At 47.3% G+C, this 243,793-nt stretch overlaps 1 protein-coding gene across 1 annotated transcript; it reads right to left on the bottom strand.

The window, feature by feature from the left end:
* Nucleotides 1–1,399: 1,399 nt before the first annotated feature.
* SLCO2A1 (solute carrier organic anion transporter family member 2A1) lies at nt 1,400–119,479 on the bottom strand. Its single transcript, XM_075546907.1, has 14 exons — nt 119,177–119,479; nt 58,488–58,625; nt 49,772–49,934; nt 27,707–27,934; nt 26,390–26,488; nt 23,969–24,105; nt 22,127–22,211; nt 21,430–21,594; nt 17,844–18,033; nt 15,997–16,162; nt 13,334–13,497; nt 9,299–9,363; nt 5,915–6,038; nt 1,400–5,171 (listed from the first exon to the last, which is right to left on the bottom strand). The coding sequence occupies exons 1-14, from the start codon at nt 119,270–119,272 to the stop codon at nt 5,048–5,050; spliced, it is 1,944 nt and encodes a 647-aa protein (XP_075403022.1). The 5' UTR covers nt 119,273–119,479; the 3' UTR covers nt 1,400–5,047.
* Between the last annotated feature and the right edge of the window lie 124,314 nt (nt 119,480–243,793).

Here is a 243,793-nt window from a genome sequence, read left to right as displayed (position 1 = left end):
AGACAGTAAACACACGTGGAGACATGAGTGACCACTGGAAGGGGCCTCATCTTCTCCTGCTGCTGCATGGGACCAGGCTTACCAGTCTCTCAAAGCAGGTGGAAGGTCTGGGAAGATTCCTCCACTGTGGTTCAGTCTATCCATCCCCCCTCTCTTTCAGGGGATGTGGGCCATCAGCTGTTTTACAGTTTGACTCCTCAGCCTGTCTGCCCGAGACAAGCCATCCCATCATAATAGGCCTTTCCTGCACCCTTGCAGCTCTCTAAGCCACCTCCCCACCTGAGTCCATCCTCTGCCCCACCTCCCCATCACTCTACAAATCCTTTCCTGCCTCAGCCCTCCCTGCAAATCATCTCTGAGCCTTTTGGAACCCAGAATGGATACTGCCTCTTTGGGGAAATTTTCCCTGACTCACACTGTTCTCTCATCCTCGCCCAACAGCCTGACAAAGCTAGCTTCTGTGACAACCCGGGCTAACCCCCAGAAAGAAAGGAACTCTGCTCTCCACATCTGCTTTTTATCTCTTCAGCGCACAAAGGAGGATACTGCTTCCTGCCCCACCCCCACCCCATATGGCTCAGGCCTTAAAGCGGGCTGTTGCAACTTGTATTGGCCAATGTGTTGCTTGGGGGCCAAAGCATTTCATTCCAAGGGTCAAGACCTTATTTTAAGGTACAAGACCTTAAAGATACTCCCTCCTGTCTCGTCCACCCTGGCACTGGGCCATGACGTGGAGGTGAGGGTGCATGCTGCCTAGATGGCCGAGCCACCACCTGAACCCCTGGAGAGCCTGCCAGCACGGTGCGGCCTTTGTGCGACAAGGTGGATGCTTTCCTGGGACCGCGTCGCTGCAGCTTGGTGATGTTTCCCAACAACATAGCCAAGCCGGATTTACCCTGACTCACGATCTTTGTTTGAATGGAGAGTGGTGTGAAAACTAAAGTTCTATGCCCATCTTGGTAATTATTGCCATTGAGCTATAGCAGGTACCTGGAATGTGGGGGTTGGTGAGGGTGGGGCCAAGGGCCTCATCAAGGTGAGGTGACCCCTGGGCAGTGTGGCAGCGCCACAGGGGTGGGCATGGGGAGTGGACGGATGGACAGGGTGTGTCACAGGAGAAAAACTTCCTCTTGTTTCTGATTTGCCAAGGGCTTTCCCAGGACCCGCTTACATATTTAATCTCTGATGAAAGGTTAGAATGAATCCAATACTTTTGGCAGGGAGAGGCATTTTCTCCAGCTGTTTATTCCGGTGGTTGTGAAAGACAATATTTATCTCCTGGATTTGCAGGGTTTCTCTCTCTCTTACACACACACACACACACACACACACACACACACACACACACACAGAGCCACTGGCAATCTCTTCGGAAACCTAAAATATTTTAATATCAATTTGATACTGATTGAGTCCAGCCTCTCAGCTTAATTTTGTCTCGACATTTTTGGAGTCGTTGGGTCTTAAATAAGAAGCTACAAATCCATCCCTGAGGTAGGGGGAGGGGTCTGCCTGTGTGCTTTGTCAGGCAGGGAGGTGGGGAGCCATGGAGGGGGGCTTTCTTTGTTCCAGTGTGTCTCCCCTTTCCCCTCACAATCTGCTGCAACTCATGGTACCAGGTGCCACAGCACGAAATCAGCTCTATTGAATGGACAGTCGTGATGTTCTTGTCACTTGAATTGAAGGTGGGTCGATGAATATGACCTGGTCTCTCCATGGCCGGTCACCCACCTCCCACTTTACAGGGCACACAATCGGTTCTCCCCTGTTCCTTTCAGTGGGCTTGTGAATTTCTGGGGGAAGAGAGTGCCTTGCTGCCACTGGCGATGATGGTGCTGGGCCAGGCAGAGAGAGACGGCCTACCTTGTTTGAGGCCAGGCGTGGTCAGTTAGCATTTGTGTGAAGTTGGACGTGACAGCCTTCCTGCATGTTCCTCTTTTAAAAGGAGTGCTTGCAGCAGTCTGGTGCTGTGGGGAGGCTCACCCCAACCTGGGCCAAAGGCTAGTAACAGAGAGGCTGCTTGGGCATTTGCCGGGTGGGTGGTCACAACATTTCCCTTTGCTATTCCCAGTAAGTGCTTGCAGATGCCCTCTCCTAGTGTGAGGGGCGGCATGTGCCGGGGGAGGAAGTGGCAGAGGGCTGGGCTTTCTAGGATTGAGCAGGGGAGAAGGGCATAGCTGGAGGTGTGTATACGTAATCTCCTGTACGCTTTAACATGGGCCCTAACCTGGGAAGAAACCAAACACCGGGGTGACCTTCTCAAATGCAGAGGCACCATTCTCTGGAATGTTGTTGAATTTCCACCCAGCCAGCAGGTGGAGAGCTTGAAGTTCAATTTAATGGATTGACTCACAGCGATGTTTTGCACATTTAAGCTGGTGGGACGTGAGTCCTACTCTCAGCACCCTCTACGCACCCAGTAAAGATGCCAGTTCCTGGATTACAAGGGGCTTCAAAAAGCTTGTGGAAAAATGGAATGAAAAAATAATGGAATTTTCCCTTTCTCCACACACTTTTGGAAGTCCTCCCCCCTCCCTGTTATTTGTCATGCCTACAGATAAGAGTTGTACCACTGAGGGTTGGCAGTTCAAGCCCACCAGTTACTCTGCAGCAGAAAGAGGAGACTGGCAACCCCATCACGGGGGACTGTGAGTTAGCGTTCACTCAATGGCCCTGGGTTTTGTTTGACTCCTCCTGGTGGGAACATTCCAGGAACATCCGATTTCCACCAACCTTGTCATCCTTGGTCACACACGCTAGAATCTATCAAAGGCCTATCGAGTCTGCAAATGCCTGTGACGTGAACCCAAGTGGGTGTCTCCAAGGTGCTGGTGGCGCCATGCAGGGTCCGAGGACCACATTCAACTCAGAGAAGAGACTGTTGAAAACGTGACTCCTGGGCCCCCCCGGGACCCACAGAAATGGTCTCTGGGGCTGGGTGTTGGGAGTGTGCATTTGAATGCCTCCCGTCTAAGAGAGTTTCACACGCTAGTCTGTTGGCTCATCTAGGCTCTGGAAAGTTTAGAGGAAAGGCTTGCTGAGCAGGATCGATGACTGTGACCATATGCTCAGATAGATGCTGAAATGGATTTTGTTTTACATTATGGATCTGTTTGTGTCCACTTCCATGCTGGACTGTAAACTCAAGGACAGAGCCTGGGACTTGCAGGAGCCCAGCAGGATGGGCCCTTGGCAGTGACATGCAGAACCTAACGGGTGGAACACGAAGCTCCTGCTGCCGGTGCACCGCCTGCTTGATGGTGGGGAGTCGCCCTCCCGCTGTCTTCCTGGGCCGCTCTGTCCCCAAGGTGGGGTTCTGTCTGCTCTGTGACAGACACACATGTCAGCACAAACTCACAAGAAAGTTATGTTAGTAGCAAAATTATAATATATTAATAGCAACAGTCACAATAGGGCAGAGGTTTCAGAGGGAAACCAATCTAGTGTCTGAGGGTTGGCATTCACTGTTGGTGAACTCAGACGAAGGCAGAGTCTCTAGAAATTGGTTAAATCACCGCAAGAAGAGCCAGGGTTAGTTGCAGGGACTCGTGTTCTCAGTCGAACCACTGGAAATGCTAAAGCCGGCCCCTGAGGTTGCAGAGAGCCTCCCTTCCTGAGAGCAGTCTTGGCGAATAAGGCTCGTGGCTTTGGGAAAAAGGCTGTCTGTAACAGCGGCTTCCATGAAGACCTCAATCTCATGACAGTCTGGCTGTGGGCATATCACCTATCGGAGGCTTTCTTCGAGGTGTGGCGTAAGGTCAGTGTGCTTCTGGGGGGGCTCGTCCACAAGGAGAGGCACTCAAGGTCCTAGTGGGCTCCATGGACCGAGGAGAAGCTGCGCCAGGGGACATGGTGCACCTGGCCTCTGTCCAGTGAAGCGTCAGGCACCAGGTCAGGATGGCGGAACCCGGGACAGGCCGGACCCTCCTGGACAATCTCTGGGTTCTTGCTGCCCCTCCTCCCCAGCACTGCCCACACCAAGCAGCGCTCTAGGTGGGAGGAGGGTATCGCTGACTTCTAACTCTGCCACACAGTGGTGGCATCTCTCAACCCATGCCAGGCCCACAGAGGGCACCCCTCTCACTGCAGGAAGCGAGAAGAGGCTGGGGAAAGGTTGGTGAATGCAAGCATATATGAAACCAGCAAAGTCAACCCAGCCTGCCTCCAACGTGTCAGTTTGTATCTACTTGGATCGGTCACTGGCTTGGCTGACATCTCTTCCTGCTTCTCTGAACCCCTTCTTGGCACCCAAGCTGACGTCTGAACAGGCAAGGTCACATGGAGCCTCCCTCGGCTTTGGAGAAATTTGGGGAGCGTCTTCTCCTGACTCCGTGCTGGTGAGTCTGCATATCACCAGAACCCCACGGTCCCTCTCCTCCCCAGGTCTGCATCATGGTGTGACCACAGCGGGTGTACAAGGGAAAGCCAGGCACATCCAAGTGTCGGACTGGCTCGGACTAAAGTGAACTGCACGTGGACAGCCCATGCTTGGCGGTTCGGAGCCGTTGTGCTGGGGCCTGAGCATGGCAATGGGAGCAGTCGCTGGCGGTACTTTCCACAGTGGCAGCTGCCAAGATGGCACTTAGGGGCAAGAAGCCAAGGCCGGAGGGGGAAAGGAGCTAGCTTCCCCTGGCTCCCAGCTATCCCCACTTCAGAGAGGCCCCAGGGCCCCTTCCCCTGGCCTGGCTCCGGATCATTAATAACTCCACCCACTCCCAGCCCCTCTCATCCTGCCTTCCCACAGCAGTTGGGTAGCCAGAGGGCAAGAGGGGCAGATATCCTCTTTCCTCTACCCTCTTCGGGGCTGGGAAGGAGCAGGAGTGACTTCAATGGGCATTCAAGTTGGGGGAGAACCTGGGCATGCGGGGGTTGTGACTCCCTCAGTTGGTGGGGGGTGGTCATGGCCACCCTCGGGAGCTACGGACGTTGGTTGGAGGAGGTGACCGGTAAGCAGATGACGGCTGGGGTTTTCTTTCTCACTAAAAACAAAACATTAGTAAATGCGGGCAGGAGGGGGACCGGTCTACTCCGGGGCCCAGTCAGATGGTCAGATGAGGCCCGCAGCAGCCTTCTCCTGCACGTTGTACTCCTTGTTCTTCTTCACCCTCCAGCTGGTGAAGCAGAGCAGCAGGATGCCCAGTACCTTGTAGCTCACCTGCAGGCCCAGATACCTGTGAGGCAGAGGACACAGCACTGGGGTGGGTGGTGGTGGGGCCCCGTGGCCATCCCAGGCCCAGGGGCCCAGGAGGAAGAACATTATTCTTCTTTGTGGTCTTAGTGGTCCAGAGGGGGTGGGAACTGCTTCCTCTATGAGCCCACCTGATGCAGACCTCCTGGGAAGCAGGAAGGCAGCAGGCAGGAAGTGGGCATGGACCTCCTTAGCCCAGGGGTCCTCACCCCCAGAGGGCCAGAGCAGGCACTTCCGGCTTGGTGAAGTCTGGGGCCATTAGGCCTTTGGAGACAGAGGCTGCTCAACCAGTGGGGAGAACAGGGGCACCTTTCCTCTGGCTTCCTGCCCCACCCCCATCTCCCACCTGGCCTTCCCCAACACCTCCCAAACCACTTCCCGTGCGTGCCGTGGCGCCCGCCCCGGTGTCTGGCGTGCGTGCCGTGGCGCCCGCCCCGGTGTCTGGCGTGCATGCCGGTGGCAGGTATGGAGGCTGGACACAGTGCCGGAGGCAGCACACTGCAAGCGGGCCCCTGTCAGGGGGTCACGACCTCGCCCTCTCTCTTGGATCCACAGCCCCAGCCTCTCCCTAGGCCCCCACCATTCCCTTCCTGTTGACCAATCTCATTCTGTTCCGTTGATGCCCCCGACCTGAGGGCCTGCACGGACGGCACATCCGAGGCTACTTCTGAGGGTCCCCCTCTCACTGTGGCAGGGCCCACGGGGGTGGCCACTGGCTGCCCTCACCTGTTTCGGAACGCATCGTTGTTATAGTAGGTGCAGGCCCCTCGCCTCCCCGAGCACTGCGAGCTCCACTTGATGCAGGAAGAGTCGATGGTCAGGCCGTACAGCGCTGGAGATGGCAGCCAGGCTGGCCCCGGGGAGAGGGAATCCAGGTCATGCAGCGCCGGGCCGAGGGGACCCTAGTTTCCCCCTCTCCTCAATCCAGTGCCCCTCCCAGGCCACATGCATGCTTAGGGTCCTGCTTTGTCCTGGCAACCAAGGGAACTCGGGGAAGTAAGAGCGTGCGAGGATGCCTACATTTGGTTCCCACCAGAAGGCTAGGAGAAAAAAGGACCCGGGCAGCCCTTGGGGCACAGAATGAGCTGCCAAGGTCACCGTGATGCCAGCTCAGAGGCAAGCAGTGCCCACACTCTGGGCTGGCTCTAAGCGGAGGTCGCATGGACTCGGGCCTGTGGCAGGAGCTCTCGAGGGCTCTTCTCAGGCCTTCACACGGAGGCGGGAGCGGTGTCCTTGTTCATATCAAGGAGAAAAGTGAGCTTAGCAGCCGGTCAAGAGGGGTCGGACCAGACTTTGAACTCTGGTCCCCTGGGTTCAAATCCCTGCTCTCACCCTTCCCTGAGCTGAGCTGTTGGCTTAGAGAAGCCCTGGCGGACTTCACCAGCCTGCCTGCTCAGCCTGCCTTCGCCCTGGACTTCCCTGGACTTTCCAGCAGCTGTAGGTCAGGCCCTGTCCAGCTTATACCAAAGCCAAAGTAAACGTATTGCCTTCTAGTAGAACTGACTCATAGACTTTTCTGGACTGTAGTTGTTATGGAAGCAGATAGCTTTTCTTCTCTGGTGTCCCTCCAACAAACAGCACCCGCCCCCAACTCACTGCCATTGAGTTGATTCTTATTTATTTTAAAATTTCTTTTTCATTGAGTTGATTCTGACTCACAGCAACCCTGTAGGAGAAGGTAGAACCACCTTCTGGGTTTTCTGAGGCTGTGAATCTTTTAAAAATTAATCTTCGTTGACTTTAATGTTATTTCAATGATCTTTAATACAGAGTTCATATTCAGTTTTTTCCATTAGTTACCACCAAGTGCATTTGACATTTTTTTCTCAGTCTAGGATTCAGTCATAGTTTATGCATTGCAGTTGGTTAGTTTTCTTAAGTCTCTTAACTTAGGATGTAGCGAGCCCCCAATCTTTTGTGTTCTGTTCCTCTATCACATTGAATTTTTAAAAGTGTTTTGAAGAGTCAGGTCAATTGCATGATCAAATATTGCACAATCTTAATTTTTCTGATTGCTTCCTTATGATTCATGCCAGGCTAAAAATTACTGACAAGAATTCTGCCTGGGTAATATCATATTGCATTTTTTATAAACATTTTATTAGGGGCTAAGGTTGTGAATCTTTACAGGAGTGGAAAACCTCCTCTTCTTCTTACAGAGTGGCTGGCAGTTTCGAACAACTGACCTTGTGGTTGGCAGCCCCACTACCCCACCAGGGCTCCTTCTGCCTTAAGTCATCTGAGTGCAGATAAAAAGCCAAAGGCAGTGGGAGCGAGCCCTTGTTTCCAAGGTTTCAGAAAGGAGTAGGGCAGGTGCTTCCCAGTCCACTCAGCTGCTGGAGGGGCAGGATGAACCCCAGTCTCGGCCCTAGGGGGTGCTTTCAGAGACGGTTACAAATGAGGGCGCTCAAGGCGCCCTGACAGTGGAACGCTTCATCATGAGGACAGGGCAGGTCGCTAGCCATTAAACCCTGCTGCCCTGGGTTTGTAACATGGGCCAGCGCGGAACGTCTGCAGTACCCGGTAGAGAGGAGCGCTCAGCCAAAGAAAAAGCGAGTTTGTGCCGCACTTCCAAGCTTCACCCAACCTGGGGTCAGAAGGGCCCTCGTGAAGGCCCCTGCTCATCTGGTCTCAGCAGGGATATTAACAGCACACCACAGAATGACAGAAGCCAGCACGGAGTGAGATGTAGGCCTGGCTCCCTGGGCAATGGTGACGAATGAACACTCCCACCAATGCCTGTCAAGTCTGTTTCACCTCAGGGCGACCTCAGGGGGTGTGAAAGGGGTTTCACTTTGTCACGGCAGTAACCAAAAGGTTGGTGGTTCAGATTCACCAGTCGCCCCTCAGGAGAAAAAGATAGCCGTCTTCTTCTGCAAAGACTTCCATTCTTGGACTGTCCTATGGTGTTGCTGAGTCAGAATCAACGGGAGGTTGTCAGGTTTCTCCCCAGAGGCCTCTGGCCCTTCATAAATCTTTGACTTCCTCTCACTTTCCCTGCTATCAAGTGGATTCCAACTCACAATGACTACACGGCAGTAGAACTGCCCCTTGTGGGTTTCCAAGACCTTAAATGTTTACAGTAGTCAGCCTCATCTTCTCCTGCAGAGCATCTGGTGGGTTTGAACCACTGACCTCATGGTTAGCAGCTCAGTGCATAATGCCAGCAGAGCTCCTCACTGTACTCCTGGGTGTCCATATAAGTGACTAGTGCTAAATCTAGTGTCTGGACATGACAGAAAAGGACAGTACTTCGCGAGAAACCTGGGAAAGGACCTGCTATGTGGAGCAAGGTCCATTGCACGGCTCCCTGCCCAGGGCCTGGGCACCAGCGCTGTCCACCCAGGGAGAGCTCCTAGCAGCTTCCAGCAGCGCGCCCTCCCTGGCCCCGTGGGGCAGTACTGATCACATGCACGTGCCCAGAGAGCGTCCTTGGATGGATGCTGAGCTGTTGCCTGTGCCGAGCAGCCGGCATAGGAACCACGTACTGGAGGGCCACACACTGTCAGCACTGTGGATCGCAGTCTGTTGTTATGTGCTATGGAGAGGCTCCAACCCACGGTGACCCTACAACAGACTGAAACAGCTCCCTAGGACTTCCCAGGCTTTAAGCCTTGACGGGAGCAGACAGCCTCATCTTTCTCCCGTGGAACAGCTAAGGGATGTGAACCACTGATCTTGCCCTTAGCAGCCCAAAGCTTAACCTGCGGCACCACTAGGAATCCTAGGAGAAGTCAATTTTGGAAAATGGGCAGGGAACCAGGAATGGGTTCAGCTACTGCTCTGGCGGGGCAGGGATGAGAGGCTTTGTTCCTGTGCGAAGTTCTTAGAGAGGGATGGGGTACTATTTGCTGTCAGCGCTTCATGGGGTCTTCCCAGCTGCGCCCACTTTTTATTTTCCGTAGGTAATGTAGTGTGGCAGGGGGGATCATCGATGGATGGATGGACAGAGCCCTTCCTGACCTTGCTTGCGCCTTGAGGGAAATTGCCCACAAAGGGTGGTTGGCGGCTGCTGGTGATGACGCAGAGCTTGTCTTTATAACAGACGAGATGGGGCCTCCCCACCCCTGCTCTGTGTGAAGTCAAAGGGCCGTGAACAAGGACACTTACCCAGCAGGCGCATCAGCAGGAACTGCACCCCGATGGCAAACGACTTTTCTTCCTGGTTCACCACCCTGCAAAGCGAGCCAGGAGTCAGCCTTGCCAGGGCCCCGGGCTGGGCCACCTCTCAGTCAGGGGCACTGCCAGAGAGCTGTCAAAATCCGCCCTTCTGTGCCCGAGGGAGCATCTGGCTGACTGGAGCACCCTGGGTCCAGCGACGTGAGTCTGCGTCAGTGGTTCTTCTAAGACCATGGTTCCCGGACTGGCACCAGCAGTAGCAGCAGCTACAGCGCTGGGGAGCATGTCAGACGTGTGCATTCGAGGCCCCAGACTGGAGCAGCTCCATCAGAAACTCTGGGGACAGGGCCCAGCCACCTGCGCATTAGCCAACATTCCAGGGGATTCTGGTGTGTGTGGCGTTCCTGGCTTTCGAGGGAGTAGGATCAAAGGAGCAGGCGGCTAAAAGGCGTGTCTACACCGGCAGGTCTGAACAACTCCCACGGAGTAGCTTACACCAGAGAAAGAAAGCCCAGAATCTATGTGGAATGAGCACCCTCGGGGCGGAAGGCTTCTGTGTGCTACTAGAAACATCCCCTAGCCAGGGCGAGTTTCACGGGACTGTGGCACACCCTGTACAGGACCCTAAGCTCAGAAAGGCCCTGCTCTGGGCTTAATCAATGTTCTGCCACCGCCCTCTGAAGTTCCAGGTCCTTTTTTAACAAGAGACCTTGCGTTTTCTCTTTACGATGGGTCCTGAGGACTCCTTCGTAGCTGGTCTTGGTCCCATCTTTCCTCCTTCCAGAGGGAAAGTGTGCTTGACTGAGAAAGAGGCCTGGGGGGTGGGAGGAGCTGAAAAGGTGATAGGCTCCACCTAATCCCAGAGCAGAGAGGGAGGAGTTCCCAACACCTGGTAAGGAGCTGGGAGCTGACCAGAGAGCTCCGGTAAAGGCATCCAGCTGTAGGAATGGGCCCCTCCCTGGCATGGCAGGCCTGGGCCCTGCCCTCAGCCCCCGACAGCCTCAGGGGACCCCATGGTCTTGGAGAAGCACCAGACCAGGGACTTGCCTATGAGTTGCTCTGTTTGTTCAGAGTTGAGCTGACAGTGAGGACGGGAAGGCAGGAGCCATGCCCAGCCCTCCACAGCCCCTGCCCACTGCCAGCACTCCTTCAAGACACAATCCCGGGAGGGCAATACCCCCAGGAGCAGGCCCACCACAGCCAAGCCCAACGGGTGCCCCTCTGACACCGATACAGCCCTCCCACCACCCAGCCTGTATCGGAAGCCACCTGAGTCTTCGCATCGTGGGGTGGTGCAACACAAGGCTGGAGGTTTGAGTCCACCCAGGGGGATCCTCGATTGTGACCACACCCCTCCTGCTCCCTGCACCCCCCCCCCCCCGCCAGGCCCTGATCTAATGCTGTGTCCTGCCATGCTCGCTCTGTTGTGCATCTCCCACTGACCTACCTTCCCAAGAATGCTTGGGGCACCTGTAACAGCCTTAAACTTCACCCACTCACGTTAGATCACATCCTATCTCTCATCTCTCCCACTGGGATTTCTCCTTAAACTACCTGGGAGTCTCCTTTCCAGGTTCATCCCAACCCCTCCATCACAGACTTAGAAGGGGTAGCTTTTGCTAGAAGATGTACAAGTTGCCTGCCTGTAGGGTTGGCACGATGCTCTGCTCTTTGCTCCTTCCCCGCCTCTGGGCTTGGACGGGAGCCCCCTGGAAGGTGACCTGACAGCATGGCTCCCTCTGTGTGGCTTCCCAGGGACTCCCCGTAGGACACTGTCTGTCCTCATCCTGGCATCCCTCAGACCCGCCTCGGTACGTGTCCACTGCGGTCTATCTAACCCAGGATGCCAAAAGGGAGCTTGAGGGCAAGCACCCAGGCGTAGAGTGCACCGAGCAGGGGCTACAGAAGAGGCGAAGGTGCCCATGGCGGAGGCAGTATGCCTGGGCCCTGCACGCTCCTGCTGGGGATGCCATGAGTGCTCGATCCTGACTACTCTTCACCTGGGGCTTCTCAAACTGAGGTCACAGCGATCACCCTTAAAGGAGGACTGAGCATCGGCCCCCAGGCTGCCTGTAAGCCCAGTAGCGGCTCCCTTAAGCCCAGCGCTGTTCAGCGGCAACACAGACCCACTGGGTGTGACACATGTACTGGGTGCCTTTGTGGTGGCCCCCTCCCCCACCCCATGGGCTCCAGGGGCCAGAAGACTGAGTGCAATGTGATGGTCGTGCTCTTGGGTGTACTGTGAGGTCAGCAGTTCAAACCCACCAGCCACACTGAGCAGAAAGATGAGACTGCTTCCCTAAAGATTTACAGTCACAAACCCCAAAGGTACTGTTCTACCTACAGGGTGGCTATGTCCTTGCAGTTAGCAGCCAACTCACACCTGGGGCTCCCGTGGGCAGCTTACAAAGAGGGCAAAATCCCAGGCTACAAACCAAGTCGGCCGTGACGCACAGCGACGCGCTAGGGCAGAGAACTGCTCCATGGGGCTTCCGTGGCGGGGGTCTCTGAGAATCGGGACGCCGCATCTTTTCCCGGGGAGCAGCTGACGGTTCAGAGGCCAGCTTTCTATTAGCAGAGGCGTGCTTAATCACCGTGCCATCAGAGCGCCTCAGGAGCCCCGAGTAATCTGTTAGTAATGACTTCCATTTGGTTATTAAAAAGGAAAACAAGCTCACGGCCATCGATTCGATGGTGACTCACAGTGACCCTAAAGGACGGGGGAGCACTGTCCCTGTGCCCCTTGGAGTCTGTAACTTTTTACAGGAGTAGAAAGCCCGTCTTTTCCCTGCATAACAGTGGGTAGTTTCAAACAGCTGACCTCCTTGACGGCAGCCCAACGTGTAACCACTACGCCACTGGGCCCCACTATTTTGTTAATAAGAGCAAAACCCCCCAAAACCAATAAAAGCCAAACTCACTGCCATTGAGTTGATGCTGACTCATAGAGACCCTATAGGACATGCTAGAATTGCTTCTGTGAGTTTCTGAGACGGTAACTTTTAGTGATCATTAACTGACCAATACATAAATCCAAACAAACCTCAAACTCATTGTCATCAATTGACCCTGATTCATAGCAACCCTATTGGACAGAGCACCACACTGAGCAGCCCAACCCATAACCACTGCACCACCAGAGCGCCTTCTGTGGGACAGAGCAGAAGCAGACTGCCTCATCTTTCTCCAGGTGAGTGCTCGTGGGCTGACCAGGGGTCCTAACCAATATGCTGAGTATCGGGGTTGACAGTAAACAGTCATCTAACCCTTTGAGGCAGATGTCACTATTTCATAAATGAGGAAACTGAGGCAATAGCCAAAGACATTTGGTCAGTGTGTGACCTTGAGCCCTGCACCCGGATCCAATTCCTGGGATTCTTCTCTGAGGGGGGATAGGGCAGCGAGGCAGGCAGGCTGGGGGCTAGGGGAACTTGGGGGCCGAGGCTGAGAAGGCAGGGTAATCTAGTGTAACCCTCAGGGGGACCCCCTCTCCCTCTCCCTCCTGCTCTGGCCATGGCTGGACTCATGGCTCCAGCACACTAAGCTCTATTCCTTTCAATTCTTTTCCAGAGCTCCCCCCTATGTATTTCTGGAACCTTCCTTCCTCGACTTTTTGCATCCCACTGAATTCTCCTCCCTCCTGTCACTCTGTTAAGATCCAAGAGTAAGCGGATCCACAGGCATTTCCACATTGTGGTGCTGGGCAGTCTGCTTTTGGTGCGTTGTTCAGCCACCCTGGCTCTGCATCTGTGGGTGGTGATTCAAGCTCCCACGTGCAGAACGGAGGTGCCCACGGGGCTGGTGTGGTGAGGACTGAGGAGCAGCTCCAGTGAGGTGCTCGGCAAAGAGCCTGGTCCAGGACAACACCCCCACCCCACTGCCCCCCGGCAGATACCATCAAAAGCATCTTGCACATTGCTATTCAAAGGACTTCCGGGGCCAGCAAAGGACCAAGGAGAGATGAGAAGCAGGCAGCTAGCTGTACAGTCACAGGGAAGCCCAGCATGGCTAGGAGGGGCCACTCACCGCAGAACCATCATGTAGAGGGGGTTGTGGGCGGTGCAGGCTATCAGGGCCATAAAGGAGAAGAGGAAGATGGTTGGGAGCAGGAAGTGGGCACAGGAGATGGGGCAGGACCCCGACTTTGCTGAGCCGGCTCCGTCAGCCACGCAGCGGCACTCCAAATAGACCTAAAAGAGGAAAAGTCTGCAGTTAGTTAGCATTTCACCTCTGTGCCGTTCTTGCTAGACACCCCCTCAGGTTCCAACCCCTGAGCTCTCCATATCCCCTAGGGGGCACCCAGATCCGGGCGAGGCTGGAGGCCAAGGCAGACGAGGAGGCTGGGTGAGAGTTTCAGGGTGCTCCATGGGCCCCACCTCTGATCTTATAGACCAGCGGTTCTCAGCCTGGGGGTCTCCACCCCTTTGGGAGTCGAACAACCCTTTCACAGGGGTCGTCTAATTCATCACAGTAGCAAAATTGCAGTTATGAAGTAGCGACGAAAATCATTTTATGGGTGGGGGGTCACCGCAACATGAGGAATTGCATTAAAGTGGTGGGTCATTAGGAAGGTTGAGAACCACTGCTGTATACACTGCCATCCGGCTTGGGCCTGAGCTCCTCCAGCAGTTATTCCCACACCAAGCTGTCCAGCCGTGGCCCAGGGCTCTCCTCGGTGCCAGGCCACTCTCTACCTGGCCTACTGGAGTGTGTGTGTGTGTGGGGGGGGGGTGTCGGGGGGGGGGTTGCTGTTCATGTGTCTGTTGCAGGGGAAGGTATAAATCCAGGGAGAACAACAGTGGAAACACGATTGAGCCCGTTGAGCTCTGAATCCATCAGGCCTTCGCTGCAGGCTCCTGTTCGAGAGCAAGTCCTGCTGCCCATACCGAGGCCACCCCCCAAAGCAGAAGAGCCACAGGGCTCAACACTTGTGTGGATCACCGTGGTGGCCACTGCTGATGACCCGTGGTCCTCACCCTCTTTCTTGCAGAGCCCGATGGGCCCACCCGGTGACCATTTCAGTGCCACAGTACTTGAGGGGTCAGAATGGGAACGAATGAGCTGGTATGCTTCCTTCTACCAAGTGATGAGAATGATGCACCCTCTTTACCTTGGCTGCTAGGAAGCTCAGAGGTAAATGATGGACACTCTGGCAATATTTTCCATCTAGATTTGTATTGCATAGATTATTTTTCCTTAAAGTGTATTAATTTTTAACCCCTCTTTATGATCCACTGCTAATGGATTTGGGTCTTATGTGCTGGTACTATTCTTAGAAAACTCGTCCAAATTATTTCTGGAAGTAGATTAGTCAGAGGTGAGTAAATACAGATAAGAAAACCACAGGCACCAGCACAGAGCCCTCCAGCTGGGAGACTCCTTTGTGCTCCCTCTGTCAGGGAACCAGGCTCCACTGCCCACAGGCGTGGGTGTGGGAGGAGCCCTGACCAGTCCTCTCAGGGGAAGCTGGTAAACGGGGCTAGTCTTAGGCATGCCCTGCACGTAGGCTTAAGGGAATGAGAACTCCATCCCACCTGCTTCCCTGACCACGCTGCTGTGCCATTCACCCTGACAGCCACCGTCTCTTACAGTGTGCAGTGGCCCACGTACAGCCATCTCATTTTCATTGCACTTAATCGAGGGGCAGGATCGGAACGGTGAGCAGGAATGCCACCTTCTACTTGAGGGTGGGAATTGTGTGCCCTTTTTACCTTGACTGCTGGGAAGCTCGGAAGTTAGTTCTGGGCAAGATGGTTGCAATCCCCCAATGCTCCTCCCCACCCGGCGCCGACCTTGCCCTTCTCTCTCTCCTGGGGCACACCAGCTCATTCATGCCCAGAGGCCTTGCACGTGCTATGCCCTTCACCCAGAATTTATCCCTCCCAGCCCTTCGAAGGGCATTCTTGGATGTCATCTCCTTGAGGAGACCTTCCCTGACCTCCAACCTCAAGAAGGCTCCGGGCCCTCTGGCTCATTGTTTTTCTGATGTATTTGTTTGTTTGTTGAGCTGCTTTGTTGCTGGCCGTCTGGAAGGTGGGAGTGACAGGATGGAAAGGACCCCATTAAGTGAGGGGCAGTGAATGTGGGCTGCAGTGGAGGGCTGATGGCAGGCAATGCCAGACCTGGAAGGGGGGGAGCATGGTATTGAGCTGGGGCTCTGGGTGCCCATCTCAAGTCTACACTAAATCGCGCTGACTTCAGCCAGCTGAGTGGCCTCATCTGGGATCTGGAGGGCTAAACCAAATACCTTCTCCTCCAGTTCCTGGCTTTTCCTTTTATGCCCCCACCGTAGAGGGCCCTGCCTTTGATGGCTTTGCAACATGGATACAAGGATGGGTCAGAACAAGGCTCGAAGGCCTGGGCTGAAGGAGGGCTTTGGCCTGTGTCTGCTCTGGGTATTGTTGGATGTCTGACATTTGAATTTGTGGCTAGCATTGTCTTTGGGCAGTAGACATCGGTCATGACCCTAGGCAAGCGGGGGTAGGAGCAGAGGGTGTTACCCAGAGGAGGCCAGCCAGGACAGGATGATGAGGGTAATGAGCGAGAGAGAGAGAGAGAGAGAGAGAGAGAGAGAGAGAGAGAGAGAGAGAGAGAGAGAGAGAGAGAGTCCCCCTGCCCTTCCCAGAGCAGGGACACAGTTGGTGACACAGAGGAGCCTCTCCCCACCTCCAGGCCCCAGCTACCCTCACCATTTGTTTGGAGGCAATGTAACTGCTGTTGATCTGGGTGCAGCCGGCATGGCACGGGGAGAGGTACTCGATCCCGTTGTCGCCACAGACGGGGTGGAAGAAGGAATCTGGGCACGAGCAGTCCCTGCGGCAGGCGAGAGCCTGTGGATGTGTAGTACTTGATGTGCTGCCAGCAAAACAGGAAACGGGAATCAAACAAAGCAAGACCGAAGGGAAAACTCCATTCTCCAGCCCAGAGTGCGCCCCAGGCTTGCTGAACGTGCCTGCGTCTGGGTTTGTTTTGGGCGCGGGCCACTGAATTATGCCTCTTAGAGCCAACAGTGAATTTGTCGCTGGCTGGTGCTCATGGCACCTCTCCATTTCTTCCACCACTTGGAGCCCCACCCATGTGCTTCCCAGACCTAACCCAAGGCGACTTAGCAGGCCTGGCTGGCAGCTCTCCAGCAGTGCGGTAGGCCCTCCACATCACCAGCCGCAGGGCCTCTGAAGAGAAAAGTGGGACCAGAAAGCCAGAGGCAATGTTTCTTTGCACTTCCGCCAGAGTTCAGGTTCAGGGAGTGGCGGGACCCCCGGGAGACAATCTGGGGTCCAATTGGCTGCGTATCTCCTAGGCCTATGTAGACACTGCCCAGGTCACGCTGCTCCTGAACGTCAACCCCAGCTGCTCTCTCATCCGCACTATCCTGTGTGTGAAGTTGTTCAGGGAGGAGTGGGACAGGGTCACGTAAACCAGCCCAGAGCTTTGCTGAAGCAGCAGCATCAGTGTTGTTGCTGATGTGACTTGAGGGTGTGTTGGCTCTGACCCATGTTGACCTTACGCGTCAAGAAGCAAACGTTGTCTCGTCTTCTTGCGCAATGGCCTTGCTTGTGTGCATTGCTGTGGCTAGGTACTAATGCCACGCAACATTTCTGGCCCATCTCCTCCTATGTGCTGGGCACTGGGCAGAGGGCTTTTTGTGCATAGGCATCCCTCCTTTTGTGGATGAGAGAAGTCACTCTCTCTCAGTAGCACAGTGCAGCGCCAGGCCTGCTGCTCATGAAGACTTGTGCTTTCATCCCCCAGTGGAAGCTGTCCAGCCTTCTCGCCTACAGAGGACCAGCAGATGCCAGGCCAGTGTCCCCATCCTGAACAATGCTCCCTTCCTTGGGGCTCTCCTCTTCTTCCCCCGCCACAGACAGAGAAGGTGAGTTTAAAGAGAAAGATGACACCCCGACACCGTCAGAGATGTCTGACTGCTGCCATCTCAGCGGCCAAACCTGGAAGGTTGTGGAACGGTGTGGCCCGTTTCAATATTTCCAGCGAAAACGGTTACCCGAAACCAGACTCCTGGCCTCCAGTCGATGCTGACTCACAGCCACCCTGTACCTTCCTGAACCTGAAGGTGGACTTACAACTTGCATCCCCACGGCTTTATGCAACTTGGCAGGTCAGCATTGCCTGCCGTTTGCTTCTCCCGCTGCACATTCTCAGATCTGCCGTCACGTTCCCTGTCCTCCAGATCTTCTCAAGCCTCCTCTTCTCGTCTCTCCAGCAGCTCAAGGAGCCTCAGTAATTCTAGGCAGCACAGAGCTGACACAAAACATAGCCTACTTCCCGGTTCCTGTGTCTCTCAGCCCAGCGGGCTCATCCTGGGCCACACGCATCTGGTTTTGGTGTTTCATAATCAACAGGACTCTAACCCTGAGGGCCCAGTGGTTCACTAGGACACCGTGACCTCTCTGCTCTTTAACTTGCTGCGTGAGAGATCAATTCCAAAAGTGAAAAGGAGAGAGAGGCGCTGAGGACGCAGCAGGCCAGATGGCAGCCTGAGTCTGACTCTGGCCCAGGGCCCCCTCGTTCCTCTTACCTGGGCGGGTAGATCTCGGCCACGTTCGGGTTGGAGCAGCCCATGAAGAAGAGAGGGATGGCGAAGATAAGGGCGATGGTGAGGATGGTGCTGGCCACGCGGGGAATGGTTTGCAAAGAGAAAGCAAAACGCTTCATGAGGATTCCTCCAAACAGCATCCCCAGTGCGGCCGCGGGAAGGTTCAGCGCGCCTGCAGGAGAAGAGAAGAGGAGGGGAGGGGAGGGGACGGAAGCGACTCAGGTCACAGCTGCAGGGGGAAGCATTTGCTGCGCTGCACAATAATAGCAGCACCCAGTGCCCTGACCTCAAAGCCCGTTTCACCCTAAAACAAAGCACAGCTAACTCACTGCTACAGAGTGACTGGTGCACAGCAACCTGAGAGGTCAGATTAGGGCTGCCCTTGGATTTGACTGCTGTTCGATGTAGGAGCAGAAAGCCGTGTCTTCTCTCCCTTGGAGCAGCAGGGTGTTTGAAGCTGCTGGTCGCAGGCAGTTGGCTGCGCGATTTGTAACCCACTGTACCCTGCGATGGCGACAGCCCACACTTACTGCGCACGTGCCACTTGCCAGGCACTGTTCTAAGGCCACACGGCAGAGTGATCTCAACCGAGGGCACTGCTCTGTCTGTGCAAGGAAGAAATGGGGCCAGAGGGCTATGGGTTGAACGTGCCTTATGAAGCACCTCTGTTGCCAGGCCCCCTTGTTGCACCTTCACTGACCATGTGGGGTGATGCCTGCCAATGAACCAGTCCGGGACTGAAGGCCGGGGAAATGAGGACCACGTGAGAGGTCAGAGGTGCCAGGGAACCACCTGCACTGGCCCTGTACTTCCCAGGTGGGCACCCATGCAGGAGGCTGGCAGATTGCAAGACCGACTTTCTGCAGCTTGCTTGGAGACTGAAGGGATTTCACTCCTGGGGGAATGAGGGGGTAGCGGTGAATGATAGAAACACAATTCCATTCCCGAGACTGTCAGACTCAGGGACCTCTGCTGTCCTACCGAGCTCAGGGACAGGCCTGTGGCCCAGAGATCTAACTCAGCTGCCAGAGGATTGGCCAAGGCCTGCCAGGTGTGTGTGTGGGGGGGGGGGCTTAGGCAGACTCCCAGGAACCCCTGGGGCAGTGGCTATGGGGCTGGGATGTGTGGTTCACACTGGAGGGGCAGAAAATTAGGGTGAATGTAGCCAGGGTCAGGTTGCTGAGCTAGGGGGTCAGATGCCGCGAAGGTGCTCCAGGGCTGGTGCAGAGGCTGAGAGCATGGGAGACTCTCTGCCTTTGCTCCACACGCCCAACTCAGAGCCTACCAACACACAGCTATAAGGCACCGGTCCATTTTGTAAAGGGAGCACGTGTCAGTAAGTCAGAGTGTGCACAGGAGCAGTGTGGGGGCACACAACCCGTCGCTGTCCCAGGGGAGTGTCGAGGGACTGTCACCTCCGAGTTTGTAGACTTCTGAAACATTTATATTTTTCATGCCAACCTGTGTTTTTCCAAACCCCAACCAGAAAGTTCATTAAAGAGTCTAGTTTGAGACTAGCTTACACGCGAAGAAGAGTCACTCTCCATTCTCATTAGCCTGAAGACAGTCCCCGGGAGGTATCTGTCCCAGTCGCTATTGCTGTGCGTCAGACTCAGGGCAACATGCCCACCTCAGCGAGGTCTCTGAACAGGCGCAGAACTACGCTGCTGCTCCGTGAGGTCTCGAGTGGCCGGTGGATGTTTTTCTGAGGGGCCTCTGGGTAGATTCGAACCTCCAACCATGCAGTTACCAGCTGAGTGTGCCATCTGTCTGCACCACCCAGGGACTCCATCTGGGGCCCAGCAGGACCTCCAACATAATGTGACTGGATGAAGGAAATGTCCCTGAACACAGGAGATACACGTTTCCCCCTGGGGTGCCCTCCAAGCCAGCAGAGCAGCATGATGTTTCGTGGGCAAGAGAGACGAAGGGCTGGCAAGTGGTCTTGTGGAGGCTGGTTGGGGTTGGGTGGTTGGTGGGCATGAGAACACACAAGCTAATAGGAAGAAGATTCTGGGCGGGGATGTTCAGAAAGGTCTCCACCCACTTAAGGACTGAGGGTCAACAGGGCTCGGAGCTGCCCTGTGACTGTCCCCAGGCTCTGGGCACGGGTACACCCATCATTGCTTCTCCTGGTTTCTGACTCAGGAGGGGACATTCTGGTCTGGAGCTGATGAGCCTCGGGATCCTGCGGAGGCTGATGGATGGGAGCCCAGGAGGAAGAACAGTGTTTTGCTGGACGTTTGAAGCAGGTGCTCTCTGTAGGGACTTGCTTAGAAGCAACTCCTGAGTAATTTCACCAACCAGTTCGTGAGTCCCAGCAGCTGAACTGGGTGAAGTGGGCCTGGTTTTCCTGGAAGTTGGCAGCAGCTATGCAAGGTGACCATGCCCATGGGGTCAAGCTGACCTGCTCATTGGGTCCTCCTCATGCTTAGACGCTTGATGGGATTTCTACATTCGTGTAGAGTGTGGTACTGGGCCCCTCCTCCAGAGATCGGGGCTTCATTCATCCAGGGGGCTGGGGGTGGAGGAGGGGCATCTAGGCATCTCTGCTTTGTGATGTTCTCAAGGAGGGGACCTTAGGGATATCTGGTGGTGCTGTGGATTAGGTGTCAGGCTGATAAGCCAAAAGTCAGTGGTTTAAGCCCACCAGTCCCTCTGAGAAAGAAAGATGAGCAGTCTGCGCCTGTAGAGATTTATAGCCTCAGACCCAATGTGGGGTCACTATGTGTGGGGGCTGGCTTGATAGCAGTGTCGCTGGGTATTGCAAGCCATTGAGCTCTCAGCTACTAACTGAAATTGACTGGTTTGAATCCACTCCCGGGTGCCATAATAGAAAGGCCTGCTGAAGGGGCAGAGCTATGGAAACCTCTGGAGCAGGGCTCTCCTGTAACCCCTGTGGGGTCGTCTAGGTGCAGAGTCCCACTGGTGGCCGCTGCTTTTGTTCTGATGGAGGCACGTTTTGTATAGGCACTGGACGGCTAGCCACAGTTCAGAGCCATTTGCCACCCCCAAAGAGAACGATGAGGATGCCTACCCCAATAACGACTCCCAGTCCCCAAACTACACACAGGGTCCCTCTGAGCCTCCATGGACCCGATGGCAGTGGGGTGTATGTGAGCTGTGCTCACGTTTGAGAAGCACTGGGCAGCACCTTGTCTTACTCAAGCGAATGTACACAAGTCCTGGGAGAAGAACACTTCTGACCAGCCTCAAATTCCATCCTCCCATCTTCTTCCTCCATGGCCCTCAAGATGTCAAGGCCTTTGGGAGGCTGTCAGGCTTCCAAACCTTCTGACAGGGAGGAAGGCAGCCCCCAGCCCCCACCTATGTAGGAAGGGGAAACCCTTAGATGACCTTCTGACTGGAAAGATAGGGACCCAGAAATCTGCCAAGAACATTCTGGATTGCCAACCAGGAAAAATGCCCTTCAAATCCTCTCTCCTCTGGCTCCTGCCTGTGTCCGGTTTGGCCTTCGTACCTCTCTCCCCACACCCCGTGGGCGACCGGAGACCTGGCCTCACCCTCAGGCAGGCCTGCCGGCTTCTGCTGTGCCTGCCCAACTCACCGATGAGGAAGTTGGCATAGGCCGCAGAGGCGCCATACTGCTTCTCCAGGTACTTGTTGAGGAACGTGGAGAGGCCGGCGATGATGGAGGAGAAGGTGCACTGGGCCAGGACCACCAGCATGAAGAGCGGGTTCATCAGGAGCTTTAGGAAGATGCGGGGGAAGCCTGCAAAGGGACCATTGTGAGGGGCCCGGCCTTCAGGACAGACTGACCATCGAGACACATGGCCACTGCCCTTCTCCTTTCTTCCAGACCATTGTCTTCCCTACTTCAGAGGCCCATGGAGGTGACAAGCATGCTCTGATGCACGCAGCCACTGAAGACTCACACGCAGCACGCTCACAGACTAAAGGAAGTCAGGACATGCCCAAGAGGGATCACCAGGTGGCAGGCAGATGGAATGACGACAACACCAGGGACAGTCCCCTCTACACGGAGGAGAAGGAGGAACATAGAGGTCAGGCCATGGCGTAGAGGTGGGGCTGAGCCTGCCTGGAGGTCTGGCTTTTATTCCGGGCTCCTGGTACCTGTGATGAAGCAGAGGTCCCAGACCCATCCCTGGCGGCACCCCTGCCGAGCTGCAGGAACACTTGGAGGTGAGGACCACCTGCTGCCACCATGTAGGTTGGGGCACACCCTGACTGCCCCCCACAACCCCCCCAGCCTGTCCGAGCACAGTCACTGGGCAGATGCTTACACTTAATGAAAGCCACCAGCGTCTTTCTTGATTCAGCTTCCCTTGTCTTTCTTCTCTCATCCTCCATGGAAATGGAATCAGACTCCTGGCGGCAGAAAAGGAGTGAGTGGTGATGAGCCCAGCTCCTGCAGCTACGCTTCCTCGGCCCTTGCCTCCTCCGGTCTCTGTGCTTCTGGATCAGCCGCCCAGATGTGGACGTGGGATGACCCAATGCTTTGGCGAATGGCCAGCTCGCATCCATGCCAAGGTTCCCACGGGCATATGATTTCCTACCTACTTTGCCCATGACTGATGCCGAAGTGTGTCTTAACAGACCCTCCGCTTCGGCGGTCTGCCACAGCTACTTCTGTCTCATCCTCAGGTTCCAGGGGCCACTGGCTCTTGGGATACTTCAGTCTCGGGCCCTCTTATTCCCAGATCTCCTTTTGTGTCTCTTCTATGGAGTCTCTGCTTTCTCCTGGCTCCAAACTCTTTATTGGCCCATTGCCCACATTCCCCATGCATTTATCTACCTCAGTAACTAGCATATCTCTGGTCAACTCGCCTGCTCCGAGCTCTGAACCACCAGCACAAATACAAGACTCCCAAGCTCGGATGCCACTTGGACCCTCTGGGGCCGTATCACCAGGAGCCGGGGTTCCGTTTTACTGACCCCGAGCTGGACTGTGCTTGTGGATCACAGAAGGTCTCTTTCCTCGCACCACCCTTCCAAGATCCGTACTCTCATTAGCTCTAGGATTTTAGTGCAGATAGCGCTGAGGCGCACAGGTGCTTGCTTCATCACTCAGGTAGTTTATAAGTCAAAGAGCTGAATTCAAAACCAAGTCAGCCTGACCCTTAACCACCAAGACATTCTGGTCAGCTTCAGAAATTCGTACCCGTGTGCCTATTCCCGTGGCTGCCTTTTCATTTCACACCTCTCATGATCAAATTTAAGGTTCACACCCTGACTCAAAACCTTGGCGTAGACACAAACGGTTAAGGTGGGTGGTTCAACTCCACCCAGAAGTGCCTCAGAAGAAAGGCCTGGTGAACTTGCTCCCCAAAGGCCACAGCCTGGAAAACCCAATGAGCAGTTCTGCCCTGCGACACAGGGGTGGTTCCGAGTCAGAATCTACTTGACAGCAACTCCCTTTTGGCTTTGGTCGCCAATCTAGCTCACTACCTGTGCCTTCTAGGCGCCTCCTTCTAAAACCTTTCTCCTTGCCGCATCCCCGTCTGTCTCTGGGGACTCTAAGCTGGCCTCTTCCAATTCCTAGCCTTCATTCCTTTCTGACCCCCAACCTAGCCACCATCTTTCCACCCAAGTGGCTCCCCGATCACTGCAGTGTCCCAGGACTTCGTGGGATTGAAATGAATTTTTGACCCTTCAGCCTTACTTCTCCTTCTTCCCCAATTTCAATCCCTGACAGATACTTCTAGAAGCCTGGAAGGTCGATTTGCTCACAGTATGTTCCACTCCCACCATACCCCACATCCTTCGCATTTTCAGTGCTGGGCCTCCCCTCTGACTCAGTCCTGTAGCATCGGACATCGACATCGATGGGCCCTGTTCAATGCAAGTCAACGGCACCAGGCCACGTGCTCAGCTCTTACTTTGTTGGCCTGTTGGAGATGAACTTAGCGACTCCCCGGGCCCCTGATGCGGTAAGGGAGCTCTTAGGAGAGACTCTGTTTTGGAGACTGGTCAGCACCTTCCCCTCTCCAAGTCCCTGAGGAGGCCTGCGTCCATGGAGCGTATTTCAGTTTCACCCAGAATTTGCTAACCTGTCTGTGTTCCATGCCACCTGCCTCCCTTTCTTAAACCATCCAAGCTGGAGCTCTGGGCTCAGAGCACCTTACCTCCAGTCCTGGGGACATTGATCGAGGGAAGAAGAAAAACGGGCACGAGATGACAACCAGGCAGGCTGAGGAAATGAGCAGGCCCAGCCACCAGGCTCCAATCCATCGGGGGTCGCCGGGGCTCAAGTTAACTGTAGCTGCAGAGAGACCGAAGAGCACAGGGGTTTGTTAACTGGCTGTATGAGCTCAGTTTACTAGGCAGAGACCTTCTGTTCAAGGGACATTTCTGTGGCTTTCTCCTCCAGAGGGAGAGGAGCTAAGCCATGAATGCCCTAAAGCCACGACGCGCTAATCTTCCCAGAGACGCAGTTCCACTCACTGTACGTAGACCAAAAGCACCCACGGTTGAAGGGACCGACACCTTTACTACTCCTTCTTTTATCCCCAACTCTGGGCAGGAATAACGATGAGGGCAGCTGATCCTCTCGAAGTCACAGATCAGGTGTTTTACGCGTGTTATCCCACTGGGGTCTTTTGGCAAGTGTATCCATTCGCCTCTAACCACTCAAAAAACTGGAGTCCCAAGGTTAAGATTTTTGTTCTGGGTCTAGGCTCGTAAGTGGCAACTCGCTGATCAAGTCCAAACCTAGTGCCCAGATCCGCACTCTTCATTACTGAACCCTCCTGCCCCCAGCTTTCCTGTCCCTTAGAAAAAGGAGGCCCCATCAGCCCCTGGGGCTCCAGCTACCTGTCATCAGCAGGCTGTGGTCCCTGAAGGGGGGAGCTTTCTCCTTGCCCACATGGCAAAGTCTGCCGCCTAGTAAGGAACGTGCATGAGCAGAGGGAGAAGGCAGAAGCGTGCCCCGCAACAACATACGTTTCTGCGTGCTTGCCCAAGATGGGAGATGTGCAGTTGGTGACCTTGAGGCTGACCTGGCCCGGAGGCCGGGACTCCCTGGCTTTTCTCTTCCATTTGCTGCACAGATGACAGTGCCGGGGGCAGGAGCCTGTGGGCTTTGGCAGCCTGGCTGGGCTTCACTCCCACCCAAATTCTTTATGAGACCAGAAGGCTCTGATCTGTGTGCCGGGCACTGGTGGGGTGCCATTTTTAAGGGTCTGGCTCAGACCTGCCTTCCAACTACACCGGCCAGCAAGTGGAAGCCCCACACGCCACCTCCACACTCTCCACACTTTCCATTTGTGGCTTTGTTCAGGTGTCCCTTCACCTGGGAATGCCTTCATGGCCTGGCTTCCTGTGGAATTCCATCCATCTGACACGCCTGCATGCAAATGTTACCTCCCGAGGAAGTCCTCCTCGGGTCCATCTTTCATCTGGTCTCTTCCTCCTTGGAATTTCCAAAGCACATTGCCGGTCCCTCGGTTCTGACACTGAGCCTCCCTGCCTGGTGGGAAGTTAGGTCTGTGTAGGTCAAGCTTAGAGAGGCAATAGCCCTTGCTAGATTCCCCTGGAACTGTTCGTAGGAGGAGAGAGTGTTCTGCCCTGTCCTATGGGGCCCTTATCCTATGGGGCAGCATGGACTCTATGGCAGGAAGAAGAAAGAAGATTCACCCTGAAGGAGTCTGGTGGTGCAGTGGTTAAGCACTCCGCTAGCAATCAGTACATCAATGGTTCAAACCCTCAGCCACTCCATGGAGGAAAATGTGGAGGTCTGCGTCTGTAAATACTGCGACGTTGGAAACTGCATGGGGCCACTCTACTCTGTCGTGCAGGGCCACTGTGTCTGAATCAAGGCCAGGGCAATGGCTGTGGTTTGGGTTTTGGATTAATCCCAGCCTTGTCTGTGTTCTGCATTTTCTCATTCAAAGGTCCACAGTAACTTATTCTATACTTTTTCTTTTTTTAAGAATAAGAGCTCACACTTATTTAGCTCTTAATAGATATCAAACATGTTATCATCTGCGCGTTTCACGGTATTGCCCCATTTTGTTGCCGAGGAAATGAAGCCCAGAAAGGCGGTGACTCGCCCAAGATCTCTCGGCTAGTCTGAGGGGGAGCCAGGACGAGACTCGGGCAGCCCAGTGCTGGTGTCCCCATTCTTAAACCAGCAGCCTGGCCCTCTGATGCAAGTCACCACCCACATGTGCATGTTACGTAGTGCCTTAAAAAGAAAATGCCCTCCAAAGAGCTCTAATTTTTTTTCCCTAAAGAAATCAATATCAAAGAAAAAGAAAGAAAGAAATCAACATCTTAGTAACACAGAACCATATAATTTGTTTTAACAAATTCTGAATGATGGGAACTGTGCTGGCAACACCCTGGGTCTCAAGGTCTTCTCACTGCAAACCTTTCTTGTGAAGAGGGGGAGGGACACACTCTCTGTGCCTGGCGGTCTGAGGGAGAGTCAGCGACATGGTGCTGGGCACCCGGCAGTGGAGGCCACCCAAAGCGCCGTGGCATTTTTGGCTCTGAAAAGACAGTGGGGGGTGCCTGGTGGACTGGCGTCCTCTCCACACACTCACCTGTGTCCACCCTGCCGTAGTCCACGAAGATCTGCAGTATGACGGAGCTCAGCAGGTACCCGAAAGCTGGTCCAAACACAGCGATGGCAAACAGGATGGCTGAAATGGAGGAGGGGAGAGGAGACTGAAGGGCTGGAGTAGGATGACAGCCTCAAGGTCCCAAGCTGGGAGGGAGTCCCGTGATGTCACCGCCCTCGGTACCCTGGTCCTCACAAATGTGCATTGATGGCACTTCTAAGAAGGAGCTGTTGCCATGGTAGCATTTGAAAACAGCCAGCCCAGGCATGGGTTGATGGGCAAAGCTTCCCGTGGGTACAAGCCTGGCGGTCCAGGCAGAGCGTGTGAGGCCAGTGAGCCTGGGGGGCAAGTTTGGCTGGTCAGGGGTGCAGGCCCCGAGGATGCTGAATGTGGTTGGCTCCGAGGGGAAGATGTGCGCATGCACGGGGTCATCCACAGTCGCCTTTGCATTTATTTGAGCCCAGGCTGTCCTTTGCCTGGTCTGGGTCTAGACCAGGCACCCAGGTGGTGCAGTGCTAGCTGCAAGGTCAGCTGTTCGAAGCCACCAGCCATTCCGTGGGAGAAAGGCTTTAGTGATAGTCTTGGACACCCACAGGGGCAGTTCCACCTTGTCCTAGAGCAATAGTTCTCAACCTTCCTATTGCCTCAGCCCTTTCACACAGTTCCTCATGTGGTGGTGACCCCAACCATAAAATTATTTTCGTTGCTACTTCATAACTATAATTGTGCTACTGTTATGAATTGGGAGACCCCTGTGAAAGGGTCGTTTGACCCCCAAAGGGGTCGCGACCCACAGGTTTAGAACAGCTGGATTAGAACTGCCGGAGGGAGTCTTGACATGTTTCCACCGACCTTGGATCCACCTGGCTTCACCCACCAGCCTGTGATCTTCCTGCCTTCTGCATCAATGCATGTGGCTGCATGCGTCGGAAGGGGGACTTAGGACCTACTATTGGTCTTATGGACTTGAGATGCATGGGGTTGGGCTGTGTTCTCCATGTATAATTGCTTCTTGATAGAAAGCTCTTTCTTATGCATCCACGAGTATCCTTGCACCCTACTCAGTTTCTCTAGTCGACCTGACCTAACACACTTGCCTAAGACCACAACGCTGGTAGGAAACAGGACTCGTCTCCAAACTCAGGCCGGTCTGTGTCCCAAGACTGCACTTATTTGTCTAGTTGTCAGGGAAAGAGGGTCAGGCTGTGCTTCGACCCTCCATGGGGCTCAGCAAGTGCCATGCCAGGACCTGCCCTCGCCCCGCCCCTCCCTCCCAGCCCTTCTTCGGCACACACTCACAGATGTACAGCGGGGAGTTGTTGGGCTCTGCGAAGTCGTCCACATAGGAGATCCCAAAGGGTTGAATGGGCACTGTCCCGATGCCTGCCAGCAGCTGGGCCACCACCATCAGGCCCCACATGCTGCTGGTCTCCTTCCGGGCATCCTGGTTGGTGCTGTGGCATTTGCTGGGGGTCAGGTCCTGCCTAGAATTCTGGCAGAGCTCGGCCTGGAGGTGGCTGCTGTTCCCTGCAATGAGCACACAAACTGTCACCACCACCAACGTCTCCTGGGTCAACCAGTTGGCCTCCAGACCTGGCCTCTCTCTATGGCCCCTGGAGAGTCGTCAACCCTGGGCTCCAAATTAGGCATGGCCCCTGGAGACCAGCTCTTTCTGTTTGGGCAAGTGGAGGGTTCCAGAAACAAAGGTGAGCGTGGGCCCCTCCTGCGGGGACAGCCCTGTGGGAGAGATGTTCACTCTTTCTTCTCCATGGGGGTGGGGGAGAGCCGAGCACAGAGAGGCCCATGCAGGACACTGACAGGGTCACACTGTGGGTGGCTGGGGCAGTATACCTGACACCTACTTCCTTCCAGGTGGAAGTGTTCTGAAAGGGGCTGGCTGCTGGGAATTTTGCTGCAGTATGGGGTTATACGATGAAATTAACACATACGATATGATGTCAAGGGGGTATAGGGAACATGGCTTTAGGCATAGATGACTGTGTCACTTGAGTGAGTTATGACCCTCGCTGAGCATCAGTTTTCTAAGCTACAGCATCTCCCTAGTGGAACCTTAGCGAGCTAGAAGGCTGTGCCCCAGAAAGCAACGCAGGCAGGAGACATCAGACCCCACCAGTGAGTCCACTGGTGGCCATGCCTGGCCACTTTGGAGGAGGACTGGTATGGCACGCCAATGCTGCCAGGACTCCGGTCTCAAGAAGCACAGGTGAATAGCATGCGCCTGCAGAGAGAGACCGGGGCTGTCTCTCATACTTCTGTCCACTCGGGGCCCTTTCCTCAACACGGACACCGACAGGTGCACAACACTCAGTAACAGGGCAGGCCTGGCAGACTCCGGGGCGGGCTCCCCAGGGGGGAATCCAGGAGGGCGGGGGCTGTGGATAGGCAAGGCCAACAGGTGTTAGAAAGGCTGGACCAGAAGTCCGGGACCTGGATTCTAGCTCTGCATCTGCCACTTGCGATCTATGTGACCTTGCCTTTGAAAGGCCTCCAAGGATTCCAGGGAGGGACCACGCATGGTAACCCAGGGCCACATGAGCAGAGGGCTCATGTCAGACTCCCTCTCAATGCGGTGGTCACCCACCCCTGCGATGCCAGAGGATCAGTGGGGCGAGGACACTAACCCCAATCCCCTCCCCACTGCTGCTGGGTCGAGTCTGACTGAGAATAACCTCAAGGGAGAACCGCCCCATAGCTTTACCCAGGCTGCACATTTATAGAAGCCCACGGCCACATTTTCCCCCAGTGGAGTGGCTGGTGGGTTTGGACCACGGCACAACCTTTCGTTAGCAGCCACGTACTCAATCATTGCTCCATGAGGGATCCTTTCTAGACCCTTCTCAAGAGCTCTGGAGCGAGGGCTGAGCAGCTGCCTGGCTTGGGAAGGGCTCCGGCACTGACACAGCCTGCTGACCCAGACGACTGGCAGCCCCGAGCAGCTGTGCTCTCCTCCACCCCAGCTAGCACCGAGCGCTTCTCCAAGCACACGTCCGTGAGACAACGCCGACAAGGCCCATAATACAAGGGCCAATGACAAGCTTTCACATGGGTATTTCTTCTAGAAGATTCTAACACATTTCCAGTACATTTTGTGCGAAGAGATTGAGAAAAGGTCTGACATTGCCTAACATCACAGGCTGTTGTCTCATTCATGAGTGAGCTGTATCGAGCTGAGCTGGGTCCCTGAGGCATGTTGTCCCCTACGGTAGGGGCGGCTGGGCCAGGTCTACAGAATTAGATGCAAGAGGGGCTTAAAGACCACTGGAGATAAATGATGAGCTTTGGAAAGAAGGATCAGGAATCAAACCTCTTTTCCCAGTTCAGCCTCTCAAAGGGTCTCTCCAGGCTTGAGCTATGGGCCCTCACACCACCATCCCCTTCTCGGCTCCAGGCACGGTGATGCCTGCTTCCCGGGGGAAGAATCATGGGTGCTACGAGTCCTGAAAAGAAGGCTGGCCCTGGGTCCTCCCAGTCCTCCGTGGCTGGGGTGGCACCCTGGACAAGGAGATGTGGAGGTGACTAGGCAGGAGCAAGCGGTTTTGACCTAGATCTTCAGATAAACAGCCCTGGCACTTGCTGAGCTGGAGAGGTCGGGGTCCCACCGGAGAGCTGTGGGGAGAGGCGCCAAGCCCAGCATTGCGTGAGCATGCAGGCCAAGCACCGCGGCCTTGGACCCAGTGGCCTCAGGGCTGAGGTCAGAAGATCAAAAGTAGTAGAAAGGAGCTGGGTTTGAGGGGAGCAGTGTGGGGGAGGGTGGGAGGCAGGCACCCACTGCAACCTGAAAAAATGTGCCACCAGGGTGACTCATGGCCCTGTCTGGAGGACTTGTGTCCCGGGAGCGGGTGGGGTTGTGTCCCCAGCAGGAAGGAGGCCGTGTCATGACAACACATTGGGAGGCTGAACACCATTACATGGATATGGAAGGGAATCGGCCCATCCGGAAGACATGGAGGTGGTAGTAAAACAGCCGGCTGCACGCGGCACGAGGAGAGAGACGGCCTACTGGCTGGTGTGAGACACACAAGGGCAGGTTTGATGGGTAGAGCCCACGGTTGGCATCAAGCTCACCCCAGTTCACAGCTCCCCTGTGTGTCGGGGCAGAGCCGTGCTCCAGAGCGGGGAGGTTGTTGGGGAGGCCCCTCTTCTAAGGTTCCTGGGGGGGACCCAAGCCTCTTCTAACCCTTCCTTTTTGTACCACCTAGTGACTAGGTTGAACCAGAATAGGTGCGTGAGAAACACCCCTGGAAAAAAAGAGGGCCAGACAAGACAGGCTGCCTTGTGTGAAGGAGTGCCAGTGCTTGATTTTGCTGACTCACTCTATTGAGTTCACAGTATTGCCGACTTGGCTAGGAAATTCGCTTTTTTTTTGTGGGGCATTTAATAGTCATTAAAGGACATAAAGCCATCGACTGGCTCTTTCCTCAGTCATTACCGGGCACGTCCTATGGCATGCCAGTGCCACGGGAATCCTCACGAAATGCCATCCAGTGAAGTGTCCAGGAGCCAAAGAGCTCCAGGAATCCTTCCACTGTCATCACTGACATTTCAAAGTCCAATTATGAGTCAAAATGACTTCCATGGAAGTGTTTACTTTTTAAAATAATCAATTGGCCCCAGTCAAATCTAAGTCTAAGGAGGTCCTCTTGGTCTAGCATGCCTTCCAAATGGATTCACAATCTCCCAAACTAACTCTCTTTTCTGATGCCAGCCCCAACCGGGGTCCACACCTGTCCTCAATCAGGAGCTGACACATAGGCTGGGAGACAGCGGTTACATTTATCCCCCCTAGTGAGAGCCATCAGGAGCCCTGCTGGTGTAGTGGGTTACAAATTGGCTGCTACCAGCAAGGTCAGCAGTTCGAACCCACGAGCTGCTCTTAGGGAACAAGCTGGAGTGTTCTGCTTCTGTAAAGATTTACAGCCTCAGAAACCCAAGGGGACCCGCCCTGCCTGTTAGGGTTGCCTTGAGTCAGAAGAGACTCAATGGCAGTGAATTTGTGTGTGGTTACAAGGTCAAGGGGCACGTTTCTGTCACCTCAGGAAAGCAGCAACTGGCTTAAGACAGGGAGCCTTTGAATTGTGGAGCCGGACGGAGAAGGACATGGCAATGCGGAGGATGGGGGCTCACATCAGTCAGACAGCGTGGGCTTCCCAGGCCACTCACCTGGTGAGAGAGGAAGCTTCTGGAACATAGACAGCTGGTTCTTCTCTTAAAATCAAGAGTACTTTCAACTGGCCTGTACAATGTGTAGAGCTCTTGTATTTGGAAGGTGGAAGGGCAGACGTTGAAACAGTGCCTTGCTTTTACTCTTTCTTTCTTCTTTTTTTTTTTTTAACTAAAGCTACATAAAGCTTAGGAGCCCTGGTGGCGCAGTGGTTCCTCATTGGGCTGTGATCTGCAAAGTCAGCAGCTCAAGTCATCAGCAAGCTCTGCGGGAGAAAGATGAGGCTTTCTACTCCCGTAAAGAGTTAGAGTTTCCGGAACTCACAGGGGCGGTTCTGCCCTGTCCTATTGGGTCGCTAGGAGTCAGAAGACTGCCATCAGTGGAGTTTGGTTTTGATTTACATAAAGCTTGTGAATTAAACAGAACCCATTTCTAATTTTGAAACAGAAAAGGAGGACAAGAAGGAAGGGGAAGACAAGGTCTTGCCTCAGGAGCTCCTGGTAGTCAGCTTTCTGTTGCAGGACCTGGGGCAGTCAGTCGTTCACCCGGGCAGACGGAGGTGGAGGAGGGCTTCTCGCTCTTTGCCCCCACTACATCCCTCTCTTTCCTTGAGCACATTTCCCACTTCCTCTGGGAGTCTGACCCAGAGAGCCAGGCAGCGGACTCTCTAGGGATGACGTCAGCCAGGGCAAAAACTTTGTCACCTCTTCTGGGGCCAGACCACCTAGTATCCTTAGTAATGCTTATGAAATTTCTCAGATCATATGAACACTCACAACAAACTTGTAAAAACCTGTTTAAAATCGCTCTAGATTGAATTACAGCGTGATTAGTAACTTAAAAAGGAGACTTTTGGAATGTTTCTCCTTTTCCTTTAGTTGCTCTTCCATTCTCACAAAACCCAACAACTATTGACGTAGGCTCATAAATATGGCTTGCTCCAGTATTGAGGCTCAAGCACCAGGAAGTTGGACAAAATCAATCATTATGAAAAGAAACACCAGCGGCAGCGGAAACAGCAGGGCGTGCTAGTCCCAAGTGCACATGACATCACGTGATTTGATGGCAGCTCAGCCCTGACTTCGTTAAAAAGTCCCAGAAGCAAATTAGCAGAGGTTTAGTCCTATACGTATGTTAGATAGACAGGGTGAGGCCATTAGCATACTGGTAATCAAAATACAAGGGATAGCATTTAAAATTTAGCTTGTTGGAAATTAGCAATGTAACAGCCACTCCTTACAGTAAAAGTCCCTTCCGAGTGTAATCAGTAGGGATGAAGAGTTTCTTGAGTGACCTGGTCTCTGTGTGGGGCTCAGTACTGTGCTTGGCTTCGGGGCTGTGGCAGTGTCGTGGGTGGCTATGGATGCAGCTGCTATCACAAGGCCAGTGACTGGAACCTATCAGCCGCCCTGTGGGAGAGAGATGAGGGTCTGCTCCTGGGAAGTGTGTCGTCTCAGAAACGGAAAGGGACACTTCTACTCTGTTCAATAGCATTATTGTGAGGTGGCATGGACTTGAGTCAGTGAGTTTTTTTGTTTGTGAAGCTTGACGTATGAAATTGTTTTTGTTGCTATAACTACAGATCTTTTATTTAAAAAAACACTTTCTGCTAAAATAGTGCACAAAAATCTTATAGTTATTCTGGTATCAGACTTTGACGATGTCACCACGTGTGGCCCACCACGCCCCACTCCCACCCCTGCTAGTGACGCCACTGAGAGAAGCCACCGTGACTGCTCACCCTTTCTCAGCATCTGCAGCGAAGGCCCCATCTTGACAGCGCTTCCTTGAACTCAGGGAAGCCCCTGGCCTCCTCCTTGGAGATTTGCTCTATCCTGTCTTCCCACCACACCAAGTTCTGCGGGCACGTCGAAGAAACCCCCATCTCTCCAGCTGCTGGAAAGCTCCTGGCCCCTCAAAGTCTCCCTCGTCCACGTGGAGAAGGCCTCCGGGAGGAAGAGGAGTCTGCTTCCTGGGAGGTCAGTGTGGACCTCACTGAGCCTGAGGCCGACTCCTGGAAGGCTCCAGTGTCGTCAGAACACATTCTTCCCCCCGCGCCCCTCCAGGACACCAGAGGCCTGGCTTTGCCAGTTTTTACAGGGCTGCAAAATGCTAACTAGAAACAGGCCAGTACCTCCCCCCTCTTCTTCCACCCCAGCCCCACCCTAGCTACACGTGAGCCAACCCTCTGACTCACCCACAATTTAAATATGCAGAATGTCAGTTCTAATTTCTGTACTCATGATGCGTTTGAAAACAGAGCAGACTCGGTCAGGAAGATCTAGCTGGCCCTTGTATGGGGCTCATGAAGGTGGGGCAGACCTGCGCAGACCAAGGCCTGCCACTTCATTCTTCAAGAACGGGTGTTTCAGGTGCCCTTTCCCCCCGTGTGCCCAGGAGGGGTCGACTGGAAGGCTGTCAAAGGCGTGACAAGAGGTCTGTGTACAAAGTCTGGGTCTGCAATGGAGGACCCTCGACAGTCAAGCTACACGGGCAGTCCACGGCAAGCGGGAGGAGAGGGAGACTTTTGCAAAGTACCGGGAGCGCAGCAGTACACTCTCCATGTCCACGGAGCACATATCCCAGACCTAATGGGTATGTAAGGCCAGGTGGGGCTGACGTGACCCCCCAATCCGTAAGAGAACAAGGAGGGCACGGCAGGAGTATCTCCAGGAACTCTCCACTCTGATGGCCAAGGGCCCAACTCCAGGAACCTCACTCAGAGGGCAGCACTCGCGAGGACCTCTTTCCTCATCCTCTAAAACATGCGAGTACGGGGAGGGAATCTTAAAGAACTAGAGGCTAGCCATGCGGTTCATCAGTGCTCTACCACCCCCTGGACTTATCCCTTCCGCGGGACTGTCCAATTGTCTTATAGGTGGGTTTGGGGTCTCTGCCACATCCACACCCTTTCACATAGATTTGGTTGCTTGGTTCTGAACTTCTGATACCTTTTCCTGTCGACACTTCATGGTCAAACAGGTTGGTTCCTGGGGAGGTGGGAGGGAAGGGATAAAGGGGAGATAATATCAAGTTCAAGAAGAAAATGCTTTGAAACTGACTATGGCAGCAATTGTAGGATACGTCTTGATGTGACTGAACTGTGGAATGTTATGATATCTGTAAGAGCTCCTAATAAAATGATAAAATAAATGAAATAAATAAATGTGGCCATTTCAAAGTTCTTCATGAAACTTCGAAAACACCCACCGGCAGGCCGGGCACAGGCCTCACTCCTGGTTTGATATTTCAATCTCTTTCATAAATTGTGTTACTTGTAAGTGAGAAAGTGATTGAATTCCTGATTCAGTCTACAAAGCCTTGACAGTGCCCCTTACTATGTATTTTATTGCAATTCCGCTAAACCGCCATTTAAATAAAGAGCTCTCTAGGAAAATGCATTGAGTTCCATCTGAGGAAACTAGGAAAGCATATTCTTCTGCCCCAAGAGAGCCTACAGAATATGTCTGGACAGATGGGGCCACATTCAAGGGCAATGAAAGGCACTCAGAATTTGCAGCTAGGCAGAGACGGGTCAAATCTCGGTTCCACTTCTCACTTGTTAAGGGCCTCTCTGAACCTCTGCCTCTTCCTCTCCAAAACAGTGTATTAAAACTTACTTTGCAACATCCTCCGGAGGAGTAAACATAATGAGTCTATCCTTGATGGTGCAGCAGTTAAAGCGCTCTGTTAAACTACAGAGTCAGCTATTTAAACCAACCAGCCACTTCTGGGGAGAAAGATGTGACAGTCTGCTTCCGTGAAGACTGACAAAGCTGGAAACCTTATGGGGCTGTTCCCCTCTTGTCACTCCGAGTGTCACTATGAATCCAAGTTGACTGGAGAGCCAGCGGGTTGGTTGGCTGGTGAAACAATCTTTGATTTTTACCCATAGAGATGGATAGCTGAGAAACCAAAATGCAAAAGGGAGAGGGCAGAACCATAGAGACAGGACATGTTGTCCAGGTTTTTCAGAATTTGGGGGCTGGGTCCAGAAGTCAGAGACAGGATTAGCAAAGGAGCTCTGGTGATCCACGCATCAGGGTGCAAGACCAGCAGTTCGAAACGACTCGTTGCTCTGGGGGAGAGAGATGGTCCTTTGTACTCCGGTAAAAGAGTGGAGACACGTGGGCAATTCTGCGCTGTCCTATAGGATAGCTATCAGCTGGCAGCGACTAACTGGCAGTGAGTTTGGTGTTCGAAGCTAAACGATGGTCACCAGCAATGGACTGGGTGGCACATGGCATGCCTGCAAGAGTTTTCAGCTGTGGAAGGACAGGATGGAGCAGAAGGAGCAGGGAGTCCCTCTGCTCTGCTCTCAGGACTGAGTTGCTGAGACTAATTCTGTGCCTGAAACTAGAAGCGTCTTCCAACACAACCACTCTGCACCCAGGGGAAGACGCTGGGGGAAACACTTGTTTGTATCCAGGAGGCTGTGTGAAGAATAAGCTTGGTCCACTGTGCATGCCATAACCAAAGCTGGGGATGCACCAATGGCAAGAGAGCTCATGTCCACCAGCTTGCAGACCCCGCCCACAACACACATAGTCCCGTCCCCCCTGCACTCCCCGGCCCGAGGAATCGCCAGGGCTGGTTCTCCATTGCAGTCTTGTCCTCAGTAGGTAGGAGCAAGCAGCATCACACCGCAGCAATGTTTCGTTTCACTATTCAGAGAAATGTGCACTTGCTGTGTACACAACCCCAGGAAGCAAACAGCTGGGCCAAATAGCCATTCAATAGGTTGATGACGGGCTCTTTAGAGACAAGGTCAAAGGAAAAGCGATTAGTTAAGCCAGCACGAGTTTACCAAGAGCGAGTCACACCCAAACAACCTAATTTCCCATGTTACTGGGTCACTGGGGCCAAAGGACAAGCACAGCATGGTGCTACTTTGATTGGTGGCAGCCTTTTGGCAGGCCTGTCAAGACACCTGGTGACAAGGTGAAGACACATAGCTGGCATGCTCAGGAGAGATCTAGCTCAGAGAGTGCCCGGCATAGATGGGCCAGTGCCGCCTGGGACAAAGGCACCTGCTTTCTGCACATCTGCACTCCTCTGGCTGCTAAGGCGGGAGGCAGGGACTTGAGATGAGCTGGCACAGATTTGTGAATGGCACAGATGACGAGAAGCTGGGCAGAATGGTTAAGAGGACAGTCCAAAGGCTGACAAGTCAAACTTAGACCCAACCCTTGAAAGGTAGGCTCCCAGCCAAGGAGAACAAATTGAATGGTGAGAAAACATTTCTTTTTTTTGTCCGTGAATTTAAGCAATCAAGAATTTAATGGGTGAAATCCGGCACGGCAAAATTTATGAGGATAAATTCTGGGGGGATTTGAGCACAAGTTGGCAATTTTGACTTGTGTTGATGGCAATGGACCCATCTAGATGGGAGACTCCACTGTCTTCTTCCCAGGTGCCATGTTCTGACCTTGGCAGTATTGGACCCAAAGAGCCTGGATCATTATGTTGTGCAGAAGAGCTAAAGGGACTGGAGCGATCAAAGCCCAGACGCTGGGATCATGTGACGGCTGTCTGCACAGCTGACAGATTTGCTCTGGAGAGTGCTGCGGGCAGACCTGGGATCCACAGGATGAAATCTAGGAAGGCAGCTATCAGGGGGAGTTCAGGAAAGACTGGTCTGGGACAGAGTTGGGAACCGTGAGGTCATTGCAAGGCCGCCTCGTACTCCCTCATACTCGGGTGTGACTCTGGAGAGCCTGGAAGAGGTCGGGGGACAGGAGCTGGCAAAATGCACACTTGTTTATATGTTGTCCAGAGTCGCTTTTGTGCTACAGCAGCAGGGCTAAAATATTTACAGGAAAGCTTTCCTGATCCCTGATTGAGGCAAACTGCTTAAGGAAAACTCAAGCCCAGAATAAACAATCATATCTATGTTAATGGGGTGGGGGTGGGGAGCGGCATGGAGCCGAGGCTCAAGCCATCTGTAGGCAACTGGACATCCCATCACAGAAGGGTCACAAGGAAGAGATGAGCCAGTCAGGGTGCAGTATAACACCGATGAAACATATAACTTTCCTCTAGTTCTTTAATGCTTCCTCCCCCCTCTATCATGACCTCAATTATACCTAACAAATCCAGCTAGACCAGAGCATGTACACTGGTACAGATCAGAGCTGGAAACACAGGGAATCCAAGACAGATAACCCCTTTCAGGACCAATAATGAGAGTAGTGAAACCAGGAAGGGAAGGGGAAGGTGGGGGGAGAAAGGGGGAAACCAATCACAATGATCAACATATAACACCCACACACACAGGGGGACGAGCAACAGAAAAGTGGGTGAAGAGAGACAGAGTAGGTGTAAGACATGACAAAAATATATAAATCATCAAGGGTTCCTGAGGGAAGGGGTGGGGGATAAGTTGATATCAAGGCCTGAAGTAGAAAGAAAATGTTTTGAAAACGATGATGGCAACATCTGTACAAAGGTGCTTGATACAACGGATGGATGGATGGATGGATTGTGATAAGAGCTGGAAGAGCCCCAATAAACTGACTTAGAAAGAAAGAAAGAAAGAAAAGAAAAGAGTCACGAAATCATTCTGCAACCTGAGCTTCTGGAGAAGCACCCCACGTGCCACAGATGAGGGAGGCAGAGCTGTTCCTCCTGGGCAGAGGCTCTGATCTCTTCTCAGCCCAGCCCCGTCCCTCGTGGGGCCAGGACAGAGCTCCCCAGCTGACTGTGGAGCACCAGGGAGCCCGAGCACAGGCGCGCCCCCTTCAGGTTGCTCCCTGAAGGAGGCAAATGCAAGCTTGGGGTCCTGAAAAGTCCAGTGATTCCTGGGGGGAAGAAGTTGCCCTGGCTTGTTCCCCTTGGTGGGTGGCACGCTCCTCAAGGTGCTCAGAGCTTCCCACTCCAAGCCGTGGGTCACGAGTTCCCTGGGGACAACCAGCAGCACTGGCTCTACGGAGAGTGGGAGCTGGAAGTTTTGCTTTCTACTTAGGGTCCCTTCAGGGAGCCCAAGGTTCTTGAAGGGGGGAATCGATGGTTTACTCAAAGGGACATTTCCCAGAGGGACAAGGGCCGCATCCTATTTCTATTTCTATGGGGTATCCTTCACTCACAAGTGGTTTTCCTGAGTGCCTAAACCTATTTGAATACCAACCCCCTCCACTGCGCCCCCAGCCCCCACCTCAACCCCCGCCAGACATTGCCTTTCCCAAAGACCCTCCGGAGCACAGGAAGGATGATACATGCCTATGAGCCAGGCACAGGCTCCCCCTCAGGCCAGCTCTGGAGACCGGGAGGGACTGTGAAGCGTGTCTCCAGGCTGGCCAAGGGGGATTTAGGCTTGCTCACACACAGATGCTAGAAGGGCCTAACGGCGAGCCAACGGCGTATGCCAGCTGCCTGGCCTCCCACCAGACGCCCGCCACAGCACTACCCGGGGCCGTGCTGCTCAGGCCATCCCCTGAGGTTCTCTATCATTTGTCCAAGCTTGCTACTATTTTCCCCTACATTATGCATTTTTAAAAGGCTCCACATCAAACCTCATTAGGCTTTGCTCTGTTCAACTCCTCAAAGCCATTGTTTTCTCAGTTAAATTCACAACACTCACATGTTTGTGACCTTTCTTCTTGTTTTCCTTTGCAGGTGAAACAGCTCCAGCTGGCTGGGTCAGACAACTCTGACTCTCACCCCACCCCCACTCACACACATACACACCTGTTTTCATCTTCCTATACATCATGCGTCCCCCTCCCGCTCTCCCCAGCAAGCTCCTCCTTCCACAACCCGCACATGCTCCCCACTTCTCACACAGCCCCCCACTTTTCCTTTCCCAGACATCTCTCACCCTCAACCGAGGCATACCCATGTTTCTCCCCAGCCACCACAGACATCTCCCCTATCTCCACCTCCCCCTGCACCCCTACACCTCCTCGCCACACTCAGCTTCCTACACGTAAACACCTCTATCACACACGCTTCTCTACACAAATACCCTACAAAGCCCCTCCCACACCAACTCTCCTACAAACACCTCACCCCCTCCAACCTCTCCCACCCTCAACCAGCCCCTTCGCCTCCCTTCCAGTTTCCCAACATATCCGTGCTACACCACTGAGCTCAGAGGGGCAGTGGGTCCTGTTTGGAGGGGTGAGGAGCTGATTCTGACCACCGATGAAGGAACTGTGGTCAACCAGGATCCCAGACACCTCCCGCCACCACCCACCATCCCCAACCTTCGTGCTCCGGGAAAATTCTCTGTAATTGAGCAGCGGCTGGAGGGCTGGAACATCAGGGAAACGAGCTAGAAAATGACTCTTCCCTTTCTTTTCTGGGTGCACCAAAAATAACCCCCGACTCTTCCCTCCCTGGTTATCCGCAGGAGGCTTCCTGCAGCCATTGTGTGGGTGGGGGCGGACTTCCTCTGCAGTCAGCCTAGGATCTGCCCCAGGTTACACCTATTCCTACCAGACACGCTTATCTCCTGGGGGAACGGTCTCTCGATGGCCGGCTTCCCATCTAGGACAGCCTCCCAGTGCCTTCCAGAAGCGGTCATGGAAGCATTGGCTGCATAACTTGTCTTCTCTCTAAAGGCGCCAGGGCACATTTCCGGACCCCACTGACATTTAGAAAATCTAAACATTCAGCAGAGTCTGCATAGCTTTTAAAATTAGCAATTAGTTGTTAAAGGTCTCTGCGATTCCCACAGCGATCAGTCTGCCTGTAATTTCCCCCCTCCCCACCCAAAGCACATAGTTACTCTCCATTTCCCATGTCCGTTTCAGGAGCAGCTTCACTCCAGTGGGAAGAAATCATCAAGCAACACATGGTAATAGGTCGGTGGGGGCATGACTCATGAGGAACAGAATTCAAGTACCCGAGCACACTCAGGAAAAGGGACATTTGCTGAGCAGCCAGACAGTCATTTTACCTCTATTATTTTATTTTAATGTTTCCTCAGGGAAGTCTCTGGGTGGCCCAGTGGTTAAGCGCTCAGTTACTATGGAAACCCTGGCAGTGTGAACCCCCAGAAGCACCTCGGTGAACCCCTGAGGAGTCACAGGCAGCAGTGGGGGCCACTCGGCGGAGACCCCTGTTTGGCTTTATCCTCAGAACGCCCCTCGAGTTACGGCATGTGGGTCCCTAGTTACTGAGAAGGAAGTTGAGGTTCGGCTAGATGGAGTTGCTTGCCCCAAGAGACTAAGCAAATGTTATGGGTTGAATCACGTCCACCCAAATAGGTGTCCAACTCCTAACGCTACTCTGTAGGTGTCTTCCCATTTGGAAACAGGAGTTTATTATGTTACTGAGCCCATATGTTTGGGGTATGTCCTTAACCTTGTGAGTGATTAGAAGCATAATTAGACCAAGGAGCAAGCACATCAAGGGAAGACAGGCTCTCGCTGAAGATGATGGAGGCAGATGAAGCTATGAGTGCAGGAATTCCAAAGATTTCCAGCTACTAGAGGCTGAGGATAGAAGGCACACGGCTAAGCGATAGGATGGTCAGCGACTCACACCTACCAGTGAACTTGTGGGACATCAGACAAGACCTGGCAATTTTCTCTTGTAAAGACTGCAACCTAAATAACGCTTGGGGGCAGTTCGCCATTGCTCCGGGTAGGGAATCCACTCAACAGCATGCACTGTACCAACGTAAGCTGAGGTAGTCAAAGAAAGACCTCCGCCTACAGCCACACATTGAACTAGAGCCTCTAGACTCCTGAACCGTGCGGAGATAAATTTGGATGACTCTAAAATCATCCACCGGTGTTACTTGCACTATAAACAACGCAAAATCAGACCCATTTCCTTCGAGTCGGTTCTGATTCACAACAACCCTGTGGAACTGTCCTGTCAGACTCACAAGTTTTTATGGAAGCAAATTACCTCATCTTTCTCCTAAGGGGTGTCTGGGATTTGAACTGCTAACTAGTGGCTAACTCCTGCACCACCGGCATTCCTCATTCACCTTACAGAAGCACAGAAAACTAAGGCAGCCAGTGAAGGGCTGGGTTGGGATTTGAATATCGGGCCTATGCTCGTCCCATAAGGAGCCCTGGTGGCGTATCAGTTACGAGTTGGGCTGAGATCCAGAGGGTCCACAGTTTGAAACCACCAGCCACTCTAAGGGAGAAAGACGGAGCTCTCTACTCCGGTAAAGTTCCCGTCTCTGACGCTCACAGGGGCAGTTCGTCAGGGTTGCTATGAGTCAGCATCGACTTGGTGCCAGTGAGTTTTGTTTTTATTCTTTTAAAAGCTCTTCCCATCCTACTCTACCTCTCAAGTCCACTGCCACTGAGTTGAGTCTGACTCGCAGTGGCCTTGTAGAACTTAGCAGAAGGGCCTCTTTAGGTTTCTGAACCTTTTAGATCTTTAGGGACTAGATAGCCTCATCTTTCTTCCACAAAGCAGCTAGTGGGCTTGAACCACTGGTCTTGTGGTTATCAATTCGGTGCATAGCCCACTATGCCTCCAGGGCTGGATCGCCCCAATCTGAAAATCTAGGACTGGAGCAGGACAGCAGCCGAGAGTTCAGTGGAGAGAAATCCTGTAGACCACGTGCCAAGGCCCTATACTGCACAGAGCAGGACACCTTCTGTGAGGAAGGAGGCAAAAATTGCCTTGATTTCCCCCCAGTAGTTTGTTGCCCTATAACCCACATATCATACAATTCCACTACAACAAGGAGAGTTGTACAATCATCACCAATATGGGTTTTAGAACATTTTCTTCATTCTTATACTCATCGTAATTAGCTCCCCATTGCCTTGCATCCTCCCCTTCCAAATCCCCAAGGAATCACTAATCCAGTTACCGGCTCTCCAGATTTACCTGTGCTGGAGAGAAGTTGCCTTTAGATACCCCCAGGCAGGTCCAGGTCCACGAGCGAGGGGACCATTGTTTCTCTCAGGAAGCTAGATACTTCCATATTTTACCCTGGGTACTCAGTGATTTATTCAATGTCACCCATCCCAACAGCTGGAGCAGGGCCACCACTTAATGGCTACTGCCTGTGTCAGTCACTGGGCTCTGCTGAACGCGCACCTCTCAGCCGCAGCAGCCCTGAGAGAGGGGGCCCCTTGATTTTACATGTGGAGAAAGTATGGCTCAGAACTGTGGACAAAGTTGCCTAAGATCTGGTTGTTGGGGAGTTTCCCAGTCCAGATTTGGACCAAGATCTGCCTGAATCCAGAAGCTGGTTCAGATTCACCACACCATGCAGGGTGGGACATTTAATAAAATGCATTTGTCCTCATAGTCGTACATAATTCAAAACTGAGTTCCCATAAGAATGCAGTTAGAGTAGGAATCCCATTTCAAACTTTTCCCATGGAGTGAGACTTCATGAGTATTTTCATTTTGCATACATTAACATAGCACATGCCCAGGCTGCATTGGCATGGGCCCATGGCACAGACCCCACTAGGTCCCAGGATCTGGTTCCAGTTCCAAAATCCCTCTCACCCCACCCACTGGTTCCAGGAAGATGTGCTGAAGGTAGCTCAGCCCGAGGCACTTCCAGCTGCTGCTCAGATCCAGATAAAGCAAAGTAGACTCCTGGACCCCACTAATACAATTAGAATTTACACAAATAAAATGAGCAACATCACCAAAAAAGTCCCCTCTTCTGGCTTATAATTCCCCCTGCACCTTTGAGAGGCAAACAGTCTTATTCCTCATCCTGGCCCCTTTGGTCTCCTCTGGAAAGTTTGAGGAAGAGAATTGAGGTCAAGGTCTGGATGCTGGAGTTTGATGGAGGATCATGGTGAGTTGAAACCAAGCCAACAGATAGTTCCCTAACAAGAAGCAAACTAATTGCTTCCAGAACAATCCAGTTTCCTATGGGTGCTCTGTGCAAAGCAAACGCCATTGGGATGTGGGCCCAAGTCCCCAGGGCTGCCATGCTGTGCTGAGCCGACCGCAGCGTGTGCTGCCGGCAGCGTACTCTCTTCTCTCCCCTGCCCGAGTGTGCAAGGGTCCCTCGTGGATTGAGACCAAGGAGCAAGCACATCAAGGGAAGAGAGGTTCTCAGTGAAAATGAAGGAGGCAGATGAATCTGTGAGTGCAGGAACGCCAAAGATTTCCAGCTACTAGAGGCTGACAAATGAAGCCCCAAATGGCACCATGCTAGCGGGGAAGACATAGGTTGTAGAGAGAGGAGAGCTGCCTATACGTCTGTCTGTCTGTGATGGGTGTTCAGCACTCCTGACTCTCCTATAGAGCTGGCCTCCACCCGCCTGGCTAGCCTGAAGGGGAGAAAGAACACGGTGAGACTCCGTGCTAAGGTTTCTCACCCTGTGCCCACCTGAAGCAGGCGGGAGCCTTGAGATAGCCCAAAGTAGATCCAAGGTCACAGTGAATCTACGAGAAATGACGACTTCCTGCGATTTATGGAGAGGCCGAATAACAACTGCCATGGCAAGAGGCCAGCAGGTATTCATTTATCATCAGAGTCCCCTGTTCCTGCCCTGTTCTGTGTCCATTGCAGCCACGTGTTCACCCCGACTCTGACAACGTATAATGAACCCCCTTTTAGCCGTCTAAAGAATTCATCTCTTGAGCTTGGTTTGCATAGCTGACTCAAAACAGGGGCTTGGTATTTAAGCAAACCAGCCTCAGTTATTCCAACAGAATATCCCCGGGCGGTTTATTTATCTGCGGACATTTTCAACTCTACCACAGTGGACTGAGGATGGGCTGAGGGGGCCTGCTGCTCTTCAGAATACGAACTGGCCACTTCCAGCACCCGTTAAAAAGTACAAATGCAAACCACTCTGTTGGAGCCTTTCCACAACTCTGCCCACACACAATTCCTGTAGGAAAAAATCCCACTGATTATGATCTTATTGTCACACATGAAAAAACACATCAAACCAAACCAAACCCCAAACCCCTACCAACCCAAGCCGATTCTAAAACAATAATTTCATAAAATTAATATATTTAAAATAAGTTAAGAAATCGAAGAAGAAATAGAGGCTCTGGGAAATAAGAAACCATGAAAACAGGGCAGACAGATTAGGAAAAAAGTCACGAGAACTTTTAGAAACTAGCAAAATATAAAGATGCATTAAAATTTACGACATAAAGAATGAGTTGGACACCAGAGCTAGAGAGAGGCGTAAGTGGACAGAAAAACATACCGAGGAAATCACTAACACCCTAGAAACTACAAAAGGGATGCTATGAGACAAGGAAGTCAGAATACAAATGTCTAGCATCCATTTAAATGCTCCAGAAGGAAAGATTAGGTGTTTGGCAACATCAGGAGAAATTTTGGATGAGATTTCCTTTTATTTAGAATTACAGAGGAATCTTAATCTTCGGGAGAAACAGCACATTACACTTCCAAACAGGATAAGTAAAAATTAACCCAAACCCAGTACACTTTATGGTGAACATAGGTAAAGCAAATAAAAACCTTGAACAAAGCTGTAAGGAAAAACAGAGTCCCTACAAAGAGATGACAACAAGCATGGCAGAAATGTCCCAACACCATCAAGGGATGTCAGAAGACAGAGGCATGGTTCCCTCAAAGCGCTGAGAGGAAATAACTGTCAGCTTAAAATCCGTTTATTTTAGTCCAAATTAAATTTATTTGTCTTTAATTTATCCCAAATTAAAACAAAATTCATAGCTAAACTATCACGTAAGAGTTAAAGAGTAAAATTCATACAAGGACGTAGGGATTTCCTCACTCGTGAGAAATTGTAGGAAATAGGAAACAGAATACAAAAGGGAGGGTATTTAAAATCCAAGCAACAGTGGTGAGCAGAGAAACTGGTACTGAACTTGTGGGCAAACATATATAAGTGTTGATTTATTTATAAATAAGCAATTAGGATAACGATGATCACTTGGGCGAGGGTAAACTACCGCTCCACATCACCATGGAAGTTAGGAGAGAGTGGTGGGCAGGAAAACGATTCGACGCCATCTAAGATACAACTATTTCTCATTTGGAGCAGAGAGTGAAGAAAACCTTACACTCAAAAGAAGCAGTTAGTCCAAGGCCTAATGGACCACATAAATCACAGTCTACTGACTCTGAGACGAGAAGAACTAGATGGTACCCAGATTCCTCTGACTGGGTTCACAACAGAGGTCCTGGACATAGCAGGAGAAAAACGGGGACTAAAATGTCAAATGAACAATAAAGATCAGATCTGCTATCTCTGACAGACTGGAAGAACCCTTGAGAGCCCGGCCCTTTGACAATCTCCTAACCTTGAACTGAAGTCACACCTGAGACCACCATTCAGACCAACCATAGGAGGCCCATAAAATAAGCAAAAATATCCCAGAGGATTGCGTGCCTTAGGACAATCAAGATCAAAAGGAGACATTTTCCCTCAAAGACAAGAGGAGAGGGTTAGAATATCCAGATGACACTCTCTGCTCCTCCTCGTGCCACAGACAGTGCCTCTCCCGGTCGCGTGCAGTCCCAGCCGCATCCCCGAGACCCCATGGTGAAGGTCGGAGTGAACGGATTCGGCCGCATTGGGCACCTGGTCACCAGGGCTGCTTTCCTGTCTGGCAAAGTGGATATTGTTGCCATCAATGACCCCTTCATTGATCTGAACTACATGTTCCAGTATGATTCCACCCACGGCAAGTTCAATGGCACCGTCAAGGCTGATAACGGGAAGCTTGTCATCAATGGGAAGGCCATCTCCATCTTCCAGGAGCGAGATCCCGCCCACATCAAGTGGGGGGAGGCCAGTGCTGAGTATGTCGTGGAGTCCACTGGTGTCTTCACCACCAGAGAGCAGGCTGGGGCTCACCTGAGGGGCAGTGCCCAAAGGGTGGTCATCTCTGCCCCGTCTGCCGATGCCCCCATGTTTGTGATGGGCGTGAACCACGAGAAGTATGACAACTCCCTCAAGATGGCCAGCAATGCCGCCTGCACCACCCACTGCTTAGCCCCCCGGCCAAGGTCATCCAGGACAATTCTGGCATCATGGAAGGACCCATGATCACAGTCCATGCCATCACTGCCACCCAGAAGACCATGGACGGCCCCTCTGAGAAACTCTGGCGTGACGGCCGTGGGGCTGCCCAGAACATCATCCCTGCATCTACTGGCGCTGCCAAGGCTGTGGGCAAGGTCATCCCGGAGCTGAATGGGAAACTGACTGGCATGGCCTTCAGTGTCCCCACCCCCAGTGTGTCCATCATGGATCTCACCTGCCGTCTGGAGAAAGCTGCCAAGTACGATGACATCAAGAAGGTGGTGAAGCAGGCAGTGATGGTCCCCTAAAGGGTATCCTGGGCTGCACTGAGGACCAGGTTGTCTCTTGTGACTTCAGCAGTGACCCCCACTCTTCCTCCTTTGATGCTGGGGCTGCCATTGCCCTCAACGACCACTCTGTCAAGCTCATTTCCTGGTATGACGATGGATTTGGCTACAGCAACAGGGTGGTGGACCTCATGGCCCACACGGCCTCCAAGGAGCGAGAGCCCCCTGGACCAGCAGCCCAGCAACAGCACTGGAGGAAGAGAGGCCCTCAGCTGCTGGGGAGTCTTTGCCCCCAACTCAATCTCCCAACACACTGAGAATGTTCCATCCCGACCTCCTGAAGGAGAGAGCGGGACTTAGAGAGCCTGACCTTGTCATGTACCATCAATAAAGAACACTCTACCCAACCGAAAAAAGGAAAAAGAAAATCCAGATGAAAGGAAACAGGGAAAAACAAAGCAAAACCATGGGGAACGTGTAGGACCACTGTGGAGGACGCATGGATCACTTGGTGTAGAAACCACTGAATGGAAAGTTAGTTTGCTTTGCACACTTTCTCCTGGAGCACAGTAACATGTATTTTTTACAATGAAAAGATTCTTGTGGTGTTTGTTCTCTTGAGGAGCTGGGCTGCTAACTGCAAGGTCAGCAGTTCAAAACCACCAGGTGTTATGGACAAGAAAGAGGAAGCTTTCTGCGCCCGTAAAGACCCTTATGCTTCCTGTTCAAACTTGTCTGATCTACTTTAACTCTCATTTGCTTTTCCATATAGATTGTAGAATTCACTTCTCTGAATCTACAGAAAAATATCCTGCTGAAATTTTGGTTGGGAATATATTAAATCTATGGATCAGTTTGGGGTAAATTGAAGGTTTATTATATGGAGTCTGTCAATTCATGGGCATGGTACGCCTCTCCTTTACCCTTATATTTTAATAATGACCTAGGATTTAGCCAAGAGAACAAAATCAACCCCAAGTGAAACTCACTGCCAACCAGTTGACTGCGATTCATAGCAACCCTTTAAGACAGAGTAGAAGTCCCCGGTGGGTTTCTGGGACACTATTAAAAGAAGGTAAAAGACAAACAGGAGAAAATGTTTGCAAATTTAATGCCTCACAAAAAACTTGTATGCAGAATTATGAAGAACTCTCAAAATCCAACAGTAAGAAAACAAACAACCAAATTAAGAAATGAGCAGAAAATTTGAACAGAAATTTCATCAAAGAAGACGTATAGCTGGCAAGTGAGTATGCACAAAAGATGTTCAACATAATTTATCATTAAGAGATGCAAATTAATCCCATCATGCTATATAGCACCTATCACAATGGCCAAGGGAAAATTAAGGTCTCAACGAGAGACATACTACCTGCCATTGTGGGTACACCAACAACAAAATGACAACACTAAACTACAGTGAGAATGCAGAGACGCGTCTTCACTCACAGTTTGCTGGTGTGTGCGTGCGCAAACCGATATAGCCATTTTAGAAAATAGTTTTGCAGTTTCTTAAAAATTTAAACAAAAACATATCCCATGAAATCAGCAATTTCGCTTTAATAGTACTTAACCCAGGGAAATAAACATTTAGATTCACACAAGAAACCGAGCACAAATATTTTGATTAGCCCTATGCATAAAAACTACAAAGGGAAAGTCATACAAATGTCTTTTAGCTAGCGTTCACGACAGTGGGCTGCTAGAAGGATAAATAAGCGAGAAGGCAGCCACAGCTCTGGAGAACTCCAAGTGCATGTGCTGAGTGAAAGAAGGCAGTCTCAGGGGATGACAGGCTGCGCGGTTCCATTTCTATGATTGTCTTGAAAACACAAAATCATAGTGACGGAAAGCAGGATAGCAGAAGGGAGATTTGGGGGTGGATGGAACTATTCCGTATCCCAATTGTAACCGTGGTTACAAAACTCTAGGCAGGTTAAAACTATAGTGCACCCACCTAAATAAAATATTAAGTTTGCTCCACAATTTTTGCAAAGAATTTGTAAGTTCGAGCATAACTAACAATGTGCCTTCCCCACAGTCGGAAGAACAACAGGACTGAAGAAAAAGGAAACCAGGGAGGAAAGTGTCCAGAGAATCAACAGAGATAACAAGTACACGGACTACTGGGTGGTGACTGCCTCTGGGAAGAAGTGAGGGGTGGAGAGGGAAGTCGTGCTTTATTTCATTTTGAAAAAGAGGCATGTGCAGGAAGACTGCTGAATCTTGATGACCAGTCCACAGGTGTGTGATACAGTATATATATTTTTTGTGCTATTTGTTTGGACAGGTACATTTCTTTCTGTTTTAGAACATTTTCTTGGCATCTTTTTTTCTTGAGTTAGTAGCTGCATTTAAAATTTTTCTGGTTACTTTTTTTTTAAAGAAAAGGGAATGTATTATTTGCAAAGCTTATCAAATCTTCAAACATGTCACCTTGCCATAGCACACAGCTCTAAGACCCGGAAGTACAACGTCACAGAAGCCTATGAATCAGGAGCCCTGAGCCTCTCTGGTCCTAACGCACGGGGTGTCCCAGAGGCCTTTGAGCACTGTGCCCTTGTCTTATCCCTTTCCGCCCCACCTCACTGGTTCCCAGGGATGTCACACAAGGGCACAGGAGAAGAGTGCAGCACGGCCTGAAGAGTGACAGACAGATGTGCCAATGTCAAGACTTGGACAGTAAGTAGTCACAGATTCCCTCTTGCTCAGCCCCAGTGGGGCACTGCTTGCGAGGGGTGCACGGGGAACCAGAGGTAGAGGGACGTCATCCTCCTTCCTCAAGAAGCCAGAGCCGGGTAAGCTGGTGCAGCTCTTTACGTTTTTGGGTATGTTCCAAGCTTCAGGGAACTTTCTGGTGGGAGAGGAATGCCCCGGTGTAGAATGTCATCATCCCAGGAGCACCCCACTAACTCTGTGAGATGCCCACTCCTTCCTTCTACCAGTGCAGCCGGGGCAGGGGGCCACTCACCAGTGGTGGCCATGGAGTACTGGTACGGATCCGAGAGGAAGTGTGGAAGGGTGAGTAAGAAGGCACCTGCAGCCAGGAGGAGGCCCCCAAGGCCAATCAGCCGTGGACGGTGCACCCGGCTGCCGAAGTAGCTGACGAAGATGATGAGGATGGCATTGCTGATCTGCAGAGAAAGCAAAGGGGCTGGGTGAGAGCTGACACCTCATCGTCACCTACCTCCAGAGTTGATCTGACCACCCCCAGTTCAGAGAAACCGGAGAAGCAAGAGGGTGCCCCGCTGCTCTTAATTTAAAATTCAACCACCGCCCTCCATCTGGCCTAGTGTGCCCTTTTCCACCACAACGTTATTTATTTTCCTAAATTTTATTTGGAAATAAAATACACCACTTCCTTTCCATTATGTCCAATTCAGTGACGTTGATTGTGTCCTTCAAGCTGTGCCAACATCATCCTCAATGTCCTTTTCGGAGTGGCTGCTCCCTCACTAACACAAACTCACTACCCCTAAGACTCTGGGCTGTGGTCAATACTTCTGAAATGACAAGGAGGCTCAAGGCAGGCATTTTGTACTAGTTAGGCTCCACTTGAAGCATTTCCTGAATGAAGAAAAGCACTGCAGCCTTCAGTATGGATTACACCTCAATCTAAAGAAAACTCAATTCCTCACAGCTGGACCATCATGCTACATGGAGAAAGGATGGAAGCTGGCAGGAGTCCACAATCAGCGCTCAGGGAAGCAGCAGCCAGGGGATCGAATTGAGCACTGAGTGACCCTGCTACACAAGACTTCTTTTAAAGCAAAACTGCTACTTTGAGGACTAAGGTGCCCTTGACCGAAGTCATGATGCTTTCAGTTGTCTCATATGCACGTGAAAGTTGGGCACTGAGTAAGGACGATTGAAGACACAGCAATGCATTTGAATTACGGCGCTGGTATAGACCATTGCAAGTACCACGAACCGCCAAAAGGACAAACAAATCTGTCCCGCAGGAAGTACAGCCAGAATATTCCTCAGACACAGGATGGCAAGACTTCATCTCATGTACTTTGAACACACGTTTCAGGAGAGCTCAGTCCCCGGAGAAGGCCAGCATGCTTGGCAAAGCAGAGGGGCATCAGAAAAGAGGAAGACCTTCGACGAGAGGGACTGCCACAGCGGCTGCAACTCTGGGCTCACACATAACAAGCATTGTGACGATGATGCAGGACCAAGTCGTTCTGTTTGGCTGCAGATAGCGTCACTTTGCCAATGGTATAGCACCTAACAACAAAAACAACAACAAGCCAAACCATTGTTTGGCTCTAAGATGACTTGAGAGGACATTATAGTTGAAGGCTAGCATTTGCCTTAAAATAGGTTCAGGGGGTTAACCAGACTCCCTGTGTCCAGAAAGTCTAGAGTCAACAAGAATTTGAAATTTTGTTCGGCATTTCCAAACTTTTAGGAGTCTTTTAACACTTGGAATCTTAACCCAAGTGAGATAGTTAAGGTTTGTTTATTGTGCCAACCTGGCCAATAAACACATGTGGGGTTAATTGAAGGGCGCAGAGATAAATGGATCTCGCCTTTCTAGTTCTCTGGTCTCTTGTTCTTTGGTGGCCAAACCAAGGTGTGGCTGCCTTAGCCAGTTCCCTGCTTCAGCTGGCAAGGCTCATTTCCTGTGAGACATCCCTGAGGAGAAGAGAAGCCACATGGACCTATCCCGTGCAGCCCTGGGTGCTGGAGCAGCCTTGTGGAGACCCTTGCCAGCACTGAGATGATTGCACATTCACTGATTCAGCTTTCTTCCTGCAGCCGGCAACAATGCGTGTGATTTGTGAGATGGAGGAGGACTTTGTAAATCAGTGTCGGACATATGGGCTAATGTTGGACTGATGGGCTTGGGCAGCACTGGGTTGGGATACTTTCTGAATATACACTTACCCTTTATATAAATCTCTCTGATACATATGAGTTTCTGTGAGTTTGTTTCCCTAGTTTACCCAGACTAACACACCAAATTACTTAATGTAGTTTGAAAAATCCTCAATATAAAATGCACTTAGTCTAAGGTATTCTACTGAATGTAGTCTCTGTGGGACTTTTAGAACTCACTGCTTTGCTTAAAGCAGGCTGGTTGGATGTGGACATCATCTCTAAGGCCCATGATGATGCTCAGTCTTCTCTCCATCCTCCTGTGAGTGATTACAAGCTAGACCCTGCTAGCTGGTCAGTCAACAAACACCTCCCGAGACTGGCCTAAGAAGTAATGAACCTATCCTGTTTGCTTGCTCAGGGTCAATCGATGTTTGTCATGGTTCCTCTGAAACCTAAGTTAATGTGACCTATCTACACGGGACAACCAAAAGTGTGGATTCCAAACCCGATGGTACATATTCTGCACGGATAGGACACCACACAGACCGTCTGTTTGGCACGGCTGTGGTCTTCTTGCTGCTATACGTTCTAAATAAAAACTCTTTCTTTCTCTGACCTGAAGTGGCTAGATTGGTGACACCAGGGGAAGATCCCTGCATTTTCGGCTCAGACTCTACTCCTCTGTCTGATTCTCTTTCTTCCTCTTTTGCTCCAGGAGAAGAGAGACCAATCACTGGCCCTCGGAAGGCCATTGAGCAAGCTTGTAAGACCCCAGGCACGAGGCAAATGAACTAGGAAGCAGAACAGAAGCACTAACACATGATGAGGTCAACTGATTGGGACAGCCCATGAAGCCCCACCCTAAACCCGGGGAGTGGTGGAGTGAATGATCCTCTAATTCACTGAATCTTTCTTCCGCCTGACTGACTCTCTTGGCAAGGCCTTCTGTTGTGCTGCTCATCTCTCCTGTCGTCCCTTTCCGTGGAAATGACTTTTCCAGAGCCTCGTTGTGCTCTTGCTTCTGTTCCTTACTTCTTTCAGCCCTTTGGCTACGTTTGCCATTAGTTCTCTGATTACATGTCCCGTCATGTTATCGCCATCGAGTTCTTTTCATTATTTGGTCAACCGTAGATGCGCTTTCACTCCCTCTCTCAGGTGCACGTGGATGGGCCATTGTTTCCCTTTTCCTTGTGGGTCTTGTGATTTTGGGCCGGGTCATTGGAGTTTCTGAGGCTGTTTCTTAGTTTTCCCCAGAAGTTGGTCCTTTTGCACACTCCACTTTCTGTAAGAAAGCCTTGGGTAGGGCACGGCCTTCTGCCTTTGCTCACTGTTTCCTGCCCAGCGCTGGGATACAGATTCTTCCTCTCTGGTCTAGTGAGCATTTGAAAATTCCAGCTCTCGGGTTTTACCGTCAGTGTTTCTCACACCCCTCAAACAAGTTGTGGTCAGTAGGTCCACCAGCAGTCCCGGTCACTCAGTGGAGAGATCATGCACTAATCAATCTCTCCACTAGGGGATGCAGTGCCCCTCTCTGCTTACTACCCCCCTGTCCACTGTTTCTGCCATCCTGTGTTTAGTGCAACCAATCACACTCACGGAACCCTCTGTGGGGCTGGGTGCTGCCCCCCAGCCTGGCCCGAGGTCTCCTTCCCTGCTCTGCGGGGACTGCTTATCTCTGTCTGAGCTGACATGGAGACCTTTCCATTTCAGCAGGAGGGGCTGGCATGCCTCAGAAGCACCTCCAACCTATCCGGTTTGGTGTTTCAGAGCCCCAGTGGCCCTGTGGCGGTTGGGAGAGCCGTCCCCACCTAAGGGACTTCCTAATAGGGATGCTTTGGTAGAAGTTCCTATCTGCCCAGCAGCTGACAGTTACCAACTGGGGGGAAAGGAGTTACACTCCAAACAGATCACCAGGGAGGCCTACCTTGCTTGTAGCCAAGACTACACTGGAGTGTGTGGAGGTCTCCAGTCAAGATGCCTGCTGCCCAGGACACAACAGCCCCAGTCAGCAGTCACAGAGCTGCCTTGAAGAGGGAACAGATGGACCCAGTCCGCTCCCCAGAGAAGTCGGCCCAGGTGGTTTCAGAAGCCTGGGCTCTGGGATGCATCGGGAAGCCAGGGGAGTCTGACCACAGGTGCAGACTGCACTGCGGGGACGTCTGGTACCCACACTGATAGGGTCCGGGAGGGGATGCTATTCTCTACTGGGAATCCCAGGAGGTCTGTTTTGCTGCTCTCAGAGCCCCCAACCCCAAAATCCCCACAGTAGGTGTTGACTGTGAGTGATGTTTCCACTCAGGCCCAGCTACACACACACACACACACACACACACACACACACACACACACACACACACCCCTCCTCCCCCTCCCCCAACCTCAGCACCAACTGCAAAGCGGTGCAGCCGGAACCTATGTGAAGGGCTGTCCTGTTGTTTTCGGTGGCCAGCGCTATGGGGTGCGCAGGGAGCCAGGTGGAGTCCTGACTATGGGCACAGACTCCACTGTTGGACCCCGTTGCAGTAGTTCACAGCAGGTTTCTAGGTGAGAGTGTCCGGAGGTGGGAGGAGCAGTCACGCTCCAAAGGGACCTACAGGGAGCTTTGCCTTGTTATCCCCGCAGCAAGCTTGCTGTGGGTGTCGCCTCCACTAACCACAACAGCCTAAGTCAGCAGTCCTTGGACCACCTGAAAGGAGGAGCAGACAGATCAGAGCTGATGCCCTGGGATGTCGGCCCTGTTGGTTTCAGGGGCCTGGGCTCTGTGTGATGCAGGAATGCGGGTAGAGTGGTGACCAGTCATGGCAGCAGACGGGACCTTCTGCAGCAATTTGCAGTAGCCTGGCAACCAGCAGTGTCTGGGTTAGGGACATGGGGTCACATTCCAAACAACAGACGGTGGGGTGGTGGTGGTGGTATATTTATTTATCACAGAAACTTGGTGTCTTTTTGTTCAGAAACCTGTACCTGGAAAGAGCTTTCTTTGTGGCTTTCTTAGATGTTATTGATTTCCTTCTTGTTTTCCCATAATTCCCTGCCCCCCCTCACAAATGTTAGACCATATGAGCTGAGCTAACTGAGGCAGACTTTCTAAGGTCTGAGTGAAGGGTGGTGGGTGACTCAAGAAGGGGTCACTGAGTACTGAGGCCCCACCCGTCCAAAGGGGTCCTGCTAGCGTTCGTCTTAGCCCTGCACTTGTATTCCAGAAGGAAGCTGGACTTCCACAGGTGTCATGGCTGAAGCTTAAAACTTGGCTTCTCAAACTTTCCTCTCCAATATTAAACAACGAGCAGATGAGGCTGCTACAGCTGAGAGCAGAAGAGTTGTCTCTGTAACCCAGTCCTTAGTTCCCATCCTGGTTTATTGTGCCAACCTGGCCGATAAACACACGTGGGGTTAATTGAAGGACAGAGGGTTAAATGGCTCAGTGAGCCTCGCCTTTCTAGTTCTCCGTTCTCTTGCTTTGTGATGGTCGGATCAGGGTGCAGCTGCCTGAGCCAGTTCCCTGCTTCAGCTGGCATGGCTCACTTCCTGCAAGATAGCCCCATGGAGAAGCCACATGGACCTACGCTGATGCAGCCCTGGGTGCTGGAGCAGCTGTGTGGAGACCTCTGCCAGCACTGAGATGCTTACACATTCACTGATTCGGCTTTCCTCCTGCAGTTGGCCTCATTGTGTGTGTTTTGTGAGATGGAGGAAGGCTTTGTGGATGGGTGTTGGACATATGGGTTAATGTTAGACTCGTGGGCTTGGGCAGCACTGGGTTGGGATGTTTTCTTGATGTGCACTTACCCTTTATATAAAACTCTCTCTTATGCATGAGTTTCTGTGGATTCGTTTCTCTAAAGCACCAGACGGACACACATTCCAACCTCTGGAAAGAACAACAAAGCCCCCAACTCACACCTGTTGCCTTCGCGCGGATTCCAACACACAGCGGCCACACGAGAACAAAGGACGAGCTTGTAACTGCCCAAGGCCAGCTGCCCCATCTTCTCCCGAGTGGCTGGTGGGTCCAATGTGCCGAGCTTGCCTTGGCAGCCTAGTCTTTAGCCTCTGCACCACCACCGTTCTGGCCCTGGAGTGACCCCCAAAGGAGCTCTGTGAATGTCCTATGGGGCCATTGTGTAATGCATCTCTGGTCTTTAACATCTCACACTACACTAGCAGGGCCCCAGGCCAAAGTGCTGGGAACGCAGGCATCTCAGAGGCCTCTATGACTGCCCCTGACTTCGACCACTCAACTCTGACTTTTAGTCATGGATAAGCGAAGGCACTGCTTGCAACGTGCGGGGAGACCTAATGTTTCTGCTAGCTGAGATGCCCCCCCACCCCCTGCTGGCCTTTCATACCCAGCCTGCATTGTCGCTTCCCACACATCCCAGCCCCCGCGGGACCCCACAAGCTTTGAGACTGAATTGCTCCTATAGGCTGATGCCCCATGGAGGGCAGCTCGCCCACACTTCTGATGGGCAACCTGCTCGTGGTGTGTGGTGCCTTCTACCATCACTCCAGCCGCTACCACGCCTACCCTTTCTTCTTCGCACTCTCTCTGGGAGCCTTCTCTTCCTCAGTCCCTCAAACCCAGTGCAGCTGCCAACTTGCGGATGCCTCCCACTTCTGACGTCTCTCACAGGACTTTCCACCCTGCCTGGTCCAGCTCAAGAAGCCATGCCGACCACAAAAGCAAGAGTTTCACGCACAACCTTTCACTTGCCTGGTAAGGTCCCTGTTTTACTCCTTAGTTTATATGGAAAGGCCTGGGTCAGAATTAACAGGGTGTCGAAAGGCCTTAGGCTGATTTCCTGTCCTACTTTCTCCTTATACATTGACCCAAATACATACTCAGGTATGGACGGACACACATAGACACAGACAAATTCGCACACAGATGCATATATACACATACGTAGTCATACAAACACACAGGCTTGTTCTGTAACAGGAATGAATTTTCATACGCTATTTGTCTCAAATCATTCCCATTGGCATGATCTGGAATCAGGCTGTTGCAAAGCTCCTTTGAATTGTGGGAAGAGATCATTTAATGGATACATTGTTTCCATTTTCGATTGCACCAAAGCCCTGGTTGAACTATGATGCCCCATATTGGCCGAGTCAATTTCCCATCCTAACTGGTTGGCCATCTTAACCCACGGTCACCCGTTGGCCACCCTGCCCTTTGAAGTGCTCACTTGTTCTTGGGCCCACATTTTTGTTTCAGGCATAGAGCCAATTTGAATGAAAATGTACCCCTGGGGAAATCGGCATCTAAACCAGCATTGGGCCAGAGAGGGTACGCAGGGTTCACCGAACATGCCAGCTCTCATTTTGATCAGTAACGAAAACACAGACCAAACGCACGGCCATCGCGTTGATGCTGACTCATGGTGACTGCGGAGACTGTAACTTGTCACCGGAGTAGAAAGCCCTGTCTTTCTCCCTTGGAGGAGTGAGTGGTTTCCAACTTCCGACCTTAGGGTTAGCAGCCCAATGCATAACCCAATACACCCCGGTGCTCCCTTTGATCCGTAGAAGTGCCTGCCACCCTGGGTGGGGAAGGATCAGAGTCTGCGCCTGGACTGAGCAGAAACGAACAGAGGAGGGTGAGTGGTCCCTACCAGGCCATGGGATAGGGCTGTGGGCCAGGCACAAAGGTCGGAGGTTTGCTTTCCCTGACGTCAGGGCATCTTCAAAGTCTGTTATGGATTGAATAATGCCTCCCTTCCCAACTCTGTATTGAAATTGTCATCCTCTACCTAAGGTTAGGCGCCCTGGCTAACCATAACCCATATGGACAGCTAACCATAACTCAGTGGCGGCACCTCTGTGAGAGAGCGATGAGTCAGTCTGCTTCTGTACAGATCGATGGAGTCACAGAAGCCCTGGGTGTGGAGACGTTCTCCTCTGTCCCATAGTCAGAATCCACTGAGGACAGTGGATATGACTCTGCTCGGAAATGTTAATTATGTCCTGCCCAAGTGGGGGTGGGTCCTAAATCTGATCACTTCTGAGTTTACCAAAATTCCAGCATGCACACACACACAGACACACACACACACACAGTCTCAAAGCTTGTGACAAGAAAAAACCTATATGGCCAAGACCCTGCTTTGGACTTGGAGTGTACAGCACACTGTGAGAAAACAAACTTCGGTTCCTCAAAGCCATTCGCAGGTTTTATTTGCTAGGTTACAGTGGCACCAGGTAACTGAGGCACAGGCCGGCGTGTGGGAAGGAGGATTCTATAGGAAGACTGCCAAGTTCCTGTCTGGAGGAGAGAGTAACCTGCAAAGTGAGGTAGACCCAGTCACTGGGCATTCCCAAGAAATCCAGGACACAGACCCACATTCGATCGGGACACACAGGTGCACATGTGCACACACAGCTGTACGGACATTCAAACACAGAGAAACGCATGCAGATAGCATGGAAGGCACATGCTTGGGCCTGAGGCCAGCCCAGAGAACAAAGGCAGGGCACAGGGTTATGTGTGCACATGCACATGTGTGTTTGAGGTGTGGGGGAATTAGCCTATGGTGGGGGCATGCTACGCAGAGGGAGTACCCATGGAAATTCTGGTGGTGTGGTAGTGAGCGCCCCTCTGTCCCGGTGGAGAGGAGCAGAGCACTCGCTGGAGGGCTTCTGTGAGGCCCAGAGATCAAGCAGATGAGAGTCTGGTACATGGGAGGTCCCAGGGCACGGAACAGCACCCCTCCTTCGTTCGCAGACTGAGAGAAGCCTGCACCTCATCTGCACCCCCAGCTCTTCAGCCCCTGCTCCACATAGAACCCTCTCCGAGATCCCACAAGCCAGGGAGGCCGCAGGTAAGGTCTGGCAGAACAGTCCCTCCTGCTTACCTCGTTCAAGCTGGAGATGAGCCCCGAGGAAGAACTGGAGAGGCCGAAGCGCTTCTCGATGGTGGTGAGGCTGCTCTTGAAGTAGGCGCTGTACAGGAGCTGGCAGAGTTGCAGCAGGCCATGGCAGAGCACGAACACCTGTGGTCAGAGAGCAGTCCTGTGAGGGGCTGCGGGTCGGCCGGCCCGACCACCCTCCCCGCTGTCCACTGCAAGACTCCAGACACAGGGGCCTAGCAGCCTGGTGTGAATCCTCCCCTACTCTCTCCTTGTCCTTGCTTCCGTGCATCTCAGCCTCCCTGGCCACCCCTTCCTCTCTGCTCCGTGGGTAACATCCACTTTACTGGGTGATGAGGAGGGATACCACTATTTTTTAAAAATTATTTTATTGGCGGCTCACTCAGCTCTTATCACAATCCATCCATCCATCCATCCATTGTGTCCAACACATTTATACAGATGTTGCCATCATTTATTTTCAAAACATTTTCTTTCTACTTGAGCCCTTGGCATCAACTCCTCTTCGTTCCCCTCCCTCCCTTATGAACCTTTAGTAATTTATAAATTATTATTTCATGTCTTACACTGACCGAGGTTTCCCTTCACCCACTTTTCTGTTGTCCATCCCCCAGGGAGGGGGTTATATGCAGATCATTGTGATCAGTTCCCCTTTTCTCCCCCTACCTGTCCCTTAACCTCCTGGTATCGCTACTCTCATTATTGACCCTGAGGGGTTTATCTGTTCTGGATTCCCTGAGTTTCCAGCTCTGATCTGTACCAGTGTACATGCTCTGGTCTAGCCAGATTTGTAAGGTAGAATTGAAATCACGAGGGTGGGGGGAGGAAGCATTAAAGAACTAGAGGGAAGTTGTATGTTTCATTGGTGCTATACCGCACCCTGTCTGACTGGCTCATCTCTTTCTTGTGACCCTTCTGTAAGGGGATGTCCAATTGTCTATAGATGGGCTCTGGGTCTCCACTGCCCACTCCCCCTCATTCACATTGATATGATTTTTTTGTTCTGGGTCTTTGATGCCTGATACCTGATCTCATTGACACCTCATGATCACACAGGCTGGTGTGCTTCTTCCATGGGGGAGGGGGGTTGTTGTTGTTTCTCAACTAGATGGCCGCTTATTTATCTTCAAGACCCCTGGTGCTATATCTTTTGATAACTGGACACAATCAGCTTTCTTCACCGCATCTGCTTATGCACCCGCTTTGTCTTCAGTGATTGTGTCGGGAAAGTGAGCATCACGGAATGCCAGGTTATTAGAACAGTGTTCTTGAGTTGAGGGAGTACTTGAATAGAAGCCCAATGTCCATCTGCTACCTTAGTATTTACCATATAAATATATGTACATAGATCTATTTCCCTATAATTATATAAAAATATATTTACATATGTGCATGCCTGTATTTAGACCTCTATAAATGCCCTTTGCCTCCTGGTTCTTTCCTCTATTCCTTTTTATTTTCCTCTCGTCCCACTATCATGTTTTGCATTCATTCAGGTTTCAGTAATTCCTCTCAGCTACATTGTCCTTGATCAAGCCCCACTGGGTATCCTATACCCTCATCACCATTAATTTTAGGTCACTTGTTCCCTTGCCCCTGGATTGGTTGACAACCCCCTTCCTTTCCCCTGCTTCCCCCTCTCCCATGTCAATCCTGTTGTTTTCTCCTCTGGATTGTTAATCTCACCTATTTTATCTAGACAGACATGCAGAGACAATAATAAGCACAAAAACAAAACAAAGCAAAACAAAACAACAAAAGAAAAAAACAAACCAAACAACAACAATAACAACAAAACTACAAAAAATGGAAAAGCCTACAAATAGTTCCAGGTTTGTTTGTTGACCTTTAGGAGTGTTTTCTGGTCGAGTCTAATGGGGTGCCACGGATGGTACCAAAGTCTATTTCTGGTATTCCCCAGGGACTTCATTGCTTTGCTCCCCTTACTGCTCTGTTGCACACCCTTAGCATTTCACCCCAGTGTGGTCAGGTCAGATCGGGCACAATTCCCACACTGTGCTTCTAGTGTTGTCCCTTGTAGCACTATGGGTCAGTGAGGGACATTGTGTCTCATAGTAGGACCAGCCCTACGGTCCTCTCTATGTACTGGCTGCTCTGAGCAGGAATATCCTTAAGGCTTGGTGGGCCAGGATGTGCTCCACTCTCACTCCTTCCCTCTTTGTTTGCTCCTGTGTGCTCTGATCAGAAGCGCCCCTCTCTTTGAGCTGTGCTTCAGTGCTGTCTTCTGAAGTGAATTCTGGTGGGGAGGGGGGAACCAGTGTTATGTGTTTCAGCCCCCAGGAAGCACTCAGAAGCATTGCCATTGTTATCACTGTCATAAATGGCTCAGTAAAACCAAGACTGGGAGCCTGGGTATGTAACAGTTCAGTTTAAGTGCTTGGCTAATTGAAAGGCTGTCTGTCTGCACTTTTCCAGGGGCTCTGTTGCAGAAAGGCCTGGTGATTTGCTTGGGTAAAGAGTAGGCCAGGAGAACCCTCTGGGGCAATTTCACACTTACATGGGGTCACTATGAATTGGAATCAACTCAATGGTACCCAACATTAAAACTAAGACAAAGATTGGAGAATTACTGCTCAAAGAAAGACTAGAATTATTAACTCTGCATTCACCACCTTGGGTTTTTCCACCAGTGAGCTCCTGGTCTGCTTATTGGGCTTGTCTTCCTTCCTGTCCCCTGTGAGCATTGAACATCACACTCCATCCACTCGCACCATCCCCAGGCCTGCCTCCTTCTTGATCTGTCTCTTGCTGGCCTGAATTCCACAATACCCATCTGCCAAGATGCATTTCCATGGCCTGGAATGAGGCCCTGGGATGCTGACCTTTGTGTTAGATCTTAAATTCTAAACTCCCCCACTGGCAAAGGGCAGGGACCGCCCCAGATCCATTCGCACAGTCCCACAGAGATTGAGCCTTGATTGAATTTTTTCTGATCATTAACCAAGCATGTAGATAATCATCACCATAGGTAGAGTGCCTTGGAAAGTGGATCCCCCCACCCCCTGCAGCATAGGGAGGGGCCTTATCTTAGGGACTTGCCTGGGTGTATCCTTGATGGATGTGACCCGACTGGAGAAAGCACAGGGGTCACATGGTCATGCATCAGCTCCGATCTGCCTCAGCCTCACTTCCTTGGTCAGAGGACCCTGGACCAATCCTGTAAGCCCTTCTATCTAACAACGTGTGCATACCGCCTAACAACGTGTGCATACCACCTAACAACATGTGTATACCGCCTAACAACGTGTATACCGCCTAACAACGTATGTATACCGCCTAACAGCGTGTGTATACCGCCTAACAACGTGTGTATACCGCCTAACAACATATGTATACCGCCTAACAACGTGTGCATACCGCCTAACAACATATGTATACTGCCTAACGTGTGTATACTGCCTAACAACGTGTGTATACCGCCTAACAACGTATGTATACCACCTAACAACGTGTGTATACCGCCTAACAACATATGTATACCGCCTAACAACGTGTGTATACCGCCTAACAACATATGTATACCGCCTAACAACATATGTATACCGCCCACGGTCCTGTTCTGCTTCCATACCTGTAATGTACTCACCTGCTCCAATCATGCTTTTATGAAGTTTCCTTTGCCCTCCGTGCCCTTTTTAAGCTTTGTCCACAACAAACCCCTCCTTGGGCACCATCGTAACCTGGTGCTCGTGGTCTCCCTGGTGTGCTCTCTTTGTGCTGGCTTGGTCCCTTTGAAGACTTCATACTTACTTTCGTTATAGTTGAGATTGGGAGTCTCTTTGGTTACAGTGGATTCCCCCCCCCCCCCATCTCAATTGTTATGGCCTCTTATGGGGCCATCTTGGCCCACAAACAGCGGTATCTGCGCGTGCTTGTTCCGCCCCTCCACCCCGGCCCTGTTGGTGCTTGCCCTTGTGAATCCACACTTGGTGGAGACAGATTCACGACTGAGGACCTGGGGCGGGCAGGTAGGCTGGGGCCAAGAGTCCTACTTTCCCGAAAGTGCCCTGGAAGGCATTCTTTCTGGAGACAGCGCTGTTCCTCCAGGGGAGGGTGGGTGCCGTTCCATTTCATCATCTGCCAAAGTGCTTCCCTTAACTGAAGAGCTGGCATCTCCGGAGGGCAGCTGGGGCTCCACCTCCAATTCCCTTTCCTTCCAAAGTTGAACCCGCCCAATTCACAGAGGCTAGAGCTGGTGAAGCCACGAAGCCAGCCATTTGAAGGCAAGAGGTAGCTCTCCTCCCGGATTCCCCCCACACCCCCCAGAGGTTCTGAGTTGCATAGTTGTACATACTGGGATTGATCTTAATATTCTGTTTGCACCGAAGGCTTCTACCGATAAAGATCTTTTGAAAATGGTTGAGGCTTTCTCTCTTTTCACAATTGGGCAAACTGAGGTCAGAGTGTCTGACATAGTGCCCTGAAAGTAGCGGGCATTTCAGGGCTGAGGTACCAACTGTGTGAGTAGTTCTGAGCCTGCCTTTCACTCGACTGTGCAGCCCTGGCCTGCTTCCATCCTTCTCAGGCCCATGTCTTTTCCAGCAGTGAGGTCAGGGGTGTGCACCTACAAGTCCTCAACTCCGCTCGATTCAGTCACCTCGCCAGGCCTGGGGCCAGAGAGGGAATTCAAAACATAGCCAACCCAAACCCATGCCTGTTGAATCAAACCCAGTGGGGGCGAGGCCCCAAAGGTATATTTTTAAAAAGCTTCTCCAGCAGAATCTGATGGACAACTCTGGGTTAAAACCACTTAGGGCAAGAAGAAATCCCCTAGCTCTCACCATCTGTGTGTAGAGAGAGGGGTCATATGTGGACGATAAAGGAAAAGGCAGCAAGGAAGTAAATGTCATCGATGCTGGAGTGTTGGCTGAGGCTCAGGGCGACCTTATCTGTAACAGACCCGGTCCAGTGCCATCTTCCCTGATCTGTAGGCAGTTCCACTAGAAGCAGTAAGGGAACATAAGAAGCACGGACCTAGGCTACCGGGAAAGTGGCACAAGATGGTAGTGCAGTTCATCAAGATCCACGGATAGTCTTCCATGGATACAGGGCACCGACGCATATTCCAGACCGGATTCCCTGGTCTAGCTGGATCCAGAAAACAGTTCTGGAGTCTTGGATGCCTTGCCAGGTGCTCTTCTCAGTCCCAAGCAGCTGATGCCCTGTAACTCGATCTGTAATCTTTTTCTATACACAGCATCCTTTCTTCACACTTTCATGGGAAACGCCTTTGTCCATCGGATAATGCCACCCCAAACACAGTTCCTTACCTAGAACTTTCCCTAGAGTGTTTAAAAAAAATCATTTTACTGGGGGCTTTTACAGCTCTTATCACAATCCACCCATCCATCCATTGTGTCAAGCACATTTGTACGTATGCTGCCCTCATCATCACGTGCAAGACATTTTCTTTCTACTTGAGCCCTTGCTATCAGCTCATTCCTCCCCCCTCCAACCCTCCCTCCCTCCCTCATGAACCGTTGGTAATTTATAAATTATTATTATTATTTCATGTCTTACACTGACTGATGTCTCCCTTTACCCCCTTTTCTATTGTCCGTCCCCCAGGGAGGAAGATATATGCAGATCGTTGTGATTGGTTCCCCTGGATTTTCTGTGTTTCCAGCTCTGATCCGTACCAGTGTACATGCTCTGGTCTAGCTGTAAGGTAGAACTGGGGTCATGATAATGGGGGGAGGAAGCATAAAAGAAATAGAGGAAAGTTGTATGTTTCTCGGCACTATACTGACTGGCTTATCTCCTCCCTGTGACTCTTCTGTAAGGGGATGTCCAGTTGCCTACAGATGGGCTTTGGGTCTCCACTCTGCACTCCCACTCATTCACATCAATATAATTTTTTTGTTCTGGGTCTTTGATACCTGATACCATCAACATCTCGTGATCACACAGGCTGGCATGCTTCTTCCATGTGGGCTTTGTTGCTTCTCAGCTAGATGGCCGTTTGTTTATCTTCAAGCCTTTAGGACTTGAGACACTATATCTTTTGAAAGCCGGGTTCCAGCAGCTTTATTCACTACATTTGCTTATACACCCATTTTATCTTCAGTGATCATGTTTGGGAAGGTGAGCATCACAGAACGCTGGGTTTTGGCACTTTGTTTTCATGCTTATTATTGTTTCTTCATGCCTATCTAGATAAGATAGGCAGGATAAACAATCCCAATCCATAGGAGAAAACAGTGGGATGAACAGTTCCCGTGGGGACACATGAGGGGGGAGGTGGCAGAAAGGAAGGAGGTGCCAACAAACCCTGGGACAAGAGAACAACAAGTGATCTAAAATCGATGGTGAGGCGGGTGTAGGATGCATGGTGGGGCTTGCTCAAGTGGAATGTAGCTGAGAGGAACTACGGAAAGCAGAATGAAGGTCAAACATGATGGTGGGACGAGAGGAAAGTAAAAGGAAATAGAGGAAAAAACTAGGAGGCAAAAGATATTTATAGAGGTCTAAATACAGGTATGTACATATGTAAATAGATTTATATATAACAATAGGGAAACGGATCTATGTGCATATATTTATAGGTTAAGTATTCAGGTAGCAGACAGACGTTGGGCCACTACTCAAGTCCTCCCTCAACACAAGAGCACTTTTTCTAATAACCCCTACAGCAGGGCTTCCCAACCTTCCTCATGCTGTGACCCTTTAATACAGTCCCTCATGTGTGGTGACCCCCAAACCAGAAAATTACTTTTGTTGCTACTTCATAACTGTCATCTTGCTCCTATTATGAATCGGGTAACCCCTGTGAAAGGGTCGTTCGACCCCCAAAGGGGTTGTGACCCACAGGTTGAGAACCACTGCCCTAGTCCATCCAAGTCCAGCCTACTGTCTGGTGGACATGTTAACCAGACACTCAGAACACCTGCCCCTGACCCCTACCACCCACCTACCCGACCCCAATTAATAACTTCCCAAGTGAAACTTACTCTTTCCCCCTCTTTTTTTTTTTTTTTTGTCACCCATCATCTTTACTCATTTCCCCCAAACAGAAGGCAGGGATCCTACTAGATGCCCCTGTTCTCACTCCCTGCCCCACCATTCATTCAACTGTGAAGCGCTATGACTTCTTGTGTTTCTAGAATGTGGCCCTAGCCTTCCATCTCCAAGTATTTGACTTGGCTCCAGGCCATACGACCTTGTACTCTGTTAGCTTCTCTTTGGTCCCCTGTCTGCACCTTCAATCTCCCACCACACTGTGTTAGGGAGCTAGATTTAGGGACAAGGGTTTTTTTCCCTCCCATGCCTACAAAGGCCCCCAGAGAGGAAAGGTTGGAAAGAAAGTAAGCAACCACTGAACACCTATGGGAAAGATCCAAACTAAGCATGCACATACACAAGAACCCCTTGGCCCAGGTAAGACCAATCAATACCTTGGGCACACCCACCTTAGGTATCAGCAAATGACATCACTTAGCCAATGAGGTCAACCAATACCTTCAACCATGCCTCTCCCAGCCAGGGGGGCGGAATAGAATAAGGCAGGAAGCACAGCCCTGCACCCCCTCTTGGTACCCCCTCTTGGCCTGCCACCAGTCTCTTTTTGCTCTGCCCTCTTTCAGGGGCATGATGTAAGAAGGGCTTCTAGCGTATGGGGCATGCACCTGCCTGCGCATCCTCTCGGGGCACGCCCCTGGCTTACTGGGGCTCACATGTGCTTGACCTCTTGGACTCTGGGGATTCCCCAGTTCCACACGTGTGGATGTTTTCTCCCACATGGTTTTTCGTGCCCAGTTGTGAACCCCAGCACAGCTTCCACGTGGCTTGGCATGCTTTCCAGAAATAGCATGTTCCTTTTTGAGACTATGAAACCTGAACCATTTCCGTTCCTTCATAAAAACTCATTTGGATTACAAAATGTGCTTCGGGGTGAATTCTTTCAGTGTGCGAAGCAAAGAACTGAGATATTACCCACTCCAGAAACCTAACAATTGCCCCTAAGTTTCTCATGAGCACTCTCAATGGACCCTTGCTCTTGATAAGATGAAAATTAATGCTCTCCGCCTGGTTCCCAAGATGTTCTGGGAGCTGGCTTGCCGATCTGGCTCCATACCCTGTTGTAGTTGAAAAGAGAGCTACATCCGTACCTCGGATCCCGCACACGCCCCTGACAATGTGACACCGATACTCCTTCATCAAGAGGTGATGGAGGAACCCTGGTGGCACAGTGGTTAAGAACTCAGCTGCTTACTGAAAGAGGTGACACCTGTGCTTCCTCTCCTTGAAAATGAACGGATCCTCCTGACTTCTAATGAAGCGAAGAAGCAAGAGCAATGGTCCGTGACATTCAAGCCCAGATCCTAAGACCTAACACAGAATTTACCTGGCTCTGTCTCTCGGGGTACTTGCCCTTGGCATTAGACATTGTGTTATTAGGAAGTTCTACCTTCCACACTCATCAAAAACCCACAGGTAGGTAATCCAGTCAGCTCTAGCTACTGCGTCCACCTCCAGCCATGCCAATGAGTGAAACTTCTCCAGAGGATTCCAGCCCCAGATGAAGACAAGTGGAATGAAAATGAACTATTTCCAGCAACCTTGGTACAAATGGAAGATTTAAGAGCCAAATAAATGTCATTTTTTAAAAGCACTCAAGTTTGAGTTGTTTTTCTTTGTAGCATTAGACAGCGGTAAACACCTAGTGCCACGCACCTGCCCTGAAAGATGCCATCTGGGTCCTACTATTATTCAATGCTCTCATAATATGTCTGCTTCTTGGTCCCGATGTTCACAAAATGGCCTTCCCCTTCTTAGTTCCACCCTTGTCCTTCAGGACACCGCCCAACCTTCCTTGCCTAGCAGGGAGACAGTTGTGGGTCCCATTCAAGGTTGCTTCTAAATAACTCAGCACTCGATTGCCTGCTTCTGCAAGAGGCAACTCAGTGCTTGGTATGTGGTTGGTGGCAGCAAGGGCAGCATTCCGCAGGGAAGTGAGGAGTCGACACAAACAGCCAAGCTAGATAACCCTTCGGAAACAGTAGCGGGAGTGATGGCTCCTGAGGGTCTGGGAAGAGAGGGGCAGGGGGTTTTCTGGCTGATAGCATCAATGAGTATATAACCCCACTCAGTGGGATCGATGGGCTCAACAAGAGACTTGTCTGTTAATAGCTAGAGAGGATTGTATAAGGCATGGCAAACAAAACGAAACAAATAAACAAAAAAACTATTATAGAAGAAAAAAGAATAAGGGTTCCTGGGGGATGTGGTGGGGGAGAGAGGGAGGGGCAAAGGGGAGCTGATATCAAGAGTTCAAGAAGAAAGAAAAGGGTTGAAACTGGTTGTGGTGGCAATGTCTACTACTGCTCGATGTGACTGAAGGGCGGTGGAATGTTAAGCTATCTGTATGAGCTCCCAATAGAACGTTTAACACACACACATGTGTTGAACACACACACATGTTTAACACACACACGCACACACCCCAGCCTTAGGAGAGATAATAAGGGATTGGCCTGAGGCCCCATTCAAGGGCTCCAGGGTTGGTAGGACTATCATTAAGTCAAGGCCGAAGAAGAAAAGAGGGCAGAGTTTCCAGACTGACAGCCAGGAAGGACTCAAGGAGACGGGGAGGAATGTGTATGGAGAGGGAAGACAAAGGTTTTACTTTTGAAGCTTCTAAGCATTAAATTCAGAGAAGACCAGCCTCCCTCTATCCAAATGGGTACTGAATTACCATGACTGCTTCATTGCTACCAGTTTCCCCAGCTGTTTAAGGAAAAGAAGGTAGAAGATGAGGGCAGGGGGAGGCGTCTTTTCCAAAACACATTCCTTTGCTCTTCCCAGTAACTCCAGAAACCTCCCGTTTCTCCCCCATACAGTAGAGGGACGACTCCACCTAGAATCTGCTGGCAACCTCCCACATCCCTCGCCCCTCACAAAGGCAGGCTCACTACTAGCAGTTGGACACTACATCCCGGATGGGAACCTGGACAGAGATGGTGGTACGCAGGTCCTAAAGAGTATGGAAGATAGGGGGCAGATTAGGTATGTGGCTGGAGAGGAGGAAGAGGTAGGGAGAAAATGCCAAGAAGGAGAGAACGCAGTAAAGGAATGGTTCTAACAGAACGTTGTGGCCAGAATCACAGCTGTCTGGCTCTATGTACTGAGCTTCTGTGAATGGGCCCATGGCTGTCTAAATGTACCCAGTATCCACTATGCACTCAGCAGGAGGAATGTGGGCCTTGAGGAGGCCACGTGGTTAAGAATAAATGTTGGGGAATGAGTGTGATTAAGAAGATTGCACGAGACAATGCATTTAAAGTCCCTGGCACCATTGTCACTATAAAAGGCCACAGAAAGTCTTTCAGAAAAGATCTACTTAACTTTATTTCACCAACTTTCCCCATAAGAGGATCGAATCAGAATCCACTTTAGGGTGGCACGTTGATTTTTCGTTTGACGGTAGTTGACTCACAGTGACCCTCCGTCCAGCAGAAAGAAGCACTGCCCAGTCCTGGGCTTCCTCACAAGGTGGCTCTGTAGGAACACGTTGTTGCAACCACTGCGCCGGCCCATCTGGCCAAGGGCCGGTCTCTCTTGACCACATGTGCACAAGACCTGAGACCAAGTCTTGCTACCCTCGCCTCTAAGGAGCGGTCTGGCTGTGCTTCTCCCAAGATGCATCCGTGTTTTCTTTTGACAGTCCATGGTATGTTCAGTGTTCTTTGCCAGCACAATGATTCAAATCCATAGATTCTCCTTTGGTCTTCCTTTTTCCGTGTTCCACTTTCACATGTATGTGAGGCGACTGAAGACCCCAGGGCTCGGGCCAGGCCCACCTTAGTCCTCACAGTGACCTCCCTGCTCTTCAAGGTTTTAAACAGCTCTTGTACAGCAGACTTACCCAATGCAATGCGTTGATTCCTCGACTTCCGTGAACACTGAGTGTGGATCTAAGCAAGATGACATCCTTGACAACGTCATCTTTCCTGCACTCATCCTGGTGTTACCTGTCGGTCCAGTTGGGAGGACTGTGGTTCCTTTACATTGAGTTGGAATGCACACTGAAGGCTGCAGGTAGTGCTTGATCTTCAGCAGCAAGTGCTGACAACCAACAAGCAGGGTTGTGTCATTTGCATATCAAAGGTTATTAATAACCTAGAGCCCTCCTTCTCCCCCAACTCAATAAATACGATCATTCCGTATGAAATAGCCTTTAGAAAAGTGCTCTTGTTCCTTTTAGAAAATAGCTATGGTAAAATTTTCCCCTGGTGATGCTTTTTTCCTCCACAGAAAATAAAGATGTATCACATAGCCTGTATTACCTTCTTTAAAATGACACACCGTTTTCTATCTCCTCACATTATTCCTTCTCCACAATATTGATTACACCCAGAGACTGAATCATGATTTCATGTCTTCTTTCTCAGAATCGCCACCACCATGATGCAAACTTCATGCAGGCAAGGGTGATGTGTGTTCTGTGCCTCAAACGGAGCCTGGTCCATCGCAGGGGCTCAAGAGTTGTTGAATGAACAAACATGGCTGTCAAGTACTCTCACTGGTCAATCCACGCTCCCGAGTCTACAGCTATCAGAGTAGCCATGCTGGAAAACTGCAGGTTCATCCCAATCATCTGCCCTCCCTCATTCACTATTCTCCCTGATGCACTGCCTGCAAGTGATACAGATACCATACAATTAGCCGGAATCAAAGGGCATTTTCAGGTGAGCTCTCTTTCTCAATTACCTGGCTCATTTCTCCATCACTTTTGGGTATTACTAAATCCAAAATAAAAGCTTAAAGATTAATCGCTACATATGAAGGAGCCATCGGGGGCGGTGAAAATATTATATATTTTGATAGCAGTAGTATTTATACAAGGGTATATATTTGTCATAACTCATCAAGCATTTAAAATTTTATGTTTTATAATATGTAAACTATACCATAATAAGGTTAGTTAAAGAAAAGTTTTGCGGGCCATGAAGGGTATTCAAAATAATGTGCTAAGGCTTTGAAGGAAATTCCACCATCGGTTTTATTTATTTTTAATGCTATAAGCATTGACAAAGCCATTGGGATACGCTTGTTTATTCAAGGAACCTTCTTTGAAAGATTAAAGAATGCATGTGCATATTGAAATTTGGGGTTGTTTGTGTGCACGTTAAAGCAAGACAGGTCACTTCTGGTACATCTTGTAGAAGGAAGCTCTCAGGGAAACAGCTCCCAGTGGACCACATTCTTGTGGGGGTGGGGCCAGGGGGGTCTTAGACGGCCGAACCCCATCCTTTCTCTTAATCCCAGCAACCGCCAAGAGGGTTGGAGAGCAAGAAAGCTGGGAAAGGTGGAATAACTCTGAAGATCTTTCTTCGAATAAAACCAAAACCAATCTCACTGCCATTGAGTCAATTCTGACTCATGGCAACCCTTTAAGACAGGGTAGAACTCCCCCCAAGAGTTTCTGAGGCTGGATCTCTTTGCGGGCATAGAAAGCACCGTCTTTTTCTCACGGAGCTGCCGTGGTTTCCAACTGCTGACCTTGCAGTTAGTAGCCCAACTTGTAACCACTACACCAGCAAGGCTCCTTTTCTTCTATAAGGAAGGGCATTTGTGCCACCTGTGTTAAGGAGTTAAGACAGTATGAGGCGCTGCTGAGATGCCAAGTGGATGGGGTCCCGGACCCACGACCGGCGTTAGAGACGGGCATAGGTGATCGCTCTGCTCTACATGCGTGCGAACCTCAACACTGAAACGATGACCTGAAGCATCTCATCACAGGTATAGGGATACTCGGTGGAAGTTCTGAGATATGATCCCCATCGAATGCTTACTTATTTAATGACTGAGTCTGCTGTCAGTCAACACACATCCTGGGGAGAGTAAAGCTCCAAGTCAGCAGTTCTCAACCCGGGGGTCGAACGACCCTTTCACAGGGGCTGCCCAATTCATAACAGTAGCAAAATGACAGTGATGAAGTAGCCATGAAGATAATTTTATGGTTGGGGATCAACACACCATGAGGAAGTGTATTAAAGGGTCGTGGCATTAGGAAGGTTGAGAACCACGGCTCTAGGTGGATTTACCTGATAACTATACTTCTGCTTGGATATCACTTCTCTGGATACCTCAATAGACTGAGGGGGCTCAGGGTGGGAGGGAACAAGAGAAAAGGCTGGCTTGTGACCTCTCAGTCTGGAAAACCCATTTCCATCCATAAATGGAAGCTGTCGCTTTCTCAGCCAGAGATCTCTAAATGGAACTGTTCTCCCAAAGGGGGTGATGGTGGAGTATTTAGTTTGATGCAAATCTTTTAACCCTCGCCCCATTCCCTGCCATTTTGAGTAGCTCTATCAGTATATGCTTACTTTTGGATAACTTCGTTAAAAACAAAACAAAGCAAAACCTGTTTATTGTGAATTGAGCAAAGGTTTGTAGAAGACATCATAGTTTTACATTCAACAATTCAGACACGTTCTTATCAACTCATCCCCGTGTTCCCAATTTCCATTCTCCTTTCTTCCCGAACCCTCAGCATGTTATTCCGAGATAAATGTTGCCCCTTTGATCTTAAACGGTAGATGATCTCACACGGAGGCAGGTACAGTTTCAGACTGGAAGGATAAGGGTCATAGTCTCAGGGGACCTACCAGTCTCCACCTGAACGTGTCTCTTATGAATTTGAGTTCTGGCCCACACGGCTCTCCCATCCTATCCAGGACTTTCGAGTGTGATCCTTTTCCAAACAGTTGGAAGTGGTGGCAGGACACCATCTAGTTCTCTGGTGTCAGGGTTGCGGACACTGATGCTGGGTGGGCTCAGTCTATGGAACTGACTGTGGATAACTTCATCTTTAAGGAAACAGACAAGCTGGGAGGCAGTGGGAGCAGGGGCTCCTTTCTAGATGCAAACACCCACGCTACAATAAAAACAACGGAACCCACAGCCATTCAGTCGATTCTGTGATTGGCTTTCCAAGACTGTAAGTTATAACAGGTTCAGACAGTTTCATCATCCCCCTACCTAATAGCTGGTGGGTTTGAACTACTGACCTTATAGTTAGCAGTCCAATGCCCAGCCCGCTGAGCCACTATGGCTTCTGAAACATCCATGCTAGCAGATTAAAAACAAACACTGCTATAAACTTGATTCTGACTCTCAGTGACCCTATGGAGCAGAGTAGAACTACTTCCCGAGAGCAAACTGCCTCATCTTTCCCCTTCAGAGTGGTTGGTGGGTTCAAACAGCTGAGCTTTTAGTTAGCAGTCAAGTGCTTTTTCACCAGTTAGTATAATAAAGTCCCTAGTGTTTCCCTAGGGGTAAAAGACACGCTGTGTTAACCCATCCGTGTTTGGCTGCATTTCTTATTTTGGTTTCTGTCACATCTGATTTTAAGCCTGTTGTTTCTCCAGGGTTGTACCAAGCCCACGGGATCCCCTGTATTGTTGGCTCCATGCACGCCGGTGAAAGCCTGCCTCCCTCTACTGTTGCACCCACCACTACTTTCCAGCTCATTGAAATTACTGAAGTCATTTATCCATCCATCCATCCATCATCTTGCATTCTGTCTCTTTTCTCTGTTACTGGTTTTCACCATTTTAAATTCATCACTTTCACTATAATTAGGTCTGGGAGATGAAAGGTGATAAATGTGTTACCTGCCCACTTGGCCAGCAGAATTACAAAGCAATCTACTTCAGGTTGGTAAGCCTAGCAGACAAATGAGTAATTCTGTCTTCACTTTTTCTATGGAAAAAGAAAAGCTCCAAGAAATATCTGCTTGTCAATGGACTAAATTGTCAAGCTAAAAGTGTACCCAGGTCCTTATGTACGACATTTGCCTTCTGCAGCTCCCATCTCCTTCTTCCCCTCCCCCCCCACAGTCATTCATCCTGCTAACTCATATTTCTGACTAGATTCAGCCAAAGTGGCTGGTGTGTCTGCAACAGAAGCACATGACTGGCGATTGTGTCTGCTTCATTTCCACTTGGACTTCCATTTTCAGGTCATCACACTTAGACCATTCTCAGTGCTGGCTGACAGTTCACCAAATATTAAGGTCTGGGAGGGGAGTATCCTGGCTCTGGAGGTTCTAATTCAATGGAGATAAAGAAGGGAACCCAGAAAGGGTGACCCCTGTTTCCCAATGATGGCAAACACAGTCATCTGCAGGCCGGAAGGGGGTTGGCTTCTCTGAGTGACCTTTCCGCAATGGGGGGAAGAGAACAATTGCCCAAGTTCCTTCAAAGAAGAAGGGGACAAAACGAGGACCAGACTGTCCTGGAATGGAACGCCTGTGGCCCATCGCCCTACTGACTCCGCCTGCACCTTCTGCAGGTGGTGACTATGGGTCCACATTAGGACCCAGTCGTATCAAAGAAGAGTGCTTCTTTTTAAGAAGTCATCAGGAAATCAAATCTGTTCCCAGGCAGGAAAACGTCTGAATAAGATAAAAAGCAGAGATTCAGAGTAGCCAGTCAAAGATCAAAGTCAGTGGTATTTATAGTAGCAATTGTAAGAGATATCGCTGGTATGATTATGAACTAGAAAAAGCCATCATAATACAAGGTTCTATGGGCCCTAGGAGCTAAAAAATCAGATAAATCTTAAGGAAAGCACATAAAGGTGGTCAAGGTAGTTTTTCCTTCTTAGGGAGCATAAAATGTAAATGAACTTTCTAGCTCACAACACTACGAATAACCCTACAATACTTGTTGCTGCGGTCTTCATTTGATCCTTGCCTAGTGGCTCCCCTTTCTGAAGCTCAGCTGCCCCCTCTGCTATGGACAGCAAGTTTATTCCACTCACAGTGACCCCCAAGAGCAAAGCAGAACTGCCCGTGAAGATGTGTAGGCCATATTTTATTTTGTTCACATCATCTACTGCTCTCAAGGAGTCTGATTCACAGTAACTCTGTAAGGCATCGCAGAACTGCTCCTCAAAGGTTCTGAGACTGTGCATTTTTTAGAGGAGCAGACAGCCCTATCTGTCTCTTGCCTAGAGGCTGGTGGGTTTCAACCTCTGAGCTATCTAAATTCAATGTTCAGGAATAAGCTTTTGAAATGTGCAGCCGAACGGAACACTCCTGGCATATATCGGACAATATTTTGCCTGAGAGCTCTTCCTGAGGGTAATTTTCTCTACCTGGGACGCTCTCTGCTTTTACCTCCTTCGATTTATTTAGTATCCTAGTGACAAAACATAAGCCTGCAGGAACTCCGTGTAGGCTTAGTGTCCCACCCGCTCCCACCACATCCCGTGAGCTCCTTAGCTGGCAGAGGGTGCCAAGCCATACTTACATGTCTCATCTCTCGCTGTTTTCTCCTTTCTTTGCTGGGTTTCCTTTCTCCTATGTTACTCTTTCCTACTCTGCTTTCCTTGTTCTTTCTTCTGTTTCCCTGCTCCGTTATCTCATCCTGCTCTTCCTTATCACTTTCTTACTAATCTCTTCCCATTCCTGCTCATTTTCCCTATTGTGTTTGTTCTCTCCTTTTCTCTCTTAGTCTTTACTTTTCTTTCTCTTTTTGCTTCTTAGTCATTAAATTCTCCCCCACCCCCAGCTGTTGGCATGCTTTCCTGTTGTTGTCAAGCTTTCTCCTGCTTGTTTAATATTTTTTAGAAATTTTAAATTTTCTCTTGTTCTTAAAAATTATTTTTTGTCCACCCAGCAGGAGAGAGCAACTGTACCCACAAGACCCAGCCACATCCATATCTCCTGCAGTCACACATATTGGGTGAGGGCCACTACCAACCCCTGAACCACGTGATGGCCCCAAGATAACTGAACAGCAGCAAAACTGGCCCTCAACAATGCTACACAGGCAACAAACAGAATTATACACATACTCACACTCTATTACATCCACCAAAGACAAGGTTAGGTCTCACCAACATCAAATAATCAAACATAAATGTCTCAGAGACAACAGACAATCTTAGTTCGTATGAAGGAACAAGCAGAGTGGCTCAATCAAGTGACCAATGTGCAGAGCCAGACGACCTTTCTCAGGGAGAAGAGACACTGGAACCACCTGAGAAGGAATTCAAAAGAATGGTGTTTAGAACCACTTCAAGAAATAGAAAGATTGGCAGAGTACAGACAAAATCAAGGAAAATACAGGGGGAAAAATTTAGATAAACTGAGGAAAATACTGCAAGAAAAAATTGTCAAAATAAATGAAATACTAGACTCCACACAAAAACAGCCAATAGAAATCCAGAGTAAGACAGGAGCCCTGGTGGCATAGAGATTATGAGTTGGGCTGTTTGTTAACTGCAAGGTCAGCAGTTTGAAACCATCAGCTGCTCCTCTTTCTACTCCAGCAGATAGAGCTTCAGAAACTCACAAGGGCAGCTCTATACTGTCCTATAGGATGGCTTGAGTCAGCATAGACTCGATGGCAGTATTTGATTATATAATACTAAGATTTCACAAATAATGCACTGAAAGAGCAAAGGAGTATAATTGAACCAATAGAAGGCCCAATTAGTGAGCTTGGAGACAAACCTCTCAATACTAATCTACCAGAGGAACAATTTAAAAAGAACAAACATACACATACATGCATATGAAGAAAGCCTAAGAATTATGTGAGATTCCATCAAGAGGAATAATTTGTGTGTGATGGAAATTCCAGAGCAAGAAAAAGAAAAGTGCAAAGATAATTGTCAAAGAAAACTTCCCTAACATCATGAAAGATGAGAAAATATGCATTCAAGAAGCTGAATGAGCCCTCAGACACACTAGATCCCTGTGTAGTTACATAATTTCATGTCAACTTGATAAATAGATGAAGGAGTGGAGTTTAGCCTGTCAATCAAGTCACAGCCTGATTGTGCCTCCTGGTGGGTGTCACCTTCTCATGAGGATTCTGGAGGCATCTCTCTCTCTCTCTCTCTCTCTCTCTGCTTCACCTTCCTGTTGACAAGCCACATGGAGCCCCACTGATGGCAACCAGAACCCTGGAGATGCCTCCACCACCATTGGATCCATAAGATTTCCACCAATAGGCCTGTGATCATCCTGCATTCAGCATCATTTCATGTGCTGCATGAGTCTGAAAAGGAATTCTTGGGCTAATATTGGACACATGGGATAATATCGAACTTATGGACTTGAGCTGGACTGGGCAGGACTGTTTTATTGATGTATAATTACTTCTTGATATAAAGTTCTCTCTCACACATATATGAATGTCCCTGGATTTGTTTCTCTAGTCAAATTGGTCTAACACAATCCCAACAGAACATCACCACAGTATTTCATAATCAAACTTTCCAAAATGAAAGATAAGGGAAAAAATTCTGAGACATCTTGGGAAAAGTGAAAAGTTACCCACAAAGAAGTAGCAATAAGACTAAACTCTGATTTCTTAGCAGAAACTATGTCGGCAAGAAGACAATGGAACAACATATATAAAATTCTAAGAAAGGAAAAAAAATGGCCAACCAAGAATCATATACCCAGCAAATTTGTCCCCTAAACACAACAGTGAAATTAGGACATTTCCAGATAAACAAAAATTGAAGCAATCTGTAAGAACCAGACCAACGTCAAATAAAAAAACACTAAGAGGGATTCTTTGTTGTTGTTTTACCTTTTTATTGTGAATCAGGTGAAAGTTTACAGAGCAGAACAAAGTTTTACACTCAACAATTCATACACATCCTGATTCAACTCATCGTTTTCAATTCCTTCAATGTACCATTGTTTCTTATTGTCCTACTTCTCTTCTTCCTTCTTTCTTAACCCTCTGAACTGCATCTTTGATCTTAAGAGGCTGGTTATGCAAACACAGGGATGAGTTCGGTTCCAGAGCTGAAGGATAGGAACCAAGGTCTTGGGGATCCTAGTAGTTTCTGTCTAGGGGGAGTTCTTTGGAGAGAGAACCAACAACAGTAGACAACAGCAACCAGAGATTAACATATACAACAGCCTAAACCAGAAGCCAACCCAGATATTGAAGTATCCAAAATAAAACAAACATACAAGACTGAAAATAAGGAACCAGAAACATCAACTTGTAATGAAGACAACTACAGAGTAAATAAAGCAAAGCCTATTGTTACAGAACTTTCTAACAGAAAAGAGTCAGGTAGATTTCAAGAGACAAAGACTTACAGAGACTTGGGATAGAAGGGGAAGGGATGAAAGGGAAGTAACGGGGCAGAGGGTAGAAAAATGTTCACTAGAAAAAAAATGACAGAGCGAGGGGTGGACCTGGAAGATTTGCAAGCGTTCAAGGCAGCAGAGATAATAACTGTTATATAAGCAATCCTTCCAAAGAGTCGTCTATGAGTATATGTTTGGGTAGGCATGCAGGCTGAGCAGGTGTGAAAGAGACAGTGGGAGTAGACCTGCATATAAGTATATGCAGAATCCCCTTGGGGATCAGGGCCATCGTCTAGAGGAGCGCCAAGGTCATCTGACACAACAGTTCCCAAATACCATGGTCTACATGGTACTTTGGTGAGTTGCACGTGGAATATTAGAAACTTATGTGCAGCCACCTAAGGCGCAAATATTGCCCTCTCCCTTCCAGAAGAAAGGAGGAGTGATACACATCAAAACACACATGGAAATAGCTCATCCAATGGACTCATGGGCCGCACAAGCATTAGTCTCCATGGCCCTGAAACTACAACTAGATGGTGCCTGGATACCAGTATCAACTGCTTTGAAACTGGTTAGAAGGTACTGGTTAGAGTGGGAGAGACATGTGAAACAAAACTCAAAATCATAAAAGAGACCAGGATTGTTGGCCAGATGGAGACTGATGAGCTCCTTGGCTACCCTTCCCATCTGAAACTGGGTTCACCCTTGTGTTGAAGTGGTCAACTATTGGGATTGGGGGTGCAGAATTTTCCCAAGGACAGAGGAATGGATGCAGATGCCACTGTCTATGGGAGGTAGGATGGGTGGTGGTGCATTGAAGGAATTGCAATGGACAGGTTAAAAGCGAGGTGTGTGTGGATTGTTGAATGTGGAGCTGGTTGAACTGCTCTGTAGAATTTTGTCTAGTTTATGGTAAAAGTTAAAAAAAAATCTGCAGGGAGCAGAAACATAGGGGTTGGGCTAGGCAAGCTAGGAGACTCCCTCCCCAGAGCAGTTTGGAGGCAAGGTTGTCATACTAAGTGCCTGGGGAATAGGCTAAAGAGGTTTTAACCAAAAGGGTCAGTGTCTTGCTATGTGAGATCCCTGGTAGGACAAAGATGAAATCCTTGCCCAGGGAAATCCCTCCCCTGGAGAGCCTGTGCCTGCCTACTGACTCATCAGCTTCAGGAAGACCATAGCTTCCCACAGTGGCTGCCAGCTTCTTCAAAAACCTTCTCTTTGGAAGCACAGTAGAGGTTTGAGAGCAAAGTGCCAAGAATAGGATCAGAACATCAGATGCTGAAGCAGGCTACCTATCCCAAGAGAGAAGACATGGATATGCATGAGTGCCTGTGGGTCCCAGCCCCAGTCAGATGCTGGGCCCTGTTCCTTGTCAATGGTCTCCTTTCATCTCTTGGCTGTCAGAGTTCCTCCTGCAGCTACTGCCTCTGGAGTTGCACACATATGCAATAGACAGAGCTGCTCGGCTTCCAGGCCTCCCACCCCACCATGCGCACTTGGGGAACATGGGAAAGGAGACCCCTGAGCAGCAGGTGTGTTTGCTGCCCAGGTCACAGTATCCTGTTCATGAACATTCCCAGTTGACATCCTGATCACATGAGCATTACTCTGACTTCTTGGGGGGGACCCAGAATTCATAGCCAAAGGCTGCTTTCACACATACTCACTTTCTCCCAAGGCCCCTGAAAACACATGTCTTATTCAAAGCAGGCCCTTAGCAATCAGGGTAAAACCTGGCCTCTGCTTGAGTGGATTGACAATACTGAGGTATTTAGTTTATTGTGCCAACCTGGCTGATAAAACATGTGGGGTTAATTGAAGGGGGAGGGATAAATGGCTCAGTGAGCCTTGCCTTTCTAGTTCTCGCATCTCTTGTTTTCTAAAGGTTCACTTCCTGCAAGACATCCCAAGGGGAAGCCACATGGACCTACCCCGATGCAGCCCTGGGTGCTGGAGCAGCTGTGTGGAGACCTCTGCCAGCACTGAGATGCTTATACATTCACTGATTCGGCTTTCCTCCTGCAGTTGGCGTCATTGTATGTGTTTTGTGAGATGGAGGAAGGTTTTGTGGATTGGTATCGGACATATGGGTTAATGTTGGACTTGTGGACTTGGGCAACACTGGGTTGGATGTTTTCTTGATGTGCACTTAACCTTTATATAAAACTCTCCCTTATACATGAGTTTCTGTGGATTTATATCTCTAAGGTACCTAGACTAACACAAATACCTAAGAAAATTGCTCTGTTTATGTGATCATTAGGGAGTTCTGGCGATGTAATGGTTATGAATTGGGCTACAATCTACATGGTCAGCAGTTTGAAACTACAAGCAGCTCCTCAGGGAAAGACTGGGCTTTCTACTCCCGTAAATGGCTAGTTTCAGAAACCCAAGGGAGTGGACATGAGCCAGCATTGACTCGCTGGCAGTGATTTGGTCTTGGGTTTTTGTTCTGTGTTCATTCCTTCTCTCCGCTGAGGGTAGCTGGGAGAGCAACGGGAAGAAAAGGTTCTTTATCTAACATTCACTCTTCCCTCTTCCATCGGGCACTGCAAACACAGCAAGTGACCTCCCTACAGCGCTCGCCAACTGCACAACCCCCAAGTCCGCCATGCATCCTGCTGCTGACCACAGGACAGTGGTGTAACCCAGTGTGTTCAGTTTCCTCACTGACCAAGGACAGTCAAAACACCAAACTTGAATTCCAAGGGCTCAAAAGACCACATGTCCTGTGGATGACTCTGGGAAGGAGCCAGGATATCTGTCCCCACCACATCCAGGGGTCTCCACTTTGCCTCCCCCGAGTCTCTTTTCCCCTCAAGTCTTACAGATAGTCCCCCCAGAACTCTTTGCTATGATCTCTACCACTGGCCTCACGCCTCTTCTTCTACCTCCGAACTCACAGCAACATGCTGAGGACATTCACTGGCCGCCCAAGTTATCCATCGCTTCCTTGCTCGAAGGCAAGGCTTGAAGGCAAGGTCAAGGGTCTGAGCTTTGTCAGGGGTCTTGAATCTGAACCTTCACTTTGCCAAATACTACACACTGCAGAGTGATAGGCAGGCCACATGGTCTCTTTTGATCTTCGTTTGTAGGAGTTCCTGGATAGTGTAGCCACTGGGGAAATCAGCCTGGCGGTCCATCAAATATTTAAACATAGAATTACCACATGATCCAGTAATTCCATTCCCTGGTACTTACTCCAAAGAATTAAAAACTCAAATAGGTACTAGTTCACCAATTTTCATTTGCAGCAGTACTCACGATAGCGCCAAACTAGAAACAGCCCAAGTCTCCACCCACATGTGAATGGATAACCGAAGTGCAGTGTATTCATACAGCATGGGATTATTCTGTCACAAAAAGAAAGGAAGTCCTGATCTATGCCACAACACGGGTGAACCGTGGAAACATCTGCTGAGTGGAAGAAGGGATTTTGTAACTGCACAATACACACACACACACACACACAGAGGATGAGTCTATTTATAGTAAATATCTGGAAGAGACAATTTTTGGAGACAGAACGTAGATTAGAAGTTACTTTCTCATAACTGGGGGAAGGAATAGGGTTGGGGCTGTGGCGAAGGGTATAGGGTTTGTGTTTAGAGCAGTAAAAACATCTTGGACATAGATAATGGTGAGGGTTGTACAACAAGGTGACTATAATTGATGTCACTGAATTGTCACGTTCACCATGACAAAGATGGGAACTTTATGTTATGTATCTTTTGCTACAATTAGAAGTTTAAAAGAACCACATAAATAAAAGAAATGTGGAGAGTGGAGAACAGGGGGAGGGGTGTGAGGTCGATTCAGACAAGGTAGCTGGGAGAGACTCACATGAGACAAGCAGGGAGGCACTGACCAATCCAAGGGCAGGAGCACAGTTCTAAAAGTCTAGTCCACACAGACAAGGGCCACGGAGGAGAAAGTAGAGCGGGGTGGACAGGATGGGAGAAAAGGAAAGGGTCTTTGGGAACCATGAGGGAGAAGGAGAAGCTTCGATGAGGCATGGCCACCTCGACCAAGATCAGTGTATCTCCAGCCTTGGAAACAGCTGGTGGCCCCTTGGGCTGGGGAGCATTGGCTGTAGACATGGGTCTCTGGGTTTCAGACTGTACAGTAGGTGTTTCTCAGGAGAGAGAGCCTCATTTTTGGCAATTCAACCCCACAGCTAGGAAGAAAGCAAAAGGTCTGTTCTGAGCTAGCTCCCATATTGAAATGGTAACCCAGGAGCTATGTTTGGATAGTGATGTAAATCTCCCTTAAGGTTCATGCAATGCTGGAGGTCACAGAATAAGACTGCAGTTATGGAAAGATATCTTGTTGCGTCCACTATTTTTACTCTTTCTTCCTGAAGTCAGGGCCTCCTGTGGTATTCAGATTCCAAACATCTATCAGAAGTGCAGCCCCAGGGAGACTTCCTAACAGAATTTTCCTCGCCAAAGACGCAGAAGAATTAGGAAAACAAGGGTTCCCTTACTTACCAACACTCTTAGGACATGGAATACTCTGACTTTTGAGAGGCCAGAGATGTGGGAGCCAGACAAGGGCTTCTTGGGTTCTAACAACACATACATTTGTGCAAAGTTAAGTCATCTGTCTAGTGTTCACATGGGTAAAAGCCGAGCCATCTAGCCTCCCACGCTGATGGGGAGCTTTATTCCTAAATGTTGTTATAGGTATACAGGTGGTTGGGTAAGTTGGCCTTATCTCTTGTCCTCTCTGGGCAGCACCTGGCATGAGACAGCTCTGCCTCTACTCTCCAACGTATCATTTCATTTCTGGAGTTTTCCAGGCAGAAGCTGGTTCTTCTGTAGTCTCACTTCTGACTTGCCTCTTTGTCCCACGGTGTCCCCTCCTCCTCCCAACTCCACTGCTTGTAGGCCAATAGATCAGCTAGGAGAGAGAAACAGGTCCAGAGAATGGGATTGAGTCTATAGGAAGAAATAAGACAGAGATCTTCAGTTGAGGCCGCAGAAAATGTCCGCATCCTCTCTTGGAAAGTGTCCTCAGGTTGTTGTGAGAGAGGAAAGGAAACGGACAGGAAGAGGTCAAGGCAGGAGGTCAAGAAAGGCATGCTCCCTGCTTTCCTATCAGAAATCCATGCTTGTGTTAGAACTAGAACTCCCTCCCTGGGGCCCACGCCCTGTAGCATTCCTTCCACCTCCCACTGCTCATGACCCCAGGGAGCAAACAGAGGGAGTAAATCACGGAGAATGCCATCAATGTTGGGAGGGGTCTTTCAGGGCCGCAAGGTCTTCTCTGTCCCATAAAACATCCAGTGTAAGGACAGGTAATTGGGGCAAAAATAGGTGAAGGGGGAAAGCAAGCTAATTTATCAAATTCCCTATTTGTCTACAGCATTTAACTGTAAATATCATTAGTTACAGCATCCTCGACCTTAACCTCTCAGAACGTTTTTCACCGCTGAAGTATCCAGGGAGTAGAGTGAAATGGAAGGCAGCCCAGCACAACAAACCTGTGCGCACAGAGGACCACTGGAGAGGCTGGTTCCGGTATAAAACCAAACTAAACCCTAGGGTTTCCCAGACTACATCTCACAGTTTCGAAAGCAGCCTCCTCTCCCTCCCGAGGGGGCTTCTGGTCAGCTGCCCGCTTGTAACCCATCACCCCACCAGAGTTAAGTTGTTTTTTACCTCAATACAAGGGGGTTTCGAAAGTGGTAGGGATAGCTAATACCTTTTCAGTACATTTTGAAGTGACCTTTTGGTGTCCACTTACACGTTGCCATCGACCTCCTTGCTGGGAAGGCTCCACTCTCACTCTTCCCTCCCTCCCTTCTCATCGTCCAGACGTAGATCTCACCGCCTGATGGCCGTGGCCCTGGCCTTTGCCGCCGACCACGCCCCACGAGGTGCTCTCAGGACACTCCATTGGCTTCTCTAGGATGGTCCTCAAAGTCCTTCTCCTCACTAGCTACTTGTTTCAAAAGAATGTGCCCTAGTTCACGGTGACCCCGTGAAAAAAACAGGATCAGACTATTGTAACCAATAACGTTTCCAGTGGCTGATTTTTAGAAAGAGCCTACCACGCTTGTCTCCCTAGTCTTAGTCTGAAAGCTAGACTGCAACCTAGACGCTACGCTGAAATCTATCATAGCAACACACAAGCCTCCCCTGGCAAGTGACGGCTGCACGTCAGGTGTTCGTGACATGTTTCTCTAAGTCTGTTCCAGTTCACACTGACCCCATGCACAACAGAACAGAACACTGACTGGTCCTGCGGCATCCTCACAACTGCTTTGCGATGGTTGAGACCCCCACTGTTGAAGCCCCCACATCTATCCGTCTGGTCAGGGGTCATCCTCATTTTCCCTGCATGATGTCCTTTTCCAGGAGCTGGACTCTGTATCTAAAACACAGGAAGCAGAGTCTAACCGCCCACACTATTATCGAACATTTTGACTGTACTTTTTCTAAGGTAGATTTGTTTGTTCTTCGGGCACACCATTGTATTTTCAATATTCTTTACCTACACTATCATTCTAATTCATCAAATCATCAGTCTTTCTTATTAATTGTTCAGCTGTCATATGCATATTGAAAGTGCCAGGCCTTTTAAATAAAAAGGAGGGGATTAAAAAAGAATAAACAGGACATTAACCCACCCACGGGAAGGTATTGTTTATGTCTCCACAGGAAAGGGAAAGAGGGACCAGACCTCAACCTGGTATGCCCAGCCCTGAGGACAGCATACCTCATGAAGCAGTAAACTCACAGAGAGGTCTGGGGACCCGCTCCTGTCCCAGCTAAGAATGCACTACAGAGGACAGCACTAAGATACAGCCCAGGGAGAGTGGCGGGTCGGCCCAGACCACACGGGAGCAAACTAATAGGGACAGAGCTAGAAATAGAGAACTGAATCCTGGTCCACCAAGCCTGGAGGACAACACTCCTTCCTGTTCGGAGCAGCTGAGGCACAGAGAGGAACATAGGGCTGGCCCCACCATGAGACACAACATCCCCTGACTGACCCAGAGAGCTGTAGAGGGCAGCCCTGGAGACGCAGTGTGGGAATTGTGCCCGGTCTGAAACCACACACACACACACCACCACCACCACCACCACCACCACCACCACCACCACCACCCCAACACCAGGGCAAAACAGGAAAGGAGTACAACTGAGCATCAAGGAGCAAAGCAACAAAGTCCCTGAGGAATTCAGAAAATAGACTTCCGACTCAGAGGGCATGGGTTGGCACCTCATCCTACTCGATCAGAAAACATACACAAGGGCCAGCAGACAGACCTGGAAATATTTATAGGCCACCCCTCCACCTTTTTCTTGTCTATCTATATAAGATAGGCAAGATAAACAATCCCAAGGAGAAAACAACCAGGAACAATGGTTCTGGAGGGACAGGGGAGAGGGGGAGGTAGAGGAAAGGGAGTGTGGAGTAAACAAATCCAGAGACTATGGAACAACAAGAGATCTAAAATCTATGAGGAGGTGGAGAATGCCTGGTGGGGTTTGATCAGGTGCAATGTAGCCGAGAGGAAGTACTGAGAGCCAAATGAAGGTTGAGCATGATAGTAGGACAGGAGGAAAGTAAATGGAAATAGAGGAAAGAACTAGGAGGCAAAAGACATTTATAGAGGTATAAATATAGGCATGTAATATGTAAATATATTAATATGTAATGATAGGGATATAGGTCTATATACACATATTTTATGTTAACTATCAAAGTAGAAGACAGACATTGGGCCTCTACCAAAGTCCTCCCTCAAGGCAAGAACATTTTGTTCTAATAACCTGTCATTCTGTGATGATTGCTGAAGTGATCTCTGAAGACAAAATGGACATAAGCCAATGTGGTGAAGAAAGCTGATGGTGCCCCGCTTTCAGAAGACATAGCATCTGGTGTCTTAAAGGCTTGAAGTTAAACAAGCGGCCATCTAGTTGAGAAGCAACAAAGCACACATGGAAGAAGCACACCACCTGTGTGATATCACGAGGTGTCAATGGGAGCATGTATCAGGCATCAGAACAAACCCAAACAAACGATCATATCAATGTTAACAATGTGAGGCAGAGGGGAGACCCAAAGCTCATCTGTAGACAATTGAAAACCCCTTCACAGAAGAGTCCCAAGGATGGGATGAGCCAGCCAGGGTGCAGTATAGCACCGATGAAACATACAACATTTTTCTAGTTCTCTAATGCTTCCTCCCCACCACTACCATTACCCCAATTCTACATTATAAATCTGGCTAGGCCAGCGCATGTGCACTGGTACAGATAAGAACTCTCAACACAGGGAATCCAGGACAGATAGCCCCTTCAGGAACAATAATAGGAGTAATGATACCATGGGGGTAGGGGGAAGGTAGGGGAACCAATCACAATGATTGACACATAATTGTGTCCCACCCCAGCAGCCTACAACAAAAACATGGGTGAAGGGAGACAGCAGTTGGTGTAAGATATGAAAATAATGATTTATAAATTATCAACGGTTCATGAGAGAGGGATGGTGAGGGAGGTCGGGGTAAAAATGAGGAGCTGATACCAGGGTTCAAGTAGAAAGAAAATGTTTTGAAAAGGTTGATGGCAACATATGTACATATGTGTTTGATACAATTGATGTATGGATCGGTTTAAGAATCCCAAATAAAATGAGACACAAGGAAGTCTTCTGAGCTGTAACCTAAATCCACCCTTTCTCGCCCCTCCTTCCTAGAGATAAGGTCCAACCTCTAAGCAGAAATCCATGATCTGAAACACTGTCAGAGTCAGTCCTGACTCAGGGCAACCTTATAAGACAGACTAGAGCCGTCCCTGTGGGTTTCCGAGCCTGTCACTCAGGTCGAGAGTTGAGAGCCTCATCTTTCTCCCTGGGGGCTGCTGGTGGTTTCTAACTGCTAATCCTCTGGTTGGCAGCCCAACGTTTAACCCAGTGCTAAGCAAGGCTTTTTCTGCGGTAAAACTAATTCAATCCCTTGATTTCTCTGTAGTCCTCCAGGCCATCAGCCCACCTGTACATGGAGTCTCCTTACATAAGAAGATTCTGGCAACACTCAGTAAGAACCATCAGCGACCCAGACTGGCTTTTATTGTGCACTTCCGACCACCACTTCCCATCTCCCTTGAACACTCCCCCTTGCCTCACCTTGAGTTCTTGAAGGCAAGTTTAAAGAAATGCTGTTTCATCATCTGTACCTGGCTTGTTGTGACTGGGAATTTTACCTGCAGGTTTTAAGATTCCTGAATGAAATCATCAATACGCACATTTAGATGTGTAAAGATTAGTCAAGCAAATACTTGCCACTTACCAGCTACATCCCCAGGGGCAGTAGACGTGAGCTCACCTTTCCAACCCTGAGCATTGATGCATGCCTGCAGCCCCGATCTGTGACCTTAGCAGGAAGCCATTTGAACAAACACAGGTAGCAATATAAAATAAGGGGGGGGGGTGAAGGGGACAGTTGCCATAGAATTGAGTCCAACTTACGGCAACTCCATGTGTTGCAGGCGGAATTGGGCTCCAGAGGGTTTCCAAGGCTGTGAACTTCCAGAGAGCACCCAGAGGCACCTCTGGGTAGGTGGACCCACTAATCCTTTGGTTAGTAGTTAAGGGCTCCGATGCGTACCACCAGGGGATTCCAAACAACACAAGAAAGGGGCATCTAGAACGGGTAGTCAATTGGGTGTCTGATCTGCGTGTCTCTGGCGACATTTGCACGGAAGGGGAAAGCCGACCCCCGGGATGATTTTCAAGCTGTAGGAAGGGGCGCCGGTCCCTCTGCAAGTGCATCTTCCGCCCATTGGTGAATCTAGGAAGTAAAGCGTCTTGAGGTCCCCGGACTCCTTTTAAGGTTCTCTTTGGCGACAGGCGCACACCACTCCTGGGTCCCTCTATCTGCTGCCGCCCATTCTCTGGGATACATTTCTAGCTATCACTGACCGTTGACCTTGGAGTAGTGTTTAGTTTTGTCTGTGAGCCATAATTAATTTGCATTCTTCCTTTTTCTTCGGTGTTTGATTTCTTGCATTTTACCTTCAATCCTTTATTTCAGAGAGGGTTTATGTCTAATAAACTGTTTGAAAATCTATTTTGTCCTCTTGAATTATAATTTAGCCAGTTATAATATTCAAACTTGATGGCAAGTTTCTTTCCACACATTGAAAACTATACCTTTCTATTATTTATTACTACTACTTTCTGATATTGATTATTTGTGAAGCCTGTTGTTTGTTTAATGAGTCTAACTGTTCTCAAGTCATTCTTTTTTTTTTTTCCTCTAGTCATTCTTAAGACTTTTCCCTGTCTTTCGTGTTCCAAAATTTCAAAACAATGTGTCTAGGTGTGTTTATATAATCTGTTATTCAATCATTCATTGGGTTTTAAATTTATAATTTTCATTTGTAGAATTTCCATGTGTTTCTCAAATCTGCCTCTTCAATTTTTACAGCTTCTCTTTCTTCTTTTCTGGGATTTTCTACTTTAGCTTATATCTCTTTCAACATTGATATATATTTATCTTATCATCTAATAATGGTTTGCTATTTCTAAATCTTGAAGTACTAATCCTTCCCAGTGACATTTCTACTGACTTTTGCTTATGATGGATCATTTTTTAAATTTTAACAAATCATTGTTATAAGAGCTCTTCTACAGCTCTTATAACAATCCCTACATCAATTGTATCAAGCACATTTGTACATATATTGCCATCATCATTTTCAAAACATTTTCTTTCTACTTGAGCCCTTGGTATCAGCTCTTCTTTGTTCCCCACTCTCTCACCTTCATGAATCCTTGGTAATTTATAAATTATGTTTATTTTCATATTTTACACCACTGTTTCTCCTTACCCGTGTTTGTTGTTTGTCGTCCCCCCCCAGGGGGTGTATGTCAATCAGTGATTGGTTCCCCCTTCCCCTCCCCCCCCATTCCCTCTAGTCTACCCTCATGGTATCACTTCTCTCAGTATTAGTTTTGAGGGGGTTATCTGTCCTGGGTTCTGTGTGTGGAGAGCTCTTATCTGTACCGGTGTACTTGCTCTGGTCTAGCCAGATTTGTAAGACAGAACTGGGATCATAATGGGGGGGGGCATTAAAGTACTAGAGGAATGTTGTTTATTCGGTGCTATACTGCACCCTGGCTGGCTCCTCCCATTCTCATGACCCTTCTGTGAGGGGATGTCCAATTGTCTACAGATGGGCTTTGGGTCTCCATTCTGAACCCCCTCGTTCGCATCAAAATGGTTTGTTTGTTTTGGATCTTCTGATGCCTGATACCTGATCATGTCACCTCATGATCACATGGGTTGGTGTGCTTCTTCCGTGTGGGTTTTGTTGCTTCCCTGTTAGATGGTCACTTGTTTAACTTCAAGCCTTTAAGTGCCCAGACACTATATCTTCTGATAGCCGGGCAGCATTAGCTTTCTTCACATTGGCTTATGCACTCATTTGACTTCAGCGATCATGTCGGGAGGGTGAGCATAACAGAATACCAGGTTATTAGAACAAAGTGTTCTTGTGTTGAGGGAAGTCTTGAGTAGAGGCCTAATGTCTGCCTGCTACCTTGATACTTAACCTATAGCGATATGTACATAGACCTATATCCCTATCAGTATATATTAATATATTGTCATATGCACATGCCTATATTTAGACCTCTATAAATGTCTTTTGCCTCCTAGTTGTTTCTTCTATTTCCTTTTACTTTCCTCCTGTCCCACTGTCATGCTCAACCTTCATTTGGCTCTCAGTACTTCCTCTCGGCTACATTGCACTTGATCAAACCCCACCAGGCATTCTCCACCTCCTCACCATTGATTTTAGATCTTTTGTTGTTCAATTGTCTCTGGGTTTGTTGACTCCCCACTCCCTTTCCTCCACTTCCTCCTCTCCCCTGTCCTTCCGGAACTAATGGTCCAGTTGTTTTCTCCTCGGGATTGTTTATCTTACCTATCTTATGTAGATAGACACTAAAAAAAAAAAAAGAAAGAAAAACAAAACAAAAAATAGCCTATGAATAGTTTCAGGTCTGTCTGCTGACCCTTATGAATGTTTTCCAACCGGGTCTGATGCAGTGCCAAGTCCTGCCCCCAAGTCTGAGGTCTATTTTCAGAATTCCTCGGGGACTTTGTGGCTTTGCTCCCCTTGCTGCTCTGTTGTGCTCCCTTCGAGCTACGCCCCGGTGTGTGTGGATGTGTCTCTGGTGCTGCCCCTCCCATAGTGCTGTGGGTCAGTAAGGCGATGCCGCATCTGGCGGTGAGGCCGACCCTAGGGTCCTCTCTGTGCATTGGCTGCTCCGAGTAGGAGGGTTGTCTTTGAAGCTTGGAGGGCCAGGATGCTGTTCTCTCTCTCCTCTTTTTCCCTCTTAGTTTGCTCTCATGTGATCTAGGCAGACCTGCAACTCTTCCCGGTTTGTATCTTCAGTGGTGTCTTCTGCAGGGCAGTCTTCTTAGACAGGGGTCGACTTGGCCGGGATAGGGGCCGGCCCCGCAGGCCTCTCTGTTAGTTCACTGCTTCATGCTGGTACGTTGCCCTCAAGGTTTGGCGCACCAGGTTGAGGTGGAGACATAAACAATGCTCTCCTCATGGTGTAGTACTACCTTGTTCACGATGGATCATTGTTTTGCCTAACTGGATGGTGAACTCTTCTTCCATTAAACTGTCTTCTCTTGGATATTCTGACTTGCTTGGATTATGAAATTAACTCTCCAAGGTGGTCTTCGTCCTCTGTCTGCACATGGCAAAGAGCTACCGCTAGGCCAGAACCATTTGATGCTCCTTTATTTGCTTAGGGACCCGGCACCGTGTGCTAACATACATCTAGTTTCCAGGTCCATGTAGCACAGATTAGGGCGCAGACTAAGGGTTTTGATTTCTTACAGGAATTTTTTCAGCCAGCAGTTCTGTTAAAAACAAGCCTTTTTTGCTTTCCCTGGATACCCTGGTGGCAGAGTGGTTTCCTGTTGGGCTGTTAACTATAAGGTCCATAGTTCAAAAGCACTAGCTGCTCCATGGGAGAAAGATGGGGTTTTCTACTCCAGTAAAGATTTATAGTCTTGGAAAATCATAAGGGAAATTTTCCTGTCCTATAAGGTGGCTGGGAGTCACCACTGATTTGATGACAGTGAGTTTGGTTGGGTTCAGAGGAGACTGGGTTTTACTAATGCTCCTTTCACCATGGGCCAACTGATCGGAGTGCAGAAACCCCACTGTGGACAACACGAGGAGAGAAAGCCCCTCGGAAAAGAATGGGTGGTCCATCATGACTCACCGAGTGGCTGGATGAAAGCCTACCCAGGTTGTTCCCCCACATCCTGGCAGGTATAAAACCCATCCAGACTCAGGAACAGACCCCCAGTACTTAGTAAATCCTTTCCCAGACAAGGCACTCACAACCTCACCCTTGAGCCCACTCTTCCTACCTGGCCAGGTGCCCATCAGATACACTAATTTCTTTAAGATGTTTGGCCAGTCCTTGGGGCGAGATTCCCAAGCTCTGAGCCAGCCCCTGGGAGTGGGCATTGAAAGAGCACCGACCGCTTCCTGGGCAAAACATATTTGGGAGTTGGGGGTGGGAGGAATAAAAGGTAAACAATGTCGAGCGCAGGAAGAAAAAGAATGTTTGGAAATGGATTGTGGTAGCAATTGTACAATTCTGCTTGACATGATTGAACTATGGAATGATATGATGTGTGCATTAATTCTCAATTAATAATTTTTTTAAAACTATGTATAGGCTTCTCAGTAGGAGAGAGCCATCACTATTTAGAAATACCCCTTTTTGGTCATCTGTGGGTTCTGCATGGTATGAGTTTTAAAGACCTGCATCATCTCCACACGTGGTTGTCCATCCCTGTCTCCTTTACGTACCACTATAGAATGAACATTTCTCCATGAAACTGTAAAACACATTCCATAGATGGTTGCTTCATGATTTGTTTATCGACTTCCCGGCTTCTAGAAAGACAAGTCATTTTCTCAGTATAATTTTCTGAGAAGATGAATTATACGACAAAATGTTGCACAGCTGAGTAGGCTGTGATTTATTATTTCAGAAAGAATTCCTGGGCCATTTTATTGTCCCTGCTCCCTGTTGCATCCCTGGTTTAAATGCTTGTATACTGAAGTGGTGAGGGAGTGTAGGCTCTGGGGGAGGGGCATAGAAGGGGATACCCCCCAAAAAGAAAGCACCAGCGGAATTTTTTTTCAAAACTTCGTGTTTAAAATTTTTTTAACAACCATATTCCCTTCAAAATACTCTCTATTACACTTAATACACTTGTCAAATATGTGATTCCATTCTTGGAAACATATTTTAAACTCATCTATTTGGATGGCTGACCGCACCCCTCCTTTTTTTTTTCTTCACCTCTTCTACATCATATCATTGTCCTTTCATGTCCCTCTTCATTCACAGAAACAAAAAGAAGTCGCATGGAGCAAAGTCAAGTGAGTCAGGTGTGTGGGGCAAGAGAGGCAGGTTGTTTTTGCCCAAAACTGGCACACTGAGATGGCTGTGTATGCAGGTGCATTGTCATGGTGACAAGAGCAGTCCCCCTTCTGCCATAAGTCAGGCCTTTTTGTCACACACTTTTATGAAGCTCTAAATAGAAAGCTTGATTAACAGTCTGACCGGGTGGAATGAATTCCAAATGTACTATCCCCATCACATCCGTTTTAGGGGTACCCCCTCATATGTATATATGCACATATGAAACTCAAATCAAAGTCACTGCCATTGAGTCAATGCCAACTGATGTGACCCTGTAGGACAACACAGATCTGCCCCTGTGGGTGTCTGAGGCTGTGAATCTTGACAGGAGTGGAAAATCTCACCTTTCTCTCGGAGAGCCTCTGGCAGAGCCACACCACCAGGGCTCCGTATGTACATACATACATGCACACATATACACATTGGAGCTCAGGTGGCGTAGTGCTTATGCATTGGGCTGCTAACTGCAATATCAGCAGTTCTAAACCACCAGCCACTCCATGAGAGAAGGATGAGACTTTCTACTCCTATAACCCCACAGGGGCCGTCCTCTCTGTCCAATAAGGTCACTCTGCGTTGGAATCCACTTGGTGGCAGTGAGGGGTTTTTTGAAATATGCACCCATGTGGTATAGTCCAAAAAAAACCCTGGGGGTGTGGGGGATTACAAGTTGGACTACGAACTGCAAGGTCAGCAGTATGAAACCACCAGCGGCTCTCTGAGAGAAAGGTGAGATTTTCTACCCCTGCCAAGATTCACAGCCTCAGACACCCACAGGGGCACATCTATGTTGTCCTACAGGGTCACATCAGTTGGCATTGGCTCAATGGCTGGGAGTTTGGTTGGGTTTTCTATGTGCATATATATGTATAATATAGATGTATGTTTTATATACATTAAAAAGCTGCTAACCCAAAGGTCGGCAGTTTGAACTCACCAACTGCTCTTTGACAGAAAGGTATGTTACTCTGAGTCCATAAAGATGACTCTGTTCTATAGGGTCACACTCTCCCTTCCCACCCCCAACCTCTGTCCTGACACTCGTTTTCCATAATTTTGGGAGATTTCACTGAGTGTCAAGTACAGAACAGATCTGGAGAGGGCACTGATTATCCCTTCCCACCTCCAGTTAGATGGCATCTCTCTGGAGCTGGTAGAGAGGGTCTCACTAGGGACTGCATCTCCTGAACGTCAAAGGAATCTGGCCTAATGTGACAGGGGGGATTCTATGGCTCCTAGCCTGTGTCCTGGGGCTGTACCACACAACCCCACCCACACCAGACCAGCAGTACCAAACTAATGCAGAGCCAGCCTTGCCCACTGGGCCCTCCCTCTCTCCCTTGAAACTCTCCACTGCCCTGGGAAGTAAGCCAATAAGCCTCTGTGGTTGCCCTTCACTTTGCCTTTCCTGTCAGGAGGCTGTTCTCCCAAGCCATTGGATCTGCCATGATGCAGCTCAAGCTGTCTCCCTCCTCCACACTCAAGTGTCCCAGGGAGGCCTGGACCGGTGGAATCAGCATGTGTAAGAGAGGAGATAGGCTGGACTGCCTTAAAGTCACCAATATTCAGAATTCCCCCTCTTAACAGCAATACATTTTTAGATATATGGCAGCTTTTTCATGTATATAAAATATACATATATGATACACATATATGCACATATAAAACCCAAATCAAATTCCCATAGCTTCAAAGGCACCAATATTCAGAATTCCCACTCTTAGCAGCAACACCTTTTTAGCAGTGACTATGGTTTTCCTGCAATAGCATAACGATGGATGATGGGATGTCTATTTACAGAACATGTAGAGACATATGGGTATTTAGTGGAGAATGCAAATTCACTGCAGGCCACCTGGTCAGGAGCATTCATTATGCCCCCAAAGGAGAGATAGCAGAGAAAAGTGGGAAAAGTTAGGTCTTCCCAGAAACACTTTCTGATTAAGCCCCCCCCCCCCCATACTACAAGAAGCGTATTGCTCACATGTGCTAGTGTAGGACCGTGAGAAGCAGTTATGGACACTGCCGCCTTACATGGTGGCAGAGCTGGAGAGTCTCGAGACCTCTGTCTTAGACTCTGGCACACCTTCCTCTAAGGCTGGCCTCACACAACTCCCTGTGAGCCACAGCCAGAGGGCCAGAGCTCCGCGACTTCCTTGTTGGCATACGGCAGCCCAGCACCTGGCCCAGGGGACCGGCAGGGCTCCTTCTGTACACATATGTGTGTGTGTCATTTACACAAATAATTTAACAGGAGAATGATCATGCTGTGAAAGGTTCTGTAAGCTTTGTGCTCTGTTAGGGATGCACACATTGCTACTCAATGCAAGGAGAAATTTGCTAAAAGTTGATGGGGAGCATTGCGGTCCCCCTCGTTGGAGCTAGCAGAGGCAAGGCCATCTGTGAGTGGGTGAGCTTTCCTATCATTCACAATTCTGAAGTGAAAAAAATTCTATAAACCAGAAGCACCTCAGTTTCTTTCATCAGTATGCTATGGACCTAGAGAATGAAAAATTAAAAGAGTTCTAGCCATCTCGAGCACCTTGGAGGGGGAGCTTGAGTGGAAGGACTTCCATGTACAAACCAGAGGAAGAAGTGAGTGTCCAGCTGGACTCCGGGCTCACTGACCCAGATCCCGCTCTCTCGTCGGTGATGCTGTAGGTTAGGTGCTGGCCTGCTATGCAGTCAGTGGTTCAACCCCACCAGCCCTGGGAGAAAATGAGGTTGCAAGCTCCTATAAGACGCACAGTCTCAGAAACTCTACATAGCGTTGCTATGAGTCAAAACTAACTCAATGGCAGTAGGTTTAGGGGTTTGGGGTGTGTCTTTGAAGTTCATTTCCATTCCCGGACACCATCCCTAAACTTCCATGACTTCTTAGGCTGCCACAGTGTATGAGAGTGGAAGTTGATTTGTTTTTTCCCCACATGCTCATTTCTCTAGGGAAATACGGAGAAAGGTTACGCACGGCCAACACACCAACTGTCTTTACAGGCGTGCTACAGAGGCACTGGCATCGTCTTTGAGCTGTGCTTTACTCATTTTGTCTGAGCGGTTCGTCCCCATTAAGATAAACGCATTGCCCGCTGTGAGGTTCCTATCTAATCTCTACAGTTGCTCTTTGATCGCTAATCTCTTTGACTGCTACTGACATTGAACTTCTTTTTATGTGTTTGGTGGCCATTTGAGTGCTCTCTTTGAGAAAACGTCTGTTCAAGTTCTTTATCCTTTTTAATGAGATTAGTTCATATAACATCTCAGAAAGGGAGACAGCAGGGCAGCCAACTCCATGGAGGAGGTTTGACCGGAACTCAGCCCAATTTACTTCCAATCTCTGAAAGATCCATTGTCCCAGCCCTGCCGCAAACCAGGCAGCGGTGGCGGCTGCTTCTCCACACATGAGACCCCTGTTTGCATGTTGCCACGGCTGATGAGTAAAGGGTTTAGAGACCACCTGGGTCAACAGTGTCTGCAGAAGAATGGGACAGAAATGGGCTGGGCCAAAGTACAGGGTTAAGGTCACTACGCGAGTCCTGAGGACGTGCCTGTTGAACTACACATAGTCACTAAATGCCAGCTTTTGTGATAAAGCTGATGCCGACGACGACGATGACGACGGTGGAGACAGGGATGACTCCATCTTCAGGAGGGAAGAGGTAGAGATCAGCCTCCTCGCTGGGGGCTGCTGAGGGCAGACACGCAACCACACATGACTCAACTATTTGCCTCGGACTTCATACCCATAGTGTCGTAGAGGCTCTTCTGAGTTCCTCCTCCCTGGGGAGTAGCTCTGGGTAAGATCACGCTGTGTCAGTGCCTCACACAGTCCCCAGCCCACCTATGTCCCCAGGCTTTAAAATCGCCCTCCCATTGCCCTCAGGAGATTTCCAGAAAGCTCCCTTTCCCAGGACCTAGCCTTCTGTCTTCAGCCCAGAGCCCGATGCTGCCTTCTGGAGAAGGGCTACCTGGAGCCAAGCTGCCATGCACCCCGGCTGCCCAGGCTCCCCTGCTGTTAGACAGGTGCTCCTTGGTGAGCCAGGATGGGCCTGGCTGCCAGTATCTTCTCTCCCATGGGATACAGAGGCCAGGGTACGTCCCCGGGAGTCCTCTGTCAATAGAGACTGCCCATGTCATTGTTTGGAATGGCTTTGGGGCAGCCAACAGAGATGCTGGGGACTGAGGCAGAACTCCACAGAGCCTCCCACTTGGCATCATGACCGTTCGGCGGGAGGGGGGGGGTGGAGGTGGCACAGAAGTCAGTGCCAGAACAGGGCATCAAACCTTATCCTTGAATTCTTAAGCCATAGAATCAATACTCTGTCCAGGAGAGAAGCAGGTGACAGTTAAGTCGGGTGCTGGCTGGGCTGGGAGATAGGAGGGTCGGCGACTCTGGTTCTTCTGTGTCCAGGGGCAGAGGTGGGCAATGAGATGACAGCAGGGCCACTGAAGACACTGCTGAGGAGCTGAAGATTCCCTCCAGAGCCGGGAGCTGCTGCCGGGAGACTGAAGCAGAAGCACCATGGACTGATTGGGCACAGGAAGGGTGTTCCGGTTGATGTGGAACTTGGATTTTAAAAAGAGAGAGCCCCCTCCCCCCCAGTTAGGAAGCTACTGTGGGAATCCAAGAAGGACAGTTCCCAAGGCTCTCTCTGACAAGGTCACATACTATCAGGGAGCTGGGTCCAGAGAGTGGCACCTCCTTAAGAGCCCCACACAGGCAATAAACGCGTAATGGATAAGCCCTCACACTCCAGTCACCTCCCCTCTAATGTGCTGTGAACCAGAGGCACAACAGGACACTGAGCAGCCTCAAGTGAGGAGCAACTTGTAAACCTGAGCAAGTGATCCGTTCAATCCTGTCCTGTGGTTGTAGCACATGCGAGCTGGACAGATGGTTCTGGAGGTCTGTGACCTGTCCACCCTTCCTGCCCAGGCCCACAGGGCCTCCCTATGTACATTAGCTGGTCCTTTCCCGAGGGTTCAGCCCAGGAATGTTCTGACATCCACACCCCACACACCTGTCCCATGTAAACTTTCTAGGTACCGTTTTCTCTGAGCCCAGCAAGCCGGGTGGGCGAGCTGAGACTTGCGGCCTGCCTGGGCTGGCTCCCAAAGTCAGCGCTCTCAATTGGAAGTCTACACCTGGGAGACAGCGCCAGCGCTGCCTGGAACTCGGGTTCACTCAAAGATTTTACGGGGTACGGGGTGGTGATGGGAATATGACACGCATGCACTTGACAACATATGTCATGGAGGAAAAGATAAAACCTCATGGGTCTATCACCCAACATAATGTTAGAAAAATCTCCCTTATAAAATGCAACTAGCCTATGGTGCTTTACTGAGTGTTTTTTTTTTTTTTTTTAATAACTCGCTACATGGCTCTAAAGCAGGCAGGTTAGATGCCGGTGTCATCTAAAAGGACCAGATACTGCTGAGAGTCTTCTCCTATTTACCTCACTGTTCGTGATTAAAAGCTCATTCAAAAAAGAAAAAGTAATAAAACTTGCTGCCATCGAGTCAAACTCCTCGTGACTCTATAGGACAGGGCAGAAGTGGCCTGTGGGTCTCCAAAGACCGTGACGCTTTACAGGAGTCTCTTGGAGTGACTGATGGTTTCAAACTGCTGGCCTTTCAGTTCGCAGCCCAATGCACAACCACTACGCCGCCAGGGCGCCTATGCGCGTATGAACACATGTATGTATGTATGTAGGGGAGCCCTGGGGGTGTGGTGGTTTACAAGTCGGGCTGCAAACTGCAACATCATCAGTATGAACCCCCCAGCTGCTCCTCGATGAGGTTTTTCTACTCCTGTACAGATTTACAGCCGCAGACACCCGCGGGGGCTCCATGATGGAAACTAGGCCTGGCTATCTTCTTAGTGCACGAAGGCACCCCGAGAGTGGCCCAAGACATCACAAAACGTACTGTGCTCTTGGCTGCTCATAGCCAACAGGGGTTTCCCACAGTTACCCTGACACCCGAGTTCCTATAAACGTCCATCCGTGACTCCCCGAAGTGTAAATTCCCAAACCAAAAGTGTCTCCTCTCTATGTATCTTGGTTCAACAGGCCAGCACGCAGACAGTCTGTGTTGTACTGCTGTGGGCTCCTCACCTGGGTCTCTTCTAAGGAAAAGCTTCCCCCTCTTCCTCTGATTTGGGAAGGGTAGACGGGCCCCACTGCTTCGGGGCGAAATGCCCGCATCTCAGATCATGATTTTAAGCTAAAACACAAAATATCAAAGAGATCTAACACTCTGAGTCAAGCTACCTCCCCAGGCACAACCGCTTTACCTCCTATGCAGAGACCGGTTCACATTCTTCTAGAATTCAGGGCCTGCTGGTGAGGCCGTTTGAGTAGCACCAGCCTAATGCATACTCCCTGACGGTGCCTGCATTGGCAGACTTTCTGTGCTCCAGGCCAGCATCACCCAAGGGTGTTTGGATGCAGCATTGTTTAGAACATAAGCAGGCATGACTGATGTTTGTGTAAACAAATGTTAGGACAACTAGGTTCCTGCAGAGCTCCAGTGAACTATACCTTTCTAAGAAGGGGTTGAATCTACATTAAACCTTAATGTTTCAACAACAACAACAAAAAAATGAATCATTTTTTAAATGAGCCGAGGATGTGAAGAGACTCTTCACCAAAGAAGACATTCAGGTGGCCAACGAACAGAAAAAGAAATGCTTGTGATCAGCCATCTGAGGGATGCAGATCAAGAGTGAGGAGATACCACCACCCCCACCCCAGCTTTGATTTCAAAGTTAAAAAAAAAAGCAAACAGAAAACAGCATCTACTGAAGAGGGTTTAGAGAGATTAGAACCTCATACACTGCTGGTGGGACTGTAAATAAGTATAGCCACTCTGAAATTAGTTCATTTGGGGGCGTCCTCCAAATTTGGGAATAAGTCATGTATAACCCGTGGGCAAGCAGATGGATTCTGTCCCCCCACTTACTCTCGCCCTGATCCAAGGGCAGTTAGTTGTGATGACAGGGCCCTGCTCTACCCTTACCTGCATGAAAGGATCACTGAAGACAAGGGTGCTACAGCAAAGTGCGGTGAAGAGAGCAGATGGTGCCTGGCTATCAAACGGAATATTATCTGGGGTCTTAAAGGCTTGTATTCAAACAAGCAGCCCTCTCTCTAAGCAAGGAGTCAACTAAGTCCACAGAGAAGCAGTACACCAGCTTGTGTGGTCCAAAGATGACAATAACAAAATCCAAATATGACAAAGGGGGGAAGTATCTGCTTAGATTGTGAGCGCTCACTTTGTAGAAAAGGCTGTGGAAGACAGTGGGACCCCGCACCTAGTCAGAGCCCCGCTAGCCACAGGCAAGGGCCTCCGCCTGCTTCTAGAATAGAATATGATGACCACTGTACAACTCTTCTTGACATGAGTGAATTCTTGAATTATATGCCATGTGGATGAAGCGCTCATAAAGTTGGTTTTAAAAACTGGGAATTGAAATACCGCATGACCATGCAAACTCAGGACATATGAACACCCATGTCCATCACAGCACTCTTCCCCATAACAAAAAGATGGAAACAGCCTAAGGGCCCATGGGTGGAAACCAGATAAGTCAACTGTGGTGCCTACAAGCCGTGACGCTAACGAATTACAATGAATCTGTGAAACGCTTCGTGGCAGAGATTAACCTGGGACACAGTCTGCTGAGTGAAATCGCTCAATCCACAAAAGGGCAAATATTCTATGTGACCATTACTATTTCAAAAAATCAGGAAAAGGTTTCCGCACTGAAAGAAAGAGGTGTTGATGGCTCCAGGGAGGGCGGGGGAGGGGAGTCACAGACTAGAGCAGGGGTCCTCAAACTACTGCCCGCGGGCCACATGCAGCCCGCCGAGGACATTTATCCAGCCCGATGGGTGTTTTTGCCCCGTTTTGTTTTTCACTTCACAATAAGATATGTGCAGTGTGCAAAGGAATTTGTTCATAGTTTGTTTGTTTTTTTAACTATAGTCCGGCCCTCCAACAGGTCTGAGGAACTGTGAACTGGCCCCCTGTTTAAAGAGTTGGAGGAGCCCTGGACTAGAGAGAGCGGACAGTGTTAGCTTGGGGGAAAGAGGAGACGGTATTCCACAGGCGGGAGATGCACAAAAAGAGATGCATGCAGAGCAAGGCAGAGGAACGTTGGCGGACTTGTTGAATGGAAAACTGATGATGTGCTCTGTCATCCGTCACCTAACTCACAATAAAAAGGCTTTAAAAGTGAAAGGAGCTAGTTTACACACTCTTCTGGAGGCAGGAATGTCAACACGCGCACTGGCCAGATTGAGGCCCAACGATAACATGTCTGTCGTGGGTTTATTAGCCCGACGTGTGCACTCAGGCTGCCTGCGGCACACCAGCGCTTTCTCCGGGGCCCAGCGTTTGCAGCGAGGCAAAGAGGCTGGGAAGACAGGCTCAGGAAGGCAGCTCACAGCACAGAATCATCCCTCAAATTCTCGGTGGAGTCTGAGACTCGCCGCTGTGGAGACCTAAACAAATGTAATCTCACCCGACGGAATCAAGGCCCTCTCCACCTAGGAGCTGGGATTCAGCAAAGACACCCTGGCCAGCCGGAAGCCTTCATCGCCGAGCAGGTTTCATAAACAGATCTTCCAGCCAAGCTCGGGTCCAGTTGGCTCTGCTCCCCGTCTCATCTCAATCAACAACTTCACCGCATGAAATAAGACTCTGAGAACTCAAAAGGACTTAAGAGATCACCGCGGAGAAAATTCAGAACTGAGAGGCCTTCTGTAGAAAGGGCCAGAGGAAGGCTCTGGCCCAGACAGGACTGTGTGCTTTGTCATCTACTGATAACTGGTCTTGGACGGGCCTCGGTTTCCTTTCCTTGCCTTTGAAGGGGAGATGCTGGTGGCTCTCTGGCAGAGCTGTTGTTGAGATGAGAAAAAGGTTAGGAACATGGATTTAAAAATCAAGTTCAAGGAAAGAGACGTACCACCTTCACTAAGGCCCAAAGATAAGTGGAGTGCATAAGTACACGAAATCCTAACCACTGACTACAGGAGAGCTTTAAATCCGGCCTTTGGGCTTCCTGAAAGTCAAAGTGGACAAGGAAACAGAATGGGCTGTAAGATTTGTTATCTCTAAGGAAAACATACAAAGACTGAAAATCAAGCTTTCCCTGGAGGTCAGACTTTTTATTGCTTTATTAGTTCAGTAAGCAAGACTGAGATATTGGCAGAGATATAGACACACAAATCAGTAAGACAACATAGGAAAACCAGAAATAGACCCAACCAAGTGCAATGAACTGATTATTAGCAAAGACAGAAAGGCAATTCGGTAGATAAAGGATCATCTTTTCTGCATATGATGTGGGTGCGACTGGCCATCCATATGGAAAACAAACAAAAACCTTAGTCTAAACCCCACACCTTCTATAAAAACGAACACAAAAGGGCCCATAGATTAAACCTAAAATTTTGAAACTCTTAGGGAAAAAAACTAGAGACTAAAACTTGAAGAGTTCTTAGACACAATAACAAACACTGAACCTAGAAAAATTTTAAAAGACAAGTGGTACCCCCCCACTACCATGACCCCAGTGCTGCTTCTCAATTCAGACTGGACTGGAACATGTGCACAGGAGGGGATAAGAGATGGGGTTCACAACACACAGAATCCAGGAACAAGAGCGGGAATAGGGACACCAGAGGGTGGGGGTAAGAGGGGAGGAAAAAGGAGAAAGGGGGAACCGATCACAATGATAGACACATAACCATACACCCCTCTACAGGGGGAAGAATAACAGAAAACATGGGGGAAGGGAGACAGCAGTTGGTATGAGAGATGAAAATCATAACAATGTGCAATCTCTCAAGGGATTATGAGGGTGGGGGGAGGGGAGAAAAAAAGAGGAGCTGATACCAAGGGTTCAATAGAAAGTAACTGTCTAGAAAAGGATGCAGGCAACATATGTACAAATTCTCCTGACACAAGCGATATATGGATTGTGACAAGAGTTGGAAAGGTACCCAATAAAATGAAAAATAAAATAAAAGACAAGTGGGATTTCTGTCAACATTTCAAACTTTCCTCTGTGAAAGATCATGCTAAAGGGAATAAAATATTGGTCCCACCCAAAATTTGCAACCAACCTATGAGAAAGGATATTGTGTTTAGCATGTCTGTCGGGGTGCGAACCACAAGATCAGCAGTTCTAAACCACCAGCTTCTCTGTAGAATGAGGAGGCGTTCTGCTCTGGTAAAGACTTGCAGTCTCGGAAACCCACAGGGACAGCCCCACTCTGCTCTGCAGGGTCGCGATGAGTCAGAATCGACTCGATGGCAGAGAGCTGATTTTTTTGTTTGTTTTGTTTTTCAATATACACACTGCCCTCAGATTATGACTTCCCTACCTAAATCTATCTTTAAGTTAAACTTACCTGCCAACCAGAACAGTTAGGTACAACTCATACTTAACATGTTTGTTTTACTAGATCGTATATGGTGTATATACCGCTGCACATACAAACCTGAAGAAACACTTCCCAGATACACAAAAACATCTTAAAACATAATAATACAGGAATAATGGTAAAAGTGCTCTTGTGCATCACAACATAGCACCTGCTCGTTAATAAAAACCATGGTATGTACCTCAAAAGTTTAAAATAATAGGATTTATGAGGAAAAGATACTAATAACTTTAGTTTGCAGGTGAGCCTGCTGCTGGTCACCATGGACCAGCTATATGAAGAACTCTCAAAAAGGCAAACAATCCGATCAGAAAATGGGCAAGAACATTCCCATGGGTTTCAATGAAGAGAATCTATGAAGGCAAACAAGAGCATGAAAAGGGGTTCAGCGTCGCGAGCCACCACGTTCCTCAGCAGGCCCAGGATCTCTACGCACCAGAGCAGCAAAGGACACAGGCAGGAAGCCACACTCCCACCCCCAACACCCCAACGTCACATCTGGGTTTTCCAGAAGGGGCGAAAAGTCAGTCTTACAAACAAAAAAATTCAAAGAGAGATGACATGGGCTGTCACTTGTCCTCCTTATTGGCAGATTCCATACTTAAAAATTCACTGACTTGGTACTATTTACTGTAACCCCAAGAGCAATATTCATGGTCATTGGTCGACATGCACAAGTGGTAGAAATTTGAAGTTGGCTGACGCGCATGTCCCCAGCTGATGCTCGGCTCGGCCCTCTTGTTTCGGTCCTCCGACCACACACGTCTTTTCCAAAGTCTACCTATGACATTTTATGCTCCTTGTTGGCTATTTCACCGCTTAATATGGTCTCTAATTGCGGTGGTGAAGGGCTGCCTAGTGTTCTCCACTAGGCACAAAGTGAAACACCGGGACGGGCACAAGAGTTGAAGGCAGCAGAGGTAACAAACACCCTCATCTGTGCACGTGTGCAAGGGCGGTGATCTGAGTGCACGCGTAAGCACACACACAACCTGAGGCGGGGTGCGACGGCGAATGGGACTACATCTCTGAATATATCTAGGCTCGACAGAGGATATTTCTACAGACACACCTATCATGTTGCAAATACATCAGTGAAGACGCTGGAACATAAGGCGCCCTGGTGGCAGCGAGGGTGATGCCTTGGGCAGCTAATCACAAACGCGGCCATCTGAAATGACCAGCCACTTGACGGGGAAAAAGAGGAGGCTCTCTACGCCTGTCAAGATTTCCAGTCTTGAAATTCATGAGGGCAGTCCTACTCTGTCCCGCAGGGTCACTGTAAGTCAGGATCAACTTGATGGCAGAGTCCATTCGGTTCCGCTCCGTTTGAGCTGGTGCAGTGCATGCGTGTACGTGCCGTTTCTGTGGTTGAAAAGGGTAGCTGCAAGGAAGAAGTCATTGGTCCTGCAGAAGCCTATCATGTGATCTCCAGTTGTGCTTCTCCCGCCAAGGCCACAGGCGCCATCTCCTGCTCCTCCTGCCCAGTGATGTATCAGTGCATGTCGATCGCATGTTTGTTCCATTTCAGACTGAAGAATTCTATCTCTTCATCGTGGCTCTAGGAGCTGATGTGCAAATCTGAAGAAAAGTTGTGTTAATTGGTCTTAGGGGTAGAAGTAGTATCCTATCACATACAGGACTGGACTTCAGGATTGATTTTGAAAAGTTCTTTTTGATGATGAGTATGATGCCCTTCCTCTTAAATGTATCATGCCCAGCACAGTAAACAATATGATCGTCAGATTCAACATGGCCAATGCCAACGCATTTCAGCTCACGGATGCCTAGGGTATTAGCCGTCATGGGTTCCACTGTATTCTTGATGACTTCCAATTTTTCTAGCTTCATATTTCATGTTCTACTTATTAACAGATGTTGAGAGTCCTCTCTTTTCATTTTGAGTTTTGTCCCATCCGCAGGTGAAGGTCTCTAAGGAGCCTTCTTTGAGAAGCCAGCTCCTTCCCGGTATTTGGTATTTTGAGTGCTACCAATCTGAGGGGCTCCTTTCCATCCGACAGCAAGCACCGTTCCGCTGCTGTTCATCCGGCTCTCAATGGCTGCTGCTGCAGAAGTGGACTGGTTATTCCTTCTTCCTAACTCGTCTTAATTTGGAAGCTCCACTGACATGTGTCTGCCATGAATTGTATTTTAAATACTGGTGGCACAGTGTTCACCATGACAGCAATACACAAGCCACCATCGTACAATAAGCTGGCGGACACGAGGTGCAGCCACTGGGAATCAACCCCAGTGTCACTTTAGAAGGGCCTGGACGGGGTGGAAGAGTCCTGGTGGCTTAGTAGTTATGCATTTGGCTGCTGACTGCAAGGGCGGCAGTTTGAAACCACTACATCAGCGGTTCTCAACGTGTGGGTCTCGACCCCTTCGGGGGTCAGACGATCCTTTCACAGGGATCACCCAATTCATAACAGTAGCAAAATTAGAATTATGAAGTAGCAACGAAAAATAAGGTTATGGTTAGCAGGTGGGCAGAGGGCTTTTACCACAACATGAGGAACTGTGTTAAAGGGTCGCGGCCTTGGGAAGGTTGAGAACCACTGCTCTAGATGCTCCACAGAAGAAAGGGGAGGCTTTCTTCTCTAGTAAAGAGCTACAGTCTACTTGATGGGAGAGGAAGCAGAGTGGCCACTGTGGCAGCGGCAGTCACTGGACCTTGGGGGGAATCCTTGGCTTGGGGGTGTCCAATGGAAAGGGATCCAGAATCACTATATATATAGCACCTTGAGGCTCACCCTGCAGTGACATGATAGGTTTCGATCTACTGGGCAGGGATCGGCACTTGGAAGAATTGATCCAGGAAGGTTCCCCTTGGCACCAATCCCCATACTTAGAGTAAAGAGAGCACAATTGGATGGGAGACCAAATTGTGCAGGGCAACAACTCGTGGGTTGTGGCACAAGGTGGAAATGTATTTTCATAGACTCCTCATATCGACAGTGTCCGGAGGGCCATGTCATTGGGAACATTGACGAAGGTATCCAGACAGTCACCTTATAGCCCAGGCAGATGATTGACAATGTTGTGGTTTTCTGTTTCTATGGGTTTTTGTTTTCCGGTCTTTAGCTTGTGTGTGTGTGTGTGTGTGTGTGTGTGTGTGTGTGTTTGCTGGTTGGTTTGTTGCTCTTATTGGTGTAGTTGGTCTCATGGGGTTTTGATGTTGTCATATTACGGCCGCCAAAGTAAACCAGAGGCCTGCTTGTCCCATGGATATACGGAAGGTTTCTGGGTTTCTACTTAACTCTAGCCCCAATCCAAGAACAGTGAGCTCTGATGACATGACTCTTCTCAATATTCACCTTCAGGAAATGATCACTGAAGATAAAGGTGCTACAGCACAATGTGGTGAAGAAGGAAGATCCTGCCCGACTATCAATCAGTGGTTGCTGGGGTCTTAAAGGCTTGTATTTAAACAGCAGCCATCTAAGTAAGGAGTCAACTAAGTCCACATGGAAAAATCACACCAGCTTGTGTGATCCAACAATGACAATAACAGAATTAAAATATGATGAAAGGAAATGTATTGAGCTTAAATAAGGAACACATCCAATATGTAGAAGGCTGTGGAGGGCAGTGGGAGCCCAAACCCACCTATAGAGTAACTAGTTAGATTAGACTGCTGGCAGGTCCCCACTGGCCACAGAAAGGGTCTTGAACTGCCTTACTATCAGACCAAGATCATTGTGGTCTTGACTATGCTGGCTCGAACTTGATTCTGGGTCAGTGGACCTCTCTGTTGACCCAACCTGAATTTGTTCTAGATGCCAGTATCTCCTGCATGACTCACGACAGAAATGTCTTCCCTGGCTTTTAAGTAGAGAGGGTGGTCTTTTCTGTCTTACTCCTTATTTGTATTCTGAATCTTTATATTATTTTATCCTTAACCTTTATTTTTGTTGTTTCTATTGGCTTTCCAAGTTTGTGAAGCACAGAAGGGGTAGATGCATAGAGATAATAGCTGACTTAAGGGTTTGTAGGGAACTATGATTGCGCAACTCATTTTAAAGATGATTTGTCCATGGTGGGGACAATGTACTAAAATTGATTGTGCTAGTGATTGCACAATTCTTCTTGATATGACTGAACTACTGAATTGTATGATATGTAAATTAGGTGCTAATACAAATGTAAAAAAATTTAACTTACCTGAAAATGTCAAATAAATAAATATTATTTTTTTAAAAGAGTTACTGTCTAGGAAACCTACAGGGGCAATTCTGCCAAGCACCGGAAGCACTCACTCATCTATTCTAAGAAACCTGGAAGACAGTTTACTTGGCCAATTGACTGGAAAAGATTCCTATTTTGCAGCCATTCCAAAGAAAGGTGGCCTAACAGAACGTGCAAATTTTAGAACAATATCATTAATATCGCATGCAAATAAAATTTTGCTGAAGATCATCCAACAACAGTACATTGGCAGGGAGCGGTGAGAGGTTCAGGCTGCATTCACAGAGGACCTTCGACAAGGAATATCACTGCTGGTGTCAGATGGATCTTGGCTCAATGCATAGAACACCAGTAAGATATTTATTTGTGTTTTATTGTCTATGTAAAAACAACAAAAGCCTCACAACTGGATAGGTAACATCGTAATAAAAGGAGAAAAGATAGGCGTTGTCAAGGATTTCATCTTGCTTGGATCCCCAGCCACTGGAAGATGCCACCAAAAGGTCAAACACATTGTATCGGGTCAGTCAGCTACCCAAGACTCCTTAAAGTGTTGAAAAGCAAGAATGTTACTTTGAGGAGTAAGATGCACCTGACCCAAGCCACGATAGTTTCAATCACGTTCTTATGTATACGGAAGATGGACAGTGAATAAGGAAGACTGAAGAAGAACCTATACATTTGTTTATAGTTTTGGTGAAGAACATTGATAGTACCATGGAAGAAGTACAGACAGAATGATCCTGAGAGGTAAGGATGGCGAGACTTTATTCCATGCACTTTGAACATGTTATCAGGAGAAACCAGGCCCTGGAAAAGGACATCATCATGCTTGGTGAAAGAGAGGGGCAATGAAATAGAGGAAGATGGGTTGAGGAGATGGATGACAATGGATTCAAGCTTAAAAACAATCATGAAGACGGCCCAGGGCTAGTTGGTGTTTCTTTTTGTGATAAATCGGTCGGGAGGAGTCGGAACCTAACAACAACAACAGGGGATCAGTGACACCATGGAGCACACCCTCCTTAGGAGAATCAACCCTTGGAAAGCAAAAGCGCAGCAGTTGTCCAGACAAGCTCTGAAGGCAAGAAGAGATAAGAAAGGAGGGGGAGCAGCCATCTAAGTGAGGAGTCAAGGAAGCCGACAGGGAAGAAGCACACAGCTTGGTGTGATCCAAAGACGAGACAACAAAATCTAAACACGACAAAGGGGAAATTATCAGCTTCAATGGTGAACACCCAATTTGTAGAAGGCTGTGGAGGACAGTGGGAGCCCCAAACCCATTTGCAGAGTGTCTGGTCAGATGAAGCCACTGGCACAGCCCCTCCAGACACAGGCAAGGGACTCTAACAGCTTTACTATCAGACAGAGATCATTGCAAACTTGATTATGCTGGATTGAACTTGATACTTGGTCAGTTGACCTCCCTTTTGACCCAACCTGAAATTGTTTTAGGCTCAAGTATTTCTTGCTTGTTTCATGACAAAAACATCTTCCTTGGCTTTTAAAATACTGATGGTAGTGTTTTCTTTCTTACTCATTATTTGTATTTTTATCTTTCTATTATTATTATTTTATCCTTACCACTTTATTTTGGTTTCATTTTTAATGTTCATCTTAGGTTGCCAATCTGTGAGCACAGAGGAATAGCTGCACAGAGATAATAACTGATGCAACAGTTTATAGGGAATGTGGGGTCAGGGGGATATAGGGAGGGTGGGGGATTTGGAAAGCAAGCAACAAATGCAGGAGTGGGGAGGGAGCATGAGAACTGGTTGTGATTATGTATAAACAACTCACTTTAAAAGCAATTAAAAGAGTGATTTAACCATGAAAGTGTATGATATGTGAATATTATATCTAGAAACCACGGGAGGGGGCGGGGAAAGGACTCAAACTTGACCAGTGGTTACCATAGGTGAAGGGCAGGAGTTGATGTATAGGGGCATAGAATTTATGTGAACAATGGCAGAATGATTTGGAAAAGGAAATCAGTAATGGCTGTACAACACTGAATTGGAGAAAGTTCCGTTGTGCATATTTTTGGCCCAATTAGGAAAAAGAATTACATGACTAACAATGACCACAAGGAAGAAGAAAATGGTCTAGAATTGAATATGGTGACAATTGTACAACCCTTCTTGATATGATTGAATTATCAGATTGCATGACATGTGGATGAAGTGTTAATAAAACTATTAAAAAGAAGAAACCAAATAACATGATTGAACTACTGAATTGTATGTTATGTGGATTATGTGCCAATAAAACTCTTTTTTATAAAGAAAAATAAGAAAGTAGGAGGAATGAAAGTAGAGCACACAGGAAGGAAGTGAGGTAAGTGGTGTTGCATTAGGGGAATTTTAATCAACGACATGAAATAAAATGCATATGGAGTGTTGAACAGTAAACTGATTTACTCTGTGAATGGTCTCAATTTTACAATAAAAAATTGAAATTAAAAAACAAAGAAGAGTGTGAATTACAGAATTAATGTTAATGAATCAACAATATGGTGTGTCCAGAGAAAGAAAGAAGACATTTGGAAATCTATTCACGAGGCTTCTCTTGAAAGTACTAAAGCTACACGAACTGTGAGTGGTGATGGTATGGAAAGTGAATCTGTGAGATGACAGACAAGAGAGTGACAGCGGCGAGCACTGCTGTGAGGCGGAAAGTGAAAGGCATTCACAATCCACCAGGAGAAATGGCAAGCCCTCCTTGGTGTTTTACTAGAAAGAAAAGAAATACGGCACACTGTTTTGTGATATTTGGTGTAGCCAATTACTTGATATAGCCCTTGTAGAGTCTTTCTGATTAGGTGGAATGGAACTACGCAAGTTAAGTGTTTGTGGCCCACGTGGGGATTGCACGGTGTGCTGCTAATGCAAATAAGATGTATGGAACGTGTGATGGTAAGGTTGCGTGTCAATACTGGGCCATGGTTTTCAAAGTTATGTATTTTTTGATAGTATGGCAGTTTTGTGATCTGACAGTTACACGTGTAATTTCCCTCCGTTTTGTGATGCGCCTCTAGTCTATGGTTATGGTCCCATTTGGGAGTGTGTTGTCTGTTATACTAATGAGCTAAGATTAAAGTGAGATGCATCTTGAGTCACCACCTTACTAAAGAGTGTGACTCAAATGACCACCCTTATCCCGATTAGCACCCTTTATACCCGTGTGTCACCTTGTTCAAGTGAGGACATTTCTCTGTAGTGTATGTCCTGCATCAAATATATAAGACTACTCAGGCAGTTATCTTTCTGGATCACACATCTGGTTTGACATCATTTGACTTCTGGCTCTTGGAACTTGAGCCTGCGGCCTGTCATCTGACCTGATTCACCAGCTTCTGCAAATTGATGAGCCATCAGCCTGTTGTCTGACCTGGTCATTTGGATTCATCCATCCTTGTAATACCTTGAGTTACAAGAAGCGTCCAGACTGATACCTGACCCACACATTTGGCAGTTGGCATCCTCCATAACTGTGTGAACCGATTTGCGTGTTCTGTGAGATTTTGCAGTAAGTTGTGGAGCCTCCGTTGGAAGGGAGAATACTGGGAATAAGGGCTAGTCTATAACAGAGATGACAAAGTGTTACAGTGGTTTCAAAACGTCGGACATTCGTGGCATCTTTAGTCTCTGCTTCACAGGAACCCGCTTTGTGCTGATCCTGCTAAAAGTAATTATTCATGCAACTGGCGACAGAATGGTGGGTCATTGAAACAGTGCCTAGACTCACTGGAATATTCCCTGCCCACTGCCCACTCCCCCCAAGGGTGGCATAGGGGTGGTGATAAAAGAATGAGAAAGTTTTAGTTTCTAGATGGGATATAAAAAAAAATACCCATGGACTGAAGTTGCAGTTGTGTTGCAATCAATTGCCCAAGGCAACAGCTATTCGTGGGAAGTAGGGGTGGTGGATCTAACTCTTGAGGAATTGGCTAGCTAGATGCAAATGGAAATACAGAGTGACAAGGAAATGGTGAGAAGTACATCGTTATCGGTGATAGCTGCGCTGGCAGGGGAGAGGAATGCAGGGGCAGACCGTGGTACCGAAGCAAGCCTTCACTCGGTTGCTCAGAGCTATCACTGATCCCCAGTCCCAGGGCCAACCTGGAAAGGAAAAATGATGTTGGGAAAGGAAGTAAGTACCCTTAGAGCTCGAGAAGGTCGTCTGGGAGAGGAATGAGCACCACCAAGGGGTATGCTTGTCAAAGCACTGCTTCAACTTGTAGGTCAGTATTGTGAGCTTCCTAAGGAGCCATTATGAAAATGTAGAGCGAAAGACACTAACTTAGAGATAGTGCCTTTAGTTTTGAATACTGAAAAAAAAAAAGTATGTTTGGCAAGACCCCAAACGCACTATGGACTAATTAATTCTATAGAAAGATGATACAAGATCCAGTAAAATAGCAGGTTAACCTACAGGGGATAACCAGCCTTCTGGACTGAATGCATTTTTCGGTGAGATTTCATTACCCTGAGAAGGGATTCTGCCCTTCCCCTCCTCTAGACACTCGATGGAATACTCCAGAGGAAGCATCTGAGGTGCTGCTTATGGAAGGCATGCTGGAATAGATTTATAATGATCAGGAGAGTCATCCAATGAATATATCTTTACTTGGGTCATAGCAGATATGGTCATTAATAGATCCACTTCTGCATGGGCCCTTATGTAACCTTGCGACTGTGAAACAATACAACCAACTTACTAAAGGGTGTAATTCAAATTATAACCCTTACCCCAATCACCACCCTTCACGTTCTTGTGTCACCTTGCTCAGGTAAGGAAAATTTCCTTTAGGGTATAGCCTGCATCATATATGTGTGTGTGTTTGTGTGTACATATTATATATAAAAATAAATTCAGGCAAAGTTATCTCTCTAGATCACACATCAGGTTTATCATTTGCTCTCTGGTTCTTGGAACTTGAGCCAGCAGCCTGTCATCTGACCTGTCAGTTTGGATTCATCATGCCCTACAATCACATGCATTAAAAGAAGCCTCCGGATTGATGGTTGGTCCCCCAAATTTGGGACTCGGTATCCTCCGTACTAGTGTGAGCCACGTCCATGGTGGTTTGCGAGTTCTGTGACATACTGCAGCAAATTACAGACTCCAAAGGGGAGAGCGAGAGAGAACTGAGGAGAGGAAGAGAGCGGGCGTTCAAGATATGTGCAACAGCAGCTTGGAAATTAAAAAAAAAATCTCATCTTTAACCTCTGCCTCTTAGGAACCGGCTTAGTGATGTTCCTTCCAGTAAAAATTATTCATGAAATGTGTAAGGATGGTATATTTAAGAGATGTCTTTAAAGAGAACCACATATAAAGCAGGTTAGGATTTGATTTGTTGACTAAAATACTGTGGCTAGGGACTCATAACAACCTGGCCCTGCTTGTTTTTCTCTAGGAGCAGCAGTCCAGTATTGACTAATGTTGTGTTCAAAACTCCCTGAGGGCAATGGTTACAGAGTCAATGACAAGCCTTGACATTGGGAGTACCAAGCCAAGCCTAGCAATCCTTTTCTGAAACATATAGCTTCGAAAACCCTATACAGACGATGTCACGGAGCTCAGGAAGAAAAATCATGTTTGGAAACGGATTGTGGTAGCAGTGACCATACTGCTTGACATGATGGAACTATGGGATGATATGACACACACACATTAACTAGCAATTAATAAATTAAATTTATGAAAAAAGAAAACTATGAAGCAGTTCTCATCCGCACACATCGGGTCACTGTGAGCTGCAATCTACTTCACAACTACCAACAGTAACGAGTCGGTGCTCACAGTGTCTTTGTAGAACATACCTACTGCAAATAGCAAGAGTTATGAAATGTGAGTTACCGCTCCATTTGCTTTGTGGCAGAGCAGGTCATAAATTCATCATCAGGATAGAAAGCGAAAGCCACGGACTTGAGCACCATCCATGGAGAGGGTCTGAGTGACCTGTGAGCCTCTTCTCCCTGTCACAGTTAGATTTTTACGTCAACCTGAACATGTATGGAAGTGTACAAGTAGAACACAATCTCTCAGTCAGGTCACAGCCGGGTGATGTCTCCTGGGAGGTGTAGCCTTTTTAGAAGAGAGATAAGGAGGAGCCTTCCCTTCTCTGTTCCTTCACTTTCTTGCTTTCTGGGACTCTGTGCCTGCCTCCAGGGGCAGTCCCATGTGGGCCACCCGACCCTGAGAGCTGTCAGCACCCTGTCATATTTCCACTGATCTGTTTCCTTGAATGAATGGGACTCTGTGCCCATGGGTTTGTGATCTTCCTGAATCCCATTCTGCCTTTCTGCATCATTACCTGCAGCTCTGAGAGTCTGAAGAGGGACTTATGGATTAACATTAGACTGAGAGAGTTAAGGTTTATTGTGCCACCCTGACTGATAAACACATGTGGGATTAATTGAAGGGCAGAGAGATAAATGGCTCAGTGAGCCTCGCCTTCCTGGTTCTCGGGTCTCTTGATCTCTGATGGTCAGACCAGAATGCAGCTGCCTGAGCCAGTTCCCTGCTTCAGCTGGCAAAGCTCACTTCCTGTAAGACATCCCCAAGGAGAAGCCGCATGGACCTACCCCAATGCAGCCCTAGGTGCTGGAGCAGCCGTGTGGAGACACCTGCTAATGCTGAGATGCTTACACATTCACTGATTCAGCTTTCCTCCTACAGTCGGCATCATTGCGTGTGTTTGGTGAGATAGAGGAGGACTTTGTAAATTGGTGTCAGACATATGGATTCATGTTGGACTTGGGCAGCACTGGGTTGGGATGCTTTCTTGACATATACTTATACTTTATATAAAACTCTCTTATACATGAGTTTCTGTGGATTTATTTCCCTAGTTTACTCAGAGTAACACACCGGACCTATGGGCTTGACTTGGACCGGGCAGGGGACTTCGTTGCTCCCTTCCCCTTGCTGTTCTGCTGCATACCCTTAGTATTTTCCCTCGGTATGGTGGGCTTAGATCGGGTGGAATTCCCACACTGTGTCTCCAGTGTTGTTCCCTTACGGCTATAGATCAGTGAGAGATGTCGTGTCTCATAGTGGGGCCGGCAATATGGTCTTCTCTTTGGATTGGCTGCTGTGAGTGGGAATATCATCGTCAAGGCTTGGTGGGTCAGGATGTGCTCCACCCTCTCTTCCTCCCCATTCCTTTGCTCCCATGGGCTCTGATCAGACACGTCCCTCTCCCTGAGCTGCAGCTTCAGTGCTGTCCTCTGAAATAAATTCTTCAGGGGGCGGGGGCAGCATGCAGCTGGCCACATAGTGAGGATTGGGGTCGGCCCCTCAGACCTCTCCACTGGTTCCCTACTCCATGCCGGCATGTTGCATTCACATCGTGGAACACCGTCAACCGCTTCTTCTGTAAGACAACCTCAGCGTGGGCCCCAAAGGAAGTTCCATTTCAAGGAGAAACAGATCTCAGCCAGGTGCCAGAAGAAGCCAGCCACAGAGGCACTGCCGCCATTGCTGAGGGAACCTGTTTTTAATTTCATGTTCTGGACGCTGCCCTGCTCTGACGTGAATGGTGAGCAGGTCCACTGCCTCTTAAGAATCCTCAGAGCCAGCGGCAACAGAGTCTATTTCTGGATTAAATACGAACCATTCCTCCTACAGGTCAATAACAATTCACCCTGAGACATGCTGGATGCGCGTTAGAGCCTAGGTGAGAGTTAGGAAGAGGGAAGGGAGCTGCGATTCCGTTGGTGATCTGGAGCATTCCTTCTGCAGGGACGGAAGCTTCCTCTGGCCAGAGCTGGGATGGATATATGTGTCCCAGGGTGTGGAGAAAGTACTGACCGCTGGGAACCCGCATACACATGGCACCCCACCTGCTAAGCCAGAGCTGAGCAGTAACGGGCTGATGGGAGAGAGAGGAGCTAAGTGGCAGAGTGATGAGGATTCCAGGCTCTAGGTCTTACCTAGGTGATATTTTTGTGACCTGCCTGGTGATGTGACCACATAGGGGCTGACCTCTCTAAGTCTCTGTCTCCTTATCATTAATGAAAACAGTCAAAACATCTGCCTCCTAGAGCTGCAGGAGGGGCCTTGGGCACAGTGGGTGATGCACTGAGCTAAGAGCCACAGGGCAGCAGTTTGAGCCCATTAACCTCTCCACGGGAGAAAGTTGATGATCTCTGTTCTCAGAAAGATCGAAAGTCTCAGAAACCCAAAGGGCGGTTCTATTCTGTCCTCTTGGGTCACTACGGGTTAGAAGCAACTCGACGGCAGTGAGTTTGTTGTTGTTGGGGAGCTGTGACATGAATTAAAGACAAATAAAATAGTTCCCTACTGTCTGATATCGCTGAATAGCTCAATCACATTACCATGAACTGAGTCCCTGGGTGACACAGTTAAGCACTCCACTACTCGCTGGAAGGGTTGGCATGCTAGTGGGAAAGGTTGGCAGTTAGAATCCATACAAGGTGATTTGGGAGGAAGACACATAGAGCCTTGAAACCCGAGTCACCAGTCTACTCTGCACACCTGGGGTCTCCATGAGTCAGCACGGCCTCGACAGCAACCAACAACAACAACTATCATGACCTTGGGCATTCGATCTTAACTGGGCCTCGAGGATTGAGGCCAGAGCAGTGAAAACACAGCTCTTAGAGATATTTGAAAGTGCCGTCCCGCTTGTTGAGACAAGACTTGACCTTCTATTGAGACCAACTGCAGAGTTCAGCATGGTTTCCGAAGCCCCTTTCCGGTGCCTCATCCAACATAATCTTTACCGCGTCCCAATGAAATGGAAATTATTATTATCTCTGGGTGTTTTTACCCAGGTAAGATGAAGTCCAGGAGGGTGAGAAAGGCTCTCCTGTGTCACCCAGTCAGGAAGCGGCTGAGGTGGAACATAGATCCGAGTCCTCTGACGACGGCCTGCTCTCCTCTGAACCCGTGGAAGGAGCCTGGTGACCCCAGTGGTGAAGGGCTCCGCTGCTGGCCGGAAGGCCAGGGGTGGGACCCCACCTGCTGCCCCACAGTAGAAAGACATGGCGATCTGCTCGCAGAAAGAGTGACAGTCATGAAAACCCCTGGGACAGCTCGACTCCAGCCTGTCGGGTCTCTGAGTTGGAATTGACTCAAGGGAAATGTTTTTCTGTTTGTTTCAAACCAGCTGGTACACTGGTTTGGGAGGTAATGTCACAGGTTGATTCATTAACTGTCCTCCTGTTGAATGTTGAAAGAGGCCCCATCGATGAAGAACCTAGAAAAATGATGGAGCCTCCCCACCGCACACACAGCACAAGACGTGCGTAGTCTCATCCTCCTTTCAGAGGGTGGAGGGCAGTCACACAGACTCTCATTTCAAAGTGGAACTCTCTCTTCAAATAGCAAAGCCCCAAACAGCCATCACTGTCCCAGGAGGAAAGGACGTGACTTTTAACAAACAGAATCCCAGATACCAGACTTCGCTTGAGATATTCAACTTTCTGCCTATTTTCTCAGGTTGATCATCTCAAGTTTCCCAAACAAGCTGATAAACTTTAATCTGAGAATCACTATGGATTCAATGAACAGATGATTAAGAGAATCAGATTTTTTAGAGCAAAGGAAAACATTTATTGAGTGCAAGCTTTGGGAGACCAATTGACCTGGACTCAGGACTCATGCACATATAACTAGCTACATCATGAGCATGTAAGAAGTTACCTTATTTGTATAGAACTTAAAAAAAGAACTACTACCATAAATCCATTCATTTTAGCAATGTGGGCGGAGGCTCTGCCCTCACTGTCAGAATCTATTCTGGGGAAACGGAGGGGAAATGGGGTCAGATTACCTCACCCTGGCTCCTTTCTGGCCTCTCTCATCAGCCCACTTCCCCGGGGACCCCTTCCTTTACTCCCAATTCCTTATGGATAAACACCTAGTTTTTCACAATCCCCTGCTGGGATCTCTCCAAGACCTTTCATTTGCTTATTTTTTCAACAATTTTATTGGCATATCATTCAAATATCATATAATTCAATAATTCAATCACATCAAGAAGAGTTAGACAATCATTGAGAATATATTCTTTGTTCTTGGGCTCATTGCCATTAGCTTCCCATTTCCCCCAAAACTTCCTGCCACCCCCTAAGGGTCCATTAATCCAGTTACCTATTCTGGATCTCATATACAGAAAAACATTAAAAAGCAAGCCAACTAACACTAACAAGAAGAACAAAGCAAAACGGATAAAAACCTCAATCAAAAGGAAAGTACAAAATATTAAAAACTGGAACAAATTTAAATGGATCTTAAGGAAGATCAAATGACGGAGTGCTAACCGCAGCTACACAATCCACTCTCCAATGCGCACTCTGCATGTGAGCAAGGCTGTTCACACCCCTGGTCTGTGGTCAGAGAGGAGTCACCAGGTGTACTTCACCTTCACTTGCAAACAAACAAAACGGAACCAACTTTAAAATGAGCCAAAAGGGAAATCAAATGATAAGATATTTTGACCTCATTACATCCAAGATCCTTTTAAACGGTGGAACCAACAACTTGCGTGTAATGTTTCCTTTCAAATTTCTCCAGGGGCAAGGAGGCTTGCAGACTTTCTTAAATGGTCTTAACATTTTTATTTTATTGATATTCAGCAGTAGAATGGATTTAGTCTTTTTTTATTGTTAGTTGGAGAGAAAACAGAAGAAGGAGCAGGATTCCCAAATCCGCTGCTAACATGCTGGGTGAATAAGAAGGTGGGACCCACTATGACCTTCAGATCCATCTCCATGGACATATCCAACCCACAAAAACTTCAGTTCTCCCTTTGTCTGCTCTGGTTTCCCTTAAATTACCCCACCAGAAGTCTTCTCCAGACAGTCTATCCGATTATCAGAAACTACCTCTGGGTCCTAATCCCACTCTGATTTTGCTGATGCAAGCTCTGGAACCTGCCATAGTCTTACCTCAGGCTGTGCGCCCCAGCTCTCCTCCCCACTTGTCTTTGCTTGGCAGAAGAGAGTCAGAACAAAAGCAAAAAAAAAAAAATCCCAAACCCTGCTCTCAGGAGGATTCTCAGAATGACCCTGTACAGGGATTCCAGGGCTGCCCATGTTCAGGGAACAGATGGCCTCATCTTCCCCCACAGAGTAGATGGTGGGTTTGAAGTCCCCCCCCCCCCCCCCCCGCCCCCTGTGGTTAGCAGCCCAACAGGGCAAACAAACCAAACCAGACTCACTGGCCTCAAGTTGATTCTGGCTCCTAGCAAACCCCATAGGAAAAGATCGAACTGCTCCTGTGGGTTTCCGAGACTGTAACACTTTGTAGGAATAGAAAGCCTCGTCTTTCTCCCAGAGTGGCTGGTGGATTCCAACTGTTGACCTGGCAGACTGCAGCAAACACTTGTACCTAAATATGAAGTCCGCCCTTCCCATGGAAAGCATTTCTGCACCCTGGGGAAGATCTCATCCACACTCAAGTCTTCCAGTAGCTTGTCAGATGGGAACCAGTTGCTAAGATGTGTTAACTTGTGAGAGCCTTAAGCTTTCCTGATGCCATTTCAGACTATAAAAATCTGGTCCTAAAAGGGCTGGAATGTTGGTCTCAGAAAGCTGCCTTGCCCAAGGAATACCGTACCTTTGGGCATTGCCTGGAGGAGGGCTTTCTTTCCTCACCCCACCCCCACCTCCCAGCTGCCCTTGGGGAAAATGAGCATGTTAACCCCAGGCAAAGTCAGCAGTTTGAATCCATCAGCCACTCTGCTGGAGAAAGTCAGGCTTTCTGCTTTCGGCAAAGAGCTAGTCTAGGAAACCACGGCGGCTTAGAGGGTCGCTATGGGTCGGAATCGCACTGATGTCAGTGAGTTTGACTTTGGAGGCCAGGAAAACATCCCCTCTGCCATGCATCCCAGGGGAATGCGGGCTCGGGTCTCCTGCATCTCAGCGGAATCACACAGCTGGCTCTCCCATTGGGGCACCTCCAAGTCCACAACCTTCCAGGAGTAACCGCACAAGCGCCTGAAAACGTGCTCCGCGGGATGTCCCTTTCCAGTGAGAACCACTACCATCGAATCAATGTTCACTCACAGTGACCCAGCATGGGGTTTCCGCGGCTGTCAATCTTTATGGGAGCAGACGGCCTCACTTTCCCCTGTCGGAATGAGCGCTGGTTTTGAACCGTGGAGTGTGTAATTCACAATCCAATATTACCCGTCAGGGCAATTCTCCCTCTTGGTGCCAGGGCTACCTGAATGAAATTGCCCCAATAAACCGGCACGCTCCTTGTCCTGTTTCTTAAACTAACACGAGTATACGAATGCGCGCGAGCGCACGCACGTGCACACACACACACACACACACACACACACACACACACACACACACCACACGCTTGCTTATCCAGGCCCCCCTTGCCACCGTGCCAGGTCTGCCGGGATGCACCCCGAGCAGCAGGGGCGTCCCTGGCGCTGGCTGCCCGCCGACTCCACTCACCTTGATGTTGTGGAAGACGGAGCGCGAGCAGCGGGCGGCTCCGCCCGGGACGGCGGCTGCGTTCGCGGGCGCGCCCCGCTCCGGCAAGAGCCCCATGGTGGCAGTCGCCGGCAGGTCAGCGGCGGCGCAGGGGAGGCGTCCCTCCGGCTCGGCCCGGGAGGCGGCGGCAGAGCCCGGGGGCGCGGCGCCCACTGCGGGTCGGGGGTCGGGAGCCGGGCGGCACGGGCCGGGGCGTCTGCGGCGGGGCGGCGGGGGCCCGAGGAGGCGGCGCGCGGCGCGGAGACTGAAAGAGCGAGCGCTCAGAACTTCTTATAAGCGGCCGCAGTGGCCGCCGCCGCCGCCGATGATGAAACGCGCGCCGCCTCCTCCCTCTTCCTCCCGCGTCCCAGGCGCCGCGAGCCCCCGCCCCCCGCCCCCTGCCGCTGCGCCCCCCGCCGCCGCGCCCCCTGCCAACAGGTGTGACGCGGCGGCCCGCCGCGCTCCGCCGCCTTCCCCGCCCGACCGCGGGCCACCCCGGGGACGCCTCTGGGCTTCCGGAGCGCGGCTGCGACCCGCGAGATGGACCACCCCTAGCCAAGGGGGAAGTCTGGGAGCAGGACGGACAGACAGACGCGGGGAGGGAAGAAGGAGAGCTGAGGGGTGGGTGGGCTAGAAGGGCGTGGGGATGGGTGCGTCCGGGACCGGTGGACGCGAGCGGGGTAAGAGGAGTCCCGGGCAGAGGTTGGCGGGACTGGGGAGCAGGGGGTAGAAGGGTGTGGGAAGGGGACGGAGGGTGGGGGTAGGAGGAGTCTGGAAGGGGCCGCAGGGGTATTGGAAGGGAACAACTCGGAGGGGCGACTTCTGGAGGAGAGGGGAGCACCGCGCCCCTCCCGATGGAGTCGGGGAGTTACTGAGCTGGCCTCTGCTTGTTTGCACTGGGAGCAAACCTGGAATCTCCGTTCCGGTGATGGCTCTGAGGCTCGCCCGAGGTTCTGTTTGTGTCGAGGTCTGATTTATATGTAAACTGCTCTTTGCGCTAGAGAGGAGGCGGGTAACAAGGTGGAGGGGTGGGGGCCGCCCCAAGCCAGGCCCCAACTCTCTGGAGCTGAGCCAAGGTAAACTGCAGGCGCTGTCAAGTGTCAGCACTGCCTGGCTGGGCTGGAGTGCTGGGGCGGGGGTGCAGGGAGGAGTGGGAAGCACCCCACTGACCTCCACTTCAGGGTTGGACCAGGACAACGCATTTATTTCGTCCCCGAGGTTTTTCTATCGCCAGAATTCCGACTGCAAGAGAGAAGTGAGACTTTTCACCAGAGAAGAATATTCCATCAAAAGCAGCTACAGCAAGAATTGGGCTTCTAGAGGCATCTTCAGAACTTCCTGAGCGCCACCATCTCCCAGCCCCCTCCAGACTCGGGACGTCTTGTCTAAGATAAAACCCACAGAAAGTGGCAGGCTACCCTGAAAGCAAGAGGCTACTTGTGCTTACTACTTACTAATCTGTACTGAACCACTACATTAAAGATCCAACTTCTAAGTCTGACTGGCTCTGTCTCTCTCCCAACCCCACAGAACCTTCCTACAGAATCAAAGCTTCTTTGAAATAAAAAACCCTGATAAGGACAGAGCCCCCAGTCAACGAGGTACGCAGAGATTTTCTCGTACATCAGCCCATGCTTACCTTGTTTAGGGGGTACTCTGTCCCAGACTGCAGAACAAATGCATCACGCAAGCGTCTGGTTTCTTTGCAGCACCTGATGCCTTCGTGGGGCTGGGCTTGGCTGAGCTGTCCTGTGTTCCTGGCTGCTTCTATCCACTTGCAGCCCCACACCCAGCTGAGAGTCAGCCTGTAGACAGAGCTGGAGATGAAACCATTGAACAAGGGCCCCTTTGGGCCCCTTTATTCACCTATAGACTGCAACAGCCCCCACCTTAGAGCAGTCAGCCACGAACTCTCAGGAATCATGGACTGCAGGACAACTGATGCTCTGGAGAGCTCAGGCAGTGGGCTGCAACCCCACGTGGACCTCGATCGCACCAGGCACTTTGCTGAGCACCCACCTGATTGCACACCATCTGAACACCAGCCTTAAAGTTACACTTACACTGACAACCTAAAATTTAAAGGCGGAGATGCCAGAAAAGTCAACGCAACTAGTGAGTGGTGCAACTTGGACCTATGCCAGCTTTGTCTGATTCCAGCGCCTGCACCTGGAGAATTCATTGTGCCTTAGGAAATGCTAACTGTTTCAGCAGCCTATTTCACAAGTGAAACGAACCAAGCAGGGAGTCAGGGAAGGCTGGGGTTTAGGTCACAGACACCTTCCTGCTGTGCTGGCAGAGCCTCCTCCTCGCACTGCAGGGCAGGACTCTCCCCAGAGAGGAACAGAGTCCAAGGGAGGCTCTGTGTTTCCAGTGCTCGCCTGGTCCTGCCCATTGTGCGGCCACTGTCACCTTAGATGGAAGGACCTATTCAGGTTCATGAGGTTATCCGCCTTCACTAGGTGAAGTTCAGCTGAAAGCAGTAACCAGTATGCCCAAGTGAGAGGTATTGCTTCTCATAAGAAGCAGTCTGGAGGTGAGCCAGGGGTCATGCTCCTTAGATTTCCTTTAGAATTCCTTAGTAGGTGGCTTTCATCTAAGCTGGCTCATAGTTACAAAGTGGGTGTTCTACCTACAGCACCTCTCAATTCCAGGGAGGAAATGGAAGGCGGGAAACAGGAAGGGAAAATCTCTTCCATGTATATCAGGGTTGAGGAACATCCGGCCCGCGTATGCCTTCAAAAATCATCAATACCAGCTAACTTCACGTGGTTCATCAAAGAGAAGCCGTTCTGGCCATCATGTTAGCGATGAGGTAATGAAATGCATGGCCCAATACTGCTGGCTAATTTTAAAGTTGATAGTTTTGTATGACCCAGGAATGATGTTTTAAATGTCCAAATGGCCCTTAAGGCCTTGGCAGAAAAAGAGTTCCCCAGCCTGGGGGGTAGGTGGGTGGGTGGTGGTGGTGTGTGTGTGTTTCTCAAGTACTTTCCCTGAAGTCTCATTGGTGAAAACTATATCCTATGGCAACCCTCCGCAGAGGAGGCTCAGAAGCATAGTTGCTTAACAGCACTGCTGTTCCTTGAACAGAATTAACATTCTGTTAGATGAAGGGGCCTATTAAGTAGTCCATTTCCAGTGTCTGCACATCCAGTCAAATCTGTTTCTTCAAGAGGACCCCCAGGGTCTGCATTTCAAACTTGTGATCCTTCACCCTCAGCAACTATTTCCTAGCCCAATAACAACCAAGAACAAGAACTACCTTGACTTTAAAGACTGTCATTCCAGCCTAGGAGGTGGGGAGACCAAGTATTGCGTCGCGTTAGAAGAGAGATGTACTATGAGAAACTCTCTATTGCTGTCAAGTCAGCTCTGCCTCCTGGGGACTCCCCTCCACCATCCACCACTACAGAAGCGAATCTATCCATAGAATTTTCTGGGCTGTAATCTTTGTAGAAGAAGATCTTTCTTTCTGGTCATTCCTGAGTAGGTTCCAGCCACCAACTTTGGGGTAGCAGTTGAGCACAAACTGTTTGTACTCCCGAAGGAATGCACAAGAGGGTCCCCGATGCGTCCGAGGGCAGCAGGAAGGCTTTCTGGAGGATGTGGTGGTAGTTACATAATCTGGTGTCAATTTGGCACATGAGAGGATTAAGGGTGAAGGGGTGGAGTCTAGTCTGTCAATCGGATCATAGCCAATGAGGCCTCTGTGTGGGCATGACCTTCTCCTGAGAATTCTGGGAACTCCTGGATTTCCTCCTTGGGGGAGAAAGATTCTCTATGCCCCCCCACCCGCCCCCGCTGACTCCCTGGAGAGATGCTCTACTGACAAGGCACACGGCACTACTCTGATAGACCCTGTGCCCTTGGAACAGGAGGGGCCACGTGAAGACCCTGTCAGTGCTGAGAGGCTTACAACGCCACTGGACTTCACCCACTTTCATGACTCTGAAGAGGACTTTATAGATTGATATCAGACATATGGGCTAATATTGGACTTATGGACTTGATCTGAACTGGACTGGGATGTTTTCTCAATATTCAACTGCTCTTGTATATAAAATTCTTTCTTATACACATATGCGTGTTTATGAATTTGTTTCTCTAGTCCACCCAGAACGACACTGACGTGGTGCTCAAGCGGAACCTCATGAACTAGTCAGACCAGGAAGACCAGGGTGCAGGAGGGTCAGCCTGGAGCACGGCACCAGGGGCAGGCGGAATGAAGAGGCTACGATCTGGAGGAGCGTGCCGTGAAGCTGAGGCCTTTCCCCTTTCGCAATGCATGTGCCTTTCTGGGGTTTCCCTTATGAAGTGGGAAGCCTCTCAAGGCTTCTGAATCAGGAACCTGATCTGCTTCATGTGGTGAATCTCTCTGGTAGCCTACGGAAGGAACGCCAGGCGCTCCAATGAAGGCCTTTGCTGTGGCGGTGGGCATGACGGCAGGCAGGAGAGAAAGGCTCAGGAAATGTTGAAAGGAGATGGCATGCAACTATCAGTGAGTGAGATAGTAGGGTTGATGACCAGGACTTGGTTTGGCCTGGTCATGACAACTCCTGATAGGGGACCCCAGATGAGAAGCAGTGATTCTGGTAAGACTCCGAAGGCCCCCTGGACTCATTTTGAGTTCAGAATGCCTAGGGTGCATGCAGGTGGAGATGACCAGCAGGTAGGTGGGTAGGTTCAGTGTTCGGGGTGGATGCTGAGTTGGGGGATCCCGGTGGAAGTGGTGGTTCAACCCAAGAAGGGATGACTTTCCTGGTGAGAATGTGTTGATGAGAATAAGCTCAGGCCGTGCCTCAGCATCAGCCAGGGGTCACACAAAGGGCAGAGCCAGCCACAGAGGGCAGAGGCCGGAGAGGTGGGAAGGAAACTGGAGCAGGAGTGTTGGGAGGGCTCAGAGGAGCAGGCCGACAGGAGCAGGTCCAGACTGTGAAGTAGGGAAGTAAGACTCGAGGAGTCACCAGTTGGGCCCCAACAGTGTGCCTTGGGCACCTGGACCAGAGGGTTTCCAGTGGCCGAGATGGCCAGCGGCTACATTACGTGGACTACAGAGGATCAGGAAAGGGAAAATACAAATAGATATCATCAACAACTTTATCAAAGTTATGATCCAGGGAGGGAGAAAGATAAGGAGAGGCTAGCAACTTCTGGCTCGCCTCTCTTCCCCAGTCATTTCCAGCTTCCTTGTGCCTCCTGCTAAAAACGCCCCATCTTCACTTTGGCAGGCTTTTGTGCATGCCCCTGCCAGCCTGCACGGCTTGGTTTTGCCCCTTCCATGCGCAGTTCACGTTACTGTGTGCTCTGAGCCCCCGCGCAACAGGAGGACTATGCGTTGCAGGGGTCCAAGCCTATCACACACATGGTCCCTTGTCATCCAGGAAGCAAGATCATTATCTCCATTTTACAGACGAGGACACTGTGACCCAAGCCCTTCCATTGTGTACACAGAATATCTTTGTTTTTTTTTTTATCATAGATCACAGGTGACGCAACATATGTGCTGGTGATGGACAGACCTGAGGGCCAGACAGAGGTGCTGCCTTTCCCAACAGCTGGGTTGTTAGGTACACTGTTGTTGTTAGGTGCTGTGGGCTTGGTTCTGACCCATAACGACCCTGTGCACAACAGAACGAAACACTGCGCCGTCCTCACAGGCCATTGTTGCAGCCACTGTATCAGTCCATGTCCTTGAGGCCCTTCCTCATTTTCACTGCCCCTCTACGTTACCAAGCATGATGTCCTTCTCCAGGGCCTGGTCTCTCCTGACAACAGGTCCAAAGTATGTAAGACCGAGTTTTGCCATCCTTGCCTCTAAGGAGCCATGTTTATTCCAAGGCAGATAGGTGTCCTTTTAGCAGTTCCTGGTACTTTCAACATTCGTCTCCAGCACCATAGGTCAAGCGCACCAATTCTTCTTTCGTCTTCTTTGTTCGATGGCCAACTTTCACATGCGTATCGGGCAATGGAAAACACCATAGCTTGGGTCAGGCCGCCTCACTCCTCGAAGTAGACAGATGAACTCTTTCTCTCTCTCTGATCCTCAGTGCTTTCCCTTTGAAATGAGGTCATGCACGCCAGCTCCTGGAGCTAGCTGTCTGAAAGCCTACGAGCGATGACGCGTCCAGTGCCTGGTGCCCAGTGGGTGAGCAGCTGCTGTTGCTGAGGTGGCCCGTGGCTGCATTCCACGTCTCTCCCTCCAATCTGGCTGTGCACCCCTTTGGGGCAAAGGGTGTGTATTAATTCTCTTTGTGTCCCCCATTTTGTCCAGTATATTGATTGCTTCATAATGTTTCCTAAATTGAATTGAGCCAAAGTGAATTCCAAGAAGACCCCAGTGTCTGGGTTAGATCTCATGGCTCCTGAGGCTCGTGCGACATTCTTTTCCGGGAAGACTCCTGCTCTGTTCTCTTGGGTCACCCCTTCTGATCTCTTGGCCATCTCTGGGCCTCAGCCTTGTCCCACTGCTATCTGTTGTCACGGGGGGGCCTGTTGGCCAAGCGCCACACCGGCCACTCGTGTAGGTGCCAATAAAGGTTCATTGGCACAATGGAGGCCTGAGTGTGACCATGAATTAACTCTGTGGCCACCTGCCTCCTTGGTGCCATCTGCCAACAGGCATGTGTTGGGAGAAGGACCCCCTGGTGACCCCACATCTGATGAAGGCCTCTCGGCTGCCAAGTCCCCACCGCTTTGTCACCGTTTGGCAGCCGGCTTTCCCCTTCCGATGGACCGCCATGACCACTGTTGGCAAGCTTTATCTGACAGAGACATAGCGCCTATGGTCTGCAGCGCTGATCCATTCCAGCCTCAGGACGACTCCATGAGAAAGGTTGCCTTGGCTAGTGCTGTTTTACACTTGGAGAAACTGAGGTGCCACGAGGTTAAATAACATGCTGAGGCCGCATAGCTAGCAAAGAGCAGAGGCAGGATTCCAACCCAGCAGCTATCCAGTGAGCAGCCAGGCCCAGCTCCACCTCCGGAGGAGCCCTCTGGAGCTGACAGCCTCCCCAACCCCTACGGCCCCCCAAGACTTTCCCTGCTTCTGCAACTGCTGCAGGTGCCACCTCCAAATGGGAGTCTGAGTACGATTACTAGAGCCCTCCTTGTCACTCCGAGCAGGGCTTCCACCGCCCCTGCTGTATGCCACTCTGCCTCTCCTGAAACACAGAGCCTCACTCGGCTCCTCTCCCTCACAAATAAGGAAGCACCCGCCCCTCACCCAGCTCCACCCACAAGAACCAGAGAACTCACAGTGGGTGGGGGGGGGCCTGCAGCCTGCCTCTGGACCCCAGCTGCTCTGTACCCTACCGGGGTACACCGGTGCTAGCACAGGGGCCTGGAGCTCAGGAGGGGCCCCAGACCCACTTGAAGAATAGGAGGCCTACTGGAGTTTCCATTTCTTCTAGGCCTGGCGCTTGGGATCCCAGGTCCTGCAGGACTTACCCAGCTGAGGTCACTCAGTGCCTCGGCAGGAGAAACGCAGACAGGAGAAATCTCACAGGCCTTGCCCATGACCTCCATGTCCACTCCCTTATGGCCTCCTCCCTGTGGGTGGGGAGCCCTGGCCCGCCCGTCCTCTGCGCTGCACCCATGCTGGGTTCAGGTCATACCCACGGGGTGGTACTTTGTGTACCTTTCCCTTTGAGTGCCCAGCTCACGTCTGTTCCTGGCCATCACCAGCCACTCAGGGGAGCAGGGGCTGCGTCCTCGCCTCCTGAGTCACAGCACACATCCACTGAGCCCCTGCTCTGTCCTTGTCCTGGGGATACCCTGGTCCTGTCTGTCTAGGCGTTGCTGAGCACACAGAGAACCAGCGCTTTGCCACTTTGCTGTGGTGCTTGCTTTTTAAACTGCTTTCAATCCTTATCTTCTCTTAAAAAATACCTTAACTGTTTTAACTCTACTGAGAAAATACTAAATACTAAAAATCTAAAATCTTTCAGTAATTTCATCATGTTTTAACGCTACTGGGAAAGAGGACATTCTTATAAAAATCACTCCCAACACCATGATCACTGTGTAGATTTTCCTGACTTTTGTACTTTTTCAAGATTTCCCTTGCCTGTTTTTAATTTTTTTTTTACTTAGAAAAATCACCCTTTTGTCTCCCATTGTTCATTAGCAGCATTGTGCCTTGTGGAGAGACTCTTGGCAGCTATCCCTTTGGATGGCTCTGTGAGAAATTAGACCTTGCGTCAAGCTCCCCTGGTATTGGATGCTGTGGGTTAGGCACTGGGCTGCTCACTGCAGGGCCGGTGATCCAAACGCCCCATGCCCCAGGGGAGAAGGAGAAGGCTTCCTGCTCCAGGAGCGGTGGGCAGTCTGGGACCCCCTATGCAGGGTTGCTCTGGGTGGGAATGACTCACTGGCAGTGGGTTTGGGTTTGGTTCTAGCTCCGTCTCTTACAAATAGTAGCTCGAGGGGAAACTTTTTTTATTAGCACTTCATCCACATGTCATATAAATCGATAGTTCAGTCATATCAAGAAGAGTTATACAATCATCACCAAATGCAATTCTAGGACATTTTCTTCTTCCTTGTAGTCAGGTGTTCATATAATTTTTTCCCTAACTGTGGCAAAAATACACCCAACAGAACATTCTCCAATTCTGCAACTTCTACTTGTCTCATTCCACGCCTCAGGGCTGCTTGCCGGTAGTGTGGTGACTAAGTTAGTAGGTGTTTTTCTGTACACATTCAAACCCACTCCTGCCGCTGTGTTCATCACCCACATCCTGTCTTCCCCACCACAGATGGCCCTCCCAGGGGTTGGAAGGAAGATTGGCAGCCCAGAGGGAAGGGCCTGAGTACCACACCGGTAGAGTCCACAGGCCACCGGGACTTCCTGGTACTCTTCCGAGTCTCCAACAGTCCCGACCAAGTCCTGGCCCTGGAGAGCCTTTCTCCCTGCCTCGCTGCTCGGCTCTGCCCCAAGGTGAATGGGGTGTAGCTGCCTTGATCCAAACCCCCTTTGCTTAGGGATTCGTCACCTAAGACCAGGTCGCTGCTGCTGTTAGGTGTCCGCAGGTCCATTCTAGCTCATTGCATCCCTCTGTGAGCAAAGTGAACGGCTGCCGGTCGGGCGCCGCCCTCACAACTGTTTTAGGTTTGAGCTCATTGTGGCAGCCACTGTGTCTGCCAGTCCGTCTTGTCGAGGGTCTTCTGGTTCGCTGCCCGTTGGCTTTCAAGGGGCAGACTGTAGGTTAGAGACCTTACATGGGAGCCTTCTCAGATGACAACTGTGTTTCTCGCCTGTGTAATCAGGACATTGGCTTTCAGGGTTCAAAGTTCAGCTATGCTCTTCTAACTCCGTGGACTTGCTATCAGTGTGATCGTGGACAAGCTATAGCAGTGGCCTCATAAAACTATTATGAGGCCTGACCGGGACACAGTCCTTGATGATGCTCACCATTATGGCTGCAGTTGGTTTTTCGTTGGCTCAACTGTGCTTCCCGGGTGACTCCCTGATTGGGCCTCAGCGATTCTCTACTTTTCTCCATAAGCACTCTGCCCAGCAAGCTCTCTACTTATTTTGCTCAGTTCCCTCATTTCGGAAGCTGAGTGAAGGGAGAGGGAGAAGGCCCAATTACCTGCCGCCACAGGCCAGAAGTCAACTAGGCTTGCAGGGTGCTGATGAAGTGACAACGACGGAAGACCGAGCCCCACCCTCAGTAAACACAGCCTAGACTCCCATCCCTGGATGGTGTTGGGGATGCCCTGGGATCAACTGGGAAACTAGGATTAGGCCTCCTCCCAAGCCCCTGCTCTCCCTTCTCCTCTGTGAAACGCCCCCTTGTGTGTGCACACAGGAGAGGCCGGGAGTCCCAGTCCAGACCTTGAATTTCACCCCTCCTTGCCAGGAACCTAAGTCCTGACCCTGTGCCAAGCCTTGGCTATCCTAACACACACACACACACACACACACACACACACACACTCCCAAGCAAGCCACCCCAACACTCTCTTGGCATTTCCTGGTCAGAGGTTCCTCTCTCTTCCCCTCCTGTGCCCACTCCTTCAGTCTTCCCCTGTCACCCACCTCAGGGTCAACCCACGGGGCCCTGACAAGGGAGCAGATCCCCTTCAGGCACACGCCCCAGCCCCAAGGGCCACACATACCAGCTCAGTGCCAGGTGGGAACCAACAAGGAACCACCTGCTCTCAAGTCCGTGCCAACGCTGCGCGGGCCAGGGCAGAGATGAGGGTGTTTTTATGTATTTGCATTCTATTCTGTTTTCTGTATTTTCCAGAATGGTTTGCAGTCCCTCTGTATGTGCTCGGGGGCACCTCGTCCTGCCCTGTGTCCTGTCTCCTGGGTGATGAATGTAGGCACTGGTTCGTGCTCTCGCCTGGCTTCTGGAAGGGCCCTCCTTTCCCTGCACTCCTGCTTCGTGGCCCCTTGCCTCCTCTCCACCATTTGTCCAGGCATGGGGGCACCTCACTTACCAGAAGCCCTTCTGGATCCCTGATTTCTGCCCTCTGCGCCCTCAGCACCCCTTCCCTGGCTGGCTCCCCGGGGTATTGTGGGCCTCGTCTCTCCCTCACCCACCTTGCCACACACACCCTGCTGCACTGTTTGGACTGTCGCTGTATCAGGTGGTTTGTGAGCCTTCAGGGCAGGGACCAAGTTCAAATACAAGTGCAGATAGCAGGATGCCACCTGGAGGAGACGGAGAATCTGCCACTTGGGTGAGGGCTGGCATGAGGTGCACTTCACACACACTGGGTTTAAGTTAGGGCTGATTACACTGACAAAAGGCTGGCAGACTGGCACTGAGGGATTACTTTGAGAGCCATCTGGGGCTCTGTCCCTTCTCTGTGTGCCCACCCCTAGCTGGACACCCCTCCAACCCACCCACCCCCCGGAGCAGCATCTGCTCTGCTTCCTCAGCTGTAAGCTGTGGGGCCTGCAGAATCTCCATGGGTCACCTCTCAGAGACTGGGGTCCATGTGTCAGCCTGGGCTTGCAGGCTGGGAGCTGAGTCACCTGATGAAGTCACTGGAAGTCAGGGTTCCTCCCTGTTCATGGGTCACAGGGCGGGAGCAACTGGGGGTGTGGCCCTGGGGGCCAGGATTCAGGTAGAGAGTGTTCACTGCTTCCCTGCCCAGATGGCAGGAAAGGAGGCAGAGGACGGGAAGGAGGGAGGAGTTGGCTTGAGAACAGGGTTCAAAACCCAAACCAAACTCACTGCCATCAAGTTGTTTCTGACTCATAAGAGCCCTATCAGGCAGAGGAGAACTGCCCTTGTGGGTTTCTGAGACTGTAACTCTTTACAGGAATAGAAAGCCTCCTCTTTCTCCCAAGAAGAGGCTGGTGATTCTGAACTGCTGACCTTTCAGTTAGCAGTCCAATGCATAACCCACTAGACCCACAGTCAGCTATTTTTCTGCAATTGAATATATAGTGTCTTTTCTAATTTTGAGGCAAAAAAAAATCTGAGACATATTGCATTTGGGGGAAATAAGCAGCTGTGTGAGCTAATTTGGGGTTGAAATAGCCAGTGAGTCAAGTGTTTGGCTATCTCTTGTCATGAACTCACAGTCAGATTGGAGGGCAGAATGGGGCTGCCCCCTGTCAGGTCAATCTTTCCAGAACAGAAGCCGCCTCTTTCTCCTCAGGAGCAGTTGATGGGTTTGAATGGCTGGCCTGGAGGTTAACAGCCCAGGGATGCTGAGAAAGGGGAGTCAGGGAGTCAATTCTGGGGGCTCCTGGCCTGTCTGCTCTAAGCAGCACCCTCCAAGTACAGTCACAGGAATGGTGACCAGTGAGTGGGGATCTGTTGTTAGTCATCCCGGCATCGCTCCTCCTCTGGTGACGACAGCTCCTTGGTCTTCCTTTGAAATACCGCCCTCTCCACCCTCAGGCCTGTAACTCACGCCTTGGCACTGGAGCCTCATGGTCCTGCCTTCTGCGGTGCAGGCACAGAGCCCCACATAGGAGCACGGGCCTCTTTTTGGCCACGGGTGTCCCCCAGCATTCACTGCTGGGGTCCGTCTGTAACTGCCTCAGAGTTAGTATCTGGGCCATCAAGGGGAGAACTGGGTCCCTCCTTTGGACTCTGGTCCTGGTGTGCCTGTTCACCTGGTCTTCTCAGTTCTAGGAGCCACAGACTCCCTTTATGCCCAAGTTTCCCTGAGCTGGGTTTCCTATTGCCCGCATTACATGCATTCTGATGAGTCCAAGAACCACTAGAGAATTTGACTGGCTCCCTCTGCACTGGGCTCTCCATGAGTGTGTGGTGGCTCTGGAAATCACTGGCCTCAGAGAAGAGGATCCAAAGCCTAGAGGTGAAGGGGCCCGTCCCTGGTGAGAGCTTGGTTTCTCCTGACACTGGGTCTTTTGTTGGCTCAGGCACTTGGCAGCTGAGGAGGCATTAGGGCAGGACGCAAGTGCCCAGCACATTGGCAAGCTGGCAGAACTTCCCAGGGCTCTGAACGTGTGGAGAAACAGTCCCATGGGACTATTTCAGTCATTAAAATCTATGTTCATGAAGGATGTGTAAGAACAAGGAAAATGCTTTTGTCATGACATCAAGTAGAATAGATTCATATGTTGCAATTGTGTATTAATTATAACAATGCTTTCCTAGAGGTCCCTCCCTGGATGGTGTAAACAACAGTATGTTGACCTTACTCACGGGAAGGTCGGTTGTTCAGATCCACCCCGTAGACGCCTGGGAAGAAGGTCTGGTGGTGTGCTCTGGAGAGGCCAGGGCCGGGAGTGCCCGGGGAGCCCAGGGCTGCCCTGACCCACAAGTTGGAACCAACTTGAAGTCAACTGGTTTGGGTTGTTTGCTTGCATGTTTTTCTAAATACTGGTGCATGCAAAATATATCATGAAGATCCCTTTTCCATAGTAGGAACATGGGTTGGAAAGTTTTTCCTATATTTTTATGATTTTATTCTCTCTATATAAATATATATATAAATAAATAAATATATATATATATATATATATATATATGAGTGCAAACATAATAACATGATACATTACATAAATGAAGTGAGAAGCCACCCGGTCACTTAGTCAAACCAAAAGAACCAAATCTAAATTCACTGCCATCAAGTCAATGCTGACTCAAAGCCATGCTGTAGGACAGGCGACTCACTCACTCACTCACTGACTCACTCAGTGCCATTGAGTCAATGCCGACTAGTAGTAACACTGTAGTACAGAGTAGAACAGCCCCCAGGGAGTTTCCAAGATTGTAACTGTCTATGGGAGTAGAAAACCCTGCCTTTCTCCCTTGGAGCAGCTGGTTCTTTTGAACTGCTGGCCTTGTGTATCATAGCTGAACACATAACCATCAGAGCTCCTCTGGTCACCTAACAGTCTCCCATAAGTACCATTATCAGAATCAAAACCAAATCACAGACAAATGATGACTGGATAGGTATGAGGGAAGTCGCCTCTGGTCAAGCCCTGCCCGACTCCCACTGTGAACTCAGAGAAGTCTCTACTCCTCTCCAGGCCCCAGTCACTTCATCTGCGCAGTCGGAGGGCACATGAGTGGTCCCCAAACACACACTGCCCCACAGTCCTTTCTATGCCCACTCGGTTGGCTGGAACACTGACCCCAGAAATCCTGAAGACATGCCGTGGCTCACCTGTCATGAGCATAAGTCCACACTGTTGAGTCGTGCTAACATACCAGATGCCTTTAAACTATATGTTCATGAAGAATGTCTTTGTACGTACAAGGAAAATACTACACACCTAAGCCTCACAAGAGCCCTGGTGAGCAATCTGGCCATTAATCCCCTTTCAGGAGAGAAAACCAGAGGTTTGGGGAGGCTAAGAATTAGTCCAGCAGAGCTGGAACTTGAGCTTCAATCCAAGTCATTGGCCATGCTGTAACGTGGCCTCTACTCCACAACATTCCTGGGAGACTTGTTTATTTATGCGCCCCACAAATATTTACTGAGCACCCGTTGTGCACATCACCCAGTACTTAGACACAAAGGAGACACAGAGGGACTATGAGACATTACCTCACCTAGAAGCAACTAACACAACTCAGAGGTTCCAAGGACGGAGTGTGCACTGTGGGGGACCCAGGCCCACCCATTGGCCAGTGGGCTGATGTATCACAGCTTCTAGTTGTCATTCTTTTCTCTTATGCTTTCAAATTTCTAATTTTTATCTTTGTATGTACTGAATTAAAGCCACTCATTCTCAGAAAGATGAGGTTTTCGACTGAAAAGAGTCTCAGCAACTTCCAGGGAGATGGTGAATGAGTAACACATACTAGAGGGTCTCTGCAGAAATCAGTCCAGGAGAGTCACTAAGAGGGAAATTTCACACTGCCAGGTCGCAGGAGGAGCATCATAAAGATAAGTAGGCACAGATTCACTAGGTTTGGAGGAACTAGGGGTTTTGACTTATCACAGTGGAGGCCAGCTAGGGTTTGACCTTAGCCCCACCACTGTCTCAGCTGGGGCCAGGATCATTTGAAGCCAGCTCAGGAGCTTTATCTCAACACAGTCACAGCTTGCCACCACTTGGGGCAGGGTTTAAACCCCTCCAGCCCCACAGTCAGGATCGGGGCTCAGCTATATTGTTACTTTTGTTTCTCTCTCTTCTCTCTCTCCCATAGTCTCAGTGGGCTTAGCTTTTTCTATTCTCTTCCTTTTTCTCTTACACACCACTACTGTCAACCTCCAGACCACTGCCATTAGTCTAAGGCATTTACGCCTGCCCTCCACTCAACTGAGAGCAACCCACCCTCTGCAGCATAATCCTAGACTAGGGATAGCCCGCCCACCCTCCACCAGGGGATATCTCACCCAACTTCTTCCTGGGGAAATCCAGCCCACCTGCCCTCTATAGTGCTTAACACATGGATTGGGAAATCTTGCCCACCTTCTTTGGGAGACATCCTGCATGCGTGGCTGGGGGAGCTCCTACCCATCATCTATGATCCCACATGACTGGGAGATCTTCCTCCCACCTGCCATTGTGCTGCACACAGGCTAAGGCAGCTTGGCCAACATTCACCAATGTCTCACGATGCTGCGGGAACCTCTGACCAACCTCTTCAGGGATCTACCTGACTAGGACAAGTCTGCCCACCATTCGCTGTGCTCTACACCAAAGTGGGAAAATCGCCAGCTTTCTGTGGCACTCCCACTGCAGCAGGTACCCTCCATCCTTCTGTGGTGCCCCAAGCTGCTGTAGACCACACCATCATGCCATCATGGCTTCTTGTGAGATCACCCAGTACAGCATCATCCTCGTGGGTCCACAACCACCCAACCAGCATCCTGTGAGAGGACCATCCAACTTGCCCTCCAAATAACAGAATACTGGTTGACTAGGGAAAGAATGAAGCCAAGGAGGATAAAGTGGTAGGCCAAATCCATAGTGAAATTAGCTGCAAGAAGTTCGAAGAAGCATTCCTACAAGTCTCCCAGAGAGAGCCAGTGCTCTTCGACTCCCTGGAAAATGGCACCTGGCTTCTCTAAACAAAAGGCAATGGCAAAAGATGTACTGAACCTAACAACGTGCATAGAATAAGCAGGCATTGATCTGCCGCATAAAGAAATGTTCAGAATGCTGCTTGGAGTCATACAGGATATGAGGGAAACAATACAGAAAAAGGATTAAATGATAGAGGAGATAAAGACCATACACCAAAGGAAAATATAAGAGCTTAGGGACGAGATAACAAAAACCAGTAGCAGACTCACAGACTTGGTGAATCAACTGAAGGAGGCCAGAGGACATCCAAGCAGACTTTAATAAACTTGAAAAAAAATCTCATAAGATCATCAGAGAAACCTAAGAGCTATGTTTGATGCTGTGAAGTGGAACAACATCAGAAAAATTGGATTACCAGAAGAAGACACAACAAAAAAGTCATCCGCAACAATAGTGAGAGAATACTTGGCAGAAAACATCCCAAGCTGTGTAGTCTGGGTACTTTAGAGAAACAAATTCACAGAAACTCATGTATAAGAGAGAGTTTTATATAAAGGTTAAGTGCATATCAAGAAAACATGCCAACCCAGTGCTGCCCAAGCCCACGAATCCAACATTAACCCATAAGTCTGACAACAATCCACAAAGTCCTCCTTCATCTCACAAAACACACTACGACACCAACTGCAGGAGAAAAGCCAAGTCAGTGCATGTTCAAGCATCTCAGTGCTGGCAGGGGTCTCCACACGGCTGCTCCAGCACCCAGGGCTGCATCAGGGTAGGTCCATGTAGCTTCTCCTTCGGGATGTCTTGCAGGAAGTGAGCCTTGCCAGCTGAAACAGGGAACTGGCTAAGGCAGCTGCACCCTGGTCTGACCATCACAAAGCAAGAGACCCGAGAATTCAAAAGGTGAGGTTCACCGAGCCACTTATCCCTTCAATTAACCCCACATGTGTTTATTGGCCAGGTTGGCACAATAAACTAACTACCTCATGAGTTTAATGAATGAAAACAAGGCATCCGTTAAGAAGGTTGAAAAACACCACCTAAACTGAATCCCAAGAAATCAACAAGGCACAGAATAATTAAACTATCTAACTTTGAGGAAAAGGAGAAAATCATGAAGCAGCTAGGGAAAAACAAGCAATCACATATAAAGATTCTCATATAAAAATATACCCAGACCTATCAGCAGACACTATGAAGAAGAGGAGAGAATGGAGTAACATATTCCAAAAATTGAAGGAAAATAATGCAAACCCAAGAACACTCTTTCCAGTCAAATTATCTATCAAGATAGATGGAGAAGTAAGAGTCTTCCCAGACAAGGAAAAACTCAAAGAATATGTTAGAAGAAACCCAGCCCTACAAAAGATCCTTGCTGATCCAATATGGGCAGAAGACCAGCACTCAACAAACATAAATAAGAGACCGCCACATAGAACAACTCCACCCAGAGAGCAACAAAGAGAAAACAGCCCCCAAGAAAGCATTGCTTAAGAGTGGAAAGAAGTAAAGAATGAAGGTGAACAAGCGGCCATCTAGCTCAGAAGCAATAAAGCCCACATGGAAGAAGCACACCAGCCAGTGCGATCACAAGGTGCCAAAGGGACCAGGTATAAGGCATCATGCAAAAAAAAAAAAGAATATATATATATATGTGTGTGTGTATGTGTATATATATATATACCATAGTGAATGAAGGGCGAAGTGCAGAGTGGAGACCCAGGGCCCAAGTGTCGGCCACTGGAGATCCCCTCATAGAGGGGTTTAGGAGAGGAGATGGGTCAGTCAGGGTGAAATGTAGTACCGATTAAGAACACAGCTTTCCCCCAGATCCTGGATGCTTCCTCCCCCCAACTACCATGATCCGAATTCTACCTTGCAGGACTAGATAGGGCAGAGGTTGTACACTGGTGCATATGGGAGCTGGAGGCACAGGGAATCCAGGATGGACGATATCTTCAGGACCAGGGGTGTGAGGGGCGAGGCTGGGAGAGTGGAGGGTGAGTGGGTTAGAAAGGGGGAACTGATTACAAGGATCCACATGTGACCTCCTCCCTGGGAGATGGACGGCAGAGAAGGGGGGGAAGGGAGACTCTGGATAGGGCAAGATATGACAAAATAACAATCTGTGGATTATCAAGGGCTCATGAGGGAGGGGGGAGCAGGGAGAGAGGGGGGAAAAAGAGGACCTGATGCAGAGGGCTTAAGTGGAGAGCAAATGCTTTGAGAGTGATTAGGGCAAAGAATGTGCGGATGTGCTTTATACAATTGATGTATGTATATGAATGGATTGTGATAAGAGTTGTATGAGCCCCTAATAAAATGTTTTTTAAAAAAAGAAGTAAAGAATGAAACACACACACACATGCACAACACACTGATAAGATAGGAAGGTAGGAAAACACCCAACACAAAAGGTATAAGATGATGTCACAGAGTACACAGATGGAGAGAATAACCCTGAATATTAATGGACTGAACTCGAGCATTAAAAGACTGAGGCTAGCAGACTGGCTAAGAAAACACAACCCATCAATCTGGTGTCTACCGGAGACATCTCAAGACTACAGGAAAAAAAGGCTGAGAATCAAAGGCTGGAGAAAAGTATACCAAGCAAACAGCAATTCAGAAAAAGCAGGGGTTGCAATCCTAATCTTGGATAAAATTGACCTCAAAGTGCAAACCATAAAAAGCGATAAGGAGGAACACTATATAATGCTCAAGGGAGCAGTAGACAAAGAACCACTAAGCATTTTAAACATATATTCCCCAAACAAGAGACCCACTGAATACATCAACCAAATGCTCCAAAAGATGAAAAAAGAAATCCCAGCCTCAATAATCATAGTAGGACTTCAATACACCACTTTCTGAGAAATATAGATGACAGGGAAAGAAACTCAATAAGGAGACTAGAGATCTCAATACTAGAATTAGACAATTTGACTTTATAGATATTTACAGAGCTCTTCCTCTAAAAACAAAAAGAATTCACCTTCTTTTTAATACCACATGGCACATATGCGAAGATAGACCACATGCTGGGGCATAAGGTAAACTCGCATAAATTTAAGCACATTGATATCATACAGATCTGTGTGTGTGTGTGTGTGTGTGTGTGCTCTGTGCCATGAGGCTGGAAATCAAGGGGAAAAGATTAAGAAAGGAAGGGCAAACAATTGGAGAATGAATAACTCTCTATTGCAAAAGGAATGTGTACTGGCCCAAATCAGAGATGAAATTAGGAAATTTCTAGAAACCAATGAGAATAAGAACACAACATACCAAAACTATGGGACACATCAAAGGCAGTTATCAGAGGAAAGGCAGTTATCAGAGGAAGGTTCTTATCAATACATGCACACCTGAAAAATGAAGAGAGACTTATGATTGATATGCTGGCGCAAAATCTACAGCAATAAAAGCAGAGTCAACAGGACAATCCTGCTAATAGCAAAAGAAAAGAAATTATAAAAATGAGAGCTGAAATTCAGGAGAGAGAAAATTAGAAAACTATGGAAAAATGTAATACTGCCACAAGTTGTTTTATTGAAAAGATAAACAGAAACGACGAACCACTGACAAACCAAAACAAAGAAAGGAAGGAACAACTTTCAATCCAAGGCTGAGGGATGAAAGCGGGGACATTACAACTGACCCTAGTGAAATCAAAAGGATAATTACAGTACAAAAAGACAGCAAACTCCCAGACTCCTTCGATGAATATAGTATAACTCTGAAAATGAAACCAGGCATGGATCCCACAAGAATTGAGAACTCCAGACCAATATACCTAATGAACATTGATGCAAAACTCCTTAACAAAATACTGGCCGATAAAATACAAAAATATATAAAGCAAATAATTCACCATGACCAAGTGGGATTCACACCAGGGATGCAGGGATGGTTCAACATCTGAAAGACCATTAGTATTATTTGCCACATTGACACGAAAAAACTATAAGAACCACATGATAATATCAATAGATGCGGAAAAAGCATTCGACAACATCCAACACCAATTCCTACTTAAGACACTCAAGAAGATAGGAATGGAAGGAAAATTCCTCAAGCTAATACAAGCTATATATGAAAAACCAATAGCCAATATGGTAGTCAATGGAGAAATGACTAACACAATCCCACTGAAAAAGGGGACAAGACAAGGATGCCCCGTATCCCCACTCTTATTTAACATCATACTGGAGGTTTTAGCTAACAGCGTAAAGCACAGATAAGACATCAAAGGTATTTGTCTAAGGTAGGAAGAGGTGAAGCTATCTTATTTGCAGATGATATGATTTTATATGTGGAAAATCAAAAGCTTCACGAGGGGAGTACTGGAAGCAATAGAGGAGTGGCAGGATACAACATCAACAAGCAGAAGTCTATCAGACTGCTGTACACATTGGATAAGACCACAGAAGAGGGGATCAAAAAGGTGGCACCCTTCACAATAGCCAAGTACAAATTGAAATATCTAGGGATATACCTGACTAAAAGAGCAAAATATTTGTACGAGGAAAACTACAGAACACTATTACAAGAAACCAAGAGTGACCTTAACAAATGGAAGAATATCCCATGCTTGTGGATTGTAAGACTCAAAATATAGTAAAGAGATCAGTTCTCCCAAGGCACTATATACGTTTAATGCAATCCCAATACAATTACCCTCATCTTTTTCAAAGAAATGGAAAAGCCGATTACCAACTTCATATGCAGAGGGAAGAAGCCTGAAATTAGCAGAGAACTCCTCAAGACGGTGGGCAGAGTGGGCGAACTTACTTTACCTGACTTTAGCACATATTACCTGACTTTGACCACAGCCACAGTGGTCAAAATTGCATGGGATTGGTATAATAATAGATACTCAGACCAATGGAAAAGAACTGAAAGCCCCAAAATAAAATCATCAGCATACAGACAACTGATCTTTGATGAGGGCCCCAAAATATCAAATGCGAACCTGCTGCCCTTTTTAACAAAGGATGCTGGGAAAAAATGGATATCTACCTGCAGAAAAATGAAGCAAGACTATTATCTCACTCCATGCACAAGAATAAACTCAAGGTGGATCATAGACCTCGAGGTAAAACCCCATATTATTAGGGCCATCAATGAGGGAATTGGGACAAACCTGAAAACCTTGGCACAGGGAATACCTAGGCTCTCAGAAATAGGGAAGGACACAAATACAGAGGAGTCACAAATTGACAAGTGGGATATACTGACGATAAAACACCTGTGTACATCAAAAGAATTCACCAAGAGAGTAAATAAGAGAGCCCACAAACTGGGAAAACATCTTTAGCAAGAACACACCAGACAAAGGCCTTGTTATTAAAATCTACAATACTCTGCTAGCTTCCAAAAAGAAAAAAACCCAATTGCCCACTGACGAGGTGGACAAAGGACCTGAATAGAAGTTTTACAGGAGCAGAAATCTGAACAGCCAATAAAAATATGAGAAAATGTTCCTGATCATTAGCCATAAGAGAAATGCAAATCAAAACAGCAATGAGATACCACCTCACACCCTCAAAGATAGCCCAATTCAAAAAAAATCAGAAAACAAGTGTTGGAGGGACTGTGGTAAGAGAGGAACTCTCATCCACTGCTGGTGGACCTGTAGGTATGTACAGCCACTACGGAAATCAATTTGGAAATATCTAAAACAGATGGAAATTGAGCTACCATACGACCCAGCAATCCCTCTACTGGACTATACCCAGAAGCGGCAAGAAACAAAACATGGCCAGACATCTGTGCTCCAATGTTCATCGCGGCACAATTGCAAGGAGTTGGAAACAATCCAAATTTCCATCAACAGACAAATGGATTAAAAAACTGTGGTACATACATAAGTGGAGTACTATGCATCACTAAAAAGCAGTGATGAGCGCATGAAGCACATCACCGCATGGGAAGAACTGGAGAAAATTATGCTAAGCGAAGTAAGCCAAACACAAAAGAACAAGTCCAACATGAGTCCGCTGAGGTAAACTTAAAAAAAAAATGCAAAGGGGTCATAGGGAAAAAACTACTGTATACAAACATTCCTGGGGTGAGGTTCAGGTAGTATGGCAGGGGCCAGACCAAATCCAGGGAAACATATAGTAGCCAACTAAAAAGGAGTGGGGAGACAGAAACAAAAAAAAAGTGGGTAGCAGGGGAGCAGGGCACTAACCTACCCAAGGGGAGGGTATTGTTTATATCTCCACAGGGAAAGAGGGGCCAGACTTCAACCCAGTGCTCCAAGATGTGAATGCAGCATGCCAGCACAAAGCAGGGAACCAGTAGAGAAGTCTGAGGAGGTGACCCCAATCCCAATTATGTGGACATCCGCCCCTCCCGCCAGAGAATTTACTTCAAAGGACAGCAATGAAGCTACAGCTGAGGGAGAGGGACATGTCTGATCAGAGCACACAGGAGCAAATGAAGGGGGAAGCAGAAAGAGTGAACACATCCTGGGCCCACCAAGCCTTGAGGACGATATCCCTGCTCAGAGCAGCCAATGCACAGAGAAGACCATATGGTCGGCCCACTATGAGACACAACAGCCCTCACTGACCCGTAACCTTACAGGGGACAACACTGAAGGCACAGTGTGGAAATCGCGCCCGATCTGACCCCACCACACAGAGGCAAAACACTAAGGACATGCAACAGAACAGCAAGGGGTACAGAGCAATGAAGTTCTGAGGGAATACCAAAAATAGACTTTGGGGCCAGGGCATGGCACCCCATCAGACTCAACAGGAAAACAATCCTAAAGGCCAACAAACAGTCCTTGAACTAATTCCAGGCTTTTCTTTTTGTTGTTGTTTTGTTTTCCTTTGTTGTTTTGTTTTGCTCTGTCTTGTTCTTATGCATGTCATTATCTCTTCAGGTCTATCTAGATAAGATAGATAGGATAAACAATCAGGAGGAGAAAGCAACAGGACCAGGTTCCAGGGCAGGGGGAGGGACATGGGAGTAGGGGAGTGAGGGGTAGGGGAAGGCAATGGTGTTAACCAACCCAGGGACAAGGGAACAAGTGATCCAAAATCTGTGGTGAAGAGGGTGTAGGAGGCCTGGTAGGGCTTGATCAAGGGCAATGTAACTGGGAGGAATTACTGAAACCCAAATGAAGGCTGAACATGATGGGGGGACAAGAGGAAAGTAAAAGGAAATAGAGGAAAGAACTAGGAGGCAAAGGGCATTTATAGAGGTCTAAATAAAGGCATGTACATATGTAAACATATTTATATAGGAGGATGGGGAATAGATCTATGCGGATATATTTATAGGTTTAGTATTAAGGTAGCAAATGGACATTGGGCCTCCACTCAAGTACTCCCTCAATGCAAGAGCACTTTGTTTTATTAACCCGGCATTCCATGATGCTCACTTTCCCAGCACGATTGCTGAAGACAAAGCGGGTGCATGAGCAGATGTGGTGAAGAAAGCTGATGGTGCCCGGCTATCAAAAGATATAGCATCTGGGGTCTTAAAGACTTGAAGTTAAACAAGTGGCCATCTTCCCCGGGCCAGCGGGACTCAGTTATTCGAGAGGTTCCGAGGGGAATCCAGCCTGAAAGAGAAACGGGCGAGAGAGAGGAGCGAGACCAAGCAGATTCTTGTCAAGGTCTCTCTTTATTGCTACACAAGCCTCTTTTTAAAGGGTGAGGCAAACAAAGGAATTCCAAGGGAAGGTAAAAAAAAGGAAGGGAGGGGGTTAAAGCACACAGGGTAGGCAGACACAAATCTACGGTTGGAATGTCTGGTGCTGGAGTAAACAAAGGTGGGCCATCTGGTGTTGTCAGGATAAGATAAGGTTGAGGTGACGTGGCTTTAGCCCTGCCGGGCAGACAGTATGGAGTCGGTCTTGTCAGGCTGATTATGTCCGGTTCCCAACAGCCATCTAGCTGAGAAGCAACAAAGCCCACAAGAAAGAAGAACACAATCCTGTGTGATCACAAGGTGCCGAAGGGATCCGGTATCAGGCATCAAAGAACAAAAAAATCTTATAAATATAATGAGGGGGAGTGCAGAGTGGGGACCCAAATCCCATCTGTAGGCAACTGGACATCCCCTTACCGAAGGGTCGTGGGGAGGAGACGAGGCAGTCAGGGTGCAGCATAACAATGATGAAACATACAGCTTTCCTCTAGTTCTTTCATGCTTTCCAACCCCCTACCCACCACCTGCCCCCACTATCATGATCCCAATTCTACCTCACAAATCCAGCTAGACCAGAGGTTGTACACTGGTACAGATAAGAGCTGGAAACAATGGGAACCCAGGACAGATGAACTACTCAGGACCAATGGTGAGAGTGATGATACTGGGAGGGTGGAGGGAAGGTGGGTAGAAGGGGGGAAACTGATTACAAGGATCTGCATGTCTCCCTGGGGGACGGACAACAGAAAAGTGGATGAAGGGAGACGTCGGACTGCGTAAGAAATGACAAAATAATAATAATTTATAAATTATCAAGAGTTTGTGAGGGAGAGGGGACAGCGAATATGTTAGTCTGGGTACTTTAGAGAAACAAATCCACAGAAATTCACACGTGTAAAAGAATTTTATATAAAGGGTAAGTGCATATCAAGGAAACATCCAAACCCAGTGCTGTCCAAGCCCATAAGACCAACAATAACCCATATGTCTGACACCAATCCACAAAGTTCTCCTCCATCTTACAAAACACACGCAATGACGCCTACTACAGGAGGAAAGCCAAATCAGTGAGTGTGTAAGCATCTCAGCACTGGCAGGGGTCTCCACATGGCTGTGCCAGTATGTGGCTTTTCCTCAGGGATGTCTTGCAGGAAGTGAGCCTTGCAAGCTAAAGCAGGGAAGTAGCTAAGAAAGCTACACCCTGGTTGGACCATCAGAAAGCAAGAGACCCGAGAACTAGAAAGGCGAGGCTCACCAAGCTATTTATCCCTCCACCTGTCAATTAACCTTACATGTGTTTACAGGCCAGGTTGGCACAATAAACTACCTCAGGGAGGGAGGGGAAAAATGAGGAGCTGATACCAAGGGCTCTACCAAGTAGAAGCAAATGTTCTGAGAATTATGATGGCAACAAATGTACAAATGTGCTTGACATTATGGATGTATATATGGATTGTGATAAGAGTTGTAGGAGCCCCCAATAAAATGATTAAAAAAGAAAGAGGGAATTAAAAGATAATGGAAAATTTTCAACCAAAAAAAGTCTCAGAAACTCACAGGGGTTGTTCTACCCTGTCCTATAAGGTCACCAGGAGTCAGAATCGACTCTATGGCAGTTAGTGAGTAATATCCATATGCATAAAACACCATGTGTAATATATCTTTGATATATAATCAAAAAAGAAAAACCCACCAATGGTAATTATGCACCCATCTAAGTTAAATTGTAAAATGAAAACCCAAGTTTATTTAGGATTTTAACAGAGTTTTGAGGCCTCGGGTGGCCAGGAAAGGCTTGTAGAGGTGCTGTCTTGGCTTGAGTAGACTTCAGGCCGAGAGAGGGAAGAGGCGTCAAAGGCAATGAGAGGAAATCAACAAAGGCTGAACTTGAGAAACATAGGTGGCATAAGTCAGAGAACGCTATCATGGTCCTTCCTCTCCTGCCCCTCCCTCAACCTCAGAGCTTACAGAGTATCTAGTAGCCCATGGTGCAGAAGGCTGGTCCTCACCTGACCTTGCGATCATGGTCATGGATACTATGTCTCCTCCATCCCTAGACCCTCTCTGCTTCCTCTTAGACCCAACATCATACTGTCCTGCCCCTCCAGTCCCTTCCCAGCTCCATCTTAAGCTCTGGCTCCAGCACCACCTTATCAGTCTCAGTCCTTTCTGCTCTCTCCACCTTTCCACTTTCTCACTAATATACTTGACTAGAACCTACTGCCCTCAAGGGTCCCACTCCCTTCACCCTCCTGAGTAGAAACTGCTTATTCTCCAACACCCAAGGTCAGACAGTGGGTAGGGAGGGCTTTCCTCTGGGTCCCCTGTTTAGTGAACCTCATCTCCTGAGAGGCTTGCAATCCAGCCCAGCCCCTCGGAGATCCTATCTCTTATCTGTTGTCTCATACACTCTCAGATACTCCAGTTTGATCTCCACCTTCAAGATTCTGAGGTTTTCCTCTTATTCCAATCACACTAACACCACTTTTGACTCTGTTAGTGTCAACATGAGACCCCCCTACTCCAGCCCAACACCCCCTGCATTTGTAGTCCCTGGCTGACCTTGACTTTGGAGGCTGTATTAGGCAGGGTTGACTAGAGAAACAAATCCAGGGACACTCATGTATGTATAAGAAAGAGCTGTCTATCAAAGAGTAATTATATATTGAGATAGCATCCCAGCCCAGTCCAGACCAAGTCCATAAGCTTGATATTAGCCCCTATGGCTGATACCAGTCCATAAATAGGTCTTCGGATTCAATACAGCACATGCAATAATGCCGAATGCAGGCAGATCTCAGGCTGGTGGGTGGAAAGTCTTGTGGATCCAATGCCAATGGAAATGGAAACATCTCAGCTCTGGCTCCTCCAGCTCTCTGAGGGTGGTGCCTCAACAGGAAGATGAAGCAGAGAGGGAGTGTGGCCCTCATCCAGGGAGAAAGAGAGGAAGTTCCTAGAATGCTTATTAGAAGGCCACACCCACAAAGAGGCATCAGGCTGTGTGACCTGATTGACAGGCTAGACTCCACCCCTTCACTCTTAATAGTCTCAAATTGACACGAGATTATGTGACTATGACAGAGGCCATTACCTCTGCTTCACAACAGTCACCTGCCTGCAGGCCTTCACCTTCACTGCTAATGGCTGCTCCAACCCCAGAACCCCACATTCTCCTCTATGATATCAATCCCCGGTGACCGACCTTCCCTTTCATAGACATTCATGATATTTTGCCTCCAACTTTCCCAACCATCTGTCCCTTCCTACTTTTACTCCATATGAGCTAAGAATTCAGAAGTCTCAGTCAAAAGGCTGTCCCTCTTCGTGACTCAGAGCAATTCTTTGAGCTGTGTCCAGAGACCATACCCTTCTGATGACTCAGACAGAAATTTACTCTCCATATTCCCTCCCTCTACAGCATCTTCAACTCTCTGTCTGTGTTCTACACGTCTTCTTTCACAAATGCAGCTGCTTACATTTTCATTCTTCCCATTCTAATAACACTCCACCCCTTGGTTTCCAGTGGCCACTCTCCTGTTTCGGGACCTCCCTTCACATTCAAGTTTTCTGAGATCATGCCCACTTTCCCACCTCCCCTTCTTTGCTCAACCCACTGCAAACTGGCTAAAAGGTTCATCACCACACAGAGATTTCTCTGGGCAAGTTCACCAGGCTCTTTCTCATTAATATACTCCCATGGGCACTTAGAGTCTGCTCTTAAAGGGACCTGCTATCTTAATCGTTCCTTCATGGAAGCTTTCTTCCTCCTTACTCTGTACATACCACATCCTTCTGCTACCTCTGCTCTCACTCTGACTGCTGCTTCTCAGATTCCTTTGCAGCTACCTCATCTTACACTCCCCCACCACCGAGCATCAGTGCGCCTAGTCCTCTGCTCATCTCTGTTCACTCAACAGCCCTGTGACTTTCAGCACCACCTGCTGCTGGTGACTCATGCCCTCTTTGTCCAGCCCAGATCCTCTCTGAGCTCCAAGTCTGTACCCCAGATGATGGTGATGCTGTTCATCCAGGCATCTCCCTTTAAAAGTGCTGTTGTTGAGGGAAACACCTTGTCTCAGACCCCTCCGTGAGTCCCACGTGAGCCACTCCCCCTGTTTTGGCTTACCTTGGGGGTCCCTTGCCATCAGCTTGTTTCTCTGCCTGGACTCACTTTTGCATCATTTTCAGACACACTATGGGTCCTTAATGCTGTGCTTTCCGGGAGAACAGAAAATAAGCACAGATGATCGTTTGATGTGAAAGACGTATGTACGTGGTAGTAGTAGGAACGCATGGGTGCCAGCCATCTGTGCCTTCCTATTTTTACTTCATCTGCAGCTCAAAATACAGAGCATTCAATAGAAAGTCCTGCCCCGACTCAGACATGGCTCTTAAGACTCACATTTTGTTCTACACTCCATCCAAGGATGCTTTACGAGGACACAAATCTATACCTCCTCAAAGGCTTAAATATGTTATTCGTTATATTCATGATACTCTCTCGATTTCCTCTAGCACCCCTGAACGTCCCACGAGCATCAACAGCCTGGGATGAGCATCCGAAGGACTTCCCACCCAGGGGGATGCCAGCCCTGGAGTGGAACCACATTGGCTGACACGGGAGCAAGAGGGCAGCCTCAAAACTGAGGTCAGCATCCCTCCCCAGGGACCAAGGCTTGGACCCACCCCACCCATTCCTCTCTGCCTCCTATCTGCATGAGGAACTAAGTAGACGGTGTTTACCTTGAGCCCCTTGCCAAACGACTGTCAACCAGCCGGCCAAGACTGATCCCATTTGCACAGGAAGAAGGGGGCTGGGGCCACCAGGTTAGTGTACATGTACTTGTGAATGTGTGAGGCTACTGAGATGCGGGTTGAGTTAGTTTGGACAGAGCCTAAAACTATTAGGCATTTTCATTGGTAAAGACTGTAATAAAAGAATGCTCACTTTCTTACTGGGTCCCAGATTCTATTTAATCACTGAGAGCAGCCACACTCTTTAAAGACTGTGGAGCAGATTCTGGACCCTTTCCTGACCCTAGAAAGATGTCCTTTCCCTAACACTGGAAAGATGTCCAACAATTACTGGTTGAATGAATGAATGTGTTCATGCCGGGATAATCTATCCATTCCAGAAGATCTGACTCGGTCCTGGCTACTCTCATCTAAACGGAGGTTTTCCTGGGTATTTTTTGGTTGTTTGTTTTGTTTTTAATCCTTCTCTTTCTTCAGTTCTCAGATGGGACATAACACAAGCCCTCTTTCATCCTGTAGCTGGCCGACAGGGGACAATGGAGCGGTCACTCAGCAACACGCAAATTAAAATTCCCAATCACTGGCGCCTGGTCTTCCCACTGGAGGCCCTCTTCTCAGCCCTGAAGGAGCCCCAGTCTCCTCCTGATGACTCACCAACTGGATGCAAGTGTTGGCTGTTCTTCTCTCGGGATTTCTGTACTTTCCCTTGAAACCTGCCAGGGTCTCTCTGATCCCGGAGGCCTTCCGTTTCTCCACATGCCTCGGCCAAGTGGTCGGGACGTCACCTCCTAGGCACGCTCTAGGACAGGGCAACTGCCTTCGTGAGTTTCTGAGGCTGAGTGTTTACCAGAGTAGAAAGTCTCAGCTTTCTCCAGAGGGGTGGCTGGTGGTTACAGAGGGCTGAGCTGGTTAGCAGCCCAGTGCCTAACCACCGTGCCAGCAGGGCTCCAGGATGCTTAGAGGAGGACACGTAACAAAGAAGGGACATTGTGGAGCGCAGGGGTCAGTCAAAGGCAAGGATAGCACTGATGAGTGTGCAACTGCACTCCATGGGAGTGAACGGCAGCCATGCCTGGGAGTGGCTACATCGGATTGTGTAAGATATGTCAATGAAACTATAATAATTAAAATGAATCAATATTGACTTTTAATGAAAAATAAATAAAAGGCAAGAAATATGTCTTCAAGGACTGGTTTGGATGCTAACATGGAACATCAAACCTGGCTTAGCTAGGGTCAAGGGTTAGCAAGATCCACCCACAACTGTGGATCTCTTACTGCCTAATTCAATCACTTCTTATCCGGGCTCTCTATGTCACAGGCCAAGAGGAGGCTACGCAAGCTTCAGGCCTGGGCCCTTAATAATCTCACTGAGGGGATGATGCCTCTTATTTAAAATGACTAAATAATATAACAAGGTGGCATAAGTTAAGGAAATCACTCATCGGTGGACAAGGGAAGATTATAAACCATTCAAAAGGATGATAGGAGTGAAACGCATTGCCAAGAATAGCTCTCTATGAAATACTATTGTGTGGGAAAGATATTTATATAAAATTGCATATGACTGCAAAGCAGATATATTGTATTTAGTTTTCTATGATTTAACATTGAAATGCATATCTTTATTACCATAGGTACAAAGACAGTCACACATACATCTGTATACACAGACATATCTATGCGAGCTTAGCAGAACAGCTAGCTATTACTGCATAACAAATCACCCCAAACAACAATAATCATTTATTATTCCATAGGTCAGGAAGTCAGACAGGAGAGACACAATGAGGACAACTTGTTTCTGCTCCACGATACTCTGGAACCTCAGTCTGAAGATGTCACGTCTAGGAACTATAGTCATCTAAAGGATTACTGGGGGGCAAAAGATTTGCTTTCAATGTGACTAAATCCTATGCTTAGCAAGTTGGTGCCTGGCATATGGGCCTCTACCAGGGTCTCGTGGGTATCCTAACAGTACGGTAGCTGGCTTGTCTTGGCGGGAACCACCAAAAGACCAAGGTAAAAGCTGCAATGTGTTTGATGACTGCATCTTGGAAGCCATACATCGCCACCTATGTCCAGCTCACGGTCAAGTGCAGAGGAATGAATCCCCCAGTGAAGGGAGGAATGTCAAAGAACTTTAAATGTTCTACATATAGAGCAGTACAGAAGGACCCAGGTCATAGGAGTGCAAAGAACTTTTTGCTTTTTCTTTTAGATCCTCTATTATTTTATATCTTCCCTTTCATAATCAACTGAGATAATGTGGAAAGTATCTGTACAGACAGAGATTTCTAGGGGATCCGGCAGACAGTGGGTTCAAGGAAGAAGCATGCCTGTGCTGAGCTCAAAGGATGGGTCAGGATTCCAGCCATTCCAGGGTGGAGCGCAGGTTACCTCTCATGGGAGGGGTGGTATGTGAGAGCCAGAGGGCCAGGCACGGTGAGGATTCACAGAAACACGGAGCTAAGGCTACCTGGTGATGCCAGACACTAGGCTTTGACTGGGCTCGGGAGAGGTCAGAGGCATTCTCAGACATGAGGATGCTTGGTAGACACAAGAAAAGAGGCAGAGGAGAATGATTGGGAGTCTGATGTGAAAACCAGATGGGAGAGAGGAGAGGACTTCAATTAGGAAACCAGCTTTGGAATGGAAAAGTGCCAAGTTAAAGAGACCCTTATAGACGGGTGCAGGCATGAGTTCTGATCACCTGTGCGTAGGGAACAACATAGGAACAGCAGCAGTGAGAGTGCTGGCTTGTGCTGGAAAGAACTATTTAGTGACCTGCTAGTGCATGCCATTGTGCTTAAAGTGGGCCTGTGCGCTGGTACAGATTCAGCAGCAAATCTTTTTCCACTCATTTGATTCCCATGATGCTATATCCATGAACTACCTGTACTATTATTTGCACAATTTTTAAATTGACTTACTGTTTAAATGGAAATATTAACCTTTTTCTAATTGATACATATAAATAACAATATCGACAAATAGTAATGTCTACAAATAATACCTATGTCAACCTTAATAATGATACTTACAAAACAGTGGGTTGATGTCATATTTTTCTGATTTGTATTAAAATTAATTCATAACCTTTTAAAAAATGCTACAGCTTGTTTATACACCTAGAATCATGTCAAGTGCTCTCAAGGAATGTTCTCCTTTATTTGAGAAACATTGCTCCAGGCCTCTGGCCACGGAAGAATTTCCATGTGTTGTTTCAACAGATGATTGCTGTCTCCCAAGCCCAGCTGGGAGGGTTGGATAATGCTGCCCCAAGATCACAAAGCCCATGTTTCCTTCTCTGGGGATTGGATGTCCATGTGTGTTCTCACATAAGAGCCCTTGAGAGCGGAACAAACAGGGAGCCTGCTAGTCCAGTCTATCCAGGCCCAGAGTCGGCCTCTGCCGACATCATGGTTCATTGCCTACACAAACAAACAAAAGGCAGTGGAATACCTCTCTCTCCCACCTGTTCTTCCAACATCTGACCCAGCTCATGACCTGGCTTCTTTGGAGAAACCATGATGAGAAGAAAATGGGGGCCTCCAAACGTTTCTGAAGTTGACCTGTTCAATAATTTCACCCAAGGGCCCTCTCAATGGAAATGAGGCTGCCAACTCCCTCAGACCATTTGTAGTAGATGTTGTCAGTAGCGGCAAGAGTGATGGGCTGCCCCATTGCTGGCTCTCAGGCCAGACGGGGCTGGATACACACCTCCCTGAGACGCGCCATGCAAGGAAGCGAAGCAGAGGGGGCTAGAGGCTTTGCGTTTTAAAGACATCCTTCCAAAGCATTTTACAAGCAAGTGAGTAAACAATGCTATACCAAATTAGGTATGTTGCAGGATAACGGAACAGGATTAATCTAAGTCCCCCGATGATGGTTATTTTATGGTTCTCTAATCCACAAGTGCTGGTGGCCACTGCATTTGCCTTGTGGCCCTGGAGAGCACTGTGGAAAGCAGCGGGGACAGCTAAACGGACAACACATCTGTCTTGGAAGATGGAAGGCCAGGGTGCTTCTTAGAGGCAAGGATGGCAAGACTTCATCTTACCTATTTTGGCCATATGGTCAGGAGAGCCAAGTTCCTGGAGATGAACATCAGGTTTGGTAAAGTGGAGGGGAGGTAAGGAAGAGGCGGGCCCCCAAAGCGACGGATTGACCCAGTGGCTGCATCGATAGGCTCAAGCCTAGGAACAACTGTGAGGACAGCACAGGACAGGATCGTGTTTCCTTGTGTTGTGCGTGGATCTGGGCCAACTTGGTGGCGCCTAGCAGGAGTCCACTTTGAAGACTAGGGATGAATACATTTGATTCCTTATCTGATTGACAGGTGAGTTCGTGTGGTGGCCGAGTCGGCTCTGGCTCACGGCTCTCGGTTGTGTAACAGAACTAACTGCTCCCAGTCCGGGACCATCCCCAAGACGGTTTGAGACCATGGCTGCAGTCATTGGGTCGAGCCATCTCATTCCTCGTTTCATTCACCCCAGCGTTTATCAGTCATGGGGGCCTTTTCCAGGGACTGGTTCGTCTCGGTAGCATGTCCACATTGAGTGAGACAAAGCCTCTCCATTCTCACAGCCGAGGAGAATTCTGGCTGGACTCCTTCAAGACATTTATTTGCTCCTATGGCAGTCCCTGCGATAGGCAACATTCTTCAGCGACACCGTAATTCAGAAGCATGCATTCTCCTCAGTCTTCCTCAGCTGCTATGCAGCTTTTCCCTAAAGAGGAGGCCCTCACAATGACTGTGGGATCAGGCACACCTTGGTCCTCGAAGTCACAGTTTGTTCTGAAACACTTCACCGGGGTCTTTTGCATTGATGTGCCCATTGCAACACCTCATTGGATTTCCTGCCTGCTGCTTTCACGAGCATTGATTCTGAATCCAAGCAAAATGAAACCCTTGACCGCTTCGATCTTGACTGCGTTTACTATGATGATGTCTATTGATCCAGTTGTGAGGAATTTTTTTCTTTACATGGAGTTGTAATGCATACTGGAGCCTGTATGTCCTTGATCTTCATCAGTGAATGATTCAAGTGCTTTTCACTTTCAGCAAGCAAGATTGTTGTTAATGAGTCTTTCTCCGATCCTGGTCCTACGTTCTTCTGTGTAAAGTCTGGTTTCTCAGATTATTTGCTTGGCGTCCTGGTTGAATAAGTGTGGTGAAAAGTTATTTGGTGTGGTGCAGGGTGTAGAGCGGTGTAATTTGCCTCCATAATGTTCTGGTTGCCTCCAACTCTAACCTAACATAGGAATTGTTCAAAAGGATGCTCATGGGGCCTTCCTTGCCCCAGCCATGCCGAGGTGGGTGCTCCATTCTTCACCTGGCTTGCCTTCTTCCTTTCCAAATGTTTTCATGGGCAACGAAGACAAAGAAAAGGGGAAGAAGCCATGAAAGTGTCTGCTCAAGTGCTCCTCTGTTGGAAGCTAATGCACTTGAAGTATGTGGAGGGGCCGAGGGCTGGACATCCATGAGAGGCTGCACATACTTACTAGAACCCCAGCAGTAAGCCTGCCTCTTCCCATAGCTCCCACCCTACGAAGGAATGCAAAGGACCAAGTGCATGTTCTTGCCAGGAGAGGCCTACGTCTGCCCTATGCTTCACTACTGACAAACGCCAGTTCTTTCTTTATGACTAGCTACAAGCGCCCCAAAGAGCCTCTGACAGTCGATGGCGCACACCAGCGGGAACTGGCACCAGGTTAGGGTTCCCAGAGCATCGACATTTCAGATGAGCAGCAACATTCTTCTAGTATAAGTATGTTCCGACAATTGCATGGGATATGTTTGTAGTTAAAAACACAAGGAGGCTTGAAAAAGTTCATGGAAAACGAAACTGGAAAATAATGAGATTTTTTCCATGAACTTTTTGAAACCCCTGGTCCTTGTTGGTTGCCCTGGGATTTGCTTGTTTGTTTGTATCATCCGGTGGTTGACAGCCTCCTGGACCAAGTGTAGGACACTGGTGTTTGGGGGCCTGACGAGCGTCCTGTGTAGTCAGACCTCACGAGCCCTTCAGATGGGTGAAGTGGTACCCATTGCTGAGCTGGCAGCAAATGCACTCTTAAGTGAACACCCAAAACATAGAACAATTTAACTTGTTCCACAAGTGAAGTTACCATTCTACTTGACTTGGACTTCAGACATATGAAGTGTTTCACTGTTATATCATGCTCCCCTGAGATAAAAATAAGCAACCAAGTTTAATGTGAAGATTGAGGCTTATAAGCTATGTCCAGATGCATAATATCAATGTGTTACTGTCTCTTTGTTTGGAATCGCAGATGGCAAATATTTAAATAAAGGTCGTGATGGGAAAAAGATCCATAAGAGAAATGGTGCTGGCTAGTAAATTGGCTTTCCTTGTGAATTGGGACTACACTCATAATTTTATTTGAAAGGCAAAGCATACCAATTCCTGCTTGAGGAAAGTCAAAGATTCACCAGGACCCACGAACATCATCTTTGAACAAAAGCCCCAGAGGACAGTGCATGGGTGTGTATGTCGGGGGGAGGGGAGGCAGGAGAGCAAGTTCCTCACATAACCAGGACAGTTGCAGAGACTCATCAGTAAGTACTTCAAGTCCTCTTCAATTGCAGGAAGCAATGTTTCTCATTCGTGTTTTCACAGGTTGTTAAAGAGTCTTCCTCCAATGCAACTCTTCTTGGTAGAGGCGGATTCTCTAATTATTTGTTCACCATACAGATTGCGTAACTATCATGAGAGGTTTCAGCCCTGACACCCATCTTTCCTGATTTTATACAATGCAGCGCCACTTGTGTTGTTATACATGACCTTTGGGTCATGTACAGGTTCTCCACGAGTACAACGAAGTATTCTGGCATTCTCATTCCAATGTTATTCATAGTGTTTCAGTAGAAAACACAGGTTAACATCTTCCTGGTATTCTCTGCTTTCAGCCAAGATCGATCTGACAAAGCAATAAAGTCCCTTATTCCGCATCCTCTTCTGAATCTGGATTGAATTTCTGGCAGTTCCCTGTACTAATGCCAACATTAAAAAAAATCTTTAGCACAATTTTACTTACCCGTGATAACGTATGTTAATAGCTAGTTTTCACATTCTGTTGAGTCATCCGTCTTTCAGTTCGTTGGTCAATTAGCTGACCTCCAAATCACTTGGCATATCTGAGCAAATACTTCCAGCATCGCATCAGTTTGTGGAAGCATATAAATCAGTATCCCATCAATTCCAGGAGCCCTGTTTGTCGCCAATATCTTCAGGGGAGCTTAGACATCTTTCTTCAATACCATCCTTCCCCACCCTGCCCCCCTCCCACCCAATGGTATCTCTTGAAGCAGCAACCAATTCATTTGTTTACAGTAACTGCATTTTTCCATCTTTTTTGGATGTTTCTTGCGTCATTCAATAGATCAATATCTTGCCCATGGAGTTCTTCAATATTGACCTTGAGGCTTTTTCCCTTCAGTCCTTTCGGCTTGAGAGAGGTTGAGTGTTTTCTTCCCTTTTGGTTTCCTATCATCAAGTCTTTGTACATATCCTTATTGAGGGAAACTGAGAAATCAGGAAGAGAGTGTATGCGGACAAATTCTCTATACATATTTAAGGAGTCTTGGAGGCTGAGGTTTTTGTGGAGGGAGGTCTTCATGTTCGTGAGTTGGAGATGAATCCCAGTCACATTCTCCAAACTAAGGATATTCCCCACACTGTTCCCCTGTGAAATGCCAGTTTTAAGATACTACTTGCATGCATATGGTTGCTACTATACACTTGAAGTTATCTGCCATCAAGATCAACCAGACCACCCCACCTTCAGTATGGCCCACTCCCTTCTGAGAAGTGTCATAGATTGCTCCCCTGGAGAAGAACTCAGGGTCCTTGGCAGGTCAAGGTCAGCTCAGGTCAAGCCAGCTCAGAGAAGACCAAGGTTAAGCCACCATCTTAACTCTAGTACCCACCCATCTTCTTATGTATTGCTGTTACATGTATGTACATCGCTGTTACATGTATGTCCCTAGCGTGTCCCCTTCCTGTTGCATGTCTTCCTCTAACATCCCCATTCTGCTACGCATTTGTATGATGTGGCTTGCATGCCTGAGATTATATACCCTGTAAGAGAATGTCCTCTCACTCTTTCTCTCTCTCTCTCTCTCCCAACCCCCTATTGGAAGAGGAGAGCCCTTGCATGTCTTGTCTGATGTTTCCTTAATTTACCCTTCAATTACACAACCACTCATTAGAACCCATTCGTTGTGGAGACTGGTCCCCCACACCTTATAATACTTTGTTTTTTCAAGCCACTTGAATTTTTCTGTTCGACTTTTTACCTTGGTCATTTATTCCATTTGCTTTAGCTACTCTATATTCAAAAACAAATTTCAAAGTCTCTTCTGACATTCATTTCGACCTTTTCTTTCTTTGCTACCTTTTTAGTGTATGTTATTGAACAAGATGTGTCCATTAAAAATCCAGAGATGCTAACCCACCCAAGGGGAGGGTATTGTTTATATCTCCACAGGGAAAGAGGGACCAGACTTCAACCCAGTGCTCCAAGATGTGATCTCTCACTGACCCCCTAGCCCTAAAGGGGGAAACACTGGAGACACAGTGTGGGAATTCCCCCCGATCTGATTCCACCACACTGAGGCAAAACACTAAGGGTGTGGAACAGAACAGCAAGGGGAACAGAGCAACAAAGTCCCCAGGGAATACCAAAAATAGACCCTGGGGCCAGGACTTGGTGCCCCAAAAGACTTTAATGGAAAACACTTCTAAAGGCCAACAAACAGTCCTTGAACTAACTACAAGCTTTTCTTTCTTATTGTTGTGTTTTGTTTTTGTCATTGGCTTGTTGTTGTTGTTGTTTTGTTGCTTGGAGTTTTCTCTGTCTTGTTTTGTGCATGTTATTATCTCTTGCAGGTCAGTCTAAATAATATAGGCTGGATGAACAATCTGGAGGAAAAAACAACGGGACCAACAGTTCCAGGGGACATGGGAGAAGGGGAGGTGGGGGAAAGGAAGTGGTGTTAACAAACCAAGGGACAAGGGAACAACAAGTGACCCAAATTGGTGGTGAGGAGGGTGTAGGAGGCCTGGTAGGACATGACCAAGGGTAATGTAACCGAGAGGAATTACTGAAACGCAAATGAAGGCTGAGCATGATAGTCAGTGGGACAAGAGGGAAGTAAAAGGAAATAGAAGAAAGAATTAGGAGGCAAAAGGCATTTATAGAGGTCTAAATAAAAGCATGTACATATGTAGATATATTTATATATGAGGACATGGAAATAGATCAATGTGCATATATGTACAGATTTAGTATTAAGGTAGCAGGTGGACATTAAGCCTCCACTCAAGTACTCCCTCGATGCAAGAATACTTTGTTCTATTAAACTGGCATTCCATGATGCTCACCTTCCCAACACAATCACTGAAGACAAAGTGGGCGCATAAGCAAATGTGGTGAAAAAGCTGATGGTGCCCAGCTATCAAAAGATATAGCATCTGGGGTCTTAAAGACTTGAAGATAAACAAGCAGCCATCTAGCTCAGAAGCAACAAAGCCCGTGGAAGAAGCACACCAGCCTCTGTGATCACGAGGTGTCGAAGGGATCAGGTATCAGGCATTAAATAATTAAAAAATCATATAATTGAATGAGGGGGAATGTGGAGTGGAGCCCCAAAGCCTATCTGTAAGCAATTAGACATCCCCGTAGGGAAGGGTGGCAGGGAGGAGATGAGTCAGTCAGGGTGCAGTATAGCAATGATGAAACACACAACTTTCCTCTAGTTCCTAAGTGCTTCCTCCCCCACCCCCACCCCCCAACTAAAATGATCCCAATTCTACCTTACAAATCTGGCTAGACCAGAGGATGTACACTGGTACAGATAGGAACTAGAAACACAGAAAATCCAGGGCGATGATCCTTTCAGGACCAGTGGGAAGAGTGGCGATGCTGGGAGGGTGGAGTGGAAAGGGGGAACCAATTACAAGGATCTACATATAACCTCCTCCCAGAGGGATGGGCAACAGAAAAGTGGGTGAAGTAAGATGTCAGGCAGTGTAACATATGACAAAATAATAACTTATAAATTATCAAGGGCTCATGAGGGAATGGGAAGCAGGGAGGGAAGGGGAAAATGAGGAGCTGGTGTCAGGGGCTTAAGTGGAGAGCAAATGTTTTGAGAATGATGAGGGCAATGAATGTACAAATGTGCTTTATACAATTGATGTATGTATGAATTGTGATAAGAGTTGTATGAGCCCCAATAAAATGACTTAAGAGAGAGAGAGAGAGAGAGAGAGAGAGAGAGAGAGAGAGGTTACCATGAAAAAGAAAAAAAAGAAAATGATGATGGCAACAAATGTACAAATGTGCTTAACACAATGGATGGATGAATGGATGGATTGTGATAAGAGTTGTACAAGCCCCAATAAAACGATTTTTAAAAATGTCCTCAGATTGTGGTGGTGATTATAAAGCTCTTGAATATGATTTAACTGTGACATGTACAATACATATATGTCATTAAAATTATTTTAAATAAAAATCTGGTTGCTACATTTAAAAAATCCAGTGATGTTGCACAATTGTATCATAATATCTCCAGCACTGTTTCTATCACCAAGGACATATATTCTAATGTCTGATCCTTCTCCTTTGTCCCTCTTCACTTTGTCACTCCTGGCATAGGGGACACACAAAGGTTCAAGTCAAACAGGCAGATACTAGTCCATTTCAGTTTACCAATGCCTCAGATTATCACCCTATTTGCTCAATCTGTGTGCTGGGAAAATAATCTGAGAAATTAGAATATATGAGGAACATATCGATAAGATCGGACAAAGGCTCATTAACAATCTGCAATGTGCAAATGACACAACCTTACTTGCTGAAAGTGAAGAAGGCTTTTGAAGCATTTGCTGATGAAGATCAAAGGCTACAAACTTCCCTATGGATTACAACTCTATGTAGAGAAAACAAAAATTTTTTATAGCTGGACAAATAAACAGCATCCTGATAAATGGGGAGAGATTGAAGCTGTCAAAAACTTCATTTTACTTGCACCCCCAATCTAAACTCATGGGAGCAGCAGACAGGAAATCACATGGTGTGTTGCATTGGGAATATCTGCTATGAAAAGACCTCTTTGACGTGTTAAAAGAGCAAAATTGTCACTTTGAGGACTAAGATGTGCCTCACCAAGCCATAGTACTTCCAATCACCTCCTATGTATGTGAAAGCTGGCCACTACTGTAGAAGACTTGATGCCTTTAAATTAGGGTGTTGGTGAAGAATATTAAAAAATCACATCCTGCCAGTAGAACAAACAAGTCTGTCTTCACAGAAGCACAGCCAGAAGTTTCTTTGAAGCAAGGAAGGTGAAACTGTCTAATGTATTTGGAATTTGTTATCAGAAAGACCAGTCCCTGGAAAAGAACATCATGCTCAGTAGAGGGTTCACAAAGAAGGCCATCAAAGAGCTAAATTGACACAGTGACTGGAACCACAGGCTCAAATAATAATGGGCAGGCTGGTTCAGATCAAGCAGTGATTCACTGTGCCGTAAACAGAGCTGCTGTGAGTAGGATCCAAACTGACCACACCCAACAACAACAGTATGGGCTAGAGCAACAATTTTCAAGCATTCCGCTTCATTTCAATAGCTTACAATTTTCCTTGATTCATACTTTGTACATTTTATCTTCCAATCACTAATGGATGTTTGCAACTGTCTCTTCTCATTTTGCAGGCCTCATCAGCAAATTAAGGTCCCCAAAGCGTCACTCTATCCACATCATTAAGGCCAATTCGACTTTGAAGAGATAGCTTTTCCTGATTTGTATTTTTAATGCCTCCCAACCTGAGGGATTCATTTCCTGGCACTATATTAAGCAACGTCTGATGCTATCCATAAAATTTTCACTGAATGATTTCCGCGCCTCTCTGCCCCCCCCCCCCCCGCCAAAAAAAAGTAGCTCTCCGAGTTCTTTCTTATTCTGAAAGGTCTGCTGAAATCTCTGCACTATTGGGAATCCTTCTGGTATTTCAAGTCCTGGGAGCATAGCTGCTTGTGTCAGAGAAACAAGCAAGCCACCACAGAACAACAGCCATCGACAAGTGGGGAACATGAGACAGAAATCAAGCCCTGGTCTTTCACAGTAACTGGGTTCTCCTCCCTTTTTCAGCAAGAGCCAAGGAACCAAGTAGTAAGCCCAAGTGGCAGAAGCAAAGTTTACTTTTTACCCCTTGAAATGAAGGCTCAAGGAAACCTCGAGTACTTCCTTATTCTCCGTCCCCTCCTGGTATCGCTACTCCCATTGCTGTTCCTGAGGGCTTTATCTATCCTGGACTCCATGTGTGGAGGGCTCATCCACATCCCTCTTAACCATGCCCATAACTACATTTGGTTCTGTTTGCACAAAATCATTAAGGGCCCAAACCTAGGTCCTGCAAAAATAAGGTTGCCATCTGTGAGATGCTTTTCCCAGGTGTGTTTAATACATAATGCCACAGGAACTGGGTCACTTGGCCATAGAATTTTCTGCAAAATTTATTGTTATTAAGACTCAAGGTTCAGGATTAACATTCAGGCAACCTATATCATGCCAAAAATGAACATTTGTGGAGTTCTTGGCCTGGAAGCTGTTCTGTATGTATTGTAGAGCTATGCTCACCACAACCTTGGGATCTCAGTACTAAGACGATCATCATCACTATTTGTAGTTGAGGATACTGAGGCTTATGGAGATCTGTAACCCGACCCAAGTCCCATGCGCAAGCTACGAGGCATCCATCAGTGTAGCCCAGCAGAACCCATCTGCCAAGATGACTGCCACATGGGTGTTCACCAGATGTCAGGGTCTTTAGCTTCCTCTCTGGTGGATTGCAATCCTTTGCTGCACCACTCCTGGCCCTTTTCCTCCGGATCTCACTCTGCATGTTCTCCATTCAAAGCTTTTTAAGAGAGGATCTTCCAAATCAGTCAGATTCCAGCCAGTACGGACTCACCCTGAAAGCAAAGCAAATAAAGTTCTCACTGGATGGACTTTGAGTGACTCTTTTCCATCTTGCCAGCAAGAAGTCGTCTCTGGGTGGAGCAGTAAGCTGTGGCCAAAGCAGGCAAGCCACAATTAACACAAGAGCCCCTGGGGTCCTCTCTTGACAAGAGCCCTGGTGGGCCAGATGTCCTACTGCCTGCGGACTGGCTGCTGTGGTTTCCAAATGCCATGACTGGGCGTCTCTACTGCACATCGTTCTGTTTCCTGATTTGGTGAGATTTCTCTAGTAGGCATAATTGAACTTTTAAGAATTCGTCAGCACTTGACTATTCCCTGGAACAAGCATTCTGAATTGCAACTGGATTCCTGTTTCTGATTTGGTTTTGCCCCGCCCCCAATAGGGAAGGGGGAAGTGCGGAGACCTCACGTGTGGCGGCAACCAGGCCATTCCTGAACCATCATTTCTGATTGCTTATTTGCCCTCATTCTACTGTGGAGGCAACAACGGAGAAGGAAAAAATCCCTGGCAAAGCGTCCAGTGAGCTGAGGTCCGGGGTTAGCTGTAACGTCAGGCAGGTTCCAAGTCAAGGTGGGCTCCTCTCTTGGAACCGCACAGCTGCCCAGAGCCTTCTGCGCCGAGACCTCTGGGTACTCTTCCGACACTTGGGAACCCAGGCCAGCTCCTCCATCATCTTCCTTCCCAGGAGCCTCCTCTGCTGACAAAAGGAGAGAAGGTGGCTATCTGAGTTGACTCCAGTCCCATGACATCCACGAGTACAGGCTGCTAATCCACTGTTGGAACAGCTAGGAATAGGCCACTTCAGTGTGGTCCTTTGCACAAATATATTAGCGGGCACAGATCATGACATTCAGATGTTTTTCAACTTCTGTTAGAAAATCTCCACCGTTAGGGAGGCTGGGAGAAGCAGGAAGGGGGCAAAGGTCTAAAACACTTCATTGAGAATACTTGATGGTGACCAACTATTCACACCCAAAGCCAGCATCTGAATTCTGAGCAGCCAAGGTCAAGCAGGACTCCAAGGGGATCTGAATCACAGAAAGCCAGCAGCTACTGCACAACCAGCATTTTTAATGAGATCATCGATTTATTTGGGGCTTGTGTCCCCACCCCCGCATCCCCATCCCACCAAACCCTCTCAGGATAGCTGACCTTTAGTTCCCCTAAACCCAGGAGGCTGTGTAAACAGGGATGTGGGGTGGAATTCAAACCCCTCTCCCCACAGGCCACAGGGTGTGCCCTTGTGAGGCTGCCAGACACGCAGGGAAGGGAAGGGAGAGGGGGGGCGTGTTTGGCTGTGGAATTAGACAGTGTAGGTCCTGAGATCTGCTGTTCCCTCCATCAGGAGCGAATCAAATAAGGAGAGCTCCTCAGAGGACATCTGCTGGGTAACAGTTGCATGACAAATAACCAAAAACCCTAGTTCCACCAGGCAGCCCTAGATTTTTAAGGGGAGTGTATGTGGTTAGTCCTATTTTGCTGAAAACACCCTTGTTTTGCTCTCCCACCCACCCCTTATTGTGCAGAAGAAATAAAATGTTCTACTAACATTGCACAAGGGTCCCACCCAAAGGCTCCCTTAAAGAAAGTTAATATTCACAATGTGGGTATGTTGGTTTTGTGACACTGATCTTTAGCTGGAATTGACCAAAACAGCTTAAAGGGCTCCCTGTGGCCTGAATAGATAGGGGGGTGGACAGGGTAAGTTAGTTAGGATTGGGTGATTCCGGGAGAGGCAAGAGGACACTTCACGGCTCAGGATTCCCATAGCTCATGACAGATGAGCTTCCCAAGAAGAGGTGATAACTGAATCCAGGAAGGGAGGTCAGTGTAGCCAGCAGCTTCCCAGCGCCTTGTGCTATCACGTAGATGATTGGAGATTCCCGGTTTGGAGCCCAGGCAACCTCAAGCTGGTCTTCCAGCCCCAGCATGCCTCCACAGGAACTTCAGAGGAGACATGGAAGAACAGGGGCGTTGGGCAACAGGTCCTAGGTATTTGCCCTGCCCTCTCTGGAAAGTACAGGTTTCTTCTCTCTTTGTCTCCCAATGGGAAAAAAGGTGAAAAGAGGTCACATTTCCCATCAGGCAACTCTGACCATAACACTTCCGGAAAGTCACTTCCCAGGATAGGTCCTTGGGGTCTTGGCTTTGGGATGTCTCTAAAGTGCCACCAAGACATCTGTTTAGCTATCACAGTGGTTCTCCACCTCCCTAATGCTGCGCCCCTTTACTACAGTTCCTCATGTTGTGGTGACCCCCCAACCATAAAGTTATTTCTTGTTGCTACTTCATAACTGTCATTTTGCTACTGTTACAGGTGACCCCTGTGAAAGGGTTGTTTGACCCCCCCAAGGGGATCACGACCCACAGGTTGAGAACCACTGAACGACCAGGTCATTCAGCCTGGGAGATCTAAGCAGACGTGTCTGGGACAGGAAGACAACAAACAGGTGGGCTGCAGGACCACTGTTTGAAGTGGCACAGCAGCCACAGCAGTGTGATTCCCTGGGCTTGCTAACATTTGTGGCATTCCAGCTAGCTTGCAGCAATCCTCTGGGTACCACTGGGCAGCGTTGGCCTGATACGAACAAAAGCCACTCGTCCATAAAGGAGAAACGACTTGCTGCTCACCAAGGCATTTTTACCCACAGCTTCCCCTTCAATCCCCTGCGACTCTTTGAAGTCAGCGGAGAAAGCATTCTTGTCCCATTTCGTGGATGAGAAAACAGAAATCCAAGCAGGTAGAGTAGGTGGCTCCAAGCCCCACCAACGAGAAGACAATGAGCTGGGGCTAAGACTGGGTCCTCTCCCTTCTGCCGCAATGGTCTTTGAAACATCCTAGGTTCTGGTTCAGCACATTGTCCTCAGAGAAAGGAAAGAATAGCTCATCTGAGAGTTTCACACCTGCCTCAAGTTTGCAGAGCACTCTAGGTGACCTGACCAAAGGAGAATGGATGCATTAGAATTGTGATATTGGCAAAGACTATTCCATACAAGAGGAAGGAGCAGACCCATTCTGTCAGACTAGCTTCTTATGATTCCATCAGTAAATTCTGTGAGTTACAACTTCCACTTGAGGGGCCAAAGGGTAAACAACCTTTTGCTCGCTTGGTTTTCTTTGAAACTGATGAAATTGCAAATGAGGCTGTGAGAACTTTCCAAAGCCCTTGTCTTTCAGACCACCTTGAGCCATCCCAAGGGAAACAAAGATCAGGAGGGGAATGCATGCTCATTGTGATAGTCATACAATTTCATGTCAACTTGCTTCTTCAGTCAACCCAGACTAACACACTCATCTTGGGCCCCATGCCCCACAACTTTGATGTTTTCAGTGTTAACAATGTTGGCATTGAGTACAACACAACCTATCTCATACTAATCCCGCCTTTTGATGTTCTAAATGTTGATAATGCTCGTTTTGGTTGTAACCTCAATTACCTGGCTTGACAGACAGGTGATCTCTCTTGTTTGAGCGATTTGTTTTTTCAGTCTGTTTTGTTGATTCGATGAAATATTTTATCATTTTATTGAAGACACAACCACTTTTGCAGGCCTCAACAAACCAGGAAGATTCCATAGCTGCTTCTCCTCCAAGGAAGCCCAGGGACTGTGACCGATTGCAGCGGAGCCTCATCTGGCACAGTGCTGGGTGTTCCATTGGAACCCCATGGACTGTGACTGATGGCCGAGGAGCCTCATACAGCGCAGTGCTTGGTGCTCCATTGGAACCCCATGGACTGTGACTGATGGCCGAGGAGCCTCATACAGCGCAGTGCTCGGTGTTCCATTGGCCGCATGTCACTGGGTTTCCTGGAGAAGGAGGGGCTCCTGGTTTGGGATTGTGATGTTTTATTAAATTCTTTTGTGTTTTGTTGTTGTTCTCTACTTTTGGCATTTTAGACAACCTGTTTTATGTTTGAATATGATTTGTGTGATGTTTAAGTGGCCACATACGGGATCCCAAGAAAACAGTTGCTAGCTAACACTTGAGTCTGCATGAGGAATCCATCAACGAACAGCCAGTCCCCCTTCTGACAACCTGCTGCTTACATGCTTTGGGATTTAGTTTGGTTCCAATGTAAAGAATATACCTACAGATCAAATGGGAGAGAAATGAAATTTTCTGCTTAATTTTACAGCCTCAGAGACCCTAAAAAGGTTCATAGCCCCAGAAATACCAAGGAGCAGCTCCACTCTGTCCTAAAAGGTTGCTATGCATCAGAATAGACTTGATTGGTGGCAGTGGACCAAGAATTGGGAAGGCTGCCACTCACCAGAATAAGGATACTTTGAGTTAAATAGAACTGTATATGTGAGGTGCTCAGTTAGAGAGTAAAGGGGGATGTGTGGATTAAAACCAATGGGAAGTGTTTTAAATAGGTGGCTTGAATTGGCTTTGAAGAAATCATATGAAAACCACATCTGACCTCCTCTGGCCTCACAAAGGAGGAAAGAATCCAAATCCATGCTGCCCAAGAACGATTCCTATGAGGCAGAGGTACGTGCCTCCACTCTCCATCCTTTTTTATCCTATTCTGACACCAGCATCCCACTCATGACACTCTGTTTTCTGCCAGGTTCAATACCTCATTGCAACAGTCACCCAGAACTCACAGACAATGCTCACAATTAGGGGTTTATTGTGGAAGCAAACGGGTGACGCAATGTGGTAGTTACATAATCTCATGTCAACTTGATAGAGTGAAGGGGTGGAATTTAGCCTGTAAATCAGGTCACAGCTTGATTGGAGGGCTACCAAGATAAATGGCTCTCTGGAGACCAGTCTCCCTCTTTCTCACTGCTTCACCTTCCTATTGACAAGGCACATTGAGGCACACAGAAACCTGAGCTAGCCCTGTGATGCTTCCACCGCCACTGGACCCACAAGACTTTTTACCCACTGACTTGTGATCTTCCCACATTTTAAATCATTGCATGGGCTGTGTGAGTCTGAAGAAGGATTTATGGACAAGTATTGGATTTATGGGCTAATATTGAACTTATGGACTTGATCTGGACTGGGCTGGGATGTTTTCTTAATATACAATTGCTCTTTGATACAAAACTCTTTCTTACATATATGAGTGTCTCTGGATTTGTTTTTCTAGCCAACCTGGTCTCACCATTAAGATTATAGTTCTTTTGTTTGCCGTACTAACAGGTATGTCTCTCTGGGGTCTCTGGCCTCTCAGACATGGTCCCTTGTCTCTGTCTCTTCTCAAGGACCTGGAAATGCAGACACTGCTCTGCCTTACTGTCTTGGCACTGTCCCTCTGCTTTGTCTCATGTCTTAGTACGGTGGCTGCTGCTGCCTCTGTTGCCTTCACTACTTCAGGCAGGAATCTTGAATGCACTGTAATGGTCATGAGAGTCTATTCCTGCTTCTGAGCTGTCTCATTATTATACTCAGTGGAATGGCAAACATGATCAATCCCTAAGTTAGATTAATCTATGGCTTATTTGCATGTTCTGACCTAATCACTGGGAAGGAGTCACACAGACTATGATAGAAGAGCTATACCAAATAATTTGACTTCGTTACAAACTTACAGACAAAACCTGACCAAATGGCCTCCTTTGGGAACAAATTTTATGAATAAGATAAAGAGATTTAAACTGATCAAACTTCTCTTTCTTTTACTAACCTAAGTTCTGAATCTTCCTCTTGTTCCCCCCTTACTGACTTCTGCTGGGAATAAGAAGTTATATTATAAATATCATTCAAAGTACAAGTTCCTCCTCCTAGCCAGGGATTCAGGAGAACCATAAGTTAAAATGCAGTAATGTTGGACCCATACTGAGTTCAAGCCAAGGATTGTCAAGGATTTTACTGATGTCCAAAATTGTTCTGTAAATTTCAGAATCTGCTTTAAAATATAAGCCAATTATTAGCAGTCAGAATTTCTTCATTTATATCAATTAGTCCATATGATAGTGTTGGGAAAACTGCTGTGTGACTTGAACATGCTAAATATTCTAACCTCCAAGCCAAATTAGAACCTGTAGCTGAATCTACTACTGAGAAACTTAGGAAAGTTGTTACAGACACGGCTAATGTCTTACATGAGGTTATAAAGAAGGCTTTTCTAACTCCAGTAGATTGCACAAAGATTTATAAATGGATGCAAGAAAAGGAGGAATCTGTTGTTTATTTTAAGAAAAGACTGTGGGGGGAAATTGGTGAAACATTTAGGCATATAGCCTGAACAGGATGGTACTTTAGGGGATGTTAATGCATTGTTTGTAACAGGGTGACTTCATTATTTAACTGTGTTAGTAAAGCAAAACACACTAGCTTAGAAAAAAATCTTGACAATAACCCCAGTTGTGGCTGTCCGTGAGCTAGAATAGCACAAACTACGGATAAAAAGAGTAAATGTTGGCCCATGTACAATAACTTCTGGACATAACCAACCTGACCCTGCTCCATTCCAATCTAAATTTAGTGTTCACTCCATTATTGCAAAAACAAACAAAAAAGCAGCATGTGAAAAAGAACTGCCGATATTAATTTCTGGTAAAATTGACTTTAAGGGGAAAAAGTCAACATAAAAGTTAAGACACTTATATAATGATTTAGCTGTCCATTGAAAAGGATAATAATAATACATCTATGAAAGAGTTTCAAAGTACATAAATCAAATCCTAATAGAATCAAAGCAAAACCTAGACAACTCTACAATAATAGGAGACTTTAATATATCACTTTTGGTGAATGATAGAAAAACTTAAAAGAAACTCAGTAAAGACACAGAACTAAGCAATGAAAGCATCCAACTTGAACTCACAGACATATACAGAATACTTAATCCAATAACAGTGCTCTATATGTTCTTTTCCAGCACACATGGAACAATCTCTGTGTCAGTCTGGGTAGACTAGACAAATAAAATTCATAGACACTCATCTGTGTGTAAGAGAGAACTTTATATACAAGAGCAATTGAATGTTGAGAAAACATCGCAGCCCAGTCCAGATCAAGCCCATAAATCTGATATAACCACATGTGTCGATAATAGTCGAGAAATTCCTCTTCAGACTCACACAGCCTTGCAATGATACTGAATGCAAATAGATCACCGGCCAGTGGGTGGAAATTCTTGTGGATCCAGTGCCTGTAGAAGCCTCTCAGCACTAGCGTGGAACTCCATGTGGCTCCTCCAGCTGCTAGGGCTCTGGTTCCATCAGGATAGCTCCATGTGGCTTCTCTTCAGGAATGTCTCATGGGGAGTGATCACGTGTCCCACCTTCAACAAGCTATTTATCTCCCTAACACCTCCAAATGAGGTTATCAAGCTGCAACCTGATTGACAGGTCAAACTCCAAACCTTCACTCTTACGCCTCAAATTGACAATAGATTATGTGACTACCACAATCTCCAAAACAGACCATATGTTACCCCACAAAACAATACTCAAACTTTTAAAATATCACATTACTGCATTTTCTCAGATCATAATATAAAATTAGAAATCAATAATAGAAAGGTCAAGGGGAAAAAGAAATATATGTAAATTGAATGATACACTGCTTAGAAACTACTGGGTAATAGAAGAAATTAAAATAGAGGAGATTCTTTTAATCACACAAGAATAAAAACTCAATACAACAAAACCTTTGGAATAGTGCAAAATCAGTCTTCAGAAGGCTATTATAGTAAGAAATGCATATACCAAAAAAGAACCACAGAAAGGAGTTCTGGCAAGATGGCAACCGAATAACACACACCAGAGGGACTCCGCAGAAATCAGCTCAGGAGAGCCACGGAGAGGGAAACATCATAAAGATCAGTAGACTCAGATTTGCCAGGTTTTAAAGAGCTGTGGGCTTTTGGCTTACCACTGCATAGGTCAACTGGGGCTTAGCTTTAGCCCAACCACAGTCACGGTTGGCGCCGGGCTACTTCGGCTGGTCCAAGGTCTTTACTTCAACACAGTCACAGTTGTAGCCACTTTGGGGCAGGGTTTAAATTCCTCCAGCCCCATGGTCAGGTAGCTGGGGCTCATCTATTTCTTTACATTTTTTTTCTCTCTTCTATTTTTTAGCTACAGTCACAGCTGGCTCCGTTTTCTTCCCCCCCCTCTTTACTTTAACGCCACTTACCACTGCTAGCCTTTAGGGTGTTCCCCTCTACGTAGGGAAACTTCACCTGCCCTCCACCCAGCTTGGAGAGCTCCACACCCCTTCTACAGCCTTACACATAGCTGGGGGAACTCCTGCCTGCCTCCCCTGCTAACCTCCAAGCAGCTGGAGAAATCCCACCCACCTTCTTCTGCAGCCTCCCCTCCCCCCAGCCAATGGCTGGAGGATCTCCCGCAAGCTTTCCACTGCCCTCCACATGGCTGGCAAAACTCGCTCTCCGAGCAGCTGAGGGAACACCTGCCTCCCTCTTAGCAGATGGTGGAACTCTTGCCTGCCCTCCAAGGCCCTCTACGTGGCTGGGGGGAACTCCTGTCTGATATTTGTGGTACTTCTCTCAACTGGGGAAACATCTGCCTGCCTCCCACAGTGCTTCACATGGCAGGGGGATTCCTTGCCTGCCCTCCACAGCCCTACACGTGACTGAGGCAACTTCCTTCCACCTTCCCCAGTGCTTCACACAGTCTAAGGCATCCCTGCCGCTCTCCCCAGCACTCCATACACAGGAACCTCCACCTGACCTCTGTGATGATCTTGTCAACTAGGACATTTCCACCCACTATCCACAGTGCTCTACACTGAAGCATGTACACCCACAGCATGCCCATTGCAGCAGGTACCTCTACATGCCCTCCAAGGTGCTCCAAGTAGCCGTGGAACTCACCTCCATGGTTTCTTGTGAGATCATCCAGAGCAGCACCATCATCGTGGGCCCACAACCACCTGACCAGCATCCTCTGAGAGGGTCATTTAACTTGCCCTCCAAATAACAGACTAGTGGTTGGCTATGGAGTGAAACTACAGGAGGATAAAGTGGTAGCCTGAGCCCCTAGCACAGTTAGCTACAGGGAGTTTGAAGAAGCATTCCTGAGCCTTCCAAAGAGAGAGCCCAGTACTCTTCAACTCTCTGGAAAATGGTTCCAGGCTCCTCTAAAATGACACAAAAACAGCAACCAGCCCCAACAACCTCAAGGGAAAAAAACAGGAGAAACAAAAGACAATGTTCACAGGAGTCCTAAACCTAACAATGTGACTCAAAGAAGCAGACACTGATCTACCACAGAAAGAAATCTTCAAAATGCTGCTTGGAATCATACAGAATATGAGGGAAGCAATACAGAAAAAGGATGAAACAAAAGGGAAATACAAGAGTTAAGGGATGACCACCAAAGAGAAATACGAGATAAGGGACAAGGTAACAAAAGCAAATTACAAGTTAACAGACATCACTAACAGACTAGAAGAAGCAGATAACCATGTGACCTCGAGAACAACCAGGCAGACTTCAACAAATGGGAAAGACAGCCAAATAATTTCATCAAAGAAGCTAAAGAAGACCTAAGAACAATGTCTGATGCCATGAAGACAAACAACATTCAATTAATTGTATTACCAGACAAGAAACAACCAAAAATTCCTGGAAGAACATTTCCCCAACTTAATTAATGAAAATCAGGCAACTATTCAGGAAGCAGAGAGAACACCTGCTAGACAGAATCCAAGGAAGAAGTCGCCAAGGCACATCGTTGAACTATCCAACTTTAAGGAAAAGGTGACCATCAGAAGAGCAGCAAGGGGAGAAAAGGTTATCACTTGTAAAGGTACTCAGACGAGAATATGCTCAGACCTATCAGCAGACACCGTGAAGAAGAGGAGAGAGTGGAGTAACATCTTCAAAAAGTTGAAAGAGAACATTGCCAACCCAAGAATCCTCTACCCTGCCAAACTATCTATCAAGATAGATGGAGAAGTACGAGTCTTTCTGGACAAGGAAAATCCCAAATAATACATTAAAAGAAACACAACTCTACAAAGAACTCTTACTGACCCACTGTGATCAGAAGAACAACATGCATTGAGCACAAATAGGGGACCACCACACATCTCCCTGCCCCCCACACACACACATACACAAAACAATGGTAAGAAGGGATGTAAGTAAATAATCAACACAAAGGGTACAAGAAAGCATACCAGCCTGCATGATCACGAGGTGTCGAAAGGATCAGTTATCAGGCATCAAAGAACAAAAAAATCATATCATTGTGTGCTCACCTCCCTGATACAATCACTGAAGACAAATGGGTGCAGAAGCAAATGTGGTGAAGAAAGCTGATGGCACTCAGCTATCAAAAGATATAGCATCTGGGGTCTTAAAGGCTTGAAGGTAAACAAGCGGCCATCAACCTCAGAAGCAACAAAGCCCACATGGAAGAAGCACACCAGCCTGTGCAATCATAAGATGTGGAAGGGATCAGTTATCAAGCATCATCAGAGCAAAAAATCATATCATTGTGAATGAGGGGGAGTGCGGCCTGGGGACCCAAAGCCCATCTCTAGCCAACTGGACATCCCCTTACAGAAGAGTCGTGGGGAGGAAACAAGCCAGTTAGGGTGCAGTGTAACAATGATGAAACATACAACTTTCCTCTAGTTCCTAAATGCTTCCTCCCCCACCCCCACCGTCATGATCCCCATTCTACCTTACAAATCTGGTTAGACCAGAGGATGTACACTGGTACAGATAGGAACTGGAAACACAGGGAATTCAGGATAGATGATCCCTTTGGGACCAGTGGTGAGAGTGATGATACTGGGAGGGTGGAGGGAGGGTGGGGTGGAAAGTGGGAACCAATTACAAGGATCTAACTATAACCCCCTCCCTGGAGGATAGACACCAGAAAAGTGGGTGAAGGGAGACGTCAGACAGTACAAGATATGAAAAAATAATAATTTATAAATTATCAAGGGTTAATGAGGGAGTGGGGAGTAGGGAGGGAGGGGGAAAGTAAGGAGCTGATGCCAGGGGCTTAGGTGAAGAGCAAATGTTTTGAGAATGATGAGGGCAATGAATCTACAAATGTGCTTTACACAATTGATGTATGTATGGATTGTGACAAGAGTTGCATAAGCCCCTGATAAAATGATTGGGAAAAAAACTAAAAATAAATAAAAAGGTAGAAGATGACATCAGAGTTCACAGAGGGATGTAATAATGGACTAAACTCATCCATTAAATACAGATACTAGCAGACTGGCTTAGAAAACATAACCCATCAATTTGTTGTCTAGAAGATACACATCTCAAGCTCACAGACTAAAAGAGGCTGGAAATTAAAAGCTGGTGAAAATATACCAAGCAAATGGCAATTCAAAAACCACCAAGCATCGGTACTGACAGCAATCCTAAACAGACTCTTCCAGAGCACAGAAAGGGAAGGCAAACGCCCAAACTCTTTCTATCAAGGTAGCATAATACTGATACCTAAAGCAGGCAAGTGTCCCACAAGAATCGAGAACTACAGACTGATATCTCTAATGCACACCGATGCAAAAATCCTTCACAAAATATTGGCCAATAGAATTAAAAGTACATAAAATGAATAATTCATTGTTACCAAGTGGGATTCATTCCAGGGATGCAGGGATGGTTCAATATCTGAAAGTCCATCAACATTATTCATCACAGTGACAAGAAAAAGAAAAAGAACAACACAATATTATTGATATACACAGAAAAAGCATTTGACAACATCCAACACCCATTCTCAATTAAGAAACTCAAGAAGATAGTAATAGAGGGAAAATGCCTCAATATAGTATAAGCCATATATGTAAAACCAACAGCCAATATAGTCATAAATGGAGAAATGAAAAAAAAAAACATTCGCACTGAAAAAGGGACCAGACAAGGATGCTCTTGTCCCCTCTTTTATTCAATATCATACTGGAAGTCCTAGCTAACAACATAAGGAAAGACATTGTGTTAGTCTGGGTAGACTAGAGAAACAAATCCATGGACACACATATGAGTATAAGAAAGAGATTTATATATAAAAGCAATTGAGAAAACATCCCAGCCCAATCCAGATCAAGTCCATAAGTCCAATATTAGCCCATATTTCCAATATCAATCTATAAAGTCCTCTTCAGACTCACAAAACACATGCAATGACACCTAATGCAGAAGATCACAGGCCAGTGGGTAGAAAGTCTTTGAGTCCAGTGGTTTTGTAAGCATCTCAGTGCTGGCAGGGGTCTCTGGCAGGGGTCAGTTTCAGAGGTCTGGTTGCATCCATGTGGTTTGTCTTCTGCAATGTCTTCCAGGGAGTAGCAGAGAGAGAGGTGTCTTCTGCTTCCAAGGAAGAAGTACCAGATTTCCCAAAATTCTCAGGAGAAGACCATGCCCACAGAAGTCTCATAGGCTATCTCCAGATTGACAGCCTAGACTCCACCCCTACAATCTTAGTCCTTAAATTGACACCAGATTAGGTGACTACCACAGACATTAAAGGAATTCAGCCGGGGAAAGGAGAGGTGAAACTACCATTGTTCACAGATGAGATGATTATATCTTTGAACACCCCAAATCTCCACAAGAGGAGTGCTGGCATATATGAAGACAAATGCTAAGCCAATGCATGAAAAACCTTGTCCAGATTGATCTGATATCTCTCTAGTCCAGGTATTGTTAATAAGGCAGGACTGTCTGTTTAATAATCTTGGGTGTCAGAATTTTGTGGGAGATCATTTCCCATGCCAGAATCACTGCTCTGACTATTCCATGCCCTGCATTGAATTAGATTGTATAACTGATTGAATATATTAAATAAAACATTAAATGTGAAAAATAAGAGGAGTGCTGGCAGTGATAGAGGTATATGGCAGAGTGGCAGGATACAAGATCAATAAATAGAAGTCTATAGGATTTCTATATACACCAGACAAGATCAGGGAAGAGGAGATAAAAAAGATAGTACCCTTCCCAATAGGAACACATAAATTGAAATATCAAAAACAAAACAAAACTAAAAGATTTGTAGCAGGAAAACTACAAAACACTATTACAAGAAACCAAAAGTGACCTTCACAAATGGAAGAATATCCCATGCTCATGGGTCAGCAGACTCAATATAGTAAAGATGTCAATCCTACCCAAGGCACTATATAAATTTAACACTATCCCAAAAGAAATACCAACATCTTTTTTCAAGGAATGGGAAAAACTGACTGCCAACTTCACATGGAGAGGGAAGAAACCCAGATTAGCAGAGAACTCCTCAAGAAGAAGGACACAGTGGGAGGGCTTGCTTTCCCTGACTTTAGCACATATTATACAGGTACAGTGGTCAAAACAGCATGGTATTGGTAACATGACAGATACTTGGACCAATGGAAAATAACAGAAAATCCAGAAATAAAAATATCAGCATACAGACAACTGATCTTTGATAAGGGCTCCCAAAATATCAAATGGGATTCGGATGCCCTCTTCAACAAATGGTGCCAGAAGAAGTGGAGATCTACCTGCAGAAAAATGAAGCAAGACCCTTATCTCACTCCATGCACAGGAATAAAGTCGAGGTAGATCACAGAACTTGAGGTAAAACCCCAAACTATTAGGGCCATCAATGAGGGAATTGGGACAAACCTAAAACCTCTGGCACAGGGAATACACAGGCTATCGGAAAGAGGGAAGGATAAAAACACGGAGGAGGCAAATATTGACAAGTGGGATATACTGAAGATAACACACCTGTGTACATTGAAACATTTTCCCAAGAGAGTAATAAGAGAGTCCACAGACTGAGGAAACATCTTTAGCAATGACACATCAGACAAAGGGCTTATTACTAAAATCTACAATACTCTGCTAGCTTAAAACAAGAAGAAAAAAATAAATAAAAAAGACTCCACTGAGGAAGTAGGAAAATGACCTGAACAGAAATTTCACAATGGCGGAAATCCAAATGGCCAATAAACATATGAGAAAATGTTCCCGGTCATTAGCCAGAAAAGAAATGCAAAGTAAAACAACTCTGAGATACCACCTAGCCCCTCAAAGATAGCCCAATTCAAAATATCAGAAAGCAGCAAGTGCTGGAGAGGGTGTGATGATCCAGGTACTCCCATCCATTGCTGGTGGTCCTGTAGGTCCATGCCGCCACCATGGAAATCGATCTGGCAATACCTAAATAAAACAGATGGAAATCCAGCTGCCATGTGATCCAGCAATCCTCCTACTGGGCATATACCCAGAAGAAGTAAGAAACAGACCAAGACCAGACATCTGCGTTCCAATGTTCATCACGGCACAGCTCACAATCACTAAGACCTGGAAATAATCTAAATTTCCATCACCTGACAAACAGATTAAAAAAATCTGAGGGGTTCAGGAGAGGAGATGGGTCAGTCAGGGTGCAATGTAGTACCGATGAAGAACACAGCTTTCCCCCAGATCCTGGATGCTTCCTCCTCCCCAACTACCATGATCCGAATTCTACCTTGCAGGACTGGATAGGGCAGAGGTTGTACACTGGTGCATATGGAAGCTGGAGGCACAGGGAATCCAGGGTGGATGATACCTTCAGGACCAGGGGGTGAGGGGCGATACTGGGAGAGTGGAGGGTGAGTGGGTTGGAAAGAGGGAACTGATTAAAAGGATCCACATGTGACCTCCTCCCTGGAAGATGGACGGCAGAGAAGGGGGGGAAGGGAGACTCCAGATGGGGCAAGATATAACAAAATAACAATCTATAAATTATCAAGGGCTCATGAGGGAGGGGATAGCGGGGAGGGAGGGGGGAAAAAAGAGGACCTGATGCAATGGGCTTAAGTGTAGAGCAAATTCTTTGAAAATGATTAGGGCAAAGAATGTACGGATGTGCTTTATATAATTGATGTATGTATATGCATGGATTGTGATAAGAGTTGCATGAGCTCCCTAATAAAATGTAAAAAAAAAAAAAAGGGAAAAAAGATGTAAAAAAAAATTCTGGTATATACATACAGTGGAGTACTATGCAGCCCTAAAAAGCAGCAATGAACTCATAAAACACATTGCCTCACGGAAAGAGTTGGAGGAAATTAAGCTAGCGAAGTTAGCCAAGCACAAAGGGCCAAGTACAACATGCGTGCACTGAGGTAAGCAGCTCAAAAAGTACCAAGGGCACAGATCAGTTGCTTAATGCATAAATCCCTGGTCAAGGTCCAGGCACTTTGGCGGGGATCTGACCCAACTCAGGGATGCATAAGGCAGTCAGCTAAAAAGGAGGGGGAAAGTAAGGGGGAAGAAAAAACGGATTTTAAAAAGGTTGATGGGGAACAGGACACTACTACACCCATGGTGAGGGTATTGTTTATGTCTCCAAAGGAAAAGGAGAGTGAGACCAGATCCCATCCCAGAGCATCCAGCCTAAGGGCAATACACTGGCATGGAGCAGCGACCTAACAGAGAGGATGATGGGGTCAGGCCCAAGCTGACCTATGTTGGTCTCCTCCCCAAAAGAAGGCAATACAGAGGACAACACTGAAGATACAGCCCAGGGAGAGGGGTTGGGGTGGGGGCAGGGGAAGAGAGAAAGAGATAGAGAACCACATCATGACCCACCAAACCCGGGGAACTAGAACCCTGCTCAGAGCAGCCAATTCACAGAGAGGACCATAGGATCAGCCTACCTTGAGACATGCCATTCCCTCACTGTCCCATAGTGTTATGGGGGACAGCACTGGAGGCACTGTGCGGAAAGTGTGCCCAAACTGCCCCATTCACAACTGGGTGAAACGCTAAGGGAGCCCAACAGGGCAGCAAGGGGAGCAAAGTAACCAAGTCCCCAAGGAATCCTGAAAATAGAATTCTGACTTGGGGGACAGGGCTTGGCACCCAGAAAACATACATAAGGGTCAGCAGACAGACCTGGAACTATGTATTGGGTTTTTATTCCTGTTTGTTTTCTATTTTTGCTTGTTTTAGTTTTTCTTTTGCCCTATGTGTATCCATATAAGATAGGCAGGACGAAAAATCCTGAGGCGAAACAATGGGACCAGTGTTTCTGGGAGGACATGGGAGAGGAGTGGGGAGTCAACAAACTCAGCGATAAGGGAATAACAAGATTTCTAAAATTGATGGCGAGGAGGGTGTATAATGCCTGGTGGGGTTTAATCAAGTGGAATGTATCTGAGAGAAATTACTGAGAGCCAAATGGAGGGTGAGCATGATAGTGGGATAAGAGGAAGTTGAAAGGAAATAGAGGAAAGAAATAAGAGGAAAAAGCTATTTATAGAGGTATAGCTATAGGCATGACTATATGTAAATACACTAATTTATAATGAAAGGGATAGAGGCCAATGTACCTATATTTATATGTTAAGTATTAAGATAGCAGATGGACTTTGGATCTTTACTCAAGGCCTCCCTTAACACAAGAACACTTTGTTCTAAAAACCTGGAAATTTTTGATGCTCACCTTTCCAACACGATCCCTGAAGACAAATAGGTGCATAAGTAAATGTGGTGAAGAGAGCAGATGATCCCTGGCTATAGCAGCTGGGGTCTTAAAGGCTTGAAGTTAAGCATCCATCCAGCAAGGAAGCAAATAAGCCCGTATGGAAAAAGCACACCAGCCTGTGTAATCATGAGGTGTCAACGGGATCAGGTATCAAATGATCCAAAATAAACAACTATATTGATATGAACCAGGGGGTTTGAAGTGGAGACTCAAAGCTCATCTGTAGACAATTGGATATCCCCCCCCACACACAGAAGGGTTATAAGAAAGGGGTGATGTAACCAAGGTGCAGTGTAGCACCGATGAAACACGTCGTTCCTCTCGTTCCTGAATGTTCCCCCATCCCCCACTACCATGACCCAGTTCTACCTTACAATCTGGCTAGACTGGAGAACACACATTGGTGCAGATAAGCGCTCTCAAGACATGAAATTCAGGACAGATAAATCCAGATAAACCACTCAGGTACAGTAGTGGGAGTAGTGATATCATGAAGGTAAGGGGATGGCTGGGGAGGGGGAAGGGGGAAAAAGGGGATAGACCCCCCCACACACAAAGCAGACAAATAACGGAAATGTAGGTGAAGGGAGACAATTGACAGCGTAAGATACGAAATAATAATAACAATATATAATTGATCAAGGACTCACAAGGGTGGGAGGATAGGGAAGAGGGGAAAAAAGAGGAACTTATACCAAGGGCTCAAGTAGAAAATATTTTGGAAATTATGATGGCAACATATGTACTTGATATAATTGATATATGGAATCTTATAAGAGCTGCAAGAGCCCCCAATAAGGCGATTTTTAAAAAAAAGAACCACAATCAATACTTTCACCCAACATCTCGAACAATTAAAAAAAAAACCAACCCAGCAGTGAAACAAGCCTGCAGTCACCTAGGTGGGGTGGATAATAATAAAGGTTCGAATAGAAACATGTGAAACAGGAAAACAACAAGACTGGAAGTTTGTTCTTCAAAAAAATATCAAAAATTTAAAACTAGTGACACATCTAGCCGAGGAAAAGGATAACATGCAATATCATGAATGCAAGGAAACGGACCACATTACAAAAGAACCCACTGAAATCAAAAGGAGAATGCCCAATACTACAAAGAACTGTACACAGAACTTTGTTAAACTTAGAAAAAATGGACAACTTTCTAGAAACACACTACCTATTTAAACTAACACAAATTAAGGTAGGAAATTTGAACATGCCCATCACACACACACACACACACACATCCCACAAAACCCAAAACTGATTGTTTAAAAGCTCCTAACATGAAAAATACAGACCCAGGTGGTTTCATTGCTGAATTTTACACAACATTCAGATAAGGGGAAGTCCTTAACACAGTTAAAGGCACATATACAGAGTTAACAAAGAGCTCTGGTAGGATAGCGGGTTGGTTACATGCTGAGCTGCTAACCATAAGGTCAGCGGTTTGAATCCACCAGCTGCTCCGCAGAAGATGTGGCTTTCTATTCAAATGGGGCCATTCTAGCCTGTCCGATAGGGTCATATGAGTAGGAATCAAGTCAATGCCAGTCAGTTTGCACAAAGCTAACGGGCAACATTATTCTCAATGGGCAGAAGCTGGAAGCATTCCCTTTGTGAATGGGAACAAGATGAGACTGTCCTTTCTCTTCACCCCTATTCAATAATGTGCTGGAAGTCTTAGCCAGGCCTAGAAGGCAAGAAGGGGAAATTAAATGCATTCAAACTAGCAAAGAAAAGTAAAGTTCTCACTATTTGTAGGTGATATGGTTCTATGTGTAGAAAATTCCAAAGACTCAGCAGGAAAATTATTGAAACTAATTGAAAGATTAAGTAAAGTAGGCGGTACGAGATAAACATGCACAAATAGTGGAAGACAATCTAGATGAGTGAGACCTCTTAAGAACTAAGGGGAAAGTAAAATTATGTGCATCAAAAGAAAAGCCACAGACTAGGGGGGAAAATGTCAACAATGACACATCAGACAATGGGTTAGACTTTAAACTCTATAGAAGTCCTCAACACCTCAACAAGAAAGAGTAATAATAATATATTTTAAAACTGGGTAGAGGACTTGAAAAGACACTTCATTGGGAAAAAACAATCAAGCAGCCAGCAAACATACGAAGAAACGCTCATGATCACTAGCCAATCTCTCCTCCCTCCACTGCCATCAAGTTGATTCTGATTCATAGAGATGCGGAAGGACAGAGTAGAACCGCCCCGTTTGCTGTCCACCTTTATGGTAACAAAAAGCCTCATCTTTTACCCAAGAAGAGACTGGTGGAGTTGAACTGCTGCCCTGTGGTTGGCAGCCCAACCCATCACCCACTGTGCTAGCAGCACTCCGTTAGCCATTAGAGATGTAAACTAAAAAAAAGACAAAGATAAGATACCACCTCATCCCAATATTAACAGCAAAGTTTTAGTTCACAATAGCAAAATCAGAAAGAAAATAACAACCCCAAATGCTTGTGAGGGTGAGGAGAAATTGGAGCCCTCGTCCTTGGCTGAGGAGTGTAAAACGCTGAAACTACTGTGGAACATGGTATCAAACTTCCTTCAAAATATTTGACAAAAGTATCGCGAGGCCCCGCCATCCCTTTACTTGGTATGTACCTAGAAAACAAAGTTGTTCGGTTCCATTGAGTTCGTTCTGGCCCACAGTGGCCCGTGTACAACAGAGTAAAATACTGTTCAGTCCTGCTCCTTCCTCACAGTTGTTCTTAGGTTTGAGCCTATTTTTGCAGCCAGTTTGTCGAGCTTTCTTGTAGAGGGCCTTCCCCTTTTGAGCTGCCTCTCTGCTTACCAAGTGTGATGTTCTTCTCCAGAGGCTGGTCTCTCCTGACAACATGTGCAAAGTCCCGGAGACGAAGTCGCTCCATCCTTGGCTCTAAGGAACATTCTGGTTGTCATGCTTCCAAGACAGATTTGTTTGCTGTTTTGGTAGTCCATGATGCCTTCAGTACTCTTCACCAGCACCATAAATCAACCCACTGATTCTTCTTGTTTTCCTTATTCATTGTCCAACTTTTGAATATTTATGAGGCAATTAAAAATATCCTGGCTTGAATCAGGCGAATCTTAGTCCTCAAAGTAACCTCCCTGCTCTTCAACACCTTACAGAGGTTTGTGCAGCAGATTTCCCAGTGTAATGTGCCATTTGGTCTCCTGACTGTTGCTTCCATGAACACTGATTGTGGATCCAAGTCAAACAGAATCCTTGACATTTTCACCCTTTTCTCCATTTATCACGATGGTATTAAATATTGGTTCCGTTGTGAAGATTTTGTTATATTGAGTATATATTTTATTGAGTTATATTTTGTTATATTGAGGAGTAGTAATCCACCCTCAGAGCTGCAACCTTGATCTATATCAGCAAGTGCTTCAAGTCCACCTCATTTTCAGTAAGCAAAATTATATTATCTGCATATTTCAGGTTGCTAATAGACTTCCTCCAATCCTGATGCTGCATTCTTCTTCAAATAATTCAGCTTCCCTGACTATATGTTCAAGGAAAGCTTCCTCTTCTGGGACTATCTCTGGCATTGTTCTACCTCTCCTCATTAGGCCTTCAATATCTGAGAATATTTTAATACTGTGCAAAAGGGTTCTGCAGCTAATTCCTCCAAAGAGGACAAGCGATTCCTCTTTCACAGTCTGCTCTTGTCTGGGAGCTCCTTGGGAACCTTTTAGTCTGTGTGACCTTGCTTGCATTTGAAATAAGCGAGGCATAGTGCCCAGCATCATGGCAACACACAAGTCCCCACAGTACAATAAACTTTAGACAAATTATTTTTGTACATCACGGCAAAGTGGGATGTGTAATGATGGAAATAAAAGCGGTGGCACAGGTAGATATATGCACATCTATGCTTTTAGAAGCACGATTCAAAATCGCAAGAATATGGAGAAGAATTAAATATATTCAGAAAAGAATGGATAAATGAACTATAGTGCATACGCAAAATAGAGTACTGTGCAACATGAAAGAATAACCATGAATCTACAAAACAACTCATAGCATGGATAAACCACAGGATATTATGCTGAATAAAATTATTCAATAGGAAAAGGCAAATATTGCCTAAGATTGCTGGTGTAAAAAGGTGAGACGATGTTTTCACTGAAAGAAACATTCTTTGAGGGTTACCAGAATTGGGAGATGAAGGTGGGTAAATTATTGGCTAGAGGGTAAACACATGCTAACTTAGGGAAAGGGGAAAGCCAATATTCAATAAAAAGGAGACCAACGCAGTCTAGCACCACAAAACACACACCATTCCTCTAGTTCCTAAATGCTTCCTTGCCGCCGCCTCCCCTCACCCCCACTACCATGACCCAGTTCTACCTTACAAATCTGACTACACTGGAGAACACACATTGGTACAGATAAGAGCTCTGGACAAATGGAATTCAGGACAGATAAATCCCTCAGGCACAGTAGTGAGAATAGCAATATCATGAGGGTAGGGGGATGTTCTGGAAGGGGGAAGGGGGAAGGGGGAGAAAGTGAAAAACCATCACAAGGTTGGATATATAGCCCCCCCTCCCAAGGGGATGAATAACAGAAATGTGGGTGAAGGGAGACAATGGACAGAGTAAGATATGAAATAATAGTAACAATATATAATTAACCAAGGATTCATGAGAGCAGATGGGGGAGGGAGGGGGGATAAATAGGAACTTATACCAAGGGCCCAAGTAGAAAATGTTTTGGAAATGATGATGGCAACATATACTTGATACAATTGATGTATGGAATGTTATAAGAGCTGCAAGTGCCCCCAGTAAAATGATTTTTAAAAATGAGACCAACAAAAAATTATAAAGGCAGGGAAGACACTGGAAGGCATGCAAGGGTTAAAGGCAACAGAGGCAACGCTGTTATATACACATATCTAATATAGTGATGAGCTACAATTAGTTGCATGAATAGACACTCAGACCACATGCATGTGAGAGGGAGAGTGAATATATGTGGATATATATATATAATATATATATAATATATATGACAGAAGGAATTTGTATATTGTGTTTACTTTGGGGCACATGGTGGAACATCCTGGGGGAAAGTTATTAAAATTATTAGACATAATCAAAGACCTTGAGGGAATAAGTCAATGTACCTAGGGGCTCAGGATTGTAGCCTTGGGGGACATCAAGATCAACTGGTGTAACACAGTCCACAAAGACAATGTTCTATACTCTATTAAGATAAGTAGCCACTAGAGTCTGGTAAGCCGTCATCTACAGTGTAACTATTGGTATCTCCAGAGGATAGAAGAGTGAAGAAAATTGAAGATACATGGAAACAATTAGTCCAATGGACTAATGGGCCGCATGAATATCAATCTCCATGACCTCAAGGCCAGAAGAACTAGATGACCCATGGCTACCACTGCCAACTCCTCTGAGAGGGATCCTATTAGAAGGTGCTGGATAGAATGGGGAGAAATGTGGAGCAAAACTCAAACTCATTAAACAACAACAAAACTCGGCTTACTAGTTAGATGGAGATTAATGGAGCCCTGAAGATCATGGCCCTTCGTCACCTTCAGTTCTGGAAATAGAGTCATCCATGGCTCAAATGCCAGTCAAGCAATAGATAGATCTATAAGGGAAACAATAACACTAAGTAGTGAGGTATTCACATCTTAGAATAAGCAACCATTTCAGTTCCCAAAGGTGGCATTTAACCCAAAGCAACGCTCAAACGCGTTAGGAAAGGGAAAGAAATAGAAACGGGAAACACAGACAAGAGGTGGGATGAGTTGTGTTACATTATGAAGATTGCAATAGATGATATGAAACAACTTGTTCATTCATTGTTGAGTGGAAAATTGATCTTCCATTATTTTTTCATTCCATTTTCCAACAAGCTTTTTGAAGCCTCCCTGTATATAGCAATTTGGCTTCTTAAATTATGGTTATCACATGTAAGCTTTTAAATTTTACCCTAGACTTTCCAATTTTTTACATGTCTGTGCTCATTATGGCTATACTATTTTTGTGTTGAAGATCCAACTACTCTCAATTTGGAGATCCTGTTCCTTCTAATCAACCCACCACTTGAGTCATACCTTCCTAGATGGCTAGAGAATGAATGGTCAGTGTATCCTTGCAATATTGAGAGGGGCTGAGATGCACGCACCTATTACATTAATGACATTAAATATTTAGATATTGCACAAGAAGTAGTGAAAATTTTGATAATTTAACATCCAGTTTGTGGTTGGTCTTTTTAAAGAACTTTAATATAGTCCCATGGATGATAAGAGGAAAAAAGACTGAAGTTGTTAGGGAATTCATTTCACTTGGATCTATAATCAATGATCATGGAAGCAGCAGTCAAGAAATAAAAAAACATGTTGCATTGGGAGAATCTACTACACAAGATTGCTTTGAAGTGTTAAAGAACTAAGATGTTACTTTGAGGACTAAATTGTGCCTAACCTAAGCCATGCTACTTTCAATCACCTCACATGTGTATGAAACTTGGATTATGCATAAGGAAGACAACGGAAGAATTGATGCATTTGAATTATGGTGTTGACGAAGAATCTTGAAAGTGCTGTGGACTTCAAAAAAAAAAAAGAAACAAATCTGTCTTGGAAGAATTAAAGCCAGAATGTTCCTTAGAAGCAAGGATGACAATACTTTGCCATCTATACTTTGGACATTATCGGAAGAGACCAGTTCCTGGAAAGGGACAACATGCTTGCTAAAGCCAAGGATCATTAGGAAAAAGGAGATGAACTGACAACAATAGCTGCAACAATTGTGAGGATGATGCAGGACCAGACAGTGTTTTGCTGCATGGTACATAGTTTCACTATGAGTTAGCGTTGACTTGATGGCAGCAACATGGAGTTTTAGAGGGATTTTTTTGTTTGTTTTTAATCATTTTATTGGGGGCTCATACAACTCATCACAATCCATGCATACATCAATTGTATAAAGCACATTTGTACATTTGTTACCCTCATCGTTCTCAAAACATTTGCTCTCCACATAAGCCCCTGGCATCAGCTCATTTTCCTCCTCCCTCCCCACTCCCCACTCCCTCATGAACCCTTGATAATTTATAAATTATTTTGTCATATCTTACACTGTCCCATGTCTCCCTTCACCCACTTTTCTGTTGTCCATCTCCCAGGGAGGGGGTTATATGTAGATCCTTGCATTCAGTTCTCCCTTTCTACCTCCACCTTCCCTCCACCCTCCCCGTATCATCACTCTCACCATTGGTCCTGGATCATCTGTCCTGGATTCCCTGTGCTTCCAGTTCCTATCTGTACCAATGTACATCCTCTTGTCTAGCCAGATTTGTAAGGTAGAATTGGGATTATGATAGTGTAGGGGGAGGAAGCATTTAGGAACTAGAGGAATATTTTAACATGGAGTTTTTTTATTAGAATAATCTCCCTGGAATATTTGTGATACTATAAGCCAGATCATAGTCAATGAAATGGCAGTCCAGCAGGATTCTTTCATTTCATGAGTCCAGGTCATGTGGGATAATCGCACAGTTGTAGATTTTCCGCTGGTACAAGTTTGTGCAGTTGTCCATACTTTATGTTTTTTGTGGATTAGCAGTACAGGGGAGTGGAATAGCATCTACTTAAAAATCAACAGAAAGCTACTTGGCTACAGTCTGTTCACAGTCACTGCCATTGAGTCGATGCCGACTCATAGTGGCCCTATAGACAGGGTAGAACTTCCCCTCTGAGTTTCCCAGACTATAACTGTTTACGGGAGTAGAAAGTCCCATCTTTCTCCCACTGTATTCTACCACCCTTTGCCATTCCGGAGCTGCTTTGGTGGCTCCAGCAAAAATTAGGTTCCTGGGTTTGTTCCACATTACAAGGACTAGATATAATCCTAGTGCCAATCTTAGTTGAATTTGGCCTTATAGGTTGCCTTACAGGTTGTGTAACTTACTAAAGACCCTTAAGAAAGTTAGAGAAGGAGCCCTGATGGCACAGCGTGCACATTGGGCTGTGACCCACAAGGTCAGACGTTCAAAATCACTGGCTCTTCTGTGGGAGAAAGGCCGGTTTTCTAGTCCCATAAAGAGTTACAGTCTCGGACTTCTGGGAAGATGGCAACAGAGTGACACATACCAGAGGGACTTCGCAGAATTCAACCCAGGAGAGTTGCTTAGAGGGAAATTCAATGCTGCTGGAACGCAGGGGGAGCATCATGAAGATAAGTAGGCACAGGCCCACAGGGGTTTGAGGGGCTCAGGGCTTTTGGCTTACCTCAGTGGAGGCTGGCTGGGGCTTGACCTTGGCCCCACCACTGTCTCTGCCTGAGCTGGGACCATTTGGAGCCTGTAGGAGGAATTGGTCTAAACACACCCACAGTTTGCGTCAGCCTGCCTCAGGTCAGGGACTAAACCCTTGCAGTTCCATGGGGGGATCAGGACTCAACTACATTGTTGCTGTTGTTTCCCTCTCTTCACTATATCCACTACCCCCTCCACCCCCCACCCCCACACAATTCTCAGCAGGCTTACTTTTTAATTTTTTTTCTCCTCTTTGTCTCTTTCCTGTTCTCTCACACTCCAATGCTGACCTCCAGATCACTCCCCTTAGCCTAGGGCATCTATGCCTGCGCCACACCCAGCTAGATGAGCTCTACCCTGTGTAGCTAACCTGAGGCTGGGAAAGCCCTGTTGACCTCCACCAGGGGATACTCTGCTCAACTTCTTACCAAGGAATTCCTGCCTGTGTGCCTGGAGCCCTAAGGCAGCTCGGCCAACACTAGTCAACATTCCAAGCTGCTTCAGGAAGCTCTGCCCAACCTCCACAACACCAAAGCAGGCAACACACCAGCCTTCTGGGGCACTCCCCTGAGAGGGAAGCCACAGGAGGATAAAGTGGTGGGTTAATTCCATAGTGAAATTAGCTGTAGGCAGTTTGAAGGATAATGCCTACAAATCTCCCAAAGAGAGCCAGTGCTCTTTCACTCCCTGGAGAATGGCACCTGGCTCCTCTAAAACAACGCAATGCAAACAGCCATCAACCCCAATGACCTCAACAACAAAAAGGCAATGGCAGAAGTCCTGAACATAACGACATGCATAGAAGAAGCAGACATTGAGCTGTCACAGAAAGAAAATTTCAGAATACTATTTGGAGTTATACAGGATATGAGGGAAACAGTACAGAAAAAGGATGAAATGGTAGAGGAGATAAAGGCAATACACCAAAGGGAAAGACAGGAGCTTAGGGAGGAGATAACAAAAACCAGTAGCAGAAACTCGGACCTCAAAAATTGACTGGAGAAAGCAGAGGACCGCATCAGTAACTTGGAGGACAGCCAAGCAGACTTGGTTTTATAGTATCTGCTGTGGTTGCCACCCAAATGCTAGCAGTCTGTGTAAAAACACTTTCTTCTAATTTTCTCGATAATTTCCATGACCCTATAGATCTCTGGTGGCATAGTTGGTTATTCGTTGGGTTGCTAACAAGAAGGCTAGCAGTTTGAAACCACTAGCCATCCTGTGAGAGGAAAAATGAGGCTTTCTTCTCCTGGAACAGTTACAGTCTTAGAAACTGATAGGGACAGTTCTACCCTGTCCTATAGGGTCACTATGTGTTGGAATCAACTCAATGGCAGTATGTGAGTGATGGATCCTGAAGAAGAGGTATATCTTAATGTAGGAAAAATGAATGAAACCACATTTCCCTGAGCAGCGAGGTTTCTAAATATTAAAACAAATACCGCCCCCCCCATTGCCATCGAGTCAATGCTGACTCATAGCAACCCTTAGAGGACAAGTTAGAACTCCCGGGTGAGTATCTCAGACTGTAACTGCTTATGGGAGCAGAGAGCCCAGTCTTTCTCCTGCAGAGCAGCTGGTGGTTTTGATCTGCTGACCTGTGGATCACAGCTGAATGCATGCCTACTATGCCACCAGGACTCCTTCTAAATGTAGCAGTCTAAAAATCTATATAAGGATTGATCAAAGGCTGATGATCCTCTGCCTCCATCAAACGGAGGAACTGTAAAGGAGAAATGCCAAAGATCAGTGAATAATGAGCAAAGCCATGCTGCGTGAGAGGGCTTCAAAAAGCTCCCAGAACAATGGAATGAAAATATAATAAAACTTTCCCACAAGCTTTTAAAATCTTATTCATAAACTAACTTTTCATGGTACCACATATACATTCTGTGAGCTTTTTGACCTTCATTTGAGGGTGCAAGGAGGAAATAATATTTTGCTAATTTGTTCTTCCTTAAAACTGGTGAAATGAAAACTAGTACAATAGAATATTCCAAAGCTCTCTCTGTCAGACTACTCTGTACCCTTCCCAAGGGAAACAAGGAGAAGGAGAACACTGTGTGCTCATCCACCTATCCTCACTGATTCCCATTTTTGATCTTTTAAGTGTTAATAGTACTTACATGGAATCCAACCTGTCCCATACTACCCTCAATTTCTGATGTTCTCAATGTTAGTGCTTGTGTTGAATGTCATCAATTTAGAGATTGTGATAGCTAAATTTATTGTGCTAAGCTGGCCAACAGGAATATGTGGGATTAATCAGGTCGTAGTTTAATTGGAGGGCAAAGAGATAAATGGCTCTGCAAGGCCCAGCCCTGTCTCTCTTACTAGCCCTGATAATTAGACCAGGGTGCTGCTTCTTTAGCTAGTGCTCAGCCTGTAGCTACAATATCTGTGGGCCAGGCCAACCCATGGATCATGTCACTAGAGCTTGAGGCACCTTTGAGACCTGCTTCAACAAGCTGCTGGAGCATACATCACTTGAACTTGAGGCTGGTGGATCCTGTCACATTGCATTGCTTGAGTTCAATATCCAATCTGGGCCTGCTTCACTCAGCTCCTGAGCCACTGACTGTTGCTGACCCACTCTGCTTTTGCTACCTGCAGTCAGACTCTGCCCGTCTTGCTCAAGAGAGGACCCAGCAACCCATGTGAGTTGAAGGACTTCCAGTGTATTAACTGTTCCATGAAAGTGAGTTGAACTGAGCCCTCTGTCCTGCTGTGTGGACTAATTCACTGTTATATTCCTTCCCACTGTAAGAATCTATCTATCTATCTATCTATCTATCTATCTACCTATCTATCTAATCTAAATAGAACTCTGCCTAACACAGAGATCGACATAGAAAATTTTATAGCCTACTGTGGCTATAAGGGTCAATGTTGAATGACTGAGAAAGCCATATAAGTGTCTGTTTTGAGAAACATGTGGTCCATCTCATTTGGATGATTTGTTTGCTCTGTTATATTACACCACTTCTCTATCATTTTGCTGTACTGTGGTGACTTGTGTCTCGCTGTGGTGCTGAAAGTTATGTCCGATATTTCAACAGGATCACACAAAATGAACTGGTTTCAGCAGAGCTTCCAGACAAAGAACAGACTATGCAGAAGGAATAACTTGTTCATTTTGGAGGAATTTGCCACAGAAATCCCCGTGGATAGCATAAAAACATTGTCAAACACTAAAAAACTCATGAACAGAAGCAGTCGATGTGTATTGTGCTTTTTGGGTTGTGGGCTCGGGTGGGGGGAATGTATTGCCCCTTCAGAAGTCACTGGTCTGGCAAACTTTTATCATGTTATCTCTATCTTTGTTTTTTTCACCAAGTCCCTGTTTTCCAATGACTATACACTTCAACTTCTCCAGATGGAATACACAGAAATCCAATGGACTACATCAATGGGAAAAGATGATGGAGAAGTTCAATATCAGCGGCTAAAATGATTCCTGGGGCTAACTGCTGTAGAGATCATAAATTTCTAATATAAAATGAAAACAAGTCCCTGCATGAGAGCTACAATACAACCTTTAGTATACCCCAATCACATTTTAAAAACTGATTGGCTGCGTTAAACAATAAAGGACAGACCACCTGATGAGCTGTGGGGTGACATCCAGAACATCCATGTGAAGAAAGCAAAAGGTTGTTAAAAAAGACAGGAAAGATCAAAGTGGATGTCAGGCGAAACTTACTCTCGATCATAGAGTCGGTGAGGGAAATGATGAAGTCAAAGAGATGAATAGAAATTTTCAAAGAACAGCTTGAGACGACAATAGAAAACATAATGAAATGGGCAAAGACCTAAAGTTAGAAAAACCGTATGGGCGAGTACACAAACTAAAGCACACTCAAACTTTAGTTTAAGTTTATCTTAAACTAGAAGAGCTGAGGGAGAAATTCGAGCCTCAAGTGGCAAGAGTGATGCATTCTGAGGGCAAATGCTGAACGAAGCAGGAACATCAAAAGCAGGTGGAGAGAATACACAGTCACTGCGCCAAAAGGAACTAGTTGACCTTCAGCCATTTCGAGGGGTAGCTTATGAGCAGGAACAAACTGTACTGACGAAATTTAAACTGCACTAAAAGAATTAGCTGAAAACAAGATGATTTTATGTCCACTTGAATTTGTATAAAAGTGTAGAAGTGGAATCCAAGCTGACAATAAGGTCACGGCCTGATGATGCCTTCTTAGGAGGACCCTGTGAACCTCTCTCTATATATGTATATACCCCTCACCTTACTGCTTGCTGGGGTACCATCACTGACCCTGAGAGTTGCTGGTAACCTGCTACCAAATTTCCTTGGATGCACATGATTCTGCACCCACTGGCCTGTGATCTTTCTTCATTCAGCATCAGTGCATGTGGCTGCACGAGTCTAAAGAGGGACCTATGGATTACTATCAGACTTAGGGATTTGACTTGGTTTAGGCTAGGATGCCTTCTTCATATATAATTACTACTTAATATAAAGATCTTCTTATACATAGATGAGTGTCTCTAGGTTTATTTCCCCAGAAAATCTGACCTAACACAAAATGCTCTAGGAATTTATGGGATCCCGATTGAAATGTTTCAACAAGCTGATGGAGCATGGGAAGCCCTCACTCATCTCTTCCCGGAGATTTGGAAGACAGCGACTTGGCCAGCTGATTGGAAGAGATACATATTTGCCTCCATTCCAAAGACAAGTGACCCAGCCTGATGCTCAAATTACAGAACAATATCATTGATCTCACATGCTCATAAAATCTGCTGAAGATTTATTCAACAGTGGCCCCAGCAGTACATTGACAGGAGCTGCCAGCGGTTCCGGCCAGATTCAGAAGAGGGCGTGAAACAAAGAATCTCATTGCTTGTGCCTGATGAATTCTGGCCCAAAGCAGAGAATACTTAAGAGATGTTTACTTGGGTTTTATTGACTATGCGAAGGCATCCCACCATTTGGATCATAACTATGGATGCATAGTTTGAGAATAAGATTTGAGAATAATAAAAAATCCAGAGCACTTCATTGTGCTCATTTGTAACTTGTGCATAAATCAAGAGGCAATTGTGCAAATGGAATGAGGGCATACTGCGTGGCTTAAAATCAGGAAAGGTGCATGCCAGGGTTGTATTTTCTGACAATACTTATTCAATCTGTATGCTGACCAAATAATCAGGGAAACGGAATTACATGAAGAAGAATGCAGCATCAGGATTGGAGGAGGTCTTAACAACCTGTGATATGCAGATGACACAACCTTGTTTGTGACAGTGAAAAGTTAAAGCACTTACTGATGAAGATCAAGGATTTCGACCATCAGTATTGATTATAACTCAATGTACAGAAAACCATAATCCTCACAACTGGGCCAATAGGCAACATCATGATCAATGGAGAAACTACTGGCATTATCAAGGATTTAGTCTTGCTTGGGTCCATCAATGCACAAGGAAGCAGCAGTCAAGAGATCAAACAACACATTGCATTCCATAAATCAGCTGTGCAAGACCTCTTTAAAGTTGTTATTTTGAGGACTAAGGTTCAACTGACCCAAACCATGGTATTTTTAATAATCTTATTTGCATGTGAAAATTGGACAATGGATAAGAAAAATTGAAGAAGAATCTATGCATTTGAATTGTGGTGGTGGCAAAGAATATTGAAAGTTCCATAGACTACCAAAAAAAGCAAATCTGTCTTGGAAGAAGTACAGCCAGAATGCTCCTTAGAGGTAAGAATGGTGAGACTTAGTCTCAAGTATTTTAGACATGTTGTCAGGAGAGACCAGTCCCTGGAGCAGGACATCATGGTTGGTACAGTGGCTGCATAGATGGGCTCAAACAGAAGATCAATCGTGAGGCTGGCCCGGACCAAGCAGTGGTTTGTTCTGTTCTACGAGGAGTTACTATGAATCAGAATGGACTTAATGACACCGAACAACAACAAGCATCTGTTTGTTATATTTATCCAATAAAGCTTTTAACAGTTTCAGCAGTTGTAGCTGCTTTTCCACACCATACCCCAAGAACTGCTAGAGAATGAACAAACCCGTCTTGGAAATACAACCAGAAAGCACCTTAGACACGAAGATGAGACTTGACTCCCTTACTGCAGCGTATTATTAGCAAAGACCCGTATTTAGGGAAGGACATCGTATTAGATAAAGTGGAAAGTCAGCCAAAAGGGTGTGTGTGTGGAAATCCTCTATAACGATGATTTGGTGGTGGCACCCAACCTCCTCTGAGGTCACACGAGGGAAGGAGAATCCAAGTCAATGTCCGCCTGACGCCAATTACTACGAGGCCCAGGGCAGACATGCCTTTAGCCTGCAGCCCTCTGGACCTCTTCTGACAGCACACCGCTCCTCCCATGATACTCTGTTTCTCTACTGGATGCGATGGCGCATTGCAATGGTCACACCGAATTTGCAGACCAGCCTCGCGAGGATAAGAGGAATAAGTGGTTATAATTCGGGATCAGGAACACTCGAGACACAATGTTTGAGGACAGCCTCCTCGCAGGCATGCTCACAGATTCGTGACCTTGTGGCCTGCCCGGGCAAGTGTTACAAAGCTCTTTTCTTGCCCTTTCCTCACAGTCCTGTGTCCCCTTACCCTTTGGCCTGCTTGGGCAAGTGTAGCTCTGCTAATTAACCTTCACTCTGGTAGGAAGCCTGAGCCCAAAGATGTTCAGCTCTAGCTCCGTATGTCAGTGCATCTAGCAACCTGCCTTCCCCAGTTAAGTGCCAGGAAGCAACTCATTCCAGCAGAAAGTGTCCTGCCTAACGGAACTCTGATTTTTAACTCCAAGGTCCAAGCATCCCACTGCTTCATCCTGTGCTCTGAGTCCTGCTGCACTGCTACCACCGCTTCTCTGCCTTTTCCTGTCATCTCTGGTGTCGCAGCTCTCTGTCTCCAGGATCAAGGAAGTTCAGAGAACAGATCTTGGCTACAAAGAACACACTCCATTCCTGGGTCTTTTTTTCCTTGATGGCAGCGAGATTCCCCTTTGTGCTTCTGAGCTGACTCATTGTAAACCTAGAGGGATGGCAAGACAGACCAATTTCCACATTAGGGTTTCATGCACCTCAATTGCATGGTCTTGTCCTACAAAGGTGCCAGGCACTTTACATCATGAGCAAGTTATCAATTCCCCTTGGTAGATCACAAACTCCCCCCATTTTGCATGTTCTAGCTAGTCTCTTGGTAGGTGTCACAAAGACTGCAGCTAGAAAAGCCGTATCAAATAATTCACCACACCCCTGGGAGATGGATTGGCACTGACACAGCAGCTAAGACAATGGACTCCAATATATCAGATATGAAGATGGCACAGGGCCCAAAGTTCTGTTGTGCTATCTTAAAGGCACCATGACTCAGAGCCTACTTGACAGCAACTAACAATAACGATGAATATTAACTCTGCTACTTAACTTGCCCTTGCTTCATCTCATACCACCATTGCTAAGTCGCTCTCCCGTCAATCAGCCTCTAAAACACTATGAAGGGCCAGACACCCTACAAGGCACTTTATGTGTGTGATATTTCTAAACAAGCCAGTTATATCATATCTTGTTGATAATAAAACAAAGTTTTAAGGAGGTAAAATTAAGCAGCTAGTCAGTGCTAGAAGCATGCATTGAACCCATATAAGAGATAAGAGTAATTCCAAAGTCCAAGCTATTCTTAATATAGCGACGTTCAACACTATACTCCAACATCTGTTTATTCAACAAATATTGATCGTGGGCCTGTTTTATGCCAGGCAGTGTTCAAAGTGGTATTTTAAGAGCTTAGAATACATCCATTTGCAACATAGACAAGGACCCCTGGCTTCCCAAAGCGTATAATCGATCAGAGGGACACAAATCATAATTATATTAAACAATAAGATGTATTACATATTAGATGGCAGTAGGTGCTATGACAAAGAGAAAATGGAACAGGCGTGAGTGATTAAAAATGGTGGGGAGAAGCCTAGTTGCAATATTAAATGGAGTGTCCAGGGGTGATTACATAGAGAAGGTGATATTTAAGCAAAGACTTGAAGGGAAAAGAAGTCCTGTGACTATCTGGAAAGTTCAAAGGTCCTGGGACAGATAGTGCCTGATATTTGGCAGGAAAACAAGGTCACGTGGTGAGAGGAGGGTAGGAGATGACATAAGGGCAGTAACGGGTTCATGGGTATTTGGCTCAGATTCCTTCCAGGATCTAGGCTTTCCTTGGGGAAACAGGAGCCACTAGAGGGAGCTGAGCAAAGGGGCGGGGGGCATGATCTGAGTTAGTGATAAGGGTCTCTCTGGTGGCTGTGGTGAGACTAGAAGGCAAGGGGAACTCAGAGGAAGGCAAGATTCCAGTTCAGGGGCTTTCAAAATAGCCCAGGTGGTCCTAGTCAGCGCCAACTGGTTGGGGTAACTGCATTCCTGTCCTGCTGTCCTGATGGGGCCAGAAAAGCTGCTTCCACTCGCAGAATCTGCTTCATCGTGTAGAAAACAGGACAAAATTGGGGTGACTGATCTCATTCTTATTGAGCAGTTGTTAACATGATCTGATGACACATTTGAGACACTTGGCATGAAATAAATGCGCAACACTGGTTCTGTCAGGGTCCTGGGACCTGGGTCAGATTGGGATTGAGACTTTACCTCCTTTGTAGCCTCTGTTCCTCCAAATACCCACTGGGGGAGCTCACTCTCAGACCCCATCAGGGAGGGACAGCTCCCTCAGGGTGGACACGCTGTGCAGTCTTTCATACCTGCAGTCTCAAAGACAGAGACTTGGCTGAGGTGGAAACCAGGTTCAAGAAACCCTGGGAGCTAACAAAGGTCATTGTGAATGTCTGTTTTCATAATAAACCTCCAACAGCTTTATTAAGATTGATATGGCGTGTAGTAAACGGGCTATAATTAACTACAGTATCTATGTTAATGAGTTTTGACAGAGGGCACTGTTATTAGTTGTCACTGAGTTGGTTTTGGCTTGGTCCTTTGCCATCTTCCAGATCATGGGGGTTTTGTTTGAAATGAACTTGATAACGCTGAAGAATCTAAGTCTTATTTATTTTTAATTTTTCTCTTTTAATAACCACTCAGACCAGTGTTCAGATCTGATGGATAAAGAATCTGGAGAGTTTTTAAGGCCGTGACCCTTCTCTTTCTCTTTTAATTAAACTTTATATATATATATATATATATATATATATATATATATATATATATATCTTCTGCTTGTGGAATATGATACTTACTATGAAAACCATACTCCATGTAGTTACACAGACCATTTCATCAAGTCAGATCAGTAGCAGTATCCCATCAACGCGTCCATATATGTGGCTCCTTTCCATCTTTCCACACTCCCTCCCTTCCTCCCTCCATTCATTGCTTCCTGTGCCTTCCCTCTCCGTGACCCCACTCCCACCCATGGTCTCCTCATATTCTTTAAAGTCTTCTCCTTTGGTGTGAAAACCAGTTTTCTTTTTCCTTATAATAATGGAGTCATAAAATATTTGTCTTTAAGAGAGGGACTAACTTTGCTAAGTCTAATCAGCTCTAATTTTGTCCATGCCTTAAGGTGTTTAACAGGCTTGTCATGGTTTTTAAGTAATGCGTAGTACTCCATGGTATGAACGTATCAGAGTTTGTTTCTCCGTTCCTCTACAGTCAGAGTTTCGATGGCTTCCATTTTTTGCTGTTATAGAAATTGCTGTGATCAATGTAGGTGTGCTATGTCTTATTGTGTTTTGATCTTTCCTTCTTTAGGGTCAGTAGAATGATTGCAGGATATATGGGATTTCTATTAGCACTTGTTTAAGGAAACACCATACTGATTTCCATAATGGCTGTATAATTTTACAATCCCATCAGCAATGTGTGAGTATTCTAACTTCTTATGCTCTCCAGTATTTTTTATTCTCTTTTTGTTTAATTTGCTTAGAGTATGTGAGCTGGTCTCTCATTGTTGTTTTTAATTTGTGTGTCTCTTATTATTAATGAATGGGAGCATTTCTTTATGTGGTTGTTGATTGCCTGGATGTCATCTTTAGTAAGTTGCCTATTCATATCTTGTGCCCATTTTTATTGAGTTATTTGTATTTTTATTATTAAGGTGCTGTAGTTGTCTCTAGGTTTTTAAAATTAGCCTCCTATATGGTAGATCATTGCTAGATAATTTTTCCCAAATCTGTGGGTTCTTTTTAGTGGTTTTTTGATGTGCATAAACATCACATTTTCAGAAGGTCCCAGCACTCTATTTTGTTTTCTATAGTGTTGATAATTTTTGTTATGTTTGGTAGTGTATTTATGCCCCATATTAGGGCCCTTTTGTCCCTATTTTTTTCATTGATGGTCTTTATGTTTCTAGGTTTTATATTTAGGTCTTAAATCCATCTTAAGTTCATTTTTGTATATGTACTGTATTTGCATGTACATTTTGGTACATTTTTGTGTATTGTGTGAGGTGTGGGTCCTGTTTTATTCTTTTGCAGGTAAAGATTCAATTTCTCCAGCACCATGAATTGAAAAACTATCTTTTCATCCACCTAATGTGATTTAATACTATATTAATGATCCGGTATCTATAAGTACTTGCTTGTATTTCTGAGTTCTCAATTCTAATCAATTGGTCTTTGTGTCTATCATTTGACCAGCACAAAGCTGTTTTGATCACTCTGCCTACATGAACAGGTTTTAAAGTCTAGGCGTGAAAGGCCTCCTCCTGTTTTTGGTTTTCAATAGTGTTTTGTTTATCCTGGGTTTCTTCCCTTTCCCTATGAAGCTGGTAATTGATTTTTCCATTTCTTTGAAGAACTGTGCTGGGATTTGGACTGGAATTGAATTAAATCTCACTATATTTAGTCTTCCTATCCAGGAGCATGAGGTATTGTTCCATTTATGTAAGTCTTTTTTGGTTTCTTGTAGAACTGTTTTATAGTTTTCTTTATTTCTCTGGTAAGATTTTTTCCCTAGATATTGTATCTTTGGAGTAGCTATTATAGATGGTATTGTTTTTTTAATTTCCTTTTCAGTGTCATCTTCTTCAATATACAAGAATCCACCTGATTTCTGTATGTTGATCTTATAATCTGCGTGTGTTAGACAGAGTTCTCTAGAGAAACAAAACCAGAATGCTAATAATTATATATATACATATATATATATTTATACAGATAGATAGATGTTTAACATAAGAAATAACAGTTAATTAAATTATAAAGCAGTACAAATGGCTCAGTGCAACTCACTCCCATGAGACAGTTGTGAGACACTGGCAGTCCTTCAAGTCTTGAGGGCCGCCGGGTAGTCCTCTTTAGAGCAATTCAGGCTATCCGGGCACAGGCAGCAAACAGCAAGGCAGGTCACCAACAGTAAGCCAGATGACAGAGTCCGACAGTCCCCAGCTCAAGAGATGTAAATTCCAATGGTGTGGCAAAGCAGGTCTTGAAGGAACCTCAAATTATAGCGACACAGTCCACTGGTTAGGTGTCCCACAGGTAGTGCAGCTTGCAAATTGAGGCAAAGAAGTCTGATGATCAAAGAGCAAGAGACAAGTGAGCCATTTATCTCTCCGCCCTTCAATTAATCCCACATGTGTTTATTGGCCAGGTTGGCCCAATAAACTAACTCATTGCAATGATAAGTTCCAGCAATTTTTTAAGTTGAATGTTTGAAATTTTCTATATAGGATTATATCAACTGCAAATAAGGAGAATTTTATTTCTTCTGTGCCAGTGTGGATACTTTTAATATTTTTGATGTCTTAAAGCTCTACCTAAGATATCCAGGACTATATTAAATTAGAGTGATGGTAAAGGAAAACCCTGTCTAGTGCCTGTTCATAGGGGGGATGTTTTCATTTTCTCTCCATTAAGTGAGATGCATATATGGCCTTAATTATGTTGAGGGATTTTCCTTCTAGTTATATTTTATTAAGTGTTTTTTAATCAAGAATTGATATTGAATGTTATTAGATGCCTTTTCTGCATCAATTGATATAATCATGTGGTTCTTACCAGCCTTACATATCTGGCATGAATCCTCTTTTATGGTGTTATATATTTTTTGATGCTTTGTTGAATTCTGTTGGCTAGAATTTTGTTGAAAAGTTTGCCATCTATATTCATCAGAGGTATTGTCCTGCAATTTTCAATTGTGATGTTATCTTTGTCTTGCATAGGTATCATGATCATACTTAATGCCTCATAAGATTAGTTGAGTTTGGTAGTGTATTGTTTGTTTGTGTATTGTGTGATAGTTAATGTAATTGGTGTTGAGTAGCAACAGGTGAGAAGAAGGGCAAAAGCCAGGTCCAGAGACTGAGGGCCAAAAATAGACCTTCCTATGGGGATGGCAGAAACTGAACAACTGTATCCTAGAATTTCTCACTCACCTGAATTATAACCTGTTAACTTTCCTAATTACCCCCCAATTTGTGAATATTGTCTGTGAGTTCTGTGTGGTGATTGAAATAAATGTTTTAATCATTTTATTGGGGTTCATAGAACTCTTATCACAATCCATACATACATCTATTGAGTAAAGCACCCTTATACATTTGTTGCCCTCATCATTCTCAAAATGCGCCTTCCACTTGGGTTCCTTGAATCATCTCATTTTCCTTTTTTTCCCTGCCCCCCTCCCTCCCCACTCCCTGCTCCCTCATGAACCCTTAATAATTTATAAATTAATATTTTATCTTATCTTACTGCCCGGCGTCTCCCTTCACCCACTTTCCTGTTGCCCATCCCCCAGAGAGGATGTTATATGTAGATTCCAGAGATCGGTTCCCCCTTTCTACACCCCCTTCCCTCCCGGTATCGCCACTCTCACCACTGGTCCTGAGGGGTTTATCTGTCCTAGATTTCCTGTGTTTCCAGATCCCAACTGTACCGCTGTGCATCCTCTGGTCTAACCAGGTCTGCAAGGTAGAATTGGGATCATGATAGTTAGGAGGGGAGGAAACGTTTAAGAACTAGAAGAAGGTTGTGAATTTCATTATTGCTACACTGAAACCAGAGTGACTCTTCTCCTCCCCACTACCCCTCTGCAAGGGATGTCCAGCTGTCTACAGATGGGCCTTAGATCCCCATCATGCACTCCCCTCATTCACGATGATATGATTTTTCCCCCTGCCTTTGTTGCTTGAAATCTGGTCCCCTCGGCCCTTCATGATCACACATGTTGGTGTGCTGCTTCCATGTGGGCTTTGTTGCTTCTGGACTAGATGGCTGCTTGTTTACTTTCAAGCCTTTAAGTACCCAGACACTATAGCTCTCAATAGCCGGGCACTTATACACACATTCGTCTTCGGTGTTTATGTGGGGAAGGTGATCACACAATGATGGTTTTTGTTCTTTGGTGTCTGCTACCTGATCCCTTCAACACCTCGTGTTCACTTAGACTTGTGTGCTTCTTCTCTGTGGGTTTTGTTGCTTCCAAGCTAGATGGCCGCTTGTTTGCCTTCAAGCCTTTAAGACCCCAGACGCTATATCTTTTTGATAGCCGGGCACCAACAGTTTTCTTCACCACTGAAATAAATTTTTAAAGACAACTCCCAGTGCTACGTGACAGTTGATGTCACCATATTGTTTTTAGGTGATTAATTCTATTCCAACCTATTATGACTGTATGCAAAACAGAACAACATACTGCATGGTCCTGTGCCATCTTCACAATTGTTCTTTTGTTTGAACCCAATGTTGAACCCAATGTTGTAGCCACTGTGTCAATCCACCTTGTTGAATGTTGAGGGCCTTTCTCTTTTTCATTGCCCGTCTACTTTACTCAGCATGACATCCTTTACCAGGGTCTGATCTCTTCTGATAATATGTCCAAAGTACGTAAGATGAAGTCTTGCCATCCCTGCCTCTAAGGAACACTCTAGGCATACATCAGCAATGATATCACTTGTTCCATGTCCTCTTCTGAATCCGGCCTGAAACGCTGGCAGCTCCCTGTGAATGTACTACTGCGATCGTTGTTGGATAACTTCAGCAAAATTATACTTGCATGTGACATCCATATTATTTTATAATTTGGGCATTCTGTTGGATCAACTTTTTTTGGAATGGATACAAATATGTATCTCTTCCAGTAAGTTAGCTGTCTTCCAAATTTCCTGGCCTAGACAAGTACTTCCAGTGCTTCACCAGCTTGATGAAACATTTCAATTGGTATTCCATCAGTTTCTGGAGCCTTGTTTCTGGCTAATGCCTTCAGTGCAAGTTTAATGTCTTCTTTCAGCACTATTGGTTATTGCTTATATGCTATCTCCTACAAAGGTGGAATGCCAATGAGCTTTTCTGGTACAGTGTGTTAGTCTGGGTTGACTAGAGAAACAAATCCAGAGACACTCATATGTATATAAGAGAGTTTTATATCAAAGAGCAATTGTATATTGATAAAACATCCCAGCCCAATCCCAATTGAGTCCATAAGTCCAATATTAGCCCATCTGTCCAATACTAGTCCATAAATCCCTCTTCAGACTCATGCAGAAAATGCAATGATGCCAATTCAGGGAGATCACAGGCTGGTAGGTGAAAAGTCTTATAGACTCATTGGTGGAAGCACCTCACACTGGCATGGGTCTCCACGTGGCTAGTCAAAAGGAATGCCAAGGCAGAGAGAGAATGTCTGCCCCACATCCAGGGAGAAAAAGAGGAAGTTCCCAGAATCCTCATGAGAAGGCTATGCCCACAAGGCGGCATCATCAGGCTGTGACCTGATGCACAGGCTAGACTCCACCCCTTCACTCTTAATAATCTCAAGTTGACACAAGATTATGTAACTACCACATACAGTGACTCTGTATTCTTAACATCTTCTCTTGATACTTCTTGCACCATTCAATATTTTGCCCATAGAATCTTTCACTATTGCAATTTGAGGCTTGAATTTTTCCTTCAGATCTTCCAGTTTAAGATATATTGAACATGTTCTTCCTTTTTGGTTTCTAACTCCAGGTCTTGCCAACCTGGCTGATAAACACATGTGGGGTTAATTGAAGGGCAGAGAGATAAATTGCTCAGTGAGCCTCACCCTCGTTTTTGGGTCTCTTGCCCTCTGATGGTCGGACCAGGGTGCAGCTGCCTGAGTCAGTTCCCTGCTACAGCTGGCAAGGCTTACTTCCTGTGAAACATCCCTGAGGAGAAACCACATGGACCTACCCCAATGCAGCCCTGGGTGCTGGAAGAGCTGGTGGAGACCCCTGCCAGCACCGAGATGCTTGCACTCTCACTGATTCAGTTTTTCTCCTGCTGTCAGCATCACTGTGTGTGTTTTGTGAGATTGAGGAGGACTTTGTAGGTCTGTGTCAACAAATGGGCTAATGTTGGACTTATGGGCTTGGGCAGCACTGGGTTGGGATGCTTTCTTAATGTACACTTACCCTTTATATGAAGCTCTCTATTATATACATATGAATTTCTGTGGGTTTGTCTCTCTAGCCTACCCAGACTAACACATTGCACATTTCATTATAATATTCGGCTTTGTCTTCTTGAGCTGCCTTTTGAAAATTTCTATTCAGCTCTTTGAATTCATCAGTTCTTCCATTTGCTTTAGCTACTCTATGATAAAGAGCAAGACAAAGATTTGCATACCAAAGGAAAGAGGTTTTGGAGGTTCCCATAGGAAGATGAAACAATGGACTAGAAAATTGATGAGTATTGTGTGAAAGGGAGAATGCAGGTACATAAGATAAATAAGGGGAAGAGGATTGGGAGTCGCATCTGATGAGTCACTGAAACCGCTGAATTCAGAGTTAAGGGTCTAGACTGTAATTCCCACACACTTTAGTCACAAAAAAATGCATTTAAAAGTGAAATGGAATACATAAAGATAGATGTTCTTGGAATTAGTGAGCTTAAATGGACAGGTATTGACCTTTTAAAATCAGACTAACATTGTTTTCTCTGCAAGAAATGAGAAATTAAGAAGAAATGGCCTTGCATTCACCATCAAGAAGAATATTTCAAGATCAATCTTGAAGTGCAATGCTGTATGTGATAGCATACTATATTATCTATACACCTACAAAGATTAGTAAATATGACTATTAACCACTTCAATCAGAAATTGATCAAACATGCAATCAATATGCTATGATAGTTACTGGTGATTAGAATGTGAAATTTGGAAACTTTTCAAATACCGTTGGAAAATGTGGCCACGGTGAAATCACATGATAGAATTTTTCAAGCTATACAACTCCTTCATTGCAAATATCTTTGTCAACAACATCAATGGTGAACATAGACCTTGCCAGATGTAATACACAGGAATCAAATCAACTATATTGTGGGATACTGAAAGATTTTCCCAAGTTGCCTCCCCAAAAGATATGTCAAACCCAAAACGCTGCTTGCTACACATGGTAAATAACTGTACACTAGCTCTGTCCTGCCCTCTCATCTCCCACCTCCATGTGTACCACCAAGGGGAGCTGAGGTGAGCGTGCTACCATGAAATGTGTCTGACTTCTTTATTTTACTCTCCTATTTCTCTATGACTTTACTATAATTTTTATATATCTTAACCTTACAATTGTGTCTACCAAACTCGTGATTAGTTGTGGGGGGCTGGCTACTTGCACACTATATCTGTGAAAAGAGACCACATACAAGTTCAATATCATTAGACAAAACAAAACTAGCAGCCAATAGCGCATGAGTAAGTTCATCTTGAAGTTGGCAAAAATTAAAACAAGTCCACAAGAGCCAAAATACAACCTTGAGCTCATCCCACTGAACTCAGAGACAATCTCAAGAACAGACTAACTGCATTTAACACTAATGATCCAAGTCCTGATGACTGTAGGAGGGCATCAAAGCCATCACAGATAAAGAAAGCAAATGGCCTTAAAAATATAAGAAAGACAGAAAGAAAAAAAAAAGGATGTCAAGAGATTCTGAAATGGGTTCTTGAATGTGGGTAGCTAACGCAAATGGAGGAGATTAAGCAAAAGAGTTGAATAGAACATTTCAAAGGGAAACTCAAGAAAATAGCATATTATAAACACATATGCAAAGATTTGGACTGAGGAAGCCACAAAAGAAGAACATGTTCAGCCTGCTCAAACCTCAAGTCATAACATTAAGACTCTGTGTGCCAACCTTGAATGATGCCGGAAGCATCTAAAGAGTCGCTGGATCCAAATGAATTGATTGACTTTAAAACTTTTCAAGAGGCAGCATTTAATCAAGAACCGATAGCACTGAAGGAAGAGTCCAAGTGATGATGAAGGGATTAGCATAGAACAAGACTCCACGAACTAACAGAATACCAAATGAAATGTTGCAACAAACCGACGAAGCACAGCAGCCCTCACTAGCCTACCCGGGAAATTTGTGAAGCTTGGGAACTGGAAGAAATCCCTGTCTGTGCCCATTCCCTAGAGAGGTGACCCAACAGAATGTGGAAAATATAGACTAGCGTCATTAATATCACATACAAGTAAAATTTTGCTTAAAATAATTTCAACGCAGTAGTGCACCAATAGAGACCTGTCAGGAAAAATCAAGCTAGATTTAGAAGAGAACATCAAATAAGAGCTAGATGATGTCAGACGGATCTTGGCTGAAAGCAGAGAAGACCAGAGCGATGTTCACTTGTGTTTTATTGACACTTACAAAGAGATGGACATTGACTACATGGATCATAACAAACTATGGAAATATTATCAAGAATGAAAATTGCTGAACACTTCATTGGGCTCATGCAGAGCCTGCACACAGATCAAGAGACAGTCATTTGAATGGGAAAAAGGATATTTCTTTGTTTAAAATCAGGAAATAATGCATGAGGACCACATCCTTTCACCATACTTACTCAGTCTGTATGCTGAGCCAATGCTCTGAGAGGTGAACCATGTGGAGAAATACATGGCATCAGGATCAGGAAAAGGCTCAGTAGTACAATATACAGATGTTAGAACCTTGCTAGATGAAAGTGAGGAAGACTTGAAGCCCTTCCTAACGAAGATAAAGGATGATAGCCTTGGTATGGAGGGCAACTCACGGGAGAGAAAACAAAAACCCTCACACCTCATCAACAGACAAAATCATGATCGGCACAGTGAAGATAGACGTGGTCGAGGATTTCGTTTTAAGTAGATCCAACCTCAATGCTCATGGAAGCATCCATCAAAAAAAAAATCAAATGACATACTCCGTGAACAAATCTGCTGCACGGAACCTCCTCGAAGTGTTGAAGAGAACAAATGAAACTTTGAGGACAAAGGCATGAAGACACAAGCTTGGTGTTTCCCATCGCTTCATCAAGGGAAAGCTCAGCAAGGAAGACTGCGGAACAACGAGGAAGAACAAGGAAGACTGAGGAATGGATGCCTCTGAATTGATGTTGGCAAGGCCTATTGCGAATACCCTCGACTGCCGGAGGAGTGCAAATACAACCAGAATTCCCTTCAGAAGTGAGGATGACAAGCCTCCATCTCAGGTAGTTTGGAAGTGTTATTAGGGGGGACAAGTCTCTGAAAAAGTACATTTTTGCTTGGTAAAGAGTCACGGAGGAGGAAGGCCCCGGGGAGATGGATTGGCTGCTAGGTTGGGCTTAAATATAACAATTGTGAGAATGGCACAGACCTGGCGATATTTTCGTCTCCAAGTCACCCAACATTTAGCCAGTGATTTCCAACTCTCCACAACTCTTCGCCACCATTTGTCTGTCAGTTTGTCATACTGTGTAGCTAGGGTGTGGCTGTGATGCTGTGAAGATTGTGTCACCAGTGCTTCAGATGCCAGCGGCGCCACCTAAAGTGAACAGGTTTCAGCAGAGCTTTCAGACTAAGAACCGACTAGAAGGAATAAGTTGTCCACTTCAGAGGAAGTAGACACTGAAGGCTCAACGGAAGCATGGGAACATTGCCGCGTGCTGACAAGACAATGACTAAAAGCAAGACACTGTCAGAGACGGTGCCAGAGGATGAGCCTCTCAGGTTAGAAGGCACGCAAAATAAGTCTGAGGAAGAGCGGCCTTCGCAAAGTAGAGTCGACCATGATGACTTGACTGGTGTAAAGCTCGCAGGCCCTTAGCCTACTGATGGGGCACGACTTAAAATGAGAAGAAACAGCTACCAACATCAGTCATTGGAACTTAGAATGTATGAAGCATGAATCTAGGAAAACTAGAAATCATTAAAATGAAATAAAACAAATAAAGATCAATAGTCTAGGCATTAGTGAGTTGAAATGGGCTGGATTGACCATTTTGAATCAGAAACTCAGGTGGCTTACTAGTTGGGAATGACACAATCAAGAGGAATGTCCTTGCATGCATCGTCAAAAGGCCATTTTAAATTCTATCTTGAAACACAATGCTGTCTGGGAAAAGAACTCCAATTAACACAAGTACTATTCAAGTTTATGCACCACTAAGGCTAGTGCTGTGGCAGGGTAGTCAGCTCCTAATAAATCATCACAGACCCGGCGGCACAATTGTACAGCGATAATACGTAAAGATTACAGTAAAGTCATAGTGCATAAGCGAGATAAGAGAGAAAGTAACATGAGTCATTTAAAAACAGGAAAGAAAAAAATAAAAGTGAATGTCCCAAGAAACTCTAAAAGCTGCTGTTGATCTGAAAGTAGCTAAGGAAAATGCAAGAAATGATGAAGTTAATGAGCTGAACAGAAAGTCCCAAAGGGCAGCTCGAGAAGATAGAGTAGAATATGATAATGAAATGTGCATAGCCCTAAATTAGTAAACCAAAAAGGAAGCACACACTCAGCATATCTTAAACTGAAAGAGCGAAAAAAATCAAAATGAAAAATTCTAGGCTCCAATTGCAACACTGAAAAATCTATGGGCAAAATATTGAAAGATGCACGAAGCAGCAAAAGAAATAACTGGTTGACATGCAGTCATTTAAAGAGGCCGTATTTGAACAAGAATCTGTGATTCTGAAGGAAGAAGTGCGAGCTACACTGAAAGCACAGGCTGAAAACAAAGCTCCGGGAATTGATGGAATACAACTGAAATGTCTCAAGAAGCTGATGAAGCACTGGCCTGTGCCGGGAAATTTGGAAAGCAGCTACTGAAGAGATACATATATGTACCCATTCCAACAGAAAGCTCAAATCACAGAACAATATCATTGAAATCACATGCAAGTAAAATTTTGCTAAAGACCATTTAACAATGGTTGCAGCAGTACCCCGGGAGCTGCCAGAGGTTCGGGCCAGACTCAGAAGAGGACATGGAACAAGGACTATCATTGCTTGTGTCAGATGGATCTTAGCTGAAAGCACAGGATGCCAAAAAAAATGTTTACCTGTGTTTTATACCTACTTGTGAGATTGCTGGATGATATTGGTATTTCTAACTTTTTAAAGAGCACCATGCCATTTCTTAGAGGGATTTTACCATGACACAATCCCACTGGCGGTGTATGTGAATTTCAAGTTCCTCACACCTTCGTTAGTTGTTTTTTTTAAGTTTAAATCATTGCAGGTACTGATGGATAAAATATGTCACTGTTGGGTTGACCTGCTTCTCAGTAGTGGCTGATAGTTGTGAGTCTCTTATGAGTATCTGCTGGCCACAGGAATGGTTTCTTTGGTGGAGTGTTTGTGTCCTGAGTCTCGTCAGATGGATTCTTGCCAAAAGTTTTCTGCATCTGCAGGTTCTCCTCTTACTCTTTTGGAGTAGTTTTTTTTTTAATATTCATAAGTTTGATTTAGGAAGTTCCAGTTTCCTAGTTTATCTTTTGTTATTTGTGGCGTTTTCATTATTGTGATTGTAGATGTATGCCCTGTATTAGAGTCTCTAAGTTTGCTCCTATTTTGCTCCCACAATCTTTATCATTTTAGGTTTTACATTTAGATCTTTGATTCATCTTGAGATAGTTGCTGTATATGACATGAGATCTAGAACCTGTTTAATTTTTCTACAAATGAATATCTGGTTTTGCCGGCACTGTTTGTTAAAGCAACTATCTGTTCCACATTTAATGGGTTTCAGCCCTTGGTTGAAGATCAGCTAGCCATAAAATTCAAACTTACTGCCATCCAGTCAATGCTGACTCATAGAGACCCTATAGCAGGCGGCCTCAAACTACGGCCCGCAGGCCACATGAGGCCCGCCGAGGACATTTATCCAGCCCGCTGGGTGTTTTTGTCCCGTTTGTTGTTTTACTTCAAAATAAGATATGTGCAGTGTGCACAGGAATTTGTTCATAGCTTTTTTTTAACTACAGTCTGGCCCTCCAACAGGCCTGAGGGACAGTGAACTGGCTCCCTGTTTAAAAGGTTTGAGGACCCCTGCCCTATAGGGAAGGGTAGACGTGCCCCAGTGGGTGTCCAATACTGTAACTCTTTATGGGAGTAGAAAGCACCGTCTTTCTGCCATGGAACAGCTGGTGGTTTCGAATTGCTGAGCTTGTAGGTCACAGCCCAGTGTGTGACCACCACACCATAAGGCTCCAGCTATCCATAGGTGGATGGATTTATTTCAATTCTGTCCTATGGGTCTGTGTATTTTTCATTGTGCCTGTAACATATTGTTTCAACTCTGATGACTGCAGTATAGATTGAGACCAGGAAGTGTGAGGTCTCTGTTTTTCTTTAGTAATGCTTTGCTTGTCTCATTTCTATATAAGCTTATTTGCTTATCTTCATTTTCTATATAAAGTTGGTGACTAGTTATTCCATGTCTTTAAAGAATGTCAGTGGAATCTGGATTTGGATTGTATTATATCCATAGACCCTTTGGGTAGTGTTTGACATTTTCAGAATCTTAAGTCTTCTTATTCATGAGTATGGTATGTGATTTCATTTGTGTAAGTCTCTTGATTTCTTGCAGACATGCTTTGTCATTTTCTTTAGGTCTTTTACATGCCTGATGAAGTTAATCTTTTTGGTGGCTATTGTAAATGGAAATTTTTCCCTTGGTTTTCTCTTCAGAGTCTCCTTGTTAATAATGCATTACTGTTATATGTTGATCTTAGATCCTGATATCTAGCTGAATCCTTCTATGAGTTCCACTAGCTTTCTTGTAGAATCTATGGGATTTTCTATGTGTTGTATCTGAAAACAAAGCTAGTTAACTTTATCTTTACCAATTCTGTTTCATTTTCTTACTTTACTGTTTGCCTAGGACTTCCAGTACAAAATTAGGTAAGAACGGTAATAAAGAGCATCCTTTCCCGGCTAAGTTTTGTATAAATTTGGCTGGGCCAGGATTCTTAGTGGCTTAACAGTTAAGCCCTAGTAACCTCCTATTATATGATCTAGTATAGAGTAATCAACTCCATATTGGAAACTGCAATGAGCTGCCAATCGTTTATAAGAAGATTAGGGGGGAATGCAACTCCCTGCTGCAACTGAAAGGAAAAGTAAATGCTGGCTTGCTTTTTTTTTTTTTTGCTTGGTCTGGACTCTGCATCTGGCTTGTCAACCTTTGGTTCTTTAGAGTTGAACCAGTGGCCTGCCAATTGCTGTGGTGGTGGTGAAGTGCCATCAAATTGGTTCCAGCTCAGAGCGACCCTGTGTAGAACAGGACAGAGCGCTGCCAGGCCCTGCGCCATCTTCACAATTATTGCCATGTGGGGCTTGAGCCCATTGCTGCAGCCACTGTGTTGACCCATCTCACAAAGGGTCTTCCTCTTTTAACTGCCTGTGTTAGGCCAGGTGACTAGATACACAAATCCAGTGACACTCGTCTATGTATAAGAAAGAGCTTTATATCAAGAAGTAATTATGATCAAGAACACCCCCCAGCCCAGTCCAATTCAAGCCCTTAAGTCTGGTACTAGTCCTTAAGTCCCTGATCAGACTCACATGGCCTCATGCGATGATGCAGAATGCAAGAAGATCACAAGTCTGTGTGTATCCTAGGTCAGTGGAAACATCTTGTATACACAAAAACATGATTGGTCATTGTGATGGTTAATTTTATGTCTCAACTCGGCCACATTATGGTTCCCAATGGTGTCACAGATAATAGACCTGTTGCTGTTCCATATGTAATTTAATATAATGTAATAGAATCATATTCTATAACATAACCCAGTGTAACATAATAAATCAATTAAAAGGGGGTTTTCTTAGGGTGTTGGCTGCCTTCAGGCTTTAAATAGAAATCTTGGCAACTCTGCATTCTTCCTGTTGCCTGACCTACAGATCTTGGGACACAAGCCTATAGACGTCTCTGGCTTGCCATGTCATCTGAAGATTCTGAACATACCAGTCCTCATAATTGTGTGAGCCAGTATCTTGAAATAAGTCATTCTCTTTTAGATACCAATATCTCACTGGTCCTGTATTACTAGAGAACTTTGACTAAGTCTGTCACCTCCCACTCACTGTGTCCTCTGGCACATGAAGGTAAGTGACTAATGGGACAGACACTGTCCTAGCCCTTGTGAGACCAGAGACAAACTCTACAAGTTGTCCGCCAGTCATTAGTTCTCTACAGCTAGGAGGAGGGCTATATAGAAAACCCACTGCCCCGAGCCGTTCCAGGTTCCCAAAGGCATCTTGGAGAAGGGAGGAGCAAGCTGAATCTTGACAAGAGGAAAATATGAAGAGAGAGAATTCCAGGCAAATGGGTGGGTGATTGGGACAAAGCCTGCAAGGGGGCAAGGTGGTTATTCTCAATCCAGAATGAGGAAGGCTGATGGGCCTTCATAGAGACCAGAAAGGGCAACCCAGGATGCCTGGAGAGGGAGGCAGGACAAGAAGGGACCCACCAGTAGAGAACTGGTCCTCTGCCTGCTCAGATCAATGGCAGGGCCTAGAGTCCAGTAGCAGCCTTAGGTGCTGGGGGCCCCAGACTGGGGCCCACTCGGCAGAGAACACTAGGTCCCAAGAGCCCCTCTGTCAGAGAGCTGACTGTTGGTCCCATACTCTGACTAGTTCCAGCACTTAGGGACGTATCCCAGGACAGGAGGAGGCCCGGACCTTTGTCTCCGGTGAGACTGCTGTCCAGCACAGAAAGATCGGGCCATACAATGGGTTGACCTCGGCTCCTCTCAAGGCCCTGGACCTGAGGCGCATTCTTTCTAGACACGTGGGCCTGCTGAGGCCACGGTGAATGGGGCCCAGGCCTGGACCAGGTGGCTCAGAAAGAGTCACTCCCCTGAGGAGGCTTCCAGACAGGCTTTGGCTCTCCCCAGGGCTTCCGTCATCCTCCCTAGCATCCTTCCTTCACGAGGAGAGGAAGGTTCTTGAGGGCAGGGTCAGCCACAAACACACAGCTGGGGAAGTAGAGCTCACTTCTTCCTGGGCAGGGCTCTGCCGCAAGCCCTGGACACTGGGAGCCCCAGAGGGCCTTTCAGGAAGCTTCGTGGCTGGTTTTGGAAACCACTCCTATCTCATCGGAACCGGACACATGTGGCTGCATTCAGAGGGAAGTGGCTGGCAGCAGAATGGGAAGGGAGGTGGCAGGAGGGGAGCAGAAAATCGAGGTTGCAGCGCTGGGGGGGGCCTCGAGCACATTGGCATTTTCAAACCTCAGTGGCCCCGATCTGAAAATGAAAACCACAGCTCCCCCAACAAGAAAACCAAAGTGAGACTTGTCGGCCTTCAGGATTTTGGACGGGGGGTAAAATAAGAACCCACCCAAAGGTGGGACCCAGAAAACAGGCCTGGTGATCTGCGCCGGGGAAGCCACAGCCTTGGACACCCTGTAGGGCGGTTCTGCCCCACACGGGGGGTCACTGTGAGTCAGAATCAACTTGATGACAACTGACCCCATCAGCCACATGTTCGGGGTGGCTCAGAGCAGTTGGTAAGCCGGGGCTCTTCATTGCCTGAGGGCTTGGCCGGCCTACACTCGAGGTCTGACTACCTCCTCTGCCAGGGCCCTTGATTCTGGAAGACCAAAACCAAAGTCAAACTCACGGCCATCGAGTCAATTCAGACTCACAGGGACCCCATAGGATGGAGTACAGAATTCCAAGGCTGTATATCTTTAAATCTTTGTGGCAGCAGAAAGCCTTATCTTTCTTTAAGAAGTGTCTGGTGGGTTCGAACTGCTGATCTTGTAGTTAGCAGCCAAAGGTGTAACCCATGATGCCACAAGTCCTCCTCTCTGAAAGATGGTATCTAGGAGTTCTTTAAACTGAGAGCCCGAAGGTCCTTGCTTACATTTGAGAAGCTTCCCACGATTGCTCAAGACATTCACGTCCCTATTCTAAAAGTTGGGAGATCTCCCCAGGGAATGTGCACTGACCCCAGTCCTTAGGAAGCCCTCCAGGATCTTGTGGAGGGTTAGTATGGAGCAGGAACTTAGAACAAGGGAAGAGCCCTTCCCGGTGACTCCGCCCACTCTCCGTGCTCTGTTTTCTGCTTGCTCCTTTGGGATCCCTCGTGACTGTGAGCTTCCAGGGGCAGGGCTCTGCTTCTTTCCTGGGAGGGCCCAGGGTGGGCCTCGACGCAGGACCTCAAAGCATTGTTAGAAAAAGGAACCCAACCAACCCCCGGGGCACTCGCTAACTCAGGTCTTCTTTACCTGGTTCTGAACCCCAGCGTGGCAGCTGTCTTCCCATAGGTGCTCAGTGAAGGTTTGCAACGGATTATCTGGTCCTTAAATAAACCCAGCCCCGTATCTACGCTAAACTGGAAGATACTTCCCAAAGTTGCCTCACATTGTCGGAGCTTCCCAGCCCTGGTTCTTTCCCTCTGGAAAGTCTAGACACGCCCCTCACAACCAATTGACATTCTGAGCACCTTGGGCTGACTTTTTTCTGGGATGCCTCTTCTGAGCAGCCCGATCCCAATCCATCACCACCCTGAGTCCGAAGCCTCCAGAGACATCCCCCATCTCACACAGGGCTGCCTTGAGTCTCAACACTTCAACTGCCAGCCCCTTCCAAAGTCCCGAGCCCATCACAGCCCTTCACACAGCAGCGATCATGTGTGTACACGCATGCAGAGGGTCCCTGCTGGTGTCATGGTTAAGCGCTGAGCTGCGATCTGCATGGTTGGCAGCTTGAAACCACCAGCAACCCCATGGGAGAAAGACTGGGCTTTCTACTCCTTTAAACAGTTACAGTCTCTGAAAGGCACCGGGAGTCGCTAGGAGTCAACATTGACTAGATGGCAGCAAGTTTCCGTTTTATGTATGTCGTTTTTAAACATATATGTTTATTACACATACTATATATATATATATATATATTTATTTATTTATTTATTACATACACACACTTCAGGGTGGTGGCATACTGGGTTACAGATGAGCTGCTAAGCTGCAGTCAGCAGTTCGACATCACCAGCCACTCTCAGGAGCACGGTGAGGCTCTCTGCTCCGTAGAGTTACAGTTTGGCCGGACAGGGAGCACTAGAACGGACTGTGATTACATCACTCGTTTTAAAAGTGATTTAACAAGGAACATTTTAAAAAGAAAGACAATGTTCTAATTGACTGGAGTCACGATAGTACAGTTCATCATGAGGTGATTGAACTATTGAATTGCATGATATGTGGATGATGTGCAAATAAAAAGAGTTACCGTTTTGGAAACTCACAGTGCAATTCTAGGTTACCCTATAGGGTCGCTATGAGTCGGCACCAGTTTGATGGCAGTGAAATAGAAAAGCCACACTGGCCTTCGACTTATTCTGATTCATGGTGACCCTATGGGTCCGGCTTCTGCCGTGTTTTGCTCGGTCTACTATAAACCCACAACACTGGTGTGGCCTATGGCCAGCTGTCCTGTCGAATTTAAGGTGATTCTTGGGGTGCAAGCCCTGAGAGTGTGTCTGGCTCTCAATTTTAGGGGGAGAATTGATTGATTTCCAGGAAAAGACTATTCTCTTATGAACTTTAAAGCCAGCTGTCGTTTCTGCAGCCTACAACCCCCACCCCAGCCCCTGGCGCTGTTCCTAAGGGGTCAGCATCCCTTTCCCGAGCCTCCTCCACCCTGAAAGCTGGAAAGATGCTCCCCCAGCTTCTCCCCCCACCTCCCCACCTTCTAGGTTCCAACCAGCAGCACTTCCGGCTGGGATTCTCCATCTTGGACCTGCTCCCAGGGATTTCTGGAAGTGCCCAATAGTGAAAACAGATGGTTTTCATGATGATGGTTTGGGGGTTCACCACTTGGCCTGGCATTGCCAGGATGATGGGCTCACTCTTAGTACAGCATGGGGCGGGCTGAGAGGTCTTCTCTCCTTGTAGCTCACCCTCTACATCAATCTCTGATTCTGGATCCTCTCTTGGAGGTGGCTTCAGCCTTGCACAGGTCTTCCCCGGCACCTCTAGGCTATGTCTGAGGAAGCCTGGGGCCTTCTGGGATGGCAGGCAGAGTCCCCAAGGCCCTGCCCTCCCAGCCCTGACTTGTGAGTGTGATCACCCTGGCGTGCTCTGTGGCCAGCCGCCTCCTAAGTGGAAACCAGCCCCTCTGGCTTGAAGCTGCTCCCCAAGGGCTCCAGGGATCGGCCAGCACTTGGCTTGTATGTTTTTAATATAAAGACTTTTCTGTTCTTCAAAGCTGTAATAACAACAACTCAACACACCCACACAAGTGCGTTATACAAACTTGACTGTGGTGAAAACTACCAACACATTCACTTGAGTTGCTGCATTCACTGGATTTCTATAGATCTGGAACCGTCAGGAGAGATGGCTGAAAAAGATAAGCATTCTTACCAATTGCAAATATTTCATGAGAACACAGGAATTTCTTGATATTTACCATCAAGCTACAGAGAGAGTTTCTGAACTGGGACCAATTGACCCCCTTGGGGACATTTAACAATGACTCAGGGCATTTTTTGTTAGGGTGGATGCTTCTGGCACCTAGTAGGTAGAAACCACCTTTTCAGCTAAATGTCCTACCTAGCTCAGGACAGCCCCCTCAACTAAGAATTTTCTAGGCCAAGTGGCACTTGCTGAGATGGGGAAATCCTGATCTACGGGAAGGCTTTGAATGCCTGGATTGGCATGTGTTTGCTAGGTGGCTTTGAGTGGATTCTGACTCATAACTTAAGACTATCATGGTTTCCCATAAGCCTGGATTTTAAGTAGCTTTGTTCCTCAAAACTGCCTTATTGTTCTCACCATTGGCTTAATATGTAAATAAAGTTAAGCTAATAAGACACTCCTCGGAACTTCTGGTAATCTTCCTTAATTTTTAAAAAATTTTGTGACCAATTGGATTGATGTGTGAAGGAGCCCTCAAGGGTTAGTGGCCTATATTTTGGGTTGGTAACCACAAGGTCAGAGGTTCAAACCTACCCACCACTCTGTGGAGGGGAAAATGAGGTTGTCTGCTCCCATAAAGATTTACAGCTTCAGAAAACCTAAGGGGGGAATTCTGTTCAGTCGTTTAGGATCACTATGAGTTAGACCCAATGATGGCAGCAGGTTGGGGACTGGTTGCTGCTCAGTGTGCTCCCGACAGCCAAGTGCCCAGCTTGAGGGTCTCCCACTGTGCCCCTCCTGGGCCACCTTCCTGACTTAGGGGGAAGGGAGATTATCATACCATTAGGGGCTCTGGTGGTGTTGTGGTTAAGTGCCCAGCTGCACCCAGGTGGAGACTTTGAAAGCACCACTTCTTCACCAGGAGAAAGATGGGACAGTCTGCTTTGGAAATCCTCTGGGGCAATAGGGTCCTGAGCTGCCACGGAGTCAATTCTGGCACCTAGAGACCCTACAGGAAAAGGTAGAATTGTCCCTGTGTGTGTTTCCAAGACTGTAACTTCTTACAGGAATAGAAAGACTCACATCTACAGCCCCGCCTTCTTCCTGAGTCGTGTTTCTCTGTCCCCTTGATAAGCCTCACTGGGCACTGTACTGTGCCAAGCTGGCACCAGGCTCTGTAAGCACAGCAGCACATGATGCTCCTGGCTGACCCCAACGGAAGCTCATGATGACCGTTTAATAAAACACACACCTCAAAAGTCTTTGTCCAGTACTGCCAGCTTCCCAACAGTCTTCATCTCTCGGTTCTTCTTCAACCCAGGCGAGTTACCAGACCCCGTCAGTTATAGTGGCCCTGGTCAGCGTGGCAGATTTAGCACATGGGCTTTGCTCTGCTGTCCAAGTTACCCTGGAACCCTCAGAGGGGCTTGGAACGTGTGTGGACAGTCCCCGTGCTGTGGTGCTGACACTCCCCTGCTCTGAGCAAGGGAAGGCGTCACCATGGAGACCACACGGCCTCCCATCTTGGATATTCAGGTCCCACCATTTCAACTGGGAGATGTTAGGCATGGTTTCGTCTCTCTAAATCTAATTTCTTCAACTGTAAAACACTATCAGTTGCCTCATTCGGCAGTTGTGAGGATAAATGGAATCGCACAGGCCAAGTACTTAGAGAGAACAATGCCAGGAACACAGTAAGCCCTTGATGAATGCTAGCTGTCATCACAGGAGTCTTAGCTGTCTCGGCTGCTCCTGAAGGACTGGCAGGTCAATGCTGCCCTAGAAGTACTTCTAATGAGAGCCCTGATTATTGAACTCTGAAAGGTGACAGCCATGGAAAACCATGTGGAGCGCAGGTCTTCTGTCACACACACAGGTTGCCCCGAGCCAGAACCACCTCTGTGACTGTCATCGGACCCCTGCTGACTCCAACAGCCTGCAGCCAGAACTGGCCTGTGTTCCCCTAGGCGAGTGCGCCCTGGTCTTTCTTCCTAGTCCAGAGCCCGAGCGTGAGTTCTTATGGAAGGAACAGAGGAGCACCTTTCATGGGATGAGAAGCCTGCGAGGTAGCCTCGATCACATCAACAAGGTCCCCAAACACAGGACTCTGGGAATCTGTCCTTTCCCGAAATTTACTGATGCAGTCACCTGCCAAGGCCAGGCCCTTCCTCCCAGCCTGGTGCCACTGCAGACTGACCTCTGACCCCGCGGAACAGCCCCTCCTCAGCTTTTCCACTTGTAGAGGCCTTGGGGGCGGGGAGAGGAGGTGTCCTGGCCAGGACATCCAGGGGAAAGGGATGCTGTTTACATTGTAGCCAGTTCTATTGTTTCAAAGGGACGTGGGGTGAGCATTTCCCACGACAAGGCAGGAATTGGGCAGAATGCTCCACATGGGGAGCCGGCCGGCCTGTATGAAGTGAAAAATCCTCACTTTGGAAATCAGTCATCTAGCAGAACCTAAAAGCTGTCCCCTAATCTCAAAGTTCAGAATGTGGGTCTATTAGGATCCTGGTGGTGCGCATGGCTAAGGGGATCGGCTGCAAACCGAAACCCAGGGCTCCTTGGAAGGAAGACCCAGACACCTCCTGAAGGGTCACAGTCCCCGAAAACCCTGGTGGTGGTAGCAATTGTGCAATACTGCTTGGTGTGACTGAACTATGAAATGATATGATATCTGTATTAGCTCCCAATAAAATGGTTTCACGGGGAAAAAATCTGCTGTGGAGCAAGCTTGCTTTGCTGCGGTCAGATGTGGGGCGGAGAGGAACTCTCCAAGAGGTCAGCCTAGTGCTGTCCTCAGCACCTCAGTCCCTGCCCCTCCTGAGAGAGACTGCACCCCCATAGCCTGCTCCTTCCACAGCCGTCCCCACTCCGGCCTTTCAGACTGGGGGTGAACTGGTGCCAAGGAGGCTGGTCCCATCACGGTCCAGCATTGGGCTGCTAGTGGAAAGGCCCATGGGTCGAACCCAGCAGTTCTGTGTGAGAAAAGGCTGGTGATCCACGCGCATAAAGATTGCAGTCTTGGCGCTGGGCGGTGGGGGGATTCTCTATGCGCTACTGGGTGGCTGTGAGCCGGCATTGACTCGATGATACGCGTGACAACGTGCGGATGCCGTGTACCCAAACCCAGTTATCTTCTCATACTCAGATCAGTCCAGTAGCCTCCTCATAGCCCGCCACCTTCTGCCTTCCTCCCCCGACAAGTCAATCTCTACCCAGCTGCAGAGCGATCACGTGGCGATGCAAGGTTGATGCTGACGCTCTCCTCAGGATGTTTCTGCATCTCAGTAGCTCACAAGCCTCGCTCTGACTTTTCGCATCCCTACCCAGGTATTCTCTCACCAGAGACCCTGAACGGCCATACTCAGAATAGCAGCACACCTGCCTAGTGGCTCCTTTACTCCTTATTTATAGCATCGCTGACACGCATGGGATGAGGTAGATGAAAGGCCCTGGTGAAGTTGCTGAAACTCAGTCTCTGCCCCCAGAAAGCAGGCAGTGGGACTGGGAGATCGGAGGAGGCCTGGGAGCCCCATTGTACCAGCACTGAGCCCGCAGTTCCTCGGAGGCCGCCACCCTTCTTTAAACAAAGCCCTCCCTGCACGTCCTGCTCCTGCAACAAGAGGGCACAACTGCTTCCACGGCCACGTCCACTGCCTCCCACCACATTAGAAATGTCCCAAAGTCGCTACAACCGGTGCTGAGTAAGAGAGGGCACAATTCAGGGCAGCGTGTCAGTAGGCTTCTGCCTGTGACAGGGAACATCATGTTAGTAGAAGAGCATCAGTAGTGTCCCTGAACGGGACCTGTGAAGGTGGCAGAAATGGCAGCTGTGTGATTGCATTTGGACTTGACCGCCGGAGCACATAGGCCCCTGCGCTCGAGGATGCAGGTGTGAGTCCTGGCAGGGACGGATGCTGCACCACATGGGAGGCGGGAGCAGGATGAGGACGTGTCTTGACTGTGTTCTAATGCACGTTTTGACATTCGTGGCAGGTTTACACATTACTGAATCCAAAGACGCAATTGATCAATTTACATGTTTGTTTGAACTCCTAGATACTGAAGCCCGGACTGGCGATTTCAGGAACATGTCCCCAAACGCGTGTCCCACAGACCTGCTGCTCGAGCAGTGGCCCACAAGCACTCGGTCCAAGGGCTCCAATGTGGGCGCCCCGGGGAGGGCAGGCAGCCAGGCGAGCCAGGCTGCATCTGGCTGCTCCCAGCTCTGAACCAGAGGGGGCTGAAGTCCAGATGTTTGCACCGCTGGAGAATCAAAGTGGGCTTGATCCTGATCGCGGCCTGCTGCGCACCCTCGGCTGTGTCAGGGTGCTAATGGGAAGGGCCAAGGGATGGTAGTGGGTGTCTTGCTCGTGCCTGGAACAAATCTCACCTGGGCTGCCTACAGGGGGAAAAGCTTCATTCACAAGAGAAATGCTGTCTGTGTCAAGAGGGGTAGCAGCTCCCCAAAAGTGGGCACACGGCTCCCACAATGCACTCCAGGACCTGGCGGCAGGTCAGCTCACAGGAAACCCAGGGGCCAGTAAAGGCCCCTGGGGCCACGCTCATTTCCCACCGACCAAGCTCCTGCAAGAGAAGGAATCCCAGGTCGGGATGAAGTGTCAAGTTCTTTTGAATATGAGAGTACAATTCCAGAGGCAATTGACAGGATTTGGGATGTATGACTCATGGCTTAAGTCCATCGGGGCTGAAACCGAAGAGTGCCTGAAACGCCACACCCAGAGACTGCTCCTTGGCTCTTCGAAGGAACAAAAAGTGGAAGCGGATGATGCTCCCGAGAGGCTCCTTGGAGAGTGGAGGTGGCGCCCGCACAATCTGGACTTATTGGCAGTGCTGAGTGTCCCAGAATGTGCGTAACGGCCTTCTTCTCTCACGAGAGTTCTGGAGGCCGTCAGGGTTGAGCGAGACCATGCGAAACAGCTCTGGCACAAGCGTGTCTCATGCAGGGCAGCCCGAGGCACAGACTGCCAGATAGCAATGTTCTCACTCGCTTGGTCAATATTAAACAATGACTAACACAAACGAGTGAGAATGAGTAAATGCAGGAATTTTTTTTGGTGGGAAAGAAGCTGCTTTTTATTATGTTAAAATTCATGTTTTGTAATAGCTAATTAGCTAACTATATACCTCACCTACTATTATCAATACAACATTGACTTCAGCCAATATGAGACAGGTGGGGAAAGGTCTTTCTCAAATCACAGCGGATGCCTGAGTTGTGGTCAGTTAGTGTGGCCCTTTGGTCCATGGTTCCTCATATGATCCACTCTGGTTCTGGACTTCATATGCTCGTGGTCATGGTCGGATTTTGGAGGGCATTCTCCACCAGGCTGATGGCCAGGAATGGGGTGGGGCTGAGACCTGACCTTGAGGGAAGGTGTGGGTTGAGCTACATCCTTTGTTTCCTTGAGGGATACCTTTAAGACTTCACTTTAGTGTTGGCTGTGAACCAGGCCAGGCCCTTTCCTCCCTTGGATATACAGTGGGGCCAGTAACCAGTCACATACCCATCGCCTCACCTGGAGAGCCAGAGCTCTGTTTCCTGGCTGAGAGGTGGTACAGGCAAAGACACCTGCTGTGGCCTTTTGGACAATTTTGGCTTCCGGCTCTGGACCCTGGACTCTGCCTGACCCTCGGGTTCCAGACCGAACAGTCCTCACCCCGCTCCATCAGTTCCTCTAGGTTTCGTGAGTTTCTGTGGATATTGCAGTGAATCAAGGAACCCAGGGGCGGGAGGGAGATCCTCAAGGGAGGGGGTGGGAGGTGGGTGGAGCAAAGTCGTATCTTGGAAGAGTTGGACATTTGGGACATAGTCGATCTCCAACTCCTTGGATCTAGTCTGGTATTAATTCTTACAAAAGAAATGATTCTCACAATGCGCAAACATGCAAAGGCTATCGACTGAGAGAAAAGGACCGGGCATCCATGATTTACACCCTGGTGAGTCAACCTTTCAAGATGAGCCCCCGACTTAACCTCAAGACTCCTCAAGTGACAAGTCCCCTCAGTGAGAGTAGCTGTGCTTTCTTCTTCTGCTTTCGCTCTCCAGCATGATCCTTGGCAAACAGTGCACTGGAGCTGATGGTAACCCTCTGAAAGATGGAGCGTTCTCCTGACCCAGGTCTGTCTCCCCAAGAGAGGGACCCACTGTCCTTGTTTCCAGAACGAAGGGGGCTCTCACGACATGGGACTTTCAACGTTGAAGTCTAGGAAGTCCTGGAGAGCCGGAACAGGCTGGCCAGCCTACTCCCTCCTCATCCCTCAGTTCTCCTCCCCTGGGACCCAGAGGGACCAAAGGAGGGTGCGTGGGCTGAGTGTGAGCCAGTCAACCAACAGTTTCTGCAGCATGCTGTTCTCAAAGGCTTCCTGGGCAATCTCGCCTCTCATACTTTCGACAAATGCTTTCCCCCATAAGTCCTAGAGAAGTCAGGTGACTTTTCCAGGTTCACCTAACTGACAAAGAACCTGTAATGAGGACATAGCTCCATCTGATTGAAGGCAATCCTCATTTCCAGCAATACGGGTAATCCATACAATGCAGCAAATATGGGCTTGCTGCATTGTGTATGTGTGTGTGTGTGTGTGTGTGTGTGTGTGTGTGTGTAGACATAGAGAGATGTAGATATAGATATGGATGCTATGGATGTAAAACATATAGATTCAATCAGCAGTTTAAATCCACCAACTATTCCACATGAGAAATACGGTATTTGGCTTTCTGCTCCCTTAAAGATCTTTAGCCATGGAAACCCCTGGGTCAGTTCTACTTTTTTCCTATTGGATTGCTATGAGTCAGAATTGACTCAATTGCAGTGAGTTTGGATTTTTTTAAATTTATGTACACACATATGAGTGACTATATATGTCTATAGAACTATAACTATGTGTGTGTATACATACATATCGTATATATACATATAGATTGGACTGTATCCCCAAAATATCATCTTGAAATCCTAACTCCTGTATCTATGACTATGCTTCTGTTTGGAAAACAGAATTATTTTGTTACGTATCAAAGTGGAGTGGATCTAAAACATATCCCTTCAGAGTGGTGTCTTATCAAGGGAAAGACAAATAGACACACACAGGTCAACATGAAAGACAGCTAGCCAAACAACGTGCTAATGATAACAAAGGGAGACATGCACAACGACTAGACTATCAGTAACTGTACAGACCAGAGGAACCACTTTCTTCAACAAGTGGCAAGGCAAAAAGAAAAGGGAAATGGAACTGCCATATCCTAGAGAAAACTTAAGAAACATGCCAACCTAATGTGATGCAAAAACTTCAAGGAGACACGGATTTAAACAAGCGTAAAACCCCACTTGTCTGTCTGTTGTCCTATTGTGGGGGTATTTGTATTGCTGCGGTGCTGAAAGCTATGTCCTTGGCATTGCAAATGCCATCAGGGTCGCTCATGGTCACAAGTTTTAGCAGAGCTTCTAGATCCGTGGTTCTCAACCTGTGGTCTCGACCCCTTTGGGGGTTGCATGACCCTTTCACAAGGGTTGCCCGATTCACCACAGTAGCACAATTACAGTGATGAAGTAGCAACAAAAATAATTTTATGGTTGGGGAGGGGGTCACCACAATATGAGGAACTGTATTAAAGGGCCGCAGCATTAGGAAGGTTGAGAACCACTGTTCTAGATGAAGCATAAACTAGGAAGAAGGAAGAGATGGTTCACTGAAGGATTCTAAACTCTCACGGCCAGTGAGCAGATTCCCTGATTCCTACTCATAGTGACCCTGTGTACCAGAGTAGAACTGCCCCTGTGGGTTTCCGGGACTAGAACTCTTTACGGGAGTAGAAAGCCTCATTATTCTCCTTCGGAGTGATCGGTGGTTTTGAACCACTGACTTTGGAGTTAGCAGGCCATCCACTGAACCCACTATGTCTCTGAGGCATTAATCACTGAAGCCCTTCTGAATACCAGCCAAACATATCACCTACTGGCATGGACTGAGTGCGGCGAGTAGATTCATGCCAATAGGTGAGCCCCGCGGGTTGGAAGGCACTCAAAAGAGAGAGTCAGCCTTAATGATTTGGATAAAACAAAGTTGTCAACATCTTCCTTTGCTGATGTTGTTGCTGTTAGGTGCCATCAAGTCGGTTCCGATCCATAGCAACCCCGTGCCCAACAGAACGAAACACTGCCTGGTCCTGTGCCATCCCACAGTTATTCCTGTGCCCATTGTTGAAGCCACTGCGTCCACTGAACCCATGGAGGGCCTTCTTTATGCTGGCCCTCTACTTTGGCAAACATGATGTCCTTCTCCAGGGACTGGTCTCTCCTGACAACATGTAAGATTTATGTAAGATGAGGTCTTGCCAACCTTAACATTAAGGAGCACTCCGGCACACATTTTCCAACTCAGTTTTATTTGCCCTTTTAGCAATCCATGATACTTTCAATATTCTTCTCCAGAATCACAATTCAAATGCATGAACTTTCCTTCAGTCTTCTTTATTCAACGCCCAACTTTCACATGCATAAGAGGCCATTTAAAACACCAGGGCTTGGGTCGAGCACACCTTAGTCCTCAAAGCAGCACTCTAAAGAGGCCTTGTGCAGAAGATTACCCAATGCAACATGTCTTTTGACCTCTTAACTGCTACTTCCACGAGCATTGATTGTGGATCTGAGCCAGACTAAATCCTTGATAAGGTCAACCCTTGCTCCCTCTATCGTAATGTTCCTATTGGTTCCGTTGTGAGGATATTTGTTTTGTTTACACAGAGTTGTCATCCGTACTGAAGACTCCAATCCTTGACCTTCATCAGCAAGTGCTTCAACCCTCACCTTCAGCGAGCAAGGCCGTGTCAGTTGTGTCGCAGGCTGTGCGTAAGGGTTCCTCCCATGCTGAGGCCACATTCTTCTTCATCTAATCCTGATTCTCTGATGATTTGCTCAGCATACAGATTGACAGGAATAACAGAGAGATGCAACCCTGACATAAACTTTTCATGACTTTAAACCATGCAGTATGCCTTTGTTCTGTTTACACAACTGCCTCTTAATCCATGTACAAGTTCTGCATGAGCGCAATCAAATGTTGTGGAATTTCCATTCTTCTCAAAGTTACCCGTAGTTTGTTATGATCCACAGACTCGGGTGTCTTGGCATTGTCAATAAAATACAAATAAATATCTTTCTGGGCTTTCCTACTTTGAGCCAAGATCCATCTGATACAAGCAATGATATCCCTTGTTCCATATCCTTTCTCTGAATCTAGCCTGAACCTCTGGCAGCTCCCTGCCAATGAATTGCTGCAACCCTTGTTGGATGATCTGTAGTGAAATTTCACTTGCATGTGATATCAATTATATTATTCAATATTTGAGCATTCTGTTGGGTCACCTTTCTTTGGAATGGGTATAAATATGATCTCTTCTAGTCAGTTAGCCAAGTAGCTGTCTTCCAAATTTCCTGGCATAGACAAGGAAATGCTTCCCGTCCTTCATCAGCTTGTTGAAACGTTTCAATTGGTATTACATCACTTCCTGGAGCCTGATTTTTTGGCTAATGCTTTCAATGTAGCTTGACATTCTTCTTTCTGTATCACTGGTTCTTGCTCATATGCTACCTCTTGAAATGGTGGAATGTTGACTCGTTCTTTTTGACTCTGTGTGCTTTCCATCATTGTTGAGTTTGTTTGTATTTGTTAATGCTTCCTGTATCATTTCATATTTTTCCCACAGAACCTTCCAACATTGCAATTTGAGGTTTGAATTTTTCCTGCTCCTTACCTCGAGTCGTGCCCCATCAGCAAATGAAGATCTGGAAGGCTCCCCTCCCACAGGTTGTCCCCACTCAGATCACCCGGGTGACTCCACTTGGAGAACGCAGCTCCTCCACAGTCGCATCTTGAGTGCTCTCTGACCTGAGGGCCCACCCTCCAGCACAATTCCCAACAAGGTCTGCTTCATTCATTAGCTATCTGACAATAGTTCGAAACCATGCTAAGGTTTTCAGAGGCAACCTCTTTCCAAGAGGGCAGTTGATTCCTTCTTTGTTTTCTGTTCTTCGTCTGGAAACTCCTCTGAAGCCTGTTCATTGTGAACGACCCTGCTGGCACTGAAAGATCAGTGACACAAGCCACCACAGTATGACAAACTGAAAGCTGATGTAGCACTGTCTAAAACAAGAGGAAGAAAAATAAATCAATAGTAAAACAGCTGAAATATCCATTAGTAATCAGAACAGGAGGTGTAGTAAGTATGAATCTAGGGAAATTGGAAGTCATCAAAATGAAATGGAACCTAGTTTTTATTCAGCCTTTGTGACCCGGCCACATTCCACAGAGAAACAGGGCATAAATTAGTCCTTTCAAGGTGTGCAGCATTCTCCATAGGCCACACCAAAAGGATGTTATTTGCAATTCCCTAATCGAACTGGACTTTGCCTCAAACAAACCTGTAGCAGATTAAGTGAATCAATATTCCCTCCGGCTTAAGGCTGAACTGTTCCAGTGTGAGAAGGAGCAGATGACTACTGTCCCAAGGGTATGGATATGGAGGTCACTGGATATGGCTCGAAGTTCTTGCTTTGAGGGTGTTCAATAAATGGCAGCTCAAGACTACCATGTATTTGCGATTTTCATACTCTCTTTGCCTTTTTAAACATGTTTTATTTAGTCCAACAGGCATCGTTCTTCTGTCTTTGAGAATCAGTGTTATTAAATTTTTGTCCTATCCCCAACCCTCATTGTTTGTGTAAATAGTGTCCACTCACCTAAACTGTTAATCTGTACAAATCAACGTCCACATCTAAAGGACTCTTATACAGGTATATTTTTCTTCTTTCTCTCTTTCTTTTCTTTTTTTTTGGATAGTGTTTAAATTGGCTAAATTAATAGGAATATAAATAAAACTACCATATGCCCTATGGGAATAATTTATTATTTTCTCCAATAAAATAATAATGAGGTTTCTAAAATGAACCAAGGACATACACAAGCCATAGCTGTGTGAATGGATTTTGAGCTTACACTTAATTATAGCCCTAATCTAAGAGAAATTAGTCCTTGTAACATGGCCCTGATCAAAAAGAAAGAAATAAAGTGTAATGTAAAACTATGATCTACTTTGTGAGCCTCCACTTAACTTACATACAAAAGTTGAAAAAGAAAGTAAGAAATAAAACACATAAAGATCAAAATCCTTGGTGGTAGTGAGCTGGAATGGACTGATATTGGCCATTTGGGTTTATGGGGTTTTTTTCCCAACAATTTTACAATTCAATAGTTCAATCACATCAAGAAGAGTTGTATAATCATCACCACAATCAGTCGTAGAACATGTTTTCATTCTTGTACTCATCATTATTAGCTCCCTACTTCTCCCACCTCCCCTGTGAGATTGGTCATTCGAATCAGACAATTACATGGCTTGCTATGACAGGAATGATAAATTGAAGAGAAATAGCATTGCATTCTTTATCAAAAAGAACATTTCAAGATCTATCTTGAAGCACGATGTTGTCTTAATAGAATAATTTCTATGCATCTACAAAGAAGATCAGTTAATTCAACTATTATTCAAATTTATGCACCTGCCACTAAAGCCACTGATGCAGTAAATAATGCTACCAACTTGTTCAGTATGAAGTTGATCAAACATATAGCCAAGATGCATTGATAATAACTTGTGATCAGAAGACCAAAATGTGAAGTTGGAAGACCAAAAAAGGAAGGATCAGAACTTGGAATATACGACTTTAATGATAAATATTATGCTAGAGGTTGCATGATAGAATTTCATGAGAATAATAATAATAATTTCTTCATAGCAAATACTTTTTTTCAACACCATAAACACGGAGTATATACAGACCTCACCAGATGGAAAACACAGGAGTTAATTCAACTGCATCTGTGGAGATAATGGAGAAGCTCAATATCACGATCTAAAGCAAAGCTAGAGGTTGACTGTGGAACAGACCATCAGACTGCAAGTTCAAGCTGAAGTGGAAGGAAATTCAAATAGATCCATAAGAGTGGGAACACCATATTAAGTGTGTCCCACCTATTTAGAGACCATCTGTGCTACATTGAACATTCATCACAGTTGGCTAGATGGACTGTGAGATGATATCAAGAATGTCATACGTGAAGAATGTAAAAGGTCATTTGTAAAACAAGAAAGAAAAGGCTGAAGTGGATCTCAGAAGAAACTCTGAAAATTGCTCTTGAACATAGAGTACTTAAGTCAAATTTGGTAAAGACAACTTAAAAAAGAAATGACAGAGTAAATTAGCTGGACAGAAAATTTCAAAAGAACAGTTTGAGAAGGTAAAGTATTATGGTGAAATATGCAAAGATATGAAGTTAGAAAACCAAGATGGAAAAACATGCTCAGCATATCTCAAATGGAAAGAACCCCAAATCAACTGAACCTATTGAAATCAAGAAGATTCTGAAGAAAGAGTTAAGCCTCAATTTAAAATACTGAAAGATTCGATAGGAAAGTATTTGATGATTCAGGAAGCATAAAAAGATGGAAGGGATATAGCATCACTGCAACAAAAACAATTGGTAGACATTCAACTGTCTCAAGCATATGATCAAGAACCAATGGTACTGAAGGAATAAGTCCAAGCTGCACAGGGGCGTTAGCCAAAACAAGGCTCCAAGAATCACTAAAGTACAAAATGATGTGTGTCAACAAGCTGGCACAGCTCTGGAAGTACTCACAGGAAACTTGGAACACAATTACCTGACCAATCCACTGGAAGAAATCCGTATTTGTGACCATTCCAAAGATAGGTGACCCAACAGAACGCACAAATTATAGAACAATATCATTGATATTATGCACCAGTAAAATTTTGCTGAAGATCATTCAACAACACTCGCAAAAGTATACCAACATGGAGGTGCCAGAAATTCAAGACAGATTTAGAAGAAGATATGGAACAAGGGATATTGTTGCTGATGTCAGATGGATCATGGCTGAAAGCAGAGAACACCACAAAGGTGTTTCCTTGTATTTTATTAACCAGGTAAAAGCATTCGACTGTGGATCACGGCAAACTCTGGATAACATTTCGAAGAGTGGGAATTCCAGAACACTTACCAGGCTCACTTACCAGGAACCAAGAGGCAGTTGTTCAACCAGAGCAAAGGGACCCTGCCTAGTTAAAACCAGCATGTGTCTGTCAGTGCCTCTCACCGTGCTCAATTGCATGCTGAGCAAATAATATGAGAAACTGGAGGATCTGAAGAGCAACATGACATCAGAATTGAAGGAAAGCTCACTAACAATCTAGCTTATTGAAATCAAAGATGACTTGAAGGATTGACTGATGAAGGTCAAAGACAATAGCCTTCAGTCTGAATTACAACCCAATGTAAAGAAAACAAAACTCCTGGCTACGCGACCAATGTTGCTTATTGGTCCCACAGTGAAGGTGGTGTTTTCTTGATAAACAGAGAAAAGATTGAAGTTGTCAAAGATTTAATTTTTCTCAATACTCATGGAAGCAAGAGTAAAACAAAAACAAAATCAAGTGATGTAGGTCATTGGTCAAATCTACTACGCAAAAACTCTTCAAAGTATTAAAGAGCAGAGATGTCCCACTGAGGAATCTGGAGCCCTAGACCCAAGCCATGGTATTTTCCATGAAAGCTGGTGATGGATAGGAACACTGGAGGAATATTGAAGCCTGTGAAGAATACTGAGAGTCCGTGAGCTGCCAGAAGAACAAACAAGTCTGTCTCGGACAAAGTACAACCAGAATGCTCCTTAGATATTAGAATGGTAAGAATTCGCCTCACCTAACTTTGGACATGTTGTCAGGAGGAACCCATCCCTAGGTGGGTTGGTAAAGCAGAGGGTCAGAGGAAAAACCAAAAGTAAGACTCTCTACTGGACGGACTGACAGTGGGTCCAACAATGGCGTCAAGTACAACCACGATGGAAAAGATGGCACCCATTGCTCAGCGTTTCCTTCAGCGGCACATAGATCTGTTGTGAAGTGGAACTGGCTCAATAGCACCTAATAACAGCCCCAACATCTGTAGCAAGCCGTGAATGAGCCAGCTGGGGAATCTAGATGTGACTGGGTAGATGATGATATTAAAGAAACGAGTGTTAGTTTTTCAGTGTTATAATAGCATGCTTTTGAAGATAAAATCCATATTTCTTAGAGATAAAGAAGTATTCACAGATGGAATGATATGAATCTGGAATTTATTTTAAAATAATCCAGTGGTCAGGGGCAGGGAAGGGCAGATTTCTTGGGAACTGGAGATGAAACGAAATGGTTCATATGCTAATAATTATTAAAGCTGGTCATGAGTGCAGGGGGATTTGTCTTATTATTTTCTCTACTTTTATGATGGTTTGAAAAGTTCCATAATAATTTTTTTATAAAAGTGAAATGGTACTGTTCCTGGGCTTCTTTTAAAATGTACCCAATAAAACCCAAATACATGGTAGTTATGTATTTGACAGACTTGAAACGGTGCATCAAACATCAAATCTGAGAGGGAAAAAAATCAACCTACTGAAATACAGTTGGTTCTCGAAAGGCCAGGGCATTCCATTCCAAATGGCACTTGGGAACATTTTGTCTCACATCCACACGTAAGTAGATGGGCGGTCTGTTTTTAATTCACTCTCTGGAAGTGGTTAGCATAAAGAGAAGGTGAAAGTACTGTTTCTGTCCATCGTGCAAAAGTCATCTGAGTTGGGGACGCCAAACGAGGGCTGATGGTGCAGCGACTATGGAAAAGTGCTTGGTGGCTCCTTCAGAAACTGAACACAACACAAAAGCCACCTGAGCCAGCAACCCAGTCCTCGCTCTATGCCCAGAACATCAATAGGACACTGTGAACCAATGTTCACAGTAGCGTTGTTCACCAAAGCCACAGGTGGAAGCAACTGGCGTGCCTATCGGCATTTGATTGGGTAAACAAAAAGGAGTCTATCCATATAATTGAAGAGCCTTCAGCCAGAGAGAGGAATGAAGTTCAGATGCATGCATATGAGTGAGCCTTGAAAACATTCTACTAAGTGAAAGACGTCACCAAGGGCAAATATTGATGACCTCATTTATATAAAATAAGCAAGTCTATAGAAACAAAAGAATTATTCGTGGTTCTCAGAGGTGGGAGGAAAGACCCTGCCAAGAGGAGAGCAAGACTGGGTTAAGGTTTGAACCTGAAAAACAGGACTGGGCCTGGAACTGGTCTGTTCATAACCTGGAGCTACAGACAGGTCCAGTGCCCTAAACCTGATTAAAACTCCCAGACACAGTCCACTCAGGGAAGTCCCCACCAGCCACTCCCGGTGCGATTCTTTCATTTCCAAATGAACTCTGCTTTCTGCTTGCCTTGTCGGGGGCGGGGGGGGGGGGGGGGTCTGTGAGTCCATTCTTCAGTTTTCGAGGCCAGGAGTCCCCAGACGCATCAAAGAGGTTGCAACACTAGCCACTGCAATGGGGAGGGGCCGGGGAGCTTCCAGGAAGGCCCTCCAATGCCGGGCTACTAGCTAACAGCTGACAGAGGTCTTCCCCACAGAGGTCCTGCGGCCCCTGCTCCCTGTGCCGTGCCAGCTCAAACTCCCCCTGCTCTTACAGGGAGGACCAGGGCCAGAGACCACTAGGATCCCTGAGAAAGACCCCCGTGAAGGCAGCCAGTCCGTGCAGCCTGCTAGGCCATTGGGAAGTCCTGGGGACCTTCTGGCCCCACCCCACTTCTGGCTTCCCTGAGGCATTGTGGGAAGTAGCCCTGGGGAAAGCCTGGAAGTGGGGAACCTGAAACAAGAACATTTGATCAGACTGGCAGGTGTCCATGCACGCCCCCTCCTGCCCAGTCCCCACCCACTCTTTCAGAGCTGCCTCATATCCCCTAATTCTTTGGATCCTGCCACCTTGCAGCCATGGCCACACTGCTGTCACCCATAAGTGGGTGACAGGGTCTCCTCAGGAGATCTTTGACTCAAGGGCGGCATAGGGGCTGCACAGAGGGGTGGGTGACCACGATGGAATAGGTGGTGGAAGGAAGGAGTGGACCATGTTAGTTGCCACTGAGCCTCCAGGAAGTCCCTTTTTCACTTGTCCCAGAGCCCCAGGGCTGCACAAGGAGAGGGGATCCGGTCAAGCCCAGAGGGTCAAAAGGACAGACTTTTATGAACAAAGGCTCAACAAGCAATGGGGAACTGCTAACCTCAAGGTCAGCTATTCAAACTCACCACCGGCCACTCCATGGAAGAAAAGTGAAGCTGCCTACTCCTGGAAGGATTTAAAGTCTCAGAAACCTAAAGAGGTGAGTCTACTCTGTCCTAAGCTGTTCTGATTTGGTACCATGGAGTCCGTTCTGACCCACAGTGACCCGAGGCACAGCAGAGCAACACACTGCCCAGTCCCACACGGTCTTCATAACTGTTCCTGTGTTTGAGCCCATTTTACAGCCACTAGGTCAGTCCATCTTGTTGAGGGCCTGCCTCGTTTTCACGATCCCTGCACTTTACCATGTCTGATGTCCTTCTCCAGGGACTGGGACATGGCCCAACAGCATGGCCAAAGTACATGCGGTGAACTCTCTCCAACCTTGCCTTAAAGGAGCACTCTGGCAATACTCTTCCAAGACCGATTGGTTTGTTCTTTGGGCAGTCATTCTACTTTGAATATTCTTTTTTTTAAGGTTTTATTGGCACATAATCTTCAGTAGTTCGTATCAAGGAGACATGTCCAGGCATTAACCATATCGATCTTAGAACACCCCTCCCCCATGGATAAGTTGCTTTTAAAATGAATTGCGCAATCACAGTCGGTGCTAGAACTCCCCACCTCCTGTCTTCGTTTCCCACTCCCCAAACCCCCCTTCCCTCCTTTCACCCACTGCCACCCCTGCTTCCCCTACCAACCCCTGTATCAGTTATCACCACTATACGTCCTTTCCTCCTGTGCATCACCAACTGGGAAACCCGACAGAAACAATAGCAACCAAATTAGAAATAGAGTAGCAAAAATGAAATTCATAATAACTATATAAAGACCAAAATACAAATTATCAGCACCATAATTCAAGTGCACCGATTCCTCTTTGATCTTTATTCACGCTCCAACTTTCATATGCATATAAGCCCACTGAAAGCACCATGCAGAGGGAAGGCGAAAATGGCGACCCCATAGGACTCACCCGTCCGGAGCTCCTGCTGCCAGACCAGAAAATTGGGAGGTAAGGTGAAGGAAACGGGAAGGTGGAGTCCTGAAATTAGAACTTGGGCACCAGGGTCTCTCCTGAACCCCTTTATGCGTGGAATTTCCACTCACAAAGCAAACCAAGAATGCTTTAAAGCGCTCTAGCTTTGGTGAGGCTGCAGGCGCCGGCTGTGCCCTTGCTGGGAGCAGCGATTTCTGCAGGCGGACCCCTGAGAGGGGACAGAATCCCAGACATGAGGAGAACCCCACACCTGAGCTCTCTGCACGCTTGGCTGCCTTGAGCTCACAGCCTGGGGAGTGGTGGTGGCGGGAAGCCATAATTTAGAGTAGAAGAAAAAGTAGATTGTTTACCTGAGGTAGATCATGGAGTGGTAGAAAATAGGCGGAAACTCAGGAATCCAGGAAGTGACTTTAGTTCCAATTGGTCGAGAAGGAAACAACTCGCCTGATAAACTGGATCTCCCCCTCTGGGGGTCAGCCTGACAGCCCCCAAATCGGAGCACATCACAAGCATAATTTTTTTAAAGGGTGAAATATATATTATTTGTTTAAAACTCAAACCCAACTCTGGTTGCTCAGCTCCAAGGAGCACGTAGGAGGAAGGCCCTTAACATAAATCAGCATAAGAAGAAAACTAAGGAATGCCAGAACTCAGCTACGGGGGACAGGGGGGGGGGCCCCCGGGGAGCGGCTTTTTGCATAACAAAGACCTGCTGTAGCAAGTGTCAGCTTCATACAGCACAAAGCTACAGCCCAGAGACTGTGGGAGATGATTTAATTTGATTTGATTCTAGCTGGCCAGGGTGATAAAAAATAAAATAAAATCCTCTGATCTAGTAAGCACCAGCAGACTAGATAGGCCAATAAGCCCAGCTTCCCTCTCAGTGATTCTACACACAGCTGGGGAGGCCCTGCCTGTCCTGGGGCCCTAGACAGGGCTGTGGGAACACCCCCGCCCCCGCCCCTGTTGCAGTGCTACATACAGCACAAGGTAGGCACACCAGCGAACTCCAGCACTCAACTGACGCCTACCACGGGTGTGATCTTGGCTTTGAAGTAATCCCACACAGCATCTGTGGAACCCGACATCAAACTGGTACACCACCCCGCTACCTTAAAGAAGAGTTGGAACTCCTCCAGCCTCACGGACAGGTGATCAATTCTCAGTTATCTCCTTACCTACTACTCTATTTCTTCTCTCTCTATTCACTAGCCCTTCTGTCTTTCCCACTGCAGTCAGTCTCAAGGAGCTCAGGTTCATGTTGGGGTTTTCATTCTCTCCTTCTTCTCTTTCCCTCCTTTTTTTTCTTTTTCCCTCTTTCTCCTCTTCTCTCCCACTCTCTTCTATCATATGCCACTACTGGCTTTCAGGTCACTACCTTCCGCTTAGGGCAAATCAACCCAAATAGCAGGAGGAACTCCAGCCTGCCCTCCGTGGGAGTGCTGTACACCACACAAGGCAGCTGGGACAAACATCTACACCATGCTGCGCTGCTGAAGAAACCTCCATCAGACCTCTAAAGCGAGCTCGTCAACTAGGGCAATTCTGCCCAGCACCACTAGGTCCCGGCTTTAAAAGGACACAGCAACCTGTGATTGTGGGGCAGGGTCTAAACCCCTCTGGCCCCACATTCAAGCAACCAGGGATCACCTATCTCTTTATTGTTTATTTCCTCCTCTCTCTCCTCCTTTACCATCACATCCAATATTAGTGAACACAGTTGGTTTTTCGCCCTTCTTTCTCCTATTCTCTTTTCCTTTCTTTCCTCTTTCTGTCTTTGTTCTCTTTGCTTCTCTCTCTGTTTGTATGATTCTCTCTGCTCCCTCTCATTCCTTTCACATGCCACTGCTGGTTCCCAGACCCCTACACTCTTCCTAGGGCAACCTTGTCCTCCCAGCGGGCAGGCTGACCCCTAAGACAGTGCTGCACGCAGGACAAGTCAGTGCTACACACGGCACAGCATGGAGTCAGCTATTTCTTTAACTATTTTTAAAATTCTCTCTCCTTTTCCTTCTTTTTCTCATTTCTTTGTATTCTTCTTTCGTGTTTTCTTCTTCTAGCTCTTCAGCAGATTTAGTTATCCTTTTTAGCTGATTTCTTTTCTTTCTTTATTTATTTTTATTTCCTTTTTTTACTGTTTTCACTTTAGTTTATTCTATGCATTTTAGTTGTGTGTGTGAGTGGGTGTCCGTTTGTTTGGCATTACTGCTCCAGTCTGTGGCTTCCTCTTTCTCTCCTTTTCCTCTCCTTTAGCTCTCTTTCCAGTCACAAGTCACTAGAGAATTCCAGGACACTCCCTTCTGCCTAGGACAACTCTGAAGACCCAACTGGGGGAGCTCCCACCCGCATTTATTGGCTTGGCAAGCAGCTGGAGAATTCATGCCAGTACTCTTCCACACACCAAGCAGCAATGAGTTCTCCCCTTCAAAAAGTGGGGGTATCCCCAATCTAAATCCTGTGGCCCTACAAGTGACGGGGGAAATGCCTGACCACCACTTGTGGGACTCCACGCTACTGCAGGAACATCCACTGAATCTCCAAGGTGCTCTCTCTGTCTACGGTAATTCCCCTGCCAGCTACAGAGCTCTACACCAAGGAGGGTATACCCACATGTCCTCCTCAGCACTACAGTTGCAGAGAAAAATGCCACAGAACTGCCGAGGTACTCCAAGAACTGTGAAGCCTACTTAGAGATCTGCCAGGGAAGCGACGCCCTTGTGGGCCCACAATAACCTGACCAGTGTCACATGAGAGGAATATCTAACACACATTCCAAGTAATGGAATACTGGACGGCTAGGATAAGATTGAAATCACAGGAAGATATAGCGATAGCCTGACCCCTCAGTACAGCTACCAACAGGTAGTTCATAGAAGTACTCATACGAATTCCACAACAGAGAGCCCAGGGCTCTTCGACTCAGGAATATGGCTCCAGGATACCTCTAAAACACCAAGTAAACAGCAATCAGTTCGAACAGCTTCAACAAAAAAAGCAGGATAAACAGAAGAAAATGCCGGAAGAAGTCATGAACCTAACGATGGGCATAGAAGAAGCATATATTGATCTACCACAAAAAGAAATTTTCAGAATGCTGCTTGGAGTCATAAAGGATATGAGGGAGGCAATGCAGAAAAAAATGAAATGATAGAGGAGATAAAGGCAATGCACCAAAGGGAAATACAAGAGTTAAGAGATGAAATAACAAAGTCCAGTGACAAATTGACAGACCTTGCCAACAGACTTAATGAGGCAGAGAATCACACCAGTGACCTAGAGGATAACCAAGCAGACCTCAGCAAACAGGAAAAGCAGTCAAATAAGACAATCAAAAAAGATGAAAAAACTTAAGTGCCACGTCTGATGCTATGAAAAGAAACAATATTAGAATAATTTGACTACCACACAAGACAAAACAAAGAAGTTAACAGTGAAAATAGGGAGGGAATTCTTAGAGGAAAACTTCCCCCAGCTTAATAAATGCAAATCAGGCAATCATTCAGGAGGCTGAAAGAACACCAGTCAGACTGAAAACCAAGACACATAATTGTCAAATTATCCAACTATGAGGAAAAGGAAAAGATCATAAAAGCAGCTAGGGAAAATCTAATAGTCACATATAAAGGTAGTTCACGTAGAAAAGACAAAAACAATTCCACTGAAAAGGGACCAGACAAGGATGCCCCTTGTCCCCACTCCTATTTAACATCGTACTGGAGGTCCTAGCTAACAACATAAGACAAAGGAAAGATATTAAAGGTATTCATCTGGGGAAGGAAGAGGCGAAATTATCATTATTCACAGACTATATGATTCTATATATTGAAGATCCCTTAAACTCCACAAGCGGAGTGTTGGAAGCAATAGAGAAATATGGCAGAGTGGCAGGATAAAAAAATCAACAAACAGAAGCCTATTGGACTGCTCTACCAATCAGACAAGATCACAGAAGGGATGATTAAAAAGGAAGTACCCTTTACAATAGTCAAGCACAAATTGAAATACCTGACTAAAAAACCGAAAGATTTGTATGAGAAAAATTATAAAACACTACTACAAGAAATCAAGTGTGACCTGAACAAATGGAAGAATATCCCATGCTCATGGATTGGCAGACTCAATATAGTAAAGATGTCAGCTCTGCCCAAGGCACTATACAAGTTCAATGCTATCGCGATACAAATACCACTATCCTTTTTCAAAGAATTGGAAAAACAGATTACCAACTTCATATGGAGGGGGAATAAGCCGAGAATTAGCAGAGAACTCCTCAAGAAGAAGGACCAGGTCGGAGAGCTTGCTCTACCTGAATTTAGCACGTACTATACGGCCACAGAAGTCAAAACAGTGTGGTACTGGTATAGCAACAGATTCAGACCTATGGGAAAGAGCTGAAGACCCAGAAATAAAAACATCAGCATACAGGCAACTGATCTTTGACAAGGGCCCATAAAACATTAAATGGGAAGCAGATGCCATCTTCAATAAATGGTGCTGGGAAAAATGGATATCTACCTACAGAAAAATGAAGCAAGACCCTTACCTCACTCCATGCACAAGAATAAACTCAAGGTGCATCACAGACTTTGAGATAAAACCCCAAATAATTAGGGCCATTAAGGAGGGAATTGGGACAAACCTGAGAACCTTGGCACGGGGAATGCATAGGCTATCAGAAATAGGGAAAGACACAAATACAGAGGAGTCACAAATAGACAAGTGGGATACACTGAAGATAAGACACCTGTGTACATCAAAAGAATTCACCAAGAGAGTAATAAATAAGAGAGTCCACCGACTGAGAAAACATCGTTAGCAATGACACATCAGGCAAAGGCCTTATTACTAAAATCGACAATACTTTGCAAGCTTACAATAAGAGAAAAACTAATTGCCCACTGAGGAGGTGGGCAAAGGACCTGAACAGAAGTGTCACAGAATCTGAAATCCGAATGGCCAATAAATATATGAGAAAATGTTCCCGATCATTAGCTATAATAGAAATGCAAATCAAAACAACTATGCGATACCACCTAGCACCCTTAAAGATAGTCGAATTCAAAAAAATGAGAAAGCAACCAGTGTTGGAGGGACTGTGGTGAGATAGGAACTCTCATCCACTGCTGATGGACCTGTAGGTATGTACAGCCACTATGGAAATAGATTTGGCGATTTCTCAAGCAGATGGAAATTGAGCTACCATACGACCCAGCAATTCCCATACTGAGCATATACCCAGAAGAGGCAAGAAACAAACCACAGCCAGACAGCTGTGCTCCAATATTCATTGCAGCACAGTTCACAATCACAAGGAGTTGGAAACAACCCAAATTCCCATCAACAGATGAATGGATTAAAAAACTGTGGTACATACATACAATGGAGTACTATGCATCGCTAAAAAGCAGTGATGAACACATGAAGCATATTGCCACATGGGAAGAACTGGAGGAAATTATGCTAAGTGAAGTAAGCCAAGCACAAAAGGACAAGTATAACATGAGTCTGCTGAGGTAAGTTTATATATATATATTTATATAAAGATATATATATATGTGAACAAATATATATATTTGAGAACAAAAGGTAAGTGCAAAAGGGACACAGGGAAAAGGCTACTGTATATATACAAACACTCCAGGGGTGAGGTCCAGGTAGTATGACATGGGCCAGACCAAATCCAGGGATACATATGGTAGCCAAATAAAAAGGGGGTGGAGGGAAGAAAGGAGAAAAAAAAAGATGTGTGATGGGGGAATAGGGCACTGAACCACCCAAGGGGAAGGTATTGTTTGTGTCTCCACAGGAAAAGAGGGACCAGATATAAAGTCAGTGCTAGAAGAATGCAGTGTGCGGCAAAGAGTGGGGAGCCTGTGGAGGGGCCTGAGGGCTCAGACCCCATACCAGCTATGTGGACAACTGCCCCTCCCCCCAGAAGAATTTACTTGAGATGACGGCACTGAAAGTAAAGCTACGGGAGAAGGTCATGTCTGATCAGAGAAAATGGGAGCAAATGAACGGGGAGGAAGAGAGAATAGAGCACATCCTGGCCCATCAGGCCTGGAAGACGATATCCCCACTCTGAACAGCCAATGGACAGAGTAGAAAATATGGCTGATTCCAGTAAGAGACACGCCGACCCTGGCTGGCCCAGGGTCCTAAGGGGGACAATACTGTAGACTCAGGGTCGGGACTGGCCCTGACTGACCCAGTGACACCGAGGCAAACCACTAAAAGCGTGCGGCAGAGCAACCATGGGAGCAGAACAGGGAGCTACTGAGTGAGTACAAAGGACAGACTCTGGGGCCAAAGCATGGTGCCCCATTGGACCTGACTGAAGGACGTGCCTAGACATCAAAAATCAGACCTTGATCTATTTACAAGTTTTTCTTTCTTTTTAAATTTTTTTCTTTTAATAAATTTATTCTTCTTTATTCCTTTTTTGTTGTCATCGCTGTGTTCTCACTCATCGCCAACCTTGCTATGGCTTGATTTTTGGTGCATATTATTATCTCTATAGATCTATCTAGATAAGATAGACTGGATGAATAGTCTGGAGGAGAAAACAATGGGACCAATGGTTCCAGGGAGACACAGGAGAGGGGGAGGAGGGGTTAAGGAGGTGGTGCTGACCAACCCAGGGACAGGGGAGCAACAAGTGATCCAAAATCAGTGGCAAGGAGGGTGTAAGAGGCCTGGTAGGGACTCAGCAAGGGCAATGTAACTGAGAGAAATTACTGAAACCCAAATGAAGGCTGAGCATGATAGTGGGACAAGAGGAACATAAAGGGAAATAGAGGAAAGAACTAGGTGAGAAAGGGTATTTACAGAGAACTAAAGACTGGAATGTACATATGTATATTTATATAAGAGTGTGGGGAAACAGATCTTTGTGCATATATTTATTGGTTTAGTATTAAGGCAGCAGATGAACATTGGGCCTCCACTCAAGCACTTACTCAATGCAAGAACACATTGTTCTATTAAATTGGCATTCCAGGATGCACCCCTTCCTGACACGATTGCTGAAGAAAAATGTGTACATAAGCAAATGTGGTGAAGAAAGTTGATGGTGTCTGGCTATCAAAAGATATAGCATCTGGGGTCTTGGAGGATTGAAGGTAAACTAGTGGCCATCTAGTTCAGAAGCAACAAAGCCCACATGAAGAAACACACCAGCCTGTGTGACCACACAGGGAACAGGTATCAAGCATCAAGGAACAAAAAATCATATCATTGTAAATATGGGTGAGTGCAGAATGGAGACACAAAGCCCATCGGTAGCCAACCGGACACCCCCTTACTGAAGGGTTGTGGGGAGGAGATGAGCCAGTCAGGGTGCAAGCTAGCAATGATGAAACATATAACTTTCCTCTAGTTCTTAAATGCTTCCTCCCCCACACTATCATGATCCCAATTCTACCTTACAAATCTGGCTAGACCAGAGGATGTACATTGGTACAGATAGCAACTGGAAACACAGGGAGTCCAGGACCGATGACTCCTTCGAGACCAGTGGTGAGAGTGGTGATGCCTGGAGGGTGGAGGGAATGTGGGGTAGAAAGGGGGAACTGATTACAAGAATCTACGTATAGCCTCCTCCCTGGGGGATGGACAGCAGAGAAGGGGGCGGGGGGAGATATCAGACAGTGTAACATATATGACAAAATAATAATAATTCATGAATGATGAAGTGTTCATGAGGTAGGGGGGAGCGGGGAGGGAGGGGAAAATGAGCACCCGATACTAAGGGCTCAAGTGGAAGGCAAATGTTTTGAGAATGATGATGACAACAAATGTACATATGTGCTTGACACAATGGATGTATGTATGGAGTGTGATAAGAATTGTACAAGCCCCCAATAAAATGATTTTTTTTTTAAAGAAAAGAAACCACCATGGCTTGGGTCAGGCACACCTTAGTCCTCAAATAACCTCCCTGCTTTTCAACACTTTGAAGAGATCTTGTGCAACAGATGTACCCAATATAATTTCTTGTTTGATTCTTGACTGCTGGTTCCATGCGCATTGAGGGTGGATCCAAGCAAGACACTCTCCTTGACAAGAGCAATCTTTTCTCCATGTATCATGATCCAGGGGTGAGGATTTGGGTTTTTTACATTGAGTTATGATCCATCCTGGGGATTGCCATCCTTGATCGTCACCAGCAAGTGCTTCAAGCCCTCCTTGCTTTAGGCAAGCTAGGTGTGTCAAACGCCTATTACAGGTTGTTGTTAATCAGCCTTCCTTCGATCCCGATGATGCGTTCTTCTTCACAGAATCCAGATTCTCTGAGTACTTGCTCAACACAGAGATTGAGTAAATCTGGTGATAATAACCCTGATGTACAACTTTCCTGACTTTAAATCACGTCCTATTCCCTTGTCCTATGGGGTCCCTAAGAGTTGGAATGGATTCCAGAGTCGTTGAGCTGGGAAGGGAGATGAGGCGCTCAGATGGCACAAGCAGTTCGCAATCCACTGCTAATTTAGGGGTGCTGGCTAGAGGCCACCCTGCGGCCCTGGCCCTGCGGGAGAAAGACCTCATGATCTGTCTCCGGGAAGATTCATCAAAGAAACTGGGGAGCAGCTCTAATCTGGAACACATGCAGTCACCATAACGACAGGGAGAGAGGCTTCCCCAGGCCTCGCTCCACCTCCATTCAAATGTACGAGGAGCAGGGTTTGCAGGTAGCCAGCCTAAACAGGCATCAGGGGCCCAGTCCCCAGAGATCCCTGCTGCTCAGGCCCTGCCACTTACCCCTAAGAGTCAGTAATCCTGGATAGGAGAACAGGGAAAACAAGGCACCCTTTGGATGATTTCCAGCTCATAATGACCCCCTATGGTACCTTAGTCTTTCTACTATAGAGCCTTGGTGGGGGAGGGGGTTCGTACTTCTGACCTTTCCGTTAGCAGCTGAGACTTAAGCCCTTGTACCATCAGGACTCCTAGTCTTGCCCTAGAGCGATGGAGCCAGGATCGCTCGGAGGGGGCCCAACACCAAACCGACTGCCATCCAGTTGATTTTGAACTTGTGGCCAGACCAGGCACTACAGAGCTGAATTGCTCCATAGGGTTATCTGGGCTGTTGTCATTGTTCTCCATGGCACATGCCAGAGGGTGGGTTCAAACTGCCAACCATTAGGTTAATAGATGAACTGAAACTGTAAAGCTTGCCAGGAGACTGCAGTGTGCACCCAGAACAGAGACCCTGGCCTGGAGTGTGAAAGGTGACAAAGAGGGTCAGCAGTAGGACCTTCTAGCTGTGGCTGTCCATGGTGACCTGTGAACTAGATCTTAAATTCTGAGCACTCTGGTTCACAAAAGGCTGGTGATGACAGGGACAGCCCCAAATCCATTTGCAGGGTCCACACATAGATGGAGCCTCCAGTGAATGCTCTCTGATCATTAACTGAGGATGCAGGTATAGATAATCTGGCTGATAATCAGGTCTTAGGGTGGCCAGTTGCCTCCACTCCTCTCTGGCCAGCCTAGGCAGGATCAGTCTCTGTCTTAGGGGCTTACCTAGATGTGTCCTTGACAGAGGTCACCACATTGGGGATAGTCATGAGTCATGCCCTACCAGTCATGCTCTGTCTTGCTCAGAAGACCCTGGACCAGTCCTGCAAGCCTTTCTAACAATGTATGTGTCCCAGTCACGGTTCCCTTCCTCCTGCTGTAACCCCAACTGTAATTGTGATGTCTTGATTGGCCGCCAATCCTGAATTTGTGACCATCTCCTTTGCTGCCCCTCAACCCCCTTACAATGCTCTATTTCTCCTGTTTCCCAGCTGTGAATCCCAGGACATGATTGCAACCTCATGTTGGTGTCCTCCCTCGTCCGGATGATGTCTCTGTCTTGTGTTGTCTGTCTCTTCGAAGACTTAATAAATAAATGTTCTCTTTAAATTATACTTGAGATGGGGTCTCTTTTGTACTCCCAAACACCTGTGTTGTTGTCTCTTCTGGGACCCTGCATTTCAAGGTCTCCAGAAGTTCTTCATAGTCCCCGAGATAAAATATAACACTGGGTCCTTGTTCCTGGTGCTACTTGATGTCAGGCAAAGGAGCCAGGCGGGACTGGTGGTGGGGCCGGCAAGACTGAAGAACCTGGTCTTTGGGGTCAATTTGGTTTTCAATCTGACACTATGCTCTTGAGGAAATAGCTTCACCTCTCTGCGCCTTTCTTTCTGCTCACTGAGAAAAGTACTTCTGCCTGCTTTGAAGATTGGAGGGACTGAATGAAGAGCCTGCCCTTGCCAGGCACCTATAGAGTTTGGGAACTGGGAACTGTCATTCGTACTCATGTGGGTCCTGTTTTTAAAAAGCAATGAAGAGCCTTCTTGGGGCAAGGTGTTCATCAGTCAGTCTGTCTGCCTCCCCTGGGACTGACCCACAAGGAACTAGGCTAGCCTAGGGAGGGCATCTGCATGGCTGGTGGTCAGGGCAGTTCGGCTTGATGAGGAAACAGCAGTCAACACCCAAGACTCCACGTGAGGTGGAGAAGGCAGGTGGCCTGAGTGCGGCATAGCTGGCTGGCAGGGAGAGAACCCACTGAGTCACTGGTGCAGGGAGAGTGGGAAGGAGTCAACACAGGGCCACTCTTCCCATCCGTCCTCCGGAGTGTGGCGCGGGGCAGGCGGGAACCCCAGACTGATGCTCCAAAGCCAGATCGATCGGGGTGCACATCCAGGCTTGGCTTCTCCCTAGCTGTGTTGCCTGAGACAAAAGCGGAAGCCCTCTGAGCCTCAGTTTCCTCACCTCTGAAATGGAAATTGTAATCCTGACTTCCCAGTGCAGTGGGAAACAGGGATAGGAAACAGACAGATAAGGGCCCAACACAGCTCTGGGCAGAGTGGTGGGCGGTTCTCTTCCAGGCCAGGCTTCCAGCTAAGCACTAACCACAGTGACTCACTCAGGATGCCCGAGTGACATCAGTGCCGGGTAATAAGGAGTAGATGACCAAGCTTGCTTTATCAAACTGCTTGAAAGGACACCCTCGGAGTTTCCTGTCCCCGTCCCTAAAGAATCAATAACGTCTGGTGCAACTTGTATTCTAGAGAAATGGATCGTGACCTCCTGCAGAGCCTCCCTCATTGTCTGCCACCCCCTGGGGGTGGCTAGGTGCACCGTCTGGGCTCCTGCTGCTCTGGGCTTGCCTTGTTGGCCAGTCTGTCTGCTCTCTAGCGAGTGCGTACGGTGAAGTGGGGCTGTTGGCCTGGCCTTCAGCATAAGGGTTCTTCCAGTTCAGCTTCCTGGGATCCAAACTCGGAGCAAGGGCATTTAGACAGCAGGTGCAGGTAGATGTCTCACCCACCTCTGGACACAAGGAAGCTGCAGCTGGACTCTTCTGACCCCGGGACCATCTAGAGATGCCACCTTCCTCAAGAAACGGGCCACTAGGCAGCCAAGCAGGGTCTCCCCAGCTTCCTCAGCTCACCAGTCTTCTGACCCGGTTGTGTACCCGACAGCCTGTGGAGACTGGTGTATGGCATCATCCTTAGGTTTTTATCCTCCCCCAAAACATGTGTTGACTGAGATCCTAACCCGTTTACTTGGGAACATGACCTTCTTTGTGAATTGGGTTGGGTTGGGTTCATTAGGTCCTATCAGAGTAGGGTGAGTCTTAATCCCCTCCGGGTGTTTTATAAAAAGAGCAAAATCATATGGGTAGACACACGCCAGGGGAAGACGGCTAGCACGTGAGGGTGAGCCCATCTTAGGAGCAAAGGAATGCCAAAGATGACAGCAGAAACCAGGAGAAGACATTGACCTGATTGAGACCCTACGGTAATCTTTCACCCACCAAAGCCTGGAGGAAATAAAGTGCTATTGTTAAAAGGCATCCACGTGTGGCATTGGCTTGTTATGACACACATTAAGTAACTAAGCAGGAACTCTAGGGTGGCAACAGAGGTTTCCTCTGGATGCACAGAGGAAAGGCCTAGTGATCTGGTCCCGGAAGTATTGCTGTTGTGGTTGCTAGGTGCCATCTAGTTGGCACTGAGTCACAGCGACCCGAAGTACAAAAGAGCAAAACATCGCCTAGCCCTGCACCTTCCTCACCATCGTTGCTACCTTAGAGCCTATTGATTATTGCAACCACTGTGGGAATCCCTCTTGTTTAGGGTTTTCCTCTTTTTCCTGAACCTTCTACCAAACATGATGTTCTTCTCAAAGGACTGGTCCCTTTGGAAAACGTGTGCAAAGTACCTGAAGAGAAGAGGGCTCTGAGGATTCTTCTTCCAAGACGGATGTGTTTATTCCTCTGGCAGTCCTGGTACCTTCTGTATTCTTCACCAACACCTCGATTCGCAGGCAGCAGTTCGCCCCCCTCTCTTCCTTCCGCAGTGTCCAGCTTTCACATGAATATGAGGAGATTGAAACTACCCTGGCGTAGGTCAGAGGCACCTTAGTCCTCAAAGTGACATCATTGCCTTTAACACGTTCAAGAGATCTTGACCAATGAACTGTGTGGTTTGATACCTTGACTGCTGCTTTATGAGCCTTGATTGTGGGTCCAAGTAAAATTAAAATCCTAACAACTTCAGCCTTTTCTCCCTTTATCATGCTGCTTTGTGTTGTTCTAGTTGTGAGGACTCTGGTTTTCTTTACATTGAGTTGTAATTCATAGAGAAGACTATTGTGTTGTTCCAGGTAGACTAGAGAAACAAATCCATAGACACAATCATATACAAGAGCAATTTAATACTGAGAAAATATCCCAGTCCAGATCGAGCCCTTAAGTCTGATATTAGCCCATATGTCTGAACCAATCTATACATTTCTCTTCAGACTCATGCAATGCATGTAATGATGTTGAATGCAGGAAGATTACAGGTCAGTGGGTGGAAAGTCTTGTGGATCCAGTGGCAGTAGAGGGATCTCAGCACTGGCAGAGGTCTCCATGTGGCTCCTTCAGCTCCAGGTCTCTAGCCAAGCTCCATGTGCTTTGTCTGCAGGAATGTCTCGCAGGGAGTGAGCATGTGTCCCGCCTCCAGTGAGCTATTTATCTCCTAAGCACCTCCAAATGAGGTCATCGAGCTATGACCCGATTGACAGGCTAAACTCCACCCCTCCACGCTTAAATTAACAACAGATTATGTAACTACACAACTGTCGTCTTTGAGCTCCACCAGCAAGTGCCTGAAGTCTCCTCTTTCAACTAGCAATTTCGTGTCATCTGTACATCACAGGCTGTTAGTGAACCTTACTCCAGTCCTGAAACTGTGTCCAGCATTTCCATTTACCTGCTCAGCATCAGACTGAATAAGTATGGTGAAAGGATACAACCTGGACACACACCTTCCTTGATTTTCAATCATATAGTGTCCCCTTGTTCTGTTCCAATGGCCACCTCTTGTTCTATGTACACATTCCACATGGGCACAATGAAATGTTCTGGAATTCCCTTTCTTCTCTATGTTACCCATAGTTTGTTATGATCCACACAGTCAATAAAACACATGTAGACATCTTTCTGGTCTTCTCTGATTTCAGCCAAGATCTATTTGATGTCAGCAATGATATCACATTGTCTTCGGATCTGGCTTGAATTTCTGGCAGCTCCCTATTGAAGTACTGCTACAATCACTGTTGAATTATCTTCAGCAAAATTTAACTTGCATGTGATTCTGATGGTATTGTTTGACAATTTCTGCATTCTGCACAAACATGGATCCCTCCTAGTTGGTTGGCCAGGTATCTGTCTTCCAAAATTTTTGGCATTTTAAGTGAATGTCTCCAGTGCTTCATCTGCCTGTTGAAACATTTCAATTCCTATACCTGTAAATTCCTGGCAGTTTGTTTTTCTCGGATGCCTTCAGTGTAGCTGAACCCATGCTAGGCTTCAATCCACACAGTTGTTAGGGACTGTCCACTGGATCAACTCATAGTGATCCCCGAGAGCATCAGAACTAAATGGTACCTAGTACTGTGCCATCTTCATCCTCAAAGGGGTGTTTGAGTCTGCCCTCGCAGTCACTGTGTATTAAGGGTCTTCCCGCCCAGAAGCATGGTGGGAGCAGCGAGGGAAGACACTTCATCCAGCACAGTATCAGATGGTTTTCTATTTTGATCACAGAGATTTTCTCATTGGCTGTTTTTTGGAAATAGAACACCGTGCCTTTCTTCCTAGTCTCTCTTGGTCTGGAGGCCCTGCTGAAACTTGTCCACCACGGGGAACCCTGCTGGTAT

Source organism: Tenrec ecaudatus, chromosome 4 (assembly GCF_050624435.1).
Source record: "Tenrec ecaudatus isolate mTenEca1 chromosome 4, mTenEca1.hap1, whole genome shotgun sequence".
In the NCBI taxonomy this organism is placed as follows: domain Eukaryota; kingdom Metazoa; phylum Chordata; class Mammalia; order Afrosoricida; family Tenrecidae; genus Tenrec; species Tenrec ecaudatus.
The sequence above is the reverse complement of the archived record's forward strand: the minus strand, read 5'-3'. Positions and strand labels throughout refer to the sequence as shown.

Bases quoted from the DNA above. Each gene is read 5' to 3' on its own strand.
- SLCO2A1 (XM_075546907.1), bottom strand. From the start codon at position 119,272: ATGGGGCTCTTGCCGGAGCGGGGCGCGCCCGCGAACGCAGCCGCCGTC. The intron at 27,935-49,771 runs GTGAGTGGCCCC...TGCTCATTGCAG, and splicing joins GTACTCCATGGCCACCACTG to GGAACAGCAGCCACCTCCAG. The intron at 24,106-26,389 runs GTGAGTGTGTGG...GTCTCTCTGCAG, and splicing joins CTACGGCAGGGTGGACACAG to CTACAGTTAACTTGAGCCCC.